The 246,687-nt window shown below is 34.8% G+C and overlaps 11 protein-coding genes, 1 long non-coding RNA gene and 1 pseudogene across 24 annotated transcripts; 5 read left to right on the top strand and 8 right to left on the bottom strand.

Annotated features, from left to right (window-relative positions):
• Nucleotides 1–4,520: 4,520 nt before the first annotated feature.
• On the top strand, nt 4,521–34,934 carry LOC128207838 (uncharacterized). 3 transcript variants are annotated; one of them, XM_052911004.1, is made up of 12 exons: nt 4,521–4,554; nt 6,948–7,275; nt 8,535–8,887; nt 10,140–10,314; nt 21,735–21,794; nt 23,337–23,380; nt 23,687–23,770; nt 24,053–24,113; nt 27,082–27,124; nt 29,579–29,697; nt 31,991–32,110; nt 32,687–34,934. In XM_052911004.1, exons 2-12 carry the CDS (start codon nt 6,964–6,966, stop codon nt 33,515–33,517), a joined length of 2,202 nt encoding a protein of 733 aa, XP_052766964.1. In that variant the 5' UTR covers nt 4,521–4,554; nt 6,948–6,963; the 3' UTR covers nt 33,518–34,934. The 3 variants fall into 3 exon arrangements, with proteins under 3 accessions (XP_052766964.1, XP_052766965.1, XP_052766963.1); XM_052911005.1 differs by lacking the exon at nt 4,521–4,554 and adding an exon at nt 4,572–4,590; XM_052911003.1 differs by lacking the exon at nt 4,521–4,554 and adding an exon at nt 4,652–4,670.
• A 7,946-nt stretch (nt 34,935–42,880) lies between these two features.
• On the bottom strand, nt 42,881–44,414 carry LOC128207843 (uncharacterized). 2 transcript variants are annotated; one of them, XM_052911012.1, is made up of 2 exons: nt 43,780–44,414; nt 42,881–42,991 (listed from the first exon to the last, which is right to left on the bottom strand). In XM_052911012.1, coding segments are annotated over exons 1-2 (576 nt in total). In that variant the 5' UTR covers nt 44,354–44,414; the 3' UTR covers nt 42,881–42,989. The 2 variants fall into 2 exon arrangements, with proteins under 2 accessions (XP_052766972.1, XP_052766970.1); XM_052911010.1 differs by lacking the exon at nt 42,881–42,991 and having other exon boundaries at nt 43,456–44,414.
• Nucleotides 44,415–49,175: 4,761 nt separating this feature from the next.
• LOC128207840 (uncharacterized) lies at nt 49,176–50,930 on the bottom strand. The gene is made up of 2 exons (XM_052911007.1): nt 50,460–50,930; nt 49,176–50,078 (listed from the first exon to the last, which is right to left on the bottom strand). The coding sequence occupies exons 1-2, from the start codon at nt 50,928–50,930 to the stop codon at nt 49,302–49,304; spliced, it is 1,248 nt and encodes a 415-aa protein (XP_052766967.1). The 3' UTR covers nt 49,176–49,301.
• A 45-nt stretch (nt 50,931–50,975) lies between these two features.
• LOC128207845 (uncharacterized) lies at nt 50,976–51,469 on the bottom strand. The gene has a single exon (XM_052911014.1). It carries the CDS (start codon nt 51,438–51,440, stop codon nt 50,976–50,978), a length of 465 nt encoding a protein of 154 aa, XP_052766974.1. The 5' UTR covers nt 51,441–51,469.
• Nucleotides 51,470–54,179: 2,710 nt separating this feature from the next.
• Nucleotides 54,180–116,222, bottom strand: LOC128208619 (nuclear exosome regulator NRDE2-like). Its single transcript, XM_052912168.1, is given in 8 exon segments — nt 54,180–54,308; nt 110,569–110,640; nt 110,861–110,979; nt 112,806–113,083; nt 113,934–114,216; nt 114,923–115,114; nt 115,887–116,021; nt 116,024–116,222. Coding segments are annotated over 8 exon segments (1,407 nt in total).
• Nucleotides 88,276–91,316, top strand: LOC128207847 (uncharacterized). Its single transcript, XR_008256767.1, has 4 exons — nt 88,276–88,378; nt 88,814–88,972; nt 89,216–89,348; nt 89,792–91,316. It is a non-coding gene; the product is annotated as an uncharacterized LOC128207847 (long non-coding RNA).
• Nucleotides 116,223–124,259: 8,037 nt separating the features above from the next.
• LOC128207837 (uncharacterized) lies at nt 124,260–151,480 on the top strand. Of its 4 annotated transcripts, none has more exons than XM_052910999.1 (12): nt 124,260–124,293; nt 130,928–131,255; nt 132,515–132,867; nt 133,319–133,493; nt 143,720–143,779; nt 145,072–145,115; nt 145,422–145,505; nt 145,802–145,862; nt 147,173–147,215; nt 148,523–148,641; nt 149,150–149,269; nt 149,845–151,480. In XM_052910999.1, exons 2-12 carry the CDS (start codon nt 130,944–130,946, stop codon nt 150,688–150,690), a joined length of 2,217 nt encoding a protein of 738 aa, XP_052766959.1. In that variant the 5' UTR covers nt 124,260–124,293; nt 130,928–130,943; the 3' UTR covers nt 150,691–151,480. The 4 variants fall into 4 exon arrangements, with proteins under 4 accessions (XP_052766959.1, XP_052766960.1, XP_052766958.1 ...); XM_052911000.1 differs by having other exon boundaries at nt 124,283–124,329; XM_052910998.1 differs by lacking the exon at nt 124,260–124,293 and adding an exon at nt 124,321–124,409.
• A 4,414-nt stretch (nt 151,481–155,894) lies between these two features.
• On the bottom strand, nt 155,895–158,299 carry LOC128207846 (uncharacterized; annotated as a pseudogene).
• Nucleotides 158,300–160,301: 2,002 nt separating this feature from the next.
• On the bottom strand, nt 160,302–183,234 carry LOC128207834 (nuclear exosome regulator NRDE2-like). The gene is made up of 9 exons (XM_052910987.1): nt 183,091–183,234; nt 176,847–176,946; nt 175,325–175,753; nt 173,107–174,098; nt 172,396–172,647; nt 170,408–171,820; nt 167,405–167,523; nt 166,158–166,229; nt 160,302–162,267 (listed from the first exon to the last, which is right to left on the bottom strand). Exons 1-9 carry the CDS (start codon nt 183,185–183,187, stop codon nt 162,139–162,141), a joined length of 3,603 nt encoding a protein of 1,200 aa, XP_052766947.1. The 5' UTR covers nt 183,188–183,234; the 3' UTR covers nt 160,302–162,138.
• Nucleotides 183,235–183,374: 140 nt separating this feature from the next.
• LOC128207839 (beclin 1-associated autophagy-related key regulator-like) lies at nt 183,375–198,222 on the top strand. The gene is made up of 9 exons (XM_052911006.1): nt 183,375–183,572; nt 185,841–185,903; nt 186,456–186,498; nt 187,331–187,412; nt 189,563–189,797; nt 190,584–190,756; nt 192,371–192,521; nt 193,329–193,499; nt 194,956–198,222. Exons 1-9 carry the CDS (start codon nt 183,379–183,381, stop codon nt 195,239–195,241), a joined length of 1,398 nt encoding a protein of 465 aa, XP_052766966.1. The 5' UTR covers nt 183,375–183,378; the 3' UTR covers nt 195,242–198,222.
• A 5,714-nt stretch (nt 198,223–203,936) lies between these two features.
• Nucleotides 203,937–217,088, bottom strand: LOC128207842 (RNA transcription, translation and transport factor protein-like). Its single transcript, XM_052911009.1, has 8 exons — nt 216,917–217,088; nt 214,769–214,893; nt 213,941–214,040; nt 212,262–212,360; nt 209,316–209,404; nt 208,521–208,589; nt 207,529–207,577; nt 203,937–207,176 (listed from the first exon to the last, which is right to left on the bottom strand). The coding sequence occupies exons 1-8, from the start codon at nt 217,086–217,088 to the stop codon at nt 207,013–207,015; spliced, it is 867 nt and encodes a 288-aa protein (XP_052766969.1). The 3' UTR covers nt 203,937–207,012.
• Nucleotides 217,075–221,160, top strand: LOC128207841 (phosphatidate cytidylyltransferase, mitochondrial-like). The gene is made up of 2 exons (XM_052911008.1): nt 217,075–217,231; nt 219,181–221,160. Exon 2 carries the CDS (start codon nt 219,496–219,498, stop codon nt 220,567–220,569), a length of 1,074 nt encoding a protein of 357 aa, XP_052766968.1. The 5' UTR covers nt 217,075–217,231; nt 219,181–219,495; the 3' UTR covers nt 220,570–221,160.
• A 5,366-nt stretch (nt 221,161–226,526) lies between these two features.
• LOC128207835 (alpha-mannosidase 2-like) lies at nt 226,527–242,378 on the bottom strand. 7 transcript variants are annotated; one of them, XM_052910992.1, is made up of 8 exons: nt 242,253–242,378; nt 241,155–241,205; nt 238,450–238,523; nt 236,561–236,695; nt 236,000–236,217; nt 234,110–234,194; nt 233,677–233,828; nt 226,527–231,570 (listed from the first exon to the last, which is right to left on the bottom strand). In XM_052910992.1, exons 4-8 carry the CDS (start codon nt 236,671–236,673, stop codon nt 228,887–228,889), a joined length of 3,252 nt encoding a protein of 1,083 aa, XP_052766952.1. In that variant the 5' UTR covers nt 236,674–236,695; nt 238,450–238,523; nt 241,155–241,205; nt 242,253–242,378; the 3' UTR covers nt 226,527–228,886. The 7 variants fall into 7 exon arrangements, with proteins under 7 accessions (XP_052766952.1, XP_052766950.1, XP_052766955.1 ...); XM_052910990.1 differs by lacking the exon at nt 238,450–238,523 and having other exon boundaries at nt 241,131–241,205; XM_052910995.1 differs by lacking the exons at nt 238,450–238,523; nt 241,155–241,205 and having other exon boundaries at nt 242,253–242,354.
• Between the last annotated feature and the right edge of the window lie 4,309 nt (nt 242,379–246,687).

Raw genomic sequence — 246,687 nt, 5'->3', positions numbered from 1 at the left:
ACGTCTGTGGATATACACATAGTAAATTGAAAGCACCTGGTATGATAATGGTCGAAAATGACCAACACAATTAGATAAAAGCTTTTATATTGCTAAGATTTCTTGTGTATATGATTTGAAACTCGTAAGGTTGAGCGTTAAAGTTAATATTAGATCACCAGGTTATGTATTCCACCTCCTTTTTTCTAGTGAGTACCACGCCCAGCTGGAAATCGGGTTTTGTTTCGATTTTGTGCCAGCTTTGCCAGCTTTAATCAAGTTTACGAGTTTCCCCCAGAATGGTTACCTATATATAGAGTGATAGGCGGGCATACTCCCTACACCCGTGACTTACTAAGTAGAACACCACTTCCTCCACTCTATGGAGACCCAGCCCCAGCCGGAAAACGGGGTTTATGTCAATTTGGGGCCAATGTTGCTAGTGCTTTAAATGAGTTAACAAGTTTTCCCAGAATGATGATCTATATTGCATGTTAGAAGTATGTGTCCCCTACAACACCTTCAAGGTGGTACTCAGCCGAAACGATATGGGGTGATAGTTTGGCGTGTCGTCATCATAACCAGCTAAACTCGATAATTAGGGAAACATTTGGTAAGCGAAATCGGAAGTACAAACAATGGTATAATTTGAAGCGCTTAATCAAGTATTCCATGACAATCGGCCCTGCTTATAGCCGCGAAGAGCTTCTAAGAACTACTTAGATATACTTTAAACATTCAGAGATGCTTACAAATCATTTTGAAATATAACAATGTAAGGAAATGAATTATTATGACAATATTAAAATTCCAGAAAGGAAAATAATTCTGAAGTTGTTTCATGTACTAGTATATGCATATTTACAGAAAAATTATTTATGAGATCTTCGATCATTGGGGTCTCGAAAAAAAGCATCATCATATAAATGTACCACGGAACTGTACGTCTGTGGATATACACATAGTAAATTGAAAGCACCTGGTATGATAATGGTCGAAAATGACCAACACAATTAAATACAAGCTTTTATATTGCTAAGATTTCTTGTGTATATGATTTGAAACTCGTAAGGTTGAGCGTTAAAGTTAATATTAGATCACCAGGTTATGTATTCCGCCTACTTTTTTCTAGTGAGTACCACGCCCAGCTGGAAACCGGGTTTTGTTTCGATTTTGTGCCAGTTTTGCGGGTGCTTTAATCAAGTTTACGAGTTTCCCCCAGAATGGTTACCTATATATAGAGTGATAGGCGGGCATACTCCCTACACCCGTGACTTACTAGGTAGAACACCACTTCCTCTACTCTAGGGAGACCCAGCCCCAGCCGGAAAACGGGGTTTATGTCAATTTGGGGCCAATGTTGCTAGTGCTTTAAACGACTTAACGAGTTTCCCCCAGAATGGTTACCTATGTAACGGTTCATAGTATAACATTCCGTTATAGACGGAAGTACGTTCATAGTACGTATGTTTACTTGGTTGGTAATATGCAAAGACCGGGCTCTGTGTGGATTGAGAATTTACTGAATATAAAGACCAGCGGACCCCTTCAGGGTCGAGCATGCTTTTCTCTGAAGGGATCTGTTGGTGTTTGTTGACGTCGCACGTTACAAATGGTGGTAGCGGTGGGATGTTGACACCTGCCGGGACAGATTTGCCTTGCCTTTGAGTTTCCCAGACCGGTTCACAGTATAACATTCCGTTATAGACGGAAGTACTTTTATAGCACTTATGTTTACTTGGTTGGTAAAATGCAAATATGCAAAGCCCCGGCTCTGTGTGGGTTGAGTTGAGAATTTACTGTATATAAAGACCAGCGGACCCTTTCAAGGCCGAGCATCTGTTGGCCTTGTTGGTGTCGCACGTTTCACCTATATATAGAGTGATAGGCGGGCGTATCCCCTACATCCGTGACTTACTAGATAGAACTCCACTTCCTCCACTCTAGGGAGACCCAGCCCAAGCCGGAAAACGGGGTTTATGTAAATTTGAGGCCAATGTTGCTAGTGCTTTAAACGAGTTAACGAGTTTTCCCAGAATGGTGATCTATATTGCGTGTTAGAAGTATGTGTCCCCTACAACACCCTCAATGTGGTAATCAACCGAAACTTTATGGGATGGTAGTTTGGCGTGTCGTCATCATAACCAGTTAACCTCATAATCAGGGAAACATTCACGCTTGGTAATAAATATATTCATGGTTACGGTTAAAATATCCGTATGCAATTATTTTCCTCCGGTCAGAAAGAAAGTTTCGGGAAGGTAATGGTTGCTTCGGCTGAAAAACTATTCCGGCTGTACGGCTATTAGTATTTAAATTGAAAATATTTCTCAAGACTAAAGGATTCGGGTATAAGGTCCGAAATCAGGAAAAATGTATGTCTATTTTTGCGTTGGTCACTTTTTCTTTAATGCAACAAATCTGAAGTACTTTTTTCATTTATTTAGCTTAAACATATGGACAATATTTGAGGGTGATATTTTGTGCACGTTTGTTTTGTTCGCATCTGAAATTGAGCTGTTCGTTAGGCCGGGACGTCCCTCGATCGCGCGTATTTATACACAATGAAAGAATATAACCTGATGAAGTAATATTTACTTTAACACTTAAACTTATAAGTTTTACATTATATAGACAAAATATGTCTCAGCAATAAATACTTTGAAATGTAACGGGCATTTTTACATGTATGTCTATATTATGCTGTATTTATCGAGACCCCTTTTCTATGAACAACCTAAAATAAAACCTGTCATCGAAAATCCCCATGAACAGTTTTTCTAAAAATACGCAAGTGCATGGAACAACTGTAGAATAAACTTCCTTTCTACATTATTTAATTTCAAATAGCTTTTAAGTATATGTAATAATAGTTCTAAAAACTCCTTAATGACTCTTAGTAGCTCTAAGTGGCTTTTAGTGGGACCGGCAATAACAGTAGATACATGCTGTCATCCAAAATTCAGTAAGTATGTAACATGATGTGTTATAGATACACAAAATACATACACGTGAAATGGATATAACAATACGTTGAAGCCATGTTCAACAACCGTAATGAGCGTCATTGAACTAAACCCGTCTAATACTGTGACCATTTTTGTTAACATTTCTTACTCCATTATACTTGTAGGGTTTATTTTTTTAATGTTTGACCACTGGACTTGTCCCTGTATCTTTCAGTTTATTATTGTCAGACATTTCACCCATTTACAGGGTATGAACATAAAATTTGATTAACCTTTGTATTACACCTAGCTTATCTGCCCTTGACCTGTATTATGGTATTAGGACTACGGTGGACCTAAGCTGACTAATGACTCAGTGTAACGTGCGACGCCATCAAGGCCAACAGATCCCTTCAGAGAAAAGCATGTTCGGCCCTGAAGGGGTCCACTGGTCTTTATAAACAGTAAATTCTCAATCCACACAGAGCCCGAGTTTTGCTTATTTGCATATTACCAACCAAGTTAACCTACTATGAACGTACTTCCGTCTATAACAGAATGTTATACTATGAACGCACATCATTTTTGGGGAAATTATTTTGTGTAACAAAGGTTCTCAATGTCAAATCATGGCTCCTGTTGAACCATAACGGTTGAGCAAAGGTCAATAACATAGCAACGTTTGTAGCTGGTCAAGGTCATTTAAATAACACATAAATAATAAGACAACGTCGGGGAATGACAGATTTATTAGCCTTGAAGGTAACCAAAACTAGTGTGATTGTATATCTCAAATGCTCTTGTTACGCTCCTGTGCAGTTGCGACTAAAATTCATCATGCTCAGGTGTCTGAAGAAGCGTGGTCCTACACATTTGCACATACCAAACCATAATAGAACACCCATATTCCTGCAATCAGTCGACGAAGAGACTAACAAACATCTACGCCCAAGTTTTATCGGTAATCTACAAACTCAGTAACATAATTCATTTGTTAGATAGACTCACTCACATATTTTTGTCGTTTGCCTCTCCTATCCTTCGAACTAGCTAATATTGGGTCATTTTTCTTAATTAATCTTTTGAACAAACATCAAACAACCTTTGGCACATAATGTACTTATTTGGAAATTCTAAGAGTAAAAATATTGATTATAAGATTTCTTTTCGACAAAATATATAGCATTTTCTGTCAAATTTAAAGAAAATAAATTGAAATAGCTAATGCTTTTTGTCGAATTCTGATCATATTAAACTTGAATGAGTCCCGTTTCTCTATAATTGTACAGTACCCATAATATTAACGTTTACCTTAAAATATTTATTCTGACTGTATGACAAGGCCATATTGAAAATGATTTATTTTTATTTTTTTAAATTTCTATTAATTTTAATTTTAAACATTTGGTAAATGGTCTAAACATTTGTTTTTTTTAAACATTTTCGTGTATTTTGGTAAGGTCACTACGTAGGAGTATCGGCTAGTCCAAATAATTGTACGTTGACGGATTTTTTTTACGGTTTTTGATATGGCAAATCCTTCGGTAAAGAATCCCGTATAACACCTCTATTATTTTGAGACTAGAGTATCGGCTTGACTATCGTACTGTTGTCTGCTTCACCACATGTACGGTTACATATTTCTTATAGCACGAATTATAGGGTAAAATAAAGAAATGTTTTAGCAATAAATATTAAAACTGATAAGAGTAACGTTAAACCAAAGGTTATGGCCGTTTACAGGTTCAGTAGATACAATAAAATGATTTATCTACATATGTTTATTTTAAATGTTATGCATTTCGGATACTGTTTTTCGGATGAAAACCTGAAAATACACATGTATAACACTTTTGATGGAAGTGGTCTAAATAAATGGGGCTTCCATGATTATAAATGTTACATTTTATGTGAAGTTATTGGGCAACCCTACTTGAGTACCAACAATTTCAATTTTGTGGATACATATTAAAATTTATCATGTCATTTGTAATCTGTAATGCACCAGGCAATTGTAACCACGACCCCCCAGGTCTGAGGAATAGTGGGCACTTTGACTTTCAGTCCAGCCAAGCCCGGGTAAAATCTCGTTCTGCGGGGACGAACTGCTTGTAAAATCCCCTGAAAATGCCCCCGCACCCTAGGTAAGGCCCTAGTCTAAAAATAATAGACGTGTTATACAGGATTCTTCTAATTCCATTCCCCGCTAAGTATTTTTGGCACAAGGACAAAACCAACTCATTCACCCGGCACTGCGGTGCCACCTGGTAGGTAAAAACTAGGCCCATTTCGCTGGTTATATCCGGTTAGTCCAAATAATTGTACGTTGACGGATTTTTTTTAGATTTTTGATATGGCAAATCCTTCACGTACAAACTGTTTAGTACCAAACTGGGTAGTTGTTCCGATCAGGATTCCGGGTTAAAGCATGTAGCGTCTATAAAATATCATAAAAACAAGAAATATTACCAGATAATGTTATTTTATATTAGTTTCGTACACAAAAAAATAAATATCCAACTTATAATAATGAGTTTGACGGCTTTTTTTCATTTCATTCTGTCAAAACATAACGATATATACATGAAGGGCACCTGCAAGGCTTAAGGGCACAGTTTTAAATCGCTCTGAACATTTCGGCCATGGCCGAGTTGTTACGATTGTTTAACGAGGTCTATCTCGAAGCTTTGTCGGAGGAGGCCGAGCTATTACGATTGTATCGAGTTGTTCCCCTTCGCATAATTGTTGTCTGTGTCAGTCAACTTTCATTTCATTGGAAAGGTAAACAACTTGTTTTAATGCACTAAATGCTTGTTTAGTGCAAAATAACATTTCACTTACATGGTAAAATATGAATACAACTCTTTATGATCAATTTCAACCATAAAATACTTCACTTAAAACAATATTTTTAAAACACCCCCGTTTTTTGCACATTCCCGTTTAGACGTTAGGGATTGGAAGAATCCCGTATAACACGTCTATTATTTTAGACTAATATCCGGTATACATTGGACCCGGAGAGGGGGGGGGCGTGGTTGCAATTGACTGGTGCTTATATGAAGATTATTTATTAGACTGAACTTTAAAGTGCCATTAGCGGAGTGACTGTAGGAATTATTTCTGACAATCTGTTTCTACCTTAAGATGGGTTATGAAAGGACATAGGTTGTCTACCTTAAGATGGGTTATGAAAGGACATAGGTTGTTTTTAGGTCTTCCATATATGCCCAAAGTGGCCTTTTTATGTATTTGAACAGCTTAGGTGTTTCTACTTCAAAGCCATAGATTTAAGTTTCTACAGGTATTGTGTTGTCATAGCTATAGAGCCTCAGATAAATGTTTTTTTGGTTAAGGCAGCAACAACTGATGTAGTAAAGTAAACCTTGGAGGAAAAATGTGCTCAGTGTGGGTCTCGAACCCACAACCTCTATAACACTAGCTTGGCACTCTAAACCAACTGAGCTATCCTGGCGGCTGGTTCTTACCCTCACACACTACCGTAGAAAAAAATCTGCAGGTTGAAATTAATTCAGAACTAGTGTTGGGAATCGGTTGCAATTTTACTATCGATGATCGGTTCCACTCAAGTAACCGATTATCGATAGTACAATCGGTTTTTAAAATACTAGATAGTACCTGAGTTGTAGTTTTATTTATGTACAGTATTAAACTCTTAATCATTATATGCATATACCTTATGTCTATGATTGAAGTTATTAAGTGTTGTTGTATAAAAAATAGCTCATTTTCTTGCTCATTGTGGCTTTCATCAGCCATTTTGTTAAAGATAACATCTGAACACTTACTAATTATTTTTTTTGATAATCGATTATAACTAAAAACTATCGATTGTCGCCGATTTCAGGCCCAACCAATCGATTTTTGATTATAATTGATCATCGGAACATCACTATTCAGAACTACATGTAAGGTTATATTATACATTTAGTACCTTGTTGATTGCATGTTCATTGTAAATCTCAAATGCCAAAGCTCATGTCCATTTATTATTTTTAGCTCAGATTGAAGAACAATGGCAGAATATAAGGTTGGGGATCTGTCCAAGTTGTTTGGAACTCAACAGAAATCTGAGGCTAATATTTTCTCCAAAGCTCCAACTACAAACAACAAAAAGAATAAGGAGACTGAAGATGCTGTAAAAAAGACAAAGAAATCTCAAGGAGAAAATGTTAAGAAGGCCATGAGTTTTGAAAAGGTGAAGGAAAAGAAAATGGGAAAAGTGAAGAAAACGAAAACGGAAAAAGGGAAGAAAATCGAAAAAGTGAAAACGCCCAAAATTAATAAAAAAATGTTTGGGGCACAATTACGATTAAAGAAGAAGCAGGTTGGGCTCTGTTTTATTTTTTATATTGAATCAGTGATTCGTTCTTCCAGCAGTTATTTGCTCTTATAACCATTGTCAACCTTTATGTATTTTATTCATCCTTGTTTTTGTAATTCTTTGCTAACTGGATGTATAAAAAAGCAAGTTTTGAGATGATTTAAGTTTAATATGTGATATGATGTAATGAAAACAGTGAAGTCAATTAACACAGACAGTAATCACCCCAAGGATGTTCCCTAGCTTCAAAAGGTTGTCCCTTGGTAGTTAAGGATGTGGTATGTCAAACACTGTTTGTATTATAATTTCTGTTGTTTATTTTACTTACTTAATAGCCTTTTAGGACCGGAATTGAAAACAAACCAAACAATTTGGGACTGAATTTTTTAGCCATTTTCTGGAACTACAATCGGTCCTTCAAAATCAAAATCAGTATAGAGAGGCAAATTGCGGGTTTTAAGAAGCCCTGGTAATTATATTTATGGAAATGAATGTGGATTATCCATTGATAAATCTCTACATATTGGTTATTGAAGTTGACTTTATTAATGTGTGTTAAAATCATAACAAGATATAGATGGTAAAAGTGGATATTTTTAACCAGGGTTTTACAAAGTGAAACCTGGTTATTAGAATGACGAAAGTAGTTGTACGGGCGGGCAGGCGGGCGACCGACCGCGCGGCGTCAAACTCACCTATGAAACTGAATAATTTCAGTAAGGGTTGACATATCTTGACCAAACTTTGTCTATAGGAAGAGTTCATGGATACCTTTCATGGGATTGCGTGTGGGGACCCTAGGGTCAAGGTCACTGTTACTAAAAATAGAAAAACAGTTGAAACTGAATAACTTTAGTTAGGGTTGATATATCTTGACCAAACTTTGTCTATAGAAAGAGTTAAAGGATACCTTTCATGGGAATTAGTTTAGGTTCCATAGGGTCAAAGTCACTGTTACTAAAAATAGAAAAACGGTTGAAACTGAATAACTTAAGTCAGGGTTGTCATATCTTGACCAAACTTGGTCTATAGGAAGAGTGTATGGAAACTTTTCACGGGATTGTGTTTGGGGTCCGTGGGGTCAAGGTCACTGTTACTAAAATGAAAAAAACTGACACAGACTAAAGTTCTTCTGTCAATCATTGAAAACCTGGTTTGTCGCATTGCGGCATTTCTTGTTTGTTTATGATTTTAAGTATTATTACATTTGCAAATATTTGTCTCTGTTTATGGATAGTAAATGGTGTAATGGTCTGTTTCAGAAAGAGGAGGGTGTTTCAGATTCAACTGATATCCCGAAGCAAGTCAAGAAAAGGAAGACTACAGCTGAGAAAGATGTCACTGAATCTAAACCTAAGAAAATAAAGAAACAGTCTATGGAGGACTCTGTTAACAAACCAAAAAAGGGTAGAAAGAAGAAAATAATGGAGAAAGTAGCAAAATCAGGCTCCGATTTAGACAATGAAAACGTTGGTGGTGAAAGAGACATTGATAATGATGTTGATGAATCTGATGAAGGATCAATTGATGGAGGAAAGGAAAACGATGGAAACCAGACAGGGTTCTGTCCTGCTGGGATTGTACACGAGTCCTTGGTTAAACACAGCAAGAAAAGGTGGGTTTATAGTCTGCGTGTTAATTTTACTTTCTTATGTAGGGCTGAAACATTTAGAGAGGATACTTGTTTGTTACCTTGTTAGATTGTAATACTGTGAAATCATTAATGTTCGTTGGGCATTAATGTTCGTCGTTTTCGTGGGTTGGGTGATCCACGAATTCAAGATCCCACGAAATATAAACCCTTTATTCACTTTTTCAATTGCCTTGTTATGTACATACTCTAGTATATTCTTTACAGAGGTCGCAGTTTACAGTGTTAAAACCTGTCTCACTGTATAACTTACGACCATTATTCTGTTAATATATTATAACTGCCTTTTACAGATGTTGAACCAAATCAATTAAATGTGTTTTATGCAGCAAATGACAGTTATAAGCACGTGGTTAAACGTGTGCTGTTAATGAAAATCTCCAAGTTTACAAGATGTGCGTGATGAGTGTCCATACTCGATTTTTTTATTTAATGAAATAATTAATCGATTACTAGTACATTGAAGGTTACTAAGCACCGAACGTGACAATATACGCACCTTTTCGGTGTTTTCACAGTTTGCAAAATTCTTAATTGGCATTCAATGGCTTCCCCTATCTGTATTTATGATCAGGGTACATCTTTTTTTATTACCTTTATTCCCAATTAAATCTATAAATGACATGGGTATATGCACTAATTGGCATGTCGTACCACATTAGCGAGTGTCATAAACCGAGTGACGTAGAAGACGGAAATCACGGGCCAGCGCGTGGATATTATGCAGACGATCTAGGACGATCGCATCTTCGATTTTTTTTCAAAATGAAAATCCACGAATTCAAGTACCCACGAAATTGTTTGTTTTCGGCAAACCACGAAATTTCATGCCCACGAACATTAATGATTTCACAGTATATTTCATCAAGTGAACACCAAATGATATTTTATGAGGGGCTTAATACTTGGTGTTTACGAGTTGAAATATAATGCAATCTTACATTCAATAACAAAATGTTTCCATTATATGCTTAATGGGAGAATGTGATAAAAATCATGATTTTTTTAAGATAAACCAATTCTTTCATCCCTAAACACTTTGAGGGTGCAAGGTGTTTAATGAAAATAAGGCACTTCATTTCCACCTTTTCGATATATTTTGATTTTTTTAAAGCATTGGGAATATGTTTGAAGTTGAGCCTCAGATTGGTCAGTAAAGAATACACTTGACATTAACAATAATTGTGAGAATTGACAGACAAATCATTGATTACAGGAAGCAAGAAAGTGTCTCCGGTTCAGAAGACGAGTCCTCATCTCCGAGTAAGAAATCAAAGACGGAGGATGAGGAGAAGGAAAAACCATCGCGTAAACGACGAGACAGGCTTGCTAAGCCGACATTGGACAGAACAGTATTTGTCGGAAATCTGGCTCTTAATACTTCTAAAAAGGTACAGTAGATAGTGATAAATCTAACAGAATGTTTTATTAAATCAATAAGGTGAGTTTATTATTTAGTGGTGTGTTTACAGCTGATTTTAAATCTTTATATATTCATATTAAATGAAAAAACAAACTCTGAATGGATTTTAAGGAAAAAAAGCAGGACAATTTGGCAATTTTTTTACGAAATTAGAAGCTTTTTTCTCTTGCTGGCAGCCTAGCTTATAACTTGATTTAGCAATCATTTTCCCTGGCTATTAAAGGAACTAGACACTAGATGTTTCCAAAATCAACAAAAGCAGTATGACAAAGACAGTTATACCTCAAAACAAGACTAGAATTGTCAATACAAGCTACTGGTAGTATGAGGCCGATAAAACATCATTTTACTGGGTAAATGGTTAAAATTATTGTCACTGTACGAGTCATGTGTCATAAGTGATGTAGTATGTCATTAATTAAGATTCAATTTGTTGTACACAACAATATAATTTTTATGTTTTTTTTTTGAAAATTTTCTTTTTTTCTTTCAATTGTAAAATCTGGTGTCTAGGCCTTTTAATATAAATATGTTTATTTTATTTAATATCTTGACTCTTTTTTCGAATTTCTTTTATTGGCACATGCGAATTTCCAATTTGAGGACTATATATCATCTTCCTAAGAAAGACAAAATAAATCCCTGAATTATAATATTTTGACTTCAGTAAAAGTGACTTAGGCCAAAATAATGTTTGGGTTACGGTTACATTCTTTTCAAAACCAGGTAGGGTAGGTTGGCTGTGTTTTATGCCCCCTTCAAAAAAGAGATAAAGATTATACATCGCAGAATTTTCACAAAAAAATGCCCTGAAGGTTCACCATAATGAGAGGTCAAATGTTGAAATGATCTTTGTGCTAGCTATATGTTGACCATGCATTAAAGGATTTAAAAAAAACAAAAACTTGCCACGAAGGTTCACTATGATAAGGGGGTGTGTCATGCACGAAACCCAGGTCTGTATCTCAAAAATTAAGGTTACACTTACAGGTTAAATTTCAAAATGAGTACTGTTGATAGGACTGGTATGGACGGAACCTTATCATGGCTGTATCTTGCACATGCTTCATAAGATTTTCGAAGAACTAGCCATGGGAATTCACTATGCTGTGGCGTAGTGTCATAGATTTCATATAGTGTACAACTTTATTGCAGTTACATGGAAGAGTATTGTGTCTGTGTCAAAGGCTCTTTCGATATGTCGCCATTTGGCGTCTAGTTTATATATATAAGGCTTTATCTAAGAACGTCATTGGGGAATGGCGTCAATGTCATCATCAGTTTAATGCTCTTTAGACTACATGTTAAAACACACACACAATTTTTGTATAGGAGTTTCTTTTGTCGGCGGCGGTGGCGGCGGCGGTCGCGTCCCATTTTCATTTGTCTGGGGCATATCTCGTAAACTATTACTGGTATCAACTTGAAATTTCATATATGTAGATAGATCTCATTGAGGGCAAGTGCAGAGCACAAGAACAGTTACTCTTAAAGTTTTGTCCGGGGCATATCTTATAGAATATAAGAGTTATCAACTTGAAACTTCATATGCAGATAGATCTCATGGAGGTCAAGTGCAGTGCACAATAACAGTAACTCTTGCTTTCTTAGATTTAGAGTAATTGTTTTTTGTTCATTTTCATGCTTAATAGTTTTGTCCGGGGCATATCTTAAAAAAAATAAGAGGTATCAACATGAAACTTAATAGCTATAAATATCTCATTGAAGGCAAGTGCAGTGCACAAGAACCGTCACTTTGCTTCCGTATTTTTAAAGTTATTGCCCTTTGTTGGCGCCCGTGTCCTGTTTTCACTTGTCCGGGGCATATCTCGTAAACTATTAGTGGTATCAACTTGAAATTTCATATGTAGATAGATCTCATTGAGGACAAGAGCAGTGCATAAGAACTATGACTCTTGCTTCCATATTTATAGAGTTATTGCCCTTTGTCCATTTTTATGCTTAAAGTTTTGTCCGGGGCATATCTTGTAGAATTAAAGAGTAATCAACTTGAAACTTCATATGTAGAAAGATCTCATGGAGGGCAAGTATAGTGCACAATAACAGTAACTCTTGCTTTCTTAGATTTAGAGTAATTGTCCTTTGTTAATTTTCATGCTTAAAGTTTTGGCCGGGGTATATCTTGAAGAATATAAGAGGTATCAACCTAAAACTTCATAGATGTAGCTAGATAGATCTTATTGAAGGCAAGTGCACTACACAAGAACCATAACTCTTGCATCTATATGTTTAGAGTTATTGCATTTCAAGCTTAAATTTTGTCATGGGCATATATCATAAACTATAGGAGATATCAACCTGAAACTTAATAGGTAGATCAATCTCATTGAGGGCAAGTGCAGTGCATAAGAACCATAACTCTTGCCTCCATATTTTTAGGGTTATTGCCCTTTGTTAACTTTCGTTGTTAATTTTTGTCCGGCTTAACGTTTTGACCTTCAATCAAATGCCACCTACACTTGAAAGTTAAATGGCAACATCATTGTCTATAAATGAATAAAATGCCAATCCAACAGTTAAAATGATGACAGTAAATATTTCATCAGGCGACACATCCGACCCCCGGAGTTGTTGTCTTATAAAAGTCGGCACTTTTTGTAGGAAGGGTCAAGTAACCTGTTTGGCCTTTTTGTTTTTCAAAGTTATGAATGCTCTATGGTCAAATATTTCCCTGGTAAATAATCTCACTGGCTTACTGCTATTATAATTATTAATATCATCTGTAAATATCATCTGTATAACTATATTTATAATAAATAAACTCACTGGCTAATTTTTATTCAAATTTATTGAAATCATTTGTTTAACACAATCTATGATATTTATAAATATTTAAAAAAATGTTTATTCTTGATACTACTTGTCACAAAAACTCCAAATTTAGTGATTTTCAAACAATTTACATATTTTACATTAGTAAAATGGCATTACATTAAAGTCAATGTGGATATCAGCTACGTAAAAACTGATGTAGTATCCTGGCTGCATGCCAGATGGAGACATTGTCTCTGTCATAGATGTCCAATGATCTGCCGTAGCACCTCCAAGCAAGGTCAAGCCTGTTCTGAAGTTCAAAGCAGTGACCAAGCATGTTGAAGGCTGTATCAATATGGCCACTGATTGTCACCATAGTGTACCCATGTAGGTGAAGTAGGGCTGTTTGTGCTCTCAAGGGTTGATGAAGCTCCCTGTAGGTGAGGTGTTGTAGGTAGTACAGGAATGGGATGCAGTCAATGACTACATTGTTCTTCCATATGTGAAACCTGTATTCATTTTCAATACTTCTGAGCATTTCATAAGTAAGGTGTTGTGGAATGCAGTTGATTTCTTCTTTTGTGAAGGTTATACACACCATGGTGTATTTCTTTTGCACCTCATTGGGTGGACAGAATACCAACTTGGTTTTAAACTCAGTACTTGTTTTGAGACATTTCCTTCCTTTATGTCCACAAAACTGCCACATTTCTGGTCCCAGCAGTCCTTCGCAGTAAGTCAGAACTTCAGCAGCTTCCTCATACTGTCCACTGCAGTACAACATGGAGGCAAACTTTAACCTACTGGACATAAGGTCAGAGTCCGGTGACAGATGATATTGGTTGAATATATCCTGTGTGATTGGTTGTCCAAGGTAGATGCATCTTGAAGCCAGCATGGAGGCAAGAGTGTTGTGAAGGAATGGCGTCAACAGTGATACTACTTCCAAACTAATGTCACTTTGGGAATCAGACATACTCTGTAGAATAAACAAATGGCTTACAATGTCATCGACTGATTTATTTGTCACGTTTTCTTCAAAAATAGTTTCAAGCGTAAATAATTCTCTATATATCAAGTCTTCGAGAATATTTCCATATGTTTGGGCTTTTGTACATATGTTCTGACACGGTATATACTGATGACTTGAGTATTGTAGCAGTCGCAAGTTTATATTATCCATTCGAGTATAAAACAAACACTGCATTTCAGTGTTGATTAGAATTGAAATAATGCTGCATAATTTAGAAAGTTCCCAATTATTCAATTTCCCTATAAAAAGATTTACACCAGATATTGTAAAATGGGGACAGTATTTTTGTTTCAACCATCTTTTCGTTGTGGCCAAAAGTAAACTCACGCATTGCACAATGTTGTCTTCCCTCCATATGTCAAGAGGATAGTTTTCTATTGTAAACATCATCGCTGTTTTGATATGAAATGTGCTGAATCTGTCTCCAAACACAGGTTTTAGAAAAGTTTTTCTTATTATTTTCGTAAGGGTATATACTTTCACTTGAACAGGGCTAAAATCAAATATTAAAAATCGTTCCATCAATGAAGTTGAAAACCTCCACTGCCATTTTGAATACGGATAATTGGTCAACTTTGATGGGATCATGAATGCTGTAGATCTACACATTGTTTGTTTACTTGGGCTTTCAGTGTAGCCCTGTGGCACTAGGAAGACTCCAGTCTGTCTGGCCCTTGCCAGTGTGTCCGGTCTTGGCCAGTGTCCAGGGCGTGGTCTGTTGAACATGAACTGACACTCCTCCGGTAGCTGGTCACAATGGTATGCGAATACAAAGTCACGCATTTCACTATGTGATATTGATGGACCATGTCGAAATATTTCACCAGACTCACTGATTTGTTGTAACTGTTCCTGTTTTTTAACCCTTGTATTGGATACTATAATTCTACCTTCCACATCCTGCACATCATCAGGACCTTCTAGTTGTTCTGATGGTAGCGGGCAGTCGCTTCTGAGTCTCTGCAAGTAGCAGTGTTGAGGAGGAGTGAGTTCATTCTTTAACACCAGCAGGTTAGGTTTTCCATGTTGCCAGTAACGCCTTTCAAGGGCAACGCAAACACAGTTGTCACAAATCAAGAAGTCAGTATCAGATTTCATCCCTGCTGTTGTTGTGGCCTCAGTCTGGCTACCAAATATGTAATCAGTGTGATTACTATCTCTCAACAAATATCTAACATTCACCATAGTCTCACTCTTCAGGTGAGTTCTCCTCCTCCTGTTAATCATCCAGCTGTTAACCCCAATATCCCCCATCACCCGGGACAATCTCAGGGAAAACAGTCTCTCACTCTCCTTATTGCTATCCATGGCTTGCTTTCTCGTAACTAATTGTCAATGAGTTAATGTAACAGCATATATCAATTGTGAGGAGGTTTCTTGTAAATTCTATTACATTACATGACGTAGTTTAAATTAGATTGTAGTTTAATTTCCTGTATGTGTATTCCAATTACTCAAGCTGTATAGCTTAGTTCAATCTGTATTTCTCTCAGATAATAATGCATAAATCAGTGGAATTGAAACTTTAATGGAGGAAAATATATGAAAGATTCACTTATTATAAAGAGTAATGCTAACAATAATATGAACTCTGCTGAATTGAGAAATAACCAAAAGTCTCTCTTCTCTCGTTCTCTATGCTTAGGCCTAAAAAAAAAAATACATTTGGTTCGGGTTACCCGACCCTACCTACGGAATAGGCGCCGACCCTACCGTTTTTATAGTCAGTTTGAAAAAAAAATGAAAAACTAAAAAAAAATAAAAAAAAAATATATATTTCGGGTTTTTTTTAATTGCTTTTTAATATTAAGTTTAAACCTTAAATGCTTGTACAGAAGATAGCTTTAACACCATTCTCCAATGATGAAAATTATATTCTTATATAAAACCTAATAAAAAAAAAAATAAAATAAAATAAAAAGCCTACCTACCCTACCTATTTTTATGCCCCCACAAAGTGGTGGCATATAGGGTTGCCCTTGTCCGTACGTACGTACGTCTGTCCGTACGTACGTACGTACGTACGTCCCGAAGATTGTTTCCGATCTAATTCTTGAAAACCGTTTGTCCAATCCTCACCAAACTTTAAACACATGTTTGTAACCATAATATCTTGATCAAGTTCGATAGTCATGGAAATCGCTTTAGTCATTTAGGAGTTACGGCCCTTTTTTGCCAAAAATTCCCGAAGATTGTTTCCGATCTAATTCTTGAAAACCGTTTGTCCAATCCTCACCAAACTTTAAACACATGTTTGTGACCATAATATCTTGATCAAGTTCGATAGTCATGGAAATCGCTTTAGTCATTTAGGAGTTACGGCCCTTTTTTGCCAAAAATACTTCAAAAATATATGTTTCCAATCTAATTCTTGAAAAGTATGTGTCCAATCCTCACCAAACTTTACATACATGATTGTGACCATAATATCTTGATCAAGTTCGATAGCCATGGAAATCGCTTTTGTCATTTAGGAGTTACGGCCCTTTATTTGCAAAAAAAGACTTGAAAAATACGTCCCGAAGATTGTTTCCGATCTAATTCTTGAAAACTGTTTGTCCAATCCTCACCAAACTTTTAACACATGTTTGTGACCATAATATCTTGATCAAGTTCGATAGCCATGGAAATCGCTTTAATCATTTAGGAGTTAGGGCCCTCAGATTATCCTGAATAATCATTATGGCTTATTTTCTGTGACAAAAAATCGAAGTGGGGGCATCCGTGTCCTATGGACACATTTCTAGTTTTTAAAGAAGTAACCCTAACCAAACAATTTTTTTTTTTAGGCCTTAGCTTATAGCTGCATTCTCACAGATTGGCCGTTTTGACAACTTTTTTTTATTTTTTTGTCTTGTAACGAGCGAATTTATGTGAAAATACATGGAGACCAGTCATATAAGTGTGCTGACAAAAAATTAGATCGCAGATTTTTATTAAGGTTAAAAAATTGATGCTTTATATTTTTTGTTAAACCGTTTAAGTAAGGTTTTAAGCCATAAAACATTAATTTTGAAACGGAAATATGAATATCCGCGGTCTGATCTTTTGTCAGCAGTCCAGTTACACTGGTTTGCAGATATTTACGCAAAAATTTGCTCATTTTAAAGCTGCACTCTCACAGATTGGATGTATTGACAACTTTTTTTCTTTTCTTTTTTGTCTTGGAAAGAGCTAATATTTGATAAAATCCATGGAAACCAGTGATACAAGACTGCTGACAAAAACTAGATCGCAGATTTTTATATTTAAGGTAAAAATTAAAATTTCATGCATTTTTCTTAAACTGTTAGTAATGGTTGAAGCCATATTACATTAATTTTCGAACTGAAATCTGCAAATCTGCGATCTGATCTTTGTCAGCATCTTTTACCATTGGTTTGCAGATATAACTGCAACAATTTCCTCTTTCCAAGACAAAAATTAAAAAAAGATTTGTAAAAAAGGTAAATCTGAGAGGGCAGCTTTAAGATAAAAAATATAAAAAAGTTGTAAAAACGGTATATCTGTGAGAGGGCAGCTTTAAGATATAAAATAAAAAAAATGTTTAAAAAAGGTATATCTGTTAGAGTGCAACTTTAAGATATAAAATAATAAAGTTGTAAAAACGGTTTAAACGGTATATCTGTGAGAGTGCAGCTTTAAGATACAAATAAAAAAGTTGTAAAAACGGTATATCTGTGAGAGTGTAGCTTTAAGATATCAAATAAAAAAGTTGAAAAAACGGTATATCTGTTAGAGTGTAGCTTTAAGATATCAAATAAAAAAGTTGTAAAAGCGGTATATCTGTGAGAGTGCAGCTTTAAGATATCAAATTAAAAAGTTTTAAAAACGGTATATCTGTGAGAGTGCAGCTTTAAGATATAAAATAATAAAATGTGTAAACACAGTAAATCTGTGAGAGTGCAGCTTTGAGATAAAAAATAAAGAAGTTGTAAAAACAGTATATCTGTGAGAGTGCAGCTTTAAGACATAATATAAAAAAGTTGAAAAAACGGTATATCTGTGAGAGTGCAGCTTTAAGATATCAAATAAAAAAGTTGAAAAAGCGGTATATCTGTTAGAGTGTAGCTTTAAGATATCAAATATTTTTTTTTGTAAAAAATGTATATCTGTGAGAGTGCAGCTTTAAGATATCAAATTAAAAAGTTTTAAAAACGGTATATCTGTGAGAGTGCAGCTTTAAGATATAAAATAATAAAATGTGTAAACACAGTAAATCTGTGAGAGTGCAGCTTTGAGATAAAAAATAAAGAAGTTGTAAAAACAGTATATCTGTGAGAGTGCAGCTTTAAGACATAATATAAAAAAGTTGAAAAAACGGTATATCTGTGAGAGTGCAGCTTTAAGATATAAAATAAAAAAGTTGAAAAAACGGTATATCTGTGAGAGTGCAGCTTTAAGATATCAAATACCGGGGTAAAAAAGTTGAAAAAACGGTATATCTGTGAGAGTGTAGCTTTAAGATATCAAGTAAAAAAGTTGAAAAAACGGTATATCTGTGAGAGTGTAGCTTTAAGATATCAAATAAAAAGATGTAAAAGCGGTATATCTGTTAGAGTGTAGCTTTAAGATATCAAATAAAAAGATGTAAAAACGGTATATCTGTTAGAGTGTAGCTTTAAGATATCAAATAAAAAAGTTGTAAAAGCGGTATATCTGTTAGAGTGTAGCTTTAAGATATCAAATAAAAAGATGTAAAAGCGGTATATCTGTTAGAGTGTAGCTTTAAGATATCAAATAAAAAAGTTGTAAAAGCGGTATATCTGTGAGAGTGTAGCTTTAAGATATCAAATAAAAAAGTTGTAAAAGCGGTATATCTGTGAGAGTGTAGCTTTAAGATATCAAATAAAAAAGTTGAAAAAGCGGTATATCTTTGAGAAACATAAATGTTTTGCATCAACCTATATTGTTCGCCCTTTAATGTTAAGATATTCAAGTTTGTGTAAAAATTAAACATTTGATAGCTAATACCTTCATGATCAAGTCGATGCTTTATCTGTGTTTACTCTTATTCAAAATATATACATACACAAGTATAACAAATATAAATTTTGAGTGATAAACCTTTAACTACTTACTAAATCATGCATATGGAAAATATGAATTACTGATAACAAGATAGTAACCGTGTATTTAAAAGCTGAAAACGCAAAAATATTAAATGATTGGTGAATGCTAAAATATTTACTGTGGTCTACTATAGTCTCATAAGGAAGACATACTGTGTTTTATCCACATTTCTTTCAACTTGAACTCGGCATCCTTCATAAGAACCATTGTTTTCGATATTTATTCATCGTTTTTGGAATATAAAAACAAGTTTTAATAGTGGTAAATCTTACGTGGGAATAAGAGTGCATCTTTAACTGGGAATGTAAAGTTACTAATTGTATCAGAGCCTAAATTACTTCATTTCCAAATTATGTTTTACCGGCTCATAAATTGTTTAGAGAAATGTATGTTTTTATCTGAATTATCACCTTTATAATGTCAACTGCTTTTAAATTATATTCATTAAGAATATTCTCCATTCAGGCAAATAGATACTTTTAATAATATCATTTTTTGAGCATTGAAAATAAAAAAAATGATGTTTTATTTACCAAAAAGTATAAGAAATACTATTAAAAATTGAAATTGAAATTAAAAACAAATAAAGGCCTTGATTTATTATACTGTTTCAGTGAACATATGTTTCTCGTTGGTTGTTTTTATGCGCCCGTTTAAAGAACGTGATGCTATATAGTTTCACCTGTGGCTTATATGCTGGTGGCGGCGTCCAGTATGTTGTCCTCTAGTTAAATTAAATAACATCTTCATTTTCTGATTAAAATCATTGGAGACCTTTGTCCAATCATTACAAAATTTGATCAGAATGTGCATGGGTATAATATATCAGACATGTTCGATAACCAGGCATAATTCTTGAGTCACTCCAAGTGGTCGCCCTTTTATTTTAGAGATTACCTAAAATCAGTCTTTTCCGATCAATAACTTTGGAAGTCTTTGTTTAATCATTATTAACCCTTTGCATGCTGGGTTGTCATCTGCTCAAAAATGTCGTCTGTTTTATTCTAAATTTCTTTCAATTTACTGAGTGGCAAACAGCTTGGAACCTGACCAGGTGCCAAGTTACTCGGTGTCTGGTCTGGTTCCAAGCTGTTTGCAAAGCCTTTAAAATCGCCATCAGCAGCCTAAGGGTTAAATTAAGTCGGAATTTGTATCAAGTATGATCAATATATCTTGGACATACTTGATAATAAGCCATATATATATATATTGCTTGAGTCACTCATGAGAAACTGACTTATATCAGTCTTTTTCGATCAATAGCTTTAGTATCCTGTCCAATTCATAACCAAACTTAGTGGGTATGTATATGAACATAATATCTCGGACAATTTGGATAACCAGCAATGTTGCTGGAGTCACGCAAAGGAATTGCTCTTTATTATAGAAATTACCAAAGATCGGTCTTGTCTAATCAATAACTTAAGAAGCCTTTGTCTAATCATCAGGAAGTTTTGTAAGAACATGTATAATCATATGATATCTTGGACAAGTTCACTAACAAGCCAATTTTCTTAAGTCACTCAAGTGTTATCGCCCTTTAATGATAGAAATTACTAAATCAGTCTTGTCCAATCAATAACTTCAGAAAACTTTTCCCAATCATCACTCAATCAGAATGTTTATGGGCATAATATCGCGAACAAGTTTGATAACCAGCCATATTGCTGCAACATAAGTCACTTGAGAGTTATTGCCCTTCAACTATGGAAATTACCTAAAATCTGAATTTTCAGATCAATAACTATCTAATAACTTACTAATAAAATTTCTGTTAAATAATTGCCATTTTTTCAGAATGTATTTGGGCATAACATCTTGGGTACATTTTTTTTAACCAGTCGTATTGCTAGAGTTAAAGCTCTTATATTATACAAATAACAGAAAAATCGGTTTGGTCCGATTACTAACTAGAAGCTTTGCCCAATCATACCCGAATATGGTCATACTATATATGTATGGGCATAATATCTAAGTAAGGTTTGATATCCAGCCTGTAATTAAAGGCGATATGCTTGACTTTGTCAAGAGTCATCGCCTTTAATTACAGTAAGTTCCTGAAATCAGTCTTTTCCGATCAATAAATTTAAAAGCCTTTGACCAATGATTAACAAATTTGGAAATAACAAATAAGAACACATTTCGTCTAAGGCACTGCAGAGTTATGATCCTTGTCTTGGCAACTACGTTATACACAGTGTCTGCCTTCTTATTTTGGCTAAACGTACAACCACTTATCACCAAACTTAACACTACTTGGACAGGCATATTTTGCGACAGTTGACACTTTTGTTTCTTTTTAAATTGAGAAACATAACTCAATTTGAACACAGTTATAAAAAACAGCATTGCCAAAATATAATCTTTAAAGTTTTTTATGCTCAGTTAGTGAAGTGCTTAGAAATGTTTCCTAAATTTATGTAAGAAAACAGTAAAAACTATATATACATGTATGTTGAATAATGAAAATAAGCTTGCATCTACTACATGTATTTCAAAATTTCCAGACTTTGGAGAAGGCATTCAAAGACTGTGGTGAAATAGAATCCATCCGCTACAGATGTGTGGTAAGTAAATTGACAAATGTTATATGGCTGGGCATATCAGCAGCAGTTTACTGATATTACTTTTTGTGTATGTGAATGATAATAATCTGACTTGAAGGAATGCACTACAGGATTGGTATTTTTCTTTGAATACTTAAAATTACAATTTTTTTTGTAGGAATACATTTTTGTTTTTTTTCGCCTAGAAGCACAACGGACATTGTTTCATGACGCATATTAATTTAAGATCACTGTTGATGTCAAATAGCTCCGCTAAAGATCGCCTTTCGTACAATACTATCCTTTTATTTTATTTTAAAACAGTTTTGTGCATCATCAATTGTTATTTTTGTAATCTTCATGGGTTATTCGACCATGTACTGTACTTTATTTCTACTAACTGTCCAGTATTTAAAATATGGACTGTCCAATATAAAGGACAGTCCTTGTTCAAATAATGGACAGTAATTATTCTAATAATGGACAGTCAGTAGAAATAATAGTGTTGGATGATTAACATACCGTAGAATCAAGACGTGTGTTGACAAAGTTGTTTTTCTTGTATAGTGTAGAACAATGCTCTTATTTGAAGAAAAACGTCTTGAGAACCCTTTTTTATTTAGGTTAAATAAATAACTATAACTTGTTATTTTTTTTATAAAATCCAATGTCCAATGAAAACGTGACTGAGGTTTGTACAGCCGTAAGAGAATAGAAAGATGTTTATTTGTTGTAATTGTCCCTTAAACAGTAGAAAAAATATAAAATCTTAAACTTAAAAGCTTCTGTATTAAGCGAATACTGCACAATGAAAACACATTTTGTACTTGTTGTACATCCGTAGAAGTTAAATTTTATTGATGTCTTTGATTATTTCAAATAAAAACCGAAATATTGATTTACAATATATATTTACATGTAAATAAGCACAAAATTATTTTGATTTGCCTAAGAGATTCACATGATTAGTATCTGTTCAATCGGTGTGGCAGTGTCCAATAAATACCGGTCGCCGATTGCAAATGTTTACTAAATCATCAGGCCCCAATTTCTCGAAACTTCTTAAGTTCCTTATAACAGGATTAAGCTAATCTCATTATTTTCGTTGTTCTATAAAATGTGTTATATTTACTTCTTCAATTTTTTTTTGAAATTATGTAGGAAAAATCTGTATGATTTTCAGAATAAACCATTTTTCATTTATCAAAATCCATTTTCAGTATGTATTTTAGCTAATTGAAATAAGCGACTTAAGCCTGTTAAGCTTAAGAAGTTTCGAGAAATTGGGGCCAGGTGCATCATCAAGTTTCCGGAAAGAAAAGTAAAAAGTTGTCTCGGGTGCCTTAAAGATAGTATCATGAAATGGAAATAATGCTTAGAATTAGATAACAATATTCACAGGAGTCTATCTCTGCCTAGGGTTTGAGTTCATCAAACCTACTCTAAATATTTGAAATGCGATTTTGGTCTGTTGTCATTTCTGAGTATTCATTGATGTCTTATATTTGTTTAAGAATGAAAAGCTGATTCAGTGTAACGAAATTCTTGTTATTTTTCTTGTAGCCTGTGAATGACCCATCCGTGCCTAAAAAGGTGATTGCTATTAAGTAAGTACATTTATTATATATGCTTTCCGGTGGTTTTTAGAGAGAGAGACATCAGTGACATTACAATATATTTCACTGTTTCATAGAGTGAAAATATCCATTTGATAATTTATACTTTTGAAATTAAAGCCTTCGTTTTCTTGTGTTAAGGAGACTTGGCAATGTACTAGCTAATATGACATTTTCCAATGTGTTGTCAACTAAACATCTTAATGTGTCATCTTACATGTAAGATTTTGGTATTACATTGATCATGATATTGAACTAATTTGTTTGTTTGGTTAATCCGTTACTTTTGACTTTCAGGAAAGATTTCCACCCAGAGCGACACAACTGTGTTGGATTTATCTGCTTCAAGAACAACGAGGCTGCAGAGAAGGCTCTCGAATTGTACGTTCCCTGTTGCATTCTTAAGCAATTAATCAGGAAAAGCGTTTCTGTTTTAGTTCATCTGTTTTTTTCGAAGAAATTTCGAGAAAAATGTTAAGGTATTGTTATAGTCTTGGTGCCATTTTATATACATCTTAATGGAATATTGCTTTATAGAGAATTGTGTAAAAACTTGAATCAAGATTAGAATGTCAAATAACACAGCTTGTTTTTCCCACATCTGTAATAAATAATTCACAATTCTGCAGTTCTTAGTACAACTATGTATGATATTACTTTCAGAAATGGTCATGAGCTGAAAGGTCTACATATTAGAGTGGACTGGGCTTCTAAAGACAAGGAGGTGGGAGGTTTATCATTTGAGCTAGTCTATATCTTAAAGTGGCTGATTTTTGCAATTTTTCATTTCCCAGGTACAATGCAAAATAAACCCACATTGAGTAAAAAGTGCTTCGCATTACTATTTCACATTTAGCTCCCTTCACAGTTTTGCAATTACGCCCTTTTGACCCGAATAATACAAAAAAAAAATACCGCTAAGCATTTTAATAAGTTTCAACAGACAAGGTAAATTTTGTTACCTTATTGCTGTTTGCAGCGTTCAGCATTGACTGTATGAAAACACATGTTGGCGGTCATTTGAAACTTGTCAAAATTACATGCTATATTCGAATATGTGATATTTGCTTCTGTTTAACGATCGACGCTCTGTTCTGGCCATTATGTTAGTTTATATTTATGATTAATAAATCCATCGCAGGTTGAACAAGCGATGCCTCTTGAAAGATTCTCACTTCCCTATTACCTGATAGAAAAATATGCCAAAGAAATATGATAGTACAGTTTTGTTTATTAAACAACTTTAAACAATGACACTAGACATTCAAATATTGACAACATATGTTTCATTGTTGACAAATGGTCTAGTCATATTGGTGTCGGCCTCTCACCGAAGAGGTTGTGGGTTCGAGGGTTAATGTCTTATGGCCTCTCAAAAAGGAATCAGTACTGGTTTCTGCCCATGAAACGGACTTGAGAGCGATTCATATAAGCTTTTAGCTGTCTATTCAATCAAGGCAAAACTTGATTAGTATAATGCAAATTGCACCACAGTTTTTATGCCCCCGAAGGTGGGCATATTAAAATCGCACCGTCCGTCCGTCCGTCCGTCCGTCCGTCCGTCCGTCCGTCCGGCTCTATAACTTTCCCTTGTATGGACAGATTTTAAAATAACTTGCCACATGTGTTCCACATACCAGGACGACGTGTGGCGTTCCAAGACCCGTGTCCCTACCTCAAAGGTCAAGGTCACACTTAGTGTTTATTCACAATGGAGTGCTGCATATAAAGACATAGAGTATAGGTTGTCGTGTCCGGGCTGTAACTTTCTCTTGTATGGACAGATTTTAAAATAACTTGCCACATGTGTTCCACATACCAAGACGACGTGTCGCGTGCAAGACCCGTGTCCCTACCTCAAAGGTCAAGGTCACACTTGGTGTTTATTTACAATGGAGTGCTGCATATAAGGACATAGAGTATAGGTTGTCGTGTCCGGGCTGTAACTTTCCCTTGTATGGACAGATTTTAAAATAACTTGCCACATGTGTTCCACATACCAAGACGACGTGTCGCGTGCAAGACCCGTGTCCCTACCTCAAAGGTCAAGGTCACACTTAGTGTTTATTCACAATGGAGTGCTGCATATAAGGACATAAGAGTATAGATTGTCGTGTTCGGGCTGTAACTTTCTCTTGTATGGACAGATTTTAAAATAACTTGCCACATGTGTTTCACATACCAAGACGACGTGTCGCGTGCATACCCGTGTCCCTACCTCAAAGGTCAAGGTCACACTTAGTGTTTATTCACAATGGAGTGCTGCATATAAGGATATAGAGTATAGGTTGTCGTGTCCGGGCTGTAACTTTCTCTTGTATGGACAGATTTTAAAATAACTTGCCATATGTGTTCCACATACCAAGACAACGTGTCGCGTGCAAGACCCGTGTCCCTACCTCAAAGGTCAAGGTCACACTTAGTGTTTATTTACAATGGATTGCTGCATATAAGGACATAGAGTAAAGGTTGTCATGTCCGGGCTGTAACTTTCCCTTGTATGGACAGATTTTAAAATAACTTGCCACATGTGTTCCACATACCAAGACGACGTGTCGCGTGCAAGACCCGAGTCCCTACCTCAAAGGTCAAGGTCACACTTAGTGTTTATTCACAATGGAGTGCTGCATAAAAAGACATAGAGTATAGGTTGTCGTGTCCGGGCTGTAACTTTCTCTTGTATGGACAGATTTTAAAATAACTTGCCACATGTGTTCCACATACCAAGACAACGTGTTGCGTGCAAGACCCGTGTACCTGCCTCAAAGGTCAGGGTCACACATAGTGTTTATTCACAATGGAGTGCTGCATATAAGGACATAGAGTATAGGTTGTCGTGTCCGGGCTGCAACTTTCCCTTGTATGGACAGATTTTAAAATAACTTGCCACATGTGTTCCACATACCAAGACGACGTGTCGCGTGCAAGACCCGTGTCCCTACCTCTAAGGTGAAAGATACACTAAGTGTTTATTCACAAGGGAATTCTGAATATAAGGACATAACAGTGTAGGTTGTCAAGAATGGGTGGTATTTTTTTATGTTCAGAGGCAATTTAAAATAACTTGCCATATGTATTTGACACGTAAAGGCAAGATCAACTTTTCATGTACTGACCTTGTTTGTGGGTCAATGTCACATTCGGGGGCATTCATCACATACTGTGACAGCTCTTGTTTACATTTTATACCTTTCATTAAATCATAATTTTATCTGTATATGAAAAACTCGGAGTTCAATTTTTGCGATCTTTTGCCCGAGATAGTTTGCTCTGTTTTCTGTAGCTCGTCATAATCTGACTCTCATTTATTTGGTGTTTGTTGAGCATTCATCATAATTGATCTATGTACATTGAATGAAGAGAAAATTTGTCTCCACACAAAAATGCAAACACCTGGTGTTTTAGAAAAGAGACTCAACTGCAGACCTAGATTCTTCATTTTTGATATTTTTATCATTAAATTCAGGCCTTAACTTCAGATTGATATATTTTTCAAAAAAAGCCATCAATTATGCAGGTATTCGCAATGTTCTGGACAATAGCACAGTACTGCAACCATAGTGAGAATGCCTGGTGAAACACGTATTATAAAAGGAGCAACTATTAAAATATAATTTACCAAGTTTTATTTAAATTTGTTTATGGCAAAGATGTAGGTTATATAAAACATATGCTTTCTCTTTAATTTTCAGAAAGATGTTAAGAAGTCTGTGTTTGTTGGGAATCTACCATTTGGTATGTAACTTCTTCCAGGCTACTGCAGCCATTTGTATAAAACAGATTAACTCTTTGTTTTTGTCAGAGTTAGCCAGATGTGAATTGATTGGTTACCGTAAATGACTGGGTATTAGACGCACTTTTTTTCCCTCAGATTTTGATGCAAAATAATGCCTGCGTATAATACCCAGTAACAATTTTTTCTTTTTTCTGAGGTCAATTTCTAGCCGAGAGTTTGTTTAGATTTATGTAGAGAGGGATGTTACTCGCGTCATATTGATCGAGTATATACGGGTTAAAACGGCAGTTGATGATCGGGATACGGTATATCGTAAGACGTTTATAATTTCAACAAAAATATTTTTCGATTAAAGTTACCGTAATTCACCTAAGAGTTTGGACACTCTAAATATTTGGACACCCATAATTATTTCCCAAATTAATTTATTTTGCGTACCTAATTTTCAGACACCCAAAGGACATCAATCATAACTTTCATAGTTACCAAGTTTCACAGACGAAGATTATTGATTTTTATCTTTACAATGCCTGGCTAGAATAACTAACCGTATGTATACACCACTATGACAATTTAATTAGTTACTACCCATCCTAATCGATTTATTGCCTGTTAAAAAGAAAGTGTGATATATTTATTTGAGGATTAAACAAACAACAAGGGCAATCAAGGGATTAAGAAAACATCGACATGACATGTTTGTAAAACGACCTGCCAATAAGCTTTCAAACTTGTACCACACTTATAGACTATATGAAGCAATAATCGTACAGTTATACATTAATCCTGCATAGCAATGTCCATGCTCTCCACGAGATCCTCGTGGGTATAACTGTAAGTTATGTGACTTCACACAGTGTGACTCTTTGATCTGAAGCCGATAGAATGTGTTTATTCAGTTCAGTGCATGTATAAAATGCATGTATAAAATGGTGTTTTGATTAACTTGATGAAGTATTTACACTTATAGGCGTAACAAATAAGTTTATGACCATTGATTACTACGGATAAATTAATAAGTGGTAAAAAGGAAACATGAAGAAAAAAGGCAGGTTAAACAAACATGTAAATAAAATGTAAAAATGATAATTTTCTATGTATTCGGAGAGCGAAAAAAATAATTAATTTATGGTGTCCGAACTCTTGTGAATTACTGTATTCAATATTATTTTGAATAATAAATTGAATTAAACAATAATCAAACTTACATATAAAAAAGCAAAGTTGGGCACTGTCAAAATATTTTTCCAGTAAATATTAGTAGCCAATCAAATGATTAAAGTTTATTGGTGTATGGCTTGGTGCCATATGTGTTGTCCTAGTGCAAATGCTTTTTACTTGGGCATAACTCATAAACCATTCAATATATTTCAATAAAACTTCTAGCACATGGTCCTAGATATGATTTTCTCCCTCCTCTGATAAGTAGATCCAATAATTTAACCATGCAAGATATTTTTATCTTGCCCACGGGCGAAGATAAAATGCCTGTATGGAACTCCTTTTTAATGGTCACCACATTGTAATTACCTCCCTTGTTGAAGACTGTCGTCAGTAGCATCACGGAAATATTGTTTTATGGTAATATTTAGAACGCTAATTAAATATTTCTCGCTTCAAATGTTACCATAAAACAATTTTCACGCACCATTCAAGAAATAATGCTTCATTCTCCTTAGAACTATTTAAAAATACCGATTTGACTATAAACATAAACTGGATCACTGCGCGCAAAATCCATGACAACCACGTGCTATCGCATATCCATACGCAATTATTTTCACTAAGCACAAGAGTTTCAGCAAAAAATACATTTTTACTTAATTTTGTTTAACTGAGGTGGGAGAAAAAGCATCTACCATAGCCACTCGTGTAAAATAGGTTCATCCCGACCCTCGCGCAGGGTGTTTTGTGGAAACGAGGTTTACACTCCGGTCGGAATGAACCTATCTTACACTCTCGGCCATGGAAGATACTTATATGATCATGTGCTCATAAGCTAAAAATGCAAATGGATATTGTAATATTTGAATGCCCTATCACCCAGTACTGGAGGAGGGGGCGGTTTGGTGCCACAGGAGGAATCATTGTACATGTATGGGTTTAAGCTTCTTTTTTTGCCGTGGGTAATGTGACTCTTGTGCTTGGAAATTTAGGTGTCTGGTCATTTTATGGGGTCTCAATATATGGTTTGCATTCAATGATGTTTTTGGGGTCACAAAGACGCGTGGTAGGTCGATTTTGGAGGCCCATGTCAGAGTCAGAGATTCGGGTCTTATGTGAAAGGGAAACCCCTGCAGGTGCATATCATTTTTGGAGTAAATATCATTTTAAATTAAAAATGTGGGCAGAGATCCAACAGTTGTGATGTATTACCGTAGATTAATTTTATGTTTGGATGAACATTACTTTCAGTAAGACTTTCTAATTTATATCTGTATTCCCATATTCAGATGTTGAAGAGGAGGCTGTTCGGAACCACTTTGAGGATTGTGGGAAGATCACCAATGTGCGGCTGATTAGGGATAAGAAGACGTGCATCGGGAAGGGCTTTGGATATGTCACTTTTGAGGTAAATTAAAGGGCAGTGTTTGGTTAACGCTGAGAATGATGAATATAAATTACATTCGTATTTTAAAAGATTGCTGTCACTGAATAATACCCTAATATTAGTTCCGTATTAATTATGCCCCCCTTCGAAGAAGAGGGGTATATTGCTTTGCACAGGCATGTCGGTCGGTCGGTCGGTCCGTCCGTCGGTAGACCAAAGCTTGTCCAAGTGATGACTCAACAATTCCTGGGCGTATGGTCATCAAACTTCACATGAAGGTTGGGCCTGACCAGTAGATGACCCCTATTGATTTTGGGGGTCATCAGGTCAAAGGTCAAGGTCACAGTGACCTTTAATGGTAAAATAATTTTAAAGCTTGTCCGAGTGATAACTCAACAATGCCTGCACCCATGGCCCTCAAACTTGAAATGGAGGTTGGGCTTGACCAGTAGATGACCCCTATTGATTTTGTGGGTCATCAGGCCAAAGGTCAAGGTCACAGTGACCTTGAATGGTAAAAGGTTGTTCGAGTGATAACTCAACAATGCCTGCACCCATGGCCCTCAAACTTGACTTGGAGGTTGGGCCTGACCAGTAGCTGACCCCTATTGTTTTTTGGGCTCAATGGGTCAAAGGTCAAGGTCACAGTGACCTTGAATGGTAAAAGGTTGTTCGAGTGATAACTCAACAATGCCTGCACCCATGGCCCTCAAACTTGACTTGGAGGTTGGGCCTGACCTGTAGATGACACCTATTGTTTTTGGGGGTCATTGGGCCAAAGGTCAAGGTCACAGTGACCTTGAATGGTAAAAGGTTGTCCGATTGATAACTCAACAATGCCTGCACCCATGGCCCTCAAACTTGACTTGGAGAATTGGCCTGACCAGGAGATGACCCCTATGGTTTTTGGGGATCATCTGGCCAAAGGTCAAGGTCGCAGTGACCTGGAATGGTAAAAGGTTGTCCGAGTGATAACTCGACAATGCCTGCACCCATGGCCCTCAAACTTGACTTGGAGGTTGGGCCTGGCCAGAAGATGGTCCCAATGGATTTAAGGGGTCATTGGGCCAAAGGTCAAGGTCACAGTGACCTGGAATGGTAAAAGGTTATCTGAGTGATAACTTGACAATGGCTGCACCCATGGCCCTCAAACTTGATTTGGAGGTTGAGCCTGGCCAGAAGATTGTCCCTTTTAATTTTAGGGGTAATTGGGCCAAAGGTCAAGGTCACAGTGACCTTGAATGATAAAAGGTTGTCCAAGTGATAACTCAACAATGCCTGCACCCATGGCCCTTAAACTTGACATGGAGGTTAGGCCTGACCAGTAAATGACCCCTATTGAATTTAGTGGTCAAAGGTCAAGGTCACAGTGACCTTGAAAGCAAACTTGATAATTCTTGGACCTATGGTCATCAAACTTGACATGGATGTTAAACCTGACCAGTAGATCACCCTTATTGATTTTAGGATTCATAGAGCCAAAGGCCAAGGTCACAGTGATCTTGAATGGTAAAAGGTTGTCCGAGTGATAACTCAAAAAGCCTGAACCCATGGCCTTTAAACTTGACTTGGAGTTGCATCTGACTTGTAGATGACCCCTTATGATTAAAGGGGTCAAAGGTCAAGGTCACAGTGACCTTGAACAAAAAAAACTTGTCTTGTGATAACTTGACAATGCCTGCACCCATGGCCCTCAAACTTGACATTTAGGTTTCTGGTGACCAGCTGATGACTCTGGATTTTGAGTTCATAGAGTCAAAGGTCATGACGGTCATAACACACTTTATCCTCACACTTTAATGGTCATAATCTTAAAACAGCAACAAATCAGCTGTCATTTCGGTCCATGCATATTTCATTCAATTGTCCATATAATCCTGACAACATGGCGCTCAGGGGGGGCATAATGTTTGACAAACATCTCTTGTTGATTTATGGATAGATTTTACTGCCATGCAATGTTAGGTTATTAAAAAAGATGTTGCAGCAGACCAGTGTTCTGTTCCTAAAAAAAACCTTGGGTGTCTTAAACAAATGTTAGTATTGATTTGATGTAGTTTGAATGTGAGAGTATGTGGTGTAATAGTATAGTTGTCAGCCTCTTACCCAAAGCATCCTCGGATCCATTCTTTTTCATAACCTTTCAAATTTGACAGCATTACTGGTTTTTATCTAGGAAACTCGTTCTAGTCATCGCCAGCACCATTTTCATCCTTGCATTTTCAAAGCATTTCACCCATGAATCCCCTGTAATATGTATGAAATAATTAAATAATAGCAAAACTATTTAATAATGTTTAACTCCATTAACCAGGACAAAGATGGAGTAGGGTTTGCAATGAAGTTGTCAGGCCAGAAGTTGAAGGGGAGAGAACTGCGTGTGATGGCGTGCTCCAGCAGTGCTGGGCACGAGAAGAAACACAAACAAGTGAAAATATCCTTTTGTTTTAGCAAGTTATATGTATTTTGGTATAAGAATGTCTGTAAGTGAGGTGAGAGAGGAAACTGCTGAAATAACGTAGAAACCTAGGTATGGCCGTGTAGCAGGTATTTCTTTTAGAACAATAAAGTATATTCAGACGACAACCCCAATCATTTAAACAAGACCGCCTTTAAGCAAACACCATCTTTCATCTGTTGTTTTTAAGTGGAGAAAATGTGTATAAATACACAATTACTGAAGAAAAAGTTATTGACCATGCGTTTATTTCATTTGGCCACATGAATACCAAGTTTCATTTGAAGATCTTGAGCTGTTTCGGAGTCATGACTCTAGTACTATTTTTGCCTGCTGACGTCAACAATGATACCAAGCAATGATAAACATTTGCAATACATCAACCTTTACCTTTAAAGCAACAACTAGCAAGGTGAAAATGACAGTAAAACCTTACACAAATATTTAATGTTTTGATTTAAAGTTGGTCACATTTCTTGTTAAAAATGGTAATTAAAAAGTTCTTTGGAATAACATTATCACTTAAAAGTTATTGTCCTTAACATGTTTTACTTAGCACAATCTCCTGGCTTAAAAGAAAAGAAGCAGAAGACTAAACAACAGTTGCCTAGCAATCCTTCTAAAACTGCATTCAAAGGTGAAGAGTCAAAGAAGGAAAAGACAAAAAAGAAAGACAAGAAGTCATACTCCAAGAAAATAAAGGTTCCATTCAAAACGATCACTAAAGATGATGGGTTGAAAGCAGACATTCAGGCTCTGATAGATTCAGAGACAAAGAAAGGGGGAGAAAGCACAAAGGAACCCAAAGTGGATAAGATAGACAAGACAATGAAAATAAAGGAAAAGAAAATTAAGACGGTTGATACAGGAGAAAAAAATAAGGTGGAAAATGGAAAAAAGGCATTCACAAAGGCACAAAGTAGTTCCAATGGCAAAGCAGATTTGGAGAAGTTTGGAAAGAAAGTGAATGCAATTAAACCAGGTACGAGTGATGGAAAAGCAGATAAATTCGAAAAGAAGCAGACATTTGACAAAAAAGGTTTTGGTAAACAAGAGAACAGGAAGTTTGGGAACAAAATGAATAAGAGTTTTGGAGGTTTTGATAAAAGGGGAGGTAAACCATTTGAAAACAAGGGAAGTAAACCACCATTTGAAAGCAGGGGTGGTAAACCATTTGAGAACAGGAGTGGCAAACAATTTCCAAACAGGGAACAAAAATCTTTTGATAGACCAGGAAACTCATCTTTTTCTCGGAGCGGAAATAAATCGTTTGACAGTAATCCTGGAAGGAAGCCCTTCAATTCAACGCCAAGGCCCGGGTTTTCAAGCAAACCCCTGAGTGGACTTGTCCAGGGAAGTGGGAAACACATCAAGTTCGACTAAATGGAAAGCATTTTTTCGCAGTTGGTTTATTTTTAAAGAATTCAGTTTTCATTTGTTTCCTTCATTACTACTATTTTGTAAATTTTGTAAGAATGGTCAGTATTGTCTTCATAAAAAACAATTGCTCATGCTAAAACTCATTTGTTTTCATTTTCATGATATTGGTATGAATGATATACAATTTCATACATCCCATATTTCTGTAGACCTTTATGCTCCTGAGAGGATTTTATTCAGATGGATTTTAAAATAAGCGGAATGGATTTTTTTTTAAAAAAGACACCTTAAAAACACTGCTTTGAATATATATAGATAAGTATTGAATAGCAGTCTAGTCGTTTTTATTATACCCCCCAAAACAAAGTTTGGGGGGGTATACTGGAATCGGGTTGTCCGTCTGTCTGTCTGTCTGTCTGTCCGTCTGTCCGTCCGTTTTTTTTTGTCCGGGATTCATCTTTGTCGTTATTGAACAAATCTTTTTCAAACTTTCAGATATTAATGGCCATGATGTAAACTTGCGCCTCTGTGAAATTGGTACAGGTCACATGACCCTGACCAGAGTTATCTCCCCTTGATGTGTTAAAGTAGGCAAAATAAGCCCTGTCCGGGATTCATCTTTGTTATTATTCAACAAATCTTTTTCAAACTTTCAGAAATTAATGGCCATGATGTAAACTTGCGCCTCTGTGAAATTGGTACAGGTCACATGACCCTGACTGGAGTTATCTCCCCTTGATGTGTTAAAGTAGGCAAAATAAGCCCTGTCCGGGATTCATCTTTGTTATTATTCAACAAATCTTTTTCAAACTTTCAGAAATTAATGGCCATGATGTAAACTTGCGCCTCTGTGAAATTGGTACAGGTCACATGACCCTGACTGGAGTTATCTCCCCTTGATGTGTTAAAGTAGGCAAAATAAGCCCTGTCCGGGATTCATCTTTGTTATTATTCAACAAATCTTTATCAAACTTTCAGAAATTAATGGCCATGTTGTAAACTTTCGCCTCTGTGAATTTGGTGCAGGTCACATGACCCTGACTGGAGTTATCTCCCCTTGTAGGCAAAATTAGCTTTGTCCGGCCTAACTCCAGGGCAAACAACCTAGACATGGAGGGGTGGGGGGTATTCGTTAGCCTATGGCTTACAGTTCTAGTTTCCTCTCCTCCCCCATCCCACTGAAAAACTGTAGAATCTTTCGAAATTTCAGGGATATTATTTTTTCGCATGTTAGCAGTTTCATTGTATATTGTTTTGGCATTCTTCATTGAACATGTATATGATTTGGAGAGCAATCGCTTTACAGATTTCATGTAATTGTTTAATGATGAAATATTATATTTTATGAATGAATAATTAATACATTGTCATTTTTGTTCGCTAAATATGTTACTTCCAACTAATAAATGGTTGAACTATATCTGTCATTATGTGTGTATTTGATAGCGCTTGCTCACACCTTGAATATTTACTTAAATCTGTTGTATGCAGTCTTGTTTCTATAAATGGCCTTTGAGTAACTTTCTTTTGACATGTTATAACTCAACAAACGACATGAGCCCGAGTTATGTGCCTTGTTTTTCATGACGTATTGCCTGTAGCAACATATGTACCGGACTAATTGAATATCTTAACTTGTTTTTGAGTTATGGTCAATTCAGATAAACAATGATGCTTATGCTTAAGTTCCATAACTATCATTTTTAATTTTACTTACGTCGCTCCCTAAAAGTATTTGGGAATACATATATGAGCATTAATTTCATCATGTCATTTTGTCATTATCGGCACAACAGAGACACTATTATTCATTTATTTATTAGACGAAAATAAGTGCTACATGAACAAACAACATTTAATAAGTGCTTTACAATTCTATTAAAACACCACACAACTGCAAGAATAAAGTCTGACACCTTTCCTACATTAGGAGTAGTTTTAAAATGAAGAGCAGAGTTTACAGGTAATTGTGTTGTCGTACCATAAGACGTTCAGATAACAGGTTTATTGGTTCAGATCAACACATTTCAGGAGCATTAACAGTCCTAGAAATAATAATTAGCGAAATATATAGCTATGTAAATAAATCGAGAACTAGTGTTGTCTACAAAGTATACATGTAGGATGATTTCCAACCATGCTGATCCATGTTTATGGTAAACCTATGATACACATGGTCGTGTGTATTCATTATTTTTAGATCAGATTAAAGAAAAAATGGCAGTATATAAGGTTGGGGATATTTCTAAGATGTTTATAACTAACAGAAAACGGAGGCTAATATATTCTCCAAAGCTCGAAGTACAAACAACAAAAAGACTAAGGATATCGATATTATGAGGCCAGTAAAACATCATTTTACATGGTAAAAATATTTTTTCACTGAAAAAATCGTTCCATAAGTGATGTAATATGCCATATTAATTAAGATTCAATGCGTTGTACACAACCCTATCATTTATATATATTTTTGACAAACTTTCTTTTTTATAGCTCCACTGGCCGAAGGCCATGGAGCTTATGTCGTCACAGATTGTCCGTCGTGAGTGCGTGCGTGCGTGCGTGCGTAAACTTTTACTTTAAACGACATCTCCTCTGAAACTGATGAGCGGATTTTGACAAAACTTCACAGGAATGTTCCTTTGGTGGTCCTTTACCAAAATTGCTCAAATGGTTCCGGTCCATTGCACAATATGGCCGCCAGAGCTAAAAATAGCAAAATCTTTAAACGACATCTCCTCTGAAACGGTTCGGCAGATTTTGATGAAACTTGACAGTAATGTTCCTTGGGTGGTCCTTTATTAAAATTGCTCAAATGGATCTGGTTCATTGCACAATATGGCCGCCACAGCTAAAAATAGCAAAATCTTTAAACGACATCTCCTCTGAAACGGATAGGCAGATTTTGATGAAACTTGACAGAATTGTTCCTTGGGTGGTCCTTAACCAAAATTGCTCAAATGGTTCCGGTCCGCTGCACAACATGGCTGCCAGGGCAAAAAAATTGAAAAACCTTTAAAGAACATCTTCTCAGAAACCGATAATCAGATTTTGATGAAACTTAACAGAAATGTTCCTTGGATGGTCCTTTATCAAATTTGCTTCAATGGTTTCGGTCCACTGCACAAGATGGCCCCCAGAGGTAAAAATAGAAAAACCTTTAAACGACTTCTCCTCAGAAACCGATGATCGTATTGCAATGAAACTTGACAGAAATGTTACTTGGGTAGTCCTTAACCAAAATAGCCCAAACAGTTCTGGTCTGCTGCACAACATGGGCACAAGAGCTAAGAATAGAAAAAAACGTTAAACTACATCTTCTCAGAAACCGATTATCAGATTTTGATGAAACTTTACATAAATGTTCATCGGGATGCCCTTTAACCAAAATTGCCCAAATGGTTCCGGTCCGCTGCACAACATGGCTGCGAGAGTTAAAAATAGAAAAACCTTTAAGGACTTCTCGTCCGCAGTCTTCACGAAAAACATTTTAACCTACTAGCCAGTTGGACTAGCATAATGGCATATTTTACTAGTCCGAATGACAATCTAGTAGTCCGACTATTTTGCCACATTATAAAACTGTATGCTTGAGGTAAATACCTATTTCAATTGAGCAGCTTGCAGTTTGAGTAAACATTTCTTTATTATGATGCTCATGCAGTGATAGGGAGTGACATCCTTCTGTTGGGAATAGTGCTCCTTGTTTTTCAGAACCTATGGGTACTATGTAAAAACAAAAGGCATCTTGCTTGAATAGACTGTAATAATATCAACATGGTTAGAAAAGAAATGCCATGCTTTAATAGCTTTGATTACATTTTACTACTGAATTACCTCCCTTTAATAGAAAAAAAAATAATGTCTTAATTTTTCACGTAAAGTATCTTTAAATAATTTTTTAAACAATAATAATTTATGAGTAAACATTTAAGCATAAAGTTCTCACAAAAAGATCAATTTAAAAACCTTACATTTATACATAGGAAAGTATATATAGACTGAACATTAATTTTCGTTTAAGTGACATTCTGAAAGTTTATGAAACAGCTATTTTTAGTAACTTAAATGGCCGAAAAGTGTAAGTGAAACACCAAGTCGATTCTATCTCGTCAGTTCTTGTTCAGGTTAGATATTTGCTTCATAATCTATTCAGATTAAATGTTTATTAATTGTTTAACTTTTAAGCATTATTTTGGGTCGATATTTATAGTTTAAAGGAAAAACTTATATCTTAAACAGCGACAACGTGTCGCGAGTGGCAAAAGACCCGACATCACATCAGAAGTGAAAAAAAGATGGTCTTATGCAGGACTAAGTGGATGCGTGTTGAATGCTGCTTGTATAAATATATTTTGATAATCAGTAACTAGTGATTAAAATCGATATCACTTAAGTTAAAAACTAAAAAGACAGTAAATGCTTATATTACTTCAGGTTGAGGGTGGTCATTAACCAAAATTTGTTAAATGGTTCCAGTCCACTGCACACCATGGCTGCCAGAGCTAAAAAAAAAAAAAAAAAACTTTATACGACTTGTCGTCGAAACCGATGACCTTTTTTCGATAAAACTTGACAGAAATGTTTGTTTGGTGCTCCTTTACTCAAATTGCCCAAATCATTTCAGTCCACTGCACAACATGGCAGCCAGAGCTATTAAAGTAAAATTTTTTTTTAAATAACTTCTCCTCAAAAATTGATGATTGTATTTCTATGAAACTTGACGAAAATGTTCGTTAGGTGGTCTTTGCTTGAACCTTTTGGCTAGTGGAGCACAGGCACTGATGTGCCTCTTGTCTTGCAATTGTAAAATCTGGTGTAGGACCTTTAATATATATTTTTTTTAAGATATTATTTTTTTTCCGAATTTCTAATATTCAGGCACTTGCGAATTATGATATTTTGACTTCAGTGAAAGTGACTTAGGCCCAAAAATATTTTGTTTTGGGTTACATTCTTTTCAAAACCAGGTAAGGTTGATTGGCTGTTTTTATGTTCCCCTTCGAAAAATAGTTAAAGGTAATACATCACAGAATTCTCAAAAAAAAATGCCCTGAAGGTTCACCATAATGAGATGACGTGAGGTCAAATATTAAAATGATCCTTATGATAGCTATATCTTGATCATGCTTTATGGATTTTGCCACAAAGGTTCACTATAAAAATATGTATCAGGGCTGTATCTTGACCATGCATTATAAGATTTTCCAAGAACTAGCAATGGAAGTATGCCATGCTGTGGCGTAGTGTCATAGGTTCCACGTAGAGTACAACTTTATTGCAATTGCATGGAAGAGCATTGTGTTTGTGTCAAGGATCTTTCGGCATGTCACCATTTGGCGTATAGTTCATATATTATGGCTTTATTGAAGAACGTTCTCGTCATCATTGGGGAATGGCATAAATGTCATCATCAGTATAAAGCTCTTTTAACTACATGTTAAAACACACACACAATTTTCTTATAAATGTCGGAGGAAGGGCCGAGTAACCCGACCAGACGTGTTTTTTGGCCATTTTGTTATTCAAAGTTATGAGTATTCTTTTTTCAACTATTTCCCTGGTAAATAAACTCACTGGCTTATTGTTATTATCCCCGCCGAATCGAAGATTTAGGGAGGGGGATACTGTTTTGGCGTTGTCAGTCCGTCAGTTCGTCTATCCGTCCTTCCTTCCGTCATTCCGTCCGTCCGGTACCATATCTTGGTAGACATTGATCAGAAAATGTTCAAACTTGGTCAAAATGTTCCCCTTGATCAAATCTCGACCCCTTTTAAAAGTGGGTCACTGAGGGTTAAAAACTAGGTCACTAGGTCAAATCTTAGAAAAATCTTTGGAACATACTAGAGGCATTATACATGGTCTTATATTCATTAAACTTAATCAGAATATTTTCCTTGATGAACTCTTGGCCGAAAATAAAACTGGGTCACATTTGATTAAAAATTACGTCACTAGGTCAAATCTTAGAAAAATCTTGTACAGAACCATATCGTGGTAATTATTGGTCAAGTTATGTTCAAAATTGGCCATGATGTACCCCTTGAAGAAACATGGATCACTAAAAAAGTGGGTCACATGGGGTCAAAAACTAGGTCACTTGGTCAAATCTTAGAAAAATCTTTGGAACATACTAGAGGCATTATACATGGTCAAATATTCATGAAACTTAATCAGAATGTTTTCCTTGATGAACTCTTGGTCGTAAATAAAACTGGGTCACATATGATCGAAAATTAGGTCACTAGGTCAAATCTTAGAAAATATTGTCCAGAATCATATCATGGTAATGATTGGTCAAGTAATGTTCAAAATTGGTCATGATGTACCCCTTGAAGAAATATGGATCACTTAAAAAAGTGGGTCATATGGCGTCAAAAACTAGGTCACTTGGTCAAATCTTAGAAAAATCTTTGGAACATACTAGAGGCATTATTCATGGTCAAATATTCATGAAACTTAATCAGAATGTTTCCCTTGATGAACTCTTGGTCGTTAATAAAACTGGGTCACATATGATCGAAAATTAGGTCACTAGGTCAAATCTTAAAAAAAATCTTGTACAGAACCATATCGTGGTAATTATTGGTCAAGTTATGTTCAAAATTGGCCATGATGTACCCCTTGAAGAAACATGGATCACTTAAAAAGTGGGTCACATGGGGTCAAAAATTAGGTCACTTGGTCAAATCTTAGAAAAATCTTTGGAACATACAAGAGGCATTATACATGGTCAAATATTCATGAAACTTAATCAGAATGTTTTCCTTGATGAACTCTTGGTCGTAAATAAAACTGGGTCACATATGATCGAAAATTAGGTCACTAGGTCAAATCTTAGAAAATATTGTCCAGAATCATATCATAGTAATGATTGGTCAAGTAATATTCAAAATTGGTCATGATGTAACCCTTGAAGAAATATGGATCACTTAAAAAAGTGGGTCACATGGGGTCAAAAACTAGGTCACTTGGTCAAATCTTAGAAAAATCTTTGGAACATACTAGAGGCATTATTCATGGTCAAATATTCATGAAACTTAATCAGAATGTTTTCCTTGATGAACTCTTGGTCGTTAATAAAACTGGGTCACATATGATCGAAAATTAGGTCACTAGGTCAAATCTTAGAAAAATCTTGTCCAGAATCATATCGTGGTAATGATTGGTCAAGTTATGTTCAAAATTGCTCATGATGTACCCCTTGAAGAAATATGGATCACTTAAAAAAGTGGGTCACATGGGGTCATAAACTAGGTCCCTTGGTCAAATCTTAGAAAAATCTTTGGAACATACAAGAGGCATTATACATGGTCAAATTTTCATGAAACTTAATCAGAATGTTTTCCTTGATGAACTCTTGGTCCTAAATAAAACTGGGTCACATATGATCAAAAATTAGGTCACAAGGTCAAATCTTAGAAAAATCTTGTCCAGAACCATAACATAGTAATGATTTGTCAAGTTATGTTCAAAATTAGTCATGATATACCCCTTGATGAAATATAGACTAGGTCAAATCTTAAAAAAATCTTTGAACCTACTACAGGCATTATTCATGGTCAAATATTCATAAAACTTAGTCAGAATGTTTTATTGATGAAAACTTGGACTTTTATGAAATTGGGTCACATATGATCGAAAATTAGGTCAAAAGGTCAAACCTTTCAAAAATCTTGTCCGGAACTATTTTATGGTGGTGATTGGTCTGATTAAGTTCAAACATGGTCAGAATGCTCTTTTGGGTTAAATTTCGACTGCTTTTTAAAAGTGTGTCATATAGGTAAAAACTAGGTCACTAGGTCATATCTTACAGAAACCATGAAAACACTCTAGAGGCAATAATTCCCATGGAACTTAATCAGAATGCCTTGGAAAATCTTGGAATAGTTTGAAACTAGTAGGTCATGTGGGGTCAAAAATGAGTTCACTGGGTCAATTCTTAAAAAAACCTTGTGGACACTCTAGAGGCTCTATTTTGTGCAATATATCTGGACCAACCTTCATGAAACTGGATCAGAATGTTTGCCTTTATGAAATCTTAGATTAGTTTGGAAATAGGTAACATGGAGTCATAAACTAGGTTTCTTGGTCAATTCTAAATGTTACATTACATACAATATTATTTTTATTTCAAACAGTTGCATTCAGACTAAAACTCATAAATATATATTTCATCAACAATTGATTTCCATTAATATTATTTTTATTTCAAACAGTTGCAATCAGACTAAAACTCATATATATATATTTCATCAACAATTGATTTCCATTCCTTGACTTAGCCCAAACAGGCGGGGGATATCAATTCAACGAATTTGCTTGTTGATTATTAATATTCTTTGTATAACTATTTCTATATCAAATAAACTCACTGGCTATTTTTTATTCAAATTTATTGATATCCTTTATAGAACTATATCTATGGTATTTATAATTATTTAAAAAACTGTTTGTTTTTGATACTGCTTGTCACAAAAACTCCAAATTTAGTGATTATCAAACAATTCACATATGTAACATTAGTCAAAATGGCATTATGTCATAGTCAATGCGAATATCAGCTACGTAAAAACTGATGTAGTATCATTTCATAGATGTACAATGATCTGCCATAGCACATCCAGGCCAGGTCTAGCCTGTTCTGAAATTCATAGCAGTGACCCAGCATGTTGAAGGCTGTGTCAATGTGGATATCCACTACATAAAAACCTGATGAAATAATCTGGCTAAATGCAAGAGGGAAACATTGTCTCTGTCATAAATGTCCAATGATCTGCCGTAGCACATCCAAGCCTGGTCTAACCTGTTCTGAAGTTCAAAGCAGTGACCCAGCATGTTGAAGGTTGTATCAGTATGGCCCTTTGGTGGCCCTATTGTGTACTCATGAAGGTGAAGTAGCGCTGTTTGTGCTCTCAAGGGTTGATGAAGCTCCCTGTAGGTGAGGTGTTGTAGGTAGTACAGGAATGGGATGCAGTCAATGACTACATTGTTCTTCCACTTGTACCAAATTGGAATGTCTTCATCTCTGAACATTCCATAAGTAAGATGTTGTGGAATGCAGTTTATTTCTTCTTTTCTAAAAACTAAACACACCATGGTGTATTTCTTATGCATCTCATTGGGTGGACAGAATACCAACTTGGTTTTAAACTCAGTACTTGGATTGAGACATTTCCTTTCTCGATGTGTACAACACTGCCACACTTCTGGTCCCAGCAGTTCTTCACAGTATGTCAGTACTTCAGCAGCTTCATCATACTGCCCTCTGCAGTACAACATGGAGGCAAACTTCAATCTACTGGACATACAGTCAGAGTCCAGTGACTGCTGGTACCAGTTGAATATATCCTGTGTGATTGGTTGTCCGAGGTAGATGCATCTTGAAGCCAGCATGGAGGCAAGGGTGTTGTGCAGGAATGGGGTCAACAGTGATACTACTCCCAAATCAATGTCACTTTGGGAACCAGACGTACTCTGTAGAATAAACAAATGGCTTACAATGTCATCGACTGATTTATCTGTAATCAATAGATCCAAACTAGCTTCAAGCGTATCAATTTCTGTAAATATTAAGTCTTTGAGAATATTTCCATATGTTTGGGCTTTTGTACATTTGTTCTGACACGGTATATACTGATGACCTGAGTATTGTAGCAGTCGCAAGTTTATATTATCCATTCGAGTATAAAACAAACACTGCATTTCAGTGTTGATTAGAATTGAAATAATGCTGCATAATTTAGAAAGTTCCCAATTATTCAATTTCCCTATAAAAAGATTTACACCAGATATTGTAAAATGGGGACAGTATTTTTGTTTCAACCATCTTTTCGTTGTGGCCAAAAGTAAACTCAGGCATTGCACAATGTTGTCTTCCCTCCATATGTCAAGAGGATAGTTTTCTATTGTAAACATCATCGCTGTTTTGATATGAAATGTGCTGAATCTGTCTCCAAACACAGGTTTTAGAAAAGTTTTTCTTATTATTTTCGTAAGGGTATATACTTTCACTTGAACAGGGCTAAAATCAAATATTAAAAATCGTTCCATCAATGAAGTTGAAAACCTCCACTGCTATTTTGAATAAGGATAACTGGTCAATTTTGATGGGACCATGAATGCTGTAGATCTACACATTGTTTGTTTACTTGGGCTCTCAGTGTAGCCCTGTGGCACTAGAAAGACTCCAGTCTGTCTGGCCCTGACCAGTGTGTCCGGTCTTGGCCAGTGTCCAGGGCGTGGTCTGTTGAACATGAACTTACATTCCTTCGGTAGCTGGTCACAATGGTATGCCTGGACATGGTCAAACTTTTCATCAGATGTCATTGATGGACCATGTCGAAATATTTCACCAGATACACTGTGTTGTTGTAATAAGTCCTGTCGTTTAACCCTTGTATTGGAAACTATAATTCTACCATCCACATCCTGCACATCATCAGGACCTTCTAGTTGTTCTGACGGTAGCGGGCAGTCCCTTCTGAGTCTCTGCAAGTAGCAGTGTTGAGGAGGAGTGAGTTCATTCTTTAACACCAGCAGGTTAGATTTTCCATGTTGCCAGTAACACCAGTCAAGGGCCACACAAACTGTGTTATCACAATGCAAGAAGTCAGTATCAGATTCCATCCCTGCTGTTGTTGTGGCCTCAGTCTGGCTACCAAATATGTAATTAGTGTTATTGCAATCTCTTAACATGGCTGGAACATTTATTATAATCTCCCTCCTCAGGTATGTTTTCCTCCTCCTGGCAATCATCCATCTGTTGACTCCGATATCCCCGATCACCCGGGACAATCGCAGGGAAAACAGTCTCTCACTCTCCCTATCACTAGCCATAGCTTGCCTTTTCGTAAATAATTGTCAATGAGTACATGTTACAGTATAACTCAAATGTGAGGTTGTTTTTCTTGTAAGTTCTACTTTCGAAATCAGATTACATTACATGTAGCTTAAAATAGATTGTACCTGTATTTGAATACCTATAACACTCAAGGTGTTTACCTTGGTTTAACCAGTAGTGATATCAGGTATTGATTCATAAATTATGAGCATTAATCGGATCAATAACGAACAAGACGCCAATGCGGCAATGCCGCATTAAAGCCGGATTTTTTATTTGATGATGCAATTTTGCAAACCTAATATTTGAGCTAATATTTTTAACCCAAAAGACCCATATTTATACTTAATGGTGCCAGAGTGGTAGTCTGTAGTTTCACTGTTGTGCTGACAGGTCAATGGTGTTTGTGCCAGTGTGAAAGCATGTGTGCGCGTGTGTGTATGTATGTAAAGTAACCAAATGTCATGAAAATTGGATTTTTTTAAAAAAAAAAACTGTAATTTTTTATTATACTCTGGAGAAAAAAAATTGTAAAAGTTTCATGAATAATTGAGAATTTTTTTATGACATTGGGAAAATATTTCCTAAGATTTGACCTAGTTTTTGATTTGAGGTGACCCATATTCACAAATGTTTAAGACAACAAGAAGACAAATATTCTAAGCAAGTTTAATAAAGAATTGACAAAAATTAATGTTTTTTTATGGCCGTGGAATTATTTCTCCTAAGGCAGTAACTCTGTAATTAATTGAAATAGAATTGCAATTCCTGTACACCGCACTCCTTCTCATTATGATCTATCACTGTATGAAGTTTTATTAAATCCCATCCAATAGTTTTCAAGTTATGCTCCGGACAAGAAAAAAGTAACAAAGGGCAAAAACTCTGTAATTGGCTGAAAAAGAATTGCGGTTCCTGTACATTACACTTCTGCTCTTTATGATCTATCACTGTATGAAGTTTTATTAAATTCCATCCAATAGTTTTTAAGTTATGCTCCGGACAAGAAAAAGTAACAAAGGTCAGTAACTCTGCAATTAGCTGAAATAGAATTGCGGTTCCTGTACACTGCACTCCCTCTCATTATGATCTATCACTGTATGAAGTTTTATCAAACTCCATCTTATAGTTTTCAAGTTATGCTCCGGACAAGAAAAAAGTAACAAAAGGCAGTAACTCTGTAATTAGCTGAAATAGAGTTATGGTTCTTGTGCACTTCACTTCCCCTCATTGTGCTTTACCATTGTATGAAGTTTTAATAAATTCCATCTAGTAGTTTGCAAGTTAATGTCTGGAAAAAAATTGACAGCAAAATAAACAAATAAATGGAAATAACTCAGTAATTAGTTTAGGTAGAGTTATGGTTCTTGAACACTGCACTTCCTCTCACTGTGCTTTACTATTGTAGTTTCAATGAATTCCATTCAGTACTTTCCAAGTTATACTCCGGACAAAAAAAATAACATGGGGCAATAACTCCGTAATAAGCAAGAATAGAGTTATTGTTATTGTACACTGCACTTCCTCTCAATGTGCTTTACCATTGTATGAAGTTTCAATGAATTTCATCCAGTACTTTTCAAGTTATACTCCAGACAAAAAAAAGTAACAAGGGGCAATTACTCAGTAATAAGCAAGAATAGAGTTATGGTTATTGTACACTGCACTTCCTCTCATTATGCTCTACCATTGTATGAAGTTTGATTACCACTGGATAAAAACTTGATTTTATTATATAAAATGAAAACTTTAACGCAAAATTGTTAACGCCCGCCCGCCCGCCATTCTATAACCCGTAATTTTTATCCCTCGCCTATGAAATAGGGAGGGGGATATTGAAATGGCGTTGTCCGTCCGTCCTTCCGTCCGTCCGTCCTTCCTTCCTTCCGTCCGTCCGTCCGTCACCTACGTTTTTTCAGTAACTAGCCGGTAGAATTTCATGAAACTTAAAATAAATATGAACCACTATACTGGAATGATGCCCGTCCAAAAAAAATTGATTGGTTAATTGTCCTTGGAGTTATGCCCTTGATTTTTTGAAAAATGCACATTCACAGCCATTTCTCAGTCACTTGCTGGCAGAATTTCATGAAACTTAAAATAAATATGAATTACTATACTGGGATGATGCCTGTTCATTTTTTTTTTGGATTGGTCAATTGTACTTGGAGTTATTGCCCTTGATTTTTTGAAAAACTCTCATTTACAGCCATTTCTCAGTAACTAGTTGGTAGAAATTCTTGAAACTTGAAACAAATATGAACCAACATACTGCGATGATGCCTGTTTATTTATATTTTGGATTTTGTAATTTCTATATGAGTTATTTGCCCTTGATTTATTAAAAGATCCATGTTTGCAACTGAGCAAAGCATACTGTGCCGTTGTGAAGTCAACTGAATGAATATGGTATCAAATCATTTACATTTATTATAACACTGTCTGATATATAATTATCCATGCATTTTAGCGCCACTTTAAGAAGAGTAAAGATATCTATTGTATTTGTGTCCCTGTTGGTTTAAGTAGCAAAACCTAGTATTCACATTTTTCCTGTGTTATTTAAGTAATAATAAATGACATCCCCTTAGTTTTGTAATATCGATTTTTAACCCATTCACCGCATACCTATGCTGTTGAAAATAGTGCAGTTCCAGATAAGACGCCGCTTTTAAAGGTGGCGTCTTATCTTAAACTGTACTATTTTGCAATGATTGATGTTTCCGAGTAAGCAGTTTCGGAAAAGACAGTTTTATTTAATCATCCCTCTGATTTATTTCGTTAAAAAAATATCATAAAGTAGTCCCGGTCGATATTTTATAATTTGGCTCGGAAAGGGATAAACCAATGTGCTTATCTTATTCTTTCTGAGATTTTTTTTAACCTTCAAGCACAAACAAGCCATCAAGCACAAACAAGCCATCGTTGGCGGGGAATATCTTTTCACTGAAAATGCTTGTTCGATGAAAAATCCGGCTAAAAATAGATAGATAATTTAGATGTGATAAAGAGCACTGCTTAACAATAATATAAATTCTACAGAATTGAGAAATAACAATATCAAGGTTTTCAAATCAGTCTAAAGGTTTAAACATTGGCTAACATATACATGTACCTTTTATGGTTATCAGGTTGATATTATATCTCTGTTAACAGTCTTAAACAAGATTGATAAGCAGCCAGATCCCACTAATGGGTTAGAGCTCTTGAATTGCCAAAAATCTGAAAATACCAGGTACATGCTTCATATCCAGTCTTAAACATACCTGTCAATCTTAACCAAGATTGATAAGCAACCAGATCACACTATTTAGAGTTATGGCTCTTGAATTGTGAATGTTAAACAATATCTTCGAGCAAGTTTGACAGCTTGCCAAACTAGATTTAGATGAAATAACTGAACCTTAATAGACTACTGAACTGTTGTAAAGATTGATTTTTCTACTGGAAACATTGTGTTCAAAATTGGTCATGATGTACCCCTTGAAGAAATATGGATCACTTTAAAAAGTGGGTCACATGGGGTCAAAAACTAGGTCACTTGGTCAAATCTTAGAAAAATCTTTGGAACATACAAGAGGCATTATACATGGTCAAATATTCATGAAACTTAATCAGAATGTTTTCCTTGATGAACTCCTGGTCCTAAATAAAACTTGGTCACATATGATCAAAAATTACGTCACTATGTCAAATCTTATAAAAATCTTGTCCAGAACCATAACATAGTAATGATTGGTCAAGTTATGTTCAAAATTGGTCATGATATACCCCTTGATGAAATACAGACCTACTAAAAAAGTCGTTCACATGTGTCATAAACTACGTCAGTAGGTCAAATCTTAAAAAAATCTTTGGAACCTACTAGAGGCATTATACATATATATTTATAAAACTTAGTCAGAATGTTGTCCTTGATGAAATCTTGGACTTATTTGAAACTGGGTCACACATGATCGAAAATAAGGTCACAAGGTCAAATCTTTCAAAAATATTGTCCGAAACTATTTTATGGTGGTGATTGGTCCGATTAAGTTCAAACATGGTCAGAATGCTATTTTGGGTTAAATTTCGACTGCTTTTTAAAAGTGTGTCATATGGGTCAAAAACTAAGTCACTAGGTCATATCTTACGGAAATCTTGGGAACACTCTAGAGGCAATAATTTCCATGAAACTTATTCAGAATGCCTCAATGAAATCTTGGAATAGTTTGAAACTAGTAGGCCATGTGGGGTCAAAAACGAGGTCATTGAGTCAAATCTTAAAAAAAACTTTGTGGACACTCTAGAGGCTATATTTTTTTGCAATATATCAGGACCAACCTTCATGAAACTTGATCAGAATGTTTGCCTTGATGAAACCTTAGATTAGTTTGGAACTGGGTAACATGGAGTCATAAACTAGGTTTCTTGGTCAATTCTAAATGTTACATTATATACCATATTATTTTTTATTTCAAACAGTTGCAATCAAACTAAAACTCATATATATATATTTCATCATCAATTGATTTCCATTCCTTGACTTAGCTTAATCAGGTGGGGGATATCAATTCAACGAATTTGCTTGTTGATTATTAATATCATTTGTATTTGTACTTTTTCTATATTAAATAAGCTCACTGGATATTTTTTATTCAAATTTATTGATATTCTTTATAGAACTATATCTATGGTATTTATAACTATTTAAAAAATGTTTGTTCTTGATACTGCTCGTCACAAAAACTCCAAATTTAGTGATTATCAAACAATTCACATATATAACAGTCAAAATGGCATTACGTCATAGTCAATGCGAATATCATCTACGTAAAAACTGATGTAGTATCATTTCATAGATGTACAATGATCTGCCATAGCACATCTAGGCCAGGTCTAGCCTGTTCTGAAATTCATAGGAATGACCCAACATGTTGAAGGCTGTGTCAATGTGGATATCCACTACATAAAAACCTGATGAAATAATCTGGCTAAATGCAAGAGGGAAACATTGTCTCTGTCATAAATGTCCAATGATCTGCCGTAGCACATCCAAGCCTGGTCTAACCTGTTCTGAAGTTCAAAGCAGTGACCCAGCATGTTGAAGGTTGTATCAATATGGCCCTTTGGTGGCCCTATTGTGTACTCATGAAGGTGAAGTAGCGCTGTTTGTGCTCTCAAGGGTTTATGAAGCTCCCTGTAGGTGAGGTGTTGTAGGTAGTACAGGAATGGGATGCAGTCAATGACTACATTGTTCTTCCACTTGTACCAAATTGGAATGTCTTCATCTCTGAACATTCCATAAGTAAGATGTTGTGGAATGCAGTTTATTTCTTCTTTTCTAAAAACTAAACACACCATGGTGTATTTCTTATGCATCTCATTGGGTGGACAGAATACCAACTTGGTTTTAAACTCAGTACTTGGACTGAGACATTTCCTTTCTCGATGTGTACAATACTGCCACACTTCTGGTCCCAGCAGTCCTTCACAGTAAGTCAGTACTTCAGCAGCTTCATCATACTGCCCTCTGCAGTACAACATGGAGGCAAACTTCAATCTACTGGACATACAGTCAGAGTCCAGTGACTGCTGGTACCAGTTGAATATATCCTGTGTGATTGGTTGTCCGAGGTAGATGCATCTTGAAGCCAGCATGGAGGCAAGAGTGTTGTGCAGGAATGGGGTCAACAGTGATACTACTCCCAAATCAATGTCACTTTGGGAACCAGACGTACTCTGTAGAATAAACAAATGGCTTACAATGTCATCGACTGATTTATCTGTAATCAATAGATCCAAACTAGCTTCAAGCGTATCAATTTCTGTAAATATTAAGTCTTTGAGAATATTTCCTTATGTTTGGGCTTTTGTACATATGTTCTGACACGGTATATACTGATGACCTGAGTATTGTAGCAGTCGCAAGTTTTTATTATCCATTCGAGTATAAAACAAACACTGCATTTCAGTGTTGATTAGAATTGAAATAATGCTGCATAATTTAGAAAGTTCCCAATTATTCAATTTCCCTATAAAAAGATTTACACCAGATATTGTAAAATGGGGACAGTATTTTTGTTTCAACCATCTTTTTGTTGTGGCCAAAAGTAAACTCACGCATTGCACAATGTTGTCTTCCCTCCATATGTCAAGAGGATAGTTTTCTATTGTAAACATCATCGCTGTTTTGATATGAAATGTGCTGAATCTGTCTCCAAACACAGGTTTTAGAAAAGTTTTTCTTATTATTTTCGTAAGGGTATATACTTTCACTTGAACAGGGCTAAAATCAAATATTAAAAATCGTTCCATCAATGAAGTTGAAAACCTCCACTGCCATTTTGAATAAGGATAACTGGTCAATTTTGATGGGACCATGAATGCTGTAGATCTACTCATTGTTTGTTTACTTGGGCTCTCAGTGTAGCCCTGTGGCACTAGAAAGACTCCAGTCTGTCTGGCCCTGACCAGTGTGTCCGGTCTTGGCCAGTGTCCAGGGCGTGGTCTGTTGAACATGAACTTACATTCCTTCGGTAGCTGGTCACAATGGTATGCCTGGACATGGTCAAATTTTTCATCAGATGTCATTGATGGACCATGTCGAAAAATATCACCACATACACTGTGTTGTTGTTATAAGTCCTGTCGTTTAACCCTTGTATTGGAAACTATTATTCTACCTTCCACATCCTGCACATCATCAGGACCTTCTAGTTGTTCTGACGGTAGCGGGCAGTCGCTTCTGAGTCTCTGCAAGTAGCAGTGTTGAGGAGGAGTGAGTTCATTCTTTAACACCAGCAGGTTATATTTTCCATGTTGCCAGTAACACCAGTCAAGGGCCACACAAACTGTGTTATCACAATGCAAGAAGTCAGTATCAGATTCCATCCCTGCTGTTGTTGTGGCCTCAGTCTGGCTACCAAATATGTAATAAGTGTTATTGCAATCTCTTAACATGGCTGGAACATTTATTATAATCTCCCTCCTCAGGTATGTTTTCCTTCTCCTGGCAATCATCCATCTGTTGACTCCGATATCCCCGATCACCCGGGACAATCGCAGGGAAAACAGTCTCTCACTCTCCCTATCACTAGCCATAGCTTGCCTTTTCGTAAATAATTGTCAATGAGTACATGTTACAGTATAACTCAAATGTGAGGTTGTTTTTCTTGTAAGTTCTACTTTCGAAATCAGATTACATTACATGTAGCTTAAAATAGATTGTACCTGTATTTGAATATCTATAACACTCAAGGTGTTTACCATGGTTTAACCAGTAGTGATATCAGGTATAGATTCATAAAGTATGAGCATTAATCGGATCAATAACGAATAGATAGATAATTTAGCTGTGATAAAGAGCACTGCTTAACAATAATATCAATTCTACAGAATTGAGAAATAACTAAATTAAATTAGATTTTCTCAGTCTCTCTTATCTCAGTACACTTTGATATCAAGGTTTTCAAATCAGTCTAAAGGTTTAAACATTGGCTAACATATACATGCAACTATTATGGTTATCAGGTTGATATTTTATTCCTGTTAACATTCTTAACAAGATTGATAAGCAGGCAGATCCCACTATTAAGAGTTACAGCCCTTGAATTGCCAAAAATTGAAAATACCAGGTAGATGCTTCATATCCAGTCTTAAACATAACTGTCAGTCTAAACCAAGATTGATAAGCAACAAGATCACACTATTTAGAGTTATTGCCCTTGAATTGTGAATGTTAAAAAAACTACTCGAGTGTGATAGCTAGCCTCTTTTGAGTCAAGGTCTTAGATTTGTGAAATTACTGAACCTTGATGAATACCTTACATAGGGGTTTAGTTTTGAAGTCCTGAAATCAGGGTTGAGAGCATTTCACCTTAATAGACTACTGAACTGTTGTAAAGATTGATTTTATTACTGGAAATTGGCACCAAAAACAGTATTACAAGAAGTCCCTTGGTATGAATTTAAATGATTTGGGAAACAATTTAAAAAGGGATCTAAGCCCCTTCCCTAAGCCCCTTTACCCTGCTTAAGAATCCCTCACACTTAAATCATTCTCGTTCAACAGAGTGATGATGCTATGCGTACCACGATCAAACCTCTGATGAATGAGAATGACTTAAACAGACAACGGCTATTTTCAGAAAATGAAGTAAAAATCTATATATAACTTAAATTGAAAAAAGGTTAAATGATCAGACTTCACATCTGGAATGCAAATTTTAATTCCACATAGTAATATTTTCCATTTTACTTAAATAGAGAAATACATACATGTTTTTCAACATTTACAATTGATAACAACGGCTGTATTTTGCATACAAAGAATAGCGCCTAGGCCTTTCTAATGAGAAAAAATTGCCAGCAAAAGGAAATTTTGAATAAGTACAATTTTACTTATTCTATAATGATATATAGACTTAAAAAAACATATAATTATGAAAATTACTAGTTTTTGACAAACTTTTATACGCATATAGTTCATTTATATATGTTATCAAATTTGTATATATGTATAATCAAACAAGAGTGCTAAGAACACTGATGCTTGCCTGTTATTTTTTTTGTCAAAAGGGGCATAACTCAACAATTACTCAAGCCATAGTTACGGGTCCTGATTTGCATGTGAGTAATGTCTCCGACAACACATGTTTAAAGTTTCATTTGAATATTTTAAACTGTGCTTCATTTAGCGACGAAGTTTCATATTTCTGATTTTTTCTTTTTGTTATGGATCTTGATCTAAATGTGCGTTTTGTTTCTGGCTACATGTGTACCAAGTTTTATTGAACGGTTCCAAGTTCCAGGTATTTGAAGTAATTGCATTAAAACAAAAATTGAATGACACTGAAGACACCAATGGTATCACAATAGTCCTACTTTTTTTCATAGTTAAACAGTCAAGCTAAAAAGAAACTATATTAATTTACAGAAAAAAGTCTAGGTATTGTCATAGCCATTGTGTCATTGTCCTAGTGCAAAACCCTCTAACCTTAGCTGTAATTTGACTTTGATATTGTTGAGATATTTCCTTGTTTGACTAAAATAAGACCGGTTTTGGTCTTTAGATTCGCAGCTCTCATGTAACCGTTACCAAAGCATCATATTTTATGCGCACCAATTTGGCACAACAAATAAAAGATACCATGAAGTTCAGTCACTTTCAAACAAAAATCTTCCCGTAACAAATTTGACTGATTTTCAAGCAAATGACACTCACAGTCGGTGTGTTGACATACATATGAGAATACATAGTTTTTCTTCAGACAGATGGACAATAAAATTCTTTTTGGTTTGATAATTGATAAAATGTTCCCAACATGATCTAGCGAATTGTCCCTAATGTGATGAGCTAGTCCATATAAGCAGCCACAATCAATGTCATTTGATGTGTTTTGGTTTTTTGTTTTGACAGACTCTAAGACAAAGCATATGCATGTCCAAATTTTGACAAAGTTTCTACAACACAAGTAATTGTGTTTATCTGATGATTAGATTATCCAGAACCTCAATGTGGATATGAATGGGTGGAAATTGATGGAACACAGTCAAAATCAGAACTATGTGTCTATCAATTAGCCAAAAGTGTTCACTGACTGACGAGATATCTAGTTTCTCAAAAATGTATTTCCTTCTTCATCATGAGTTCCATGGTCCCATGAAGCTGTTCACTGCCTCTACATAGCCCATAGCCAATGACTTGCGGTTATGGACTAATGAGGATATCTAGTTCCTCAGTAGGCAGATGGACGCGTATTTCTTTCTCTGTCATGAGGTCCATGATCCCATAGAGCTGTCCCCTGCACACACAAATAGCCCATAGCCAATGACTTGTGGTTATGGACTAATGAGGATATCTAGTTCCTCAGTAGGCAGATGAATGCGTATTTCTTTCTCTGTCATGAGGTCCACAATCTCCTGCAGCTGCGCCTCACCCAGAAGTCTCACTCCATCAAGGTACACACTCTGGAAAAAAGAGAGTGATGCAGTTAATGGGAAAGTATTTTATTATGTTTTCGATGGTTAATAAATATTTGTCAGTGCAATTAAATTGATTTTTACGTTTCAAACAGTGAAAATATCAAATTGATATTTTTTACTAATTTGAAATCTTAGTCCATTCTTAGTGTCAATCAAACGTCAGCAAACACAGGGCTGGGACAGAATTTCAACGACATCATTTACCACATGGCATAACGTGCACATACAAATTTTAACATGCACATACAAATTTAAAAGTTTTCCTAAAAAGTGTAATTAAATGACTTTTAACCCCAATTTTAGGTATATAATAAAAAGAAACAAGAGCTGTCACAGAGACAAAGCACTCGACTTTTCCGCCGCTTTTCAGTGTAAGGATTGAAAAGATTTGGCGAAACATGCATGGATCACTGTTAGGTTAGATTTCAATGCAATACATGATGTGCTGAGATATTAACATAAATGTGGTTACATGCAAGATTTCTAAAAGTCTTATAATAAAGGGCCATTATTTTCAAAATACAGTTATCTAACTTAGTTATTCAAGTAGGTTGGGTGGTTGAATACCATTGTATAAAGTCTCAATGCAATACATCATGTAGTTGCTGAGATATTATCCTATGTGTGCTAACATGAAAGACCTTAACCAGAATTTCTTCATCGCATAATAAAGGGACAAAAAATATATAATATGCAAGATAGAGTTATCTTACTTGATTAAATAAGAAGATTAAATGGTTGGGAGTCTGTGTGTAAAGTTTCAATGCAATACATGATGTATTTGCTGAGGTATTGACTTAAAAGTGGTTACATGCAAAACCTTAACAAGAATTTCTGTCAAATAAAAAATGGGCCATTATTTAAATTCAATGCAAACTAGAGTTATCTTACTTGTTTTTGTTTTAAGTAGAGTGGATGGTTGAGTACCATTGTATAAAGTCTCAATGCAATACATCAAGTAGTTGATGAGATATTAACCTATGTGTGCTTACATGCAAATCCTTAACCAGAATTTCTAAGTCAAATAATGAAGGCCCATAATTTGCATTATGTCCAAAAAAGTGTTATCTTACTTCATTAATTTAGTAGGTTAGATAGTTGGGAATACATATCTAAAGTTTCAATGCAATACATGATACATTTGCTGAGATAATGACTTAAATGTGGTAACATGCAAAACCTTAACCAGAATTTCTAAGTCGAACAAGCATGTTCAGTGAAAAGATATCCCCTGCCAACGATGGTTTGTTTGTGCTTGATGGCTTGTTTGTGCTTGAAGGTTAAAAAAATCTCAGAAAGAATAAGATAAGCACATTGGTTTTACTGAGAAACGGCTGCAAACAATGATTTTTAATAAATCAAGGGCAATAACTCTAAGGAAAATTGACCAATCCAAAAGAAAAATAGACAGGCATCATCACAGTATGTTGGTTCTTATTTATTCCAAGTGTCATGAAATTCTACCAGCTAGTTGCATAGAAAAGGCTGCAAACATGGATCTTTTAATAAATCGAGGGCAAATAACTCATATAGAAATTACACAATCCAAAATATAAATAAACTGGCATCATCACAGTATGTTGGTTCATATTTATTACAAGTTTCAAGAATTTCTACCAACTAGTTACTGAGAAATGGCTGTGAATGTGCATTTTTCAAAAAATCAAGGGCAATAACTCCAAGGACAATTGACCAATCAATTTTTTTTTGGACGGGCATCATTCCAGTATAGTGGTTCATATTTATTTTAAGTTTCATGAAATTCTACCGGCTAGTTACTGAGAAAACGCAGGTGACGGACGGACGGACGGAAGGAAGGACGGACGGAAGGAAAGACGGACGGAAGGACGGACGGACAACGCCATTTCAATACCCCCCTCCCTATTTCATAGGCGGGGGATAATAATAAAGGGCAATTATTTTGCATTAAATGCAAACTAAAGATTATCTAACTTGGTTAATTAAGTAGGTAGGATGGTTGAGTACCATTGTATAAATTCTCAATGCAATACCTCAAGTAGCTGATGAGATATTCACCTTCGTGTGCTTAAGGCAAAACCTTTAACAGAATTTCTAAGTCGAATAATAAAGGGCAATTATTTGCATTTAATGCAAACTAGAGTAATCTAACTTGATTAACTCATTAGGTTGGATGGTCGAGTACTATTGTATGAAGTGCTGGCGAAGATCTGTGAGTCGGTATATAAACAGTATTCTTGGCCGAGTTATTAAAGAAAAAAAAAACACGCGTCTAGTTTGTGCTTGTTGAGCGATTGCACCTTGGGGATAACTTCCTTCTGAACATGCATGCGACGTATACCATTGTTTTATCGAAACATTCTTGTAGATCTTAGTTTGTTTCCACTTATATGTCTCAACCCGAAATCTGCTAACCTTCATAACTTGTGAATGATAAAGAATGTATGAAATTTCAAATAAACGAACAAAAGTTGATTATTTGTTTATAATGTGTATCAATGAGTACTAAAACACATCTTTTTTATGATTCTCAGTCCAAGAGATCTATATAGGGACCAATTGCTCGACTGGCCAAAAAATGCAGTCCAAATACCAAGTAACTGTGAATACACTGTCAAAACTCGAGTCATTTCTCAATTTCAACTCAGTATGATTCAAACACTTATCTAATATTACTCCTTTAAATACTTATATTGTAAAGAATGTGTAGATAAAAACCAATGCCAGTTCCCCCCCCCCCCCAAAAAAAAAACAGGAGTAATTAAACAAAATTACTATCTGGAATATTTTTCCAAATGCACTTTTAAAAAGTTTGAAAACAAAGGCTTTTTTAACTTTGATGGTAAGTGGTAACATGAAATTGAAATTTGACTTTTTATGATGTTGGAACCTGGGGCCATATTCCAGAAGTATCTTAAAGCTGCACACTCATAGATTAAATGTTTTGACAACAATTTTTATTTTTTGTCTTGGAACCAGCCATTTTTTTGCGAAAATCCATGAAAACCAGTTATATAAAACTACTGACAAAAAATAACATAGCAGATTTTTATATTTAATTTCAAAAATTAATTTTTTATGCATTTTCCTTAAACTGTTATTAGGCCATAACAAACATATGAAAATCTACCATCTGTTTTTTTGTCAGCAATCTTATATCATTGGTTTGCAGATATTTACACAAAAATTTGCTCTTTCCAAGACAAGAAATAAAAAGTTAAAGAAATGGTAATTCTGGAATGAAAATGGATGTGAAGCTAGCAGTCTAGCAGTCTGGCAGTACAGCAGTGGGGAAATATTACGCTGTGGAAATGTGTACTCTGATATAAAACTCAAAATGAAAACTAATTCTTTCGTCCCAAATATATATTAACGTAAGCAATTCATGTATCTATCTAGTACGTGAAATTATTTTTCTGTCCCATAAACAGATTACAAAAGACTGTTAAACAATGTTTTATTACTTCCCTTGATTATAGTGTTTAACTGTCTTAATAAGAACACTCTACATAATTATACAAAACGGACATCAGTCCTTGCCACGCAGTATGCCGGATGAATTTCAACCAATAAAATTATTTTGTTTACAAAAATGTCATTTTTACACTGTCTTAATTGCAGTGTACATATTGCAATTGATTATATGCCAAAATATTCATTTTTATTTTTAAAAACATCTTTCGCCGTGTGTTCGTAAACATAATGACAATACACTTTATTAACCTTACAAGTTGATTAAGGACCAATCCTCGGATACTGGATAAAGACATTCAGTAAACTGGATAATAATGTCCTTAAGACGTTGTTTTTTTCTCTACAGCGTCGATATATAACAGTTATTATAAGTTTATGCCGGACTGCGAATATTTTTGGTTTTATTGTGAAAGCCTGATCAAGTCTTACAACTATCATTGTTAACAGTTTTTTATTACCCACTTTTAATAAATTATCTGTTATGTCGTGTATGCACGTGTAGTTTCATTTCAAAATTCCACGCGACAGTAAGCGATGATTCGCGTTAATTTCTGAAAATTCGTATACAAATGAAACTGCACAATTATGTCCATAGAGTATCAGCAGAGATCTGCAGAGATAAGGATCTAAGCTTAGAAAAACATATTGAATAAAGCTTGTGACATACATTTCACTAACAAAATCGTAGGCGGGGGCGTAGCTAGCCCTCTATTCATGTGGATTTATATTTGCTGGGGGGGGGGGGGGGGGTATGCCCTCTCTGAAAACTTTGAAAACCCTGGTGCAATCTGGTGTATTCTGAGGTGCTTTTTTATTTAGTTATGGAAAATGGTTTTTGTGGCTGGTTCGGGTGATGTCGTTTTTATAGTAAATGCATTTGCATTAAATACATTTGAGAACGCTTTGTATTTTAGCGTATTCTGCGATATTTCACACGGATATGAACTGGTTTGCCAATGACAACAGAACACGTCCGTGTTGGATCGTGTAACTCCGTGTTGGAAAGTGTTGCCTGGGAATACAATTCCCGGAAATTCTCCGAGCCATAAAAAAGGCGTCATGGCATGTGCACCAGATCCAAACCTTAAATCCGTTAATTCTTCTTAAAAGTTCATCTGAAATAAACGAATTGTTTTACTACAAGAAATGCCGGTAATGGCACTTATACATACCATAAAAAGAATCCCAACACGAATTAATTATACCGTTTAATAATGTTTCTATTGAATATTACAAAAACTGGTCTACATAAGCTGCTGATAAGCCTCGATATGAAGTTCTGGCTTCGGTAGCTGCGACCGTATCTCTGTGGGACACATTAAGGAGTTTGCAGAAAATCGTTGAAATCGACCGTTTTAGTTTCAAGTAGTCAAATACGCATACAGCAACTTTGGCTGATTGTTTTGATAGTTTTTTTTTGTCAGAATCATGTGGTTTCAGCCGTGTACTCGCGTATAGTAGAACATATAACTTACAATCCAAAAAAGGATAATCGGCAGAAATATGTACCGCATTGTCATAAGTACTAATTCTTCAGGCGATGGATGCACCCCCCTCCCAAAATCGTCCAAGTTAATGTATATATCGGAGTAAAATGTAGAGCATTTTTAAATACATTTTTTTCAGTTTCGGGTTAAAGTGAGGGGCGAATGTCAAAAGGTTATGCCATTAAGTAACACGCCCTTTAACGTCAATTCTTGGAGTCACATCTGATACGTACCTTGCATGCTACTATAGGGTCAGTTTTGGGATCTAAGTTTGATTTAGGTAATCGTTGAATGAAAAACATATTCAATTAATTATTTCAAGCAAGTATGACCATGCGATTGATTAAGTTTGATATGGAATATAACCCCTTAATCAACTTTCAACGAGGGTCATTTGTCACACAATGAAGGCTAATTAATTAACGTTTGAGCGGGTGGAAGTGGGTCAGTTTTTAACGTTAGAAATTGAACCATCATCCGTTTAACAGATAATATTCAACGGGGTCAAAGAATGTTACACCGGCGATAACATAAAACACACTAAATATTAAGCATTGCGTATTGTGTATAATAATTCTGCTTTTTATGTTGACGGTGCTCATGCGTGTACGTTTGCGTGTGTGAACTATAACAGCACTTAACCAAATGATATCACAGAAACTATTTAATGTGTTAATTTATAATCAGCGCAAATCTGATCGAATAATGTATACTATTCGGACTTTACCAAAAAAAAAGAATGTTGAATTATTAATTTAACATATTTAATAAACAAGATTATTTTTGTTATTTTATACGAAACTAAACTCCCTTATGTTCCTAGTCCGGCCATCTTATTAACATAAACAATTGTTCGATTAACGTCATATAAAACGTTTTAATACAATAAGTATTGAATAAGAAAGAAAACACATAGGATTTAGATTAATTGATATTGCGCCAGAAACGAATTCGGTATGATCCAATATTCTTCATATTAGGCGATTTGTAATGGAAATTTCGAACAAAAGTCACTAAGTCCGAAACAGACAAAAATCCAAAATTAAATGAATAGTTGTTATCAAAAATTAGAGATGGGCGCACTTCTTGAGCGAATACGACGCCGTTTTTCCCCGCGAAATTTGACGTTATAGGCGCTTTAAAAATAAAATACGTGGAACAAGAGAAAGAAAAATGTATGGCATCGAACGTTGTCAAAAGACGCACTTGATGGCGAAATTTCATAACGGTAAACGAATAATTGGTGATAATATCAGCTATTAGGCTGCTGGAACGCAAAAAAACTCGTAGTTTGAAAATTATTTCAAATATAGAAAATGTAAAAACAGTCCCTAAATGGGCATAAACTGTTTTATTTGTATCGATTTTCAGACATTAAGTTAAAAATTCGCACAGGATCGTGTTCCACCTTAACTTAACACCGATCTTTTTGTACAGCACGACGACAGTGTGATGCATGTGGTTCAACTTTAAAGCTGCTTTGTTAAGTTTTTATGTTTTACGACCACTATCGTTCTTTAAATTTGGTGATTTTCAATCGCATTACCAAAGCTTACTATAGCTTGACTTTTCACTAAACTACATATAACCTTTTATTGATATTTAACTTGAGGCTTCCGACCCATATTTGTTTGGTATCATTTGAAAGGGATTTATGTAAATACTGCATTTCATATTCAATATAAATTACCGACTATATCAACCTTGTCAGTAGTAGATAAACTCCTTTTTTACTTACAAGCAATACTCTTTTGACTTAGTATAAGGAAATTTAGAGGAAAATGTTTTCATTCAACTTTTATTTTTGTCAAATAAAACATTTTCGTTGTTGTTCGCCTAAAATAAATGCAAAGAAAACTACGGTGAAATAGAGGTGACATGTGTGCAATGACTCGCTCCGACGAGTTACTTACTCGTTGTCCCGACTTAACTATACCGTGGCCACGACTTAATCAACCAATCAGAAAATAGGCGAAATGTCATATCTTTTCTTGATTCCTGTTTGCTGATGTTGTCATTCAAGGTTTGAAGAAAAGTTTTCAAGAACAGGTAATTCGCTCATAACAGTATATGATCATCCAACATCACTCACCGTAGATAAGTCTACTTGCCACATGAGCTAAAACAATATGTTCGTCTTAAAGAATCGGGAAAATAATTTACAATGTTTAGTGTTGTCTTTTTATGTAACAATTCACATTCGCATATACATTTTCTCCGATATATTAACTGTTAAATGCTGCTCTAGTCTTTGTGTTTTAAGAAGGTTACAGCATTGCATTAAGAACCGAATAATCAGAGTCTTTATTCATAACAGAGATTTCAACTATGTTCTTAAAATCCTGCAAAGTGTTACAACATCAAGCTTATTCTTTGGGTTAGCATAGTTAGTTTCCACCATTCCGTCGATACATAATTGGTAAAATTCAGAATCACAGCAAATGGCTGAGCGATATCAACTTCATCACAAAATGCTTCTATGTATTCCGTTGTCACTGAACAACTAGGGCGGGGTCTGTTTTGGCTACATGGTCATTCATTGAATAAATTTGGTAGAGGACCACTAGCCAATGTTTCTGCCCTTGAGTTCGTTTTAATGAAAAGTAAACGGACGGACGGACAGACGGGCGCATGCATGCGCATACGAAGGACAAATGAAGATGACATAAGCTTTATGGCCGTTGTTCAGCAGAGTCTGATGTTACATGTAGTACATTTGTCAACATGATAAGAACAATAATGAAATCTTGAACACCTTAATCTTAACGTAAATTTCAAGTTTTTAAAATTAACGTTACGCCTTTATCAATAACAGATACATTGGAAGTTTAGTTATAAATAATATAACGTTGTGTTAACAGACAAACATAACACTACAATAGTTTGCTAATGAGCTCAAGATGCAGACCATGCAGAGAATTCAAACCCAGCTTTTAGGCTTTTAAACTGAAAAAGGTAAAATTCCATATAAACCCATATTAATTGCAAATTATAACTTGCTATCACGAGATTATTTTGACAACAAACAGAAATCTGACCACCGTTCACAAGTGTTTGTTCTCGTAACTTACATGAGCGAATATAACTACCTTTAAGTTATTAAGCTATATCCTTATTTTCGTTCTTTTAAAATCAACATATTAAGGTACATTTGCAATATATTGTAAGTGCACAGAAAGTTTAACATAGGAAAAGCAAGATATGTGCATTGTTATTAATATGTGAGTAAAGTTAGCAGCACAGTCTTATAGCAGCTAGCTACCAGCAGCATCAGCAGCTCGCTGCTATGCTGGTGGCTGCTAGCCGCTACATTATTTTACTATTATCTTACTATGAATGTAATAATCTATACTTACTTGATACTTCTATAGTTTATGATTGTGTGTTGTTTCCAGTTGTATAAAAATATATAAGTATGAGAAAAAATGATCTTTCAATGTTTTAGCCAATTCGGTAAAATTTAGATTTCCACAGGGTTTTTTCTAAGCGGCCCACCAATCAACCAATCAAAACCTTTTGATTTGAAAGGCCAAATTTTTCATCGTATAAAAAGGGGCAACGGGACCATACAGACTAAAGTAATCTATATTTATAGTATCGAAATTATGCCTCCAATTTTTTCTGACAGATTACCATTATTAATATGTATGATAAATGTTTAAAATCCCTTTATCCTCGTAGATCTTTATTTGATGAATACCCCCGAAGTGCCATAAAGGTTAATAGATTATGCTATTAAAATATGTATTTCTTCTGAAAGATTTATCATCGAGCCATAGAGAATCACGATACAAGGTCATTAGTGTTTAGAAAAAATAATGTGACACAATTTCTATAAAATATTGACTCCCCCTATAAAACAAGAACTGTCGTAGGCCAACGCGCTCGACTATTCGCCGCGTTGTCTTAGATGTGATACAATAATTGGTGTATATGTGCTTGTCAAAACAATAAACCTGTAAAATTGAAAAGTTAACAGAAGAGACGCCACACTGCGGCGAAACCAGGATTTATAATGATGGACAGAAGAAATTCAGCATTCATTGTAAAATTCAGTTTCAACTGTATTTTCTTTCTATTATTAATATAAATGTTCAGTGACCTAGGCCCGAAATGCACTTCCATGGAAGTCCTCAAATAAACTCTTCCGACCTACTAACAGAGGCGGGAATCACATGGTACATTGATACAATTGTTTAAATATACCAAAACGGATGAACAAATGTCGAAAACAATGGTTCCCCTGAAGGATACCGAGTTTAATTTAAAAGAAATGTGCAGAAAGCATGGTATTGCTACCTTATGAGATCATAGTATCACTCAAAATTTATGTTTGTTTTACATGTGTATGTATTAATTTTGAACAAGAGTGTCACTTTAAAGAAAACGTAGAGGCTCAGCACCATACTGATGCCATGGGCTTATATTCTTTAGCCAAAGCCACTTGAAAAGCCACAGGTAAACTATCCGTTTCAGACTGCCGTATTTCGAATAGTTATTCAGTCATATTTCAGGGGATGTGCCTATATTTAGAGAATTCAGTGCAAGTGCACCGACTGTGATAAAGCGTTCGCCACCAACGGGGATTTGTTAAACCATCTGAGAATGGTACATACAGAAGCCCAATTGTGACATTTGTGGTGCTTAATACCACATTCGACGATATCTGGCGATTCATGTGTCATCCTACCGAGAAGAGAAAATGTATAAATGTAGCTGTGGTAGAGGATACGTTTCACGTTCCGGCCTGAGCTATCATAAAAAGGCACAGAAGCGCGCAAATAAGTGATTGAGTGAACTGTTATTTTCATATTAATGTGTTGATTAATTACTTAAAACATTTGAAAAATGCTAGGCTTGAAATGAAACACTTTTATCACAAAAAACGTAATTCAATCGCAATTTACAGTACTCGCTTTTGCCATGGTACAAATTTAAATTTAACAAACTTGGTTTTATAAAAAAAAAATCCGGAATCCTGAAGTCAACAAATACATTTTGCAAACGATAAGCGATAGCTGAATACTTGACGAGTGGGCAAATGATTCCGAGAAAATCAATCTGGAGCTGAATGCTGGACGAGTGGTGAAATGATACTGAGACGATCATTGTAGAGCTGCATGCTGGACGAATTTAATATATAAAAAAGTTCAAACTCCAATTTCCAAAATATCACTATTTTGCGTGGCGTTAGTTTTAAATGTCACCCATTAGATAATAATTTTGTCGCCTATCTGAAATTATTTATACTTTTGTATGCTGATGACACTGTCATTCGATCTGAAACAGCCGATGACCTACAAAACGCTATAATTAATCTTTACGAACAATATCGTCACCAATGGAAACTCACTGTCATTACGTCTAAAACAAAAATCTTAGTAATACAGAACGGCAGAAGATGTAATTATCAATTTTTCTATAAAGGCAATCAATTGGAAACATTTAGTAGTTTTAAATATCTAGGATTAGTATCTAGTAATAGTGGCTCTTTCTATATCGCCAAGGTTGAAATATCAAAACAAGCACTAAGCAAGCATTTAGCTCTTCCGATTGATATGGAAATAGATATATTCATAAAAATGATTAAACCTATAATGTCACCATTGTACCCAAAGTAAGCATCAACTATGTGCACTATTATGTTCAGTAACTATGTATGAGATGTAAACTTACGTAGAAATACCTTTCTTTGGATTTCATATATCAAACATATTTTTTTAATAAAATGTGGTCTTAACAATATAAGGGATTCACATATGTTTCCCAATCACAAATGGCTGAGCTGTAATGTAAAATAAAAACTCACAGCCTTATTTTTGAATAATTGTTATAGCACTTTTGAAACTTCCAGCAAATGTAGTAACTATAAATTGTTTAAAAACGTTTTTGGACTTGAGAGTTATTTAAAAGCTACTCCTTACAAATTGTTAAAGTTTATGGTTAAGTTTTGAAGTAGAAACCATCGCCTTCCAATCGAAATCGGTAGCTGGACTGGACTTGATTTATTTTCAAGAAAGTGTCCGTTGTGTCAAACTACCAGTAGTATTTGAGTACTACTATCTACTTGAATGCAGTGTACTGAATGATATTAGAAAACGATTTATCGGTAAGAAATACTATGTCCATCCCAATGTAATCAAATTTAAATCTTTAATGTGTTTAGGAAACAATCAATTAAGCAACTATAGAAAGTTGTGCCAATTTGTAAAAGAAATAATAAATACATTTTAGGGCTGTCAATACATATATACTTACCTGCAAACAGCATGAAAGTTACTTTAATCCTATTGATATCACAAAGGTTTGTTGAATGCATTGTTAAACATATGTCTCTCCCATTAAAGTTTATATTGTATATGTGTACAATGCATGTTTTTTTTGTTTGTTATTCTTCTCTTTTAAAATAGCCTCGTTTCTAATTATGCATTTCTTCGTCTCATATACTCATTCTGTCATGTTATCATGAACTAGGTACTTTGAATAAAGTTTGAAACTTTGTATTGATTTCATTGTTTATGGCCTGTTATTCATATTATTTGTTGCCTTGTTGAGCACCGAAAGTGAAATGATGTAATTAACACTCTCATTATTTAAATGATCTCTTTTATTATATTTGTTTTGCTAAGGCCGGGAGCGGCTATTATCGTTTTCTTTGTAATTGTGTAACCTTGAATAACAATTATTAGTAGTTGAATCATAGTTTATATATATTGGGCTCAAACTGCATTTTTCCAATTTATTGCATGTTCTGTGCATTGATAGAGGGTTTATTGTTGTAGACTGAGAGTCATTATTTACTTTAGTCAGGTTTTATTTCATAAAACATTTAACAATTTGGTATTCTGTAAGAATGTTGGTCAATTCGGGTTTTATTTCAAATTAAAAGTAATGATTACTTTTGTAAACTATCTACATTAAACCCAATAAACATCATTAAAAAAGTATTTATGGTTTTGGTCAGTTAGGGAGCCAAATTGATAAAGTTTACAAATAAATGAAGATGTTCTTCATCTATATAAGGTGTTCAATTAAGCACCAAATGTGCAATAAATTGCTAATCTTGTAAGTACATCTGTGATTATCGCTTATATTTTTAAGTACTAGTGGAGAAATTGTGATAGCACTGGAGTCCTTATCGTCGTAGTTCAAAATATTCACCTTTAGTATTATATGTCGTAGAGCGTACATTAGCACACGTGATTCTTTTTTTTTAATTTGTAAACAGACTAGTGTTATCATCGGGTTTTAATCCAAGTGATTTTTATATTAATATGTGATAATATTCAGTTTATACAATTTGCAATAAAAATGTGTTGATAATACAGTTCTCGATTTTTGATGTAATATGTCCATGGCTGTACATATTTGCAGAAGTCAAAGAATAATTATACAATATTAATTAAATGAATATTGCATGTTCATGTTTAACAATGTTTTATACAAAGTGTATACACACCCAATACAAACACTCATACTGTTACGTTAGTTATGTGTGTTGTTTTCACACTGCATGCTTTTCTCATAAAAATAATAAACATTTATTCGAAATGATTATTTGTTCCTCAGCCAGTTTCCGAAACTAATACTTTTAAAGTATAAATAATTTATAAGCTAATTGTTAAGTGATGTAGTTTTGATGCTATAAAATACAATATTTTAAAGGTAAGAGCAAAAATGCATAGCAACATATATGCTCTTGGTTATTTTAAACGTTATAATATGCGAAATTATGTACTCAGTAGAGATACAATGTACAATGATGTTCAGTACGCTTCACATTGAATTAATACTACGGTAAATCGTTATTTATTCCTTCCGTTTTGTGGCAAGCATTTTCGAGTCATTTTTACAGGCTTTCTCCCAACGCACACCAAGATTGCCCTCCTATCAGTTTAGACAGTCGCATATTTTTTCCAACCTGGCAACCTTTCCGTGCTGATGAATCAAATGCATGATACCTGTTAATTGCAAATACTTGAGTTAAGTTATGAGTTAAAATAAACGATAGTACTTAGAAAATTAATTGTTGTGACGTATACAAAGAAATGGCCAATCTATTATGCGAGTTAAGGTAAAGACGAAAATAAAATACCGCCAACACAGTCATTGCAGAAACATTTCCTGATATATATATATTTAGAGAACTACAAATCCATATTTTCGATGAGTGTCTTAATAATTCATGATTTTCAAATTACTTTGAGAGAAGAAATCGGGTTATATTGATTTTAAATAAGATTTTTTACCATCAAAATAACGATGCTCGGACTGTTATATAAAATTATTCTTGAAATTAAATGGTATAATACATTATAAGAAGACATATACAACCTCTATAGTACTATTTTACAGGAATAGTGTGCGTTTGCAGCTGTTGTACGGCTTGTTTATCAGCCTAAAAACACTAAGCGTATACAATTATGTAGTGCTTGGGTAGAATAATATTTCGTAAATGCTTGGTTCGAAAAATGGTTGTAGCATTATTTATGCAACATGCGTACGTTAGTATTAAAACATTACTTAGAGCATATCGATATGTGTACATGTAATGTTGATAAGTAGCTCTGTAAACGAAATGCGTTTATTCAGGTCGAAATTTAGAAAAATGGACAGTTTATGCTTGGTTTAAAGTTTTCCGCAGCACATTTAGCCTCGATTGAAAATTTGTGACACGCATTCCAAGTAAACTACAGAACTGTCTGACAAATTGAAGGTACCAAAATACAGAGACAATTTGGCGCTGGAACAGGGTCGATGTTAGGAAATTTAATTGTTTAATTATGAAGAGAAAATAAACAAAAATACATACCATCTCACTGGGCGCTGCCATTTTACATATGGTATCAAAACAATGTACCGCGTGATTGCATAAACGAACAAGGGGAATTGAAGCTTTCGTCAAATTTCAGTCTTGAACTGTGCACTTTTGTGAGACATTTGCATATTCATAAAGACATAAAAATCCAACTTTATAGCTCCACTTTGGTCATGTGAAGACTTCCATGAATATGTACTCCTCGAATAATGCTCGGTTGATTGTATACTTAAACAGTGCTTTTTGATAATTATGTCTATCATAAGTTGATTTCAAACATTGTTTGGGGGGTTGAGCGCCTAGATATTTAGATAAAACACAATCCGGGAGGTTCGCGGAAATATACTGTTAGATGCAGTTATGTTCTTCTATTTCTCTGAAATTGTATGTATAAGTATATATTGATTTCTGACACACGAAATAACTGTGGCGACGCACTGACAGTAACCCGGAGCACTTGTAAACACATTTTAAGCACTTCATGCGATAATCCTCACGGTTTTTATCGTATAAACTACCACATGATTACCAAGCATAGCACAGATTGTCCAAATCAAATAATGTGATAAGAAACAAACCGCGTTTGGTCTTTTACCAGAGTTTGATTGAGAGTTTAGTTTCTTAAAACACTTCGACAAACCTTTTCAAAATACGGCCGTCTGACGGAGCACTGTCAAAACAGTATTTTGGAAACAGGTTTGTCGAGGTGTTTGATGAAACTTATCACCTTGTCAAACTCCGGCCATAAAACAAAGGCAGTTAAATGGTGTTGTTAAAGAAAAGTTATCTTTTATATAAGTCTTCATTTTAAGAAAAATGTTGCCTTCCGACGTAGCATATATGACGTAATTCATCACGTGGTATACAACACTGATCTAGATTGAAATCATGATCATATGCTCAGTAGGAAGACATGGGAACTTTGAAATTAAATAAAAAAAATTTTTATCTTCAAACTGAAGATTCGGAAAAAAACACACAACATAACATGAATATCAAATAGTGGTGGCTTTCCTTCATACAATTTTTCAATATTACCGTTTGAATTAAAATAAAATTCTGGTTGGCGAACTAAATATTTGGAATTGCTTAGGTTTGTGAAATATTTTGAGATGAGAATATCGTTTCTTATTTATTGATGTACATTAAGAAACATGATGTATGAATATTTATGACAGAAGTTATGAACTATCCCGGAATACGGAACTGATGTTAAGCGTTCCAAGATGTAGTAGCCCGGATTATAATGCTGATTTGTGATACATATCTGTATAGATACAGGTATAACGAGAAACCTAATGCATGCATTAAAATGACAGAGGCTTTGAACTATCACTGAAAACGATGATGATGTTTAACGATCCATGATGTCATATCCTGTATTACAATGTTGATTTGTAATAAATACGCTGTTAATACATGATTGATAATTGTTAATGACAGAGGCTTTGATAAATCACCGCTTCAAATAGCCACATTTAGGAAATGATACTGACACATTCATCACTTAACAGAGCTGTTATTCTATTTTGTAAATATAATTAATTAAAAAATGTACATATCTGTTGCATTAGTTTATGGTCCTAAACATGAAGGTTATGTTACCTCACTTAAACTAAAAACTAAAACCCTCTGTTCCCCACAAATTTACCACCGTTTGCTCTCCGATACCTCTTGAATCATCCCAAATGTAACCCCTGTGTACCCTCCGTTGATACGGACTTTCGGTAGCAGGCAATAGTTTTTGCCATTGTTAGAAGCGAATTAGCCATCGTTGAATCCACCGATGCGAATTGGGGATCCCAAATTTATATCTATAAGGCCATGGAGGAAAATTTTAGCATTATCCGTCTATTAAAATTATATAATGCTATTGTTTCTGTTGAACAGGTACTATTCTGCTACTGTTTCTTCAAATTTGGCAGTTTTATTTCACAACAGTGCTGGGCACTCCCTCAAATTCAAATCTGCGCCTAGACTGCAAACATGTTGCCTGCTTGCGGGTGTTTATCAATCTTCTACACAGTGTTCTCCATTGACAAGCAGAATAGATATCTGCCTATAGCTGTAATTCAGCTGTAAACACGTTTTTAAATGCTTTCTCTTCTCTACCCTTTTTGATAGTTTTTCAATAAATTGCAATTATTCAATGTACAGTTCGTCAAAATACAATAAAACATAATTATACAGCTAATTTAAATTAACGTACCGATGTATATTTCCCCCAAAAGACACGAGATTTAGATGGTGTGTTCCAAACCACCTTAGCGATGAATCAGGGCTGTGACACATGTTCACGTACTTAATGTGCCCAAACCAGAGTATTCCCAGAACAATGTCCTTTATAAAGTTGAAGTGATTCATAATGCCTACCAACCTGGCATAGTGGCAATACATATGATTGTTTCACGTACACGCGTCAATGTCTCGAGCATGAGACATACCAGCGTATTTTGTGATGCATAGGGCAATGTTTTCGTTTTTTATGTACCAAAACAAGAGTTTTCCAAGAAGAATGGCAAATGTTAGATGACGTGTTTCCAAATGGCTTTAACTCGGGCACTGTTGCAATATCTATGATCATTTCGCGGTGCATGAGGCAAATTTTGGCTACTCAGGTCAAATTCCCCAGCGATCTAAATAGCTCAAGTTGTAGGCATTGTGGCCTAGTTCAACGCGTACTTTTTCGTTATGGTCCTCTTAGTCGAATATTCGGGTCACACGTTCAAAGTTGACCATACTCACCCCGCATTTTGGCTCCTGGGGCCCTTTTCGCCCCGTACTGCTGGACTCGTATATCATCTGATTCCTAATGTGCTTATATCCAGATGCTCTACTAGTCACTGGCTTTCACCCAGTATATCATACTGCTGGGGGAAAACTCGTTAAAGGCTGTGACACACGTTCAAAGTTGACCATACTCACCCCGCATTTTGGCTCCTGGGGCCCTTTTCGCCCCGTACTGCTGGACTCGTATACCATCTTCAGTTTAATTTTGTCTTAAAAGCCGTTTTTAAAGTCAATGAATTTAATACAAATTTTCAACATCTTAACTAATTTATATGGAGTTTAAGGAAACGGTTATTATAGCCTTTCTTTTAATTTAACAATGAGGGAAACGTGGAACAAATGCAAATTGGTACATAGTGTGTTGAGATTCTAGAGGGTAAAATATGTGCGTCTTTTTGTACACGTTTCGCTGTAACATATTATATACCTGAAAAGTACTCAAAAGTACTAATACAAAAACAAACAGAGTATAAACGAGAATGGTTGGTGCATTTAAAGAAGAGTCATAAGAATCTTTCTAGAGATTCAAATACAGCTACATAACAAAATGGCCATCGTATTATCAAGTGATGATATGTGAAACTGTATGCAATAACCATCTATAACAAGCACTGCAATCAGTGGTTGACTTCCATTCACAGCAGTTTTTCTGTAATCATATCAACATGAAGTAGTCATATCTGTTGTCGGCTTTTCAACAATTTGAAAAAGAGATATAACCATCAACTATGAAGTCCTTTTGCAGGCTAACTTTATCTATTATTATGTTACTTGATGTTCTGTATTTTCATTTTAACGTTTACGTGTTAAACTATTTGTTACTATCTGTTTTAATCATTACAATTCCCAATTATCTTAATTAGAGCTTAAATGTAGTATTAATCATCAGTAAAAAGCACTTCCAAAAGCCGATATATTTTATATAATGTTCACCCAAATATATAATAATTAGAAAAAAACTTGTTAAAGAAAATAAGCCTACTATATATAGAACGTTTTCATATTCGTTAAATTGATTTTGATATGCATAACGAATTTGTACGATATGCAATGTAATTTAATAACAAGGGAAGTAATAAAAAAAAATATTGTTTCTATTTATTTATATAAAACTGGCATTTTTTCCAAAAGAGTATAGATTAGTTAACATGTAATATACTTTAAAAAAATATTTCCATTATTGTTTTAATATCATGATTCTGAGTATATGTTTCCGCATAGTAGTGTATTTACACTGCTGTACTGCCAGACTGCTAGACTGCTAGCTTCACATCCATTAAATGGATGTGAAGCTAGCAGTCTAGCAGTCTGGCAGTACAGCAGTGGGGAAATATTACGCTGTGGAAATGTGTACTCTGATATAAAACTCAAAATGAAAACTAATTCTTTCGTCCCAAATATATATTAACGTAAGCAATTCATGTATCTATCTAGTACGTGAAATTATTTTTCTGTCCCATAAACAGATTACAAAAGACTGTTAAACAATGTTTTATTACTTCCCTTGATTATAGTGTTTAACTGTCTTAATAAGAACACTCTACACAATTATACAAAACGGACATCAGTCCTTGCCACGCAGTATGCCGGATGAATTTCAACCAATAAAATTATTTTGTTTACAAAAGTGTCATTTTTACACTGTCTTAATTGCAGTGTACATATTGCAATTGATTATATGCCAAAATATTCATTTTTATTTTTAAAAACATCTTTCGCCGTGTGTTCGTAAACATAATGACAATACACTTTATTAACCTTACAAGTTGATTAAGGACCAATCCTCGGATACTGGATAAAGACTTTCAGTAAACTGGATAATAATGTCCTTAAGACGTTGTTTTTTCTCTACAGCGTCGATATATAACAGTTATTATAAGTTTATGCCGGACTGCGAATATTTTTGGTTTTATTGTGAAAGCCTGATCAAGTCTTACAACTATCATTGTTAACAGTTTTTTATTACCCACTTTTAATAAATTATCTGTTATGTCGTGTATTCACGTGTAGTTTCATTTCGAAATTCCACGCGACCGTCAGCGATGATTCGCGTTAATTTCTGAAAATTCGTATACAAATGAAACTGCACAATTATGTCCATAGAGTATCAGCAGAGATCTGCAGAGATAAGGATCTAAGCTTAGAAAAACATATTGAATAAAGCTTGTGACATACATTTCACTAACAAAATCGTAGGCGGGGGCGTAGCTAGCCCTCTATTCATGTGGATTTATATTTGCTGGGGGGGGGGGGGGGTATGCCCTCTCTGAAAACTTTGAAAACCCTGGTGCAATCTGGTGTATTCTGAGGTGCTTTTTTATTTAGTTATGGAAAATGGTTTTTGTGGCTGGTTCGGGTGATGTCGTTTTTATAGTAAATGCATTTGCATTAAATACATTTGAGAACGCTTTGTATTTTAGCGTATTCTGCGATATTTCACACGGATATGAACTGGTTTGCCAATGACAACAGAACACGTCCGTGTTGGATCGTGTAACTCCGTGTTGGAAAGTGTTGCCTGGGAATACAATTCCCGGAAATTCTCCGAGCCATAAAAAAGGCGTCATGGCATGTGTACCAGATCCAAACCTTAAATCCGTTAATTCTTCTTAAAAGTTCATCTGAAATAAACGAATTGTTTTACTACAAGAAATGCCGGTAATGGCACTTATACATACCATAAAAAGAATCCCAACACGAATTAATTATACCGTTTAATAATGTTTCTATTGAATATTACAAAAACTGGTCTACATAAGCTGCTGATAAGCCTCGATATGAAGTTCTGGCTTCGGTAGCTGCGACCGTATCTCTGTGGGACACATTAAGGAGTTTGCAGAAAATCGTTGAAATCGACCGTTTTAGTTTCAAGTAGTCAAATACGCATACAGCAACTTTGGCTGATTGTTTTGATAGTTTTTTTTGTCAGAATCATGTGGTTTCAGCCGTGTACTCGCGTATAGCAGAACATATAACTTACAATCCAAAAAAGGATAATCGGCAGAAATATGTACCGCATTGTCATAAGTACTAATTCTTCAGGCGATGGATGCACCCCCCTCCCAAAATCGTCCAAGTTAATGTATATATCGGAGTAAAATGTAGAGCATTTTTAAATACATTTTTTTCAGTTTCGGGTTAAAGTGAGGGGCGAATGTCAAAAGGTTATGCCATTAAGTAACACGCCCTTTAACGTCAATTCTTGGAGTCACATCTGATACGTACCTTGCATGCTACTATAGGGTCAGTTTTGGGATCTAAGTTTGATTTAGGTAATCGTTGAATGAAAAACATATTCAATTAATTATTTCAAGCAAGTATGACCATGCGATTGATTAAGTTTGATATGGAATATAACCCCTTAATCAACTTTCAACGAGGGTCATTTGTCACACAATGAAGGCTAATTAATTAACGTTTGAGCGGGTGGAAGTGGGTCAGTTTTTAACGTTAGAAATTGAACCATCATCCGTTTAACAGATAATATTCAACGGGGTCAAAGAATGTTACACCGGCGTTAACATAAAACACACTAAATATTAAGCATTGCGTATTGTGTATAATAATTCTGCTTTTTATGTTGACGGTGCTCATGCGTGTACGTTTGCGTGTGTGAACTATAACAGCACTTAACCAAATGATATCACAGAAACTATTTAATGTGTTAATTTATAATCAGCGCAAATCTGATCGAATAATGTATACTATTCGGACTTTACCAAAAAAAAAGAATGTTGAATTATTAATTTAACATATTTAATAAACAAGATTATTTTTGTTATTTTATACGAAACTAAACTCCCTTATGTTCCTAGTCCGGCCATCTTATTAACATAAACAATTGTTCGATTAACGTCATATAAAACGTTTTAATACAATAAGTATTGAATAAGAAAGAAAACACATAGGATTTAGATTAATTGATATTGCGCCAGAAACGAATTCGGTATGATCCAATATTCTTGATATCAGGCGATTTGTAATGGAAATTTCGAACAAAAGTCACTAAGTCCGAATTAGACAAAAATCCAAAATTAAATGAATATTTGTTATCAAAAATTAGAGATGGGCGCACTTCTTGAGCGAATACGACGACGTTTTTCCCCGCGAAATTTGACGTTATAGGCGCTTTAAAAATAAAATACGTAGAACAAGAAAAAGAAAAATGTATGGCATTGAACGTTGTCAAAAGACGCACTTGATGGCGAAATTTCATAACGGTAAACGAATAATTGGTGATAATATCAGCTATTAGGCTGCTGGAACGCAAAAAAACTTTGAAAATTATTTCAAATATAGAAAATGTAAAAACAGTCCCTAAATGGGCATAAACTGTTTTATTTGTATCGATTTTCAGACATTAAGTTAAAAATTCGCACAGGATCGTGTTCCACCTTAACTTAACACCGATCTTTTTGTACAGCACGACGACAGTGTGATGCATGTGGTTCAACTTTAAAGCTGCTTTGTTAAGTTTTTATGTTCTACGACCACTATCGTTCTTTAAATTTGGTGATTTTCAATCGCATTACCAAAGCTTACTATAGCTTGACTTTTCACTAAACTACATATAACCTTTTATTGATATTTAACTTGAGGCTTCCGACCCATATTTGTTTGGTATCATTTGAAAGGGATTTATGTAAATACTGCATTTCATATTCAATATAAATTACCGACTATATCAACCTTGTCAGTAGTAGATAAACTCCTTTTTTACTTACAAGCAATACTCTTTTGACTTAGTATAAGGAAATTTAGAGGAAAATGTTTTCATTCAACTTTTATTTTTGTCAAATAAAACATTTTCGTTGTTGTTCGCCTAAAATAAATGCAAAGAAAACTACGGTGAAATAGAGGTGACATGTGTGCAATGACTCGCTCCGACGAGTTACTTACTCGTTGTCCCGACTTAACTATACCGTGGCCACGACTTAATCAACCAATCAGAAAATAGGCGAAATGTCATATCTTTTCTTGATTCCTGTTTGCTGATGTTGTCATTCAAGGTTTGAAGAAAAGTTTTCAAGAACAGGTAATTCGCTCATAACAGTATATGATCATCCAACATCACTCACCGTAGATAAGTCTACTTGCCACATGAGCTAAAACAATATGTTCGTCTTAAAGAATCGGGAAAATAATTTACAATGTTTAGTGTTGTCTTTTTATGTAACAATTCACATTCGCATATACATTTTCTCCGATATATTAACTGTTAAATGCTGCTCTAGTCTTTGTGTTTTAAGAAGGTTACAGCATTGCATTAAGAACCGAATAATCAGAGTCTTTATTCATAACAGAGATTTCAACTATGTTCTTAAAATCCTGCAAAGTGTTACAACATCAAGCTTATTCTTTGGGTTAGCATAGTTAGTTTCCACCATTCCGTCGATACATAATTGGTAAAATTCAGAATCACAGCAAATGGCTGAGCGATATCAACTTCATCACAAAATGCTTCTATGTATTCCGTTGTCACTGAACAACTAGGGCGGGGTCTGTTTTGGCTACATGGTCATTCATTGAATAAATTTGGTAGAGGACCACTAGCCAATGTTTCTGCCCTTGAGTTCGTTTTAATGAAAAGTAAACGGACGGACGGACGGACGGGCGCATGCATGCGCATACGAAGGACAAATGAAGATGACATAAGCTTTATGGCCGTTGTTCAGCAGAGTCTGATGTTACATGTAGTACATTTGTCAACATGATAAGAACAATAATGAAATCTTGAACACCTTAATCTTAACGTAAATTTCAAGTTTTTAAAATTAACGTTACGCCTTTATCAATAACAGATACATTGGAAGTTTAGTTATAAATAATATAACGTTGTGTTAACAGACAAACATAACACTACAATAGTTTGCTAATGAGCTCAAGATGCAGACCATGCAGAGAATTCAAACCCAGCTTTTAGGCTTTTAAACTGAAAAAGGTAAAATTCCATATAAACCCATATTAATTGCAAATTATAACTTGCTATCACGAGATTATTTTGACAACAAACAGAAATCTGACCACCGTTCACAAGTGTTTGTTCTCGTAACTTACATGAGCGAATATAACTACCTTTAAGTTATTAAGCTATATCCTTATTTTTGTTCTTTTAAAATCAACATATTAAGGTACATTTGCAATATATTGTAAGTGCACAGAAAGTTTAACATAGGAAAAGCAAGATATGTGCATTGTTATTAATATGTGAGTAAAGTTAGCAGCACAGTCTTATAGCAGCTAGCTACCAGCAGCATCAGCAGCTCGCTGCTATGCTGGTGGCTGCTAGCCGCTACATTATTTTACTATTATCTTACTATGAATGTAATAATCTATACTTACTTGATACTTCTACAGTTTATGATTGTGTGTTCTTTCCAGTTGTATAAAATTATATAAGTATGAGAAAAAATGATATTTCAATGTTTTAGCCAATTCGGTAAAATTTAGATTTCCACAGGGTTTTTTCTAAGCGGCCCACCAATCAACCAATCAAAACCTTTTGATTTGAAAGGCCATTTTTTTCATCGTATAAAAAGGGGCAACGGGACCATACAGACTAAAGTAATCTATATTTATAGTATCGAAATTATGCCTCCATTTTTTTTCTGACAGATTACCATTATTAATATGTATGATAAATGTTTAAAATCCCTTTATCCTCGTAGATCTTTATTTGATGAATACCCCCGAAGTGCCATAAAGGTTAATAGATTATGCTATTAAAATATGCATTTCTTCTGAAAGATTTATCATCGAGCCATAGAGAATCACGATACAAGGTCATTAGTGTTTAGAAAAAATAATGTGACACAATTTCTATAAAATATTGACTCCCCCTATAAAACAAGAACTGTCGTAGGCCAACGCGCTCGACTATTCGCCGCGTTGTCTTAGATGTGATACAATAATTGGTGTATATGTGCTTGTCAAAACAATAAACCTGTAAAATTGAAAAGTTAACAGAAGAGACGCCACACTGCGGCGAAACCAGGATTTATAATGATGGACAGAAGAAATTCAGCATTCATTGTAAAATTCAGTTTCAACTGTATTTTCTTTCTATTTTTAATATAAATGTTCAGTGACCTAGGCCCGAAATGCACTTCCATGGAAGTCCTCAAATAAACTCTTCCGACCTACTAACAGAGGCGGGAATCACATGGTACATTGATACAATTGTTTAAATATACCAAAACGGATGATCAAATGTCGAAAACAATGGTTCCCCTGAAGGATACCGAGTTTAATTTAAAAGAAATGTGCAGAAAGCATGGTATTGCTACCTTATAAGACCATAGTATCACTCAAAATTTATGTTTGTTTTACATGTGTATGTATTAATTTTGAACAAGAGTGTCACTTTAAAGAAAACGTAGAGGCTCAGCACCATACTGATGCCATGGGCTTATATTCTTTAGCCAAAGCCACTTGAAAAGCCACAGGTAAACTATCCGTTTCAGACTGCCGTATTTCGAATAGTTATTCAGTCATATTTCAGGAGATGTGCCTATATTGAGGGAATTCAGTGCAAGTGCACCGACTGTGATAAAGCGTTCGCCACCAACGGGGATTTGTTAAACCATCTGAGAATGGTACATACAGAAGCCCAATTGTGACATTTGTGGTGCTTAATACCACATTCGACGATATCTGGCGATTCATGTGTCATCCCACCGAGAAGAGAAAATGTATAAATGTAGCTGTGGTAGAGGATACGTTTCACGTTCCGGCCTGAGCTATCATAAAAAGGCACAGAAGCGCGCAAATAAGTGATTGAGTGAACTGTTATTTTCATATTAATGTGTTGATTAATTACTTAAAACATTTGAAAAATGCTAGGCTTGAAATGAAACACTTTTATCACAAAAAACGTAATTCAATCGCAATTTACAGTACTCGCTTTTGCCATGGTACAAATTTAAATTTAACAAACTTGGTTTTATAAAAAAAAATCCGAAATCCTGAAGTCAACAAATACATTTTGCAAACGATAAGCGATAGGTGAATACTTGACGAGTGGGCAAATGATTCCGAGAAAATCAATCTGGAGCTGAATGCTGGACGAGTGGTGAAATGATACTGAGACGATCATTGTAGAGCTGCATGCTGGACGAATTTAATATATAAAAAAGTTCAAACTCCAATTTCCAAAATAGCACTATTTTGCGTGGCGTTAGTTTTAAATGTCACCCATTAGATAATAATTTTGTCGCCTATCTGAAATTATTTATACTTTTGTATGCTGATGACACTGTCATTCGATCTGAAACAGCCGATGACCTACAAAACGCTATAATTAATCTTTACGAACAATATCGTCACCAATGGAAACTCACTGTCATTACGTCTAAAACAAAAATCTTAGTAATACAGAACGGCAGAAGATGTAATTATCATTTTTTCTATAAAGGCAATCAATTGGAAACATTTGGTAGTTTTAAATATCTAGGATTAGTATCTAGTAATAGTGGCTCTTTCTATATCGCCAAGGTTGAAATATCAAAACAAGCACTAAGCAAGCATTTAGCTCTTCCGATTGATATGGAAATAGATATATTCATAAAAATGATTAAACCTATAATGTCACCATTGTACCCAAAGTAAGCATCAACTATGTGCACTATTATGTTCAGTAACTATGTATGAGATGTAAACTTACGTAGAAATACCTTTCTTTGGATTTCATATATCAAACATATTTTTTTAATAAAATGTGGTCTTAACAATATAAGGGATTCACATATGTTTCCCAATCACAAATGGCTGACCTGTAATGTAAAATAAAAACTCACAGACTTATTTTTGAATAATTGTTATAGCACTTTTGAAACTTCCAGCAAATGTAGTAACTATAAATTGTTTAAAAACGTTTTTGGACTTGAGAGTTATTTTAAAGCTACTCCTTACAAATTGTTAAAGTTTATGGTTAAGTTTTGAAGTAGAAACCATCGCCTTCCAATCGAAATCGGTAGCTGGACTGGACTTGATTTATTTTCAAGGAAGTGTCCGTTGTGTCAAACTACCAGTAGTATTTGAGTACTACTATCTACTTGAATGCAGTGTACTGAATGATATTAGAAAACGATTTATCGGTAAGAAATACTATGTCCATCCCAATGTAATCAAATTTAAATCTTTAATGTGTTTAGGAAACAATCAATTAAGCAACTATAGAAAGTTGTGCCAATTTGTAAAAGAAATAATAAATACATTTTAGGGCTGTCAATACATATATACTTACCTGCAAACAGCATGAAAGTTACTTTAATCCTATTGATATCACAAAGGTTTGTTGAATGCATTGTTAAACATATGTCTCTCCCATTAAAGTTTATATTGTATATGTGTACATTGCATGTTTTTTTGTTTGTTATTCTTCTCTTTTAAAATAGCCTCGTTTCTAATTATGCATTTCTTCGTCTCATATACTCATTCTGTCATGTTATCATGAACTAGGTACTTTGAATAAAGTTTGAAACTTTGTATTGATTTCATTGTTTATGGCCTGTTATTCATATTATTTGTTGCCTTGTTGAGCACCGAAAGTGAAATGATGTAATTAACACTCTCATTATTTAAATGATCTCTTTTATTATATTTGTTTTGCTAAGGCCGGGAGCGGCTATTATCGTTTTCTTTGTAATTGTGTAACCTTGAATAACAATTATTAGTAGTTGAATCATAGTTTATATATATTGGGCTCAAACTGCACTTTTCCAATTTATTGCATGTTCTGTGCATTGATAGAGGGTTTATTGTTGTAGACTGAGAGTCATTATTTGCTTTAGTCAGGTTTTATTTCATAAAACATTTAACAATTTGGTATTCTGTAAGAATGTTGGTCAATTCGGGTTTTATTTCAAATTAAAAGTAATGATTACTTTTGTAAACTATCTACATTAAACCCAATAAACATCATTAAAAAAGTATTTATGGTTTTGGTCAGTTAGGGAGCCAAATTGATAAAGTTTACAAATAAATGAAGATGTTCTTCATCTATATAAGGTGTTCAATTAAGCACCAAATGTGCAATAAATTGCTAATCTTGTAAGTACATCTGTGATTATCGCTTATGTTTTTAAGTACTAGTGGAGAAATTGTGATAGCACTGGAGTCCTTATCGTCGTCGTTCAAAATATTCACCTTTAGTATTATATGTCGTAGAGCGTACATTAGCACATGTGATTCTTTTTTTTAATTTGTAAACAGACTAGTGTTATCATCGGCTTGCGATGATCGGGTTTTAATCCAAGTGATTTTTATATTAATATGTGATAATATTCAGTTTATGCAATTTGCAATAAAAATGTGTTGATAATACAGTTCTCGATTTTTGATGTAATATGTCCATGGCTGTACATATTTGCAGAAGTCAAAGAATAATTATACAATATTAATTAAATGAATATTGCATGTTCATGTTTAACAATGTTTTATACAAAGTGTATACACACCCAATACAAACACTCATACTGTTACGTTAGTTTAAAGTATAAATAATTTATAAGCTAATTGTTAAGTGATGTAGTTTTGATGCTATAAAATACAATATTTTAAAGGTAAGAGCAAAAATGCATAGCAACATATATGCTCTTGGTTATTTTAAACGTTATAATATGCGAAATTATGTACTCAGTAGAGATACAATGTACAATGATGTTCAGTACGCTTCACATTGAATTAATACTACGGTAAATCGTTATTTATTCCTTCCGTTTTGTGGCAAGCATTTTCGAGTCATTTTTACAGGCTTTCTCCCAACGCACACCAAGATTGCCCTCCTATCAGTTTAGACAGTCGCATATTTTTTCCAACCTGGCAACCTTTCCGTGCTGATGAATCAAATGCATGATACCTGTTAATTGCAAATACTTGAGTTAAGTTATGAGTTAAAATAAACGATAGTACTTAGAAAATTAATTGTTGTGACGTATACAAAGAAATGGCCAATCTATTATGCGAGTTAAGGTAAAGACGAAAATAAAATACCGCCAACACAGTCATTGCAGAAACATTTCCTGATATATATATATATTTAGAGAACTTCAAATCCATATTTTCGATGAGTGTCTTAATAATTCATGATTTTCAAATTACTTTGAGAGAAGAAATCGGGTTATATTGATTTTAAATAAGATTTTTTACCATCAAAATAACGATGCTCGGACTGTTATATAAAATTATTCTTGAAATTAAATGGTATAATACATTATAAGAAGACATATACAACCTCTATAGTACTATTTTACAGGAATAGTGTGCGTTTGCAGCTGTTGTACGGCTTGTTTATCAGCCTAAAAACACTAAGCGTATACAATTATGTAGTGCTTGGGTCGAATAATATTTCGTAAATGCTTGGTTCGAAAAATGGTTGTAGCATTATTTATGCAACATGCGTACGTTAGTATTAAAACATTACTTAGAACATATCGATATGTGTAGCGTTTATTCAGGTCGAAATTTAGAAAAATGGACAGTTTATGCTTGGTTTAAAGTTTTCCGCAGCACATTTAGCCTCGATTGAAAATTTGTGACACGCATTCCAAGTAAACTACAGAACTGTCTGACAAATTGAAGGTACCAAAATACAGAGACAATTTGGCGCTGGAACAGGGTCGATGTTAGGAAATTTAATTGTTTAATTATGAAGAGAAAATAAACAAAAATACAAACCATCTCACTGGGCGCTGCCATTTTACATATGGTATCAAAACAATGTACCGCGTGATTGCATAAACGAACAAGGGGAAATGAAGCTTTCGTCAAATTTCAGTCTTGAACTGTGCACTTTTGTGAGACATTTGCATATTCATAAAGACATAAAAATCCAACTTTATAGCTCCACTTTGGTCATGTGAAGACTTCCATGAATATGTACTCCTCGAATAATGCTCGGTTGATTGTATACTTAAACAGTGCTTTTTGATAATTATGTCTATCATAAGTTGATTTCAAACATTGTTTGGGGGGTTGAGCGCCTAGATATTTAGATAAAACACAATCCGGGAAGTTCGCGGAAATATACTGTTAGATGCAGTTATGTTCTTCTATTTCTCTGAAATTGTATGTATAAGTATATATTGATTTCTGACACACGAAATAACTGTGGCGACGCACTGACAGTAACCCGGAGCACTTACACATTTTAAGCACTTCATGCGATAATCCTCACGGTTTTTATCGTATAAACTACCACATGATTACCAAGCATAGCACAGATTGTCCAAATCAAATAATGTGATAAGAAACAAACCGCGTTTGGTCTTTTACCAGAGTTTGATTGAGAGTTTAGTTTCTTAAAACACTTCGACAAACCTTTTCAAAATACGGCCGTCTGACGGAGCACTGTCAAAACAGTATTTTGGAAACAGGTTTGTCGAGGTGTTTGATGAAACTTATCACCTTGTCAAACTCCGGCCATAAAACAAAGGCAGTTAAATGGTGTTGTTAAAGAAAAGTTATCTTTTATATAAGTCTTCATTTTAAGAAAAATGTTGCCTTCCGACGTAGCATATATGACGTAATTCATCACGTGGTATACAACACTGATCTAGATTGAAATCATGATCATATGCTCAGTAGGAAGACATGGGAACTTTGAAATTAAATAAAAAAAAATTTTATCTTCAAACTGAAGATTCGGAAAAAAACACACAACATAACATGAATATCAAATAGTGGTGGCTTTCCTTCATACAATTTTTCAATATTACCGTTTGAATTAAAATAAAATTCTGGTTGGCGAACTAAATATTTGGAATTGCTTAGGTTTGTGAAATATTTTGAGATGAGAATATCGTTTCTTATTTATTGATGTACATTAAGAAATGGATGTGAAGCTAGCAGTCTAGCAGTCTGGCAGTACAGCAGTGTAAATACACTACTATGCGGAAACATATACTCAGAATCATGTAATTAAAACAATAATGGAAATAATTTTTTAAAATATATTACATGTAAACTAATCTATCCTCTTTTGGAAAGAATGCCAGTTTTATATAAATAAATAAAAACAATATTTATTTTGTTATTACTTCCCTTGTTATTAAATGAAATTGCATATCGTACAAATTCGTTATGCATTTCAAGATCAATTTAATAATTATGAAAACGTTCTAGGCTTATTTTCTTTCAAAAGTTTTTTTTCTAATTATTATTATACTTGGGTGAACATTATATATAATATATCGGCTTTTGGCAGTGATATCTAAGCTCTAAGTCGTGAATTGTAATGATTAAAGCAGATAGTGACAAATATTTTAACACGTAAACGTTAAAATGAAAATACAGAAATCAAGTAACATAATAATAGATAAAGTTAGCCTGAAAAAGGACTTCATAGTTGATGACTATATCACTTTTTCACTTTGTTGAAAAGACGACAACATATATGAGTACTTCATGTTGAAATGATTACAGAAAAAACATGTTGTGAATGGAAGTCAACCACGGACTGCAGTGCTTGTTATAGATGGTTATTGCATACAATTTCACATATCATCACTTGATAATAAGATGGCCATTTTGTTATGTAGCTGTATTTGAATCTCTAGAAAGATTCTTATGATTCTTCTTTAAATGCACCAACCATTCTCGTTTATACTCTATTTGTTTTTGTATTAGTACTTTTGAGTACTTTTCAGGTATATAATATGTCACAGCTAACCTTGTACAAAAAGACGCACATATTTTACCTTCTAGAATCTCAACACACGATGTACCAATTTGCATTTGTTCCACATTTCAGTACTCGTTAAATTAAAAGAAAGGCTATAATAACCGTTTTCCTTAAACTCCCTATAAGTTACTTAAGATATTGAAAATTTGTATAAAATTCATTGATTTTAAAAACGGCTTGTTAATACAAAATTCAACTGAAGATGATATACGAGTCCAGCAGTACGGGGCGAAAAGGGCCCCAGGAGCCAAAATGCGGGGTGAGTATGGTCAACTTTGAACGTGTGTCACAGCCTTTAACGAGTTTTCCCCCAGCAGTATGGTATACTGGGTGAAAGCCAGTGACTAGTAGAGCATCTGGATATAAGCACATTAGGAATCAGATGATATACGAGTCCAGCAGTACGGGGCGAAAAGGGCCCCAGGAGCCAAAATGCGGGGTGAGTATGGTCAACTTTGAACGTGTGTCACAGCCTTTAACGAGTTTTCCCCCAGCAGTATGATATACTGGGTGAAAGCCAGTGACTAGTAGAGCATCTGGATATAAGCACATTAGGAATCAGATGATATACGAGTTTTTTTTCTGTAACGAATCTCAGGACAATAATCTGATATAATGTGTTCCGCTTTGATATCATAATTGTAAAAACGTACCAAAATGTAAAATAAATATTGTGTCGGAGACCGGGTTCGAACCCACGTCGCCAAATTAGCGTCTTCCTGTCTGAGCTATTAAGGCTCACTCCAATCGGATGACATAATTAATCTATACACCTACCACGCTAATATGACTTGATAAAACCGACTAGCCAATCACGCATAAGAAGTGAATTTTACCTGGTAGACATACCCACTAAACTTTTTTAATGGAAAATACGAAATAACTGCTGAACTTAGATAAATTGTTAACTATGTGGTACTTCAGTTAGTAAGTTTTCTTTTTTTTCCGCTAATTTATCATCTGTGAGACAGCCCCTTTAATAGCAAAAACTTTCCTTTTCAGAGCATTGATACTGGGAAGAATCCAATCCGTGTACACGCTGACGGCCGTTCTGGTAAAATTAGTTTTCAGCGTGATTGCTATACTTGTTTAGCTTCATTCTCCACCCAGCGAGTGCAAATCTTTTGAATTTATATGTGTTATACATAATGTCACAACAAATTGAGCATTTGTTCGTCAGATCTGCCGCACCTAAAATTCGAAAAACGAATAAATAATAAAAAAAACTTTTTTTGCGCCCGCACATACTATTTTGCAGCGCATTTTTTTGCTTAGTTCTGAATTTCCTCTATTTTCTGAAGTTCTTTTACCTAGAAATTAAACATGCGATGTCGAATTTAGGAAGGTATTTTCATGCTTTACATTCTTCACCAGCAAAATTCCTCGAGTCAGGACAAAATCAGATCCGGTTAACCGCTAAACAGCCGATATATTTTGCCAGTCTTTTTTGCAGGGAATATTTGGCAGGACGCACCGTTGTATTAATTTTCAGGTTTCTTTCAGTTTTCGTTTCATGTTTGTAAAATAGACGTTTTAAATGAAAGTCAGTGTCATAGTCAGTGGATTTTAGTCTTCAGAAGGCAATAATTATTTATTTGTGTTTCAAGTATTTAATTGTTTTGTTATATAATAACTAAATCGGATTTTGAGGGCAAAACTTGACTTGTATTAAAATACACGGACTAACGACATATAACAATTGAACATGTTTTCATGTGTTATTTGTATAAATTCAAAAATGTATTTATCAGTTTCCATATACTTATAATTGTTATAAACAGATAAAAATAGTAGGACTTGTAAATGTTGTAGAAACAGTCTGTATTTATGCACCAGTCAATTGTACCCCCCCCCCCCCCCACACACACACACACACTCCCCCAAGGTCTGGGGGTATATCGAGGATAGCCGGGGAAATGGGCCGTGTTTTACTGGGTTATGCGCTGGATTTATATAAACCAGGGGTTGACTGGACCAAAAGTCAAAGTCCCAGCAATTCCCCGGACTTTGTGGGCCGTGGTTACAATTGACTAGTGCATTACACATACATGAACAGTAAAAACATAAGTAATATCAGCTTTATAAGTAAAATGACTGTTTTATTTATCTCAATTCTTTGTTCTTATCCACTTGTTTTCTTTCATCGCTTTGTAGTAAAGTGGGCTGCTATTAAAGTGGCCTGTTTCTTTCACGGAGGCCATCATGATATTCTTTTTCACGGCACGGACCTATGAACCATGGGTTCGTGGTAAAGGCGAGGTCTTGAAATAGAAGCATCTTTATTCCACCACCTGATCTAATATAATGACAGGAACGATATTGAAGATGAATATCATTTTATGATTGTATGTGATGTATATAGTGACTTAAGGAGAGACTATATCCCTCCGTATTATAGAAACAGGCCTAGCATGTTCAAATTTGTTAAACTACTAAATGTAAAGAGTAAACAGCTCCTGCATAAAATAGCTGTATATATTATTAAAGCCTCTAAATTAAGAGATACTATTATTAATATTGTGCAATAGAATATTGTATCATTTCCTTCCCTCGTGTAATTATGTGAGATGAAATGCATGTTTTGGTAATGGTATTGTATGCCATTCTTTGTGTATGTGTACATTTGTGATCTATTAACATGTAAATGATGATAAGCTGTATATGCTTAATTCTTAATAAAATTAAAATTTATTCCACCACCTGATCTAATATAATGACCGGTGCCACATTTTGAAATGCTCAATTGATGTATTACTCTTACTAGTCTAAAATGTTTTTGTGATACGGAATGAATACAATAGTTTTCTATTTGGTCTTCGAATAATTGCATGTTACTATGAGGAATGTTGTCATTACAATAAATCCACGTTTAAATTGAAGTTTATAGTAAAGCACTGGATCTTATTGCCCTTTGTTAAGTATTGAGACAGTGTGATACAATCAAAACCTTTTCATTTAAAACTGATTGCAATCAAAAAGCATTTCTTGACATAATTGTATGATAAATTTGGTAAGAAATATACTTTTTATTTTATTTCTTATTTTTCGCTTTGCGCTCGTCTCTGAATTGCCTTCAATTTAAAAAAGTATATTCATTATTTTTTTTGCTCGCTCCTTTTTTTGGCAAAATCCGTAGAACAAATAATCAATTTGTTGTGGCCTAACGTGAATCGATTGTTAATCTACAAATCCATTGCGTTTCATAAGCCTACCTTATAATGCACGAAATGGTAGAGTGTGGTATTTTGGTAGTTAACTTGGTCAGCCTACATTTTCAACAGTTAATAACTAAGTCGCAAGAAGCGATACGCTATGGTCAATATACCACTTTTTGTAATTTGATTCGATTGGCATCGTTTGCTTTGTCGTCGTTTAAAAAACATAAAACTGATATTTGCAAGAAACTTGATACACATGGTATATAAAGCTATATATATGAATACATATAACGAAATATAAATCACTCCTGTATATGTGACGACGCCTGTAGAAAGGGGTACAAAGTCGGCAATTTCAATTTCGAGAAAAACGTGTTTAAAGTTTTGTTGATTTATTTCACTGACTTTAATTGGTATAAGTCACCATTTCTTTGTTAGATTTCTAAATTTTAACGTACAACAATTGTTTAAATTGCATCCATAAAATATACATATTCTCCGACAACGATGTTACCGATAGCGACGAGTATAATAACAACAAGGTTATCTCCCTTATGCATATATACGTAATTTCCGGTTGGTAATTGACAAACAAGAAATTTTCAAACATTTACGTTTTTTGTCTTCATTTGCTGCTTTTCGAGGATGCTTCTGTCGAGTTTTGACAGGTAAATATCATTGCAGTTGTATAAATTTAATATTAAATTTTATTATGTTAAAATGATGTAGAAAAAGGCGAAAATATTCGTCAATTGTCATAAACCCGGAAGTAAACAAATGGCTTGAACTGGCGGTTTTATTTAATTTCCATACCACATTGTCCATAATAATGAATGAAGTTGTATAATTATATAAATTTCTCATCATATGTTTTGGTAGTCATGGGACTAAAGTGTTCCCGATGTACATGTCAACGACACTGATGACATTTTAATAAGGATTTGTGTAACTTATGAATGACCTTCATTTACTAGAAAAACTCAACCTGTCCATGATAACATTGTAGATTATTGAAATCTGTTTATGAGTTTTGATAACAACAATAATGAATTGACAAGAGATCACAGTGCACTACATAACATCATATTGCTATCTTATTTCAGGACAGTATCCATGTTACCTGCCCGGCCCCCTCCATTACAGTTGGGACATTGCCTGCCAGTCTTCTTCCCCAATCATACCCAACCGATTCGTCCAATATTGTTCAAAACTTGATGGAAATGCGGTGTCATCGTAGTTTGGAGTATGTGCAGAGCACTCGGGTACATTTTAGTTATTTATAACTAAAGTTCACAAATTAATAAACGGTTGTTAATTGACAGCTTTTTCCAAGCAAGGAGAAGATTTTTGGTTGCACACATGACAACCTTGTTATACGTAATCAGAAGACATATTGTGTAATACCGAATAATTAACTGGTTTCCATATTTTATTATGAAATCATGCAATATTTTAGATAAACAAAATAGCATGTATAAAATAAAGATGTGTATCAAATGTTGCAGGACAACAAGCAGTTTATTTCTTCGATGAGACTGAATTGAAAGGGAGCAGACACTGTTGTGAGCATGATGATCACTTCTTCAAGTACCATGGCTTGGAGATAAAAAGCAGAAATTGGCACTTTGGTCTTAGCAGGTAGTTAATAAAATGTTCACATTAAACCCTAAAGTAGAGTACCTTAATTTTGAAAATACTTACCTAACAGAATTGAGCCCTAGATTTTTAAGAGTATTCGCCTCAGCGTTAGCCTTTTAATTGGTGTCAGTTACATGTAAACAAAATAACCTTGACCATAACTCAATAACTGTTGAAATTGATAAAATACATCTTTGCATACCTGTTGCCAGAGGAAGAATGTATATGTTAACTTTCATAAGTATGTTTTTTCTATATTACATTTCAAATTTTCAACAATGTTAAACAAAAATAAAAGCTGTTTAAACTAGCCAAGTAACTCCTGACATTGTCAAAACACTGGCATGATATCTTGATCTTTATATAAGCTTGTTTTTTGTGTGTTTTTGTGATGTCAAAATATGACTGATCTAGACATAATTTCTATCAATCCATACTTTCAGCAAACAGGCCTGGCTTTGTGAGGTGCAGGTTTGCTGCATAGGTGATGGTTTAGTTTACCTGATGAAAACCAGAGCAGTTGTGTACCCTGAACTCCTTTCCGAATTCTTCATCAAGGGGATGGATCTTGAATGGCAGTGGTATTAACATGACAAGATCAGAGAATATAGCAGATTAGACATTGAAAAAGACAATGTGTGTGCCCTAGACAGTCTCAACCAAAGCATTGAACAAACTGTACAACCTGTTAATTAACTTTTAGAGCTGTTTGTTTGGACTAGTGTTTGTCATTCTGAAATAAGTAATAACATTATTTCTCAGTACAAGAAATCTGCAGGAATTAGAAGCTGATATTTACTGTAACTATATAAACAAACCTCTTAGGGGTTTAGCCAGGTTAAAGAAAGACAGGGAGCTACAGAAAAGAGACAGGTTTCCATGTTTTAATAGGACACACTTCATTTATCTGTGAAGAATTTTAACATTTTGAATGTTACAGAAAATGTTAGGAATATTGTATAATGTTTAATTGAAGTACTATTAGGTTTCAAGTGCCAAATATTTAAAGCCTGTGTGTATTTATAATCTTGTGAATATAAAGTTGTTATCAAAACAAAATCAATATTTGACTGTCTTAAGCTTTTAATTCTATGAAGGCAGGAGGTTGCCAATCTTACTCTTCATGACGGGTGCTTCCAAAAAAGAACAGGGTGCAAAAACCTTCCATAACTCTTGCTAGAACCCTTTTATCCTTTTTTTTATCAAATTACAGTAACATTGACAATTAACAAATGATGCAGTGATGTTTTTTTATGCTAATATCATCAATTTTTAGTGTCATTAAGTTTTCTTCTAGAATTGATTTGTACATGTAATGTATTGAAAATTGATACTTGTGGTTGCCATGGCTACAACTTGTTTCTTAGTGTAGTAATATGTTTTATATATATAAATACAATATTGCATTATGTAAACTTATAATATTTTAAGAAATAATGATTCAAACACATGTACAGAGACAATAAATACACTACTTTGTATTTTTGTTGCCATGGCAATGTTTCTGTGTATATTTGTTACATTTATTGTTTTTTATTACAGGATTGTCCATTAGTGAAATTGTAATGTGTATAATAAGCATAGCTACAAAAAGCATAGATACATGAAAATACCTATTTATGGATGTACATTTTCTTCATATTTCGATAATAGAATAGATTTTGTACAATGACCCACCTTGGATTTAAATCACCATAGCAACAAAAGTCTTAAACATTTTGAATAATTTTTTTTTTAAATATATTTGTAAAGTGTCTGCCAATGCTTAGGTTATTTGAGTACTTTTTAAGAGCGGCGTGTGTGATCCCTTTTACGTTTAATATTGAATTGCATCGTATTGTGGTTGTCATGGTAACATTTTGATTGCCATTTAAAACTTCAATCATAATTTTACAAGAATTTTGTCACCAGTTCAATAATATGTTATTTTGTGTAAGATATATAACTACAAATTATATAAAGACATAAAAAAAACATGTGTTGTTTCATTTCTTTATCTAAAAAATTATGCCACTATTTGACACTTTTATCGATAAATTGATCGACTCCTGTGCTTCTCTAAATCGTCATAACAACAAAAGTAATTAAGATTTTTACCTCAAATTTTCGCCAAATTGTTTCTTATGATGTACTCTATAAATAACTAACAAAAAGAGCAAATGTCATTTTTGCACCTTTGTATCCCTTTTTACAGGCATTGACACATATAGCAAGCCGCATACATATAGGTTTTAAATGTTCGAGTTATATCCATATTCGATTGGAACATTATCGAGCAAGAATGAGTTCTTATATAGTAAAACGTTAGCTATTACTCAATAACATTCTAAATATTTCAAACAATACGTACATAGTAAATTATTGTCTATGTTTGATAACTTGGATATAACAGAAACATACAAATGAGATTTTTGGCCTAGTTTAAATGATTTCCATTATTTCATTATTTCCATCATTCACTTCAGTGTCATTCAGGAACTGACTTGGAAAGTGGTCATTGTATGTAATGTTAGCAACCGTTAATGCCCCCTTACAGTACATATAGCAAAATATTTGAACCGTGTGTTTTATGCCCCCCCCCCCCCCCCCAACATATTTCCTCTTGACCGTCCTTGCTTGGGTGTGTTATTCCGTTCGCAACCTTTGTCAATCATTACTGGTTGAGAAGCAGTTTCCGACAGTTTTTACAAGTGTTTATTGATTTATTCATACGTGTTAAAATTCCTACTAAAATTGTTTACATTTTAGATAACTACAGCTCAAGCTGCTATTGTCGATATATTTTTCACATGTGTGACGTCACATATAGTGTATCTAATGGGGGCGCCAAGAGGGTACTTACACTGTTCTGATTAGCTGTTGACGAGAAGCAGTTTCCGACAAATCAAATACGCGGCAGATTTTAGGTGCCTATTGTGTGTTTTTTTATCCATTTATTTAATATACTAAATAAAAGACTACAGTACGAGAACTATTATTTAATTTTTCAGCATTTACCAAAAATTAAACCTAAAAACTTACGCCAGTCAATCATCATTCTGGAAATCAGGCAGACACTAAATATCAATGATATTTTGTTTCATTTCTAATAGGAACTTGTGTTTGTAATCATTTTATTGAATGTGGGTGTGAAACTAGCATGACAACAGTGTTCGCAAATATGTACACAATGATCATCGTTTGTATAAGTCAATTAAGGACAACCTTGTAGCTATTCATAGATATGGAAATTAGGTTCACACGCATGCGCAATGCGCTGCGCGTGACGATCCCCCACGTGCAAGTTTGTGTACAAATTGAAAAATAAACATTAAACATTAAATAACAATAAAAGTTATTTACGTGTCTCGGTAAAAACTTCAACTTTTGATTGCCTAGTAACCATATAATTAAATTGCAATACCTTCTTTATGAAGATCAAAAGAAAGTACGCGAAAAAGCGATTTGTCGGAAACTGCTTTCCGTCGGAAACTGCTTCTCAACCAGTACGGGAAAACACGTTCACATTTAGTCATCAAACATTTGTGGAAAGTCGTTAAAGTTGTGCATCTGGTGGTTATGCAGCTGGTCATCTTTTGTTAAATAATGTGGCCCTTTTCTGCATAATTCGTACTTTCTATTCTGTATGGCACATAACTGCACAACTTTTGTTCCGAGAGCCATTAAATCGTTGGGGGGAAGTTGTTAGGATGAGGACTTCACTCCAGGGATCATTTTCATAAAACATCTGAGTCAACGTTTCTAATTAAGTGATTTTGTCACAACAAATATTATGAAATCCTATACTGTCAAAAATATCAGTTTATATGTTTTCATTGATTTCATCCTTTGTTTGGTCATTTCATACTTTTGAGATAAAAGCGTTATTAGTGGTCTTTAAACTCAACTGAAAAAAGCAGTTGTTCATTGTTGTAAATGTTCACTTAGATTAGTTTTGATACGGGCAATGGTGTTAAGTCAGCATTTGTCATTATTTAATGATGGTTATGCTCATCTCTTTATAATATAATATCAGTTTGCTCTCGTTTAGAGAATTGACATAGGGGCAATTTGGGGAAATCCATATCGTGGACACAATTCTAGTTCACGCTTGTCTTGCAACGTGTTTATTACAGACATTAGTACACACGGTTCATGTATTACTTGCTTTATGTTCCATCTTCCATTTGTGAATTGAATCGTTCATAAATGTATTTTATTTATTTATTTTTATTTCAGTTTTGTTTCTGCTTTGATGTTCAGAATTGTGTATCTTTCATTGCATTTCGAAAAAAAAGAGAATTGGACCCGATACTTCAAATATAGTTTATTTAAACTGTCGTAATCATTTAACAATATTTCCATGTTTAGGGCAAACCGCAGAAACATACACAAACATTGTTCAATTGTTTATTTCATTGTTCGTTTCGAGTTTTCTTTGTGTTAATCTGTGAATTTATTCTGTATCATGTTTATGAAAAGTCGTAGTACTTCATAATATGGCTCATCTGAAAACTTCACACCTTTTTTGTCAAAACAAAATGTGTACCATTGCTCATTGCCGTCAAAGGTGAAATCAGAAATTGCGGTATATTAAAAGTTTTTTTTACAGTTTATTATACACTCGCGTAATAAGGTGATTCAATGGATATATAGGGGTCACGCTCGCCTTGAGGTCCGTCCGTCCATCCAATCCTGTCCTTATTTCGTGTCCGGTCCATATATTTGGCATTCCTGATTTCAAATAAAGTTCATTTGACATAAGGAACACCAATGTAGGAGGACGTGTCGCACTCAATACCCGTTTCCCTACCTTCAAACGTCATTGTCACAGCAATAATATAACAATTTTTCGCTGCATTGATGTTCATAGACTACATCTGTCCAAATCGTAATCATTGATAATTGGATATTAAAAATATATGAAAGAAATTATCACCATTGTATAAAGACATGTCGTGCACAAGACCCATGGCCCAGGTCAAGGTTACAGCAATCCTTTGAACTTATTTATGTTTTAAGCCATACTGAACATTTTGTATACGCTCCATAGACATAGTTCGTCATTCACGTTTGGATTTAAGAATAAACCGCCAAAGTTATCACAAAAGTATGTGGATGTGTCGCACAAAACATTTCTGGCCCTTCATCCAAGGTCATTGTCATAACAAGCTTTAAATTGAGTCATTTGTGCTTAGTTCAGTCCATACCTGGTGTTGTTCATATAGTTGTTATTTTAATGCTGTGGAACGAACACTTGATTAACTTTATTTCTTGAATTGTTTTATACAGTCATTGTTACTGACCCCTGGGCGCGGAAGGTATTATTTGGAAAAGTAATGAGATACTCGTACAAAATTTGTGAAAATAATACATAAAAATTCCGTTTTTCCTTTAAATCTACACTCTCACAGATATGCTATTTATACAACTTTTTTTGTCTTGGAAAAAGCAATTGTTTGCATAATTATCTGCAAACTATGTACTGATATAAGATTGTTGACAAAAAATCAGATCGTAGAATTTCATATTTCCGTTCAATAAATAATGTTTTATAGCTTAACCCGTTACTAACGGTTTAAGAAAAATGCATAAAACATCAATTTTGAGCTTAAATATAAAAACCTGCGATTTAAATTTTGTTCACCAGTCTTGTATCACTGGTTTCCGTGGATTTTCGCCATAATTGGCTTGCTCAAAGACAAAAAATATAAAAAAAGTTGTCAAAACGTTAAATCTGTGAGAGTGCAGCTTTAAAAGGTAAACAAATAGTCAAACATATTCATGCTCTATTTTTAATTTATTATTGCTAAAGAAATGCAAACAATACCTTTTTTGAACAATAATTTAACTAGTTTGTTGTCAACGCTTCAAAATTGACATTTTGGGCGGTTGGAGGCCTGATCAATTACAATAAAGAGAGTATGATTTTAGATTATAAAATTGAATTTTGCATTAGATTCTTTCTATATGACGCCTTAACAAATTTCTATAGATAAGCAAGTGCTGCTCATAATTCTTGTTTTGATAAATTCGTTAAACAGGGATTTTTTTTAATAAGTTTGTTTAACATATTATAAATTGTGTTTATAAATATAGGAAGTCGATGCACATGAAGTATAATTGTATACCATCAACCAGCAAAACACGAATGTTATTTCCAGACTGGACAGTGTCTATCAGGGACGGTGTGCCTGTCTTGTTTGATGACCACCAAGTAGCCGTTAAGAGTCCGAGCTATATCAACAACAGAACAGTGAAGGTGATTTTATATGATTTCTTTACCCATATTGTTCCTTTTTTCAAATAATAAATTAACATTAGTTGCAGTGTCAAGAATGATCTTTAATAAGATGACTTAACATGACTTCTTTTCATTATTGCAGTTGCGGACACCATTCAAATTTTTCGATTTTTTTTATAATATGAACGCATATTTTTAACATATGTATTCATATGCAAAAATCTTTTTTTTTAAATGATCTTGCTGGGTGTTTTTTTTTTCTTATTTGTTTTTTCAATAAATAAAAGATCATAACGGGGAAAAAATGCATGTTAGTGCCTACAACTGCCATTATTGTATTATTTTACCAGCTTAATGTTAAGTGTTACGTAACTAGTTAACCTATTATCACTTATCTATAAATAGCATTGTTTTGCTCCATTGCTTCGATACACAGTTACACTTTAGTCATCGCAGACATTAGACGAAGTCTTCGGGGAAATTAACCACCATCTTCAGTTGATGGGTGTGATTCCATATGCAATAGTATTCTAAAATTAATTCACAAAAACAAGAGGAAATTTATATACATGAAGTTTTGTATCCAAACAAACGACCTGGTCAATAATTGCCTCACCTGGTCTACAACTACCGACACACCTGGCTATTCTTTGCACATTATAATTGAAGATTAATGAGCGGGCCTTTTATGTATGCTATCCTTAACGTAATGCATGGCCGTTCGCAGGATGTGAAAATGTTGGGGTGCGATTTTCGGCAAATAGGGGTTCCAAGAGGCGGTCGCCACTTTGTCAGGAGTATGGGGGACAAAACCCCCGTCGGCTTTTTACGTTGATTTTGATGAGAAAACACACTCATCAGGGGGCGGCTTTCTAAACAATTTCACACGAAGAGAGAAAATATTTGTTAAATTTGGATAAGCATATCTGTAGGGTCTTTGACCATAATACTAGTAGGTACATAGAAAGTTCTAACACTGCAGGTAACCAACCACTTAACATTAAGCTGGTAAAATAATACAAGAATGGCAGTTGTAGGCACTAACATGCATTTATTTCCCGTTATGATCTTTTATTTATTGAAAAAAATAACTAGTTACGTAACAAGTTAACCACAAAACTAACTGTTTTTTAAGTGGTTAACTAGTTACGTAACTAGTTAACCACTTAATTAATAAGTTAGTTATATAGTTATCTGGTGGCAGAAGTATGCCACTATATATTTTGGTGTAACCACATTGCCTAATTACCTAAATTAAAATCAGAAAAAAAGCAATTTTACGATGAGCTAAAAATTGTCACTAAGATTGATACGGCCTTTTTGAATTCAATATCGGTAATTTATTGCTAATTTTATTACAGGAATGTGCATACGTGCTCTTCTATAGACGTGTAAACGTAAGTATAACTCTATTTCATCCATTCTATTTGTCAAGATGTTTATTAATAGTGAAAACGCCCTGAAGCGTATATTTCAAAAGTTGTGTTCATTACATAAGAGTTAACCAATATTTATTTGAGGAGGATAATTAATGATAATTTATTAATTATTAACACACGCACGCACGCACGCGCACGCACACACACATACACACACGCACATACACATATATATATGTAACAACTGCATTGAATAATAATGATAGGTTTTACTAAATAATGTAACCAATTTACTAATAATATATATATATATATATATATATATATATATATATATATATATATATATATATATATATATATATATATATATATATATATATCGTTAGTAAATTTGTCACATTACTTAGTATTATCATTATTATTCAAAACATTTGTTATAAAATATATAGTATTAACACTAATTTACATTTTCGTATTTATCTATATTTCAGCTCAAAGATGCTCTGTCGTCTGTTGAACTGGTGTTTAACGCAGGTAATAGCTTAATCAAATATCGAATTTGAAGACTGATATACATATAGTGTTGAACGATCTAACATTTTTTTTCAAATAATGAAAAAATAATTCGGTTAAATTAAGGTATAATGACTATTGATAACAGGATACACGCGTCCGGTCCCGCTATCTCGTCCGTACACTATTATTGTTTTTGCGAGTGTATATTCAGATTCAACTCACGTTGTATTAGAGTAATGTTATGTTGCATCCTATTATGTAGCAAGGAATTCTTGTCAATCTGATAAACAATTATTCATATATCAACAGAAAGAGATGCACGCCTACATGACACGGTTGTGGCAGAGCTCGACAATCTACATGTGAAAGGAGCGGATGTTCTAACTCTCCTTGACAATAACTGGGAAAACGATCAGGTACATGTCACACCTTTCATTGCATTTAATAAGACGCACTAGGCGTATGAATATATACTAGAGCGTACAAGATGAATCATTATGAAACAATTCATGCATTAAAACGGTAAGTATAAAAGCAGAATGCAAAAACTCCATGCTCAATTCCAATCTATATGATTGTATTGAAGCTATTCAGTAGAAAATCGAACTGCACTAAACCGAATTATTCATAGCTATATTGTCCGTTCGTATTACGAACACGAACCTGCATTCATTTTTTTAGATTTTATTAAAGGTATGAATTGCGGGATCGATTGAAGGGTATGAACGCAATTGGATGGTAACCGGATTGCCGAAAGGCAGTTAATTTAAGGAATACAAGTCGAAGTGTTAATATTAAGTCTTGAAGCAGAAACATACACGAAATCATAGTACCAGATAATAAGAAAACAAATAATTTTGGTTTAATATCGAAACCCATCTCCTTTTGTGAGGATTAGATCTGATGCATAAACAGGTATATTCTGTTACTTTAAAGATAAACAAATACGGCAATAGAAAACCATACATAGAACAAAAATGTACGTGACTATATACCCAACATATTCACTTTTTTCTTTGGGTACGATCCCGGGAATTTCATTTCGTCTCACGACTAACCTATACAATAATGTCATTCTGTTTGAAATTGTTTTCTTCTTACTTACTAATTATTCTTGTTACAGTAAAATTGTGAACGAAAATGTTTGAGCTTGTACACGCCAATATTGCTTGTATAAAGGTACCACTCCAATTGTATTAGCGGATTAAGGTGTAAAATAAACCAATCAAAAACGGTATATTTGTGAGAGTGCACCTCTAAGGCTTTAACAAGTTGCAAGTTAATACTAGTAAAACAAAAATTGTTGTTTTTAGAAGAGGTGGGCAGCTGGCAAGTAAAGAAAAATGGAAATATAATAATGAAAATATAGATGTTGTATCAGGGTTTACTTATGTGGGTTTATATTTTAGTTGTACATTGTCATGGTATAAGATGGCAGAGAATTCTGCTCTAAAAGCTAAGAAAGCTTTACATTGTCTTTTTAAAGGCATTGCATCGTTACCTTTTGTTAAGTCTTCAGTGTTTTTTAAAATGTTTGATACAAAAATATCACCTATAATGTTATATGGTGCTGAAATTTGGGGAATGACTTCAATGAATGCTATAGAAAATGTCCAATTATATGCATGTAAAAGGTATTTAAATGTATCTTCTAAAGCTTGTAATGATGCTGTTTTAGGTGATCTAGGTCGTTTACCATTACATATATATGCTTCGAAACGTTGTCTTAAATATTGGTTAAAACTTTTGAAACTTCCTGATGATAGATATGTAAAGTTGTGTTACAATATGTTAAAACTGTATGATAGTCTAGGTCATGAAAATTGGGTTAGTGTATTGCGTATGAATCTGTCTAGGAATGGTTTTGGATATATTTGGGAGTCACAGCAAGTAGTAAATGAAAGTTTCTTTCTTGAAGAATATGTAACGAGATTAAAAGATCAACATCTACAATTATGGAGTCAAACTTGTTCTGAGAATATGAAACTTAATAAATTTTACATGTATATAAAATCATGTTTAAAGACAGAATTATATGTGAACTGTGTTACAGTTGATAAATTTCGTAAATGCTTAGCAAATTTTAGATTTTCATCACATCGCCTTGCTATCGAAACAGGCAGGCATACCGGAATTGATAGGGACCATAGATTTTGTTTATATTGTAAAAATGTTGTTGAGGATGAATATCATTTTGTTATCAAATGTCCATTGTATAGAGATATAAGAAAAGTGTATATACCATCTAAGTATTATGTTTACCCTAGTCTTCACAAGTTCTTTCTATTAATAGCTACACAAAATGAAGAAATTTTGCAAAAATTAGCTATGTATTTGTATTATGCAGAAAAAACTAAAGACAGTGTATCAATAGTTGATTAACATGTATGATGCCATACTAACAACTAATATTTTGTGAATTCTATGCTTGGTCAACTCCACGTTGTTTATATGTTTCTATGTATGCATATCTGTATATGGGCCGGAGGCCTTCATACAATAAATATTTGAATTTGTGCACTCTCACAGATATACCGTTTTAAAAATTATTTTCTTTATTTTTTTTCTTAGAACGAGAACATTTTTGCGAACCAGTGATAAAGACTCAGCTGACGAAAAATCAGATGCCAGATTTTCATTTTTCCGTTCGAAAATTAATGTTTTATGGCTTAAAGCTTTTTACTAACGGTTTAAGAAAAATGCACAAAACATCAAATTTTCGAGTTAAATAAAAAAAGATCTGCGATCTATTTTTGTCAGAAGTCTCATTGACTCGTTCCAAGACAAAAAATCTCTAAATAGCCAATCTGTGAGAGTGCAGCTTTAACTTCTATTTGCATAAACTATTGTATAGATTATATGATTATTAACTTGTTTTTTATGTAGTTGATCATTTCCGATATTTTTTTAGTTGAATCTTCTTCGAATACTAGTATATTTTCTGAGCATTCTTATCGTTTGATACTGCAGCCATGTTCAGAAGTCACGTGAAATGATAGGTTGTGCATAACAGATATTTGCGTCATGTTAATAATGTCTGTATACAAATAAGTGAATGTTAAATTCAGTGATTGTCAGTAATGCTAAATATAACATTTTAACTTATATATCAGATCGTCAACTTCTACATGCATGTCTTGAAACGAAATTATGTCGACATCGAAGTTGTCGACGTTTTTTTCGTGACGGCCGTGACGAGCAAGAGGAATCCTGAAAAATATCTTCCACCTGGATGGATACAAAGGAACCGTCTCGTTATGATTCCTGTCTTGCTCAGGGATCATTGGTCCTTAGTTGTAAGTTATAACATTGATTTCATTTAAAACGCAGTACTAAGGACCCTTTTATTATATACATTACTGATTAACCCTAGGTCACTTAAAAGCGTCATAAATGTCATTTTGACGAACTATTTTGTTTTATGACGTCATTTTAACATCGCGCAAAGATAGTTGTTATGACGTGACGTCGCAAGAGTGAAATACGGCCGTTATATTTTATTCTAGCGATATGTGTTGCGTGTGGATTTATATTGGGTATATGATAATAGAATCTATCATTGGTTTCCGCTCTGGATGAGATATCCGACCAGAGGGCAAGCGCGTTAGCCGGAAACACGGCAAGCCTCGGAGACCTTTGGGCCGGATCGGAAAAATCATCATTTATAATTTTCCTTGCGATTCTAGAATTATTAATTTGTGAATAAAATGACGTCCATTACGCATTCTTGTACATTTCATCAAACACGCATGACGTTGTTTCCTGACGTCATTATTATTCATCTGGCCCCAATTTCTCGAAACTTCTTAAGTCCCTTATAACAGGATTAAGCTAATCTCACTATTTTTGTTGTTCTATAAAATGTGTTATGTTTACTTATTGCCCTGGCCCCAATTTCTCGAAACTTCTTAAGCCTAACAGGCTTAAGTTGCGTATTTCAATTTGCCAAAATACATACTGAAATTGGATTTGGATACATGAAAAATGGTTTATTCTGATAATCATACAGATTATTCCTATATAATTTCTAAAAATTCTTGAAAAATTTAATATAACACATTTTATAGAACAACAAAAATAGTGAGATTAGCTTAATCCTGTTATAAGGGACTTAAGAAGTTTCGAGAAATTAAGGGCCTGGTCTTAATCGTGACCATAAAAAACTATATTTCTCGTGAAGTAAAATATGATATTACACTTAATTGATAAAACCTACAGTTCGGACAATGCTAGTTAAATAATTATGTACCATACTCATATATTATATGAACGGTATATGTTTCATAAAAAAGTGCATCAATTTTCAAGAAATCTATAATCACTAAATACGAAATAAACACTAATGTTATGGTTACTTTGACGCTTTATGCTACCGGATTCCAGACATTTCCGCAAGAATTAGTTCATTCTTAGATAAAAAAAGTAGTAATAACGGTCAATTAATGAGAGCGGATCTTTATAAGTGTGCTATTCTAGTTATCTTTTTCGTTTTTATTTATCAGGTACTAGATGTCCAAAACAGTACCATTAGATCACTGGACTCCAGGGCCGGGAAGAGCAGAGCGCCCCTGTTCGTCTGGTAAGATTTTGATTATTAAATTATTTTTGACTTAAACGTGAGTCGTGTTTTCGATATTTCTCACTTGGGATATAACTGTGAATCGTTTCTAAAATACTTATGCCCTGTCTGTTATTTATTCTATTTTAAGTTAGTGGCGTTGAAAATTACAAAAAAAACCCAGACATAAACATGTATCAAAATTATTACTTTAAATACTTATGAATAAAAAATAATGAAAGTATGGAGTAGCTTATCTAGTACCTAAATTTTGGGTCAATGGCAAAGTAATTTACAAACAACGTAAATATCAAAGTTGCTGCTTTTATCATATTGAACTTACAAAGCAAAAAAAATGCAAAGACTACATTTTAATTTAATTGCTTGCTTGTTTGATCTTCTATGTATAAATGTATCAATTAAAATCAAAAACATACAGTTGAAATTAGACGTGTTGCTTAATGCTACAATGTTTTCCAGGAGGTATCTGTTGTCAACAAGTTGGTCAAAAAAGAAGTGGAAAATAGAGAAAGTTGAGGTAATATATTAGACCGTATAAATTAATTTTACTTTACATTAACTTTTGGTTTACTTTGCTCAACATAAGTATTTCTCGGACAACAAATGCCATTTTAATTACTCTCGACAAGTTATAATTTCTATTCTACAATGTCATCGGTATGATACATCAAGGTATTATCATATATTTCATTGTTTCTGAAATATGCTGCAATGCCAAAAGTGTACATATGTTGTCATATAAATGAGATAAGATAACGTTCGCAAATTATTTCGTGTAAACATAAAAATTTCGCGATAATTATCTAGTTAGTTATAATAAGTTAAAACTTCTCGGTAAGATCAATCTCATCAGTCTAAAACAGCATACAAAATGCCAAGAACTGGCACCTGTTGCATTGTTCTAGCTGTACAACAATGACAGATTAACTAGTTATGCACCAGTCAATTGTAACCACGCCCCAGGTCCGGGGAATAGCGGGGACCCTGACTTTTGGTCATGCCAAGCCCGGGTAAAATCCCCGCCAAATGCCACCCGCACCCCAGGACCCAAGGTAAGGCCCATTCCCCGCTATACTTGGCGCATGAACGAAACCAATGCATTTACCCGGCACTGCGGGGAAACCTGGAAGGAAAAACATGGCCTATATCTCAGGCTATTACCGGTATACCCCCAGGACCTGGGGTGGGGGGGGACGTGTTAACAATTGACTGGTGCAATTATGGTCTGAATTCCACTTAAAACTGTAACACATTAGCAGATTTCACATGTTATTTGCTTATGTTGCCACTAACTATCTTGTGCCAAAATGCCACACGCATGTATATCACCAGCGTTTGATTATTGTTAAACGAAATTGGGAAATGATACAATTGAATCTATTAACATTTTGTTAGAAGGGCTAAATACTAATCCAGCTTTGTCTTTAAAAATAATTAATTGTCATTTGTATATCTCTATAGCATATTGATAACTTAAAATTTACTTAAACTTAGGATAATAAAATTGAAATATAATGGCTGTTGCTCTCTTTTTGAACAGAATATCCCACAACAAAACAACGGGCATGACTGTGGTGTATTCATGTTGCAGTTCGCACGTTCAGAGGCAAACCAGAGACTGCCAGATTTTTCTCAAGTATATCTTCATTTTTACAAATATAGCGTCCGTCAAATGAAACGTTTTCATTTCATTTCAGTTGTATCTCTTTCAAGAGTTTACATGGAGTTAAAACTGGACTTCACATGTTTAATAATTTAATATTACTCAATGGTCAAACATAACATTAAACGAAACTCGGTCAGCTATCTATCATTCCGATTGATTGCTACTAATATTTTAGAGGACGCAAGATTCATAATAATTTCAACGTTTTACCTTTAGTTTCTGTTACTAAGCATTAATGGCTATGTACAGTATTTTGCTTATTTATATTTTCAGGGTGATGTATCCCGGATTCGGAAGATAATGGTGCATGAAATTCTCTCGGGATCATTGTTTGAAGAGCCATAGCAACTTACCCTGGCCAGACGGATGTTTTTGCCCTGTACTTCTGCAAAACATATTATAGTGATAGAATTGTACTAATGGATACAAGCAGTATTCAGTTCCTGAAATTGCTGCGACCCTGACCTTTGACTAACTGACGTCAAAATATAGAGCAATTTGTTATACCTTAATCACTCTCGTTGCCACAATTGTTCGCGAGTGTGTGGTATTGGGCTTTCAAGCCTGGTGAACACCAACCATACTTGACTTTTGATCAACTAACATCAACATGAATATGGTTTATATGCTGGGCATGACAATTCACACTACAAAGTGTGAGGACATTGAGCCAAAAAAAATTCAGTCTCCACGAGAACTACAAAAATTCCAGATTTTATAGTACTAACAATTATAAACTTACGGTTTATTGTTTTAAGCTATGCCTGATGGTCAGTGTGACACAATATATGAATGAATAAGGGGAATTTGATTTCAGTTCATCAGATTAATATTATTTTATTTATCTAAATCTTACTAAACATATTATGTACGTGTAAAATTCCCATGTGTCAAATTACATAACTTTCTTAATGCAAATGTGTAAACGGACGCCAGTGCCCTACAATGCCTGTTGTATAGCTGTATGCTTACAATATTATAACATATTGTCTTATTTACTTTTTATTATATGTTTGCTTACAAACAAATTCATTTAAATATTTTTCAACGGATCAATTATCATACTTGCAATATTATTTTCACAAATATTTAAAAGCTAAATCTTAACTATTTGAAAAGGGAAGTAATAAGAGAATGATACGGCCTCGTTGGAGGTTGAACAGTTTCTGCATTATATCATACACACTGTTATTTGTGTGATTTTCGAGTAAACTTATTTATAAAAGATCAGATTATTTTAGTAAAACATCCACCATAACTGATTTTCTCATATTTGATAAATCGGGTCCAATGGTCCGTTAACTATGCCGTATAACAACATATAGAGCTCTAACGGCATTTGGGGGCAAGTTAAGATAACGGTATAATTCATAAGTTTATTTGTTTCTAGATGTATTTTTTTCGTTTATCGGTTTATACAATTGTTTGTTCATAGAGCTTGTTGTTGTTGTTTTTTCAAACATATGTCATATTCTTATTTTACATCAATAATGCTTACCGGTACTGGTACAATTTGATCACGTGCTGCTCCGTGGATCAACATTAAAACCTATACCAAACTGACGTCGCGTTTCCATGCGGTGTCAATAATCAAATACGAGGAATTCAGACCTCAGACATTGACGTTTAAGAGTGATCGTTATGTAGATGGACAACTTTTGACAAAAAAACCTCATTCAGGTCCGAATTTTTTATCTGTTAAAATGTTGGCCTCAGTATGTTAGGTTGTTGGTACTCTTCCAAGAAATTTAAATCATATCAAGACCGAAATGGTATTAACTTCTTCTGCGAGATTTGCATACAAAAGTAAACTTGGTCTTTATTAATGGAGCGCACACAGTGTACGCCCCCTCCCCCCCTTTAAATCCGTAAGTGAAATTTTGCATCGCCCTTTTTGTATAAAACTTTGTAAATTTATTGTCTTATTGTATACTGTTCTTATAGCACACTCAAATACCATAATAAAGGGAAGTAATAAAATGATATATTAACTTCGGTTTTTATTATGAGATAGAAAAAAGAGATGTTGTACATTTAAGATCTATTCATTAATTACGTCAATACATACTTGGGGCGAAAGAATAAGTTTTCACTTTCATTTTTGTTCAAAGAAATTCAGTGTACACCTTTCCACATAGTAATTTTTCCCCACTGCTGTACTGCCAGACTGCTAGACTGCTAGCTTCACACACATTAAGAAACATGATGTATGAATATTTATGACAGAAGTTATGAACTATCCCGGAATACGGAACTGATGTTAAGCGTTCCAAGATGTAGTAGCCCGGATTATAATGCTGATTTGTGATACATATCTGTATAGATACAGGTATAACGAGAAACCTAATGCATGCATTAAAATGACAGAGGCTTTGAACTATCACTGAAAACGATGATGATGTTTAACGATCCATGATGTCATATCCTGTATTACAATGTTGATTTGTAATAAATACGCTGTTAATACATGATTGATAATTGTTAATGACAGAGGCTTTGATAAATCACCGCTTCAAATGGCCACATTTAGGAAATGATACTGACACATTCATCACTTAACAGAGTTGTTATTCTATTTTGTAAATATAATTAATTAAAAAATGTACATATCTGTTGCATTAGTTTATGGTCCTAAACATGAAGGTAATGTTACCTCACTTAAACTAAAAACTAAAACCCTCTGTTCTCAACAAATTTACCACCGTTTGCTCTCCGATACCTCTTGAATCATCCCAAATGTAACCCCTGTGTACCCTCCGTTGATACGGACTTTCGGTAGCAGGCAATAGTTTTTGCCATTGTTAGAAGCGAATTAGCCATCGTTGAATCCACCGATGCGAATTGGGGATCCCAAATTTATATCTATAAGGCCATGGAGGAAAATTTTAGCATTATCCGTCTATTAAAATTATATAATGCTATTGTTTCTGTTGAACAGGTACTATTCTGCTACTGTTTCTTCAAATTTGGCAGTTTTATTTCACAACAGTGCTGGCCACTCCCTCAAATTCAAATCTGCGCCTAGACTGCAAACATGTTGCCTGCTTGCGGGTGTTTATCAATCTTCTTCACAGTGTTCTCCATTGACAAGCAGAATAGATATCTGCCTATAGCTGTAATTCAGCTGTAAACACGTTTTTAAATGCTTTCTCTTCTCTACCCTTTTTGATAGTTTTTCATTAAATTGCAATTATTCAATGTACAGTTCGTCAAAATACAATAAAACATTATTATACAGCTAATTTAAACTAACGTACCGATGTATATTTCCCCCAAAAGACACGAGATTTAGATGGTGTGTTCCAAACCACCTTAGCGATGAATCAGGGCTGTGACACATGTTCACGTACTTAATGTGCCCAAACCAGAGTATTCCCAGAACAATGTCCTTTATAAAGTTGAAGTGATTCATAATGCCTACCAACCTGGCATAGTGGCAATACATATGATTGTTTCACGTACACGCGTCAATGTCTCGAGCATGAGACATACCAGCGTATTTTGTGATGCATAGGGCAATGTTTTCGTTTTTTATGTACCAAAACAAGAGTTTTCCAAGAAGAATGGCAAATGTTAGATGACGTGTTTCCAAATGGCTTTAACTCGGGCACTGTTGCAATATCTATGATCATTTCGCGGTGCATGAGGCAAATTTTGGCTACTCAGGTCAAATTCCCCAGCGATCTAAATAGCTCATGTTGTAGGCATTGTGGCCTAGTTCAACGCGTACTTTTTCGTTATGGTCCTCTTAGTCGAATATTCGGGTCACACGTTCAAAGTTGACCATACTCACCCCGCATTTTGGCTCCTGGGGCCCTTTTCGCCCCGTACTGCTGGACTCGTATATCATCTGATTCCTAATGTGCTTATATCCAGATGCTCTACTAGTCACTGGCTTTCACCTAGTATATCATACTGCTGGGGGAAAACTCGTTAAAGGCTGTGACACACGTTCAAAGTTGACCATACTCACCCCGCATTTTGGCTCCTGGGGCCCTTTTCGCCCCGTACTGCTGGACTCGTATACCATCCTCAGTTTAATTTTGTCTTAAAAGCCGTTTTTAAAGTCAATGAATTTAATACAAATTTTCAACATCTTAACTAACTTATATGGAGTTTAAGGAAAACGGTTATTATAGCCTTTCTTTTAATTTAACAATGAGGGAAACGTGGAACAAATGCAAATTGGTACATAGTATGTTGAGATTCTAGAGGGTAAAATATGTGCGTCTTTTTGTACACGTTTCGCTGTAACATATTATATACCTGAAAAGTACTCAAAAGTACTAATACAAAAACAAACAGAGTATAAACGAGAATGGTTGGTGCATTTAAAGAAGAGTCATAAGAATCTTTCTAGAGATTCAAATACAGCTACATAACAAAATGGCCATCGTATTATCAAGTGATGATATGTGAAACTGTATGCAATAACCATCTATAACAAGCACTGCAATCAGTGGTTGACTTCCATTCACAGCAGTTTTTCTGTAATCATATCAACATGAAGTAGTCATATCTGTTGTCGGCTTTTCAACAATTTGAAAAACAGATATAACCATCAACTATGAAGTCCTTTTGCAGGCTAACTTTATCTATTATTATGTTACTTGATGTTCTGTATTTTCATTTTAACGTTTACGTGTTAAACTATATGTTACTATCTGTTTTAATCATTACAATTCCCAATTAACTTAATTAGAGCTTAAATGTAGTATTAATCATCAGTAAAAAACACTTCCAAGAGCCGATATATTTTATATAATGTTCACCCAAGTATATAATAATTAGAAAAAAACTTGTTAAAGAAAATAAGCCTACTATATATAGAACGTTTTCATATTCATTAAATTGATTTTGATATGCATAACGAATTTGTACGATATGCAATGTAATTTAATAACAAGGGAAGTAATAAAAAAATAAATATTGTTTCTATTTATTTATATAAAACTGGCATTTTTTCCAAAAGAGTATAGATTAGTTAACATGTAATATACTTTAAAAAAATATTTCCATTATTGTTTTAATATCATGATTCTGAGTATATGTTTCCGCATAGTAGTGTATTTACACTGCTGTACTGCCAGACTGCTAGACTGGTAGCTTCACATCCATTAAATCTGTGAGAGTGCAGCTTTAAGTTAAAATTTTACCTTTCCTTAACTTCAACAATTTCCTTAACATATTTATTTCATTTAAAGAAAGAGTTATTCTAATTGTATATTTTGCAATTAAAATACGGACACTTACGTTTTCAAAAATGTAAAATCCATTTTAAAGAACTAGTTTTTAAAAGAAATAAAACAGTTCTAATTCTTACACTTTAGTTAAAATATCGTCGCTTGAATTCCATACTGTTCTTAGTCGATTTTGGGGTTATTTTTAGATTTTTGTATCATCAAAATTGTTTTTTAAGCCCTTTCGTTTGGTCTAAATTAGAACAGCCTATCTATTATGTTTAAAAAGTTATTTACATTCATTTCTGTTCTATTTCAAAATATCCGGCTCTTATGACTTCCAGACTGTTCTAAGTCTTAAATTGTCCAATGATAGCATGGTGTCAACAACATGTGATTCATTTCTTAACAAATCTGAAATGCTTAATTTTTTGGAACACTTGACAAACTCAATTATAAGAAAACTGCCTACGTTTACAAACAAAAGTGTTATAACAACGTTAAACTTTAAACTCAATTTTCACAAAACACTAACAGATGCTGTTAAAACAGAATGAAATTCAAGTGAAGTTATGTTAAAAATTCTTAAGATGTTTCTGCAGGTCTATTATCATTGCAAAATGCTAGTATTTATTTTATCAATACATGTTCATATAGAAGGGAAAGTTATTTACACATTTTTTTCGTTATGAAATTTTTTATACCCGGTAAGTGGTTGGACAGTAGAGTATCATAGCACACAATGATAAATTATGATCAAGTTTTTTTGCAAAATGACAGATAAACTAATGAGCCTGGCCCCAATTTCTCGAAACTTCTTGAGCTTAACGGGCTAAGTTCAATTAGCCAAAATACATACTTAAATTGATGTTAATAAATGAAATATGGTTAATGTGATCCTCATGAAAATAATTCCTATCTAAAGTATAAATATTCTTAAAGATGCACTATTACCTCCGAAATAAGATTTAACAGATTTAATACAATTGTTTTAATATACCGTACCAAAAAGGATGAACAAATGTCGTAAAGTTTAACAATGGTTCTTATGAAGGATACCGTGTTTAATTTGAAAGAAATGTGCAGAAAACACGTTATTGCTATCTAAATGAAACCAAAGTATACCGCTGTATATCTGTTAGCATTCACCAATCATTTAATATTTTTGCATTTTCAGCTATTAAATACACAGTTATAATATTGTTAATAGTAAATAATATTTTCCTTAAATGCATTATTTAGTTAGTAGTAGTTTACATGTGTATGTATTGTTTTTGAGTATCACTTTAAATAAGTAAATATTTTGCAAATTATTGAAAAAAACAACAACAGTGAGCTTAGCTTAATCCTGTTATAAGGGACTTAAAAATATCGAGAAATATGGGCCTGGGTTGTATCACGAAAACTTTGTATAACGGAAGCTTCTTAAGTAAAAAATGAGTTATTTTAGCTTTGGTGTAAAATGTGGAGTTGTTATATTTCTAGAAAATACTCGTACTTTATTATGGAGTCCAAAAGGTGTCTACTTTTTAACTACTGAATAAAAATTAAACATTACATTTTCTACCAGTGGAATAAAACAGTTAAGAAATTGTGGAATTGAAGTAAAAGGTTCAATTTCATCTTCAGTTGCTGTTATACAGCTCCGGTTCTCGAAAAAAAAGAGGTTCTAACCTTAACCCAGGGGCAGTGTTGTACGGCCCTGTAGAACACACCCTTCAGTCTGCCCCTTTCCTCTACCTGGCTCTGGAAGATGATGGAACAAAAAAATGGGTGATGAAACCTGGGTTAATCCTACTCAAAATGAAACAAAATCAATGGTCATATTCAGTTTTTACTATTATCTTGAAAAGTACATTTTAAAAAGACACATATCATCATTTCTATTTCATGTACTCATATTTTTGCTTTTTTCACAAATTTAGAGTTAAGTACCAAACCAGATCATTTCAAGTGTCAAAATAACCTCGAGTGTGAGATACAGCCTCCAGAGCAGGATGGAGTGTTCCAGACTGGTTGTAGACAGACTGTGTTCCAGCCATGATCTGGCACGATGAACCAGTCCACTCAGTGTTGAACTGTAGTCTGTGGAAAGACAAAGTACAAGTATGAATGTTCCAGCCATGACCTGGCACGATGAACCAGTCCACTCAGTGTTGAACTGTGGTCTGTTGAAAGACAAAGTACAACTATGAATGTTCCAGCCATGACCTGGCACAGTGAACCAGTCCACTCAGTGTTGAACTGTGGTCTGTGGAAAGACAAAGTACAAGTATGAATGTTCCAGCCATGACCTGGCATGGTGAACCAGTCCACTCAGTCTTGAACTGTAGTTCTTGGATAGACAAAGTACAAGTATACATGTTCTAGCCATGACCTGGCACAGTGAACCAGTCCATTCAGTGTTGAACTGTAGTCTGTTGAAAGACAAAGTTAAAGTATGTATGTTCCAGCCATGACATGGCATAGTGAACCAGTCCGCTCAGCCAAAATTCAGTCAAATTACAAACAAGTGTAATTTTCCATTAGAGTTATTGATTGGACAACATATTGGAAGCTGGCCACCCATAGGCCGCATGTGAAAACATAATATGTACCGTTTTTTAAACAGGCATATAAACATGTATTTGATTAAGGTTACAAAGGGCCATAACTCTTACAATATTCGAGTTGGAGTTATATTACTACTTACAAAAGAACACTTTGTTACTGTGAATAGGTTAATAAAGTTTGAAGTTGATATCTTAAATGATTACAAAGCACTAAAATAAATAAAAAAAAGAATGATTTTTTTTATAAAAAGTGTCGCCTAAGGAACACTTCTGTAAAATAATTTGGTAATCGGGTAAATGGCTTCTAATAAGAAGAATTTCAATGTTTTCCTTATAGACATATAGTGGTAACTAGCCCCGCCTCTGGCAGACATGTTTTTTAATGAATGTTTATACAGATGATCAGCTTAGGATCATTTCTGTCAAATTATGTTAAAATTGGAGCAGCAAATTCTGAGGAGAAGATTTTTCTATATATAAAGTGAAAAGTAGCCATGTTTATGTATATCATATACATATAATATGTATTAACATAAGGTGGAGGAATCTGAAAGTTTTAAAGTTTTTTACTTTCAGTTACATTGGCAACCAGAACGCTGCATGGAACAACTTACCGGTAGTCTTTTATTGAAGGATCTGGAGAAGCACCACCTAGGAAACATTCCTGTGAAGTTTAGTAGAAATTGTTCAAGTGGTTTAATAAGTTAAGTTGTTTGAAAGAAAAAGTTGATGACGGACGGACAATGGAGGGACAATGACAAACAATCATCCTACACATTAGCTCACACACTTTGTGCTCAGGTGAGCTAAATGTATAAAATAAATCCCAATTTATAGACACTTATCACGCAATTATAATAACTTGCTAACGAGAAAAGTTTTTCTTTTTCTTTTTTTTTTTAATTAAAGAATCGTTATTTGTGCTGGTGTTATATGAGTTGTGTTTGTATCACATTGTATGTACATCTTTCACTATTTTTGATAAATGAGCTTAAAGCTGCACTCTCACAGATTGAATGTTTAGACAACTTTTTTATTTTTTGTCTTGGAACGAGCCATTTTTCCGGAAATCCATGGAAATCAGTGATACAAAAAACTGCTGACAAAATATAAGATTGCAGATTTTTATATTATAGTTCAAAAATTGATGTTTTATGCATTTTTCTAAAATCGTTAGTAACGGTTTAAGCCATATATTTACGCAAAAATTTGCTCTTTCCAAGACAATAAATAAAAAAGTTGTGAAAATGGTATATCTGTGAGAGTGCAGCTTTAAAGCATTTATTTCCCAATTTGAAGCGTAGCTCCAAGAGGAAAAGGCCAGGCCTCTGCCAAATAATTGCTGTAATTCAAGCATACCTATAGATTTTCTATCCTGAATAACACTGCAGAGAAAGCCCACTCCAACAGCAACTGGAATATGAGACTCTGCCATCCTACAGGCCCTGTCAAAGAACCGATTCAGTCGACCGCTGATCTTTGATTTTCTCTCAATGTCCACAAATAATGACAAAAATATTGGATAATTGGGAAAGGCCTGCAGCGCCTGATCTAGATGGTCTCGGAGATATGATACCAGGCCTGACGACACAGCCATGTGGTGAACTATAAGCTTTAGCTTGTATTTATGGAGGCCTCTAGTAACACCAGGGTCAGTCAGTAAGTTAAGATTTTGTATCACATCTGAGATCATGTCTATTGAAAATTCTAATCCACTTTTGCAATAGGTAAAATTTGCGTAGCACCAAACTGTGGATAAAAGTCTATTCTTGTTATTTTGAGTTGGACTTCGAAAAAAGTTAGCATTTGCTCTTTCTAATTCTTTGGAAAACTTGGAGACTGTTTTCAGGACAGAAGAACTAGGAATTGCCCCAGTAGCTTTAGGATCAAATTTCTTTTCATCCAACAAGCAGGCAAAAGTTGCTAACACTGATTTCTTTACATCTGAACTAGCACCTGTCGTTTTGCACAACAACTCACACGATCTTCCATGATTGATATCCATCAAGATATCGCAATAAAGGGAATACAGATCAATCAATCCAATAGATTCAGGTGTTGTTTCCTCAATATTTTTACTGCTGTATATAGCCAATGCAGTTTCTGCAATAGCTTTAGCTTCCCCAGGTTTTCCTATGATGCGTTCTATTTCAATGTACCTTCACCACACAGCTAAGTTATTCCTATTTTTCATCTTCAAACAAATTCTTAACAATTGTCCGAATTTCCTTTTTATCACTCTTTGAAAGATTATTCATCTTGTAACATGATAACTGCACTTCTAGCAACATCAATGTCAAGCTTGTGTTCTCATTCCCATTGAAACACAGTATTACCTGCTTCAAAATATTTATCACAAATGGTTTTAGCACTGGATTTTGAGTGAGATCACATGAACTTTGTAGTTCAAAGACAGCTCCACTAATATTGGAATGATCATCGTGAGCATTAAGTTTATCTGACAGACTTACAAATGCATCTAAAAACTTTGATTTCAGACACCCCTGGGATTCATGTCCTAGAATTTCAAGCAAGGCAATAATGAGGTCATAATGTAGCATCTCGGAGATATCAAACACCACTGGCTTTACATCATCGTACACGACCAACCTCTCAGGGTCTTCACAATCCTCCTCAGTCTGACCTTTGGAGAGGTCAGGTTTCCATGGCAACCAATGGTGATGGTCTCTTAGCAACTCAATCTTAAACCAGGTGGAATTTTTGCTTTCCTTCCTCTCTATAATGTCTTCCTCTTTCTCTTCAAGAGCATCTGAAATACACATCATTCACTTCAGTTACTTCCAAGTTCCAAGCAATTCTTTATATAGTTTTATTATAAATAGTTTCAAATATGGGCCTGGTAGTTTAAGAACATTTTTTTTCATTTGATTGCCATGGCAACCAACCTTTTCATGGAACCAACTTATTTAAAGGAATCTAAGATTCTGGAACAAGTTTTACTCTGGTAATCTAAATATACATAATTTAAAGCTAACTTACATATATACTATATAACTTGTAAGGCCATTCCAATTCTCATTTTTTTATGGATTTTGGCCAAGTAAAATTTGGTAAGGGGGCAAAAATACTGTTAAAAATAATCATCATAATCAATCTTGTTTAAAAAAGGAACAAAACTATTTTTCCTACAAAACTATTTCTTAAATTGGTCGTCCTAAACAATAACCGGTACAGCATATTTCACCCTTTTACCTTTAAATCAAAGAAGAATTCATTTTATAGGACTACCTGTTTCAGTCTTCCACTATAAGTATAACATGTTTGTCTTGTTTTATGCACACGTCGCTTTATTTAGCTTTTTTTATTATCAGGTAAAAAAATAGTAATGGTTGCCAAAAAAACATAATTCTATACTTAAGGGAATTTCCTGCAAAATAGGTGCAGTATATCTGTAGAACAAATAATCAGTTTGGAGAAGCCTTAGCACTATCATGATAAGCTAAGTTGGTCATTACTCAGCACAACACTTCCAGCCTCGCGTCCAGTCTGATTCCACCCACAAGCCCCCTGGGTTCCAAGTTTTGCTGACTCATTATCCCAGAACTCTTCAAAGGCAGCCATCTTGCTTTCTTTAGATGCACTCTTCAAAAGTGGAGGGCAGAAAAGGTTGAATCCCAGAATGGTTTGAAGCCAACTTGAATCAGGAACTGACAATATTGCAGAAATATCTCTGTAAAACAACAGTTTATTTTTTTAACAGGAGCCCTACTGAGCAAATGCTAACATTTGTCTGTTGTATGTTTTCAGTTTAAAAAGGCGCATTACTCTAGAATAATTACATCAAAAGTGATGGATCTTGCAATACAAGCATGTATAGTCTCCGACAACATGTGTGTCAATATTCATTTTGATATCTTGAATGTTGTTCGACTTGTGGCCAATGTTCAACGTTGCCCATGCCCTGACAACAAGGCTGTGATAATAACCCAACTTTTTCTTAAGAAAACAACAACAACACAAAAGAATATCTGTCAATAAACTGTTGAGCTTATTATCATTTCAATCACATTCAAATATTACCCATATGTGATTGCTCGTAATAGTCAAGGATGTGATTAGCCAAGCAAGTGTAGGGCTCAAAACATTTTGGCAAGAGGTTTGGGGACCGCTCTTAGTTCCCAATTTGAGGGCTATGTTGGCTTCACATTAAAAAAGACTGTAAATATTAACAACCAAAATAAAATATAAAAAAATAAATCTATTTTTTATGGTCACCAGAGCCATTGCATCCGTGGAAATCCGCAGACAAATCACATACCTGATAGTTCATCATTTAGCTTACTTTCACATATTTAAAATGAAATACCCAATTCACTGAATTTATTTTTAATGTCAAAGCAACCTTAAACACAAACCCAATATCAGGTCAACATCATTTAGACATAGAAATATTAGTATGAACCCTCAAAAAACACTTACCAATTATTTCATGTTCCAGATTTTCAGGAACTGAGTGAGTGTGCAAAACCCCAGTATGGATTCTGAGCAACATTTTCAAACACTTGTGGTAGAGTTTGCACTGTTTCGCAACAGTGAACACAGTCAGTCTGGACTGTTTAACATGAGGTGGTACTTCCAGAGCTTCGTATTGGCTGGATGGACAAACAGAAGAAGATGTTCAAGATCTTTGTTAATCTTGCTTGAATCCGCACTGAGCTCAATCTTGGCAAGGAGCAGGTTAATGTGACCTGGATAATGTCCGAGTGCTCTCTTTATGATGCTTATCTTCTTTTCCAGCACAGCTTTCTCAGTCATCTTCTTTTCATTCACACTTCCTTTTTTAGATTTGCTTCAGTCCTGAAATTTAGCTAACTCAAGCCATAGTTTGACATCACCCTGATTTTCCCTGAGTTTTCTGTTATATCCATCACTTTTTACCCTAGTCTCATCTAGTTCAACGATACTATCTTCTTTATTATCAGTCTCTATTTTGCCTCCCATTGCCTGAACATAAAGACATGTAGCTGGATCAAGAATTATATCCACTACATTTTCACTGTCTCAATCTAATAAATAAAATATTAATTACTGATAACCAGATTGTAGTGGTGTATTTAATAGCTGAAAACGCAAACATATTAAATGATTGGTTAATGCTAAAAGATTTATCATCTCACAAGGTAGAAATATCGTGTTTTCTGCAATTTTCTTTCAAATTCAACTCGGTATCCTACATAAGAACAGTTGATTTCGACAAGTATTCTTCCTTTTCAGTATATTAAAACAATTGTATTAATTTTGATCAATCTTGTTTGGGAGTAACAGTAAGATAACGGGTTTTCCCAGAGTGGTGATCCATACGAGATGTTAGGTGGATGAGTTTCCCTCAACAGCTAGTAGATGGTATTTCGCTTACTTCATTCTTGTGCGTAAAATACCCTGCCGAAAAACGGTTCTTGTGGCGATATGGGATCGACTTTGCGAGTGCTTTCAACGCACTACCGAATTTTCCAAGAGTGGTTATTTATATGGGGTGGTAGGTAGTCCTGAACTTTTCAACACATATGTGGTGGTTTTCCGCCTACTTCACTATAACAAGTGTTAGACCGGATATATTTCTTTATAGATTTTTCGCGAATTTCGGGTTTACGAGTGGTTTGAACGAGTGAACGAATTTTCATAAGGTGGAGACATATATGGGATGGTAGGTAGGCATGTCCAATTAAACAGCTAGTAGGTGGTACTCCGCCTTCTTCGCAAATTTATACCAGACGCAGCGGGCAAACGGGATATGTGGCCATTTGGGCCAATTTTTAAAGTGGATTGAATAAGTAAATGAGTGTTCCCATACTGTGGGACAAATGGGGTGTTAGGTGGGCGCGTAAACTACAATACACAGTAGATGGCACTGCAACTTATTTATTCTAGTGAGTAAAAGGCCCAATTCTGATTAACGGGTCTTGAGTAGATTTTGGTCCACTTTTGCGAGTGCTTTAAAGTAATTATCGAGCTTGGCGAGCGTGTCACAATCAACAACTACTAGGCGGTAGTCCCCATATTTCACTAGTGAGTACCGGACAATCCGGAATACTTTGAATAAGTCAACGAATTTTCCTGATTGATGACCTAGAAGGGAAGGCTTGCGTGTCCCCTGCAACACCTAGTAGGTGGTACTTCACCTACTTCATTTTAGGACTCTGATGGAAAAAGCAATTTTGTAGCATTTTTGGACCGACTTGGCGAGTGATTTTAACGACCTAACGATCGTTCTTATAGGGACTGTACACCAGACTGGCACCAAAAAAAGTTTTGTTCTGTAACGAATCTCAGGACAATTGTTTAATAGAACGATTTACTCTTTGATATCATAATTGTAAAAAGAAATGCCAAAATGTAAAAGAAAAATCGAGTCGGAGACCGGGTTCGAACCGGTGTCGCCAAAATTGCAGTCCAGTGTTACATCCACTGTTCTGCGAAGGCTTACCCTAAACAGATGGAATATTTAAGCTATATACCTAACTTGGTAATATCACATGATAACATCGACTATCCAATCACGCCTAAGGAATGAATTCTACTAGGTAGACATACCTAGTAATCTTTTTTAATGGAAACATACGGAAAAACTGGGAAAAATAAATTAATTGTAAACTATGTGATAATTCAGTTAGTAAGTTTTAATGCATTGTACACATCGATACTAAGTCTATCTCAGTTTTCGACAATTTTTTTTTCGTATTTCATCATACGGAGTACAGCCCCTTTTAAGTGGTGACCGGTGGACGTGTCTGTCTTGGTGGTATACTGAAACAGTAAAACACGTTAGGTGAGTGTCGTGACTATATTGAATAAGGAAACTATATAGTTTATACAAATCAACTAATCAACTATTAGTGGATGGATCTCATGTGCTAAAATTGTCAAACTAGGTAGTAAACACTTACACATATTTTTAACTGTTAACTGTTGTGAATTTTGTAAGTAAAACTGTAAGCACAATTTATTATTTTCCCTGTTTTGTATGATAATATACAGGCTGCAAAACAAAATACCTTTAGTTGCAAGGTTTTTGCTTCAACTGCACAATAGATTTACGAATAAAACATTGTGTCACACAGAACGACAGAGGTGGTCTTGATTAATAATCTTGTAAAAGTATTTCACAGAAACTTGGTCAAACTGTTTCGTCAGTAGATGCTTAATAGATAATTAACTATACTTACCAAATCGGAAGTACAAACAATGGTATAATTTGAAACGTTTAATCAAGTATTCCTTTACGATTGGTCCTGCTAATAGCCACGAAGAGCTTCTAAGAACTACTTAGATACTCTTAAAACACTAAGAGATACTAAAATTCACTTGAATATAACAATGTAAGGAAATGAATTATTATGACAATAATAAATTCCAGAAAGGAAAATTATTCTGAAGTTGTTTCATGTACTAGTATATGCATATTTACAGAAAAACTATTTACGAGATGTTCGATCATTGGGGTCTCGAAAAAAAGGCATAATCATATAATTATACCACGGAACTGTAGATCTGTGGATATTCACATAGTAAATTGAAAGCACCTGGTATGATAATGGTCGAAAATGACCCACACAATTAAATAAAAGCTTATATATTGCTAAGATTTCTTGTGTCTATATGATTGGAGACTCGTAAGTTTGAGCGTTAAAGTTAATATAATATTACCAGGTTATGTATTCCGCCTACTTTTATCTAGTGAGTACCAGGCCCAGCTGGAAATCGGGTTTTGTTTCGATTTTGTGCCAACTCTGCGGGTGCTAAAACCAAGTTAACGAGTTTCCCCCAGAATGGTTACCTATATAGAGAGTGATAGGAAGGCGTACTCCCTACACCCGTGACTTACTAGGTAGAACACCACTTCCTCTATTCTAGCGAGACCCAGCTCCAGCCGGAAAACGGGGTTTATGTCAATTTGGGGCCAATGTTGCTAGTGCTTTAAACGAGTTAACAAGTTTTCCCAGAATGATGATCTATATTGCATGTTAGAAGTATGTGTCCCCTACAAGACCTTCAAGGTGGTACTCAGCCGAAACGATATGGGGTGATAGTTTGGCGTGTCGTCATCATAACCAGCTGAATTCGATAGTTAGGGAAACATTTGGAAATCGAAATCGGAAGTACAAACAATGGTATAATTTGAAGCGTTAAATCAAGTATTCCATGACAATCGGTCCTGCTAATAGCCGCGAAGAGCTTCTAAGAACTACTTAGATATACTTTAAACATTCAGAGATGCTTACAAATCATTTTGAAATATAACAATATAAGGAAATGAATTATTATGACAATATTAAAATTTCAGAAAGGAAAATAATTCTGAAGTTGTTTCATGTACTAGTATTTGCATATTTACAGAAAAACAATTTATGAGATCTTCGATCATTAGGGTCTCGAAAAAAACCATAATCATATAAATATACCACGGAACTGTACGTCTGTGGATAAACAGATGCTAAACTAAAAGCATCTGGTATGATAAAGGTCGAAAATGACCCACATAATTAAACAAACAGTTTATAATTTTATATTGCAAAGATTTCTTGTGCCTATATGATTTGAAACTCGTAATTCTGAGCGTTAAAGTTAATATAATATCACCAGGTTATGTATTCCGCCTACTTTTTTCTAGTGAGTACCAGGCCCAGCTGGAAATCGGGTTTTGTTTCGATTTTGTGCCAGTTTTGCGGGTGTTTTAACCAAGTTTACGAGTTCCCCCAGAATAGTTACCTATATATATAGAGTGATAGGCGGGCGTACTCCCTACACCCGTGACTTACTAGGTAGAACACCACTTCCTCAACTCAAGGGAGACCCAGCCCCAGCCGAAAACGGGGTTTATGTCAATTTGGGGCCAATGTTGCTAGTGCTTTAAACGAGTTTTCCTAGAATGATGATCTAATAAAATTATTGCATGTTAGAAGTATGTGTGCCCTACAACACCGTCAAGGTGGTACTCAGCCGAAACGATATGGGGTGATAGTTTGGCGTGTCGTCATCACAACCAGCTAAACTCGATAATTAGGGAAACATTTGGTAAACGAAATCGGAAGTACAAATAATGGTATAATTTGAAGCAATTAATCAGATATTCCATGACAATCGGTCCTGCTAATAGCCGCGAAGAGCTTCTAAGAACTACTTAGATATACTTTAAACATTCAGAGATGCTTACAAATCATTTTGAAATTTAACAATGTAAGGAAATGAATAATTATGACAATATTAGAATTCCAGAAAGGAAAATAATTCTGAAGTTGTTTCATGTACCTGTATTTGCATATTTACAGAAAAACAATTTATGAGATCTTCGATCATTGGGGTCTCGAAAAAACATAATCATGTAAATATACCACGGAACTGTAGATCTGTGGATATACACATAGTAAATTGAAAGCACCTGGTATGATAATGGTCGAAGATGACCCACATAATTAAACAAACAGTTTATAATTTTATATTGCAAAGATTTCTTGTGCCTATATGATTTGAAACTCGTAATTTTGAGCGTAAAAGTTAATATAATATCACCAGGTTATGTATTCCGCCTACTTTTATCTAGTGAGTACCAGGCCCAGCTGGAAATCGGGTTTTGTTTCGATTTTGTGCCAGTTTTGCGGGTGCTTTAACCAAGTTTACCAGTTTCCCCCAGAATGGTTACCTCTGTAACGGTTCATAGTATAACACTCCGTTATAGACGGAAGTACGTTCATAGTACGTATGTTTACTTGGTTGGTAATATGCAAAGCCCAGGCTCTGTGTGAATTGAGAATTTACTGAATATAAAGACCAGCGGACCCCTTCAGGGTCGAGCATGCTTTTCTCTAAAGGGATCTGTTGGTGTTTATTGACGTCGCACGTTACAAATGGTGGCAGCGGAGGGATGTTGACAACTGGCGGAACGGAGTTGCCTTGGCTTTGAGTTTCCCAGACCGGTTCATAATATAACATTCAGTTATAGACGGAAGTACTTTTATAGTACTTATGTTTACTTGGTTGGTAAAATGCAAATTAGCAAAGCCAGGGCCCTGTGTGGGTTGAGAATTTACTGTATATAAAGACCAGCGGACCCTTTCAAGGCCGAGCATGCTTTTCTCTGAAGGGATCTGTTGGCCTTATTTTTGTCGCACGTTACACCTATATATAGAGTGATAGACGGGCGTACTCCCTACAACCGTGACTTACTAGGTAGAACTCCACTTCCTCCACTCTATAGGGAGACCCATACCAAGCCGGAAAACGGGGCTTATGTCAATTTGGGGCCAATGTTGCTAGTGGGTTAAACGAGTTAACGAGTTTTCCCAGAATGGTGTTCTATAATGCGTGTTAGAAGTATGTGTCCCCTACAACACCCTCAATGTGTTACTCAACCGAAACTTTATGGGATGGTAGTTTGGCGTGTCGTTATCATAACCAGTTAACCTCATAATCAGGGAAATATTCACGCTTGGTAATAAATATATTCATGGTTACGGTTAAAATATCAGAGTGCAATTATTTTCCTCCGGTCAGAAAGAAAGTTTCGGAAAGGTAATGGTTGCTTCGGCTGCAAAACTATTCCGGCTGTACGGCTATATAGTATTTGAATTGAAAATATTTCTCAACGCTAAAGGATTCGGATATAAGGTCCGAAATCAGGAAAAATGAATGTCTATTTTTGCGTTGGTCTCTCTTTCTTTAGTGCAACAAATCTGAAGTACTGTTTTCATTTATTTAGCTTAAACATATGGACAATATTTGAGGGTGATATTTTGTGCACGTTTATTTTGTTCGCATCTGAAATTGAGCTGTTCGTTAGGCCGGGACGTCCCTCGATCGCGCGCATTTATACACAATGAAAGAATAAGAAGTAATATTTACTTTAACACTTAAACTTATAAGTTTTACATTATAGACAAAATATGTCTTAGCAATAAATACTTTGAAATGTAACGGGCATTTTTACATGTATGTCTATATTATGCTGTATTTATCGAGACCCCTTTTCTATGAACAACCTTATATAAAACCTGTCATCGAAAATCCCCATGAACAGTTTTTCTAAAAATACGCAAGTACATGGAACAACTGTAGAATAAACTTCCTTTCTACATTATTTAATTTCAAATAGCCCTTAAGTATAGGTATTAATAGTTCTAAAAACTCCTTAATGACTCTTAGTAGCTCTAAGTGGCTTTTAGTGGGACCGGCAATAACAGTAGATACATGCTGTCATCCAAAATTCAGTAAGTATGTAACATGATGTGTTATAGATACACAAAATACATACACGTGAAATAGATATAACAATACGTTGAAGCCATGTTCAACAACCGTAATGAGCGTCATTGAACTAAACCCGTCTAATACTGTGACCATTTTTGTTAACATTTCTTACTCCATTATACTTGTAGGGTTTATTTTTTAATGTTTGACCACTGGACATGTCCCTGTATCTTTCAGTTTATTATTGTCAGACATTTCACCCATTTACAGGGTATGAACATAAAATTTGATTAACCTTTGTATTACACCTAGCTTATCTGCCCTTGACCTGTATTATGGTATTAGGACTACGGTGGACCTAAGCTGACTAATGACTCAGTGTAACGTGCGACGCCAACAAGGCCAACAGATCCCTTCAGAGAAAAGCATGGTCGGCCCTGAAGGGGTCCACTGGTCTTTATAAACAGTAAATTCTCAATCCACACAGAGCCCGAGTTTTGCTTATTTGCATATTACCAACCAAGTTAACCTAATATGAACGTACTTCCGTCTAAAACGGAATGTTATACTATGAACGCACATCATTTTTGGGGAAATTATTTTGTGTAACAAAGGTTCTCAATGTCAAATCATGGCTCCTGTTGAACCATAACGGTTGAACAAAGGTCAATAACATAGTAACGTTTGTAGCTGGTCAAGGTCATTTAAATAACACATAAATAATAAGACAACGTCGGGGAATGACAGATTTATTAGCCTTGAAACGTAACCATAACTAGTGTGATTGTACATCTCAAATGCTCTTGTTACGCTCCTGTGCAGATGCGACTAAAATTCATCATGCTCAGGTGTCTGAAGAAGGGTGGTCCTACACATTTGCACATACCAAACCATAATAGAACACCCATATTCCTGCAATCAGTCGACGAAGAGACTAACAAACATCTACGCTCAAGTTTTATCGGTAATCTACAAACTCAGTAATATAATTCATTTGTTAGATAGACTCACTCACATATTTTTGTCGTTTGCCTCTCATATCCTTCGAACTAGCTAATATTGGGTCATTTTTCTTAATTAATCTTTTGAACAAACATCAAACAACCTTTGGCACATAATGTACTTATTTGGAAATTCTAAGAGTAAAATATTGATTATAAGATTTCTTTTCGACAAAATATATAGCATTTTCTGTCAAATTTAAAGAATTGAAATAGCAAATTTAAAGAAAATGAATTAGCTAATGCTTTTTGTCGAATTCTGATCATATTAAACTTGAATGAGTCCCGTTTCTCTATAATTGTACAGTACCCATAATATTAACGTTTACCTTAAAATATTTATTCTGACTGTATGACAAGGCCATATTGAAAATGATTTATTTTTGTTTTTTTAAATTTCTATTAATTTTAATTTTAAACATTTGGTAAATGGTCTAAACATTTGTTGTTGTTTTTTTAAACATTTTCGTGTATTTTGGTAAGGTCACTACGTAGGAGTATCGGCTAGTCCAAATAATTATACGTTGACGGATTTTTTTACGATTTTTGATATGGCAAATCCTTCAGTAAAGAATCCCGTATAACACCTCTTTTGAGACTAGAGTATCGGCTTGACTATCGTACTGTTGTCTGCTTCACCACATGTACGGTTACATATTTCTTATAGCACGAACTATAGGGTAAAATAAAGAAATGTTTTAGCAATAAATATTAAAACTGATAGGAGTAACGTTAAACCAAAGGTTATGGCCGTTTACAGGTTCAGTAGATACAACAAAATGATTTATCTACATATGTTTATTTTAAATGTTATGCATTTCGGATACTGTTTTTCGGATGAAAACCTGAAAATACACATGTATAACACTTTTGATGGAAGTGGTCGAAATAAATGGGACTTCATGATTATAAATGTTGCATTTTAAGTAAAGTTATTGGGCAACCCCTACTTGAGTACTAACAATTTCAATTTTGTGGATACATGTTAAAATTTATCATGTCAATTGTAATCTGTAATGCACCAGTCAATTGTAACCAAGACCCCCCAGGTCTGGGGAATATTGGGCACTTTGACTTTCAGTCCAGCCAAGCCTGGGTAAAATCCCCGTCCTGTGGGGACGAACTGCTTGCAAAATCCCCGCAAAATGCCCCCGCACCCCAGGGACCATAGGTAAGGCTCTAGTCTAAAATAATAGACATGTTATACGGGATTCTTCCAATCCCATTCCCCGCTAAGTATTTTTGGCACAAGGACAAAACCAACTCATTCACCCGGCACAGTGGGGCCACCTGGTAGGTAAAAACTAGTCCCATTTCGCTGGTTATATCCGGTATACATTGGACCTGGAGAGGGGGGGCGTGGTTGCAATTGACTGGTGCTAATATGAAGATTATTTATTAGACTGAACTAAGTGCCATTAGCGGAGTGACTGTAGGAATTATTTCTGACAATCTGTTTCTACCTTAAGATGGGTTATGAAAGGACATAGGTTGTTTTTAGGTCTTCCATATATGCCCAAAGTGGCCTTTCTATGTATTTGAACAGCTTAGGTGTTTCTACTTCAAAGCCATAGATTTAAGTTTCTACAGGTATTGTGTTGTCATAGCTATAGAGCCTCAGATAAATGTTTTTTTGGTTAAGGCAGCAACAACTGATGTAGTAAAGTAAACCTTGGAGGAAAAATGTGCTCAGTGTGGGTCTCGAACCCACAACCTCTATAACACTAGCTTGGCACTCTAAACCAACTGAGCTATCCTGGCGGCTGGTTCTTACACTCACACACTACCGTAGAAAAAAATCTGCAGGTTGAAATTAATTCAGAACTAGTGTTGGGAATCGGTTGCAATTTTACTATCGATGATCGGTTCCACTCAAGTAACCGATTATCGATAGTACAATCGGTTTTTAAAATACAAGATAGTACCTGAGTTGTAGTTTTATTTATGTACAGTATTAAACTCTTAATCATTATATGCATATGGCAGATTTCACGTTTTGGTGACCAAAAAGTTCCCGGCGAATATTGATTTTTAAAATTTATTGCAGATTTGTGATTTCAACATAATCTTTTACAGCAATTTCTTATCTATCATATTTTAGAACATTTGCAATGATTTATTCACGCATTTTTATAAAAAAAAGAATTTTGTATCACCATACCATTTGTGCTAGTGTTACAATATTGCCTTTTTTTTTTTAAATTTTGATCCAAAGAAGTATTTTGTCTTGCACTAAATGGTTCATTTATCTATAAAACAGATTGTACAGACAAAAAATAAAGATTGTTTCGTTTTTCTCAAATAAATTTATTGAAACAAACCCTAATTGGACAACAAGACAGAAAATGTTTTCTGCAAACATAGATTTTCTTTTTATATCAGATCAGATAAGCTATAAACATAAATAATTTGTTGTGGTAATATAAATGTCTCTAGTATGGTGCAATTATCATTACCTTTGATATTAAACATATATATTATAAATTGCTAATTGCGAGTATGTGCTAGTGTTACCACAAGACAGAATGAGTAACATTAGCAGTATGTCACATTAGCAGTTGGACAGAATGTTTCACAACAAAATAAAATACAGACCTACCACAGACTATTTGAGCTTGATACAGTATAAAACAAACTATATAAATGATTGATAAACACAGTCAATTGATAATCACAAAAAAATCATAATAATCATACAAGATTTGACGAAGTTGCAGTGTGACAGACGTACACATTTTATGAGCTTCTACAGTTGAAAATAGTTTCTTTGACTCTTCATTTAGTTTAAATGTTGTTATAATGTTTTACTCATTTGAGATTTTAATAACCTGTTGTTACAATATAATTCTATTGCTTCTCATATAGTTCCTACTAGTTTTGTTCATGCTGATTTATAAATACACTGCTGACCTAAGTTTATATGGTGTCAGACTGAATGACGAATCCTGGAAACACTGTTCCCGCAGCAGTTTGATTAAACAATCTCGTAAAAAAATATACCAATCTGGATAGAATATTTTCCAATATTTTTTCAATACGAAAAACCAACAATAGAACTAAAGATCAGACTGTTGTGTGTCTTAAAGGCCTAGTTTAAGCCTTTTAAAAGTGACCCTCCCCCTTTTAAGGCCTAATTTAAGGAAAATTTGGCATGATTATCCCCTGCTGTGCATCTCCTTCTAATCACACTGGTTTGACAGTAGGGGCCAATTTCCTGTGTTTACCGGTAGGTTTATCGGCTCAGGGCCATAAAGGGTCCATTTCTATCTTAAAATATTCCATACTGCGCAGCAGGATACTCAGATCGGAGATCTGATAAGACAATTAGGCAATTATGCACCAATCAATTGTAACCACGGCCCCCCAGGTCAGGGGGTATACTGGGGATAGCCGGGGAAAAGGGCGGTGTTTTTACTTTCCAGGTGGCCCCGCATGGCCGTGTGAGTGCGGTGGTTTTGTCTTAGTGCCAAGATAGTGGAGATATTGACTTATATAGAATCTCTGAGGTGCGGGGGGCATTTGGCCGGGGTTTTACCATCAGTTCGTCCCTGCAGGGCGGAGATTTTACCCGGGGTTTGCTGGACCGAAAGTCCCCGCTATTCCCCGGACCGGGGGGGGGGGGCGTGGTTACAATTGACTGGTGCATTAGATTAAGATCCATTTACAGAGGTTGTGTACATATACACAGTGTCATAAGAGATTGATCAGAAATCTTTACCCCGAACTGTATATGCCTACAGAGTGACATGAACACTGATCAAAAGATCTTATCATAAAAAAGTAGTGATGCAAACGAATATTCGAATATTCGATCGAACGTTTGGTATTCGAATGTCAAAATCGGTATTCGAATATTCGATGTTTTTGTTAAATTAATAAATTAATAAACTTTTTGCCTACAACTGTCATCTTCGTCTGTCTTGTTTTTACAACGATGGACCCGTAATGCCAGAGGTGTGAACTTGATGACACTATACACGCGCCATATCGGATATAACGTCGGAAACTATAAACAGTCCCCGTAACTTTGCATTTACTGGCTGTTATACAAGTGACATCAAACACATTCCAATTTTTTGGGCACATTTAAGATCGGCCTTTATACCAATGTGTTATCTTCACTGCTTAACAAGCTTGGCGATATTGCGCAAATCTCCTTGATGATTCGAAGGACATGTGCTAGTTATGTGCTTTAAACTGTTTTTCATGTTTCGATACAACGCTCTTGCGTTGACAAGTAATTGTATGGTTTAACGTTTAAGGATATATGTCCTGAATTGTTGTACAATACATCAGTCAAAATCGACGTTTGGCCATTGTTGGTGTCGTTTTCTATAAATATATTTCGTAAACATCAATCCCAGAACGAGGCTGCAACTACCACGTTGGCGCATATCGTCATTTAACCGGAAAAAAAATGAAATTCCCCGATCTTTTTTTCATTGTATACAAAAGTGAACGCAGAGGAATTGATATAGTTCTTTTTTTTTGTTTAAAATATATCGTTTTTTCTTGGGATATATTCTGAAAATGGGGAAAATCAGATGCTAATTTGTGGAACATTAAGTGTCCGTCGCGTGTACCGAATACGACAAAGAAGGGTAACAGGGCCCTGGCTATTGCGTTAGTGAATATTAGTTTACTACAATTCTTAAAGGATCATTTTGGTATTCGAATATTCGAATATTCGATCGAAAGAATTACCGAATATTCGAATATCAATGTTGCTATTCGTTTGCATCCCTAGGCCTAAAAAAAAAAATTGTTTGGTTAGGGTAACATCCTTAAAAAAAATAGGTAGGGTAGGTAGGCTTTTTATTTTTTTTTATTTATTTTTTTTATTAGGTTTTATATAAGAATATACTTTTCATCATTGGAGAATGGTGTTAAAGCTATCTTCTGTACAAGCATTTAAGGTTTAAACTTAATATTAAAAAGCAATTAAAAAAAAAACGAATTTTTTTTTTTTTTTTTTTTTTTTTTTTTTTAGTTTTTCATTTTTTTTTCAAACTGACTATAAAAACGGTAGGGTCTGCGCCTATTCCGTAGGTAGGGTCGGGTAACCCGAACCAAATGTATTTTTTTTTTAGGCCCTATAAAAAAGGCAAACAAACATCCAGAACTTTAAAACCTGTAACAAGAACCACCCCACCTGCAGTAACCTTGCATATAATCCAACCCGACACAGCAAAGGACAATTCTTATAAAATAATGTTTAATGTAAGTAAATTGCAACAGTCAAACAATTCAGATGATTTACACATCATCTTCTTGTCTTCAAGGGTATGGTTCAGAAAGAGATAATAAAATTATTACATACTTTCTGTTGAGATATGAGAGTGTTCTAAGTTATATATGTCTGCCTCTAACACAAGAAGTCGTGGGTTTGGTTTGATCCCCACCAGGGGTACTTTCTCATTGCCTCACAAAACTAACACAATACGTAATGTTTTCTACCAAGGGAGCAGATTTGAGAGATTAAATTCACAGAGCTGTCTTCACAATCTTACAAACTAAAACAAAACACTCGAACGTAAATGCCATAAATTCAAACATTTTAAATTTTTAGCAACAGATCATTTTAGATACTACTTTTACTAACACTTCTTATTGTTTTGCTACATTCAAAAACAGTTTTGTTTGAAATACAACAAGAATACAACGTCAATTTATTATCTGTAAATCTATTCATCAGACTCCTTCCACATGGAACAACATTTAGTTCGTCAACTTGTGCCACAATACCACTGGTCATAATGCACCAGTCAATTGTAACCACACACCCTAGGTCCAGGGGTGGGGTTCAGGGAAAATAGAAAAAGTCTTATCATATCTCCAATCTGATAAGACCTGCTGTGCAGTTTTCAATGTTTTATTATGAAAATGGACCTAAACTGGGCCTTTAACTAATTTATCGTTATCACTGGCATTCAGTTAATTTAATCTGGGACAGTTTGAAATTGAATAAAAACAGTCACTAGATTGAACAGTTTTAGAAGCACAGAAACAATGTTCTTAAACTTTTATATACTCTGGGGGGGGGGGGGGTTCAAACAGGAATCCAAAAGTAACACCAGGGGAGATGTCCTATTGTCCAATAGCACACATTGTTCTGTCCAAAATGTAACTCTAGCATTCAGGTGACTAAAATAAGGTAAAGATACAATATATAACACAAGTTTGTGTCAAAAAATAAGATTTGTCAAATAAGAAACACAATGAATCACAAAATGAGCATACAACTATTGACTTTCATCTCAAGCATTCTCTCTTGGTGATGTCAAACTCTGCTTCTGTTCTATGTAACATTAGGGGAAAAGTCCTTTTGTCACATTAGCAAACATATTTCTGTCCCAATTATAACATAAGCATTCAGTTTACTTAATCAAATTCAGATTAAGTATTAAACAGTTAAGCTTGTATCAAAAGCATATAATGGATCACAAAAAACAAAACATAAATATGTGTTTTATAAAAAAAAGAAGGTTTCTGTCCAATGTAACATTTGCAGTTATGTCCATTTGTCACGTTATCAATTCGAGGACAGATTACCGTAACGTTATCACCATGCGCATTTGCCGAAAATTTAAGTATATTACAAACGAAATGCAATCATTTTAGATATATTATTGTTTTAATTAACATTTCTTGCAAACATTATTCAACAGACAAGAATAAAATACTTACCAGATGTTACTGAAAAGCATCCTCAAAAAAGTGGTATATTGGTACTGGGAAGATTTTCTGTCTTTTTTGTCCTAAATATCGGCATATTTTTACATTTTTTTACCTTATTTAACACAATATTTTCATTATTTTAATACAAATCACTTCTATTAGGTGTTCTTATTGGGTTGGGAAAGGCAATTGCTGTATATATGACGTTGACATGCAATAACAATAAATGAAAGCAAATGGGCCAAATAATTGCCTTTTTTGTGAAATCTGCCATATACCTTATGTCTATGATTGAAGTTATTAAGTGTTGTTGTATAAAAAATAGCTCATTTTCTTGCTCATTTTGGCTTTCATCAGCCATTTTGTTAAAGATAACATCTGAACACTTACTAATATTTTTTTTGATAATCGATTATAACTAAAAACTATCGATTGTCGCCGATTTCAGGCCCAACCAATCGATTTTTGATTATAATTGATCATCGGAACATCACTATTCAGAACTACATGTAAGGTTATATTATACATTTAGTACCTTGTTGATTGCATGTTCATTGTAAATCTCAAATGCCAAAGCTCATGTCCATTTATTATTTTTAGCTCAGATTGAAGAACAATGGCAGAATATAAGGTTGGGGATCTGTCCAAGTTGTTTGGAACTCAACAGAAATCTGAGGCTAATATTTTCTCCAAAGCTCCAACTACAAACAACAAAAAGAATAAGGAGACTGAAGATGCTGTAAAAAAGACAAAGAAATCTCAAGGAGAAAATGTTAAGAAGGCCATGAGTTTTGAAAAGGTGAAGGAAAAGAAAACGGGAAAAGTGAAGAAAACGAAAACGGAAAAAGGGAAGAAAATCGAAAAAGTGAAAACGCCCAAAATTAATAAAAAAATGTTTGGGGCACAATTACGATTAAAGAAGAAGCAGGTTGGGCTCTGTTTTATTTTTTATATTGAATCAGTGATTCGTTCTTCCAGCAGTTATTTGCTCTTATAACCATTGTCAACCTTTATGTATTTTATTCATCCTTGTTTTTGTAATTCTTTGCTAACTGGATGTATAAAAAAGCAAGTTTTGAGATGATTTAAGTTTAATATGTGATATGATGTAATGAAAACAGTGAAGTCAATTAACACAGACAGTAATCACCCCAAGGATGTTCCCTAGCTTCAAAAGGTTGTCCCTTGGTAGTTAAGGATGTGGTATGTCAAACACTGTTTGTATTATAATTTCTGTTGTTTATTTTACTTACTTAATAGCCTTTTAGGACCGGAATTGAAAACAAACCAAACAATTTGGGACTGAATTTTTTAGCCATTTTCTGGAACTACAATCGGTCCTTCAAAATCAAAATCAGTCTAGAGAGGCAAATTGCGGGTTTTAAGAAGCCCTGGTAATTATATTTATGGAAATGAATGTGGATTATCCAATGATAAATCTCTACATATTGGTTATTGAAGTTGACTTTATTAATGTGTGTTAAAATCATAACAAGATATAGATGGTAAAAGTGGATATTTTTAACCAGGGTTTTACAAAGTGAAACCTGGTTATTAGAATGACGAAAGTAGTTGTACGGGCGGGCAGGCGGGCGACCGACCGCGCAGCGTCAAACTCACCTATGAAACTGAATAATTTCAGTAAGGGTTGACATATCTTGACCAAACTTTGTCTATAGGAAGAGTTCATGGATACCTTTCATGGGATTGCGTTTGGGGACCCTAGGGTCAAGGTCACTGTTACTAAAAATAGAAAAACAGTTGAAACTGAATAACTTTAGTTAGGGTTGATATATCTTGACCAAACTTTGTCTATAGAAAGAGTTAAAGGATACCTTTCATGGGAATGAGTTTAGGGTCCATAGGGTCAAAGTCACTGTTACTAAAAATAGAAAAACGGTTGAAACTGAATAACTTAAGTCAGGGTTGTCATATCTTGACCAAACTTGGTCTATAGGAAGAGTGTATGGAAACTTTTCACGGGATTGTGTTTGGGGTCCGTGGGGTCAAGGTCACTGTTACTAAAATGAAAAAAACTGACACAGACTAAAGTTCTTCTGTCAATCATTGAAAACCTGGTTTGTCGCATTGCGGCATTTCTTGTTTGTTTATGATTTTAAGTATTATTACATTTGCAAATATTTGTCTCTGTTTATGGATAGTAAATGGTGTAATGGTCTGTTTCAGAAAAATGAGGGTGTTTCAGATTCAACTGATATCCCGAAGCAAGTCAAGAAAAGGAAGACTACAGCTGAGAAAGATGTCACTGAATCTAAACCTAAGAAAATAAAGAAACAGTCTATGGAGGACTCTGTTAACAAACCAAAAAAGGGTAGAAAGAAGAAAATAATGGAGAAAGTAGCAAAATCAGGCTCCGATTTAGACAATGAAAACGTTGGTGGTGAAAGAGACATTGATAATGATGTTGATGAATCTGATGAAGGATCAATTGATGGAGGAAAGGAAAACGATGGAAACCAGACAGGGTTCTGTCCTGCTGGGATTGTACACGAGTCCTTGGTTAAACACAGCAAGAAAAGGTGGGTTTATAGTCTGCGTGTTAATTTTACTTTCTTATGTAGGGCTGAAACATTTAGAGAGGATACTTGTTTGTTACCTTGTTAGATTGTATTATATTTCATCAAGTGAACACCAAATGATATTTTATGAGGGGCTTAATACTTGGTGTTTACGAGTTGAAATATAATGCAATCTTACATTCAATAACAAAATGTTTCCATTATATGCTTAATGGGAGAATGTGATAAAAATCATGTTTTTTAAGATAAACCAATTCTTTCATCCCTAAACACTTTGAGGGTGCAAGGTGTTTAATGAAAATAAGGCACTTCATTTCCACCTTTTCGATTTATTTTGAGTTTTTTAAAGCATTGGGAATATGTTTGAAGTTGAGCCTCAGATTGGTCAGAAAAGAATACACTTGACATTAACAATAATTGTGAGAATTGACAGACAAATCATTGATTACAGGAAGCAAGAAAGTGTCTCCGGTTCAGAAGACGAGTCCTCATCTCCGAGTAAGAAATCAAAGACGGAGGATGAGGAGAAGGAAAAACCATCGCGTAAACGACGAGACAGGCTTGCTAAGCCGACATTGGACAGAACAGTCTTTGTCGGAAATCTGGCTCTTAATACTTCTAAAAAGGTACAGTAGATAGTGATAAATCTAACAGAATGTTTTATTAAATCAATAAAGTGAGTTTATTATTTAGTGGTGTGTTTACAGCTGATTTTAAATCTTTATATATTCATATTAAATGAAAAAACAAACTCTGAATGGATTTTAAGGAAAAAAAGCAGGACCATTTGGCAATTTTTTAACGAAATTAGAAGCTTTTTTCTCTTGCTTGGCAGCCTAGCTTATAACTTGATTTAGCAATCATTTTCCCTGGCTATTAAAGGAACTAGACACTAGATGTTTCCAAAATCAACAAAAGCAGTATGACAAAGACAGTTATACCTCAAAACAAGACAAGAATTGTCAATACAAGCTACTGGTAGTATGAGGCCGATAAAACATCATTTTACTGGGTAAATGGTTAAAATTATTGTCACTGAACGAGTCATGTGTCATAAGTGATGTAGTATGTCATTAATTAAGATTCAATTCGTTGTACACAACAATATAATTTTTATGTTTCTTTTTTGAAAATTTTCTTTTTTTCTTTCAATTGTAAAATCTGGTGTCTAGGCCTTTTAATATAAATATGTTTATTTTATTTAATATCTTGACTCTTTTTTCGAATTTCTTTTATTGGCACATGCGGATTTCCAATTTGAGGACTATATATCATCTTCCTAAGAAAGACAAAATAAATCCCTGAATTATAATATTTTGACTTCAGTAAAAGTGACTTAGGCCAAAATAATGTTTGGGTTACGGTTACATTCTTTTCAAAAGCAGGTAGGGTAGGTTGGCTGTGTTTTATGCCCCCTTCAAAAAAGAGATAAAGATTATACATCGCAGAATTTTCATAAAAAATTGCCCTGAAGGTTCACCATAATGAGAGGTCAAATGTTGAAATGATCCTTGTGCTAGCTATATGTTGACCATGCATTAAAGGATTTAAAAAACAACAACTTGCCACGAAGGTTCACTATGATAAGGGGGTGTGTCATGCACGAAACCCAGGTCTGTATCTCAAAAATTAAGGTTACACTTACAGGTTAAATTTCAAAATGAGTACTGTTGATAGGACTGGTATGGACGGAACCTTATCATGGCTGTATCTTGACCATGCTTCATAAGATTTTCGAAGAACTAGCCATGGGAATTCACTATGCTGTGGTGTAGTGTCATAGGTTTCACATAGTGTACAACTTTATTGCAGTTACATGGAAGAGTATTGTGTCTGTGTCAAAGGCTCTTTCGACATGTTGCCATTTGGCGTCTAGTTTATATATAAGGCTTTATCTAAGAACGTCATTGGGAAATGGCGTCAATGTCATCATCAGTTTAAAGCTCTTTAGACTACATGTTAAAACACACACACACTTTTTGTGTCGCCTGAAAAGGCGACATATAGGGGTTACTTTTTTTGAAGGCGGTGGTGACGGCGGTGGCGACGGCGGTCGCGTCCCATTTTCATTTGCCTGGGGCATATCTCGTAAACTATTACTGGTATCAACTTCATATGTAGATAGATCTCATTGAGGGCAAGTGAAGAGCACAATAACAGTTACTCTTAAAGTTTTGTCCAGGGCATATCTTATAGAATATAAGAGTTATCAACTTGAAACTTCATATGTAGATAGATCTTATGGAGGGCAAGTGCAGTGCACAATAACAGTAACTCTTGCTTTCTTAGATTTAGAGTAATTGTCTTTTGATCATTTTCATGCTTAAAAGTTTTGTCCGGGGCATATCTTAAAGAATATAAGAGGTATCAACTTGAATCTTTATAGCTAGAAATATCTCATTGAAGGCAAGTGCAGTGCACAAGAACCATCACTTTTGCTTCCGTATTTTTAGAGACCTTTGTTGGCGTCCGTGTCCCGTTTTCACTTGTCCGGGGCATATCTCGTAAACTATTAGTGGTATCAACTTGAAATTTAATATGTAGATAGATCTCATTGAGGACAAGTGCAGTACATAAGACCTATTACTCTTGCTTCCATATCTATATAGTTATTGCCCTTTGTCAATTTTTATGCTTAAAGTTTTGTCTGGGGCATATCTTGTAGAATTTAAGAGTTATCAACTTGGAACTTCATATGTAGAAAGATTTCATGGAGGGCCAGTAAAGTGCACAATAACAGTATCTCTTGTTTTCTTAGTTTTAGAGTAATAGATCTTTGTTAATGTTCATGCTTAAAGTTTTGTCCGGAGCATATCTTGAAGAATATAAGAGGTATCAACCTAAAACTTCATACATGTAGCTAAATAGATCTTATTGAGGGCAAGTGCACTACACAAGAACCATAACTCTTGCATCTATATGTTAAGAGTTATTGCATTTTGTTAATTTCAAGCTTAAATTTTGTCATGGGCATATATCGTAAACTATAGGAGATATCAACCTGAAACTTAATAGGTAGATCAATCTCATTGAGGGCAAGTGCAGTGCATAAGAACCATAACTCTTGCCTCCATATTTTTAGGGTTATTGCCCTTTGTTAACTTTCATTGTTAATTTTTGTCCGGCTTAACGTTTTGACCTTCAATCAAATGCCACCTACACTTGAAAGTTAAATTGCAACATCATTGTCTATAAATGAATAAAATGCCAATCCAACAGTTAAAATGATGACAGTAAATAATTCATCAGGCGACACATCCGACTCCCGGAGTTGTTATCTTATAAAAGTCGGCACTTTTTGTAGGAAGGGTCGAGTAACCTGTTTGGCCTTTTTGTTTTTCAAAGTTATAAATACTCTATGGTCAACTATTTCCCTGGTAAATAATCTCACTGGCTTACTGCTATTATAATTATTAATATCATCTGTATAACTATATTTATAATAGATAAACTCACTGGCTAATTTTTATTCAAACTTATTGAAATCATTTGTATAACACAATCTATGGTATTTATAAATATTTAAAAAAAATTATTCTCGATACTGCTTGTCACAAAAACTCCAAATTTAGTGATTTTCAAACAATTTACATATATTACATTAGTAAAATGGCATTACATTAAAGTCAATGTGGATATCAGCTACGTAAAAACTGATTTAGTATCCTGGCTGCATGCCAGATGGAGACATTGTCTCTGTCATAGATGTCCAATGATCTGCCGTAGCACCTCCAAGCAAGGTCAAGCCTGTTCTGAAGTTCAAAGCAGTGACCAAGCATGTTGAAGGCTGTATCAATATGGCCATGTGGTGGCCCCATTGTGTACCCATGTAGGTGAAGTAGGGCTGTTTGTGCTCTCAAGGGTTGATGTAGCTCCCTGTAGGTGAGGTGTTGTAGGTAGTACAGGAATGGGATGCAGTCAATGACTACATTGTTCTTCCACATGTTAAAACCTAGCCTGTATTCATTTTCAATTCTTCTGAGCATTTCATAAGTAAGGTGTTGTGGAATGCAGTTGATTTCTTCTTTTGTGAAGGTTATACACATCATTGTGTATTTCTTTTGCACCTCATTGGGTGGACAGAATACCAACTTGGTTTTAAACTCAGTACTTGGATTGAGACGTTTCCTTCCTCTATGTGTACAACACTGCCACACTTCTGGTCCCAGCAGTCCTTCGCAGTAAGTCAGAACTTCAGCAGCTTCCTCATACTGTCCACTGCAGTACAACATGGAGGCAAACTTTAACCTACTGGACATACAGTCAGAGTCCAGTGACAGATGATATTGGTTGAATATATCCTGTGTGATTGGTTGTCCGAGGTAGATGCATCTTGAAGCCAGCATGGAGGCAAGAGTGTTGTGAAGGAATGGCGTCAACAGTGATACTACTTCCAAACTAATGTCACTTTGGGAATCAGACATACTCTGTAGAATAAACAAATGGCTTACAATGTCATCGACTGATTTATCTGTAATCAATAGATCCAAACTAGCTTCAAGCGTTTCAATTTCTGTAAATATTAAGTCTTTGAGAATATTTCCATATGTTTGGGCTTTTGTACATATGTTCTGACACGGTATATACTGATGACCTGAGTATTGTAGCAGTCGCAAGTTTATATTATCCATTCGAGTATAAAACAAACACTGCATTTCAGTGTTGATTAGAATTGAAATAATGCTGCATAATTTAGAAAGTTCCCAATTATTCAATTTTCCTATAAAAAGATTTACACCAGATATTGTAAAATGGGGACAGTATTTCTGTTTCAACCATCTTTTCATTGATGCCAAAAGTAGACTCACGCATTGCACAATGTTGTCTTCCCTCCATATGTCAAGAGGATAGTTTTCTATTGTAAACATCATCGCTGTTTTGATATGGAATGTGCTGAATCTGTCTCCAAACACAGGTTTAAAAAAAGTTTTTCTTATTATTTTCGTAAGGGTATATACTTTCACTTGAACAGGGCTAAAATCAAATATTAGAAATCGTTCCATCAATGAAGTTGAAAACCTCCACTGCCATTTTGAATACGGATAACTGGTCAACTTTGATGGGATCATGAATGCTGTAGATCTACACATTGTTTGTTTACTTGGGCTTTCAGTGTAGCCCTGTGGCACTAGGAAGACTCCAGTCTGTCTGGCCCTTGCCAGTGTGTCCGGTCTGGGCCAGTGTCCAGGGCGTGGTCTGTTGAACATGAACTGACACTCCTCCGGTAGCTGGTCACAATGGTATGCGAAGACAAAGTCTTCCCTTTCATCATGTGTTATTGATGGACCATGTCGATATATTTCACCAGCCTCACTTAATTGTTGTATTAAGTCCTGTTCTTCAACCCTTGTATTGGATACTATAATTCTACCTTCCACATCCTGCACATCATCAGGACCTTCTAGTTGTTCTGATGGTAGCGGGCAGTCCCTTCTGAGTCTCTGCAAGTAGCAGTGTTGAGGAGGAGTGAGTTCATTCTTTAACACCAGCAGGTTAGGTTTTCCATGTTGCCAGTAACACGTTTCAAGGGCAACACAAACACAGTTTTCACAATGCAAGAAGTCAGTATCAGATTTCATCCCTGCTGTTGTTGTGGCCTCACTCTGGCTACCAAATATGTAATGAGTATGATTTGTATCACTCAACAAACAATCAACATTCGGCATAGTCTCCATCTTCAGGTGAGTTCTCCTCCTCCTGTTAATCATCCAGCTGTTAACCCCAATATCCCCCATCACCCGGGACAATCTCAGGGAAAACAGTCTCTCACTCTCCTTATTGCTATCCATGGCTTGCTTTCTCGTAACTAATTGTCAATGAGTTAATGTAACAGCATATATCAATTGTGAGGAGGTTTCTTGTAAATTCTATTACATTACATGACATAGTTTAAATTAGATTGTAGTTTAATTTCCTGTATGTGTATTCCAATTACTCAAGCTGTATAGCTTAGTTCAATCTGTATTTCTCTCAGATAATAATGCATAAATCAGTGGAATTGAAACTTTAATGGAGGAAAATATATGAAAGATTCACTTATTATAAAGAGTAATGCTAACAATAATATGAACTCTGCTGAATTGAGAAATAACCAAAATACATATTTTTTTAGTCTCTCTTCTCTCGTTCTCTCTGCTTAGGCCTAAAAAAAATACATTTGGTTCGGGTTACCCGACCCTACCTACGGAATAGGCGCCGACCCTACCGTTTTTATAGTCAGTTTGAAAAAAAAATGAAAAACTAAAAAAAAAAAAAAAAAAAAAAATATTTCGTTTTTTTTTAATTGCTTTTTAATATTAAGTTTAAACCTTAAATGCTTGTACAGAAGATAGCTTTAACACCATTCTCCAATGATGAAAATTATATTCTTAAATAAAACCTAATAAAAAAAAAAATAAAAAAAAATAAAAAGCCTACCTACCCTACCTATTTTTTTTAAGGATGTAACCCTAACCAAACAATTTTTTTTTTAGGCCTTAGCTTATAGCTGCATTCTCACAGATTGGCCGTTTTGACAACTTTTTTTTATTTTTTTGTCTTGTAACGAGCGAATTTATGTGAAAATACATGGAGACCAGTCATATAAGTGTGCTGACAAAAAATTAGATCGCAGATTTTTATTAAGGTTAAAAAATTGATGCTTTATATTTTTTGTTAAACCGTTTAAGTAAGGTTTTAAGCCATAAAACATTAATTTTGAAACGGAAATATGAATATCCGCGGTCTGATCTTTTTTCAGCAGTCCAGTTACACTGGTTTGCAGATATTTTCGCAAAAATTTGCTCATTTTAAAGCTGCACTCTCACAGATTGGATGTATTGACAACTTTTTTTCTTTTCTTTTTTTGTCTTGGAAAGAGCTAATATTTGATAAAATCCATGGAAACCAGTGATACAAGACTGCAGACAAAAACTAGATCGCAGATTTTTATATTTAAGGTAAAAATTAAAATTTCATGCATTTTTCTTAAACTGTTAGTAATGGTTGAAGCCATATTACATTAATTTTCGAACGGAAATCTGCAAATCTGCGATCTGATCTTTGTCAGCATCTTTTATCATTGGTTTGCAGATATAACTGCAACAATTTCCTCTTTCCAAGACAAAAATTAAAAAAAGATTTGTAAAAAAGGTAAATCTGAGAGGGCAGCTTTAAGATAAAAAATATAAAAAAAGTTGTAAAAACGGTATATCTGTGAGAGTGCAGCTTTAAGATATAAAATAAAAAAAAATGTTTAAAAAAGGTATATCTGTTAGAGTGCAACTTTAAGATATAAAATAATAAAGTTGTAAAAACGGTTTAAACGGTATATCTGTGAGAGTGCAGCTTTAAGATACAAATAAAAAAGTTGTAAAAACGGTATATCTGTGAGAGTGCAGCTTAAAGATATCAAATAAAAAAAATTGTAAAAAAATGTATATCTGTGAGAGTGCAGCTTTAAGATATCAAATTAAAAAGTTTTAAAAACGGTATATCTGTGAGAGTGCAGCTTTAAGATATAAAATAATAAAATGTGTAAACACAGTAAATTTGTGAGAGTGCAGCTTTGAGATAAAAAATAAAAAAGTTTTAAAAACAGTATATCTGTGAGAGTGCAGCTTTAAGACATAATATAAAAAAGTTGAAAAAACGGTATATCTGTGAGAGTGCAGCTTTAAGATATAAAATAAAAAAGTTGAAAAAACGGTATATCTGTGAGAGTGCAGCTTTAAGATATAAAATAAAAAAGTTGAAAAAACGGTATATCTGTGAGAGTGTAGCTTTAAGACATAATATAAAAAAGTTGAAAAAACGGTATATCTGTGAGAGTGCAGCTTTAAGATATAAAATAAAAAAGTTGAAAAAACGGTATATCTGTGAGAGTGCAGCTTTAAGATATAAAATAAAAAAGTTGAAAAAACGGTATATCTGTGAGAGTGCAGCTTTAAGACATAATATAAAAAAGTTGAACAAACGGTATATCTGTGAGAGTGTAGCTTTAAGATATCAAGTAAAAAAGTTGAAAAAACGGTATATCTGTGAGAGTGTAGCTTTAAGATATCAAATAAAAAGATGTAAAAGCGGTATATCTGTGAGAGTGTAGCTTTAAGATATCAAATAAAAAATTGTAAAAGCGGTATATCTTTGAGAAACATAAATGTTTTGCATCAACCTATATTGTTCGCCCTTTAATGTTAAGATATTCAAGTTTGTGTAAAAATTAAACATTTGATAGCTAATACCTTCATGATCAAGTCGATGCTTTATCTGTGTTTACTCTTATTCAAAATATATACATACACAAGTATAACAAATATAAATTTTGAGTGATAAACCTTTAACTACTTACTAAATCATGCATTTATGGAAAATATGAATTACTGATAACAAGATAGTAACCGTGTATTTAAAAGCTGAAAACGCAAAAATATTAAATGATTGGTGAATGCTAAAATATTTACTGTGGTCTACTATAGTCTCATAAGGAAGACATACTGTGTTTTATCCACATTTCTTTCAACTTGAACTCGGCATCCTTCATAAGAACCATTGTTTTCGATATTTATTCATCGTTTTTGGAATATAAAAACAAGTTTTAATAGTGGTAAATCTTACGTGGGAATAAGAGTGCATCTTTAACTGGGAATGTAAAGTTACTAATTGTATCAGAGCCTAAATTACTTCATTTCCAAATTATGTTTTACCGGCTCATAAATTGTTTAGAGAAATGTATGTTTTTATCTGAATTATCACCTTTATAATGTCAACTGCTTTTAAATTATATTCATTAAGAATATTCTCCATTCAGGCAAATAGATACTTTTAATAATATCATTTTTTGAGCATTGAAAATAAAAAAATGATGTTTTATTTACCAAAAAGTATAAGAAATACTATTAAAAATTGAAATTGAAATTAAAAACAAATAAAGGCCTTGATTTATTATACTGTTTCAGTGAACATATGTTTCTCGTTGGTTGTTTTTATGCGCCCGTTTAAAGAACGTGATGCTATATAGTTTCACCTGTGGCTTATATGCTGGTGGCGGCGTCCAGTATGTTGTCCTCTAGTTAAATTAAATAACATCTTCATTTTCTGATTAAAATCATTGGAGACCTTTGTCCAATCATTACAAAATTTGATCAGAATGTGCATGGGTATAATATATCAGACATGTTCGATAACCAGGCATAATTCTTGAGTCACTCCAAGTGGTCGCCCTTTTATTTTAGAGATTACCTAAAATCAGTCTTTTCCGATCAATAACTTTGGAAGTCTTTGTTTAATCATTATTAACCCTTTGCATGCTGGGTTGTCATCTGCTCAAAAATGTCGTCTGTTTTATTCTAAATTTCTTTCAATTTACTGAGTGGCAAACAGCTTGGAACCTGACCAGGTTCCAAGTTACTCGGTGTCTGGTCTGGTTCCAAGCTGTTTGCAAAGCCTTTAAAATCGCCATCAGCAGCCTAAGGGTTAAATTAAGTCGGAATTTGTATCAAGTATGATCAATATATCTTGGACATACTTGATAATAAGCCATATATATATATATTGCTTGAGTCACTCATGAGAAACTGACTTATATCAGTCTTTTTCGATCAATAGCTTTAGTATCCTGTCCAATTCATAACCAAACTTAGTGGGTATGTATATGAACATAATATCTCGGACAATTTGGATAACCAGCAATGTTGCTGGAGTCACGCAAAGGAATTGCTCTTTATTATAGAAATTACCAAAGATCGGTCTTGTCTAATCAATAACTTAATAAGCCTTTGTCTAATCATCAGGAAGTTTTGTAAGAACATGTATAATCATATGATATCTTGGACAAGTTCACTAACAAGCCAATTTTCTTAAGTCACTCAAGTGTTATCGCCCTTTAATGATAGAAATTACTAAATCAGTCTTGTCCAATCAATAACTTCAGAAAACTTTTCCCAATCATCACTCAATCAGAATGTTTATGGGCATAATATCGCGGACAAGTTTGATAACCAGCCATATTGCTGCAACATAAGTCACTTGAGAGTTATTGCCCTTCAACTATGGAAATTACCTAAAATCTGAATTTTCAGATCAATAACTATCTAATAACTTACTAATAAAATTTCTGTTAAATAATTGCCATTTTTTCAGAATGTATTTGGGCATAACATCTTGGGTACATTTTTTTTAACCAGTCGTATTGCTAGAGTTAAAGCTCTTATATTATACAAATAACAGAAAAATCGGTTTGGTCCGATTACTAACTAGAAGCTTTGCCCAATCATACCCAAATATGGCCATACTATATATGTATGGGCATAATATCTAAGTAAGGTTTGATATCCAGCCTGTAATGAAAGGCGATAACTCTTGACAAAGTCAAGCAATATGCTTGACTTTGTCAAGAGTCATCGCCTTTAATTACAGTAAGTTCCTGAAATCAGTCTTTTCCGATCAATAAATTTAGAAGCCTTTGACCAATGATTACCAAATTTGGAAATAACAAATAAGAACACATTTCGTCTAAGGCACTGCAGAGTTATGATCCTTGTCTTGGCAACTACGTTATACACAGTGTCTGCCTTCTTATTTTGGCTAAACGTACAACCACTTATCACCAAACTTAACACTACTTGGACAGGCATATTTTGCGACAGTTGACACTTTTGTTTCTTTTTAAATTGAGAAACATAACTCAATTTGAACACAGTTATAAAAAACAGCATTGCCAAAATATAATCTTTAAAGTTTTTTATGCTCAGTTAGTGAAGTGCTTAGAAATGTTTCCTAAATTTATGTAAGAAAACAGTAAAAAATATATATACATGTATGTTGAATAATGAAAATAAGCTCGCATCTACTACATGTATTTCAAAATTTCCAGACTTTGGAGAAGGCATTCAAAGACTGTGGTGAAATAGAATCCATCCGCTACAGATGTGTGGTAAGTAAATTGACAAATGTTATATGGCTGGGCATATCAGCAGCAGTTTACTGATATCACTTTTTGTGTATGTGAATGATAATAATCTGACTTGAAGGAATGCACTACAGGATTGGTATTTTTCTTTGAATACTTAAAATTACGATTTTTTGTAGGAATACATTTTTGTTTTGTTTTTCGCCTAGAAGCACAACGGACATTGTTTCATGACGCACATTAATTTAAGATCACTGTTGATGTCAAATAGCTTAGCTAAAGATCGCCTTTCGTACAATACTATCCTTTTATTTTATTCTAAAACAGTTTTGTGCATCATCAATTGTTATTTTTGTAATCTTTATGGGTTATTCGACTATGTACTGTACTTTATTTCTACTAACTGTCCAGTATTTAACATATGGACTGTCCAATATAAAGGACAGTCCTTGTTCAAATAATGGACAGTAATTATTCTAATAATGGAGAGTCAGTAGAAATAATAGTGTTGGATGATTAACATACCGTAGAATCAAGACGTGTGTTGACAAAGTTGTTTTTCTTGTATAGTGTAGAACAATGCTCTTATTTGAAGAAAAACGTCTTAAGAACCCTTTTTTATTTAGGTTAAATAAATAACTATAACTTGTTGGTTTTTTTTTATAAAATCCAATGTCCAATGAAAACGTGACTGAGGTTTGTACAGCCGTAAGAGAATAGAAAGATGTTTATTTGTTGTAATTGTCCCTTAAACAGTTGAAGAAATATAAAATCTTAAACTTAAAAGCTTCTGTATTAAGCGAATACTGCACAATGAAAACACATTTTGTACTTGTTGTACATCCGTAGAAGTAAAATTTTATTGATGTCTTTGATTATTTCAAATAAAAACCGAAATATTGATTTACAATATATATTTACATGTAAATAAGCACAAAATTATTTTGATTTGCCTAAGAGATTCACACGATTAGTATCTGTTCAATCGGTGTGGCAGTGTCCAATAAATACCGGTCGCCGATCGCAAATGTTTACTAAATCATCAGGTGCATCATCAAGTTTCCGGAAAGAAAAGTAAAAAGTTGTCTCGGGTGCCTTAAAGATAGTACCATGAAATGGAAATAATGCTTAGAATTAGATAACAATATTCACAGGAGTCTATCTCTGCCTAGGGTTTGAGTTCATCAAACCTACTCTAAATATTTGAAATGCGATTTCGGTCTGTTGTCATTTCTGAGTATTCATTGATGTCTTATATTTGTTTAAGAATGAAAAGCTGATTCAGTGTAACGAAATTCTTGTTATTTTTCTTGTAGCCTGTGAATGACCCATCTGTGCCTAAAAAGGTGATTGCTATTAAGTAAGTACATTTATTATATATGCTTTCTGGTGGTTTTTAGAGAGAGAGACATCAGTGACATTACAATATATTTCACTGTTTCATAGAGTGAAAATATCCATTTGATAATTTATACTTTTGAAATTAAAGCCTTCGTTTTCTTGTGTTAAGGAGACTTGGCAATGTACTAGCTAATATGACATTTTCCAATGTGTTGTCAACTAAACATCTTAATGTGTCATCTTACATGTAAGATTTTGGTATTACATTGATCATGATATTGAACTAATTTGTTTGTTTGGTTAATCCGTTACTTTTGACTTTCAGGAAAGATTTCCACCCAGAGCGACACAACTGTGTTGGATTTATCTGCTTCAAGACCAACGAGGCTGCAGAGAAGGCTCTCGAATTGTACGTTCCCTGTTGCATTCTTAAGCAATTAATCAGGAAAAGCGTTTCTGTTTTAGTTCATCTGTTTTTTCGAAGAAATTTCGAGAAAAATGTTAAGGTATTGTTATAGTCTTGGTGCCATTTTATATACATCTTAATGGAATTGGGTAGTTATTAATACTGCTTTATAGAGAATTGTGTAAAAACTTGAATCAAGATTAGAATGTCAAATAACACAGCTTGTTTTTCCCACATCTGTAATAAATAATTCACAATTCTGCAGTTCTTAGTACAACTATGTATGATATTACTTTCAGAAATGGTCATGAGCTGAAAGGTCTACATATTAGAGTGGACTGGGCTTCTAAAGACAAGGAGGTGGGAGGTTTATCATTTGAGCTAGTCTATATCTTAAAGTGGCTGATTTTTGCAATTTTTCATTTCCCAGGTACAATGCAAAATAAACCCACATTGAGTAAAAAGTGCTTCGCATTACTATTTCACATTTAGCCCCCTTCACAGTTTTGCAATTACGCCCTTTTGACCCGAAGAATACGAAGAATACAAAAAAAATTACTGCTAAGCATTTTAAATAAGTTTCAACAGACAAGGTAAATTTTGTCACCTTATTGCTGATTGCAGCGTTCAGCATTGACCGTATGAAAACACATGTTGGCGGTCATCTGAAACTTGTCAAAATTACATGCTATATTCGAATATGTGATATTTGCTTCTGTTTAACGATCGACGCTCTGTTCTGGCCATTATGTTAGTTTATATTTATGATTAATAAATCCATCGCAGGTTGAACAAGCGATGCCTCTTGAAAGATTCTCACTACCCTATTACCTGATAGAAAAATATGCCAAAGAAATATGATAGTACAGTTTTGTTTATTAAACAACTCTAAACAATGACACTAGACATTCAAATATTGACAACATATGTTTCATTGTTGACAAATGGTCTAGTCATATTGGTGTCGGCCTCTCACCGAAGAGGTTGTGGGTTCGAGGGTTAATGTCTTATGGCCTCTCAAAAAGGAATCAGTACTGGTTTCTGCCCATGAAACGGACTTGAGAGCGATTCATATAAGCTTTTAGCTGTCTATTTTATCAAGGCAAAACTTGATAAGTATAATGCAAATTGCACCACAGTTTTTTTTACATTTTATACCTTTCATTAAATCATAATTTTATCTGTATATGAAAAACTCTGAGTTCAATTTTTGCGATCTTTTGCCCGAGATAGTTTGCTCTGTTTTCTGTAGCTCGTCATAATCTGACTCTCATTTATTTGGTGTTTGTTGAGCATTCATCATAATTGATCTATGTACATTGAATGAAGAGAAAATTTGTCTCCACACAAAAATGCAAACACCTGGTGTTTTAGAAAAGAGACTCAACTGCAGACCTAGATTCTTCATTTTTGATATTTTTATCATTAAATTTAGGCCATAACTTCAGATTGATATATTTTTCAAAAAAATCAATCAATTATGCAGTTATTCGCAATGTTCTGGACAATTGCACAGTACTGCAACCATAGTGAGTGAGAATGCCTGATGATTATATTATTGTATTATAAAAGGAGCAACTATTAAAATATAATTTACCAAGTTTTATTTAAATTTGTTTATGGCAAAGATGTAGGTTATATAAAACATATGCTTTCTCTTTAATTTTCAGAAAGATGTTAAAAAGTCTGTGTTTGTTGGGAATCTACCATTTGGTATGTAACTTCTTCCAGGCTACTGCAGCCATTTGTATAAAACATATTAACTCTTTGTTTTTGTCAGAGTTAGCCAGATGTGAATTGATTGGTTAATATTTTTCCAGTAAATATTAGTAGCCAATCAAATAATTAAAGTTTATTGGTGTATGGCTTGGTGCCATATGTGTTGTCCTAGTGCAAATGCTTTTACTTGGGCATAACTCATAAACCATTCAATATATTTCAATAAAACTTCTAGCACATGGTCCTAGATATGATTTTCTCCCTCCTCTGATAATTAGATCCAATAATTTAACCATGCAAGATATTTTTATCTTGCCCACGGGCGAAGATAAAATGCCCGTATGGAACTCCTTTTTAATGGTCACCACATTGTAATTACCTCCCTTGTTGAAGACTGTCGTCAGTAGCATCACGGAAATATTGTTTTATGGTAATATTTAGAACGCTAATTAACTATTTCTCGCTTCAAATGTTACCATAAAACAGTTTTCACGCACCATTCAAGAAATAATGCTTCATTCTCCTTAGAACTATTTAAAGATACCGATTTGACTATTAACATTAACTGGATCACTGCGCGCAAAATCCATGACAACCACGTGCTATCGCATATCCATACGCAATTATTTTCACTAAGCACAAAAGTTTCAGCAAAAAATACATTTTTACTTAATTTTGTTTAACTGAGGTGGGAGAAAAAGCATCTACCATAGCCACTCGTGTAAAATAGGTTCATCCCGACCCTCGCGCAGGGTGTTTTGTGGAAACGAGGTTTACGCTCGGGTCGGAATGAACCTATCTTACACTCTCGGCCATGGAAGATACTTATATGATCATGTGCTCATAAGCTAAAAATGCAAATGGATATTGTAATATTTGAATGCCCTATCACCCAGTACTGGAGGAGGGGGCGGTTTGGTGCCACAGGAGGAATCATTGTACATGTATGGGTTTAAGCTTCTTTTTTTGCCGTGGGTAATGTGACTCTTGTGCTTGGAAATTTAGGTGTCTGGTAATTTTATGGGGTCTCAATATATGGTTTGCATTCAATGATGTTTTTGGGGTCACAAAGACGCGTGGTAGGTCGATTTCGGAAGCCCATGTCAGAGTCAGAGATTCGGGTCTTATGTGAAAGGGAACCCCTGCAGGTGCATATCATTTTTGGAGTAAATATCATTTTAAATTAAAAATGTGGGCAGAGATCAAACAGTTGTGATGTATTACCGTAGATTAATTTTATGTTTGGATGAACATTACTTTCAGTAAGACTTTCTAATTTATATCTGTATTCCCATATTCAGATGTTGAAGAGGAGGCTGTTCGGAACCACTTTGAGGATTGTGGGAAGATCACCAATGTGCGGCTGATTAGGGACAAGAAGACGTGCATCGGGAAGGGCTTTGGATATGTCACTTTTGAGGTAAATTAAAGGGCAGTGTTAGGTTAACGCTGAGAATGATGAATATAAATTACATTTGTATTTCAAAAGATTGCTGTCGCTGAATAATACCCTAATACTTAGTTCCGTATTAATTGATTTATGGCAGTAAGTGATAGATTTTACTGCCATGCAATGTTAGGTTATTAAAAAAGATGTTGCAGCAGACCAGTGTTCTGTTCCTAAAAAAACCTTGGGTGTCTTAAACAAATGTTAGTATTGATTTGATGTAGTTTGAATGTGAGAGTATGTGGTGTAATAGTATAGTTGTCAGCCTCTTACCCAAAGCGTCCTCGGATCCATTCTTTTTCATAACCTTTCAAATTTGACAGCATTACTGGTTTCTATCTAGGAAACTCGTCCTAGTCATCGCGAGCACCATTTTCATCCTTGCATTTTCAAAGCATTTCACCCATGAATCCCCTGTAATATGTATGAAATAATTAAATAATAGCAAAACTATTTAATAATGTTTAACTCTATTAACCAGGACAAAGATGGAGTAGGGTTTGCAATGAAGTTGTCAGGCCAGAAGTTGAAGGGGAGAGAACTGCGTGTGATGGCGTGCTCCAGCAGTGCCGGGCACGAGAAGAAACACAAACAAGTGAAAATATCCTTTTGTTTTAGCAAGTTATATGTATTTTGGTATAAGAAGGTCTGTAAGTGAGGTGAGAGAGGAAACTGCTGAAATAACGTAGAAACCTAGGTATGGCCGTGTAGCAGGTATTTCTTTTAGAACAATACAGTATATTCAGACGACAACCCCAATCATTTAAACAAGACCGCCTTTAAGCGAACACCATCTTTCATCTGTTGTTTTTAAGTGGAGAAAATGTGTATAAATACACAATTACTAAAGAAAAAGTTACTGACCATGCGTTTATTTCATTTGGCCACATGAATACCAAGTTTCTTTTGAAGATCTTGAGCTGTTTCGGAGTCATGACTCTAGTACTATTTTTGCATGCTGACGTCAACAATGATACCAAGCAATGATAAACATTTGCAATACATCAACCTTTACCTTTAAAGCAACAACTAGCAAGGTGAAAACGACAGTAAAACCTTACACAAATATTAATGTTTTGATTTAAATTTGGTCACATTTCTTGTTAAAAATGGTAATTAAAAAGTTCTTTGGGATAACATTATCACTTAAAAGTTATTGTCCTTAACATGTTTTACTTAGCACAATCTCCTGGCTTAAAAGAAAAGAAGCAGAAGACTAAACAACAGTTGCCTAGCAATCCTTCTAAAACTGCATTCAAAGGTGAAGAGTCAAAGAAGGAAAAGACAAAAAAGAAAGACAAGAAGTCATACTCCAAGAAAATAAAGGTTCCATTCAAAACGATCACTAAAGATGATGGGTTGAAAGCAGACATTCAGGCTCTGATAGATTCAGAGACAAAGAAAGGGGGAGAAAGTACAAAGGAACCCAAAATGGATAAAAAAGACAAGAAAGAGAAAATGAATGACAATAAAATTAAGACGGCTGATACAGGAGAAGAAAATAAGGTTGAAAATAGAGAAAAGGCATTCACAAAGGCACAAAGTAGTTCCAATGGCAAAGCAGATTTGGAGAAGAACAAGAAATTTGAAAAGAAAGTGAATGCAATTAAACCAGGTAAGAGTGATGGAAAAGCAGATAAATTTGAAAAGAAGCAGACATTTAACAAGTTTGACAAAAAAGGTTTTGGTAAACAAGAGAACAGTAAGTTTGGGAACAAAATGAATAAGAGTTTTGGAGGTTTTGATAAAAGGGGAGGTAAACCATTTGAAAACAAGGGAAGTAAACCATTTGAAAGCAGGGGTGGTAAACCGTTTGAAAACAGGAGTGGCAAACAATTTCCAAACAGGGGACAAAAATCTTTTGATATACCAGGAAACTCATCTTTTTCTGGGAGCGGAAATAAATCGTTTGACAGTAATCCGGGAAAGAAGCCCTTCCATTCAACGCCAAGGCCTGGGTTTTCAAGCAAACCCCTGAGTGGACTTGTCCAGGGAAGTGGGAAACACATCAAGTTCGACTAAATGGAAAGCATTTTTTTCTTTTTAAAAAAATCAGTTTTCATTTGTTTCCTTAATTTATACTACTATTTTGCAAATTTTTTAAGATTAGTCAGTATTGTCTTCATAAAAAAAATTATCGTGCTAAAACTCATTGATTATGACATCTATCAAGGTCATCTTTGCTTTGAATATTGTTTTCATTTACATGATATTGGTATGAATAATATACAATTTCATACATCCCATAGTTCTGTAGACCTCCAAGCTCCTGAGAGGATTTTATTCACGACAGATGGATTTTAAAATAAGAGGGAGGGATATTTAAGCATCCATGAAATTGTTCAATATCTTATACATGTCATATTTCTGGATGACTCCCTTAGGGATTTTGCTTAGAAAACCAGGGTATTTTGCCGCCCTCAACTTTTGGGATTTTCATATTCCCTCAGAAATCACTCCAACACAGGCATGTTGGTTTGTATGTTCGCAATAAAAGTATTTATTAAAAACAAAACACCTTACAAACACTGTTTTGAATATATATCGATTAGTATTGAATAGCAGTCTAGTTGTTTTTATTTCCTCTCCTCCCCCATCCCACGGAAAAACTGGGGAATCTTTCGAAATTTCAGGGGTATAATTTTTTCGCATGTTAGCAGTTTCATTGTATATTGTTTTGGCATTCTTCATTGAACATGTATATGATTTCGAGAGCAATCGCGTTACAGATTTCATGTAATTGTTTAATGATGAAATCTTATATTTTATGAATAAATAATTAATTCATTGTCATTTTTGTTCGCTAAATATGTTTTATTAAACTATTAAATGGTTGAAATAAATTTGTCATTATGTGTGTATTTGAATATTTACTTAAATCTGTAGTATGCAGTCTTGTATCTATAACTTGCCTTTGGGTAACTAAAACAATTTTTGGACATAGTGTTATAACTCAACACACGATAAGAGCCAGAGTTATGTGCCTTGTTTTGCATGTACGTATTGCATGTAGCAACATATGTACCTGGTGTCATTCGAATATCTTTAATATGTTTTCGAGTTATGGCCAATTTAGATAAACAATGATGCTTATGCTTAAGTTCCATAACTATCATTTTTAATTTTATTTACGTCGCTTCCTAATAGTATTTGGGAATACGTATATGAGCATTAATTTCATCATGTCATTTTGTCATTATCGGCACAACAGAGACACTATTATTCATTTATTTATTAGGCGAAAATAAGTGCTACATGAACAAACAACATTTAATAAGTGCTTTACAATTCTATTAAAACACCACACAACTGCAAGAATAAAGTCTGACACCTTTCCTACATTAGGAGTAGTTTTAAAATGAAGAGCAGAGTTTACAGGTAATTGTGTTGTCGTACCATAAGACGTTCAGATAACAGGTTTATTGGTTCAGATCAACACATTCCAGGAGCATTAACAGTCCTAGAAATAATAATTAGCGAAATGTATAGCAATGTAAATAAATCGAGAACTAGTGTTGTCTACAAAGTATACATGTAGGATGATTTCCAACCATGCTGATCCATTTTTATGGTAAACCTATGATACACATGCTCGTGTGTATTCATTATTTTTAGATCAGATTAAAGAAAAAATGGCAGTATATAAGGTTGGGGATATTTCTAAGATGTTTATAGCTAACAGAAAACGGAGGCTAATATATTCTCCAAAGCTCGAAGTACAAACAACAAAAAGACTAAGGATATCGATATTATGAGGCCAGTAAAACATCATTTTACATGGTAAAAATATTTTTTCACTGAAAAAATCGTTCCATAAGTGATGTAATATGTCATATTAATTAAGATTCAATGCGTTGTACACAACCCTATCATTTATATATATTTTTGACAAACTTTCTTTTTTTCTTGCAATTGTAAAATCTGGTGTAGGACCTTTAATATATATTTTTTTTAAGATATTATTTTTTTTCCGAATTTCTAATATTCAGGCACTTGCGAATTATGATATTTTGACTTCAGTGAAAGTGACTTAGGCCCAAAAATATTTTGTTTTGGGTTACATTCTTTTCAAAACCAGGTAAGGTTGATTGGCTGTTTTTATGTTCCCCTTCGAAAAATAGTTAAAGGTAATACATCACAGAATTCTCAAAAAAAATTGCCCTGAAGGTTCACCATAATGAGATGACGTGAGGTCAAATATTAAAATGATCCTTATGATAGCTATATCTTGATCATGCTTTATGGATTTTGCCACAAAGGTTCACTATAAAAATATGTATCAGGGCTGTATCTTGACCATGCATTATAAGATTTTCCAAGAACTAGCAATGGAAGTATGCCATGCTGTGGCGTAGTGTCATAGGTTCCACGTAGAGTACAACTTTATTGCAATTGCATGGAAGAGCATTGTGTTTGTGTCAAGGATCTTTCGGCATGTCACCATTTGGCGTATAGTTCATATATTATGGCTTTATTGAAGAACGTTCTCGTCATCATTGGGGAATGGCATAAATGTCATCATCAGTATAAAGCTCTTTTAACTACATGTTAAAACACACACACAATTTTCTTATAAATGTCGGAGGAAGGGCCGAGTAACCCGACCAGACGTGTTTTTTGGCCATTTTGTTATTCAAAGTTATGAGTATTCTTTGTTCAACTATTTCCCTGGTAAATAAACTCACTGGCTTATTGTTATTATCCCCGCCGAATCGAAGATTTAGGGAGGGGGATACTGTTTTGGCGTTGTCAGTCCGTCATTTCGTCTGTCTGTCCTTCCTTCCGTCATTCCGTCCGTCCGGTACCATATCTTGGTAGGCATTGATCAGAAAATGTTCAAACTTGGTCAAAATGTTCCCCTTGATCAAATCTCGACCCCTTTTAAAAGTGGGTCACTGAGGGTTAAAAACTAGGTCACTAGGTCAAATCTTAGAAAAATCTTTGGAACATACTAGAGGCATTATACATGGTCATATATTCATTAAACTTAATCAGAATATTTTCCTTGATGAACTCTTGGCCGAAAATAAAACTGGGTCACATTTGATTAAAAATTACGTCACTAGGTCAAATCTTAGAAAAATCTTGTACAGAACCATATCGTGGTAATTATTGGTCAAGTTATGTTCAAAATTGGCCATGATGTACCCCTTGAAGAAACATGGATCACTTAAAAAGTGGGTCACATGGGGTCAAAAACTAGGTCACTTGGTCAAATCTTAGAAAAATCTTTGGAACATACTAGAGGCATTATACATGGTCAAATATTCATGAAACTTAATCAGAATGTTTTCCTTGATGAACTCTTGGTCGTAAATAAAACTGGGTCACATATGATCGAAAATTAGGTCACTAGGTCAAATCTTAGAAAATATTGTCCAGAATCATATCATGGTAATGATTGGTCAAGTAATGTTCAAAATTGGTCATGATGTAACCCTTGAAGAAATATGGATCACTTTAGAAAGTGGGTCATATGGGGTCAAAAACTAGGTCACTTGGTCAAATCTTAGAAAAATCTTTGGAACATACTAGAGGCATTATTCATGGTCAAATATTCATGAAACTTAATCAGAATGTTTTCCTTGATGAACTCTTAGTCGTTAATAAAACTGGGTCACATATGATCGAAAATTAGGTCACTAGGTCAAATCTTAGAAAAATCTTGTACAGAACCATATCGTGGTAATTATTGGTCAAGTTATGTTCAAAATTGGCCATGATGTACCCCTTGAAGAAACATGGATCACTAAAAAAGTGGGTCACATGGGGTCAAAAACTAGGTCACTTGGTCAAATCTTAGAAAAATCTTTGGAACATACTAGAGGCATTATACATGGTCAAATATTCATGAAACTTAATCAGAATGTTTTCCTTGATGAACTCTTGGTCGTAAATAAAACTGGGTCACATATGATCGAAAATTAGGTCACTAGGTCAAATCTTAGAAAATATTGTCCAGAATCATATCATGGTAATGATTGGTCAAGTAATGTTCAAAATTGGTCATGATCCCTTGAAGAAATATGGATCACTTAAAAAAGTGGGTCACATGGGGTCAAAAACTAGGTCCCTTGGTCAAATCTTAGAAAAATCTTTGGAACATACAAGAGGCATTATACATGGTCAAATTTTCATGAAACTTAATCAGAATGTTTTCCTTGATGAACTCTTGGTCCTAAATAAAACTGGGTCACATATGATCAAAAATTAGGTCACTAGGTCAAATCTTAGAAAAATCTTGTCCAGAACCATAACATAGTAATGATTTGTCAAGTTATGTTCAAAATTGGTCATGATATACCCCTTGATGAAATATAGACTAGGTCAAATCTTAGAAAAATCTTTGAACCTACTACAGGCATTATTCATGGTCAAATATTCATAAAACTTAATCAGAATGTTTTATTGATGAAAACTTGGACTTTTATGAAATTGGGTCACATATGATCGAAAATTAGGTCAAAAGGTCAAACCTTTCAAAAATCTTGTCCGAAACTATTTTATGGTGGTGATTGGTCTGATTAAGTTCAAACATGGTCAGAATGCTCTTTTGGGTTAAATTTCGACTGCTTGTTAAAAGTGTGTCATATAGGTAAAAAACTAGGTCACTAGGTCATATCTTACAGAAACCTTGAAAACACTCTGGAGGCAATAATTCCCATGGAACTTAATCAGAATGCCTCAATAAAATCTTGGAATAGTTTGAAACTAGTAGGTCATGTGGGGTCAAAAATGAGTTCACTGGGTCAATTCTTAAAAAAACCTTGTGGACACTCTAGAGGCTATATTTTGTGCAATATATCTGGACCAACCTTCATGAAACTGGATCAGAATGTTTGCCTTTATGAAATCTTAGATTAGTTTGGAAATAGGTAACATGGAGTCATAAACTAGGTTTCTTGGTCAATTCTAAATGTTACATTATATACAATATTATTTTTATTTCAAACAGTTGCAATCAGACTAAAACTCATAAATATATATTTCATGAACAATTGATTTCCATTAATATTATTTTTATTTCAAACAGTTGCAATCAGACTAAAACTCATAAATATATATTTCATCAACAATTGATTTCCATTCCTTGACTTAGCCCAAACAGGCGGGGGATATCAATTCAACGTATTTGCTTGTTGATTATTAATATTCTTTGTATAACTATTTCTATATCAAATAAACTCACTGGCTATTTTTTATTCAAATTTATTGATATCCTTTATAGAACTATATCTATGGTATTTATAATTATTTAAAAAACTGTTTGTTTTTGATACTGGTTGTCACAAAAACTCGAAATTTAGTGATTATCAAACAATTCACATATATAACATTAGTCAAAATGGCATTATGTCATAGTCAATGCGAATATCAGCTACGTAAAAACTGCAGATGTAGTATCATTTCATAGATGTACAATGATCTGTCATAGCACATCCAGGCCAGGTCTAGCCTGTTCTGAAATTCATAGCAGTGACCCAACATGTTGAAGGCTGTGTCAATGTGGATATCCACTACATAAAAACCTGATGAAATAATCTGGCTAAATGCAAGAGGGAAACATTGTCTCTGTCATAAATGTCCAATGATCTGCCGTAGCACATCCAAGCCTGGTCTAGCCTGTTCTGAAGTTCAAAGCAGTGACCAAGCATGTTGAAGGCTGAATCAATATGGCCATGTGGTGGCCCTATTGTGTACTCATGAAGGTGAAGTAGCGCGGTTTGTGCTCTCAAGGGTTGATGAAGCTCCCTGTAGGTGAGGTGTTGTAGGTAGTACAGGAATGGGATGCAGTCAATGACTACATTGTTCTTCCACTTGTACCAAATTGGAATGTCTTCATCTCTGAACATTCCATAAGTAAGATGTTGTGGAATGCAGTTTATTTCTTCTTTTCTAAAAACTAAACACACCATGGTGTATTTCTTATGCATCTCATTGGGTGGACAGAATACCAACTTGGTTTTAAACTCAGTACTTGGACTGAGACATTTCCTTTCTCGATGTGTACAATACTGCCACACTTCTGGTCCCAGCAGTCCTTCACAGTAAGTCAGTACTTCAGCAGCTTCATCATACTGCCCTCTGCAGTACAACATGGAGGCAAACTTCAATCTACTGGACATACAGTCAGAGTCCAGTGACTGCAGGTACCAGTTGAATATATCCTGTGTGATTGGTTGTCCGAGGTAGATGCATCTTGAAGCCAGCATGGAGGCAAGGGTGTTGTGCAGGAATGGGGTCAACAGTGATACTACTCCCAAATCAATGTCACTTTGGGAACCAGACGTACTCTGTAGAATAAACAAATGGCTTACAATGTCATCGACTGATTTATCTGTAATCAATAGATCCAAACTAGCTTCAAGCGTATCAATTTCTGTAAATATTAAGTCTTTGAGAATATTTCCATATGTTTGGGCTTTTGTACATATGTTCTGACACGGTATATACTGATGACCTGAGTATTGTAGCAGTCGCAAGTTTATATTATCCATTCGAGTATAAAACAAACACTGCATTTCAGTGTTGATTAGAATTGAAATAATGCTGCATAATTTAGAAAGTTCCCAATTATTCAATTTCCCTATAAAAAGATTTACACCAGATATTGTAAAATGGGGACAGTATTTTTGTTTCAACCATCTTTTCGTTGTGGCCAAAAGTAAACTCACGCATTGCACAATGTTGTCTTCCCTCCATATGTCAAGAGGATAGTTTTCTATTGTAAACATCATCGCTGTTTTGATATGAAATGTGCTGAATCTGTCTCCAAACACAGGTTTTAGAAAAGTTTTTCTTATTATTTCCGTAAGGGTATATACTTTCACTTGAACAGGGCTAAAATCAAATATTAAAAATCGTTCCATCAATGAAGTTGAAAACCTCCACTGCCATTTTGAATATGGATAACTGGTCAATTTTGATGGGACCATGAATGCTGTAGATCTACACATTGTTTGTTTACTTGGGCTCTCAGTGTAGCCCTGTGGCACTAGGAAGACTCCAGTCTGTCTGGCCCTGACCAGTGTGTCCGGTCTTGGCCAGTGTCCAGGGCGTGGTCTGTTGAACATGAACTTACATTCCTTCGGTAGCTGGTCACAATAGTATGTCTGGACATGGTCAAACTTTTCATCAGATGTCATTGATGGACCATGTCGAAAAATATCACCACATGCACTGTGTTGTTGTTATAAGTCCTGTCGTTTAACCCTTGTATTGGAAACTATAATTCTACCTTCCACATCCTGCACATCATCAGGACCTTCTAGTTGTTCTGACGGTAGCGGGCAGTCCCTTCTGAGTCTCTGCAAGTAGCAGTGTTGAGGAGGAGTGAGTTCATTCTTTAACACCAGCAGGTTATATTTTCCATGTTGCCAGTAACACCAGTCAAGGGCCACACAAACTTTGTTATCACAATGCAAGAAGTCAGTATCAGATTCCATCCCTGCTGTTGTTGTGGCCTCAGTCTGGCTACCAAATATGTAATTAGTGTTATTGCAATCTCTTAACATGGCTGGAACATTTATTATAATCTCCCTCCTCAGGTATGTTTTCCTCCTCCTGGTTATCATCCATCAGTTGACTCCGATATCCCCGATCACCCGGGACAATCGCAGGGAAAACAGTCTCTCACTCTCCCTATCACTAGCCATAGCTTGCCTTTTCGTAAATAATTGTCAATGAGTTCATGTTACAGTATAACTCAAATGTGAGGTTGTTCTTCTTGTAAGTTTTACTTTCGAAATCAGATTACATTACATGTAGCTTAAAATAGATTGTACCTGTATTTAAATACCTATAACACTCAAGGTGTTTACCTTAGTTTAACCAGTAGTGATATCAGGTATTGATTCATAAATTATGAGCATTTCGGACCAATAACGAACAAGACAGAGTAATTCACAAAATCAACTGCAGAAGCAACAAGAGCTGTCACAGTATGTGACGAATGCCCCCGAATGTGACATTGACCTACGAACAAGGTCAGTACATGAAAAGTTGATCTTGCCTTTACGTGTCAAATACATATGGCAAGTTATTTTAAATTGCCTCTGAACATAAAAAATACCACCCATACTTGACAACCAACACTGTTATGTTACTCTATGTCCTTATATGCAGCACTCCATTGTGAATAAACACTATGTGTGACCTTGACCTTTGAGGCAGGGACACGGGTCTTGCACGCGACACGTCGTCTTGGTATGTGGAACACATGTGGCAAGTTATTTTAAAATCTGTCCATACAAAAGAAAGTTACAGCCCGGACACGACAACCTATACTCTAAGTCCTTATATGCAGCACTCCATTGTGAATAAACACTATGTGTGACCTTGACCTTTGAGGCAGGGACACGGGTCTTGCACGCGACACGTCGTATTGGTATGTGGAACACATGTGGCAAGTTATTTTAAAATCTGTCCAGACAAAAGAAAGTTACAGCCCGGACACGACAACCTATACTCTATGTCCTTATATGCAGCACTCCATTGTGAATAAACGCTAAGTGTGACCTTGACCTTTAAGGTAGGGGCACGGGTCTTGCACGCGACACGTCGTCTTTGTATGTGGAACACATGTGGCAAGTTATTTTAAAATCTGTCCATACAAGGGAAAGTTACAGCCCGGACACGACAACCTATACTCTATGTCCTTATATGCAGCACTTCATTGTAAATAAACACTAAGTGTGACCTTGACCTTTGAGGTAGGGACACGGGTCTTGCACGCGACACGTCGTCTTGGTATGTGGAACACATGTGGCAAGTTATTTTAAAATCTGTCCATACAAGAGAAAGTTACAGCACGGACACGACAACCTTTACTCTATGTCCTTATATGCAGCACTCCATTGTGAATAAATGCTAAGTGTGACCTTGACCTTTGAGGTAGGGACACTGGTCTTGCACGCGACACGTCGTCTTGATATGTGGTACACATGTGGCAAGTTATTTTAAAATCTGTCCATACAAGAGAAAGTTACAGCCCGGACACGACAACCTACACTCTATGTCCGTATATGCAGCACTCCATTGTGAATAAACACTAAGTGTGACCTTGACCTTTGAGGTAGGGACACGGGTCTTGCAGGCGACACGTCGTCTTGGTATGTGGAACACATGTAGCAAGTTATTTTAAAATCTGTCCATACAAGGGAAAGTTACAGCCCGGACACGACAACCTATACTCTATGTCCGTATATGCAGCACTCCATTGTGAATAAACACTAAGTGTGACCTTGACCTTTGAGGTAGGGACACGGGTCTTGCACGCGACACGTCGTCTTGGTATGTGGAACACATGTGGCAAGTTATTTTAAAATCTGTCCATACAAAAAAAAGTTACAGCCCGGACACGACAACCTATACTCTAAGTCCTTATATGCAGCACTCCATTGTGAATAAACACTATGTGTGACCTTGACCTTTGAGGTAGGGACACGGGTCTTGCACGCGACACGTCGTCTTGGTATGTGGAACACATGTGGCAAGTTATTTCAAAATCTGTCCATACAAGGGAAAGTTACAGAGCCGGACGGACGGACGGATGGTGCGATTTTAATATGCCCACCTTCGGGGGCATAAAAAGGTCAAATGAACAGACTTCACATCTGGAATGCAAATTTTAATTCCACATAGTAATATTTTCCATTTTACTTAAATAGAGAAATACATACAGGTTTTTCAACATTTACAATTGATAACAACGGCTGTATTTTGCATACATAGAATAGCGCCTAGGCCTTTTCAATGAGAAAAAATTGCCAGCAAAAGGAAATTTTGATTAAGTACAATTTTACTTATTCTATAATGATATATAGACTTATAAAAACACATAATTATGAAAATTACTAGTTTTTGACAAACTTTTATACGCATATAGTTCATTTATACATGTTATCAAATAATCAAACAAGAGTGCTAAGAACGCTGATGCTTGCCTGTTATTTTTTTGTCAAAAGGGGCATAACTCAACAATTACTCAAGCCATAGTTATGGGTCCTGATTTGCATGCGAGTATGTCTCTGACAACACATGTTTAAAGTTTCATTTGAATATTTTAAACTGTGCTTCATTTAGCGATGAAGTTTCATATTTCTGATATTTTCTTTTTGTTATGGATCTTGATCTAAATGTGCGTTTTGTTTCTGGCTACATGTGTACCAAGTTTTATTGAACGGTTCCAAGTTCCAGGTATTTGAAGTAATTGCATTAAAACAAATATTGAATGACACTGAAGACACCAATGGTATCACAATAGTCCTATTTTTTTCATAGTTAAACAGTCAAGCTAAAAAGAAACTATATTAATTACAGAAAAAGTCTAGGTATTGTCATAGCCATGGTGTCATTGTCCTAGTGCAAAACCCTCTAACCTTAGCTGTAATTTGACTTTGATATTGTTGAGATATTTCCTTGTTTGACTAAAATAAGACCGGTTTTGGTCTTTAGATTCGCAGCTCTCATGTAACCGTTACCAAAGCATCATATTTTATGCGCACCAATTTGGCACAACAAATAAAAGATACCATGAGGTTCAGTCACTTTCAAACAAAAATCTTCCCGTAACAAATTTGACTGATTTTCAAGCAAATGACACTCACAGTCGGTGTGTTGACATACTTATGAGAATACATAGTTTCTTTTCAGACAGATGGACAATAAAATTCTTTTTGGTTTGATAATTGATGAAATGTTCCCAACATGATCTGGCGAATTGCCCCTAATGTGATGAGCTAGTCCATATAAGCAGCCACTATCAATGTCATTTAATGTTGTTGTTTTTTGTTTTGACAGACTAAGACAAAGCATATACATGTCCAAATTTTGAAAGTTTCTACAACACAAGTAATTGTGTTAATCAGGCCCCAATTTCTCGAAACTTCTTAAGCTTAACAGGCTTAAGTCGCTTATATCAATTAGCCAAAATATATACTGAAAATGGATTTTAATAAATAAAAAATGGTTTGCTCTGATAATCATACAGATTATTCCTACATAATTTCTAAAAATTCTTGAAGTAAATATAACACATTTTAACGAACAACAAAGTTGTGAGAATAGTTTAATTCTGTTATAAGGGACTAAAGTAGTTTCGAGAAATTGGGGCCTTGTGAGTAGACTATCCAGGACCTCAATGTGGATATGAATGTGCGGAAATTGATGGAACACAGTCAAAATCAGAACTTCTATGTGTCTATCAATTAGCCAAAAGTGTTCACTGACTGACGAGATATCTAGTTTCTCAAAAATGTATTTCCTTCTTCATCATGAGGTCCGTGATCCCATGAAGCTGTCCCCTGCCCCCACAAATAGCCCATAGCCAATGACTTGCGGTTATGGACTAATGAGGATATCTAGTTCCTCAGTAGGCAGGTGGACGCGTATTTCTTTCTCTGTCATGAGGTCCATGGTCCTATGAAACTGTTCACTGCCCCGACATAGCCCATAGCCAATGACTTGCGGTTATGGACTAATGAGGATATCTAGTTCCTCAGTAGGCAGATGGACGCGTATTTCTTTCTCTGTCATGAGGTCCACAATCTCCTGCAGCTGCACCTCACCCAGAAGTCTCACTCCGTCAAGGTACACACTCTGGAAAAAAGAGAGTGATGCAGTTACTGGGAAAGTATTTTATTTTGTTTTTGGTGGTTAATAAATATTTGTCAGTGCAATTAAATTGATTTTTTTATATTTCAAACAGTGAAAATATCATATTGATATTTTTCACTACTTTTGAAATCTTAGCCCACTCAATCAAATGTCAGCGAGCACAGGGCTGTGACACAAATTCAATGACATCATTTACCACATGGCATTACGTGCACATACAAATTTAAACGTTTTAAACGTTTTCCTAAAAATGTGTAATTGATTGACCTTTTAACTCCAATTTTAGGCATATAATAAAAAACCTGTTTGTTTCAGTGTAAGATAGTAATATATTTCACCTTGTGAACACCAAAAGTGATTTATTTTTACTTGTGCCCAGCCACTTGTGAAAAATATCTTTTGGTGCTCACACAGTGAATTATAATACAATCTTATAATATATAATAAACAATTATTCGCTATATATATATTTAGGATAAATTTTCAACTCTCATTTTTCAATATTCAATCAGCAACTGATTACACTTTCAAAACTCAAGTCATTTCTCAATCTCAACTCAGTATGATTCAAACACTTGTTTAATATTACTCCTTTAAATACTTATTTTGTAAAGAATGTGTACCGTAAATGACTGGTTATAAGACGATAGGGGGTATTAGACGCAGGGAAAAAAATATGTGCTAAATCGGGGGAAAAAACTTTTAATTTATGTTTTGGGTTAAAAGACGCATAGAAAAAATGTCAAATTGTCTGGCATTTTCGGCCACCATGTTTGTTGACAGTGACAAATTTTTTTTTTTTCGTGAAAATGGCGATGGTTATCTTTAAAACCATACAATGATAACACAAAGCAAAATTGGTTTCATTTTTATTCGGTAGATAAAAACCAATTGTCAGTATCCCCCCAAAAAACAGGAGTAATTAAACAAAGTCACTATCTGGAATATTTTTCCAAATGCACTTTTAAAAAGTTTAAAAACAAAGACTTTTTTTAACTTTGATGGTAAGTGGTAACATGAAATTGTAATTTGACTTTTTCTGATGTTGGAACCTGGGGAAATATTTCAGAAGCATCTCAAAGCTGCTCTCTCACAAATTAAACATTTTGACAACTTTTTTTATTTTTTATCTTGGAACGAGCCATTTTTTGCGAAAATCCATGAAAACCAGTTATAAAAGACTGCTGACAAAAAATAAGATTACAGATTTTTATATTTAAGTTCAAAAATTGATGTTTTATGCATTTTCCTTAAACCGTTAGTAACAGTTTAATCAATAACACATTAATTTTCGAACAGAAATATGAAAATCTATGATCTGATTTTTTGTCAGCAATCTCATATCATTGGTTTGCAGATATTTAAAAAAAAAATTTGCTCTTTCCAAGACAAAAAATAAAAAGTTGAAAAAATGGTATATTTTTAAGTTAAAATTTACCTTTCCTTAACTTCGACAATTTCCTTAACTGATTTATTTCATTTAAAGAAACAATTATTCTAATTGTATATTTTGCATTTAAAACATGGACACTTACATTTTCAAAAACGAAAACTTCATTTTAAAGATCTAGTTTTTAAAAGAAATATAACAATTCCAATTTTTACACTTTAGTTAAAATATCGTCGCTTGAATTCCATACTGTCAATTTTGGGGTTATTTTTAGATTTTTGTATCATTAAAATTGTTTTTTCAAGCCCTTTCATTTGGTCTAACTTAGAACAGCCTATCTATTATGTTTAGAGAGTTATTTTACATTCCTTTCTGTTCTATCTCAAAATCTCCAGCCCTCATAACTTCCAAACTTTTCTAAGTCCTAAATTGGCCAATGAAATCATGGTGTCAACGACACGTGATTCTTTTCAGAACAAACCCAAAATGCTTCAAAGCTGGGATTAAGATGTATTATTGGTTTGGAACACTTGACAAACAAACAACAAGAGCTGTCGTAAGACAGCGTGCTCGACTACACCGCTTAGACTTAGAAGTGAATACAATAACAATGTAATATTACCAAGTTTGGTCTCTTTATGTCAAACCTAACTAAAACAAGTGATGTTTGTCAAACATTATGCCCCCCCCACCCCCCCCCCTGAGCTATGTTGTCAGGATTATATGGACAATTGAATGAAATATGCATGGACCGTAATGACAGCTGATTTGTCACTGACATTGGATAGTTTTAAGATTATCACCATTAAAAGTGTGAGGATAGAGTGTGTTATGACCATGACCTTTGTCAAGTTTGAGGGCCATGGGTGCAGGCATTGACAAGTTATCACACAGACGAGCTTTTTTCATTCAAGGTCACTGTGACCTTGACCTTTGACCCCTAAAATCATAAGGGGTCATATCTACAGGTCAGACACAACTCCAAGTCAGGTATGAGGACTATGGGTGCAGGCATTGTAGAGTTATCACTCCGACAATCTTTTACCATTCAAGGTCACTTGACCTTGACCTTTGGCCCAACAATCCCCCAAAACAATAGGGGTCATCTACTGGTCAGGCCCAACTTCCATATCAAGTTTGATGACCATAGGTCTAGGCATTGTTGAGTTATCACTTGGACAAGCTTTAAAATTATTTTACCATTAAAGGTCACTGTGACCTTGACCTTTGACCCGATGAGCCCTTAAATCAATAGGGGTCATCTACTGGTCAGGCCCAACCTTCATATCAAGTTTTTTGATGACCATACTTCCAGGAATTGCTCAGTTATCAGTCGGAAAAGCTTTGGTCTACCGACGGACATACCGACCGACATGTGCAAAGCAATATACCCCTCTTCTTCGAAGGGAGGCATAATTATTCAATACATAAGGTGACTTTGATGCTGCCCTCCCACCAGGCCGCCCGAACAATGACGCAAGTCATTCAAATAACTTGATTTCCCATTATGAAAATGTGGTAAAGAATATACAAATATGCCTTTCAAAAGAAATTAAAAAAATATAAGAAATTCAAGGACAATAATTTGTATTTAGGGTTAAAATGGAGTTATGTTTCTTGTTGTAAGATGGTCGTAAATAATTTTGAATTTTATTTATTGCATTGAATGAAAGGTATAGAAGTTTTTTTATTTAAATCCCAACTTGCCCTTCACTTTTACTTGCCTAAAACTTTAACCTAAGTCAATCAGGGGCCATAACTTGTATTAAGGATATGGAGTTATGTAACCTCATTGGGTGATGGTCCTGAACAATTGTGTGAAGTATTAAGTTAATTGAATGAAGGGTATAGAAGTTATTTATAAATATCCCAACCTGCCCTAAAACTTTAACCTAAGTGTCATAGTCAATCAGGGGCCATTATTTGTATAAAAGATAATATGGAGTTATCTAACCTCGTTATGTGATGACTCTGAACAACTGTGTGAAGCATTAAGTCAATTAAATGAATGAATGGTATTGGAGTTCTAAGTGAAAATCCCAACTTGCCCTAAAACTTTAACCGGCCCTAAAACTTTAACCAAAGTCAATCAGGGGCCATAACTTGTATTAAGGAAAATAGGGAGTTATGTAACCTCATTGTGTGATGGTCCTGAAAAACTGTGTGAAGTATTCACTCAATTAAACAAAGGGTATAGAAGTTATTTATAAATATCCAAACCTGCCCTAAAACTTTAACCTAAGTTTCATAGTCAATCAGGGGCCATAATCTGTGTAAAGAATAATATGGAGTTATCATACCTCATCATGTGATGGCCCTGAACAACTGTGTGAAGTATTAAGTCAATTGAATGAAAGGTATTGGACTTATAAGTGAAAATCCCAACTTGCCCTAAAACTTTAACCGGGCGCCGAAGCCGACGCTGGGGCGAGTAGTATAGCCCACCTATTCTTCGAATAGTCGAGCTAAAAAAGGTTCTAACCTTAGCCCAGGGGCAGTGTTGTACGGCCCTGTAGAACACGCCCTTCAGTCTGCCCCCTCCCTCTACCTCGCTCTGGAACATGATGGAACAATTATTGGTAAAACAAAGTCAAGCAATTAAGTTACAAAACCAAAAGTTGTATTCAGTTTTCACTACCATCTTTTTCAAAGGTTACAGACCATAATCTCAATTTCATCTACTCATATAAACTATACTTTTTCATTTTCCATAATATAGAGGATAATGTTTGTTTCAGTTTAAGATATACAACATATTTCACCAAATGAGCACCAAAAGTGCCATCATCTCTATTTCATGTACTCATAACATCACTATGAGATAAAAGATAATTGTTTCAGTTTAAGATATGCCATATATTTCACCAAATGAGCACCAAAAGTGCCATCATCTCTATTTCATGTACTCATAACATCACTATGAGATAAAAGATAATTGTTTCAGTTTAAGATATGCCATATATTTCACCAAATGAGCACCAAAAGTGCCATCATCTCTATTTCATGTACTCATAACATCACTATGAGATAAAAGGATAATTGATTGTTTCAGTTTAAGATATGCCATGTATTTCACCAAATGAGCACCAAAAGTGCCATCATCTCTATTTCATGTACTCATAACATCACTATGAGATAAAAGGATAATTGATTGTTTCAGTTTAAGATATGCCATGTATTTCACCAAGTGAGCACCAAAAGTATTATTCACAAGAGACTTCTCCGCCAGTTTAATAGTAAAACATTTACGTTTGGTGTTCACGTGGTGGTCTAAATTGTAATTTACACTGAAACAATTTTCATTTTCATTTTGTGCTTATAATCTAACAAAATTGAATGAATATTTAAGTATGGAAAACAACTTCAAATTTCAACCAAATGACATCGTACTGGAAATAAAATTAAATGACATCATTGCATTTTCTTCCAGCACTGAATGCATTTATGTAAGCATTACTTTTAATAAAACAGGTAAATTCTGGGAAAGCAGTGATATTATATTTCGATAAACTCAACTTGGTTAATCAAGATATAATCCACCTTCATATTTTAATAAACAACCAGAAAGCATAAAAATAATTTATCATAATACATTTTGATAATTAGTATTTGTTACTTATGCAGTAATATTTACCAGCAATACTGTTCTCGTAGCAAGTTTACCATCAAATAAACCATTATATCAAAGTCTTAAGTACCACGCCAGTTAATTTCAAACCTAAAAAATACCTCAAGTGTGAGATACAGCCGCCATAGCAGGATGGAGTGTTCCAGACAGGTTGTAGACAGACTGTGTTCCAGCCATGATCTTGCACGATGAACCAGTCCGCTCAGTGTTGAACTGTAGTCTGTGGAAAGACAAAGTACAAGTATGAATGTTCCAGCCATGACCTGGCATGATGAACCAGTCCACTCAGTGTTGAACTGTGGTCTGTGGAAAGACAAAGTTCAAGTATGAAATTTCCTCCAATGACCTGGCATGATGAACCAGTCCACTCAGTGTTGAACTGTGGTCTGTTGAAAGACAAAGTACAAGTTTGCTTGTTCCAGCCATGACCTGGCACAGTGAACCAGTCCATTCAGGGTTGAGCTGTAGTCTGTGGAAAGACAAAGTAAAAGTATGCTTGTTCCAGCCATGACCTGGCACAGTGAACCAGTTCATTCAGGGTTGACATGTAGTCTGTGGAAAGACAAAGTACAAGTATGAATGTTCCAGCCATGACCTGGCACAGTGAACCAGTCCACTCAGTGTTGAACTGTGGTCTGTGGAAAGACAAAGTACAAGTATGCTTGTTTCAGCCATGACCTGGCACAGTGAACCAGTCCATTCAGGGTTGAGCTGTAGTCTGTGGAAAGACAAAGTACAAGTATGAATGTTCCAGCCATGACCTGACACAGTGAACCAGTCCACTCAGGGTTGAACTGTAATCTGTGGAAAGACAAAGTACAAGTATAAATTTTCCAGCCATGACCTGGCACAGTGAACCAGTCCACTCAGGGTTGAGCTGTAGTCTGTGGATAGAAAAAGTACAGTCTGTGGATAGACAAAGTACAAGTATGAATGTTCCAGTCATGACCTGGCACAGTGAACCAGTCCATTCAGGGTTGAGCTGTAGTCTGTGGATAGACAAAGTACAAGTATGAATGTTGCAGCCATGACCTGGCACAGTGAACCAGTCCACTCAGTGTTGAACTGTAGTCTGTGGAAAGACAAAGTTCAAGTATGAAATTTCCAGCAATGACCTGGCATGATGAACCAGTCCACTCAGTGTTGAACTGTAGTCTGTGGATAGACAAAGTACAAGTATGAATACATGTTTTAGCCATGACCTGGCACAGTGAACCAGTCAAACAATGTTGAACTGTAGTCTGTGGAAAGACAAAGTACAAGTATGAATGTTCCAGCCATGACCTGGCATGGTGAACCAGTCCACTCAGTCTTAAACTGTAGTTCTTGGATAGACTGCAGTGGTCGGATCTGGCTGGTTTTCGAAAGGAACCAAGCTCTAATAAATATCTAAATACTGTACAAGTTTCATCGAGATACAATCAAAACTGAAGACTGTATCGTGTTCACAAGCTAGTGTTTACACAATAGCAGTTTTTTATACTATAAAGGGCCATAATCTAGGCATGCATGGGCGAATCTGGCTGGTTTTCGAAAGGAACCGAGCTCTAATGGATATCTAAATACTGTACAAGTTTAATCAAGATACAATCAAAACTGAAGACTGTTATCATGTTCACAAGCAATTGTTTACAGACGCACGAATGCACGGACCCACGGATGCACATACTACGTACACATTAGCATCGCATAAGCTCTTCTGGCCTTTGGCCAGTAGAGCTGATAAAAAAAAAAAAAAAAAGATTTTTTTTTTTATAAAAAGTGTCGCCTAAGGAACGCTTAGAACTGTAAAATAATTTGGAAATCGGGTCAATGGCATCTAATAAGAAGAATTTCAACGTTTTCCTTATAGCCATATAGTGGTAACTAGCCCCGCCTCTGGCAGACATGTTTTTTAATGAATATTTATACAGATGATCAGCTTAGGAACATTTCTGTCAAATTATGTTAAAATTGGAGCAGCAAATTCTGAGAAGAAGATTTTTCTATACGGCAGATTTCATTTTTGCTAGTGTTACCTGGACGGAAAAATATAATTTGTCAATATTAAAATTGTCTGTAAATAAGGTCGGAAAATTTATTCAGATAATGATAAAAAAGTTAATTGTTTATAAATTGAATAAAATGTTTAAATTGAATAAAATGTTTAAACCTGTGATTTTGGTGTTTAATGTTAAATCAATTAAATTTGGGTCAACTAAGCGCTTACTAGGACAGACTACACTCCCGAGTCAATATCGATCACATGTTTTACTGACGTTTCATACCAAACATACAACAATAACCTCTATGATATCAGAAATAAAATGTACTAAAAACCTCATAATTCAAGAAATAGACGGTTAATATTGCATAAGTATGATGCCTTCTTTTATTTATGCATAATATCATCCAAAGTCGAGTTTTTTTCTGTCCGTGTGTCTTGCGTAACGATTGCATTGTATTTTGGCGGTACGTGTACTTTGTTTTACCGGAAAAGGACTATCGGTTTCACGTTAACGACACTGTTTCGCCAATAAAGTGTTTTGAAAGTGTATTCACTTTTCATTTTACTACGATGTATACGGTAGGTTGAAAGTTTAAATTGCTAGAGTTACGGAATAATTTTCTGTCCTAGCAACCCAGTAACGATTGCACAATGGTTAATTACCAAATTTCTTAGGTCACGTGATATTACCCAGCACGCATTGCAGAAATCAAGACGGCGGCCAATGTTGACGATGACTGTGCTGTTTTTAGACTCTCTAGCATAATTATTCAAGTTTTCTGTCTTATAAAAATGACGCTAACAAAGTTAATTTTTACAATAAAGTTCAAAAATTGATGTTTTATGCATTTTTCTTAAACCTTAACAGTTTAAGCCATAAAACATTAATTTTCAAACAGAAATATGAAAGTCTACGATCTGATTTTTCTGTCAACAATCTTATATCATTGGATTGCAGATATTTACGCAAAAAATTGCTCTTTCCAAGACAATAAATAAAAAAGTTGTAAAAATGGTATATCTGTGAGAGTGCAGCTTTAAAGCATTTAATTTTCCCAATTTGAAAAGGCCAGGCCTTTGCCCAATAATTACTGTAAAGCCCGGTATTCAAGCATACCTATAGATTTTCTATCCTGAAGAACACTGCAGAGAAAGCCCACTCCAACAGCAACTGGAATATGAGATTCTGCCATCCTACACGCCCTGTCAAAGAACCGATTCAAGCGACCGCTGATCTTCGATTTCCTTTCAATGTCCACAAATAACGACAAAAATATCCGATCATTGGGAAAGGCCTGCAGCGCCTGATCTAGATGGTCTCGGAGAAATGATACCAGGCCTGACGACACAGCCATGTGGTGAACTATCAGTTTTAGTTTGTATTCATGGAGGCCTCTAGTTACGCTAGGGTCAGTTAATAAGTAAAGATTTTGTATCACATCTGAGATCATGTCTACTGATAATTCTAATCCACTTTTGCAATAGGTAAACTTTGCGTAGCACCAAACTGTGGATAAAAGTCTATTCTTGTTATCTTGAGTTGGGCTTCGAAAAAAGTTAGCATTTGCTCTTTCTAATGCTTTGGAAAACTTGGAGACAGTTTTCAGGACAGAAGAACTAGGAATTTCCCCAGTAGCTTTAGGATCAAATTTCTTTTCATCCATCAAGCAAGCAAGAGTTGCTAACACTGATTTCTTCACATCTAAACTAGCACCTGTCTTTTTGCACAACAACTCACACGATCTTCCATGATTGATATCCATCAAGATATCGCAATAAAGGGAATACAGATCAATCAACCCATTAGATTCAGGTGTTGTTTCCTCAATATTTTTTCCGCTGTACATTGCCAATGCAGTTTCTGCAATCGCTTTAGCTTCCCCAGGTTTTCCTATGATGCGTTCTATTTCAATGTACCTGCACCACACAGCTAAGTTATTCCTAATTTTTTTATCTTTTAACAAATTCTTAACAATTTTCCGAATTTCCTTTTTATCACTCTTTGAAAGATTATTCATCGTGTAACATGATAACTGCACTTCTAGCAACATCAATGTCAAGCTTGTGTTCTCACTTCCATTGAAACAAGGTATTACCTGCTTCAAAAAATTTATCACAAATGGTTTTAGCACTGGATTTTGAGAGAGATCACATGTACTTTTTAGTTCAAAGACAGCTCCACTAAAATAAGAATGATCATCGTGAGCATTAAGTTTATCTGACAGACTTACAAATGCATCTGAAAACTTTGATTTCGGACACCCCTTGGGTTCATGTCCTAGCATTTCAAGCAAGGCAACAACAAGGTCATAATGTAGCATCTCTGAGATATCAAACACCACTGGCTTTACATCATCGTACACGACCATCCTCTCAGGGTCTTCACAATCCTCCTCAGTCTGACCTTTGAAGAGGTCAGGTTTCCATGGCAACCAATGGTGATGGTCTCTTAGCAACTCGATCTTCAGCCAGGTGAAATGTTTGCTTTCCTTCCTCTCTATAATGGCCTCCTCTTGCTCTTCAAGAGCATCTGAAATACACATTCACTTCAATAACTTGTAAGTTTCAAGCAATTCTTTCAAATAGTTTCCAAGTTCTTCTGAAAACAAAATATTGGTCTGATTTAAGATATTTTTCTTTATTTTGATTGCCATGGCAACCAACCTTTTCATGGAACCATCTAAGATTCTGGAACAAATTTTACTTTGGTAAATCTTAATATTCACAATATAAAGCTAACTTAAATATATATACTATATAACTTTTAAGGCCACACATCCTACAAAATAAATACTTAAAATGATTATCCTGAACAATAACAGCATAATTCACCCTTTTACTTTAAATTAAAGAAGTATTCATTTTATGGACCTGTTTCAGTCTTCCACTGTAAGTTTAAACAGTTGAATACCTTTGTCTTGTTTTATGCACCAGGCTCTACAAGAAAGCTTTGTTTGGCTTTATTTATTATCAGGTAAAAAAATAGTAATGGTTGCCAAAAAACATAATTCTATACTTAAGGGAATTTTCTGCAAAATAGGTGCAGTATATCTGTAGTACAAAACATCAATTTGGAGTGGCCTTAGCATTATCTTAATAAACTACCTTGGTCATTACTCAGCACATCACTTCCAGCCTCACTTCCAGTCTGATTCCACCCACAAGCCCCCTGGGTTCCAATTTTTGCTGACTCATTATCCCAGAACTCTTCAAAGGCAGCCATCTTGCTTTCTTTAGATGCACTCTTCAAAAGTGGAGGGCAGAAAAGATTGTACTCCAGAATGGCTTGAAATGTGGCAAGAGCCCGCTCTTTGAAGCCAACTTGAATCAGGAACTGACAGTATTGCAGGAATATCTCTATAAAAATAACAGTGAATTTAAAGTTCTTTTTAACAAGAGCCCCGAAAGCATTGCCAACCCTTCTCTGTTTGTTTATTTTCAGTCTAGAAAGGCGCATTACTTTAAAAGGATTACATCGAAAGTTATGGATCTTGCTATGCAAGCACATATAGTCTCAGACAACATGTGTTCTGATATTGATTTTTATATCTCGAATGTTGTTTTGAGTTATTGCCACTGTTCAATGTTGCCCATGCCCTCATATTGGTTATGGTACGCTGGGGTGCCAAGGATGGAGAGCCATTGGATCCGCAGAAATACGCAGACAAATCACATACCTTCAGATATATTTAAAATGAAATGTCTAATGCATTAAATTTATTTTAAATGTCAAAGCAACCATAAACACAAACCCAATATCAGGTCAACATCATTTAGACATAGAAATATTTGTTTGAACCCTCAAAAAACACTTACCAATTATTTCATGTTCCAGATTTTCAGGAACTGAGTGAGTCTGCAAAACCCCAGTATGGATTTTGAGCAACATTTTGAAACACTTGTGGTAGAGTTTGCACTGTTTCGCAACAGTGAACACAGTCAGTCTGGACTGGTTAAACATGAGGTGGTATTTCCAGAGCTTTGTATTGGCTGGATGGACAAACAGAAGTTGTTCAAGATCTTTGTTTATCTTGCTTGAATCAACTATCTCTGCACTTAGCTCAATCTTGGCAAGAAGCAGGTCAATGTGGCCAGGATTATGTCCAAGTGCTTTCTCTATGATGCTTATCTTTTTTTCCAACACAGCTTTCTCAGTCATCTTCTTTTCATTCACACTTTCCTTTTTTAGATTTGCTTCAGCTGAAATACTGTCCTGAAATTTAGCAAAATCTAGCCATAGTTTGATACTGCCCGGATTTTCCCTGAGTTTTCTGTTATATTCAACAACTTTTACCCTAGTCTCATCTAGTTCAACAATAATGTCTTCTTTATTATCAATCTCTGATTTGCCTCCCATTCCCTGTACATAAAGACTTGTAGCTGGGTCAAGAATTGTATCTCTTACATTTTGACTGTCGCCAACTTTCACACCGATAGCACCAATTGTAGTGTCTTTCCCAAAAGCAACAAACTCTGGCATTGTTTCAACATTATTAGAATCACCCAAGTTCATGACTATTCTTTCCTTTGGATATTGATTCCCTAACTTTCTGTTCTCTCGATCATAATACCGGTTCCCGGCACTCTTGTCTTTTTTCTTCACTTTTTCATAAACAAACATTGGCACTTTGCCAAGGGAACCGACACACTGGTTACATGTAGTCCGGTACTCAGCAACATGTCCGGTGTACAGGGAACCATATGTGAGGCTGTTCTTGTCTGGAGCCCGGTCCAGCTTAAACGGGTGGTCTGGGGCAATGTCATAAACATCGTTTAGGAAGATGTGCTTTGTTTGTAACAAGCCAGGTCTGTAATAGAATATGCTATATCTTGAGTAAGCCCAGTTAGAACATCTTAAGCATCAGGTATTTGTCAAAGATTATATGCCCTTTTTTTAAAGCTGCACTCTCACAGATTGAACATTTTGACAACTATTTTATTCTTTGTCTTGGAACAAGGCAATTTATGCGAAATGCATGGAAACTAGTAACATAAGATTGCTGACAAAAAATTAGATCACAGATTAATTTTCATATTTTAGTTAAAAAATGGTGTTTTATTCATTTTTCTTAAACCGTTACTAACGGTTTAATCCTTAAAACATAAATTAAAATTTGAACTGAAATATGAAAATGTGCGAGCTGATCTTTTGTTAGCTACCTTTTATCATTGGTTTGCATATATTTTTACAAATATTTGCTCAAAAATAAAAAAAAGTTGTTAAAACGTTATACATGTATCTGTGAGAGTGCAGCTTTAAAGATGCACTCTTACTCCCCAAAAGAATTACCATAACTACATTGTTTTAATATACCAAAATAAACGTCAAAAACAATGGTTGTTATGAAGGATACTGAGTTTAATTAGAAAGAAAGGTGCAGAAAGCATTTAATACTTTACAAAAGTTCATCGTTAAGTAAGTAGTAAAATAAAGGTATATCACTCAAAGTTTATGTTTGTCATGTATGTGATTGTATTAATTTTGAATAAGAGTATCACTTTAAATTATGCTTATGTTTTTCAAAAAGGTTAACTTGTATATATATATATATACGAACAGTTTATCTTATAATTACACATTAACAGCTTAAATTTCCATTAGTTTGATGAACAATTCAAAACTAGTAATTTCATTTCAATAAAACCAATGCAGTTAACTTAAAGCTGCACTCTCACAGATTGAACGTTTTGACATCTTTTTTATTTATTGCCTTGGAACGAGCAAATTTTTGCGAAACAATCCAAGGAAAGTTATATAAGAATGCTGACAAAAAGTTAGATCGCAGATTTTTACATTTAAATTCAATAATTGATGTCTTATGCATTTTTCTTAAACCGTTGGTAATAGTTTAAGCCATAAAACATTAATTTTCGAACAGAAATATGAAAATCTACGATCTGATTTTTGTCAGCAATCTGATATCACTGGTTTGCAGATATGTATGCAAAAATTTCCTTTTTTCAAGACAAAAAATAAAAAAGTTGAAAAAATGGTATATCTGTGAGAGTGCAGCTTTAAACTTATATTTCTTACATTGTTTTCTCCTTTGGGGGTGACCTTGAATACCTCTCAGACAGCTTGTGCTTATGTTTCTTCTTATGTTTGCTAGATTTCTTCGACTTTTTATCTTCATTTTCACTTGAATAATAATCTTTCGTCTTCCTCTTCTTTTTCCTCTCTTTGTGGTATGTTCTGCCGTCTTTTGAACCAGAGTCTGAGTCACCAGAATTATACCTCTTTCTGTCATATCTCTCTTTCTCCGAGTCTGAATCTCCTGAAGAGTATTTGTGTCTGCGTTTCTTTTTCTTTCCAAGTTTATCTCGTTTGTAGTCTTGCCCTGGAATATCTGGTTCTTGAATTTCCGATACATGTGTATAACTTTTGGAGTCCTCTGCTGTGGCCTTCGGTACTTCTTGGACTTGAACAACTGGTTTAATAATAGCTGATGTTTCGGGAATATCACTGAAAAATGTTATATGAGATATGATATGAATATACATAGATATTTCTATCTAAGAAACTTGCATTTAAATCATAGTCAGCAAGACACTTGACTTCTCTTAAGTTTACATATACATTGAGTCAAACTCATTGACATCAAAATATCCAAATCACTCCTAATATTTTAAGATTACTGCCTAAATATGTCATAAATGCAATATAGCATATGTAACATATCTGTGTTTTTCTTTATCATAGTTTCATTTCTATTTATAATCGCAGTGTTCCATTTTATATAATTAAAAAAACACAAATAAAAATACGGATTTATGTACGTAGAAAAATAGCCATTTCCGGAAAAACGTAAAATTTTATGCCGACAAAAAAATTCAACGTAACAAACTGGTTGCTTCACTTTTTTTACTGTAATAACAAAAGTAAACCAGTGGCATATCTAGCAAGGGTGGGGGTGCATGAGGGCCCATGCCCCCGCAGTTGGCCGGCAACTGAACCCTTACATACATAACTCTAACCTTAAATCGATACCATAACAATAAAACCACTGAAATATTATATACATAACGCACATATTATATACATAACGCACCAGTCAATTGCAACTACGGCCCCCCAGGTCCGGGGAATAGCGGGGACTTTGACTTTTGGTCCAGCCAACCCCGGGCAAAATCCTCTCCCTGCAGGGACGAACTGCTGGTAAAACCCCCGCCAAATGCCCCCACACCACAGGGACCCTAAAGGCCCATTCCCTGCTTTATTTGGCCTGATGACAAAACCACAGCATTCACTCGGCACTGTGGGGCCACCTCGAAGGTAAAAACACGGCCCTTTTCCCCGGCTATCCCCAGTATACCCCCCGACCTGGGGGGTCCGTGGTTACAATTGACTGGTGCATAATCTTATATATAAGTTTGTCCACTTTAAAAGATGTATTCATAAAAGAAGGGTTGAAATGCATAAAAACTGTATTCATGTGATTTCCTTAACTCCTTGCCCTAAAAGTTTTGAGGAGGTTTGACGGTTTTGCCCCGAACCCCCAAGTTATGATAAAACAATATATGTCTAAATCTCTTCATAATAATAAAATACTCCAAACCTCTCTTCTTGTTGCAGCCATTTTAGTTCTTTTTGAAACTCTTCCAATTTCTGTGCTGTATCATGGGTAAAACTCTTGTTCTTCAACCAATCCTCATTGTCTGAAAGGAAACAATGCTGAAGTGCTGAAAATGGATGAACCAAATCAAAACAAGAATTTGGTTGGAAACCATGACTTGTTATAGTTTGTGTTACTGCTCTCCAAAGTAGAAGAAAAGGGAAGAACAAATTGCTTCTGACACACTATAAAATATATATACAAGTATTATGAAAATTAATACAGGTGAGACAAAGCTAGGCGTTGTTTTGAAGACAAAACAGCCGATCAATTATGGAGGCAGAAACAAAATTTGGCTAGCTGACCTTTAACCTACATTTGTATATGACTGTGTGACCTTGACCTTGTGGTATGTGGGAGATCATGAGATAGATGCTTGTTACCATTGATGCAAAGCTTAAAATTAAAATATTTATATTGATAAAAGAGTAGACATGCTATTGGCTACTTGAACTTTGACCCATTAGTGCGGTCTTAATCCTATATAGGTGAATATGGCTTAAACATCCCTAAAGCAAAGCTACAGATAAGGGTTGTAAAGGGTGTAAAAACATTTAAGAAATCGCCCATTATGACATAAAATCAAACAGCTGTTCGTACCTGTACGATTTAAAAAAATAAATAGGGTGTGAAGTTCTTCCGAGTATTTTTTACTGTTATACGCTAGCAGTTTTGACTATAAAATGTTAAACTGGTTTGTTAAAATAGATACACTATCCTAAGAGACTTACATGTATAGAAGGTTGTAAGCCAAGAAATCAAAGTACATGTAGTTAAGATGTTTTAATTAATCAGGACTTGTAATTAGCTCAGCAACATTTCAGTTTTGTGAAAGTTCTTTTATCATTTGTACTATAAAGTTCATTAAGTAAAATAAATCAAATTTGTAATTTAATGTATCAGTACACTTTAGAAATCGCCATTACACTTTAATGAATGACCCAAGGGTGAAGCATACACTTTACTAGATTACACAAGGGTGTAAAATACACTTTAAGTAAAATGGTTATCTGTAGCTCTGCCTAAAGGGCACCTCTGTGTTGTAAATATTTGTGCCATTGTTTTTGATATCTTTCAAGGGCATGAGAACTTATAAAGCACACAATAACAAGAGCTGTCACAGTATGTGACGAATGCCCCCGAATGTGACATTGACCTACGAACAAGGTCAGTACATGAAAAGTTGATCTTGCCTTTATGTGTCAAATACATATGGCAAGTTATTTTAAATTTCCTCTGAACATAAAAAATACCACCCATACTTGACAACCTGCACTGTTATGTCCTTATATTCAGAATTCCCTTGTGAATAAACACTTAGTGTATCTTTCACCTTAGAGGTAGGGACATGGGTCTTGCACAGGACACGTCATCTTCGTATGTGGAACACATGTAGCAAGTTATTTTAAAATCTGTCCATACAAGGGAAAGTTACAGCCCAGACACGACAACCTATACTCTATGTCCTTGTATGCAGCACTCCATTGTGAATAAACACTAAGTGTGACCTTCACCTTTGAGGTAGGGACACGGGTCTTGCACGCGACACGTCGTCTTGGTATGTGGAACACATGTGGCAAGTTATTTTAAAATCTGTCCATACAAGGGAAAGTTACAGCCCGGACACGACAACCTATACTCTATGTCCTTATATGCAGCACTCCATTGTGAATAAACACTATGTGTGACCTTGACCTTTGAGGTAGGGACACGGGTCTTGCACGCGACACGTCGTCTTGGTATGTGGAACACATTTGGCAAGTTATTTTAAAATCTGTCCATACAAGGGAAAGTTACAGGCCGGACACGACAACCTATACTCTATGTCCTTATATGCAGCACTCCATTGTGAATAAACACTAAGTGTACCTTGACCTTTGACGTAGGGACACGGGTCTTGCAGGCGACACGTTGTCTTGGTATGTGGAACACATGTGGCAAGTTATTTTAAAATCTGACCATTCAAGAGAAAGTTACAGCACGGACACGACAACCTATACTATGTCCTTATATGCAGCACTCCATTGTGAATAAACACTAAGTGTGACCTTGACCTTTGACGTAGGGACACGGTTCTTGCACAGGACACGTCGTCTTGGTATGTGGAACACATGTTGCAAGTTATTTTAAAATCTGTCCATACAAGGGAAAGTTACAGCCCGGACACGACAACCTATACTCTATGCTTATGTGCAGCACTCTATGGTGAATAAACACTAAGTGTGACCTTGACCTTTGAGGTAGGGACACGGGTCTTGCACGCGACACGTCGTCTTGGTATGTGGAACACATGTGGCAAGTTATTTTAAAATCTGTCCATACAAGGGAAAGTTACAGCCCGGACACGACAACCTATACTCTATGTCCTTATATGCAGCACTTCATTGTGAATAAACACTAAGGGTGACCTTGACCTTTGAGGTAAGGACACGGGTCTTGCACGCGACACGTCGTCTTGGTATGTGGAACACATGTGGCAAGTTATTTTAAAATCTGTCCATACAAGGGAAAGTTACAGCCCGGACACGACAACCTATACTCTATGCTTATATGCAGCACTCCATTGTGAATAAACACTAAGTGTGACCTTGACCTTTGAGGTAGGGACACGGTTCTTGCACGCGACACGTCGTCTTGGTATGTGGAACACATGTGGCAAGTTATTTTAAAATCTGTCCATACAAGGGAAAGTTACAGCCCGGACACGACAACCTATACTCTATGCTTATATGCAGCACTCTATGGTGAATAAACACTAAGTGTGACCTTGACCTTTGAGGTAGGGACACGGGTCTTGCACGCGACACGTCGTCTTGGTATGTGGTACACATGTGGCAAGTTATTTTAAAATCTGTCCATACAAGAGAAAGTTACAGCCCGGACACGACAACCTATACTCTATGTCCTTATATGCAGCACTCCATTGTGAATAAACACTAAGTGTGACCTTGACCTTTGAGATAGGGACACGAGTCTTGCATGCCACACGTCGTCTTGGTATGTGGAACACATGTGGCAAGTTATTTTAAAATCTGTCCATACAAGGGAAAGTTACAGAGCCGGAAGGACGGACGGACGGTGCGATTTTAATATGCCCACCTTCGGGGGCATAAAAAGCTTTATGACCTTCCGTGGCACACATGCTTTATTCCCTGGTTGGGGGAAAAATCCCCCGCAATTCCCTCCCATCCCCTGGTCCCCCGCCGGGGGATCCATATCCCCTGGAATTATTTGTTTTTTCCATTAAACTTGCTTAAAGCTGCACTCTCACAGATGGAACGTTTTGACTCTTTTTTATTTTTTGTCTTGGAACGAGACAAAATCCATGGAAATATGAAAATATGAAAATCTACGATCAGATTTTTTTCAGCAACTTATATCATTGGTTTGCAGATATTTAGGCAAAAATTTGCTCTTTCCAAGACAAAAAAAAGGTGTAAAAATGGTATATCTGTGAGATTGCAGCTCTAAGGTTGACAGTGGAAAACGTCCATAATATTATGAGTGTGAAATTCCATGAAGGACCATGATGACTAAGTCCAAAAATTATTGTAATTAGAGTGTATTTCTGTTTTTATTCTTATATTATATGTAGATATTGTGCGAAATTTGGCCGCATTAAAAATCCCCTGGTCTAATATCAAAATCCCCTGGCACTCAGACCAAAATCCCCTGGGAAGCCTCATAGAAATATGGCATGTATTTTGTAGAACGGATGTGACTCGAGCATATGTACATTAAAACAAGAGATGCTTTTAGGTTTTTATTATGAATATTTATGCCAAGTTATTTTGAAAACCTTTCAATAATACAAGCCGAGTTAAGAAGTGAACACAAAATTATTTTGGCTATCTTACTTTTAATACACAACATATATATGTTTGGCCTTCACCCTGAAGGTATGTAGCTGAAGCAAGTACTCCACATATCTTTAGATGCTGGGTCCATTAACATAGGATGAGGCAGATGGACAAATTGCAGCAATCGTCAAATGATCGATGGGGTCTTTACCAATATAGTTTAGTAAGCGGAAGTTCTTCAGGTTCAAGACTAAGGTACATGTGTACATTTGTACTTTCAAGGACCTTTCATACGCAAAATTTACTAAACTGTTTATGCCCCTATCATGAACAAGTTACATAAGCTCTAAAGAGTTTTAAACTTATAGTTGAAGTCTACATAAGTCAATTTTGACAAAATATCAGGCCACTTTATATATATTTCTATACTTTAATTTATCAAACCAACATTCTAATCGAAAATATATGGACGACTTAGTGTGGTACAATGACATTTTTTATATTCTATGTCCTATATGACTGACATACTGGCCTAGTAATTCCTGGAATGTTTAAAAAATATACAAAACATGTGCCCCCTGTCCTCCGTCCAGGTTAAATATCATTTAACAAAAAAGCCTGGAAGCCATTTTAGAATTACTACCATGGAGTGGGCACAGGCCTCTGAATCATTGTTTGTCACTAACACTAACATAAAGAAGTTATTTGTAAGGCAAAGGCACTAAATATCACTAGGTGTTTTGTTTATCTCATTAAATGTACGCAAAATGATTATAAACAACATTTTAGTGACAAAACAATGATTCAGAGGCCTGTGGTAGCAGGTAGGCAAAATCTAACTACACTATTTACTCTCTTAGCCATAGTCTAGTCCATATAAACAGCCGCTTCAGAGTCTTAGATAATTTTTGTGTTGGCGACTCTTCGCGTCCATATACCACTTCTTGTTTTCCTAGCCAAGATCCCAGCGCAAAGTATATTTAGCGCAAAGATAACGCGCACCTGTTCCGGTTAAACTCCACTAATAAAATGCGCATTTGAAATCAGGTAGTCATCTTCAGTTAAAGGCATCAATATTTGATAAAAATGTGAACACAAATAAATAAGGTTTTTTAAACTTATAGTTGAAGTTATTTTTTTGAAGATATTTTTCTCATCAAATTAAATTATTGTTTTCTCTTTTTCTAACTTAACTTGCATGTCAACTTGTGTTTATTATTTTTGATTTGTGCTTGCTTGTGACAAAGTTGTTGCATCTTTGTAGTCAATATTTCTGCTTTTGTTCCATGCATGTAAACTTGTTTAGGACATCATAACATCCATTCTGTTTTATATGTGTTGTATAATCTTATTTCTGATTTCATTAAATGTTGTAATATGTTCTGAGAATGTTTAGCTAATGTAGTTACCCTCTGTGAGAAAGTTGCTGATCAGTTCTTCTCAATAGGATTTGGGGGGATAATTGATTTCTTAAAACCATTTTTCTTTGCAGTCGCACTTTTGTGCTGGTATTGATAATTCAGTGTTTTATTTACACAAGTTCTTATAGCAGTTTTTAGGCCACTGGTCAGGATCAGCAGCTTTTTACACAGTTTTAGATGTGCTTAATATGTGTGCTTTTAGATGATATATAATATAGAAATATCTAATACTTTTTCCTTTTATAGCAATTTTTACTCTTGTTGATCTTCATATACATTTGTTAACAGTCGGTTAAAAAGCTCATCAGAACTTATGTTACATATGTTTGTGTCTTGCCGACTTGAAATAAAACTTATTGTATTGTATTGTATTGTAATAAAACAAATACATATATATATATATATATATATATATATATATATATCGATGTCCCAACAGGGGAGGTCACTGCGTATGATAAATATGCTAATAGTGGCTAATCCAATATGGCAGTGAAAAGTTGACAGAAGCCGATCAGCGTCAGTTTATCATGGAAAACTTAAGTTATAAATAAAAGGTATTAACCAGTATATCATTTATGTGTCCCTTTTATGTTTTCTTTTAACAATTCAGTGTTGTTGTAATATAATAGTCTAATATTTTATTTTACACTGGTATAAATAAATCGACTTGTGGCATTATAGTGAACACAATAAATATCCAAATGTTAAAAAACGTTCCCTAAACGCACATTATTGCGGCTAAGCTGTAGTCATTATAATAACTAAATTAGCCATAGCTTAACTTGATGATATGGCATTAGGTGCAGATTTCCATATGAAAACAGTGATTTAAATGAATAAAATAATGAAATAAAACAAAACAGTTATCATAATTTTACGATAAGTAACGTTCCAATAAAACTATGAAAGAAGTATGAAACGAAAAAAGTCGCGAAATCATATGACAATAATAATATTCCTCACTTTTTACACCAGTGTCTTTTTTGACATTCTGGTTAATACTTTCAGCTGAAGGAAAAAGACCAGTCCGTGGAAAGCTACCATGTGTGAATCCTGACATCGTAAAGAAATTGTTTCAGTTGGTTAAACGAACATCCGACATCAGAATTTGTCCGAAGTTGTATTCATTTACTTGGTTCCCAGCCTTTGTTTTCTAAAATGACGCCGGGCAACAAAATTAATCTGCGCCACCTAAGAAAATTAAACCCAGTGAACCGGAAGTAAACAAATATGTACATGACGTAATTTGTTATGGAAGAAATCAGCTGTTCTGACACAGAAGCTCCGACAGAATTCAATACAAAGTCAATTTCACAAAGCTTAAGTGGCCTCTCCGTTGCTGTAGAAAGATGCCCCCTGTGTTCAGAAGCAAGACGACCATTCTACTGTAAAGGTTGTGTGAATGAAGGGCAATTCCACCACTCAACAGCAAGATATCCTGACAGGTAGTTTTCTTTACTAAAGAGAACAAAGACATGTTTTGAAGATCATTCCTGAATGACCTTCTCAAATTAACCTTAGAAAAGTAAAGGCTTAGTAAACTTATGTCCAGTTGAATAGTGAAGCACAACCCTATAATCTTTTGTCGAGCGGATAGGGAATTCCATATATAAATTATATTGCTGTTGCTACCATATAGTATATGGTTTAGAATGATGACATTGCCAAGGTTGACAGATATAATATGACCCAAATGAGGGGATGATATGGCCAAGATTTAAATACAATACAGCCCAGTTCAATGAATCATGTCAGGTTTGCGAACCAATTTAGGCCACAAGACTGGTATTTCGAACTAAGCTATTTCATATTTCAGTCTTTGCAGTTGTTTTTCATGATCTGTGCAATATTGACCACCAAATTGGACTGTATTGTCTTTCAACTGGGCCATATTGTTTTTTAACTGAGCCGTATTATCTGTCATCTGGGCCATATATGGACTGGCAATCTGAGCGGAGTTGCCATGGGATCATTGGCTTTTCTTAAAGAGCAAGAGCTCTAGTGATGGAGATTTTCACTCTTTTGAACGTCAGAGATTCTGGGTTCAATTCACTGCCATGTCATACAAAAACTGTGGTAAATGGTTGTCAAATGGTTACCAATTGTCGAGTTTTAGCTAAAGGGTTCGAAAGGGTGCTGCACCCTGTCCTGTTGTGGTATAACCCTTCTGCCCACAAGGAGACTAGCAAGTGTACACTTTTACCTTCATATAATTAAATGCTGTCAACTATTTATTTTGTTTCAATTAAATCTTATTATATGATTGTAAATACATACAAAGTTGATGTCACATTTTTGTCAGTAATGAACCCTTAAATATTCCTTCAACAAAACACAATCCTTTACCATTTCTGTCCAATTCAAAATGTTCCAAGTCCTTAACAGAGCAATAAAACTTGCCCTTTTCTCTCTTATCTCTTCTTCTGTAACATTGTGTCCTTTTTAAGACCCGGCTCAAACCCTAGCGATGATTGGATTGTTATGTTGCAAATTAATTAGCTCAGCTAGAAAATGGTGTTTCAAATGTTTAACTGTCTTTGTTTTCTCTTCATTTTAGGAGAAAATGTGACATTGCACTAAGGGAGACTCTAGACAAGTACAATCATACTACCACAGACAAAAAGACAAATTTTAATTTTGATATTAAAGCACACCCTTCTAAATTTGAGAATTTTTTGTTTGTTATAGTCTTGAAATGATGGAAAATGCATTAAATTGCATATGAAAACAAAAATATCTAGGGGGAGACACCCAAAACAAACCTTGTGAGAGGGGTGGACCCCTCCACACCCACCCCATTTACCCCTACACAACTGATGTAGCTTGCCCTTTTCAAAACTCTACCCTGCCCTTCAAATCCTGCCTTGAACACTGTTAATAGTATGACTACTCTGTTATGATGACTACTTAACTTAGAGAGCCTGACAAAACATCACATGGACAAATCCTCATGTCATTTTTGGTGCACAAAACCTCCCATATCATTTTGACAAAGTCGATAAAACATCTGAACTCATCTTATTATGGCTGATAAAGCATATTTTTCCATTAGAGTCCGTCAATGTTTGTCAGTATGGACACACATATATTACCATAACAAAGTGTGTTTTTTTCACATATTAAATTATATGATATCTAAATGTAAATGATTTTTACCTACAGTACATGTACATGATTGTTTTGTCCACAATGTAAAAATGATCTAGGATATTTTGTCCACCATGTCAAAATGATCTGGGCTGTTTTGTTCACCATGTCAAAATGATCTGGGATGTTTTGTCCACCATGTCAAAATGATCTGGGATGTTTTATCCACCCTATGAATATGATCTGGGATGTTTTATCCACCCTATGAATATGATCTGGGATGTTTTATCCACCCTATGAATATGATCTGGGATGTTTTATCCACTCTATGAATATGATCTGGGATGTTTTATCCACCCTGTGAATATGATCTGTGATGTTTTATCTATCCTATAAATATGATCTGGGATGTTTTATCCACCCTGTTAAAATGATCTGGGATGTTTTGTATAGCCTGTGAAAATGATCTGGGCTGTTTTGTCTACCCTGTGAATATGATCTGGGATGTTTTGTCCACCATGTCCAAATCATCTGGTGAATTAGTCCACCTAGTTAAACATGTTACATGACATGGGATGTTTTGTCCACGGGATGTTCAGTCCTACAATCCTTATCTTATATTGCAGTTACTTGGACAAGCAAAGAATATGGGAGCAGAAGAAAACCTTACGGGGTCATCTCCTCGAAGGGTGGGTAATCAGAAAATTGGATCGTTTACTCCTGAAGTTACTAGTATTTAGAATTTATTCATATATATATATATATATATATATATATATATATATATATATATATATAAAAATCTCTTTATTGTTTTAGTTTACATAAAATAGCAAAAACACACGTTATCAATACGAAGCAATACTTTTTTCTATATAATTTCTGAAATTGATATTTAATTATACAAAAATTACAGTATTGGTTTAAATTTCATTTTTGTGTGTACATATTTAATAATTTATGTGATGACTTTCCTATGCCTAACATAATATTAAGACTACATAATTTCATGTTCTTTTTAAAATACAATATAATGTATGTGATGAACATAAGTGATGATTTGCCATGCCTACCTAATATAACAACTCTATGTAATTTCATAATGTTCTTTTTAACATATTATTGAATAATGTATGTGCTGATATTCCTATATATATGCATACTTACTTATTAAGGACTTTATATAATTTCATTTTGTACTCTTTTTTTCATTTAAGCCCTATTCTTTTGTTTTATTTCAGTTTCAAAGAAAAATCTGCTCCAGTACAAAGGAAGATTGTGACAGTATGTGTATTTTCTTTTATATGTCGATATACGGTAATCTCAATGATGGCAATTGGGCTGGTTCAAATTCAGAAAAATATGTGAATTTTAAGTACTATATTTAGGTGTGACTGTGTAAAAAAAATGTATTGATTTTTTTTAGATAAAATAACATTTATCTTTTGCATAACTATTGAATATTTGCATACTGTCAGAACAGTTCTTATCTACCCTTAAATGCCATTAGCAATTGTATAATTATTGTAGCAAATAAGTAACATGGTAGTTCCTTGCTTCAGAAAACCGCCAAAATGTTATGTGTTTATAGACTGCTGTAGTTAACATTAATCCATAATCCAAATGTTGCTGCTTTTAAGTGTGACAATGATATTCAGACTTCACCTAAAAGTTATCAAAGGGAGAAAACGGAGCCTACCTACCCTATCTTGGGGGAAAAAGGATTTGAAACAAATGATATTTTGTTTGGCCTCTGCCCTCAAAGGGGCTAGATACCAGATGGTCCAAAAATCGGCGACTACATTATTTTCACCAAACAAGTCTAGAACAACCATGTTGCTATCTCATCTGTGTTTCCCAGTTTAAATCATATATTTCTATGAGTACAAAAAATATACTGACGCTATATTTAAATTTACATGGTAGACAACCCTGGTAAATATCAAATTTGAAAAATGTTCAAAAACTGCATGAGTCATAAGCGATGTGATACTTCAGTAAGTACAACTCAATGCCTTGTACACAATGATGTCAATTTTATGTAAGCTTTTAACAATTTTTTTTTTTTTTGTATCATCTCATGGTGTCCAGCCCCTTTAACATTATGCCTTTACAGAAGACACAAATAGACGAATGTAGACGAAACATTGAACTGCTGAAGACGTCACTTCAGGCTTCGAAACAGTTAGCCTTAAAAGGTAGGCTATTGTTTAAGTTACCGGTAACAATTTTCAATGTTTATGTTTGATGCAAACATTAAGTGAGAAAAATGTTAGGTTGCAAACAAAATGGTGGATTAGGAAAAATTACCTTTTCTGCCATTTTGTTTGCAACTGATTATTATTCTCACTTAATGTTTGTATCAAACGATATTATGGTACATCCTTTCCCCTGAATATATTATAAATAAATTTAGTGCTTAGTGAACAAACAAGCTTGTAATTTCTGCCTTGCTTAATGCTTTCTTGGTATGTTGAAAGTATTGCAAGCTTAGTCATGGTAAAAAATGTGAAAAGATATTATGTTAAGAAAAGCAAAGTTAATCATGCTTTTATTTCACCCAATTTTAACATCTGTAGTTTGCAATATCATTAACAAGTTGACAAAAAAACTCAGTTAAAAGCAGTTCAGCCTCATAATCCAGTGAGCTTCATGAATACTGTGAAATCATTTATGTATGTGGGCTTGAAATTTGGTGTGTGTTTTCTTTGAAAAATGAAAAATTTGTGGGTTCTTTTACTCCTGGTTTTTTATTTTTTTGGAAAACAATAATAATTGAAACTGCAATCTTCAAATTAACCATGCGCCGATCTCGTGCTATGAATCATCTATATCGCATAGTTTATGACACTACAGTGGGACAATATGTCAATAAGCGCAGATACCCGTGTCAATTGATAATCGCCTGATCGGTAAAGATCATAAATGATATCAAGGATATAAAATAGTGAAGCCATTAAATGTCAATTAAATGTTTTTGCAAACTGTTTGGGTGTTTAATTAAATAATCAATGAAATATTTGATCAAAGAAACAAAATCAAGTGTAAGTGCTCAAACACACAAGGTTAATAATCATCAGGTTATACATGCCCTTGTTTTATTGTTCTGGCAATGTCATACAAAAAAGGCTGAATGAAGTACTAATAATTAAATTGAATTTATTACCATGGAGGTTAAATAGTATATACAGGGATGTGATTTTGTCCGCGGATTCGTGGAATTCCGCGCATCTCATTGCCCAAGGGACTCCGCCCCCCCCCCAAAAATAAATAAATATATATATATATTTTATTTTTTTTTACCTGAAAAGAAATATTTGATTGCTTTCAGTTTAAGTAAGTACCCCAGTTTGCTTCACATTTAAAGTCAGGAGAGCCCTCAAAAGAGCTTCTAAAAAGCCATTTTTTTTCTACAGCAGTGCGGTTTTGACCCCAAGAGCCCCCCATAAACCCATGGCCGAAAATGTTTCAGCCCTCCAGCTGCCAGTTCAATCACATCCTGTATATAATATAAACCATATTAACAGGAAAATATATAATGATTTAGGTATTCAAAACTTAACACAAGTTGTACTAGTATACCGCGACCACATATATTTTGTGAATTAATGTATACCCTTTTACATCTAAAGACATTATGATTTCAGAATTAAAAGTGAAGTTTTAATTGGGATCTTACATAAGACAACCCATGAAATCCACGAAAACTAACATCCCACAAATATTTATGATTTCACAGTAATTGGTTTGGCCTAAATTAACAAATTCACAAAAGTCACTTTGACCCAAAATATGTTGTAGCCTTAAGGTTATATACTTTGATGTTATTTTTTCTTTACGGAATTAAAGGGTTAAGAAGTTAAAAATAAACTTCAGCATACCTACCTACCCACGCCTTACAAAACATGGGAAGGGTCAGTCTAAATGAAGTATTTTTTGCGGTGGCTTAAAGCTGCACTCTCACAGATATACCATTTTTGCAACTTTTTTTTATTTTTTGTCTTGGAAAGATCAAATTTTTGCGTAAAATACTGCAAATAAATGATATAAGAATGCTGACAAAAGATCAGTTCGTAGATTTTCATATTTCTATTAGAAAATTAATGTTTTATGGCTTAAACTGTTACTAACGGTTTTAGAAAAAAATGCATAAATCGATCAATTTTTGAACTTAAATATAAAAATCTGGGATCTAATTTTTTGTCAGCAGTCTTTTATAACTGGTTTCCATGGACTTTCCCAAAAATTGGCTTGTTCCAAGACAACAAAAAAAAAGTTCTCAAAACGTTCCATCTGTGAGAGTGCAGCTTTAATGGATTTCTTGTTTTTAACATTCTTGCTATCACAGGCAAATCGGCACAAGAGAGAATTCGGCGGGAAAACCTGATTCGATATGCAAAAGGGAAGAAACATCAGGAGAAAAAGAGGCGAATCATTGACTATATCGTCAAGGTGACTGATGCGATCGCCAAAAAGAGGGAAAAGTTGACGGAGCGCCAGGGAGAAGTCATGGAACTCAGGAAATCACGCATTGCAGATCTCACAACATATATATTTCCAGTGACAGCAGTTACGATGGAAAGGTGTATAAAAGATCTAGTATTTATATTTAAAATGATGTAATTACATGTTTTAGGTTATAATTAAGATGAAGTAATGCATAACTTGCACCCATAAAATTAAAATAGTGAAATTGAAAAATGTATAGGTGATTCCGGGTTTAGTACTCTTTTTATATATAAAACATAGGAAACATTGTACATAACATATGCCTTACACAGATTTTTATGAAAACTCTATTTTTCATGATTGTGTAAATATAGATTTCTTTACATCTCTTATGGGTAATACTTATTGAAATACGGTAGTCCTTCTATAAAACATACTTCATATTTAACTTCAAAAACAACTCAGAACGCCAATATCATTTCATGCATTTCAGATTTAATTCTGGTTTAAGCACTTGGGTAACCAACTGTACATGTACACATATAGTCAAACAACACAGTGGTATTTTCAAACTGAATAAAACAGGACTTATTTCTAAATCATACTACCATCATCCATGTTCTATAACTTATATTCATTTTAAATACGTATTTCTACCAATCCATAACTTTCAACACAAAATTTTAAACTTGAATGACAGTTACTCTTAATTCCTCCTGCACGAAACCATCTATTTTCCGCCACCTAGCGGATATAACGTTACATTTAAACGGAAATTAATTTTCTACTAATTCATATACATTATTGATTGGCTGAATTAAAATTTTAGTTTTTGAAATATAAAATTGAAATTAACTGATACACTGTACATAAACTATTGCCTATTAACTAACTGTTTATGTTGAATTTCACATGTATAGAAGTACAGGCGCTATGGGAGAGAGTGACGATGTATTGAAAGAGGCGTTACAGGAAGCCAGCCAGATGGCTTATGTGCGGGGCAGGTGGATAACGGCTAGTAGCAGCAGTCAGTACAAGATAGTAGCTCCAGTTCTGCCGTCAAATGGGGACTACTCTCAATATAATATTATGGGTAAGTACATTACAAGTATTTGAAGTGATTACTACTAAAGTCTTGTGTAATCCAGCCAGATGGCTTATGTGCTGGGCAGGTGGATAACCACTAGTAGCAGCAGTCAGTACAAGAAAGTAGCTCCAGAAGTGCCATCAAATGGGGACTACTCTCAATATAACTTTATGGGTAAGTACTTCACAGGTATTTGAAATGATTACTACTAAAATCTCGTGTAATCCAGCCAGATGGCTTATGTGCGGGGCAGGTGGATTACGGCTAGTTCCAGCAGTCAGTACAAGATAGTAGATCCAGTAGTGCCATCAAATGGGGACTACTCCCAATATAATATCATGGGTAAGTATTTCAGTAGATATTCAAAGTCATAACTACTAAAGTTTTGTGTAATACAGCCAGATGGCTTATGTGCGGGCCAGGTGGGTTATGGCTTGTAGCAGCAGTCAGTGCAAGATAGTAGCCTCAGTTCTGCCATCAAATGGGGACTACTCTCATTATAACATTATGGGTAAGTACTTCACAGATATTTGAAATGATTACTACTTGTGTAATCCAGCCAGATGGCTTATGTGCGGGGCGGGTGGATAACCGCTAGTAGCAGCAGTCAGTACAAGAAAGTAGCTCCAGTGGTGCCATCAAATGGGGACTACTCTCAATATAACATTATGGGTAAGTACTTCACAGATTATTGAAATGATTACTACTTGTGTAATCCAGCCAGATGGCTTATGTGCGGGGCAGGTGGATTACGGCTTGTACCAGCAGTCAGTACAAGAAAGTGGCTCCAGTACTGCCGTCAGATGGGGACTACTCTCAATATAATATTATGGGTAAGTATTTCAGTAGGTATTCAAAGTGATTACTACTAAAGTCTTGTGTAATACAGCCAGATGGCTTATGTGCGGGGCAGGTGGATTATGGCCAGTACCAGCAGTCACTACAAGATAGTGGCTCCAGTACTGCCGTCAAATGGAGACTACTCTCAATATAATATTATGGGTGAGTAATTTACAGGTATTTGAGGTGATTACTATTAAAGTCTTGTGTAATCCAGCCAGATGGCTTATGTGCGGGGCAGGTGGATTACGGCCAGTACCAACAGTCGCTACAAGAAAGTGGCTTCTTCCATTGAATAGAGATTATCTCACTATATGACCATAGGTAAGTACTTCACAGATATTTGAAAGTATCAGTAATTGTGTAATACAGCCAGAAGGCTTTTGTGCAGGCAGGGGGGAATACGGCCAGTACAAGTAGTCACTACAAGATAGTGGCTCCAGTACTTCTTTCATTAAATAGGGATTACCTCACTATATGAAAATAGGTAAGTACTTTACAGATATTTGAAACTATGACTTATTGTGTAAATAAGCAAGGCAGGTTGATTACAACCAGTACTAGCAGTCACTACAAGATACAGTGCTCCAGCTCGGCCTAAATAGCAGGGTGAGGCCCCCTGCTTCCCTTTTCCAGCACCCTGCTGCCGTTTAACTACACCCTGCTGATTCAATTTAACGTTCAAAAGGTCGAATTTTTCACTTACATGTGATTTTAGGAAAATTGGATAACCAGTAAAATTGCTTGTAAAATCTTTATCTATCCTCCACCACCTTTCAGTTGCTAAAGCTGCTGAGGAGGGCTCCAGGGAAGACACAAGCCACACAAGCCCAGGGAACACAATCATTGCGGGGCTTTGTCACACCTCACAGCTCCTCACACTTCTAGCTTACTTTCTCAGTGTCAGCCTGTACAAGAAACAGTGCTTCAGGTTAGTAGGGAACAACAATGTCACACCTCGCTGCTCCTCACACTTCTAGCGCACTTTCTCAGTGTCAGCCTGTACAAGAAACAGTGCTTCAGGTTAGTGGGGAACAACAATGTCACACCTCACAGCTCCTCACACTTCTAGCTTACTTTCTCAGTGTCAGCCTGTACAAGAAACAGTGCTTCAGGTTAGTAGGGAACAACAATGTCACACCTCACAGCTCCTAACACTTCTAGCTTACTTTCTCAGTGTCAGCCAGTACAAGAAACAGTGCTTCAGGTCAGTCCAAGCCACAATAATCGTGAGCCTGTGTAACACCTCATAGTCCTCGCACTTTAACCTCACCTTTTTAGTGTCAGCATGCACTGGACAATAGTGCTTTGGGCTAGTAGAATATCTAGGCCTCAATTGCAAACATTAAAGCTTATTGTGTCACCTGCATAAGTCACTTTATTTAAGGGCATCCCAAGTCAGATTTGGTAAAATGTAACATAACCCTTGGGATGATTTTGATACAATAACTTGGCACAGTCTTTGACACAAAAACGTTATACCAGAAAAGACATAAGGTTTCAGCTTTAAGGTCCAGGCCACTCACAGAGATAAAAAGTTCAAGGTCATTCACAAATGTAAAATAGGTCAAGGTCATTAACAGATGTAACAAGGGTCAAGGTCATTCACAGAGGTCAAACTTCTAAACTTCTGCTATTGTATTTCATCGAAATGACAATTATAATTTTTAATGAAAATGTTATATTATTATATGAGAAATCTAGCATTTCATTCTAACAAGATATTTTTACATTTCAGTGAATTCTGCTTGGATGAGGTTCCAGAACGCCAGTTTAATCGCTCGGTGTCGCGATTGAACAAGAACGTGCTGTACCTGTGTTTTTCCCAGGGTGTGAGCGCAGAGCGACTGGAGCCTAAACACACACCGCATAACTTGGTGGAACTGCTGAATCATAGTCAACTCGGCAGGTGCGTGAAAATACACTATTGGCTGATTGTTCTGAATTTTGTTTAAGCTAAAAGCGTAATAATGGCATCATTGATAAATTTCATTAGTGAAAAGTTTTATGATGTGCTTGTATATTCAAATGAGACAAGTGTATATAAAACAGTTGTCTCCAATCGTATTAGGAGTATTGCAGATCATATTCATATTCATAAAACTTCCAGAATAATACAGATAGAAAAGTAAACAATTATAATTACAACGTTATTAACTTTGACGAAATATCTGAATTAACTTTGACGAAATATCTGAATTAACTTTGACGAAATATCTGAATTAACTTTGATGAAATATCTGAATTAACTTTGACGAAATATCTGAATTAACTTTGACGAAATATCTGAATTAACTTTGACGAAATTCTGAACAATTGGCACAATATGTATATTTAAGAATAAAGATTTTTGTACTTTTTCTGTTACAACTTGGAGTATTAGTGGACATGTTTGCTATTATTGAGTAGTAAATTCATTTTTTTTTTTTATAGATTTCTATGGTTTTTAAACAATTTGAAGACCTCCTGTGGAAATATTTTTGGTCTGGTATTAGTAATGGGGGATATGTAGGTTAATTTTCCGATACCACTGACCTATCCAGCTACATTAACCCCAGCAAGAGTATCAGTCTTGTAAGGATGTGGGGCACAGACGTAATGTATATATCCATGGTACAACATATAGAAACATGAAAAAGAGATAATTAAAAAAACAAACAATCTTTTATATATATACATATATAATATATATATGAAATGTTGCAACATGTTTTATTCGCATGTATTTTATGTATTATGAGGAATAATGATAGTTTGATGAAAATCAATCATAGATAATAAGAATCGATTATAGTCAATGTTATGTGCCCAGCGATGATTATTTAAATATGTTTCATCACCACGGTCTAACTTGCCTTAAGCATTTATCATTTTCTGCAGGGCTTCCGTTAAAGCAAGTTTGGAAGTATATTACTCCCTAGAAATGGGTTAAAACCAAAATTGATTCCTTGGAAGTACAAAAAATCAAAACCTGGTGTGAAGTTATTTTTCATTGTCACAATTTCGATCAGTCTTTAAGTAAAATGAATTATTATAATATAAGTCTGTTAATTGAGCAAGTCAAAAATGCAAATTATTTGATATTTAACTTACTAGTTGAAAAAATTGCAGAAAAAAAGTATTATATTAGGGAGACTAGAACTTGCAAACTTCAGCGAAAAAAATTCAAAACTGATGGACAGGAAGTTCATACTTCCAGTTTCAAATTCTTAATGGAAGCCCTGAATACTGTTTATGAAACTGTTCAGGATGTGTTGTACTGAAACCAGAAAAATATGGATGACAAACATGTACATGTTCATAACATAACAGTTTTTAAGTTTTAAATGGTTCTGGCTTTCAATGTTTAAATGATTACTTTCCAGGATTGGCTGGTTTGATGTTGAGCAAGATATGATGGATTCAGTCGAGGATTCAAATGGACAATCGGACGAGAGTGACGATGATTTTAACAACTGTGCGAAAGGGGAGCTGGACTCAGGGGATTGGGAGACTGTACCGGACAACATCCCCCTCCCCTCAGCTGCCACTCAGCCAGAGTCCTTGCAAGCCCTTGGATACGTATCCCAGGATATGACAGACTCAGCCCTCACCGCCAGCAGTGTTCTCTCCTCTGCTTTCAGCACTTTTGGGTCTTACTTCAGGAGATGATTGGTTTTATTGTTTTTTGGGCAAATTGTTCAGAACTTTGTTTAAAGGCCTAGTTTAAGGAATGTTTGACATGATAATCCCCTGCTGTGCATCTCCTGATACTCAGATCTGAGATCTGATAAGAGGGATCAAGGCAAGTAGATTAAGATCAATAAACAGAGGCTGTGTACTATACACATATTATTTATTATTTTTTTTTTTGGGGGGGGGGTGTCACTAAGTCTTATAGATGGCTTAAACTAGGCCATAAAGTAAACAACGTGATAAACAACATCATTGCCACGTTTACGTTTAAAGATAAAACATTATCTGATGTGCTCATATATTTCAATAAGACTAACACAGCTGAACATCTTTTTCAAATATTTGAGAAACACTACAAATCACAAATATATCAGTGAAATTCAAAGAGCAGTAAAGAGACACAATGATATTAGCAACTATGTTAACTTTGAAGTTCTGAGCAATCGGCCTATAGCTTCGTTTTTATAAGATTTTAGCAGGGATATAAAAAAATTCAGCAGATTATTCAGTCTTTGAAATTAGTTTAGCTTTATGCTGGTATTTGTTTGAAAACCCAAAACAACAATAAGCAGACATGACATGTTGAGTCATGACATGTTGTAGCTTGTGACCTCTTATCTACCGTTTTTAGCTTGTCTATTTTTGGAATCAAAAAGTTGAAGTTTTTTCATAGCCTTGGAGTCATTGCCATTGACATCATTTATGTGCAAAGAACATTTGACATAACGAATAAAACTTCAAGATATTCAAACATATTTAATAAAACTTCAAGATATTCGAACGAAACTTGGTACAGACGTTGATGGAGACAATATGAATGTGAACTGCAAGGCCCATAACTCTTGCTTCAATTATTGAAGTGATGTTTGAAAAGCAACAGACAATTGCTTGTGCTTTCCCTGCAGTTTTCTCATCCATCTGTTAATGTCTCAGACTGTGCTGATTTTAAAGATTACAACGAACATGCCTTACAACCATCTTCTGAAAACGAACAGTCACATCTTAAACATCATTTTCTTTTCTCCTATAAACAGGGCATTAAATTATTCTTAACAAAATGATTATTTGTACATGTAATTGACCTCTGTATAGGTAAACATTCAATTCAATTTTTGTTTACCTACAATATTGTATATTTTTGCATTCAATGAGAAATAATCATGCAGCAGGGATGACCAAATGATGTAAATCTAGCATTTAGAACATAGTGTTAACGCTCATGTCTCAGCCAATGGAATCGCTTGATAGAATTCTGATTTAATAATTTAGAAAGCCTGTGATGACTCCCAACACTATGTATTGTACACATGGAAAAAACTGAACAAAACTTCGCTGAAATATCAGGCATGTTTTTCATTTCACTGTAAATTTTAGATATGCTTTCTTATATGTCTGAACAAAAGCATTGGATATTGTTATTTGCCTTCTCATATGATTTGGTTACATGTACGGTAGATTTATATTGTTGTCATACTTGGTGTCATCAAACTTTTTGGGGTTTTGTTTTCAATGTTCATCTTGGCATACCTAGGGTTGGAGCCAGGTTTTTAAAAAGGACAGTGCTGCAGGAAAGGGACAGGGTGCTGCAGAAAAGGGACAGGGTGCTGCAGGAAAGGGACAGGGTGCTGAGGGAGAAAAGGGCACATTTTATCAGACTATGAAGAACTTGAATGTAATGATTTTGAATTTTTTAGGATAAAGTAATATCAGGTTTCAACTGCCAATATGTAAAATGTGTATGTATTCATAATCAAAATATACAGGGCAAGTTTTAAACATTTTTTTAATTTTTTTAACAGTCTTAACAGTTTATTCTATGAAGGCAATCAGGTGCCCATGCTGGTCCTCCTGGGGGCAGAAAGGTTCTACCAAATATTGACAGAGTGTTCAATGTAGGAAATGGGCATGAACATCTTATTTATTTAGGGGTTCAACTGGTCTACATTAGATAACAGTGACTTTTATATCTTAAAATGTTTGTTAGAGCCTGCAAAATATGGAACAATATTTTGTTTTTACCAAAATTGCTGGAGTCTCCAAATTTTTTTAAAAAATGGCGTCCAAGATGGCCGCCAAAAAAAATGAAAAATACCCAAGTTTATTTGATGTTCTACTGAATTTCATTTATGGTATAAAAAAGCGATTTTTGGGATTGATATGCATTGCAGTATGTGTAAATGAGCTATAACTCGAGCATACATACATGTTAACACAAAGAGTTGTTGTTTTGTCGTAGCATACATGACATTGTATGCGCCATTTGTTATTGTTTATGTCTTTATTTTCATCAAAGCATTATGAATGCAATTTTTAAGTGTTGTTAAAATAATTACATGGATTAAGAATCTAAAATCGTTCATGTTTTAAACAATCATCATTTTGTATGTTTACATGTAATATATAATAAACTTTCAAACATAATTTAAAAGTTTTACTTTAAAAATATTTTGTTAATACTATGTATTATTTTATATGGAGTAATCAAATATTGAATGATCAATGCATCTCATCCAATAATTCAGTAAAACTGCCAGATATTGATGCTTTGTATTTGTTAATGATAGCAATAAAGGTTGGCATTTCTTTAATGAACTTAAGGGGACATATGTTTATCTGTATGAATCAGCTTAAATATGATATTAGGGGTATACATGGTCCACACATTTTCTTATACCCTTCAGTTTATGAATTGTTATAGTTTTATGTTGAAGTTATGTTTAGTGCCATCCTTTACACCACAGCATATTCAAAACCTATTATGAATATCCTGGGGTGTCGAGGATGGCTAAGTGTTCAAATAGTGAAAACTTGAACTCAAAACTGCCTTGTCTATGTTACAAATATTATTGTGATAACTTGGTTTCTCTTTGCATTGAATGTGCAATGATAATATCTGACAATTCTAAATGTAAATATTTATTACAAGCATTTTTATGGTATTAAATTTTTATGATGCATTTTGTACTGTTTTTAGTTTATCTGTTTTTCAAAGAAACAGCCATGGTATTGTCAAGGTGCTTTTGTCATCATGCGAAGATTTTAATCTTGGCCATCCTTTGTAAAGCAGTCCAGATTTTCAAATGAAAAATTGTAGCAAGATCCATAACTCTTGCTTTGATCATTGTTGAGTGACAAAACTTGTTCAACTGAAAAACATACAAGCGTTGGCATTGACTCTGCGTTTCACTTAACATTCACTTGATAACAAGCAAAGATCTCTTAAAAGACAATTCAGAATGTATTGTAGAGAAATCGTTTTCATGCACCCCAAAGGGAGAACATATATAGACCACTGTGTCCAGTCATCCGCAACACCCTCGTCAGGGGAATAACATAAAAACTAAAGCTAGTTTTCAATGGAATTTGAAACATGGACAGATGGCAATATACACAAGTGCAGTGAGGAAGAACCATAATACTGGCTGCATTCATTGCTAAATTATCTCCCATTTTACTTTTATAGAAAACATTAATTCAAAAGCTGTTTTTCCGGACCATAACTCAAGAAGTATGGAATGGATTTAAATGAAACTTGGAATGTACATATATAACAATGAGAGGGAGTGCAGTATACAAAAGCTTTAATCCTTCCATCCAGTGCACAAGAGTCATGTGTCAGTTTTAAACATTTTAAAAATAACTGCCCTTTGTTTCTTTAAAGTTCACTTAAGAAATAAGTGCTAAATGGTGAGCTATTATGAACGGGGAATTCGGTCGTCTGACATCAACATTTTTCTTCACACAACTTGTCCTAAACCACTAGGCAAATCTTAACCAAATTTCACCAGAATGTTCCTTGGATAGTTCTCTTCCAGATTCCTCAAGATGAAATGGTTCCATGTAGACCTCCTGAAAAACTTCCCCTCAAAATCCGCTGGTCGGATTTCAAAAGAGCTTCACAGAAATTTTCCTGAAATGGCCCATTATCAAATTCCTTTAAACCATGTTAAAACTGCCTACTATGGGCAGGGCTGGTTTTCACTATATGACTAAGTTGTACATGTAGACATAACAAGGTATCAGGCAATATCTCCCCTTAAAATCTCTGAGACCTTTGATATTTGGAATGTAGTACTTCACCAAAATTGTTCACATTATGCCCAGCGAGTCTTAGGTTTAGAATAATCTTTGAAAAATTTCTCTGAAACTGCAAAGCAGATCCTATGTATTTGGTCTGTTTAGTGGTTAGTTTCTACAAACAGCCAAAGTACCCAATGGCAGTCTTAGCAACCAATAACTTCCCTAGCAACCAATGACTTTCTTATCAACCACTTACTAAGCAACCAATGATTTCTAAGCAACCTATGACTTCCTTAGCTTCCATTTTCTTCCTTACCAACCAGCCATCTCCTTAGCAACCAATATTTTTTTTTTGCAACCGATGACTTCATTATCAACCTCTTACTTACTAAGCAACCATTGACCTCCTCAGCAACCAATAATATGCTTAGCAACAAATTAATTCCTTACCAACCAATGACCTCCTTGGCAACCATTTGCTTTCAAAGCCAGTATCCAACTAGAGATTGCTTTTTTGAAAAAGCCCTTGTCTACCCTATTGTGTGGTCGTAGCTGAGAAAAAAATAAATGATGGACATGAAATTTGTAATTTTGGACTGGAGACGAACCAACAGTGAAGTTTGGTTTAATCACCCGTATTAAATATTGAACATCTACTGCATAAGATCAGTGATCTAAGAATATTAAGACTTAATGTGATGGATGGATGTAAGAAGTACCATTTTGTTTTATTTCAATCTGGAGTATGCAATCACCACTGGTTTTGTGGAAAGCTGACGACTGCATATGCGATGTCATGGTAGCTGTTAACAGTTATGTATTGGAATTACACCAGATTCTTTGCAGTTCACTTTTTTAATATATATATGATCTAGAAGGGTCCTCTGTGCAGTTGTTGGCTGTGTGATGATCTGTAAGTAATTGCACATGCATGTGTTCAAGTCAGAATTAGATGTTATAATGAGGTCAATATTAAAATCACCAACAATAATAGCTCTTTCACTGTGAGTCTTATGTAGGAGTTTGGTGACCAACTTGCATACCAAGTTTGAAGTTCCTGGGTGCAAGCGTTCTTAAGTTACTTAGCGGTAACCGTTTCTTCACCTCAAGGTCAAGGCAACCTTGACTTACTGATCTCAAAATCAATAGGGGGTCATCTACTAGTCATGACCAACTAGCATACCAAGTATGAAGTTCCTGGGTGCAAGCTTTCTTTATTTATTGAGCGGAAACGAAGTGTGACGCACAGACTGACGGACTGACTGACTGACTGATGGACTGATCACAAAATCAATAGGGGTCATCTACTTGTCATGACCAACTTGCATATCAAGTATGAAGTTCCTGGGTGCAAGCGTTCTTAAGTTACTGAGCGGTAACCGTTTCTTCACCTCAAGGTCTCGGCGACCTTGACCTTTGACCTACTGATCTCAAAATCAATAGGAGTCATCTACTAGTCATGACCAACTAGCATATCAAGTATGAAGTTCCTGGGTGCAAGCGTTCTTTAGTTAATGAGTGGAAACCATTTCTTCACCTCAAGGTCACAGTGAACTTGACCTACTGATCTCAAAATCAATAGGGGTCATCTACTAGTCATGACCAACTAGCATACCAAATATGAAGTTCCTGGGTACAAGCGTTCTTTAGTTATTGAGCAAAAACAATTTTTAAGCTTAAGGTCACCGCCAACATTTTACCTGAAAGTAACAGCAACCTTGACCTTTGACCTTTTGATCTCAAAATCAATAGAGGTCATCTACTAGTCATGAACAACTAGTATACCAAGTATGAAGTTCCTGGACCCAAAGGATCTTTAGTTATTGAGCGGAAACCGTTTTTTCACCTCTAGATTACCGCGACCTTGACCTTTGACCTACTGATCACAAAATCAGTAGGGGTCATCTACTAGTCATGACCAACCAGCATACCAAGTATGAAGTTCCTGGGTCTAAGCGCTCTATAGTTATAGAACGGAAACGAAGTGTGACGTACAGACTGAAGGACTGACGGACAGGGCAAAAACAATATGTCTCCCCATGAGGGAGACATAATAACTAAATTCTTTATCAAACACTTTCTTCCTTAGCATTCACCTACATCTGTATCAACCAATGACTCCCTAAGCAACCACTGACTTTCATAGCAACTGTTGGCTTCCATTGCCATAACATTTGTCAGCCGGCTGTCTCCCACAACCAGCTGACAATGTCTTGACTTCCCTAGAAATACTACTGATTTCCATTCACAAGGACCAACCTCCTTCTCAATCATCAAATTACTCGAAAACCACTTACCTGTTGGCAAGCAGCAACATCCTAAATGACCACCGACTTGTTGGTAATTTTAATCAGGTGAGCGATAAATGGTCATCTAGGCCCTCTTATTTCTTGTCTTGCTAGTGCATGTTCTTATGACCTCTCCTGCTTTAATATTGAACACTCACTCCAAATGTTGTTTGTCTGCTCTTTTATTCCACAAAATATATGAATTGTTTCATAATCACTTTACACAAACATTACACAGGTGCTTACATCCCCAACCAACTTCTTACTATGTATACATGGTGCAGATGGTTGTTTAAAACAAGAGGCCCAAAAGGACCTATGCTCTACTGGCATGGCTTTTGTGGTCATATCAATCCAGAGCATGTATGTATGGGTAAAAGGCAACAGACATATAGTTTATGTTTTGTGTTTGGGTTACCTGAAAACGTAGCACGTTCAACATCTGAGCCCAAAAAGTATTGTCAGCAGATTAGTTGCATGAACTATTTTAATATGTGCCAAGTAAAAGTCATCTGACAAAAAAAATGCTTTCAAAACTGTACTCATAGTAAAATTTTCTGTAGTTTTAAAAGTTAAAAAAACTTGGTCAAAAGGTCAAAGTCAAGGGCATCCTAGGACAACATTGATCAATTTGAACAAACATTCACAATCAATTGTGCTGAGATGGATGCACGAACACACAAAAAGATTTTCAAACCTTTCCAGATTTATGTTTACCAAACCTGTGAACCCTGGGTGTGGCCAGTAATGACACCAGGTGCATAACTTAAACATTCACAACCAATTTTGTTAATATGAATGCGCAAACTACAGAACTTAAAGCTAAAAAATGGCCTTTGGGCTTTCAACAAGAACAAGGCAGAGTAATTCACAAAATCAGCTGCAGAAGCAAAAAGCAAATTGTCTCTCAAAATCTTAGACTTGCAAATTGTCTCCCTTAACTCTAGACTTGAATTTACATGTACATGTAAACTTGGCTAAAAATAGAATTCGCTCATGCAGACCTGGCTAAAAATAGAGAGCATTTCTTTAAAACTTTCATGGCCCATAATCTAGGCATTCATGGGCGGATCTGGCTGGTTTTCGAAAGGAACCGAGCTCTAATGGATATCTAGATACTGTACAAGTTTCATTGAGATACAATAAAAACTGAAGACTGTATCGTGTTCACAACCAATTGTTTACAACCAATTGTTTACACAATAGCATTTTTTTATACTATCAAGGGCCATAATCTAGGCATGCATGGGCGGATCTGGCTGGTTTTCGAAAGGAACCCAGCTCTAATGGATATCTAAATACTGTACAAGTTTCATTGAGATACAATCAAAACTGAAGACTGTATCGTGTTCACAAGCAATTGTTTACACAATAGCATTTTTTATACTATCAAGGGCCATAATCTAGGCATGCATGGGCGGATCTGGCTGGTTTTCGAAAGGAACCGAGCTCTAATGGATATCTAGATACTGTACAAGTTTCATCGAGATACAATCAAAACTGAAGACTGTATCGTGTTCACAAGCAATTGTTTACAGACGCATGGACGCACGGACGCACAGATGCACATACTACGTACACATTACCATCGCATAAGCTCTTCTGGCCTTTGGCCAGTAGAGCTAAAAAATAATCTGAATTTGTACAGTTTGGGAGCAGACACATTTTCCACAATAGGTTTGCAAAAAGGTTTCCTTGACCTACTGACCTTAAAACTTATAGGGTCACCTACTGGGCATGATCACTGATACTACTTGGTTCAAGTTTCATAGGATTCAAGCATCTTGGATATTTATAAAACCATTTTTCTTGTAATGATCACTATGATCTTGACCTACTGACCTAAAAACCAATAGGTGTTAAATCTATTGTTCATAACTAACCTGTATGTGAAGTTTGAGGACTTCAAAAATGTTGTTCACCAGTTATTTATCGAAAAAGGTTTTTTCTTACAAAGGTCACCCACAAACATAACTTTCTGACCCCAATATCAGTAGGGGTAATCTATTGCCAATGACCAATGCATACAAAGTTTGAGGACTAAAACAAGTCATTTACTAAGCTATTATTTACAAACAGTTTTTCTCATAAAGATCAACACAATCTTGACCTACCAACTCAAAAAAGGTAAGCAACTGACCATGACTTATGTGCATACAAAGTTTGAAGACCCATGAGACACTCACAAATTATAAGAAATGAGAGTGGCGTCAATACCAACATAATAAATCACCAGCAGCTGTATTGTTTGATAATCAATGTAGACTTAAATGCGATAAGTGTCTTGCAATCTTGCTCACACGGGGATATCAGATATTGAAAAAAGTGGATGAATGAAACATAACAAAACATATAACATTTTTTCTTCTTTTTTTATACCATTAACTAATCCCAAGTAAAATGTACATGTCGTCAGCAACGTTAAGTCAATAACAAAATTGAATAATAATTGTAAATACTAAGCCTAAACAACCAGACATTTTTCATAAAAATATAGCTTTAAATTTTGAGTTTAACCAATCACTGTCAAAATATACATTATTACAATCAAAAGAAAATCTTACCAAGCAGAAACAGCTCGTTTTCAAAATTATATTTTTTCCAATCGGATGGCAATATTATTAAATCTACTGAATATTTATTTTGGTAATCAAGCATAATTATAGCCTCTACTGATTTTAATCCAGTGAAATGGTAGACTGAAACAGTGACTTGGTCAGTAGACAAAATATAATCACAAGCACTAGGTTGGTTAAAGCTTATTTGTATGCATTAACCAAATAAATGGCCCAAGTGTCTGTGCCACTCCATTGATTTGAACATAAGCAGGAAATATGACAGCATGGTTTCCCTGTGACTTAAAATAGATTGGTGATTTTACGACATTCCAGGCCCAATTATTTGACATACTAGCTGGAAATATGATACCAGTTTCTGTGACTAAAAATAGAATGGTGATTCTGCAACATTCCAAGCCCAATTATTTGACAAAGCAGGTAATATGACACCACAGTTTCTGTGACTATAATTAGAATGGTTATTCTGCAACATTCCTGGCCCTATTTTTTTGACATACTAGCAGGAAATATGATACAAGTTTCTGTGACAAAAAATAAAATGCCGATTCTGCAACATTCCAGGCCCTATTATTTGACATAGCAGGAAATATGACACCGAATTCTCCTGTGACTAAAATAGAATGGTCACACTCATGGTGTGACATGGTACTTTTTAAGTAGTTTATGCTTCTATTTGAAGAAGAATGTCTTTGTTATAATGCTGAAAACGAATACTTCAAAAACCTTACAATATGACCCAAATCTGCTTGTTAAAGACATAACAATACATGTTCAAATATCTTCTTAGATTTAACTTGATTTTAAGATTAAAATCTTAGTGTTTTGATTGGATTATACAATTAATTAGCCAATAGAATCACTGAGGCATGTCTTATGATAAGGATAAGAACCGTATTGAATATTTATGAATTAAATACAGTTTATCACTCAAAACACAAGAGTCTTTAAATCAACCTAAAATGTTAAAATTATTTAAATTCATTTGAACTCTATTTTAAACCTGATTTTATAAGAATGAAAGTTTTGTGTCAGATAAGACATTGAAGGTCAAATGGATGTATTGTGATATACATAATGTAAATCACAATTGTAACATGGTTACATATATTATAAACAGCTGGGACTAATTATATTATATCGTACATAATTACATCATTATAATGTTGTTACATTGTCAACATATATGTATATACATTTATATAATACATGTACACGTCAGTTTAAAAGAACAATAATTCATATAGCATCAGAGTATTGTCACATTATTGTAAAGAATAAAACTTTAAGTATAGAATTAAGAGGGTTTTTTATGAAGAATGTTGGCATGCAAATATATTTGTGTGTCCAATTGTAAAATATTACCCAAAAATAAACAAAATGTATAATGCAAATTTAATCAATGCATGAACATGAACAAGTGGCAATTAATAAACGTGACTGAAAATAACAAGAACACCACAAAAATGACACAAGGCTCATCTATTGTTTGTTGTGTTTCTTTTTATCAGAAAGGGGCAATCGGCATCACCATTATTAAAACCAGAGTTATGGGCCTTGATATACCTATCTGAATCATCTCAGGCAACATGTATCATTTTAATATCTTTTCTTTTTGAGTTATATATATATATATATATGGCCGGATGCCAATGGCACCCTCTCACATTGCCTGGAGTTTTATTTTTGCAAAAACAAACATTTAAATAGAAACTGACCATAGAATGCAACCTACATTTTCAGCCAATGAAGTTGCAGACAGGGTATCATTTAGTACTAGGCTTTATCATTCAGAATTTCAACCTTTCCCATTGGTTTCAAGATCAGCCTACTGCCACTCATCTGATACACACTCCCTTTGTCAGGTTTTTCGTTGACAATGTGTCAGCCAATGAGGTAGTATTATAAGACAGTTACATGACCTGAAGTAATATCACTACGCTCACTCTGCCCATTCTTAATCATTAAAATGTTACTTCATGTCATCTAACTATTACTTAAGCTAAATTCACTAGGACTTCATCACAAGAATTAACTCTGAGCGTGACATAAAAGATCCTGTTGAAATTACTTTGGTTCCTTTCTCACACATAAATAACTTGTCTTTTTGGTTTAACTGTCTGACATGATTAAAAAAATATCAGTAACTTTGAATACATGTAGGTGGGCGCCATTTCATCGCGACTCCTAGGGGCAATTTCTTACCTTTGAAGGATTTCAAACAGTTTGGTAAAACAAACATATGTATTTTATATAATTGCAGTTAAAAATCTCCTCTATAAAAGGTATGATACGGTTCCTAGGATTTTTGATAATTAAGATAGCTCTCTGGCCTCAGTTTCTCAAACAATCTCAGTCCCTTATAACAGCTTCAAGCAAGGCACACCCTTTTTCTTTACTGCGTCTTAAAAACATCATTTACAGTAGGTATAAATTTTTAATGTTCTCTGTCCAGAGATATGACAGGAAAATAGTTTAAAGTAAATCACAATAAAACTAGGTTTTATTTCCAACATCAAGTTTAGTAATTATTTGAAAAATTGGGCCATAATTAATAACAGTCTACTCAGACTTGCGCCATTTTGTAATATATAATGATTGTCATTCATATATTCAAACATTAAATTGTAGTCATAAATAACCAATAAACAATGTATTGAACACATTTTCATTACCAATAGAGCTTAAGGAGTGAACACCATTTTTGTAAAAACAATTACCCAGAGTATGTGGAGCTGGTAAAAAAAATAGGACATTATTAAATATTTATATGTTTACATGTGGATCCGATCACAACTCAAATTAAATGCCATACACATATATATTGCCGGTCACAAAGTTGCACTTTTAACTTAAACACTATTCATCGTCTGCGAGCAAACTTGCTATCACGGGGTATAGCGGTTTTGGGATTTGCAATTAACTCCTGTACTGCCACAATAGCATGGTTAATGTTCGATTGAAGTTCACGTAAGTCTTTTATATGCAAGAGACGTAATATTTTGGCTGCCTCGTTAATTATATAATCTGAAAAGAGAGAGGAAGAGAATAACATCAATCACAATACAAATCAAACAGTTATCAAAGTTTTTATACCAATTTTGAGATTTTCTCTTTCTTTTTAATACCTCTCCAACCCATAAATGTTGAATTCTTTGAATAAATAAATCAATAACCAATAACTAAAAAAGAGTGAATGGAATACTTGGCCAGTCTGATGAACTATAATGCATTTAGGGGTTTAAGGGTTTTAAAACAAATTATTTTTTTTATGAAAAAAAAATATCTTTTTTTATAAAAAAATAAACAGAATATCAGATTATGAAAACAATTTACTCTGTAGTTCTGTAAATACTTTTCGACACCGAATATAACTTACCGCCAGTATCAAAACCAAGTTCTGTCTTGTCTATAGGAATAACCTCATTCTGAAAACAGTCATGATTATAAATTACTTGGAAGAATTGCTTGAAATGTCATAGTAAAGTAATTTGAAAAATGAGTTATATATATATTCAAGCGTAAATAGCGAATATTATGTAATGTTGGCTGATCCATGAATTTGTATAACTTCGAGTCACTTGTGAAAATTTTGTATCCTAAGAGACTGAAGATCAAATGGTATGCACCTTCATGTACGTAATGAGAAACGATAAAATTCATTAGATCAACTGACTGGCATGGTATTTCTTTTAGTATATAACTTTTATAAAACTAAAAATAATAATCATTTTCTATACAATAGCATTTAATTTTGATGACAAACATTTTATTATTTCTTTCGCATTATATTGCTGATGTAGATTTTCACATGTGCACTAGGCTACAGTGTAATATGGAATCAGAAAACACAGTGTTTAAAACAGATTTTTCTCCAATGTCTATATTCATGATTGAATCATGTGATAATCTAGATGGAAATTATACAAACGTAAGCGCTGCAGGACATACTGTAATTCCCATCTGTTTTGGTTTTTTTCCGTAAAAAAGGGGCATCACTCCAATTTTATTAGATCCAGAGTTATTGCCCTTGATGTACATGTACATTTTAACTTTCAAAAAATGTGTATTAAGTTTAATTTGAATATGTAAAATGATTTTAGAGTCATAAGGTTAAAGTTTTTTGAACGCCAAGAATGCCAAAAAATAACCCTATAATTTTTTCTTCTTAAAAACAGACCACTTTCAGACGACTTAAAAATATCAGAGTATTTTGTCATGAATCTCACTCGAATCTAATAGCTGTATTTTTTTGTAATTTATGTATAATATGTAAAAAATGTTGTTAAGAAGGTTAATAATATGTATTGATTTTATTTTTATATCATTATGAAATAGCACTGAATAAACTTTCATGAGAATATTACTTACAGGATTAGCTGGCTTTTTCTTCTCTAAGATCTCCTTGGATAGTTTTTCTTTCACTAAAATACAGATAGCCTGCAAAGACACAATAAGTCAGAATAAGTACCGTGTATTTGATGACCATACCCCCAGGGGACACACAGGTAAACATTCTGTATGTAATGCAATTAGTTTGCCAGCTGATCTCATATAAATACAAGTAGCGTTATATTGAATGTCCTTTCGTCTGACAAAAAAAACAAAACAATTCTTGCTTTTACCAGGAAAACTCTTGCTATTTTGGGGAAAGGACCCTACTCCAAATCTAAAATCACTGCATTTCCATGTCAAATTGCATACAGAACCCCTACAATTTGGTAAACTTTAGAAAAAATGACAACTTACAAATATAACAGAATGAACACCATGAATCTTACCTACAGTTGTTAACCACATCTTACCTACAGTTGTTAACCACATCTTACCTGTAGTTGTTAACCACATCTTACCTGTAGTTGTTAACCACATCTTACCTCAAGTTGTTAACCACACCTTACCTAAAGTTAATAACCACATCTTACCTATTGTTCTTAACCACATCTTACCTAAAGTTGATAACCACATTTCACCTTAAGTTGTAAACCATATCTGACCTGAAATTGTTAACCAGATATTACCTAAAGTTGTTAACCACATCTTCCCTATAGTTCTTAACCACATCTTACCTACTGTTCTTAACCACATCTTACCCAAAGTTGATAAACACATTTTAACCTTAAGTTGTTAACCACATCTGACCTTGAATTGTTAACCAGATATTACCTTAAGTTGTTCTAGGTGGTCTTGATAGGGTGGAATCTGAAGCATCATAGCAAGTGAAGTCACCCCGGCTTTGAAGTCGGGGTCATTGACTGAAACATTACCATTTATAGGCATTAATTGAACCCTATCCTGAACATGTATACCAAGAGGTCACGAAATGATTTAAGATATTATTACTTTTGCTCACATATTTTTTTCAGCTGTAAGTATATAATTTAGAGTAATGTGTTTTTAATAATTATATTTACTTTCAAATATATAGTCGAAACCAGTTGGTTTGATATCGCTTGGCTTGATTTTCTTTCTGGTTCAAACTTGATGTTAAGGACCGAATTTATTTTACTCTATGTTCATGCTTGACTCGATACTCATGAGGCTCAAAGTATTTAAGTCGTTTCCTGGGATATCGAGCCAACGGGTTTCCACTGCACAACAAGTGTGCGTATTGTTGTATTTGCCTGATGAAACAAAAGCCCAACAAAGTTGGTTTTCTGGTAAGCGAAGTGGTTAGCACATTCGCTTCACATGCCAAGGAGAGTGACTTGTATAAGCTATCATGGCTTTCTTCACAATCATTGTAAAATATATAACGTCTAAACTAACAAAGTATCACACACCTGTATTTGGAGACATCACAGACATTTCAAGGCATGGTTCTTTACACCAGTTATAGGGAAGACACCCTAGCTCTTATTGTGGGGGAAAAACCCGCTTTTTTCAGTTTTGGGGGAAATTCTCAAAGTACTTTTTCAAACAATTTGTACTATTTAGTTTTACAAATGGAGTATATCAATTATGCTGTAAATATACATGTGTATCACTCTGACAGAAACATCATTAAATGAATGGCGAGAGTCTTATTATATAAATTTAAACAAGAGCTGTCACAGAGACGGCGCGCTCGACTATTCCGCCGCTTTTTAATGTCAGGATTGAAACGTTTTGGCGAAACATGCATGGATCACTGTTAGATAAGATTTCAATGCAATACATGGTGTGCTGAGATATTAACATAAATGTGGTTCCATGCAAAATTTTAACGAGAATTTCTAAGTCTAATAATAAAGGGCCATTATTTGCAAAATACAGTTATCTAACTTGGTTATTCAATTAAGTTGGGTGGATGAATACCATTGTATAAAGCCTCAATGCAATACATCAAATAATTGCTGAGATATTATCCTATGTGTGCTAACATGCAAGACCTTAACCAGAATTTCTAAGTCGCATAATAAAGGGGCAAAAATTATATATTATAAAAGATAGAGTTATCTTACTTGATTAAATAAGAAGGTTAAATAGATGGGAGCCTGTGTGTAAAGTTTCAATGCAATACATGATGTTTTCGCTGAGGTATTGACTTAAAAGTGGTTACATGCAAAACCTTAACCAGAATTTTTATGTCTAATAAAAAAGGGGCCATTATTTTAATTTAATGCAAAGTGGAGTTATCTTACTTGGTTATTTAAGTAGATTGGATGGTTGAGTACCATTGTATAAAGTCTCAATGCAATCCATCAAGTAATTGCTGAGATATTAACCTATGTGTGCTTACATGCAAAACCTTAACCCAAATGTCTAAGTCAAATAATAATGCCCCATAATGCAAATTATGTTCAAAAAAGTGTTATCTGGGAATACATATCTAATGTATCAATGCAATACATGATATATTTGCTGAAAAATTGACTTAAATGTGGTTACATGCAAAACCTTAACCAAAATTTCTAAATCGAATAATAAAGAGCAATTATTTTGCATTAAATGCAAACTAGAGTTATCTAACTTGGTTAATTAAGTAGGTTGGATGGTTGACTACCATTGTATAAAGTCTCAATGCAATACCTCAAGTAATTGCTGAGATATTAACCTATGTGTGCTTACATGCAAAACCTTAACCCAAATGTCTAAGTCAAATAATAAAGGCCCATAATGCAAATTATGTTCAAAAAAGTGTTATCTGGGAATACATATCTAATGTATCAATGCAATACATGATATATTTGCTGAAAAATTGACTTAAATGTGGTTACATGCAAAACCTTAACCAAAATTTCTAAATCGAATAATAAAGAGCAATTATTTTGCATTAAACGCAAACTAGAGTTATCTAACTTGGTTAATTAAGTAGGTTGGATCCATGGTTGAGTACCATTGTATAAAGTCTCAATGCAATACCTCAAGTAGTTGCTGAGATATTAACCTATGTGTGCTTACACGCAAAACCTTAACCAGAATTTCTAAGTCAAATAATAAAGGCCTATTATTTGCATTATATTCAAATAATTGTTATCTAACTTCATTAATTTAGTATGTTAGATAGTTGGGAATACATATCTAAAGTTTCAATGCAATAACTGATGTATTTACTGAGATAATGACTTAAAGGCGCTTACATGCAAAACCTTAACCAAGGTGTGACGTCAACGCTGACGCCGCCGCCGACGCCAGGGTGAGTAGTATAGCTCTCCTTATTCTTCGAATAGTCGAGCTAAAAAAATTGAAATAAGTATTTTCAGAGGCTATTTTTGTAAAAAAAACAAATAGGGTCTGGCCCATAAACATTTGTTACCAAGTTTGGTTTTGACTGAATAATAACTGTTTTAGGATGACATGGACTGTTTTGCTGCACTCTATATTATTCTAATTACAGAGTATACCATTGGAAAATTGACTAGCACATCTTTGTAATGCAAAAAGGCATTATTTTTCCACGCATTTTTATATATGTGATTCCAATTGCTTTGAATTCTTTCCTACCATATTTTGACTTATATATATGTGTTTCTAAACAGACATTTTGGGAATGTGATTCCTGCATATATGTGGGGGGGGGCATACTTTTGGTGTTGGGAATTTGGCCAAACTTTGACCCAAAATTGTAAAGAAAAACATTATTCAGGAACAGGTTACATATTAATTCCCCAGCAAGGGGCCATAACTCACAGTCCAGACTGTCCAGAGGGTTAGAGGACTGACTGGTGGGTGGTGCTGCTGCACTAGAGGACTTCAAGGTGTTGGGTTTAATTGTCTTGTATTTTTCCACTGAAATATAAACATGTAAATAATGAGATTATGGGAGTGTAGGCCTATTTATACTCGCACTCGGGCTTTGCCCATTCGGCGAGTGCTCCGTTAAGATTGTTAGTCATTTTAGGTTTTTGGAGCATAGTGCACAGACAGAATGTAACCCTGGTTAGAGCTACCCTGGTTCTTTAACGTGCACCAGTGTATAGCACTGTCACACAGGACCCCCATTTAACGTCCCTCCCGAAAGACGATTATTTTTTTTAGTGATGCGACGGGGGATCGAACCTGCGACCCCTGGATTGATAGTAAAGTGTGTTACCGCAAGACCACAGATCCGCCACAATATTATAATCTTTGCATCAAATATTTATAGTCCACTTGGTTAATAAAGCTCTTTGGGCTTATTTTCATTGTTATATTGCCTTGCGACTTTAAATAATAATTACAATTATACACCTTTTGCCAATGTGTAGCAATAACTCTCAGCTGGTCCGCTTTATATAAATCTTTCACATTCATAAATAATAGTCAGCTTCATATAAATCTTTCACACTCGTAAAAAATGTAAATAATGTACATAATATTTTTTTTTTAAATCTTTAAACAGATTAACTTTATAGTTGTTCTACATGAGGTCGTAATTTCATCAGTGCTCAAAATTGCACCGCATCGGTGAAGTGCTTAGGTGGCTTGCTCAAATTGGGGATTTTATACAACAGGGCATGTTGAATTCTTCTGATGCCAAGCACTAGTGTAAGAATTGGGGATTGTTCATCCAAAAGGCAAATTCCGATGACTATTTCAGCATAATGTAACATTTAACAACCTTGGCCGAGGGGTGATAGTGGAATAGTGGTATAGGTGTCTGCCTCTCAACCAAGAAATTGTGGGTTCACTCCACACGAGGGCTTCTCTCTCATGGTCTTTCGAAAAAAACATCAGTACTGGTTTCTACCAAGGAAAAAGACTTGAGCGCAATTTAGATCTACTTTCATTTGACTTCAAAATCCAGCTAATATAATTTAGTGTAAACTATCCTTGGACTTAGAAGGGGCTTCATGTATTTACATTTTACAATATATGACGTTGATTCATTTTAATTACGCTAAAAACCGTCTTAACAGGTAAAAATGTTCACGAACACAGTCATGGCTTTATTTTGTCCCCATACTTGGCATCAGACAACAGAAACATTAAACCTACGTAGACTCAGTATTAGTGCAAGGTATCGTCCATTTTAAAGAGACTCACACACAGATCTTTGTATGAATGCAATGATTTTTTTTAAACTTAGTTGAAATTTAGTTTTTTTACTTACTTTTATGAACAAATATGAAACAGCAACTGGCAGAAACTCATTTGAACAGAATTCTGTGAATCCTGATATGAGCCTTAAATAAATTTGGTAATTCCAAGCCAAAAAAGGTTCATTTACAATAGGAATACTTACACTTTTCAGCAAAAAAGAGCGTTTTTTGTTACATTTTAATCTAATGAATAATAATAGAGCTTTACTTTCTTTTTTTTCTTCTTCAATGTCTCACCCTACAAAAAGTCAAGTCCTTTTAATAAATAGCTATAAACAGAATAAGAACCTTCATCTCCGAAATCCAGCCGTACAGCGTAACCTAGCAACCAGTCTATAACAGCAGCCTTCTCTGACACTTGATATGGACATCCCAGGTCTCGTGTATACTGAAAGAACAAGTACATATAGCAGAAATAGTCATTATAATTAAAGGCCTTTCAGCAATTTTTGTTTTGGGCAGATTCTTACTGGAAACATGTACCACAACTTTTTATTTTTTTTGTCTTGGAACGAGCCAATTTATGCAAAAATGCATGTAAACCAGTCATATAAGACTGCTTACAAAAAATCAGATCGCAGATTTTCATATTTAAGTTCAAAAATTTATGTTTATGCACTTGTTCTGAAACTGTTCGTTACGTTTTTAGCCATAAAACATTAATTTTAGAACGGATATATGAAAATCAGCGATCTGATCTTTAATCTCTGGTTTGCAGATATTTATGCAAAAAACAAAAACATTCAGAGACAAAAAATAAAAAAGTTGAAAAGATGATAAATCTGTGAGAGTGCAGCTTATCGTGCATTATTGTGGCTGATAGCAGAATAATTTTAAAGCCAGTCTATGTTCGAAGTTTGAGCCAGTCTATAATACTACTGTCTGCAAATGAACTTAAAAGCATTAAGGTTTAAGAGCATTGAAAGATACAGGGTTTTGTTTAATGCCCATATATATACCATTTCATCTTTTAATCTAGTGCAATATCTCTACAGTCAAACCTGTATTATTGAGTGGCCACCTTTGGGAAAAGGTCAAAGTGGATGCTTAACATTCCTTATAGATTCCTACACTTTATCTGGAAAAATAATCTGACACTTGCAAAAATACTGTTACCTTTTCATATGCCTTTAACCATTCTGGGGAAGCTGTGTTTCGTAGCCCAGCACGGTCCTCTATTTTGTAATGACGGATTTTCTGGTCTTCAAGCCAAACAACAAGATTGCGTAATTCATTTTCATCTGAAATGATATTCATGTCACTGGGAATACAAATTTAATGTTAAATATATATAGAGATCCAGGAAAAGACTGAAAGTGTTTATGACAATCAACTGATCAAACAATCGTAGAAGCCAACTTCTGGTATATACTATATGTTCTAATTCGACATTCAGCTAACACAGTCTCAAGCCTTGAGCAATTTAAGCCAAGCAGAATTGTTTACCTTCAGTATAAAGCTACATGTACCTTTACACCCAGTTAGAGCAAACGAGGAATTCCAGCCAAGCGAGTTCGACCCAACGGGGTATGACTTTATATATGTCACAGGCTTAGAAAAGTATACAGCCATCTAGCCATTGAGGTGCTCAAAAATTGAGTTAACTAGCTCACAAACTGTGATCTGTGCAAGACAGTACCATATTCACCCCCACTGTTCTGGAATTTGTCTGCTGAGTTCCAAATATGGACCATTTCAATATGTGAGCTTCTGGACTAACAACAATTCTTGGTCAATCGCATGCACTCAAGCACTAGCAACAGTCCTGTGTTTGGCACCAAATTCCACAGGGTCAAAATTGATTTCAGAAAGTCCATGAATCATTTTCTAATGGTCACAGATGACAAGATTAATAAGTATTTTAGACAGAGTAATGCTTTGGTAAACGTGATTTTGAATGGTTTGACGTGAAAAGTTAAAAGGGACTAACACCATATAATACCATTGTAATAAAACAAAATATTGTTGTGTACACTTACGACACATGTATGTATCTTTTGCAGTTTTATTATATTTTTCCAATGCGAATTTTATTGGGTATATCTGGTACATAAATCCCATAGTCCAAATAATTGTACATTGACAGATTTTTTTACCATGTTTGATATGGCAAATCCTTCACGTACAAATTGTTTTGTATGAAAAGTGGGTAGTTATTCCGATAGGGACTCTGGGTTAAAGCATATTGCATCTATAAAATATCATAAAAACAAGAAATATTACCAGATAATGTTATTTTATATTAGTTCTGTACACAAAAAATAAATATCCAACGAATAATTATGAATTTGACAGTTTTTTCTTCATTTCATTCTGTCAAAACATAACGATATATACACGAAGGGCACCTTCAAGGCTTCAGTTCACAATTTTAAAACAATCGGAACATTTCGGTCATGGCCGAGTTGTTACGATTGTATTTACGTAGACTATCTCGATGCTTCCCTTGCAGAAATTATTTCAATGTGTTTTCAAATCCTAACAATTCCTATGATCTCTTGTCAGAGGTGGCCAAGTTACTACGATTGGGTCGAGTTGTTCCGTTTGGCATAATTGTTGTCTGTGTCAGTCAACTTTCGTTTTATTGGAAAGGTAAATAATGTGTTTTAATGCATTAAATGCTTGTTTTGCGCAAAATAACTTTTCACTTACATTGTAAAATATGAATATGTAAACCTTTATTATCCATTTCAACCATAAAATACTTCACTTAATACAATTTCAATATTTTTCAAACACCCCTGGTTTTTGTACAAACCCGTTTAGACGTTAGGGAATGGAAGAACCCTGTATAACATGTCTATTACTTTAGACTAATAAATCCCAGTGAATTTAAAAAATAGCATTGGTATCTGTCTAGATCTGCGCTATTCACAGAACATTGACATGTTGCACATACAGTGATACACACTATAATCTGGGAAAATAATATGCGCTAATTTTAAACAGGTTACTCAGCTGAGATTTGATAATTCTAGGCTTGTTTTAAGAAAAATTCTGTATTTGCTGATTTTGGACCATCGGGTGTCTATTTCCTTTAACACCAACAGTATGGTTTTATTGTGGCAACAATGATGACAACACTAAGTCTATGACCGAAAAGGAGAAATGTTTAATTCAACAACTTTTGCTAATTGTACGATGTCATTACAGGGGTAGTTTCTGCATTACACTGTTTGGCATCCGGATCATTCTACGTCCGAAACACTGTTACAATATGAAAAAGGCTGTTCAAAAGACGGACATTTTAGCAAAACATATCACCTGAAAAATTGAAGTTATGAGGTTGGTGATATTTCAGGGCACATAACTTTCTCGAAAATAAGGCTGCCATATTGTAGAGAATCTTGAAAATTAAAAAGTACTTCGCATGCAATTTGTACCGGAAGTTCAACACCGGGCATGGGAGATAACTACCAGTATACCTTGCGGGCATTATGTCATGAATGTCAAATTAAATTTTAAGTTGAATCTGTGTATGTCGATGGAACATATGGTGTGATACCGTTAGATGCAATAATTGTATTGTCTTTTGCAGTCGAATTTAAACACTATTCGAGCAAATGGAGTAAAATTAAGGTATATATTATGTGATTGTTCGTACTCAGTTAATTTCGAACTCAAATTGAAGGTTTAATACAGGTACAAATAAAATTTACATACAATCCAATATGTCTATTTCTAAAATATTTTCCCTCTGAATCAATGTATTCATTGGCTTCTGAACAGATGTTTTTTGATATACTTCAATAAGTAAGCCAATTCCTTATGCACCAGTCAATTGTAACCATGCCCCCCCCCCCCCCCCCCGGTCCGGGAGTATACCGGGGATAGCCAGGGAAATGGGCCATGTTTTTACCTTCCAGATGGCCCCGCAGTGCCGGGTGACTGCAGTGGTTTTGTCTTCACGCCAAATATAGCGGGAAATTGGCATTATCTAGGGTCCCTTGGGTGCGGGGGCATTCGGCGTGGGTTTTACCAGCAGATCGTTCCAGCATGGTGGAGATTTTGCCCGGGCTTGGCTGGACAGAAAGTCAAAATCCCGCTATTCCCCGGACCTGGGGGGCCGTGGTTACAAATGACTGGTGCATTTATAGGAAGAGGGAATAGTCATGCTAAAATGCCGTCCAGGCCTCTTTTTAAATGATGTCTAGCCCGGACAAGGCCTTAAACCTTATGGTCTCACTGCTCTTGGCAGTATCAGATCCGCAATCTGGGCTGTATTGCTCTGCCTGGGACCAATCCTTCTCTCAGGCTCCGCCAATCTGGGTCAAATTGCCGTAGCCACAATAATGCGCGTATACTATACTGTATAGGGAAAGTTTTTTAATATTTGGATATTTATTGTGTTCCCTAAACACCACAAGTCAACTGATCAGTACCAATGTAAAATATATTATTCAACTATTACTCTACAATACTGAACACTTCACTGTAAATTAAAACACAAAAGTTACTCTTTAAAGGGTCTGTACACCAAATTTGCACCAAAAAAAGTTTTTTTCTGTAACGAATCTCAGGCCAATTATTTGATAAAATGTTTTACTCTTTGATATCATAATTTTAAAAAAAATACCAAAATGTAAAAATAAAATCGAGTTGGACAACGGGTTCAAACCGGTGTTGCCAAAATTGTATTCCAGTGTCGTATCCATTGTGCTACAAAGGCTTACCTTCAACGGTTGGAACAATTAAGCTGTATACCTAACTTGGTAATATCACGTGAGAACATTGACTAGCCAATCACGCATAACGATTAAATCTACTAGGAAGACACACCTAGTAATCTTTTTCAATGGAAAAATACGAAAAAAACTGCGAAAAATAGAATAATTGTAAACTATGTGGTACTTCAGTTAGTAAGTTTCAATGTATTGTACACATCGATACCAAGTTTATGTCAGTTTTCGACAATTTTCTTCTTTTTTCGCTATTTCCTCATACGGAGTACAGCCCCTTTAATAATTTTAGCCAATACCTTTTACTTATTAAACTTTAGTGTTTTATGAAACACAAAGTTTAGTTTAATTTAGATCGACTTCTGCCCATAAAGCATCGCAATTTTTAAACCATCTAGCAGGTGCCCGTTACCTTTCCGCTCAATAAACTTGGCGCTGGGATCTGTCATTCTTGGCTAGAGGAAAACAACAAGTGGGTTATGGACGCGTAGAGTCGCCAAATCAAAAATCGTCAAAGACTCTGAAGCGGCTGTTTATATGGACTAGTATTGCCAATGTGCCAATTGTGCATTTACCGGACCATGGCTTTAAACTCTCATTAAATGATATATGAATTAAAAATTTCCAGCAATTTGTATTTAACACTGATATAATATGAATAGAAATAAGCTTGACTATAGGAAACTATGTTAATGATATAACAGTAATAATATTAACATCTATTACAAATTAGATATAAACAAACTACATCTGAATTTAACACTGAGGTAATAATGTGGGAACATATTACAGTAATTGTTTTCTTTTAAAGCATACAGATTATGCAAATGTTTTCTTTCCCTATTTCAGAAAGATGGTTCGTCACAGCAAGGTACAAATCCAAGTACTTGCATTGTACAGGGAATTTATGAAAGAAGCCAAAACAAGGCCTGGACTTGCAGATTACATTCGCAGTGAGTTTAAGAAGAATGCATCAATTCCTCGTTCAAACACTATTCAGATTGAACAAATATATCGCAGAGGGCATCGGCAATTGAAAACCTTACGAAGTACTGATGTGCAAAGTGTTGGTGTCTTCACAAGAACCAATGAGAAAATGAAGTGACATTGATTATAAGATTACAAATTTGTTTATTAAGACATAGATTTAAGCCAATATTTACTATGCTGTCGTATTCAAGTATGTCTCTTTTGAAGAACTTTCGAGTGGGGCTTACAATGGTAAGGTGCCTCACAACTTCAACACAAGTGTCGCAGACTGATGTATTTCAGAGAGTGATGAATACTTTCCCAAATGGTGTGCAAATGGCGTTCGCTTATGGTTCAGGGGTGTTTCAACAGCAGGGTGGTGATATGTCGAAGAATATGCTGGACTTCATTATGATTGTTGACAACCCACATCAATGGCATTCAGAAAATTTGGCGGTTAACAATAAACATTATTCATTTCTGAGGCATTTAGGTGCTAAAGGAATATGCAATATTCAAAACAACTTTGGAGCTGGCGTTTATTTCAATACCCTGGTTCCATTTGAAGAAAGAATGATTAAGTATGGTGTCATTGGCACAGAGAAGTTGATTTCGGATCTAGTCAATTGGGAAACTTTGTATGTAAGTGGAAGACTACACAAACCTGTCAAAATGGTTAAGAAACCTACTTCTTTTCAGCTAATCACCGCTCTAGATAGTAACCTTTGCAGCGCACTGCACACATCGTTATTGCTTTTGCCAGAGACATTTACTGAAGTTGAATTGTTCACGATGATTACTGGCCTTTCATACAGCGGGGATTTTCGTATGACCTTTGGCGAGGATAAGGGAAAAGTGCTGAAAATAGTGACTCCAAATATGGAACAATTTAAGCAGCTTTATCATCCAATCATAGAAAAGAACAACTACATTCATTATAACAAACATATAAGTAAATTTGTAAATTTGCATAATGAAGTAACGAGATTTGATAATCTGAATTCATTACCACGATGTGTGGTTCAGGGACTTCTGAAGCATCAACACAATCCAAATATGTATCCCGACACGGAGGAAGTGATACGGAAGCTTGCCAAGGACACAAACATAGCGGAATACGTAGCTAAAAGTGTAGCGGGGATCGTTAATAAGTCCAGTTGGAGCCAGAGTGTCAAAAGTGTGTTAACTGCTGGATTTACAAAAAGCATAAAATACAGTTACAGTAAAGTGAAGAAAATGGTCAGAGGCATGAGGAAAGTTGAAAAATGAAAATGTCATCATTTTTAGACTGGGCCTAAAAAAGTACATTTGGTTTTGGTAACTTGACCCAACCTACAAAAAAGGTGTTGACTCTACTGTTTTTATATTCAGTTTAAAAAAACAAAAACAAAACTAAAAAAAATCTATTATTTTTTGGTGCTTTTCAATATATGTAGTTTAAAACCTTCAATGCTTTAAACAGAAGATTGCTTTAACACAATTTTCCAATGATGCAATAACATTTTTATATAAAGCCTTATAAAAAGATAAAAAGCCTACCTTCCTTTAATAGCTTTTTTTGAAAAGGATGTAACCATAACCAAACCATTTTTTAGGCCCTGGTCAAAATCAGCACTAGGTGGACTTTTGGTCTTATATAGCAGGGCTTGTTGAAAAGAAATAATGCCAGGCAATAGTGTCGGTTTGATGACAGTCATTAAATTGATAACTAAACTTTCCTCAATTATTAGTCATATTATGATAATATATTGATGTTGAAATTTACTTCATAAATATCTTTGCATTGACACAATGAAGAAGACTTTCATAGAGTAAATAACCAAACGTTTTAGTTGAAAAAAATAAAATTATGAAAAGGTCTGTTTGTTTTGAAAATTCATCTTAAAGCATCACATATTATCTTCTTACAGGAGGACATTCCAGTTAACCAGTAAACATAAGTTCTAGGTCTTTACTCATTTCTTGCTTGATTGTGAATGATGAAAAGCTAATTATTTAAGAAATCACTTTATAGTCTGTTTCCTGGGTGGAAATGGCCATGTGTTGAGATAGAACCAAAAACCTCTAGGTCCCTTTAACCTCTTTAAAAACAATATGGTTTTAACAAGAAAGCTGCAGAGCGAACACTTAAAAGCTCATCTGTTTTTATTGTTTTCATTGTAACTAGGAGCATAATTTTACAATTATTATCCCCTGCCTATGAAATAGGGAGGGGGATATTGAAATGGCGTTGTCCTTCCGTCCGTCCTTCCTTCCGTCTGTCCGTCACCTGCGTTTTCTCAGTAACTATCCGGTAGAATTTCATGAAACTTAAAATAAATATGAACCACTATACTGGAATGATGCCCGTCCAAAAAAAAATTTGATTGGTCAATTGTCCTTGGAGTTATTGCCCTTGATTTTTTGAAAAATGCACATTCACAGCCATTTCTCAGTCACTTACTGGCAGAATTTCATGAAACTTAAAATAAATATGAATTACTATACTGGGATGATGCCTGTTCATTTTTTTTTGATTGGTCAATTGTACTTGGAGTTATTGCCCTTGATTTTTTGAAAAACTCATTTACAGCCATTTCTCAGTAACTAGTTGGTAGAAATTCTTGAAACTTGAAATAAATATGAACCAACATACTGCGATGATGCCTGTTTATTTATATTTTGGATTGTTTAATTTCTATATGAGTTATTTGCCCTTGATTTATTAAAAGATCCATGTTTGCAACTGGGCAAAACATGTGCCGTTGTGAAGTCAACTGAATGAATATGGTATCAAATCATTTACATTTATTATAACACTGACTGATATATAATTATCCATGCATTTTAGCGCCACTTTAAGAAGAGTAAAGATATCTATTGTATTTGTGTCACTGTTGGTTTAAGTAGCAAAACCTAGTATTCACATTTTTCCTGTGTTATTTAAGTAATAATAAATGACATCCCCTTAGTTTTGTAATATCGATTTTTAACCCATTCACCGCATACCTATGCTGTTGAAAATAGTGCAGTTCCAGATAAGACGCCGCTTTTAAAGGTGGCGTCTTATCTTATACTGTACTATTTTGCAATGATTGATGTTTCCGAGTAAGCAGTTTTGGAAAAGACAGTTTTATTTAATCATCCCTCTGATTTATTTCGTTAAAATATTTTAACATAAAGTAGTCCCGGTCGATATTTTATAATTTGGCTCGGAAAGGGATAAACCAATGTGCTTATCTTATTCTTTCTGAGATTGTTTTTAACCTTCAAGCACAAACAAGCCATCAAGCACAAACAAGCCATCGTTGGCGGGGGATATTTTTTCACTGAAAATGCTTGTTAAATCCAAAATACCCAGTTTCAAATGGAACTCACTATAAATGTGCATATTGTCTCTTGCAACATGACTGTGTACCAAATTAATTTGAATATCTTTAATGGTTATTTAGATAAAGCTGCACTCAGGGGCATATTTTGACAATTATTACATTCAAAATACCCAGTTAAAAAATGAAACTCACTATATACATGTGCAAATTGTTACTTGCAACATGAATGTGTACCAAATTTATTTAAATATCTTTAATGTTTTTTTAGATAAAGCTGCACTCTCACAAATAATGAGTTTTGACCTTTTTAGCTCGACTATTCGAAGAATAAGGAGGGCTATACTACTCACCCTGGCGTCGGGGTCCGGTTAAAGTTTTAGGGCAAGTTGTGATTTTCACTTTATAAGTCCAATACCCTTCATTTAATTGACTTAATACTTCTCACGGTTGTTCAGGGCCATCACATATTGAGGTTACATAACTCCATATTATCTTTAATACAGGTTATGGCGCCTGATTTACTTCGGTTCAAGTTTTAGGGCAGGTAAAGTTTTAGGGCAAGTTGAGATTTTCACTTAGAAGTCCAATACCCTTGATTCAATTGACTTAATACTTCACACAGTTGTTCAGGGCCATCACATAATGAGGTTAGGTAACTCCATATTATCCTTTATTCAAATTATGGCCCCTGATTGACTATGGAACTTAGGTTAAAGTTTTAGGGCAGGTTGGGATATTTATTAATTACTTCTATACCCTTTGTTCAATTGACTTAATACTTCACACAGTTGTTCAGGACCATCACACAATGAAGTTACATAACTCCATATTATCCTTAATACAAGTTATGGCCCCTGATTGACTTGGGGTTAAAGTTTTAGGGCAGGTTAAAGTTTTAGGGCAAGTTGAGATTTTTACTTATAAGTCCTATACCATTGATTCAATTGACTCAATACTTCACACAATGTTCAGGGCCATCCCATAATGAGGTTACATAACTCCATATTATCTTTTACACAAATTATGGCCCCTGATTGACTATGGAACTTAGGTTAAAGTTTTAGGGCAGGTTGGGATATTTGTTGATAACTTTTATACCCTTCATTCAATTGTCTTAATACTTCACACAATTGTTCAGGACCACACACAATGAGGTTACATAACTCCATATTATCCTAAATACAAGTTATGGCCCCTGTTTGACTTAGGTTAAAATTTTAGGGCAGGTTAAAGTTTAAGGGCAAGTTGACATTTTCACTTATAAGTCCTATACCCTTGTTTCAATTGACTTAATACTTCACACAGTTGTTCAGGGCCATCGCATAATGAGGTTACATAACTCCATATTATCTTTTATACAAATTATGGCCCCTGATTGACTATGGAACTTAGGTTAAAGTTTTAGGGCAGGTTGGGATATTTGTTGATAACTTTTATACCCTTCATTCAATTGTCTTAATACTTAACACAATTGTTCAGGACCACACACAATGAGGTTACGTAACTCCATATTATCCTAAATACAAGTTATGGCCCCTGTTTGACTTAGGTTAAAATTTTAGGGCAGGTTAAAGTTTTAGGGCAAGTTGGGATTTTAATTAAAAAACTTCTATACCCTTCATTCAATCCACTTCGCTGAATTATTGATGACCATCTTATAACAAGGAACATAACTCCATTTTAACCCTAAATTCAAATTATGGCCCTTGAATGTTTTTTGTTTTGTTTTTTTTCTTTGAATTTCTTTTGAAAGGCACATTTTTATATTCTTAACCACATTTTCATAAAGGGAAAACCAGTTATTTGAATGACTTGCGTCATTGCTAAAGCGGGCTGGTTGGAGGGCAGCGTCAAAGTCACCTTACATGTATGTATTGAATAATTTCAGCTAGGTAAATTGACCAAGAGACCAAACTTGGTATATGAGTTTATGGAGACCTTTAATGGGAATGCTTTTGAGGCCCCTAGGATCAAAGTCAAGGTTACTATTAATAGGAAAAGGGTTGGTATTGAATAACTTAAGTAAGGGTCTACATATTGTGACCAAACTTGGTATATAGGAAGAGTTTATAGAGACCTTTCCTGAGATTGTGTATTGGGCCCAAAGTGTTATGGTCTAGGTCATGGTCACTGTTGCTATAAATAGAAATATGGTTAGTACTGAATAACTCAAGTAAGGGTTGACATAGTGTGACCAAACTTGGTATATAGGACAAGTTTATGCAGAGTTTTCATAGATTGCCTTTTGGTCCCCTTGGGTCAAGGTCACTGTTGCTAAAAATAAATTACAATTTCAATATGGTTGACATACTGTGACCAAACTTGATATGTAGGAAGAGTTTATGGAGGACTTCCATGGGATTGTGTTTAGGGCCCTTAGAATCAAGGTCACTGCATGTTACAAAAAATAGAAGAAAGCAGTTGAAACTGAATGTCTTCTGCCAATCATTAAAAGCCTGGTTTGTCACTTTGCGATTTTTGTTCATTTTTTTTAATTTGAGTGTTTTATTGCTTTTGACAGGCACATATTACATCATTATTGTATTCACTTCTAAGTCAAAGTGGCGTAGTCAAGCGCTGTCTTATGACAGCTCTTGTTCATTAAATTTTTGTCTCAGAATCAGGTCATTTTGTCTTTAGTGTCTTCAATTCTGTCAAATAAGATAACTCGCAATAAAACGGACCCCAGTATCACAAAAATACTCGAGTCAAATCTCAATCTCTGACTCAACTCATTTACCACATAAAAGCATAGTATGATTCAAAAGCTTGCATGCTTTTTTTTGAAAACATTATTATTTTTTTGGACAGTGTTAAAAAAAATGTCAATTTTTCAAAGAAAAAAATTCTAGAGCAAAAGATATACTTAAGTAATTGTTAAAAATATTTCATTGAATTAATTTTTTTTTTGGATGTTGAATATTTTCTATAGGAATCTTGATCGGAGGTTATAATCAACATCTTCTATGATAGAATGTGCTCTTATAAGTTGTAAAAACATATATAACTTTTAATAACTTTCTATGTTATATATGGTAAAATGAGTTGAAAATTAGGTTTGGCTGAAGTATTTTCGTGATATTGGGGCCTGGGGTGGTACACATAAAACGATAAAAAGTCATTCCCTCACTTATTAGTCCATTTCTTAAAATTTTCAAAGTCTAATAAAAAGTTTTTTAACATTAAAATTTAGGTATGTTTTTTTCAATTAGGTCAATAAAAATAATGTATTTTGGAAATTCTTTTTTTATTTCATATGATTTATGCACCAGTCAATTGATACCACGGCCCCTCCAGGTCCAGGGGTATACTGAGGAAATGGGCCATGTTTTTACATGCCAAAATAGCAGAGAATGGGCCTTACCTAGGGTCCCTGGGATGGGGGCAGGGATTTTACTAGCAGTTTGTTCCCGCAGGGCAGGGACTTTACCCGGGCTTGGCTGGACCGAAAGTCAAAGTCCCCGCTATTCCCCGGACCTGGGGGAGCTGTGGTTACAATTGACTCGTGCATAAAGAGATAATAAAATGAGGAAAGTGATTTAAGTGAGTAAATGACTTAAGAAGTTTATGAATTCTGCGCCTGATCATAATTGTTTGGTAAAATTTCATTTTTCTTATAGCGTCGTTTAAAGTCACGCTTTTTGCCATAATTTTTTTTTCAAAATATGAAAACTGCGACCTAGTCTTTCGTCAGCAGTCATATATCACTGGTTTCCAGACATTTGCACAAAAATTGGCTTGTTCCAAGACAAAAAATAAAAAGGTAGTCAAAGCAATCTGTGAGAGTGCAGCTTTAAAGTCTAAAGTTCAATTTTCTGCACAATGATGCACTGGCCAAGACACCAAGGCTATGAGAAGACTTTGAAGCTAAATAATTGATCATGAATGACATTGTTTTTGACATTTATTCATCCTTTTTGGTATATTTAAACAATTGTATAAATTGTGGGAAATCTTATTTGGGAGTAAAAGTGCATCTTTAAGCTTGTAAGCATTGTTCAAGTTGCCGAATCAGAAAATAGACACTTGAAAAGATGTGCATCGTGTCACATAGGACATTTATGGTATAATTATATGGTACAGTAGATCAGGACATCAAACGATTTAACAAGAGCCTAACAATAAATGTACATGTTTATTTTTTTATTCTTTTACATTTGGTATAGCAATGTATTTCACTTATGTAAAATATATATTATTATAAGTACAATATAAATCAAGTTTATATATAGATCAAATATAAAATTTAACATCAATAAACTTTAGGAATGTAGATGAATCGTAAATCACTGATTATAAGTCACACTTTTCTCTCAGATTTCGAATAAAAAATGCCTCCAAATATATCAATACAATCTACCATTGAAGTTTCATGGTCCCAGGTCATACTGTTATATGGGGTTATTGTATGACCAAAGTTTTTTTAACTTTGTAAGCAATACCTATATTGTGTGTACAATTAATTCTACAAATGTACCTACTGACCCATAGAACAAAGGGACTTCTTTTGATTAAGGCAAATTCATCCTTCATTCATTTTACAGTTTAAGACTGACTGACCAACATTTGAATACATAAATTCCATATCATCTCTGAATGGGGGCATAATACTTATGAAAAAATATACCATAAACATTTGTACCAAGTAAAAAAAGTACTTGTGTATCATAGCAACTTTCAAACAGTTTTATTTAATTTACTGTAAGTGTATAGTTCAACAAAACATGTGTACATGTATACAATTCAAAATACAAATAGACATATAGGTTTAATACAGGTTGCAATTACTATTTTACATTTATCATTTTTTTCATGTTATCAAATATAAATCTTTTCGGAAGAACTTGTTCAACATACATCAAAGAGATGTTTTAAAAACAAAATATATATGATATATATAAGAATAAAAAAGAAAATAGAAAAATAATAAATTGAAACAATATTTCGCTGGCAGCAGGGACCAAACATGTGGAAAAATATCAGATTGTTGTTTTTCAAATTTACATTCGAAAACTGATATTTCATGGCTAAAAGTGTTACTTTTTTTAGCATTACTAATACTTTAAGAAAAATGAGTCAATCGGCATAAAACATCATTTTATTTTCAAACGTAAATCTATATGAAAACTGCAATCTGATCTTTTGTCAGCAGTTATATAGGCTTTTTATATCACTGGTCTTAAGACATTTACGCAAAAAATTGCTCATTCCAAGACAAAATATAAAAAAGTTGTCAAAAAGGTCAATCTGTAAGAGTGCAACTTTAAAATCTACAATCAGAAACCTTATCCATACAACCGTTGTAGACAGAATGCTCTTGGTGAGTTTCATGTAAAATATAAACACAATTTAAGAAGTGTTAACATTAAAATAAAAGTGGTCAACATTTGAATGTTTATTGTTAAAGTGACATTCTTATTCAATATCAATGCATACACTCCATATAATTTATAATTTGGGTGATAAACCTTTAACTACTTACTAAATAATGCATTTATGGAAAATATTAATTACTGGCAAGAATATTGTAACCGTGTATTTAATAGCTGAAAACGCAAAAATATTTAATGATTGGTGAATGCTAAAAGAATTACTGTGATACTGTGATCTACTATGATCTCAAATGGTAGAAATACTGTGTTTTATGCACATTTCCTTCAAAATAAAATGGGTATCCTTCATAAGAACCATTGTTTTCGACATTTATTCAGCCTTTTTTGTTTTTGGAATAACAAAACAATCGTATTAATTGTGGTAAATCTAATGTTGGAGTAAGAGTGCATCTTTAATGTTTTAAAAACTATTGTGGGTTGTTGGAAGACACATTAAAATGGTTATCATTTTAGTAAATCCTTTTCGCTAGTTGGTAATTAGGGCTTTTCAAGAGGCCTATTTCAACCAATTCTATCTACAGTGACTTTCAAAACCCTTGGCTCGATATCCCAGGAACCGGCCGAAATCAGGAATGAAGCCAAAATACTTCGAGCCTCACGAATATCGAACCAAGCAGCAGTGCTTACATAGAGTGAAAAATTCGGTCCTTTACATTTAGTTTGAGCCAACAAGGAAATCGAGCTAAGCAATGTCAAGTAAATGGGTTTCAACTGTATGCAGTATGTTTTTTATTTCTAAATATAAACAAATTATTTTGTCAATGCCGACTATACTAGGACATTTCTTACTCACAGCAATAAAAAATACAGCAAATTTAATGGTAACATTATAATAAGCATGAGAAGAAATTCACACATAATTGAACATGCATCACAGTCTAACTAATTATTTTCACTAATGAGGAATGATTTGATCTCCATGGGAGATACATCTAGTTTTCTTAATGACACATGACTGGCTTTCTTCTTGGTAAATCCCAAAGTTGTCTCTTGAATGCTGTTATCTTCTACACCAGGAAATAACCCTTCCAGATTTATGTCCTTTTCTAGGCATGGCACAGCGTCAGTTGGCAAACCACACCGGAAACCCCTCCTATGTAACACAAGACCTGTTCCTTCACAATTCCCATTGGAATGATACAAAGTTTTCATACTAGAAATATGGATGTCACAAGGTAAACTATTTTGCATAGGTGAAAAATTTAAATTTACAATATCTGAGTTAATCAGCGAAAATATTCGCTCAAGAGGGTGCATTAATACCTCGTTAGTCACTAAGCTCTGTATTGAAGGGTATGAAAAAGTTGTTTCCCTCAGAGCTAGGTCACTGTGCTCGACTTGCAGAATGAATGAGGTCATGGTCAATTTATTATCGGACACACCCTCCCCTAAACCCCGCCCATCATCGTACAACAGCTGTCGATCAAGCATGACCTCTAGCCATCCTCTTTCAAGGGAGGCCACTCCCATTGGCTGACCCGTATGAAGAGTTATCCTTGTATCAGAGTCTTGAAGGAAAGCCATTGTTGTAGCTGGGTAGTAATTGCGCTCAATATTTTGATAGTTCTTATCAGTTGGGTGACTTTTTCTTTGAACGTATTGGAAACCATTTTGGTCGGTGAAAAATGAGCCTTTCTCGTTTAAAATGCTGGTTGACAGTCTCATAATCGGTTCCTTATCGCGGAAATTCACAGCAAACATGTCCAAAGTGTTCTGAATGTGTAACTGTCTACCTTGTAAACCGGGGTGATGATACAGTTTCACGCGATGGTACATGCAATAGAATGGAACCTGTACCTCAGTAACAAACGGCCCTTCCACTACTCTTACAACTGGTGTAGGTTGAACAATATCGTTGGCTGATCCATACGGAAAAAATATGTAAGCACCACTTCCTCTTGATTTGTACTCCTTGAAATCTAATAAAACTTGTGTCTCTTTAGTTCGATTGTTGGTTTTATCGACAATTTTAGTCAAAAGACCATTGAAGGACTTAAATTCTGCACCAATTTGGCTATTTTCTATAAAAATAGGTTCATGGACATTCCCTCTTCGTCTTGGAATTTCTTGCTCAAATTTCAACTCCGGGCCGACAATAAATTCATCAGAGTTGTATACTTTTATCTTGGACCAAAAACCGGAAGGTGATTTGTTGGTTTTCTGAATAATATATGTCTCAATACTAAATGCTGGGATTTCTACAAGAAAGACAATTTCGAATACCTTTCTATCCACTTCTGTCGGCGAGGTATACACTGGATTTATCTGAAACGGCCTAACCTTTCTTTTGGAGTCTTTAATTTCAAGATCAATGCTGTCAACTATAAATTCAACAAATTCTGATCGGATATGACCAGTGGGGTTAAACAGGGCTATCCTTGATCCTGACTTGGTGACATTTATTGTATTATGCATGGCGAAATGTTTTCCATCCAATCTCGTTAATTCTTGTTCAAAGACTGGGGGATCGCTTGGAAGCTTCCCTTGAGTCAATAAAAATTGTGCAGCATAATTTATAACCATGCCAGCATTGTTATAAGCATCAAGCAGTCTGTTTTCATAATCTTCCATCACATAATCTTTGGACGTTCCCGTTACGGCATCATGATGCAGAAATAAGCCTAAATTATTCCTAGCTTCACTTAACAACTTGGGTACTCTATTTCCTCCTACGAGTTCGCTTTGCCATTTTTTACTGTACGCTCTGGCAACTGCATGCATTATCTCAGCAGAGTGTAGCTTTGACTCAGTTTCTCTGTAAAACCTTTTATCGAAGGGCCTTGTTGAAAAATATCCAGTCCAATAAGCTGAATCATGATCGGAGTATGGAAAAAAATCCCCACTTATGGACTGAAACTGAATACCCTTATCCTTTTCACTTTTCCTCACATTTTTGAAGAAGTCATTCAATGTACCAAACTTAACGTTAATCTTCCATTCGCGTTGATTATTCATATAATCCATCAGTTTTTTATAATTCTCATACTGTTGATCCCACTCTTCTGGTAGATTAAATCTAAAATCATCACCTAAGGCAACTAATATAGTTTTATGCTTAAAGATGCTCCCTTTCAATCTATACTGCTCATATAATCTTTGAGCTCGCTTGGCAATATTTTCGGGAGTAATAGGCTTAACGAATACATTCATAGGATCGCCAGGTTTCTGCTTGAAGTCATACTGTGAACAAATGTACTTGTCTGGGCCACATGTCTGATGTAGAGTATAAATCATGTAGGGCATTACGTGGCAGAAGATATCCCCATCATTGGAACCATCCCACACTTGTTTCCAATTAAACTCCAAATTTCCATCATGTATAAGCTGTCCCTTGACAGCCTGATGTATACGACCGATCACCATATTTTTCATCCCTGCTAGCTTCCAAATATACGGCATGGTTCCGGAGTGGCCAAAAGGGTCAACTGACCAACTGTTGTTTGGAATGACCCCTAGATTGTCCAGAAGCCACTGATGTCCTTCGGTCAGTTGGTCGATGACCGATGTGTAACTGGTGCTGGCTTCATCTGGCATCACCCATCCTCCCAATACAAACTCAAGCCGACCTGAAGTACAAAAAGTAAAATGGCAATCAACTAAATCAATAATGCTTAATTTACAATACAATCAAAATTACAACAAAAAATTAAAAGTATGGGCATACACACACTGAACTTATTATAAGTCATTATATTATTACTAAGTGAGTTCAATTGGTGGTCACCAAGCTCAAACAAGTGTATTTTCTTTGGGCCTAATTGATGAACTGACCAACTGTTGTTTGGCGTGACCCCTAGATTGTCAAGAAGCCACTGATGTCCCTAGTTAAGTTGGTCTATGGCCGATGTGTAACTTGTGCTGGCTTCATCTGGCATCACCCAGCCTTGTGGTTTGCCCCACAACACAAAACCACACACTCAAGCAAAATTTTGCCAACAAGAGGGACTAGGCTAAGTTTACATAACTATAAGAGTTTAAAACAATCATACGATATTGAATCATATCCTTTTCTATTTGTATAATCCATAACAAAAGAGCCACTGAACAAACAACGCTAATCTCCATCTATAATTAGTTTAAACTTAAATATTTTACAACAATTGTGAAACAAATTATTACAACATTATATTAATCAGTCTCATAGGCACATATATGTTACGTAAGAGTGTGGTCTTGTGATGTGGGGGGAAACCGAAGTACCCGGAGGAAACCCACTCGTCCAGATTGGTGACAGTCAAACAAGAGGAATAACTCAAAGATCATTAAAGCCAAAGTTATGGACCTTACTTAAAACATTCATATTGTCTAGAGCTGGCAACATGTTTACCAAGTTTCAAATAAAATTCTTGAACGATTTTCAAGTTATGATCTCAGTATTTTTGCTCAACGACACCGATGACGACACTAATGACGACATCAATGACGACACTGATGACCATACCAATGACGAAACCAATGACGACACTAATGACAACATCAATGACGCCACCTATAACAAAACCAAAGACGACACTGATTAAGTCACCGATGACGACATTATTGATGACACCGATGACGACACCAATGACGACATCAATGATGACACCGATGAGGACAAGAATGACAACATCGATGATGACACCAATGATGACACCAATACTATGACAATACCAAAATTGACTTTCTTCCAAAAATAGACAAGTTTAAAGTGACACTCTTATTCCTAATCAATACATACACATGTATTACAAACATAAATTTTGAATGATAAACCTTTAACTACTTACTAAAGAAAGCATTTACCGAAAATATTAATAACTGATATCAAGATTATAACAGTGTATTTAATAGCTGAATATGCAAAAATATTAAATAATTGGTGAGTGCTAAAAGATTAAGTGTGATCTACTATCGTCTCAAAACGTAGAAATACTGTGTTTTCTGCACCTTGCTTTAAAATTAAACTTGTAATAGTTCATAAGAATCATTGTTTTTGATATTTATTCATCCTTTTTGGTATATTAATAAATTGTGGGAAATCTTATTTAGGAGTAAGAGTGCATCTTTAAAACTTTGGTTTATATCTGTAACAGTTTGGAGAATGAAAATGTCATGACATAATTAAATAAATAAAGTCCATAATTTTTCTATTGATAACTCCTATTTTGTTTCGGTTTATAACATTTGGCCTTTTTATACAAATCACACAAGCAAAGAGATTAAAAATACCTGTGACCATTTTTGCTTAATTCTCAATTCTGTAAAATCTGAATCTGTTATGTACAAGTACCAACCTTGTTTTGTCATGTTTCTTTGACATATTCCATATCATATTGAATTTATTTGTATAAAAATGTTTTAAGTGTAATCGTAATGATAAGGGCTATTCCATTTAAACATATAACCCCCGGGGGGAAGGCACTTTTAGATTATGCCATCCCCCCACAGAAGCAAATTTATCCATATGGAGTCAAAATTAGTGAAGAAAGACACCCACCCATATACTATTTAAATAATTGCCTTCCCCCCCGTGGGGTTATATGTTTTACTGGAATAGCCCTAAGATAAAAACTAGTTTAACTCCTTATTCATCAAAGGTTTGACAATGCAATCTATGCATAGCATCACTGCTCTTGTGTACGAGAATGGTTAAACTAAAACACACAGAAATTTTAGAAGAACTAAACTCTGACCTTCCTTGACAAGATCCTTCACCTGCAGCCTGATAAGGTCTGTTTTCTCGTCCCACCATCGGCTGAAGAACACAATCTCTGCCCAGATAAATGTCAGGTCATTGTATATGTGCAGCTTGCGTACCATACTGTCAAGGATGCTTCGAACTTTCCTGTAGAGATAGGGAGGATTTCAGTGAATTAATATAAGATTAATTAAGTGGTTGTCTGGTTTGCACAGTAATTGGCTTCTACAATATTCCTTTCATAGCCCAGCTTTTATTTTACAAGAACAGGATTTGTGCTAATCTTGACCATTTCATTTTAATTTATCTCTGTCAATAATACAGCAGGTTACCCCTTCAAGACTGTCACATCCATTAAACATTGTTGGGTCTTTATCGACAATTGTTTTTACCCAATCACATATCTTGTAACTGTAAGAGATACTAACTTGTTGTAGTAACCATCGACTGTTTCAATCCATCCAGGATCCACGTGGGAGTGAGGCATGATTATCACCTTGAGCGGCTCCAGGCCTGAGGGAAAAACAGCAACATTGAACAAACAATAATCATATGAGCTGCATCGCGCGATTTTGGGCCTTCAGACATTAATTTGCTTTAATTATTTTATTGGGTATTTGAATTAAATGACATTTCAGGAAGCAATACTAACAATTTCATGATGATATCACTTATATTGTGTTAGATACATGTTTATATGTGAAACCATGTATTGCGCATTGTGAACGCTAAATTTGACGTCACACATATATCTGACGTTATTATGAAGTACATTATTGAAATTACTTGCACAATAAATGTATCAAATATTAAAATTGTATTTTTAATCCATTGAGTCATTTTAAAAACAGACAATGAATGCAGTCAAATTATGTTGGGACGAAATCCATGGTTGCTATGGAAACATGAGTAAATAATGGTCACAAATCGCCGAGAAAATAATTTGCCAATGACAATCCTTTAAAAAAAGAAGTTTGAAAGAAATGAATATACATAGAAAAATTCACTTTTTTTGGCATTTCTCATTAAAGTAATGATTATTTCATTAATTATGTCGGAAAGCCCCAAATCGTGCGATGCGGCTTATATGACTTCATGTATTATTTTAACAACAGCATCGCTGAGCAAACAGCAACTCTCCTCTGTTTATGATTATCACTGTGAGGAGCTCTAAAACAACAGCAGTGAACAAACAAAAATCATATGACGGTATGTCCCCTTTCAACATGATCCATACTCCAGAGCGAACACCAACTATCATGTGCTGTTTTATTCAGTCAAACAAGGGGAATTACTCAATAAACATTACAGCCAGAGTTATGCTATGCTATACTGTATACATGTGCACATTTTCTCTAGCAACATGTTCACCAAGTTTCATACCAATTTCATGAATGGTTATTGGACTATGGCCAAGATCGTAGATTTTGTACTATGCCAATGATGATAATAAGGCTATCACATTAGCAAATATGCAATGTCCACTCTTTATGGCTTTATGTAAGAACATTATTGTCAATACTGGGGAATGGCATTTAAGTATTTTCTTCAGTATAAAGCTTAAAAGGTTTTTAAACTACATATTAAAACACACAAACAATAAACAGACTGACCATAAGAATAGTAGGGTCAGCATCTATTTTATAGGCAGGGTCAGGTAACCGAAACCTGTGTTTTTTTTAGGCCTTAGGCCTAAAAAAAAAAATTGTTTGGTTAGGGTTACATCCTTAAAAAAAATAGGTAGGGTAGGTAGGCCTCTTAATTTTTTTTATTTTTTTTTTTATTAGGTTTTATATAAGAAAATAATTTTCATCATTGGAGAATGGTGTTAAAGCTATCTACTGTATAAGCATTTAAGGTTTAAACTTAATATTAAAAAGCAATTTTAAAAAAAACGTTTTTTTTTTTTGTTTTTTTTTCATTTTTCATTTTTTTTTTCAAACTGACTATAAAAACGGTAGGGTCGGCGCCTATTCCGTAGGTAGGGTCGGGTAACCCGAACCAAATGTTTGTTTTTTTAGGCCTTATCAATGCAGAAGTAAAAACAATTATCATTAGTACCATAAGTTAAACACAGGGATGATAATTTCAATCAAAAACATTTAGTTTGAGTATGTGGGAGTCAGGCCCCAAGAAGAGTTAAGCAGCTTAAAGACCCATGTTGAAATTGCTTTGAGAGCCCTTAATAAATTAAGCTCTTTCTTACTTTTGAAAGCAGCTACCCAGCAAAAAAATAAACATAACAAATACAAAAAAAATATGATATTCTGGGATCCTGATTTTTAATTTTATCATCTCTGTGAATTAGAAAAACCAACCTGCGCCATAAGCCACCTTGTCCACAGGCGGATGTGGTAGAACGTAATCTCCACCAGAACTCTTGTAGTTGGTTTTCTGAGAGATCTCCAGTGTTGATATAACACCTTTAGGGGTGCTAAAATCGGCCCGGCATTCACCGCTACTAATTTGGCTCCTATAGAAGTGAAATTGAAGAGGATTCTGCTCCATAAATTTCCTAAGCTTTTCTTGATGTGAGCTGTAAAAAATAGATTCAAATAAAAGTTGAGAAATGACTAATGGCCAAGGACTTATTTAATACAATGCCAAGTAAAATTCATAATGAATGGTGTATAAATATATAGATTTTTTACAATTTTACACCATAATTATTTTTTTGTGAACCATTTCAATATACTTCAGGGATTTTTCATATTGACCCTCTCAAATAGTAAAGTAAACGACCAGCTACTTGTTATTCTATTTAAAATTCATTTATTTTTTCCAAATATGAACCATCCCAATTGCCATATGAACAATCTATTATTGACATTTGATATTTACTGAGAACACTGATTCTGTGTTGATGCCTGTGACCTTACCTGAAAGTATTGGGCAGTAGACCTAGAAAGATCATCAGAATGTAGATAAAGGCCACTGCACAAAGCCCACAAAACACTGCGACACGGTGGCGAAACTTCATCCTCAGTCTCATTTGGAGTGTACACTTATTCAACCTGTAAAAATAAATCAGTGATAATTAAGGAACCATTGCAGATACTGAACAATATTAGCCAAATGTTGGGAGATTTTTGGTCTTCAGATAAATTTGTTTCATTTCAAATCAATTAAATTGAAGTCTTTAGTAATGATTGATTCATATTTTTTGTGCATTTTTTGGAAAAGTTAAGATTGTTACAGGACACATGGTCCTGTAAACTTGATGAGACCTCACACAATGTTACAGGACCAAATCTTCATTATACGTTTTATGTCAAAATATTAGGGATGGCAACGAGTAGTAAAATTAATACTCGGGTACTCGATTACTCGGAAAAATTGAATATGTGTTCGCAAAGACAAGATTGTGCATACATGTATCGTTAATGACGTATATTGTGCGTTGGTCGTATTATTGGTCATTTTCACCTTTAAAGTAAACTTTCTTTACGTTTTTTTACTATTTTAACAAAAAATGATATAAAAAGAAAACAAATGTTGTTTCAGGCTTTTAATTTGTCTTATTCGTTTCATTTTATACAAGTATGCACTGCAGAAATGAACAACAATCAGAATTACAATGAACGAAAATTAATAGCAATTAGCATACATAAAAATCTAAAAATAGTGAACGAAATTCAATACGAAGTTCAGTTGTTGAGTTGTTTACTCTACAATTTTTGTTTTTTTAAATGATAGTTTTTCGTACTGTGTAATTGTTGTTTACCTCATTAATATTCATAATTCTTGATTTAAAATATCAACCAATCAATTGTGATAATCATTGCAAAAATAGTTAAAATACGCCTATTAAGAAATCAATTCTCGTAAACAGTCGATATTCTTTCGCTCGTTAGCATCCATTGTTTGGTGGAAGGTCTCTAATTGGTATACAAAAGAATTGTGTAGGTGAAAGTACCGCTATCAAAACTTCGCTAATTGACATCAGTGCTAATTTGAAATAAGGGTCCTTTGTTGACAGTTTGCAACTATCACAACTACTGTCAACTAATTGATTGAGGTCAATTGTGTACACAGCGGTGATCAGAGGGACCGTAAATTGTCCTCTTGGCAACTAACCAGATCTGATATTTTGTCTGTAAATCGTGTATTTGGTGATTTTTATATATGTTTTTGATTTTTTTCCGAGTACTCGAGTAGTGATTTGGTACTCGAGTACTCGGACGTTCGATCGAGTACTCGAGTACTCGGGTACTCGTTGCCATCCCTACAAAATATCATTATAAATATGATATTATGTCAAATAGTCGATACCATTTTTAAAAAAAGCACAAATTTTCTTCTTCCACTAGAATATTCAGCCAGTCATGTATCATATATTGGTCAACAAAAGCATATAAGGATATATGACAGATGTGCCTATAAAATGATCCCAACAAAATCTGTAAACATCGCCATTACTCCAACAGGATTTTCCCCCAACAGAAGGACTGATAGTATCTCTTAAAGTTTAGCGGACCGCGGGATATTTGATCAGATTTGTCCTATTGTCTTTTGCAATGACTGTGCACATTCAAAAACTCTAAGGCATGGATTTGCAAATTTCCAAAGATGGATTTGAAAAATAGCACCAGTGTTAAATTGCATGAAAGCAAAATACATAAATAAAAACACAGGTATTAGAAAACTTTGTCTGAAGATTAAAAATCCATTAGATGTGACTGTCATGTATATATATAAATAAACAAGATATATTAATTGTTTGTTATTCACAATATGGGATGTTCCTAGTTTAAATATATCTTTATACCTTCAGTCATAAATGTTGGTGTATAAGAGATGGTGAACCAATGCACTTGATATTTCATTCAGTGCGCATATATGGCAGATTTCACGTTTTGGTGACCAAAAAGTTCCCGGCGAATATTGATTTTTAAAATTTATTGCAGATTTGTGATTTCAACATAATCTTTTACAGCAATTTCTTATCTATCATATTTTAGAACATTTGCAATGATTTATTCATGCATTTTTATAAAAAAAAGAATTTTGTATCACCATACCATTTGTGCTAGTGTTACAATATTGCCGGTAAAAACTTGTTTTTTTTAATATTTTGATCCAAAGAAGTATTTTGTCTTGCACTAAATGGTTCATTTATCTATAAAACAGATTGTACAGACAAAAATAAAGATTGTTTCGTTTTTCTCAAATAAATTTATTTAAACAAACCCTAATTGGACAACAAGACAGAAAATGCTTTCTGCAAACATAGGTTTTCTTTTTATATCAGATCAGATAAGCTATAAACATAAATGTTTTGTTGTGGTAATATAAATGTCTCTAGTATGGTGCAATTATCATTACCTTTGATATTAAACATATATATTATAAATTGCTAATTGCAGTATGTGCTAGTGTTACCACAAAACAGAATGAGTAACATTAGCAGTATGTCACATTAGCAGTTGGACAGAATGTTTCACAACAAATTAAAATACAGACCTACCACAGACTGTTTGAGCTTGATACAGTATAAAACAAACTATATAAACAATTGATAAACACGGTCAATTGATAATCACAAAAATTCTTAATTCTGTCCAATAAATAACGATATCAAACACAAAAGCGGTATGAATTCAATATAAACTACGTACCTAATGAATGAATACTTACAAACGATAGTTTACAGACGACATTGTTATGTTCGAATAATTGACTCTGGGAAAGTCATCAAATTTCAACGATTTTCTTGCTTTATTAAGCCCTTGTCTTAATGCTAGCGTGACATAATGCAGGGTTCGAATTTAGACTCGCATGCTCGCAAAATGCGAGCGACATTTGCAAATTGCGAGTGACTTTTATTCAAGCTCGCAAAATTCTGCGAGTGGCTTTTTCTAGACAACAAAATGTTAAAAGGAAAGTAGAATAAACATGAACTTAACTCCGCTACGTAGTCGAGTGTAAACAGCCTATATCAGTGGAATGTTTACTCTACCAGAGAAGTCAGTACGGAGTCACGCTCTAGTAAGTTTTCAAAAATAGAACAAATACGGAAAAGGCAATACTCTGATCTTTCTGGGATGCTCCAAGGCGTGCATTATACAAAGTGAATACAAATGACGTAATCACCTAGCTCAATCATTGGCTAAATTTAGCGCTTTCGCGCACTGTAAGTAAAACCCATCAACCTTTGAATATCCGCCCAACTGTCAAAGTGAATAGACAAATAGACAAATAGATAAATTTTATAGTCCAAAGCATCCACGCTACATTTACTGTTGCTTTTATTAATTTTAAATTTATAATGTTATTGTTTTTAATACTTATCTATAGACTTAATGAAATCTGCAGCGTGCTTGCCGTATGAGTATTGCCCGATGGCGAGGGTAAATATACCCCCCCCCCTTCAAAGTGAACAATTTGTTATCAAAAAAGCGGCCAGCATCCGATGAGTCATTTGTACCCCACAAAAAGAATAAGCCATCAACAAGTTCTAGTAGTTGAGTCACTCAAGATTGATATTTTTAATATTCATAATATGTCTTAGGTGTAAATATACATCTACTTTAATTAGACAATATTATCAGGGAATAAAGTAAATAATAACATTGCAAGTTGATTTTTCATTTTGCGAGTTGCCTCAAAAAGCACTCGCAAAATTTTGCGAGTGCTCCTCAAAGTTAAATTCGAACCCTGATAATGTTAACGTTACATCGAAGGACAGAATGAGCCAAACTTGGATTAAGTTTTTATCAACGGTATTCACCACTATTTTTATCATTTCAATGTCAACTGTGAACCAGTCCAATATAAAAGTAATCGCTACCCGGATGTTAACCCTCAGTCGGTGTAAATTATTCACGAATAGAAAAGGTGCTATCGTCATGCTAAAATGGGACAGAATCGATTTTGAGTAACATTAACACATTTTTAGACCTAAAAAACTTTATGATCGGGAATGACCAATTTCTTGTTACATGCAATACTGTTTTTATCCGACACGTAGTCTTTGTTTTCAGTGATTTAATAAAGGTGTGTTTAGGCTTAAAACAGTTAGCAGTGGATCATGTCTGCTAATGTTACACAACAATTCGAGGACAGATTACCGTAACGTTATCACCATGCGCAATTACCGAAAATTTAAGTATATTACGAACGAAATGCAATTATTTTAGATATATTATTGTTTTAATTAACATTTCTTGCAAACATTATTCAACAGACAAGAATAAAATACTTACCAGATGTTACTGAAAAGCATCCTCAAAAAAGTGGTATATTGGTACCGGGAAGATTTTCTGTCTTTTTTGTCCTAAATATCGGCATATTTTTACATTTTTTTACCTTATTTAACACAATATTTTCATTATTTTAATACAAATCACTTCTATTAGGTGTTCTTATTGGGTTGGGAAAGGCAATTGCTGTATATATGACGTTGACATGCAATAACAATAAATGAAAGCAAATGGGCCAAATAATTGCCTTTTTTGTGAAATCTGCCATATGCATATTCAAATATCCTGATTGTCCGGTAAACTGTACATATTCTGCTGTCACCTGAAATGACAAAATGACGAATCTGTCCATGTGCGGTCTGTTAGTCATGAAGCCAAGAGTTTTATCTATGAAAAAGCACATGTATGTAGAAGAAACACCATGGCATGAAATCACTTCAAAGGCATAATGTAAAATTAATTGCTGTATTGGTCTGTTACTGGTTTCCAAATTGTACGCATGTCCAAAATGATTCCAATAATTGTACGCTGACAGATTTTTTTTTATGATTTTTGATATGGCAAAATTTTCACGTACAAATTGTTTTGTACCTATAATGGGTAGTAGTTCTGATCGGGATTCTGGGGCATATTGCATCCATAAAATATCATAAAAACAAAAAATATTACTAGATAATGTTATATTATATTAGTTCTGTACACAAAAAATGATTATCCAACGAATAATTATGAGTTTGATGGGGTTTTCTTCATTTCATCCTCTCAAAACATAACGCAAGACTGCAGTTCACAGTTTTACAACAATAGTAGCACTTCGGTCATGGCCGAATTGTTACGATTGTATTGACAATGTCTATCACGAAGCTTGTCCGAGGTGGCCGAGTTATTACGATTGGGTCGAGTTGTTCAGCTTGGCATAATTGTTGTCTGTGTCAGTCAAGTTTCATTTTATTGGAAAGGTAGATCATGTGTTTAAAGCTTGTTTTGTGCAAAATAGCTTTTGAACGTACATGGTAAAATGTGAATATAAACCTTTATTATCCATTTCAAAGATAAACACTTCACTAAATACAATTTCAATATTTTTCAAACCCACCCAGTTTTTGCACAAACCCGTTTAGACGTAAGGGATTGAAAGAATCCCGTATAACACATCTATTATTTTAGACTACTGCCAAAATGTACCCTACCCTATAGCTAAAGGTATCATATCTACATTTTTATTTTTTCATATAAATGGTTGACTTGTGATTGAAATGATGAACAATGACTTCGATCAAGCTTCAAATAAATTTATCAAAATAAAGTGTTATTTCAAAATATCTCGTCAGTGAATGTCACTGTGATTGTGAGTTCGACAACACCTTACCTGTATAAATTTACTATTGTTCAACTCCTGTTTTAGAGATTCATCATTACTTTTTTTTAAATTTATGATATATAAAGCATGTTATGATTGTGTGATTTGTCCAGGTACATCTATTCATTCATTTACGTTAAATGGCAAGTTTGAATATAAGGGAGGCAATTCTGCCTTACTCATAACTCGATAATTTGACAGGTTACGATGTACCATAATTTTACCGTAGATTAAATTAACAAAATTTATTTGGGCGTGAATTTAAATTATCCTGGTGCCATAGTTTCATTATCTTTCTACATGTATATTTGTGTGAATTGAGTTTAAGCCGACATTAAAAATGAACACGAATGAACACGAAATTGAGGGAATAACATAAATGGATGTAAGATTATAAGTATCTTCCATGGCCGAGAGTGTAAGATAGGCTCATTCCGACCCGAGCGTAGGGTGTTTTGCGGAAACGAGGTTTACCGAGTTTCCGCAAAACACCCTGCGCGAGGGTCGGGATGAACCTATCTTACACGAGAGGCTATGGTAGATGCTTTTTCTCCAACCTCAGTTAAACAAAGTTAAGTAAAGATGTATTTTTTGCTGGAACTCTGTTGTGCTTAGTGAAAATAATTGCGCATGGATATGCGATAATTCGTGGTTGTCATGGATATGCGCGCAATGATTCAGATGATGTTTATAGTCAAATCGGTCTTTAAATAGTTCTAAAGAGAGTGAAGCATTATTTCTTGAAAGGTGCATGAAAACTATTTTATGGTGACACTTGAAGCGAGAAATAATTAATAAGCGTTCTAAATATTGACATTATTGTTACAAGACAAGGTTTCCATGATGCTACAGACGACAGTCTTCAACAAGGGAGGTAATTACAATGTGGTGATCATTGAAAATAAGTTTCATACGGGCATTTTATCTTCGCCCGTGGGCAAGATAAGAATTTCTAGCATGGTTAAATTTTAGGATCTACTTATCTGAGGTGGGAGAAAATTGATGCTACTAAAATCCGCTTTTGAAATGGCCATCATGGGCAAGTCCGAGAATTAACGTTAGGGGGAGGCATATCTTAGCAGGGCATCATTTTGACAAGATTGTGGTGCATTGTTTTATAACCTTTGTTTCTCCATTATTGACATAACAACTAATTAAACCTGCTATTGGATACGTGTGGGGTGGCGGGCGAAACATATTTGTGTAGATTAGTTTGCAACATTGTATAAGTTTCTTTAATAAGTTGATCTCCGATCGGATCCAATCACTGTGATATAAAGTATAGAAAAACTGTCTTCAACGCCATTTATGTTGAAAAATCATTATATTTAATATCCTTAAAGACACTTTTAAGTATTTAGTTATAAGCTTATCATTATATAGATGCGTTCTTTTATGTTGAAGTTTATGATACATAAGATCGAAAACATTCTTCAGAAATTGTTATCAGGGGCGTAGCCAGGCTTCACTAAATGCTACGCACGAAAGGAGGCCGGGTAGTGGGAGGGGGAACATCCCTGTAGCCAGCCGTATGGGGGTTCGGGGTGGGTTATTACTTCATAATAAGGTTTCGCTGGATTTTTCAATCTTGAAGTAATGTGATTTTACAAATTTAACACAATATTTACAATAAATTATATTTTTTTCCAACTAAATATATAAAACTCATACAAATAAATACAAATAAATAACAATACAACAGACTGTGCTTGACTTTGCTAGGTTTTCATAGGCTTTGCTAGGCTTTGCTAGGTTTCGCTGGATTTTTCAATCTTGAAGTAATGTAATTTTACAAATTTAACGCAATATTTGCAATAAATTATAAAATTTTCCAACTAAATATATATAACTCACACAAATAAATAACAATAAAACAGACTTTGCTTGACTTTGCTAGGTTTTCATAGGCTTTGCTAGGCTTTGCTAGGTTTCGCTGGATTTTTCAATCTTGAAGTAATGTAATTTTACAAATTTAACACAAAATTTGCAATAAATTATACATTTTTCCAACGAAATATATAAACTCATAAAAATAAATACAAATAAATAAAAATGCAACTGACTTTGCTTGGCTTTGCTAGGCTTTGCTTGACTTTGCTAGGCTTTGCTAGGCTTTGCAGTGTTTAGTAGGACCCGGGTGGGGAGGCTTCTTTTCCCAAGGGAAAAAAATGGAAAATGGAACTAACATGTTGAGCACTGTTGTGTATTTAGAGGGATTTATAGGTTCGAGGCCGCCGACTTTGTAGTTACCAAATGATTGATTAAGGCTCAGTAAGTTTTCTAGCACAGAGAAACAATGCTTACTATAGCACATCTTCTCTTCATCAATATCATCATTATTTAGCTTAGCCCTCGACTTTGATGGCCAAATTTTTTTTTTCATTTTTTTTTTCAAATTGATGTACGTGCGTAACGCTGGCTACGCCACTGGTTATTGATTTATCGAAGATGTAAATTTCTTCTTCCATGACACGTAAAAAGTTCGAATGATGGATACATAAGGCCCGGTCACACCGCCCGAACTTTGTTGGAGCGTTCCTTGAACGGTAGGGAGAGGGGACCGAATTTCGACAACGCTCGTCACCGCGCACAAAATGGGAAAAAAATCGAAAACAAGGGCGTTGCCTTAGCGGTGCACCGCTGAAGCCGGCGTTGCTATAGCGTTGGCTTAACGGTAGCGAGCAGTAGCGAGCGTTGGTTTATTCTGGTCCCGCTCCGACACCTCCATACCAACGCCAAACCAAAGTTCATCACCGCAATGGATCGCTGCTTCAACGCCCGACACCGTTCCAGCAATCCCGTGTCCGCTCGTAAAACGCTTACAACCGCTCCACCAAAGTTTGTGCAACGTTTAATCACCGCCCGGGCAAAGCTGGCGAAGCAGCGGTGGTCCAGCGTTCAAGATTTCTGCGTTGGGCTAGCGGACCCAAGCGTCCACGAACTTGCGTCTAGCGGTGCCAAACTTTGACTGGGCGTTGTTGGAGCGGTGGTGAACTTTGCCGGAGCGGAAAATTGCCCGCTCCTCACCGCTCGCAATATTTTGTGCAGCTCAAAACTTTCGGAGCGGTAGGAAGGACCATAAGCGGTGGCCGAGCGTATACGGCGTTGCCTTAACGGGGGCCAACTTCTGGTGAACGGTAACGAGCGGTGATGATTTTTTTTCACCGCTCCAGGAACGCTCCAGCAAAGTTCTTGCGGTGTGACCGGGCCTATAGGCTCATTTCATTTAAGTATCGCTACAGGTGGTCGGAATAAAACGCAGCGATTTGTGCAGTTTGCGTTATGCAGACTGCGTTTTTAGGGCATAAAACGCCGCAGCACAGCCAATATAGATATATGTCCACCCGGTTAGCTTACTCGGTAGAGCGTTGGACTGTGAACTGGGACGATTAAATGTATGCAAAGAAACAACACACACGATAAAATTGGATGAATTATTTGATTGCTCGAAACCATTTAAAGGCGCACAGTATAGGTTCAAGCCAAAATAATCTTTTATCTTTTATTTTAATGCATTATCATGTTTTCCTCATTTGACTTTAATGATATAAACAATAAAAAGCATACGAGTTCTGTACGGATAAAATGATATTATTTTTTATAAATGTTTTTTTTTTCCTTTCAATTAATAGCTACGAGGCCACAAATTCACCAGTTAAAAAGCGCCAAAAATATGGCTTACGATTTTTTAATCTGTACACAAATCATATGCTTTTTTGTTTTTAACAATAAAGTCAACTAAGATAAAAATAATAATGCAATAATCTATATCGATTTCTTTGATACATTTAACACTGTGTTGGCGAAAGTATTTGTTCGTCCAAGGTTTTTAAGGCAATTGTGTTCATTAAAGATGCAATCTTATTCCCAAATAAGATTTACCACAATTAATAGCATTGTTTTAATGTCCCAAAAAGGTTAAATAAATATCAATGGTTCTTATGAAGGATAGAGAGTTTATTTGAAAGAAATGAGCATAACATATGACATTTCTACCTTATGAGATGATAGTAGAACACAGTAAATCTTTTTGCATTCACCAATCATTTAATATTTTTGCGCTTTCTGCTATTAAATACACGGTTATAATCTTGTTATCAGTAATTAATATTTTCAAAAAGTGCATTTTTTAGTAAGAAGTTAAAGGTTTATCAGTCAAAATTAATGTTTGTTATACATGTGGATGTATTGATTTGGAATAAGAGTGTCACTTTAATGTTGTTGTAATAAAAATAGTTGATAAGTTCAGGTTAACTCGAATGGGTGAAAACGACCTTGAGAGCCTTCTAATTATGTATAAACAAATCGAGCTACCGATACTGCCTTCCATGCAGCCAGTATGATACTTAAGTTTCATACTTTTATTAATTCATGGACATTTTCACACCTTTTATTGAAATGGCCAAACGCACTATAGTCAAGTATTGTTATGATTGTTATACTA

Source organism: Mya arenaria, chromosome 11 (assembly GCF_026914265.1).
Source record: "Mya arenaria isolate MELC-2E11 chromosome 11, ASM2691426v1".
NCBI classification, from domain to species: Eukaryota; Metazoa; Mollusca; class Bivalvia; order Myida; family Myidae; genus Mya; species Mya arenaria.
Note: the sequence above shows the minus strand (reverse complement) of the source record. Positions and strands in the feature narration are given on the sequence as shown.

Excerpts from the sequence above, each read along its gene's own strand:
- LOC128207834 (XM_052910987.1), bottom strand. The coding sequence starts at position 183,187 with ATGTCAGGATTCACACATGGTAGCTTTCCACGGACTGGTCTTTTTCCT. Across the intron at positions 166,230-167,404 it reads GGCTGTATCTCACACTTGAG|AGCGAGGTAGAGGGAGGGGG; the intron begins GTATTTTTTAGG and ends ATCATGTTCCAG. Across the intron at positions 162,268-166,157 it reads AACACTGCCCCTGGGCTAAG|AGTGTGTACCTTGACGGAGT; the intron begins GTTAGAACCTTT and ends TCTTTTTTCCAG.
- LOC128207842 (XM_052911009.1), bottom strand. The coding sequence starts at position 217,088 with ATGCCCGCAAGGTATACTGGTAGTTATCTCCCATGCCCGGTGTTGAAC. Across the intron at positions 209,405-212,261 it reads CCCTCTGGACAGTCTGGACT|TCAATGACCCCGACTTCAAA; the intron begins GTGAGTTATGGC and ends GTAATGTTTCAG. Across the intron at positions 208,590-209,315 it reads ACCACCTAGAACAACTTAAG|GCTATCTGTATTTTAGTGAA; the intron begins GTAATATCTGGT and ends GTGTCTTTGCAG.
- LOC128207837 (XM_052910999.1), top strand. The coding sequence starts at position 130,944 with ATGGCAGAATATAAGGTTGGGGATCTGTCCAAGTTGTTTGGAACTCAA. Across the intron at positions 145,116-145,421 it reads AAAAAGGTGATTGCTATTAA|GAAAGATTTCCACCCAGAGC; the intron begins GTAAGTACATTT and ends TTTGACTTTCAG. Across the intron at positions 149,270-149,844 it reads AGAAACACAAACAAGTGAAA|TTAGCACAATCTCCTGGCTT; the intron begins ATATCCTTTTGT and ends AACATGTTTTAC.
- LOC128207839 (XM_052911006.1), top strand. The coding sequence starts at position 183,379 with ATGGAAGAAATCAGCTGTTCTGACACAGAAGCTCCGACAGAATTCAAT. Across the intron at positions 183,573-185,840 it reads ACAGCAAGATATCCTGACAG|TTACTTGGACAAGCAAAGAA; the intron begins GTAGTTTTCTTT and ends CTTATATTGCAG. Across the intron at positions 193,500-194,955 it reads AATCATAGTCAACTCGGCAG|GATTGGCTGGTTTGATGTTG; the intron begins GTGCGTGAAAAT and ends ATTACTTTCCAG.
- LOC128207838 (XM_052911004.1), top strand. The coding sequence starts at position 6,964 with ATGGCAGAATATAAGGTTGGGGATCTGTCCAAGTTGTTTGGAACTCAA. Across the intron at positions 8,888-10,139 it reads GTTAAACACAGCAAGAAAAG|GAAGCAAGAAAGTGTCTCCG; the intron begins GTGGGTTTATAG and ends CATTGATTACAG. Across the intron at positions 29,698-31,990 it reads TTGGATATGTCACTTTTGAG|GACAAAGATGGAGTAGGGTT; the intron begins GTAAATTAAAGG and ends TCCATTAACCAG.
- LOC128207840 (XM_052911007.1), bottom strand. The coding sequence starts at position 50,930 with ATGACATCTGATGAAAAATTTGACCATGTCCAGGCATACCATTGTGAC. Across the intron at positions 50,079-50,459 it reads AAGACAACATTGTGCAATGC|AGTACGTCTGGTTCCCAAAG; the intron begins GTGAGTTTACTT and ends TTTATTCTACAG.
- LOC128207845 (XM_052911014.1), bottom strand. The coding sequence starts at position 51,440 with ATGGCTAGTGATAGGGAGAGTGAGAGACTGTTTTCCCTGCGATTGTCC.
- LOC128207835 (XM_052910988.1), bottom strand. The coding sequence starts at position 237,051 with ATGCACAATCTTGTCTTTGCGAACACATATTCAATTTTTCCGAGTAAT. Across the intron at positions 236,218-236,560 it reads CTACTGCCCAATACTTTCAG|CTCACATCAAGAAAAGCTTA; the intron begins GTAAGGTCACAG and ends TATTTTTTACAG. Across the intron at positions 234,195-235,999 it reads CAAGGTGGCTTATGGCGCAG|GCCTGGAGCCGCTCAAGGTG; the intron begins GTTGGTTTTTCT and ends TTTTTCCCTCAG.
- LOC128207843 (XM_052911010.1), bottom strand. The coding sequence starts at position 44,353 with ATGGCTAGTGATAGGGAGAGTGAGAGACTGTTTTCCCTGCGATTGTCC.
- LOC128207841 (XM_052911008.1), top strand. The coding sequence starts at position 219,496 with ATGCTGTCGTATTCAAGTATGTCTCTTTTGAAGAACTTTCGAGTGGGG.